Here is a 288,358-nt window from a genome sequence, read left to right on the forward strand (position 1 = left end):
TTAAATCGGTTGCCCTTTATTGTAGATTCTCTACAAAAGAAAACGCACTCCCTGCAATTGAGGTGATTCGTATGTGTTTCAGCCAAGATCTCTCTTGCTCTTTTAAACTCCCGTGGATACAACCTTTCCTCATAATGCAACCTGGTCATTCCATGTACTCAAATAAAATAGAAGTGCTGGATGAATTCAGTGAATCAGACTGCTTGCATGGGCATGGATGGGTGACATCAAACTGTGGTCTGGAATCTTCTTCAGTTACTCTATGATTTGTTCATGATTCCAGCAGTTCCTTGTGTCCCCATTCCATGTACTTAGCTATTAAATCTTCTCTGATGCTTTAATATTCTTCCCCCAATAAGGAAACCAAAACTGCACAATATTCCAGCTGTGGTCTCTCCAATGGATATAACTGAAACATAACTCATTTTTATATTCCATTCCCCTTGTAATGAACAACCACATTCTGTTAGATTTCTTACACCTCCTTGATTCACCTCCTTACTAGCCTTTTCTGGATCATGTACAAGATCACTCTGCATCTCAGAACTTCACAATCCCACACCATTTAGATAATATGTCTTTTAGAAAATGTTTCCTGCCAAAAGTACAATTTCATATTACCTCGATTTGGTAAATGTTATGTCCACTCTTGCATCACATAAAAGGCTACTATTTTTATCTACTCTGTTCTTGTTTCTGCCTAGATAGAGTGGATGTGGTTGAGGATGTCCCTACTAGTTGGAGAGTGTAAGACCAGAGGACAGAGCCATAGAATAAAAGGACCATACCTTTAGTATGGAGATGAGGAGGAATTTCTTTAGCCAGAAGGTAGTGAATCTGTGGAATTCATTGCCACATATGGTGTTGGAAGCCTAGTCATTGGGTATTTTTAAAGTGGAGATTGATCGGCACTTGATTAGTAAGGGTGTCAAAGGTTACGGGGCGAAGGCAGGAGAATGGGGGTGAGATGGAAAATAGCCATGTTTGATTGGAAGAGCATACTCGATGGGCCGAATGGCCTAATTCTACTCCTATGTTTTATAGTCTGCGAATCTTCTATCCACATCAAGGTAATGGCCTCTACACCACAAGCTTTTATTTTCCAGAATGACTGAAGAACTACAACCTACAAAACTCTGAACCAAGAACTGGGAAATGGAATTAACTTAAGGTACATTTTTGGCTACCATAGTTATGATGGGTTGATTAACCTATTACATGTTCTGTAAATGTTTATGTTTCTATCTGTCTCCCAGTGTTGCTGAGGTAAAATGGTTTATGCCAAACACAGGAATGATAATGAGAACTTTTGCAATCAGAACTATTCACAAGCCCTAAAAAACTGGAGTTTTCTTGAGTATCAAGGACATTTTGTAGAGGGTTTGGCAACTGATTGGTTAGCACATTAGCATGTGTACTGGCTGAGTGCTTCTCAGGTTTAGGATCAATCTTGTGATTCATGATTTTCTGCAAAGGTTCTGCTTGAGTTCAAAATATTGTCAACAACCTGGGAGATGATTGATTCCTTTTAGACTTTAGACGTATAGACTTTGGATTTTCGAAATACAGTGCGGAAACTCGTCCTTTAGCCACCGAGTCCGCACCGACCAGCGGTCACCCCATATACTAGCACTATCCTACCCACTAGGGACAATTTACAATTTTTAATTTTTATCAAAGCCAATTAACCTACAAACCTATACATCTTTGGAGTGTGGAAGGAAACCGAAGCATCCGGTGAAAGCCCATGCGGTCACGGGGAGAACGTACAAACTTCGTACAGACAGCACACGTAGTCAGGATCGAACCGTTGTATGTCAGCAACTCTACCGCCGTGCCCGGTGCCGCCACAAAGAAGAAATAAATGATCACCTCAAATTTTACAAGTAGCCGTGATTAGGGTTGTTGCCTCGGGTTTGTGGTATTCTTGGGGTTTGATTATGTGGCATTTAGTGATTATGGTACTTGATCACTTGACTATACACACCTAAAGCTTAATCCCAGGATATTTGACCACTGCATGAAAATTACATTGTGTCCCTGGCAGCTGACTATTTCTGTATCATTATGGCCTGAGTAAAATATTTGACTCTTTGAGAATAAAACATTATTCATAACTCAAAGAGAAAACAATGAAGGATTCAAGGAAATGTACTGTTTAAATAAAAACTCATGCGGTATTCCTAGGGTGCTGACTGCACCAAGAAACACTATTACCACTGATTCAACATAAACATCAATAATGTGTGGAATTTCTAACCAAAATTTTTGTTCGTTTTTATGACCATTTGCAATATACAGCAAGTTATAAAAATAATAAATATAACCAAAGGAAAGCAAATTTAATTCACTGGAGGCACGACATTGCAGATGCTGGAATATTGAGTATAAAACAAACTGCTGCATCAACTCGTGTGTGAGGCCGTACATGTGGTGGTAAAAGTGCAGATATTTCAGGTCGAGGCCCCATTCTTCAGACTTCGCCAGTTTGAAGAAAGGTCTTGACCCCAAACGCCGTCTGTCCATTTCATCCCACAGGTGCTGTCTGACCCGTTGAGTGCCTCCAGAAGTTTGCTTTTTTAAATTTAATTCACCCTTTCCCACACGTCACTGCTGAAGTCCAGTCTAGTATATTTCTCTTTCTCTTCCTGGCCAGAGAAGCTCTCTCTCACTCAATCAGCTGGTGCTGCTCGCTCATTCTCCCAATCTTCCCACTGTCCACGATTCTGTCTCCTTCCCCTGTCTATAGGGATCCTCTTGCTTCAGTGTTTGTGCTCCTCTCTCCCTTTACCAATCTGCCCTGTTGCTCTCTTTCTCCCCAGACTCTGGTGCCATTTCTGTTTGTGTTGCACTCGCTCCCTCTCCCCATTTGGTGCTACACTCTTTCCGCATGGACAGCGCGTGGGTAGCGTGGGATGGGCGCATGGAGAGGCGTGGGGGAGTATGGACTTCGTCCTGAACAAAATCTTCGCGCGCCACCGGCCTGTCGCATAACTGACGGCCAAAGTGGGACAGGCCCAAGACCCTGGCGCGACGCAATGTCTCACCTTCAACAGCAGAAGAAGCAGACAAACGATCGCCGAGCTCGGCCTGGGGCTCACGGCCGTTGCTGATCCGGATCCGCCCCCATTCCTACTCCAAGAGCGGGGCCAAGACGATTGGAGATAGATACAAAATGCAGGAGTAACTCAGCGGGACCGGCAGCATCTCTGGAAAGAAGCAATGCGTGACGTTTCAGGTCGAGACTCTTCTTCAGACTCTCTGCAACTGCTTGCAGTCTTGGGCAGAGATGTCAAGATTCAAGAGATTCAAGAGAGTTTATTGTCATGTGTCCCAGATAGGACAATGAAATTCTTACTTTGCTTCAGCACAACAAGTAGGCATGAATACAGTTCCCAAACCATTACCGTGATTCAACCCTACAATATACAATTAAGGATAAGGGGGAAATCCTTTAAAACCGAGATGAGAAGAACTTTTTTCACACAGAGAGTGGTGAATCTCTGGAACTCTCTGCCACAGAGGGTAGTTGAGGCCAGTTCATTGGCTATATTTAAGAGGGAGTTAGATGTGGCCCTTGTGGCTAAGGGGATCAGAGGGTATGGAGAGAAGGCAGGTACGGGATACTGAGTTGGATGATCAGCCATGATCATATTGAATGGCGGTGCAGGCTCGAAGGGCTGAATGGCCTACTCCTGCACCTAATTTCTATGTTTCTATGTTTCTAATATGCTTTTTACAGTGCCTCTATAAAAGGCCACATCGAAGGTATCAATAGCAGGCCACGTAATTGAACCAAATGCTACATGTAAACACCATATGAATAACACTGGATATTCCATTGCCATTGACCTGGGCACTGGAAAAGGTAATAAGCAAGTGCCTATACTGGGAGAGTTATTTCATTAAATCTGAAGAAGGTTCCCAACCCAAAATATTGTCTATCCATTTCCCACAACAGATACTACCTGACTTGTTAACTTCCTCCAACAGTATGTTTATTGCTCAAGATTCCAGCATCGGCAGTCGCTTATGTCATGTGGCAACAGTCCAATGAAGATAAGCTCACAGAATCACTGCTTTCAGTCATGCCCCATCTCCACCACCCCTGGGTGTGCTCTGTTGCCTTGTCTAAGCAGCCCACCAGAGCTGCTGGTACAGTGGGATGTAGTTGGATGCGAATGGCTCATCCAAGCCATTGGCTGAGATCCCTCACCCTTGACACCAGACCCAGAGCCCCCCCCCCCCCCCCCCCCCCCCCCTTTTCCCCCCTTTAACCATGGGCAAGCAAACCCCTTTTGATTTTCACCTCCAGTCCTCCCTCAATTGGTGGACACCACTTGGAAAGAGAAGCTTGAGAAGACACTGGTGGGAGCTTTCACTGGCCATTAGTGCGAGTGATCTGGTAAGACCTGCACTGGCATGCTGAGGGAGATGCCCAGCAGACATTGCAGCAGGTGGTGAGGAAACCCAGAATGAGGAAACAAGCCAACTCAACTTTATCATCAGCAGAACAATGAGCAAAAAGCTTGACGATAGGAGAGTCTTTGGAAGAAGCATTGAATGACAAAAACATTGAAGATGGTGAAGTTAAATTAAGAGAGTAAACTGGAAAAAATAAAATTAAAGACCAGCAAAAAAAAGGGGGGAAAAAAATATATGGGGAATAACAAACTGGCAGAAACATCAATTATTTTTATATTATGGAATTTTATATTATCCATATTATAATATATTCTACATTATTGTATTTTATATTATTTAGAAGATATAATAAACATAGCATAAATTGAAAGGAACCCATGATCTAAAAGGAACTTGAAGTTATAAATATCACAAAAATGTATTTAAGAAATTAAGAGAATTTAAACCAGACATATACTCTGGACCTGGTACTCTCATTCCCAGAGCTTTAAAAGATGATGGTGCAAGGATAACAAATGCTTTTGTACTGACCTTCCAAGATTCCAAGGATTATGCAACGAATCCATTAGATTCGAAGTTACGAAATTATAGCGCCACTTTTTAAGAATGGAGATTGAGAAAATTAAAAACCAGTTAACTTGACATATTTTTACAACAAAATGCTGGAATCCATTATTAAAAACATGGAAATAAAACACTTAAAATGTTCAGGTAGAGTCCAGATAGTTTAGTTTACTTTAGAGACACAATGCGGAAACAGGCCCTTCCGTCCACCGAGTCCGCACCAACCAGTAATCTCCGCATGTCAACACCGTCCTACACACACTAGGGACAATTTACACTTATACCAAGCCAATTAACCTACAAACCTGTATGTCTTTGAAGCATGGGAGAAAAACGAAGATCTCGGAGAAAACCCACATGGTCACGGGGACAATGTACAAACTCCGTACAGACAGTACCCATAGTCGGGATCGAACCTGGGTTACAGGCGCTAATAGATCTTTTGAAGATGCAACCAGCATGGAAGACAAGTGAAAAACCAGTGGGATGGAATATATTTGGATTAGGAAAATGTGTTTGATAAAATGCCACACAAAAAAATGTTACATAAAATGAGCCCAGAGTGTGAGGAGAAATGATGAGATTGGACACAGCACTGATTAAAAAAAATAGAAATCAGAGAGTGGAAATAAATGGGTCATTTTCAGCTTGGCAGATTGTTACTGGTGGGGTGCCATAGAGATCAGACCTGGGCTCTCAGCTATTCACAATTTATATTCATGACTCAGATGAGTATTTTAATGATACAAAGCTAAGTGAGAAAGTGAACTGTGAGGAAGAGGCACGAATCAAAAACAGGAATTAAGATAAGTTTAGAAAGAAGCATATATAATGTAGGGAATTGTGATGTTAAGCACTTTGTTAAGTGGAATAGAAAAGCAAAATACAGTACGTTTTTTTTTAAAACAGTGAGAAACTATTGCATGAAGACACAGGAAACTGCAGATGCTGGAATCTTGAGCAAATGAAAGTTGCTGAGAGAGCTCAAGGGGTCAAGGCAGAGAGGAAATGGACAGCAACATTTCAGGTTGGGACCCTTTTTCATAAACCATTGCATGTTGGAGTACAGGTATGAATGGTATGGTGGCTCAAGATGGTGATTCCAAAAGTAAACAAGAGATGCCGCAAGCAATTCGGAAAGGAAATGTGATCTTTAATCGTGAGGAGATGGAGTATAAAAGTCTTGTTGAGATTTGTTGGGGGCTGGGGAATCAGACTTTTGTACCACCTTGGTCTCTGTGTCTAATTGGGAGTAACATTTGCAGTGTACATTTAACAATGGAATCCCATGATGAGAGATTATTTGATTTTTCTTCACTTACCGTAGTATAAATGAATGTTCAGAAGACTCTGATATGGGTTGACAATATAGATGCTTTGAAGCTACTTCCCCTGGTGAGGTTGAGCAGAAACCCAAACTGACCCACCTATGACCACCATGCAAACAGGGGCATCTGAGAGGATGGGCATTCTATGGTAAATTACCAACCTTCTGACTCCCTGGAGCCTTTCCATCTTCTAGAGGGCACAAGTCAAGAGCATGATGGACTGGTCTCCACTTGCCTGCAGCTTCAACTAACACTTCAGTCTCTGAGAAAAATGGATCAGCTACCCTCAATCTCCCTAAACACACACAAAAAATTGCTGCTTGCTCACAGTCTACATTTTATTCACCTCAATTTCTTCAACATCTCCAAAACCTGTGGCTCTTCCACTCAGAAAGAAATGGATAGCATGTGCTTAAACACCTGCAGTTTCCTCTCCAAGTCAAACTTCATCCAGACTTGGAAATATACTGTAATTCCTTTATCATTGCTTGGTCTGAATCCTGTAACTCCTTATTCATCGGCACAGTAGGAACACCTTCACCAGTAAGTCTGAAATTGTTGAAGGAAGCAGATCACCAGTGACTTCTCAAGGACAATGACAAGGGCAATTTCTCTTTGTCTTCCACGCAAGTTTGTGTCGCATTTCTCCTCACTGAAAAATTCCAGCACATCATTTGCTTTAACCACATAAATGTAAGAACACAAGAAAATAGGAGCAGAGATAGGCCACCAGGCCCATCAAACCTGCCTCACCATTCAATATGATCACAGCTAATCTGTGCTGGCTTCAACTCCTGTACCAGATCCCCATAGTCCTCAATTTCCCAATCTTTCAAAGAATTCTCTTCCCTCACTTTAAATATTTCTACTGACCACCCATCACCTTAACATATCGAATGGGCAGAGAATTTCACAATGGGAGAGGTGAGTTCTGGGCACTTGAATGAGGTCCTTATTCTCTCCCACTGATGAAAAACATTTCAAAATCGACCGTGTCAAGCTGTTGTGGGATTTCATGTTTAAATAAGGCCATCCCTGATTCTTCTAAACTCCAAGGAATACAGACCCAAGCTGTCAAACCTCTCTTGATAGTACAACATTCATCGTAGAAATTTGCCTGGAAAATGCCGTGGGGCTGCCTCCAATGCTACAATATCAATTTTTAGTGAGAGGATAAAATGAGAGGATCCAATACGTGTCCAACATGTGTAATACTGTAACAAAACCTCCCTATTGTTAACTCCGACCTCTTTGCAATAAAGGACAACATGCAATGTATCTTCCTAACTATTTTTTAGATCTGCCTGCTAAATGTTTGTGTTTTTGTGCACTGGAACATGTAGATTCCTTGCAACACCAGTCATGTGCACTCTCTTCATTTAGATGATGATCTTCTTATTCTTCTTATTGAAGTGCATAACTTCTCCCCGTTAGAATCCATCTGCAACGTTTTCCCCCATCACAGAAACAGAACATTCTCAACACCATATGGCCTCCTACTTATTTTCATTTCATCGGCAAAGTTGGAAGCATTATATTTTGTTCCCTCCCCAAATCATTAGTGAAAATAATAAACAATTAAGGCCCATGACTCACCCCTGAGGTACTCCACTCGTTACATTCTTCCAGCCTGTAAAGGACTTATTTATTACAATTCTTTTCTAAATGTGACGGCCAGTTTTCAAATTGTGCAAATGTACTGTACTTCCTGCAGTACCTTTGGCTCTTGATTTATGCATCAGGTCCTGATGTAGCACCGTTACATATTGTTTCTTGCCCTCTTTCTTCCCCTCTTTCAATTCGATCTCACATCCTCAAAAAATTCAAGCAAATTTGTCAAAGGCTATTTTGCTTTTTATTAAAACCATATTGACTAGATTTGATTATATTCTGCTTTCCCAAATGATTAATTATTTCCTCTTTGATTATATTCTCCAGCATTTGGCCAACTATAGATGTTAAACTACTTGGCCTATAGTTCTCTGCCTTCTGTCATCCTTCTTTTTTGAACAAGGGAGTCACATATGCTGTTTTCCAAACTTCTGCAACTTAGTGAATTTGATAAATTGCTGCCAATGTATCCAATATATCTGAAGTCACTTCCTCTAAAATCCTTCGGTCTCAGTGATTTGTCTGCCTTTAGCCCCGTGGGTTTCCTTTATTCTTCAACTTGTGATTGGGATTTTTATTGATTCCACTCTTGAATTTAGCCCGGCTCCATGATGAAAACTGTAGCGTAAAAATCAATTGAGCATATCTGCATTTCTTTGTTTCCAATTATTAATTCACCCATGTTTTTCTCTGGAGGTTCCACAATTACCTTGGCAGCCTTCTTCCTCGTTATATATCCATTGTAGTTCTTACTGTTTGGTTTTATATAACATAAAAGTTTTCTCTCAAAATCAATTCTCCTCCCTCTCATGAGCTTTTTAGTTTCTTGCTGCTAGATCCTAAAAAGTTCCCAGTTCTCTGGATGGCTACCAGCTCTTGCCACTTCCTATGCCCTACTTTTCGACACATGATGCCGGACCTCCTTTGTTCAGCAAAGAATTTGCCTCATTCTCATGGACCTGCAATAAAGCAGTTTCCTCTCCATAATGGGAGGAACAGCAAGAGTAAGACCACATGGTTTAGCTACAATTTACCAGATCTGGGCTACTGTCCTTTTCTGATCGATGCTTATGAGACCATTTCACCTGTAGCACGTTGAAAATCACTTTGGTGAATTTCCACTCAAAATAAGAAGTTTACGTTAGTTAAGTTTAGAGATACAGCAAGGAAACAGGCCCTCCGGCCCACCAGTGATCCGCTAGGGATAATTTTTACATTTACAAACTTGTATGTCTTTGGAATATGGGAGGAAACCAAAAATCTCGGAGAAAACCCACGCAGGTCATGGGGAGAACATACAAACTCCGTGCGGACAGAACCCGTAATCGGGATCAAGCCCGGGTCTCTGGCGCTGCATTCGCTGTTGGGGAGCTCTAGGTGTAATAACTGAGACTATTTTGTTGTCTGTCAACTCTTTGTAGTGTGAGCCTATTCAATGCCCTTATCAGTCATTTAATAGTCTTTGATCCAGCTAACTTTGTCTGGAGCAACATTGCTGTTTTCTGGTAAGTCATCTGGTTTCTGGATATGGTTGAAATTCTCACTGTTTCTTTCCTCTTTTGTTCATCAAGCCCCCTCTTTCTTTCTGAAGCCTTGTGCTGCACTATCATTAAATCTATACTAAAATCAGAGATTGCTTTAACTAGTCAGCAGGTCTGGTAGCATCTGAGAGGCATGAAGAAAAGTGCATGGTAAAGTCAATGACCTGAAATGTTTACTGTGCTTTTCTTCCAATGGAACTGGTAAAAGGTTATCCACTTGAAAGGCTCACTTCCTCTCTCTAGATATGCTGGTCTAACCTGCCTAGTGATTCCAGCTTCTTCTGTCTTTGTTTCAAATGCCCAGTATCAGCAGTATTTTGTACCAATATCACTGAGGCTTTCATTGGTGCTGCTTCCTGTGATAGCATGGGTAGGAGTGTGGTTGTTACCTGACCAGCATATTAAGTTTGAATTATTGATGCAGGGTTTTAATTAGAGATAGTAGGGTGGACCAGTAAATATGTGTCCAAAGTTATCAGTACAAAGAGTACAAAATCATGAGAGGAATAGATTGGGTAAATGTACAGCCTCTTGCCCAGTGGGGGAAGGAGAATGTATTTATTCCCCTTACCCCAGGCAGGGGAATTGAGAAACTGAAGACATAGGTTTAAGGTGAAGGGGGAAATATTTAATAGGAACTTAAGGGGTAACTTTTTTACACAAAGGGTGGTGGGTGTATGGAACGAGCTGCCAGAGGAGGTAGTTGAGACAAGTACTGTCACAACATTTAAGAAACATTTAGACAGGTACATGGATAGGATAGGTTTAGAGGGATATGGGCCAAACACAAGTAGGTGGGGTTAGTGTCGGTGTGGGCAAGTTGGGCAGAAGGGCCTGTTCCCACATTGTAATACTCTATGAGTCCATGACTATAAATGGGTTAACATCAATGTTAATGATACAACCATACCAGTAAGTAAGTAATTTAAGTTACCCTTATTCCTAGTTTGAATGTTATCATCGGTGTCATGTATATAAACTCTTTTCATTCACTTCTGACTTTCAGGGAAGGAAATTTGGCATTCTCACCTAGTCTGCCTATATATGACTATGTACCCACCTACATGGTTGCTGCGTACACTATGTTTGGACAATAATTGCCCACATTGGGAGAAGTGTCCACTTCCCATGAATGGATTTTTTGTTCTGGCCTGGAACAGGATCTCTCGCTGACTGGCGACCCATCTGATGTCATTAGTGATCTAACCCAGGATCACAATGCTTTTCTCAGCATTTCCTGAGGCACAATCTTCCTCTGAAGGGTCTGGTGGGAACTTGTGATCTGTATTAGAGGACAGGGCGTCTCTGAGGGCTGATGACCCACTTCTCTCCCATAGTGTCATCTGCAGTGGATGAGACTTCCTCCAAGACTTGCTGAAGGTTAAAGCCATAAGTCAAATCATGTAATCATAAGATTGTGATAATGAAAAAACATGAGGGAATCATTAAGAAAAATTAAAAGATAAAAAATTGTCAAAAAACACAAAACACAAACATAAATACATTTAAACTAATTAAATAGGATTATTTCAGGGCCATTTCAAAGGGACATCTGTACTGACACCAGATTACCTTGGTGCAGAATTAGGGTGCAGATTCCCATGGCTGAGAGATGGCAGCGTTGATCATCTGGGACTTGGACTCCACAAGGATGGGACATTCTTGTGATCCAGCTGTGCCAACACAAGCAGGCAACTGGAGCGGAAGGTCATACGACATCCTGGGTTCAGGGCTCTTCAACATCCAAAAGGAAGCTGTCAGTTTTAAAGCTGGATCTGCAGCATGGAAACAGGCCCTTCGACCCACTGAGTCCATGCTGATCATTGACACTAGTTGATGTTACTTTATTACCACTTGTACCTAGCTAGGCACAGTGCAAATCATGGTCTTTACAAACAAAGTGCACAAAAGAGTCGCCACAAAGGCGTCGACAAAGTTACAAAAAGTACTCATCCTTCGCCCCCATCCCAAGGCTCTGCCCTTAATTCTCGGCAGTCGTTTTCTCCCCCCACCCCAGACTGGGTCCCACTTTGTTCTTGGCGAAGCGGCCCATCCACCTTGGCCCAACCTCGAGACTCTGACCTCAAGACCCCGGACACGGCCTGACTCTGACCTCAGCTAGACTCCGTTTGAGGCTTTGACCCGACCAAGGCTCTGACCCAACCTCAATGCTCCGACCCGATCTCAAGGCTTCAACTCGACATCGTTCTCAGCCCAACCCGACCTCATCCTTGGGGCTCCTAGTCCTAGGTTAATAAACATTCTCATCCACTCTTTACACACTAGGGGCAATTTTTACATAGGCCAATTAACCTACAAACCTGTACACTTTTGGGATGTGGGAGGAAACCAGAACATCAAGTGGAAACTCATGCAGTCACAGGTAGGACCCAAGGTCAGGATCAGGTCTTATCATCTGCTTATTAGGCTTGCCCAATCACTGCAATCAATTTTCTCCATTAAGCCCTTATACTCCATATAATCTAAATTTTTTTCCCTGTCAACCTGTTTGTCTTAATTATTACCGCTTCACATTATTTAACCAGTAAAAAGGCAATTGGTTTCTCGCAGAGTCTTACAACCTATCAATTTGTAAGCTCGCCCACTTCAGAATGAGGAAGAGCTTCCATTGTAATGAGTCTTTGCATGTGAAGATGGCAGAGAAATTACAATGATAAGGAAGACCATATGTGAAGTAGGGTTATGGGTCAATCCACAGGTATAATATAAGGCAGATATGTTTCATATGGACCATTCTAAAATACGGTGTTATGTGGCCTCTCTGGCCCAAGATGCAACAAGGAGAGCTGACATACATCCTTAAACAATGGACAAAAGGTCACTTCTGCATCTGATAGTGCATAGATTGTAGTATGGAACAAGCTGCCAGAGGAAGTAGTAGCAGAGGCACATGGATAGGAAATGCTTAGAGGATACGGGCCAAATGGTGACATTTAGATGGAGCATATTTGTTGGCATGGACAGGTTGAGCCAAAGTGTTGTATCATTCTATGACTCTATGCCTAATGTACTGTATAAGTCCTATTCTCTTTAACCCAGCTAACGATGAACCAAGCTTATACAAAATTCTGAAAAATGTAATAATATAAATAAACATAAAGTATGAAGAACTACTGAAAAACACAAAAGACTTTACCTGTCATGATGCATCACATTTACAGAAGGGCATCAGCCTGGATACCTGGACTTTGGAATCATCACTTAACGAAATCATAAAATCCATAGAATGGATAGGCAGTAATAGTCCATGACATAAATACTTCCAGGATACCACACAACACATATCAGACTTTATAACACAAGATTAATAAACACATAACGTCACTGATGCCTGGGGAAAATAATCTGTATGATACAGGTCAATGACTCACCAAAACATAGGCTTGGTGTAAATTACGTATACGTCATTCAGTCTTTAGACTTGTGATGTGCAATAATTTCACAAGGTTTATATTGTCATCAGCCAAGTTAAGTCAAGTTGAGCTTGTTACCATATACACAAGAATGGTGAGGTATTGGTACAATAAAAATATTGCTTGCAGCAACATTGCAGGCATATCGACTCAGACAACACATAGAACATAAAATTATACATAAATTACACAAGACAGTGAAAAGCCAAAGATAACAAAACAAAACATCAGTGCAAAAACTCAATTGGAAACAAGTCAATGGTAGTGCAAGAGGTGGTCCATAATGTTCCGTTACTGAGATCAGATTAGGATTATGTAGTTTGGTTCAAGATCCTGATGGTTGTAGGAAAGTAGCTGTTTCTGAACCTGGTAGCGTGGGACTTCAGGCTTCTATTCAACCTGCCTGACGATAGCAACGAGAAGAGAGCATGGCATGGAGAGTGGGATCCTTGATGATAGATGTCACCTTTTTGAGAGAGCACCTCAGGTAGATGCTTTCCATAGTAGGGACGGATGTGACCGTGATGTACTGGGCTGAGTCCACCAGTCCCTTCAGCCTCTTGCATTTCTGTATGTTGGAATTCCAATACTAGGATGCAACCAGTCAGGATATTTTCTACTGTGCATTTATAGAACTTTGTTGGACTATTCGATTACATGCCAAATCTTAAACTTCTAAGTGGAGGCATGATACATCTTCTTCATGATGACAAGAATCACGAAGAATCTCTACAAGACCTTGTCAAATAATTTCAAAGTTACCATGAAGATATTAGCTTATGAGCATACCATTGGTTCATTAAATATTTAACCTCTGGTATCTTAATACAAATACAAACATGTTTAAAATGAGTATATGAGTATCTGCACGATAAGGAAGAATGGCATTTTAGATAAGCAATGGAATGTATGGTGTAAGATTGCTTACAGTGTTGTTTTAGTTCCAAGCCTTTAGCAGCACTTGCAGAGAGTGGCCATTTAATATCAAAGTATTATGTTCTCAAACGCACGATTCTTCTTCAGTAAGTTAATCGTTATATTTTACTGAAGAAACAACTGGCATTTAAACCATACCTTTCATAGTTTCGGGACGTCCCAAAGCATTGAACAGGCAAGTATTTTGTCTGGCAACCAATTTACACCCAGGCAAATCCTCCAAAAAACAATGAGAGGAGAACCATTAATCTCCATGAGTGTTGTCGGTTGATGGATACATGTAGGTTCATACAACTAGATGAACATTTCTGCTTTTGTTATCATAGGATTTCTAGCTTCAACCTAAGAGGGCAGATAACTCATTACTTTAATGTTTGTCATTTGAAGGATAGCACCTCTAATAATGCGCCATGCTCTCAACCCCGCCACTGTTACTTCATTTACATTTTATGAATGGAAATTCTTCACTCATTTTATGTGAAAACAAAGATCTATTTAAAATCTCCAAGTTGCATTTAAACCGAGCACAACAATAATTTTAATTCACCTGCGAGAACATATCAAGCCAGGAGATGGGTGGGTGAAGAAAGGAATTAAAATTTCATTCATGTACCTGCTTCCACCACACCCATCCTACCCTCAGACCCATACACACACACACCATGTTCACATGAGTTTCTAGATGCACATCTATCACCTGTATTATTGTGATTGAATTTAAGAATCAATTCTTAATCCTTTTCAAAATCCTTCAGGAAAATGTGTGGAGAGCAGACCCAACTTGTTTCTCTGGTAACCCACAGCTGGGAGGGTTCTTCATAATATTGAGACAAACTACACTTCTTCCCACCCAGCTTCCTGCAAAGATTCTATCCCCTACTCCCAATTCCTCTGTCTATGCTGTATCTGTACCCAAGATGAGGTGTTCCATACCAGAACATCCAAAATGTCCTAATTCTTTAACAAATGGGGGTTCCCCTCTTCCATCATAAATGAGGCCCTCACACGTGTCTCCTCAGAATCCAACAGCTTTGCCCTTGCTCCCCCTCTCCCTAGTAGCAAAAGGGACAGTCCCCCTAGTCATCCCATCAGCCGTCACATACAGCACACAATCCTCTGACATTTTTGCCGACTCCAATAGGATCCCACTCCTAGACACATTTTCTCATCTCCAACCCTTTTCGCCTTCCACAGGGACCGTTCCCTCCGCAACTCCCTGGTTAACATCCCTTCCCAGCCTAACCAACCCCTCCCCAAGGACCTTCCCCTACAACTGCAGGAGATGCAACATCTGACCATATACCTGTAGATCAATGTCACTCATGTTATGAGTCATGCTTTGGTAGTTACGTCCACTTGCTTTTACAGTAATCCTCCCTGCCTGTTCCCTTTAGAATTAAAAAGACATGCTAGTATGAAGTTATATATGTTATGTCATTAATAAAGTCTTTGAACCTTTATCATGGTGTAAGGCTTCAGTTATCACAACAGCCGAAACACAACATGGTGTCAGAAGTGGGATACGAACCCACTCCTCCATTTGGAAACGAGACGGTATCTCCAACAGCTGCATCTCTTGTCTCGTTTGCTGGAAGTGGGGCTGCTAAGAAAATCAATGTCAAACCATCCTGAATACGAATCAACGAGCACCAAGTACAGCTTGCCATGCCAATCAAATATGTCAGCTGTGACTGTAGACCATTGGAGAGCAAGTACCGGATGTGAAATAAGTGGTTGCTTTTGTTGTTGAGGTGCCAAACTGTTGCACACTGCACAGGATGCCACATTCTCGGTGATGTATTCGGTCATGCCAGGCCAGTAAAACATGCTTCTTGCCCATAAGACAGTAGCTTCAGCGAGTGGGTGCCATGCATGGACAGCGTTAAAATACTGGTTGTGTAGCAAAGCAGGAACCACAGCCTTGTGTCCTTTTAAAATAATGCCAACCTGCAGCACCAGCTCATCACGAACAGCAAAGAAAAGCCGGACTGGCAGTGGAACGTTGTAATGTTTGTCTGGCCAGCCGCGCTTAATGACGGAGGTAAGCGACCGTAGAGTACTGTCAGCAGCAGTGTGGGCAACCAAGTCCTCCATACAAGACGAGGGAATAAAACACACAGTCATTACCAGAAAGTCATCATCCGGTGAGGGCGGATCCTCGCAGATCTTCCAGGGTGCACACGAGAGAATGTCAGCCAGGTGCATATCCTTACCGCGCTTGTGGATCAGAATGATGTCATATTTTTGAAGTTACAGTAACATCTGCTGTAGGCTCGCAGGAGAGGCATGGATTGGTTTGTTGAAAATGCTGATCAGAGGTTGCTGGTCCATTTCAATTGTGACCGTGTAACCAAAGATGAAATTGTTGAATTTCTTGCAGGCGAAAACAACCACTAGCAGCTCTTTCTCACTTTGGGCATATCATTGTTCTGTGTCAGTCATAGTGCACGAGGCATAGGCAACAGGCTTATTGCCATTGCCATCATTCAGAAGAAATGCTGCGCCTAGCCTGTGTTGTGAGGCATCACAAGTCAGTGTAACCGGTAGTTTAGGATCAAAGTAAGCCAGTGTAGGAGCACTAGACATCTGCTGCTTAAGTGTGTTGAACGCTTTCTGTTGTTGCTCATGCCAAGTCCTAGCAGTGTCTTTGTGTGTAAGATGGCGCAATGGGGCTGATATTTTGCTGAAACCCGGAATGAATTTGCTCAAATAGTTAACCATGCCAAGGAATCTCCGCAAACTCAGCACGTCTGTGGGTGCTGGGAGCGCATTGATAGCACTGGTTGTCGCTAGATCAGTTTTTAGACCATCTTTGCTAAATATATGGCCTAAGTGTTTCACAAATTGCAAATTCACTCTGAATTTGCATTTTTGAGGATTCAGCTTGAGATCGATGGCCTTGGCATGATCCAAGATCTTTGTCAGATTGGCATCGTGTTCTTCGACCGCTCTTCCAGCAATGAGGATATCATCTACTACGATGGAGCATGGGTAGCCTGCAAACAATTGCTCCATAGCTTGTGGAAATACTTCACTAGCAGAACTTATTCCAAAGGGCATGCGAAGAAATGTATAACAACCGAATTGTAGATTAGTGACATGTTATGAGTCATGCATTTGTAGTTATGCCCACTGGCTTGTTAGCATCGCGGTCTGCTGCATTCCTTTAGTTTAAAGTGGAACTCTTAAGAGAGAAGTTGTATTGATTTGTAACCAATAAAGTTTATTATATCCTGATCTTGATGTAAGGCCACTGTTATTATAAGCACTACAATCGACATGGTGTCAGAGTGTATGGACTCACTCCTCAATTGATTCTATTGTTTTTATTTTAGTTTATTTTTTTTAAACTGCGGTTATTGCTGCTGCTCTCAGGAAGCTGGAGATCTTGGTGTTTGTTTGGAGCGATGGCCTGTATTCGAGGAGGATTTCTCAATCTATGTTGATGCGGCGTATCCAGCTGCTGACCCTGCTCTTCGTGCATCAATTCTCCTAAATTTGGCGGGCACTGAGACTGATCGACGTGCCAGAAGATTTCACTATGAACCGGCTAGAACTGACGCTAATGGTATACAGATTGCTGCAGAGTCTATTTGTGATCCTGAATGTCTCCTGCATAAATTATCGACAATTATGTGACTTACAAATTAATGTGAGCATTGAATGCCATAACATTTTTTCAATGTGTCAAAAACAAGGTGAACTTGTGGAGGTATATGTTAATGCACTGAAGCATGTCGCTAGTCGATGCGATTTCAGAGAGATTCAAGATAGTTTGGTACGAGATCGTTTGATACATGGCATATTGAATGATAAACTATGCGATGAATTGTTGCGAGAAGTTGACCTGACATTAGTGGCTGTTGAAAACCGCTGTCGCATAGCTGAATTAACCAATGCTCACATTAAATCACTGAAACATTCTGCTGCTCATGAAGTCTATGCAGCCAGCGTGTCTAATCAAACTCCTGCTCGCCCGTTACAGGGGACAGCTAATAACCCAAGGTGGATTGCTAATTGCTTTAATTGTGGTGGTTCACACACTGCGACCAGTGCCCTGCGCATTGAAAACTGTAGATTTTGCAATAAAAGAAACCATTTCGCCAAATGCTGTTCTCAATCTACTTTGATGTGGCGTATCCAGCAAACAATTGTTCCATGGATTGTTGAAATACTTCAATGGCAGAACTTATACCAAAGGGCATCCTCAGAAATTTATAACATCCGAACGGAGTACTGAAAGTTGTCAGCTTGGAGGATTTATGTTCCAGTGGAATGTGCCAGATTGAACTCTTGGCATCTAGCATTGTGAATACAGTTGCTCCAGCCATCTGCGCCACAATCTTGTCCACAGAGTGCATTGGATAACGCAGTCATTTAATTGCTGTATTTAAGTCCTTGGGGTTGATACAAATCTGTATCTCATCTTTGTTCTTCTTAGTAGCGACAACCATTGAGGAGACCCAGTCTGAGGGTTCAGTTACAGGAGTAATCACACCGTCACCATTCTGTTAAGTTCACTTTGTACACGATCCCGCATAGCATGGGGAATCTTGTGAGCTGGATGAACAACTGGGATTGCCTCAGGATCGATAGTAATCATGTATCTCACAGGCAACCTGCCCTGCTTGTCGTTAAACAAATCCTTGTATTGTGTAAAAATGTGATGTGTAAAATCATAGCCCATAGTCAGTGGGCAGACAGAAGGGCTGAAGGAAATCAAACCCATGTCATGGCATGCATCGGCACCCAGTATGGATGGTACCTTCTCGTGTACCACGAAGAAATCCAGCATGTGGTCACTCGCGTTGAGATTGCAACGTAACTTTATCTGGCCGATAGGGTGTAGTGGAGAACCATTAAACGAGATAAGTGACGCAGTTGTCTGAGTTAGAGTTTCCGTGTTTTTCAGCCGTTGGAAGACAGCCTACGATATAGCATTACAGCGTGCTCTACTACCCCTCTTAAGATAAAGAATTTTGCCATTAATGAGCAAAGCGACCTTGGGATCCAGCTTGTACGCTGAGCCAGACAAAGCATGTACATCAATCTCTGTGCTATCACCATCTGTTTGTGCGAACTCGGAGCTTGGACATTCATCCTGGTTTAACGAGTTAGCATACTGTCTCATTTGAAATCTGTTACTGCGTGAACTGGCATGGCAAGCAGTGCCTGGTGCTCGTGGATTCGTATTCAGGATTCGTTTTTGTATTCAGGATGGTTCGACATTGATTTTCTCAGCAGCCCCACTTCTAGCGGTGTGATTTCGAAATTATCTCGTCACTTTTCCATCCACGGATCTCCGGGCAAGCTGCTGACTGACAATGGCAATCAGTTCACCAGCCAACAATTCAAAGAGTTTGTTAGACGCTGGAATTTTCACCACATCACCAGCAGCCCTGAATATCCACAGTATAACGGACTGGCAGAAGTGCAAATCAGCTCATGGAATGCTCTCATAGAGCTAAATCTGACATATTCCTGGATTTACTCAACTTACGCAACATTTCCCGTGACCCTGCCTTGGGTTCACCTGCTCAACGATTATTGTCAAGGCAGACCCGTACCACGCTGCCCGTAGCAGATCAAGCATTAATCCCACAAGTTTTTCCGCCTGAGGAGGTTCAATCCAGGTTGCAACAGAAGCGTGACATTCAAAAGAAATGGTTCGACAAGACGAGTAGGCCATTGCCACCGTTGACCAAAGGACAGGTGGTCCGCTTACAGACTGACAAAGGCCACGACCGTATTGGGGTAGTTTCTGGTCTTGCTTCGGAGCCACGCTCGTACATTGTTAGAGCCGATGGCGGCACCTACCGACGCAACAGGCAACATCTTCTGCCTGTGAACGAGCCAGCCCCTCCTCCATATTATCCGGATCACACACGTTCATTTCAATCTGCATCTAGTGACCCTCGAATGCTCTTGCCAGCACAACAATCCATGCCTGCGACAGTTCCTCTGTCTGTTCCATCTTCGCCTGTGCACCAGTCTCCTGCATCGACTCCAGGGACGTTGGTGCACTTCACCTCGGCGGTGAAGTCACCTGCTCTTTCCCCGGAGAAAAAGAATGGAGATGGCCTCTATCGTACACGTGCCGTTCGTGTTTGCAGGCCGGTCGTGAAGTATCCGGACTATGTTTGACTATGTTCCACCAGTCTGTCATCGGTTGTGAGACTTGCTTTGCTTAGTTATGGGTCTATATTGCTATTGATTCTTTAAGAGGGGGGGATGTAGATTAGTGCGTCATGCATTTGTAGTTACGCCCACTAGCTTGTTAGCATCGCGGTCTGCTGCATTCCTTTAGTTTAAAGTGGAACTCTTAAGAGAGAAGTTGTATTGATTTGTAAACAATAAAGTTTATTATATATCCTGATCTTGGTGTAAGGCCACTGTTATTATAAGGACTACAATCGACACGAATGGAGTGCTGAAAGTTGTCAACTTGGAGGAGTTATGCTCCAGCGAAATCTGCCAGAATGAACTCTTGGCATCTAGCACTGTGAATACAGTTGCCTCAGCCATCTGCACAACAATCTCATCCACAGTGCGCATGGGATAGTGGGGTTGTTTAATTGCTGTGCTTAAGTCCTTGGGGTTGATACAAATCCGTATCTCGTCTCTGTTCTTCTTAGTAGCGATGACCATTGTAGAGACCCAGTCCAAGGGGTCAGTTACAGGAGTAATCACACCTAGAGACACCATTCTGTTAAGTTCACTGGTTCGAATCCCTCTTCTAACACCGTGGAGTTCTCACAACATGCCGCTGTTCGTGACCATTGCCCTGCGTATGGGAAACTATGTCGATTCTGCAACAAAAGAAAACCATTTCATTAAGTGTTGTCGTTCACGTAGTAACAGATTTCAAATGAGACAATCTGTTAATTCGCTTGGCCGTGAAAGTGTTATCTCTGAGTTCTCACAACCAGTTCACGTCGTTGTACATGCCTTGTCTGATTTAGTGCATAAACAACTGGACCCTAAGGTCGCTTTACTCATTAATGACAAAACTCTTTATCTGATGGTCGATTCTGGAGCTCGTTGCAACGTTATCTGCTTGGCTGTTTTACAGAAGCTAAGAAAAACAGAAACGGTATCTCCAACCGCTGCATCTCTTGTCTCGTTTGCTGGAAGTCGAGTGCACCCAATCGGCCAAGTTGAGTTGCGCTGCTGTCTTAACTCATATGTCCCCAACCTGGATTTTTACGTAGTACGTGAAAATGTACCATCTCTACTGGGTGCCAACTCATGCCTAGACATGGGTTTGATTACTTTCAGACTTTAACCATCAAATCCTAACACAATATAAGGATTTGTTTGACAACAAGCTGGGCAGGTTGCCTGTCAGTTACACAATTACCATTGACCCTGAGGCAATTCCAGTTGTTCGGCCGGCTCATAAGATTTCCCATGCTATGTGGGACTGTGTTCAAAGTGAACAAACCAGTTCCTCCTCCATATTATCCAGACCATACAAGTACACTTCCGTCTGTGTTTAGCAGCACTCCTATGCCTCTACCAGCACAACAATCCATGTCTGCAGCGGTCCTTCTGTCCGTGTCGTCTTTGCCTGCACCACCGTCTCCTGCTTCGTCTCCAGGAATGCTGGTCCAGTCTCCCTCGCCTGTGAAGCCACTTGCCCTCTCCCAGGGGGAAAGAACGGAGATGGTCTCTATCGTACACGTGCTGGTCGTGTTTGTAGGCCGGTTGTGAAGTACCCGGACTATATTTGACTTTCCTCCAGTTTATTATCAATTGCCATGCATGCCTTACTTAGTGAATGGGTTTGTCATGTTATTGATTCTTTAACAGGGAGGATGTCGATCAGTGTCACTCATGTTATGAGTCATGCTTTGGTAGTTACGCCCACCTGCTTTTACAGTTGTCCTCCCTGCCTGTTTCCTTTAGAATTAGAAAGACATGCTAGTATGAAGTTATATATGCTATGTCGTTAATAAAGTATTTGGACCTTTATCATGGTGTAAGGCTTCAGTTATTACAACAATACCTCCTCCATCGACTCCGTCCAGGGACCCCCAACAGTCCTTTCAAGTTAAGTAGAGGTTCACTTGCACCTCCCCCAACCTCATCTTCTGTATCCATTGTTCAAGATATGAACTCTTATATCGGGAAGACCAAACGTCGACTGGAGATCGTTTCGCTGAACACCTTCGCTCAGTCCGTCCAGACCTAACTGATCTCCCGGTTGCCAAACACTTTAATTTCCCTTCCCATTCCCAAACTGACCTTTCTGCCAGGCCTCCTTCAATGTCAGAGTGACGCTATAAGCAAATTGGAGGAAGAACATCTCATATTTTCGCTTGGGCAGCTTACAGCCCAGTGGTATGAATATGGATTTCTCAAACTTCAAGTAACTCTCACTCCATCCCACCCGCACCCAAGTCACACAAGCTTCTCATTGTCACCTAGCAAACAGCTAAGAATGGCCTGTTACCTTTTTGCATATCTATCATTCATTTGTTCTTTATCTCTCTACTGCACCATCTATATCTCTCGTTTCCCTTTCTCCTGACTCTAGTCTGAAGAAGCGTCATGACCTGAAACGTCACCCATTCCTTCTCTCCAGAGATGCTGCCCGTCAGGCATTTTGTGTCTACCTTAGGTTACCTAGGTAACAGAGATAACACAGCCTTGTTGATGGTCAGTGAGGATGAGATTTTGTTTCCGATCCACATTGATTGAGGTTGGCCGATGAGGAAGTTAAGGATCCAGTTGCAGAGGAAAGTACCGAGGTCCAGGTCTTGAAACTATGTGATGAGCTTGGAAGAGATTGTTATGATGAATGGTAAGCTGTAGTAGATGGACAGCAGCCTGATATATGTGTTCCTGGTATCCAGATGGTCCAAAGCAGAGTGAAGACTGAGTGAGGTAGCAGTTGTTAACCTGTTGTGGTGATAGCCAAATCAAAGTGAATCCAGGTCAACTTTAATATAAACATTGTATTTCACTTTGGCTTCGGCATGGTATGGCACACAAGGTGAACACTTTATTAATTCAGGTGCAATAGAGGTGCTGTTGCCCAAAAGACTACTGACAATGGCTTATTGGTTAAGGAGAAAGTGAATGCATACATGTGCTAACATCCAAAAACCAGCTGCTGCCTTCCAGTTACTTGGACTTTCACCATAACTTCAAAGCAGGCTAACATTGAATCCTACTGTGACTGCAGTCTTCCCAACAGGGCCCTAACCAGACATGGTCAAGAGCATAATGAAGGATGACACCTTGAGATCTATATGTCTGCAGACTCCCCCACACTCTTAGCCACTCCTTGGTGGCTCTCCTTGACTTCTGAAAGACACCATTTTTCTTCTCAAAGCTTGACTGGCCATCTTTGTCCTATCGGTGGAAAAGGAAATAAAGTCTTCTCTTTCGGACTTCCTTGGCCACCATTGACTGATGTCCACTCATGTAGAACCCTTTGGCTTACTGGGGTTTTTTTTAATGCATTACAGTAAACAAACTGGTGCCTCAGGTAAATTTTCCTCAGTATTCTGCTTTCAGGTGGAATCGCTTTGGAAAGGTTTGGTTCAGTCAGGCTCAGGAACAAGGTAATGTAATCTATACATTTAAAACTGAGTTTTGTCAAGTTATTTTTTTTAAATTCTAAAGTATTCCTTTATTTAGTTTACTTTTAAAATATAGCTCATGGTTCTCCATATGGTTTATTGATTTAAATAATTTTTGAATATGAATTTCTGAGGCACTCAGAAATGTCATTAGTTTATGTAGGTTAGACTAACTTAGGTGAGTGTCAAAGATTTTTTTGGTTATTTCACGGTCGCGAGTTGTCTTGCAAACCTCATGTCCATGACCATGTCAAGGTATTATGTCATTGCTATTGAAAATTGGGAGTGCTTTGACAGCGGGGAAATCCATAATGTTAGGTTTGCACTTAATGTGCTGGTTGATGGCAACCCTTTGAAGTTCACCACTGGTTTTGACTTATTAATTGAGCAGGAAAGACTCATACATTTCTTGATGGAGATGTGTTAAGCAATTCATTTTGAATCCAAGGGAGACAAATCAGCATGATTCAATATAATGTAATATAAAAATCATTTGGAATCCATAAGAGACAAGGAATCATGATGGAGCCAAAACAAATTGGGAGTCAATGCACACAAGCCTTTGAATGTGAATTCTAAAAATAATCAAAAAGGCTAATATTTTGTTCTCGTGAGAACTGGAATGCAAAGAGGATATGGATTACTCCCATTGTCTTCAGTTCTGAGCATTCTTGCTACAGGCAAGACATATTGGCTTAGGTGGGGATGTTGTGCAATGATTCTGGGGTTTAAAGGGTTAACGACAATGCCAGGTCATAAAATATTAGGCTGCATTCCTGCGATTTAGAGAAAATTATTCTCTCTCTCCAAAGAGGCTGTGATGTTGAGCAATTGAAATATTTGAATCTATGATTGGTAGACGTTAAGTAACATGTTCTGTTTCAAAGTCTGCGTCTATATGAACAATTGTGTTAGAAAAAAATTCTGTCCATTTGTGATGTGGAATCATTTTATCACTTTTGTGTAGCAGAGGCCTCCTGGAAAATGATGCCCTTACAACACAAAGCCTTTATAAACACAAAGTGCACAAAGCAACTCAGTGGGTCAGGCAGTGTCTCTGGAGAAAAATCAAAAAGTGATGTTTCAAGTTCCTACCCTAATATCACCTTTTCTTTTTCTCCAGAGATGCTGCCTGACCCGTTGAGTATTCCTACATTTTGTGTCTATCTTCGGTATAAACCAGCATCTGCAGTTCCTTCCTACATGCTTTTACACTCCTGGTGTGGATAAAATACATGAATATTCTAGTTTGGCAATAGTAGATTTTATTAAACTGAATGATCATATCTGCTGTTGTGGATGAACTTTTTTAGAACATGAATGTGCTTTAATATCATTGCATATTACATTTGGGCTTGAATGTAATTTAATGGATTAAGTATGTTTTATTGAGATGTCAGTGTATTTTTTATGGAATTATCAGTCAATGTTAAGTTATATAATTAAATTTTGTTTCATTGAAATATCAGTGTGCTCACCAACATGGTATTTTGAAGCTATTTTTACAGGTATGTATGAGTGTGCTCTCATTGGATTGCAAAACTTAAAAGCTTGCATTTATATAGTGCCTTCTGTTACATCAGGGATGAGTACTTAATAGTTAATGAACAAACTCTACTGTGTAGCCATGGGTGAAAACTGTATGTTTCTTGCACAACTAACTCCCATGAACAATAAGGTGATAATGTCCAGCTATTGTTTTCCCATGCAAGTTATTTTGTTAATATAACAATGTGTCATAATTAGGCTCTCTGCATTTTATATGTATTGTGTATCACTATGTTATCTTTCAGAGCATCGATTATTTTTATTCAGTCATATCAATGTATTCCTTAATAGCGTATGGGGCGTTTGGCAGGCTTTAATGTTATGGATAAAGCCTGGACTTTTGTTTGCAAATAATCATTCATGGCTACATTTAGTTCATCTTTACTGCATAGAGACTTTTTGACCACCTTGTCCATTTGGAGTATTCCCTCTTTATTGTGGCCAGGTAAATCAAAATATGCTGCTATACTTTTCATTTTTAATCAGGGATAGCATTTCCACAATTATGTTAATTTATAATTATGGCAGAATAAAAACACATCCCATGCTGCAACATACCTGCACTATTTTAACCTTACTCTGTCAATATACCTTTTTTTGCTATAAAACTTCATTTTTCCCCCTTGGCTGTACAGTTGATAACTACCCAGGACGTTATAAATAAATGTGCAGATTGATGGTAAAACGTTTGATTCAAAGTTAAAACAAAAACTCTTTGTTAAAACCTACGCAAAACGACTTGTTTTACAAACTCTTACTTATTTCCTTCTTGACTCATCTCTTTATTCTTTCAGTTTCTCCCTTTCAGTTTCTCTCTTTATTTCCTTTTCTCCACATCAGTAATTGTCTGTGGTTTCGAACGCTCTCGTATAAATAGCATTCTCAGAATTTGCGACAGACTCCTTTCTCCCAAGCACATGGCAAGCGTAAAACCTTTAAACCATTGCAATGAAAAGTGATTGTTTTTGGTTTGTCCAATGTAAACAATCTGCTTGCTGCAATATGTGATTTACAGACTGAGTAACTTCCAAAATCTTGCCAGCACTGCGTACATCTTGGATCAATTATTATGGTTCATTTCCAGTCACGCCTCTGAGAGTATTGAAGAATTTAAAAAGATAAACTTTATTTAACGAAATTACCTGGCGGTTAATAGTAGTTCTCAATAGATACCTATTGTATCATTTAACAGCAAATTAACATTGTCATTGTGATTTCGGGCGCCGTCTTTTTGCAATACAAACGATTTAGATAAGAAAGTGAATTGCGTGAAATTTAAGGCATCCGCGCTTAAGCATCCTTTATCATGCAATTAATTTTGAAATATGGTAATATTGTACATGACTATTCCATGGTCATGTGTCGAAATAACCGCATCTACAAAATAACATACGATGATATGCAATGCTCATTTTAACTAATTGAATACCTTGGGATTGGGATTTATATATAAATATATATATATATAACAAACAAGTGCCGAAACTTCAAACTTGTTTTAATCCTCCTACACCTTTCCCAGAGAAAGCAACAGAGGGAACTTTAGCGGCATCTTTGGGCAACAACAATAACAAAAATCAATATAAACAGATCAATACGAAGTAAGAGTAAACAATCTTTCCGTCAAGCAAGTTTATGGAACAATCCCATTACTTCTAATGTACATTCAGTATTGTGCGGTTCTTTGACACGCGATTGGGTCCAAATACGTTGCCGCAAGAAATGGGTCAGGATAGTAAAGAATTTTGTAGATTAAAGCAAAAAACGTTATACGGGCGAAAATTAAGCTTCGCGTGTTCAATATAACTTTTTTCCCCTCCTCTGTATTGGTATGTAAAAATAATGAAAAATAAGGGCACAGACTCCGAAATTGCTAGAGAGTAGAAGCCACCTTTCTGAATCTCCTCTCTGCTGCTGCACAAGGTGTTTCTTTGTTGAAGGCAGTTGTGTCTTTGGGAGATCCACCTCTGTGTGTGCAATGGAATTTTTTTTTTAAAGCGTTTTTGGAGAGATATGGTCCCGATGTTCCTGTTAAAATTCCCCAATGCATCATCATGCCTCCAGCAAGTCCATAGCCTCCTTGCTACTGAGGAGGAGCAATCCCTTCAGCCTGGTATCTGGGTGTATTCCGCTTAATCTGTTCCATGTCCTTCTCTATTTTTCCAATCTTTCCAATGTTCGTGTCATGACCCTTTCTGGTTGGTTGCCGCCAGGGACACAATAAACTGTGAAAACATCATGCTTAAATAAAAAATAACGGGCCAATTAAATATAACAGTCCTCTTACTCTGCCAGTGTTAACCATAAGGTTTTCTCTGTGGTATATTCAAATCAGACATGGTTTTGACCTATCAACATTAATAATGCACATTATTACTGTATTAATTAATTAAGGTGCGTGTTGACATTGATGTTATTTTTTCATCTTCAATGAAAACGTTTTGATGTTTTGTTTAAATAGAAACACTTCAATCAATTGTTTCACGAAGCAAAATATAAACATTGTGAAAATCATCCGAAATGTGAAAGTAGTTATTTATGCCGTACAATTCACGTACTTTACCATTTGTTAATACCTTACAACATTACTGCGCTCAGTCCCAGAGGTCTGCGATAATCAATAAGAGGAAAACGCCATTAAAATTGATAAGCATAGAGAAATAATCAAACGTCATTACCAGTTTGGGCTTTAATTTCCCCCCTCATACCCGGAAGTAAGCAATGATGGTTTTACTCCCCACAACACGTGGAGTGCAAATCTGATTTACCAAATATCGTCGCACAAAGAAAAATCGGAATTTGCCGATCAAAGATCAAAGTGCCAACAACTCCACCTCGAATCCCTCCTCCACTATTAGTCCTCTTACAGAACATCAATTTTTCACACATCAATGATGGCTTAATAATAGTTGAAAGACAGTTGCATACGGATGCAAATCTTGCCTTTGTCTTTGTAATGCTTTATAATGTGCATGTGCTGATTTAATATAGCTAAGTAAAAAGCGATCCCTTTTGTATTAGGGCAGCAGAGGCGTTAGTAATCGCCCGAATCAAAGGAGACAGAGAGATGTTAATTCCCCGTACAGTTTATACACAGCATGCTCATTTGATGCACCAACACATTTCATTCATAAGGTGGTCTAATAAAAGGGCAGAAAATAAATAATTGACCATCACATAAATATTTGAAACAACAATAGTGTAAAAATAGTGATTATGCAATGTGTAATGAATGTGTTGCATTTTTGTATTATTAATTTCTTGTGAAATCAGTATATTTTCAAATAGATTAGCCAACTGTGTGCGAACTACCCGAAAGTGTGTTAATTTGATCATTTCTTTTTTCTGTAGGCGATCCGGACGAACTGTGCAAGATGCAAAATGCAGCATTTTCACACAACTGTGTTTGAACCATCATTCTCTTACACTGAGCTACTGAGAGCGTTCTTACGATGTTATTGGACATACCTTAGTGCGAATGAACTTCGACATTTCAGTTAATGTTGAAGGTTGTATCTATACGGGTCTGTTAAAGTCGAAATTCGGCACGGTCCAAAGTTTCCGTTAAAAAAAATAAATCCTAAACATATCGTCCAGTTCATTCTCAAAATTACTATTGTTGCAGAGGTGGAAATTCGTGGAAAATGTCACTATGTTCTCTATGTTGTTGTGGGAGCAACGCGGAAAATAACGGTAACAGATTACAATACACTTAATAACCACTCGATATCAACAAAAACGGTCAATTTCAGTTCAGTTACATATTCACTATTAGTTTTTATTTGAAATTAGGTTTGCGTTAATTAGCATTTGCAGTTAAAGGCCTGGTCAAGACAGGGTCTTGACACGACATATGAAGATGTTGTCAGTTTCAAAATAAACCGCTTGATTCACCGTGTGTAATATATATATATATATATTTATATATATAAAGATCGATGGCTAAGGCAGCATGTTGCAATGAGAGAAAAAAAAACTAGGAGCCCTTGATGGGCTGACGGAAAAACTGGAGCAAAAGTTACGATGATCAAAACGGAGCAGAGCAAAGAGAAAACACATTAAAAAATCGAGGAAATCAAGTTCAAGGGCTTTTGATTATAACTAAAAAAAACCTTCAGCCAACCCCCTCTCTCTCTCTCTCTCTCTCTGTGTTCCCTAGTAATTTATTTATGCAGACGTCATGGAAGTCCCTCCTCATTACTCGCTACGCATTGCCCTCTTGTGCATCTCATTAGTTTGCAAGCGGGACAGTCTGTGGAGCTTTTCCTGTCAATCACAGTGTCAATCAAACAGCGGCGAGCCTTTGAAGTGGAGCAGCCGCCGCCGAGTCTGCAACAACTTCACTCCGAGCAGGAGAGCCAGCTCCTCGGCGTGTACTCACTAACAATTACCGCTCCTGCAATTTATTTACTTACTCCCAGACAGCGAGGGGGGCAAGAAGAAGAAGAAGAAGAAGAAGAAGAAGAGGAAGAGGAAGAAGAAGAAGAAGAGAGAGAAAAAAAAGTAGTAGAAGAGAGAGAAAAAAAAAAGCAATACTTGCGGCGGATTAACAACAACCCCCCTTCCTCCTCCCCACTCCTTTTCCCCCCTCCGACCGAGTTGCAGCAAGTCGAGCACATTATATATATATTTAAAAAACAGGGGGGAAAAAAAGGGGGGCATTTAAAAAAAAATTAAAAGATGCCGCAGCTCAACAGCGGTGGCGGCGACGATCTAGGGGCCAATGATGAAATGATCTCTTTTAAAGATGAAGGGGAGCAGGAAGAAAAGATCTCGGAAAACGCTTCTGCAGAAAGGGATTTAGCAGACGTCAAGTCTTCATTAGTAAACGAGTCAGAGACCAACCAAAACAGTTCATCAGATTCCGAGGTAAGGAGCAAAGCTCTTGTTTATGTTTTTAATATTAGGTGGGGGGGGGGGGATAAAGTCTGTTTGTGTGTGGGGAAGGGAAGGGAGGAGGGGGGGGGGGGGGGTCGTTATTATTAGTTGTAACACTCACAAGAAAAATCCCCACGTACTTTGCAGGCGTGAGATTGTGTATTTATGTGTTTTATTTCACCATTTCTGAAGAAAAATAACAATCTTGCAACCTGATGATCTCTGCTAAACAATCGCAACTCTTGTCTCCCTCTCTCCGGCCATCCACCATGTTCCTCAGGCGGAAAGGCGGCCGCCGCCTCGGCATTCAGAAACTTTTCGGGACAAGTCCAGGGAGAGTTTAGAAGAAGGTGAGTTGCTCGGGGAATGGAGGGGGGGAGGGAAAAAAAAGGGGAAAGAAACGTTCCTATTTCGATTTGTTTGTTTTTTGCCAAAACACTCGCACTGTTCCGTCTCTGAGGTGCGAGCGGCTGCTCCCCACCCCCTTGAACATTCCTCTTGTTGTTTAAAAAAAGTGTTGAGAAAAAGTTTTGATCCTTAACTTTGTTTCTCTCTCTCTCTCTCTCTTATTCCCCGCCATGTTTCTTGTCCGAGTAGCAAAGAGGCAAGATGGAGGAGGCCTGTTCAAGGGCCCACCATACCCCGGCTACCCCTTCATTATGATTCCTGACCTGGCAAGTCCTTACCTCCCCAATGGATCTTTATCTCCCAGCGCAAGGACGGTAGGTTGTGCGTTTACATATGTTTTTAAAGAAGCCTCTTTTAAAAATAAAATCAAAACGTTTTTAAAGTATTTTCTGTACAGGACATTTATATGTGTATATATATATATATATATATTGTAAAGAAAGACACACAACTTTTAATGAGCAGTGTTACATTCTCCACCCCCTCCTTTGCCACGTTTCTCCTCCCATTCTGAAAAAGAGTCTGAAATGCTTTTATTTAAAAAAAAAAGATCCCCCGCCACCACCACCACCTCCAAAAATAATAGTTGCAAACTCGTTTTTGATGCTCTGGTTACTTTTTGTTACTATTGCTGGCAGAGTCGATGTGTCCTGGGTAGTTGTGGAGGAGTGCAGGAATTTGTGGGTGCAAAATAAATCAACAACCCCTCCCCCCCCCCCTCTATTTTAGTTCAACAAGTGAATGTTGTTCAACATTCTTCTGTCAATCGCCACATTGAGAGTTGTTTGTTTCAGGGTCTTATTTTTTAGTGACCACATTATTTACATTTTGCCTCTTTTTTGCTCTTTCTCTCACACACACACACATACACAGGAAAATCCTGTTTTTATTTCTGCAAGCTGATTGAGCGACAAAAGGCGTGTTTTTGAAAAGGTGCAGCTTTTGTTCAAGAGTCATTATAGTAATTTGTAGAAAGCGACTTCGGAATGTTTTTTTCAGAGTATAGGACTCTGTTGCACCGGGTTTGCTTTTGTTTTCGTGGCATTCCGATTGAGGGAGTCAGACCTTTTTGTCAAATCTTAACTGTGCTGGAAATTTACAGGTCATCGTGCATTACAATGGGAGTCACAGCGGGATATTATTCCCGCGATTGGGGCTAATTTGCTAGACTGGATAGGCTTCATGTCTCGTCCCAGTTCACCTCTACGATCTCTCGAACTGTCAACTCCCGTGAAATACCACCAGAGTCACGTGAAATAAACTAGGGGAAACTTTGATAGTTTTTGACAAGAGGCACTGAACAATGAAACTATCCTCTTGGACTGGATGTCGTCGTTGCATAGATTGCACATAGATTGTATTTACTATTTAGGCGCTCTCCCCCTTTTTCTAAAGTGCCGTTTCAAATTAAATCCACGTGTTGGATTCAAGAAAGGGGTGAAGATGTTTACAGAGAATGATTCTGAAACTGTCATTCTATGAAAGTTCTGGTTGCATTGGTTGAAGTGGTGAAATCTATGCTCATTTTGTTGACGTTTTATATTTAGACCAAAATGGCAACTTTCAAAATGACTTGATTTTTCTTTCATAAGGCATCATTTGAACTGCCTTGTCAATAAAATCTTTGCACGTCTGTTAATGTGTCATTTACACTGTGGCTTGAGATTAAAAAAATTGTAAGGTGCAGTTTTTTGTACACAATAGTAATTGAGACATTTGGATCTCTTGCAACTGAATGGACAGATTTGTGAAGGTGTCAAAGGAACTGATTTGAGGCATGTTGCTGGCCATTCCAGTTCATATTTTAAATATATGGGAGAGCTTTTAAATAATGATTTTATTTTGTTCACTCCAACATTGCTTAACATGCAATTCTTAAATTTTAATAGGCTTGAGTGGAAAACAATTTAAGATTTAAAGGGGTTATAGCAGAATCTTAGCAAAATTAAAAACCCTCAAAATAAAAATGTGGTATTTTGTCTGTTTTAGACAGGGTTTAGGCTTGCAGATTTCTTGTTGAAAACGCATTGTTTAGAAATAAATACATTTAGGTCCACAAATAAGGTGGTTATCTTGCCAAGTATTTTTTGAAGATTAATGTTTGAGCCCACATGCAGAGGCACATGGAGATTTTTGTAAAATTAGCGCACATTCTGTAGACCATCGTCTACTGTAGTGCATCAACTATAGAAGCACTGTAGACCTTTGTCTGAAATTTCCTTATATACTTAGATTGTAGGTCGTTATGCATTCGGTTTCATTTGAATTATGTATTAGCTTGCATCACTGCTGTAGGCCAGCAAGTAGTGACAATTAAAAATGTTTAGTTCTGGAATTGTCGGTACATTTGTACGGTGGTGGTGGGAGGGGGTTGTATTGGAAGGAACTAAATGAGAAATTACTACAATGTAATTAGTTTTGTAAAGTTGATATATCGCAGTGCGAGGTTTCAATTGAGGTTATGTATTTTCCGCGTGAGACTGCGGCCTAAAAGATAGGAAACTGAATAATATCTATTCCTCAAAATTGTATGGCTATTTTTTGTTGTGATATTTTTTCATTTATGATGCAAAATGATTTATCATTGCATAGTTCATGTTATAACTGAGAGCAACAAAGTACTTGTAATATAGAGTTGACCAGGAATTATTGATCTTCGTTTGAGATTCGTTATACATTACTAGCAGTTCATGTAATTTTCTAATAATCTTAACTGTATTTGCAGAGATCCAGTCAGCCACCTTTTTCAGAGACTTTTCATCACTTACACTGGTGTTTGATTACAAAGTTAGATCAGAAACATGTTGTTTCATTGTGATACATTTGTTGCTAATCTTTCAGAAGCTTTTATAGATGACTTTAATTACTAATTTAACTTTCTCTTCAGAATAAATTATATAATGTATATTATTGGATTGTAATCTACACTAGTTCGCTGAGGATATTTCAAAATAAACAAGGGAATTAGAAATAACTGGTCTGCGTTGTTACATACCTTTGGAAGTGCAACACAGGCAGGCTGAATTAAAACTGAAGCAATATTGATCAGGTGCAGATAAATTGTAGCTCCTGTGCGTTTGAGGTTAAATGTTGTAGAAGTGATCCACAAACGTGTCTTTTTTATCACTGCATCCTGACAGGAAAATATATTAATGATTATTGTGAGAGTATGTGTTGCACTTTGTCATTGTCAGCCATTCTTTGTACAGTAAAGATATTCTTCAGCTTCTGTTTTCAAAATAGAACCTATTTTAATGGATGCTATTTAAAAAAAATAAAAAAATTGTTGTGTATGATTCCAGTCTGCATGGTTATAAGGACACTACCCTTTTCGACAATCGTAGAAGCAACTGTGATTATCATGTGTATATTTCCAAAACCTGTGTTTTTATATTTTGAATTTGTATAGCTATATTTTGTGCCCATAATTGAAAGAAAATAGTGGTTGTGGGTCACAGAAGTGAATTGAAGTGCTGCAAAACTGGCTGAGAACGCGTGTTTAGCATTTTGTGCATGGGAGTGACAGCTGCAGCGATTTGTGCGAACATGAGTGAAGTTGGAGGAGATTTTCCAGCTGCCCTGTAAAACTTTTCTTCAGCGGCTGGTTCTTCGGTTTTTGCAACCCATGTTTAACACTCGCATGTAGAGCTTTGCGGCAGTGGAGCCAGTAGGTTGCTTGGAGTGTTGGAGAAATGCTGTTTGTTTTCCGCTTAAACCTGAATTAGCAAGTTAGAAGTTCGCAGTCTGACTACACAGCTACTGTGCTGCCAAATTTGCACCTTGACAAGCCGTCAGAAAGAAATATGCCACCCCAAATCCTTCGCCAGCAATTGCAACAGTGCCGTAAATCTGCAGGGATTATTTACAGCATGTGTCATTTATGAATGTTGAAATACGTGATGTCACACTGGCCTTGTACCCTATGACCCAAGGAGATGATGGGGGAGTGGGGTTTAGTGCCAAAAAAAACTGGGGGATTAGAAATGTGTGAGGATTAGCCAGGTTTCATTATTTACTTGCAGTGTTTCTTATTTGTAGTGGCTGTTTTCATTTTGCAAAGTTAACCCTCTGAACACATGAAGGATTGTAATTTGGATTAAGTGTGTTTACACAGGGTTTTAATTGTATATGGCAAAGAGTTGGTTAATGCCGAGCTCCCAGGTGTGTGTGAGATTTTGTAAATGTCTTCCATCTAGTACTATGGTTGCACGTTAATTGTCCCTAATTGCTATCTCCAGGGGGTTTATGGCACTGAATGGGTTCTTTAACACCACATCAGGCTCTTTCTATGTGTCTGATGTGTCAGTATATGAGCAGTTTTAGCAAATGTCTTGGCATTTTGGTTTTTGGATTGTGAAGGCATTAGCAGGGTAGGGTACGTTTACAAAGTCTAATTAGTCTGTACTGATTGTTCACGGCCTACCAGACCAGGAGTAATTTGCACAAGAAGGGGCAGTCCAACCAAACCAGCTTGATATTTAAAAAAAAAAACAATAAATCACTTGCATATTTGTGTAGTGATTCAAATGGAATTGAGACCGCTCCCATCTCAACATGTGGTAAATTTAGTCAATGAAATGCAGATGTAGATTGTGGTGAGGTTTCTCAGCCGAGATCAACAAATGGAAAACTTCATGCAGTAAATATTTACAAACTGAATTTGAGCACAAGGATTTTTTTGTGCTTGCGTCTAATCATTGTGTGTATGGAGCTGGGGGGGGGGGGGGGGGGGGGGGGGGGGGGGGGTTCTGGGTTGCACTAGTTTGAAAGGTGGGGGTTTGGATTGTTGGGTTCTGGGTTGTTGCACTAGTTTTGAAAGGAGTTGCCTTTTGGTGAATATTCTAATATTGCTCACAAAACATACCCTGGTTCAGTTCATTGGGTTCAACCACTTGTTTCTCCTTATTTTAAAAAGTAACTTTAACAAAAAATAAGTGGAAATGCCTAAGACTAATATAAAATCTAAGACTAGATCAACCAATTGGAAATGTCTAAATCTGTGCTCCTCACTTATGCTTCCGCAGATGAATAGTAACTCTTAATAGACAATAGGTGCAGGAGTAGGCCATTCGGCCCTTTCAATGTGATCGTGGCTGATCATCCACAATCAGTACCCCGTTCCTGCCTTCTCCCCATGTCCCCTGACTCCGCTATCTTTAAGAGCCCTACCTAGCTGTACCTTAATGTAGGTGTTCAGTATAATGTAGAAAGGAAAGTTGTGGGTGGCACTGGCTCTTCCCTCACCTTTTCTCTTTCTTCCTCCACCTCACTCAGCTGAATCAAAGCACTGATGGTGGAGACATCATCATTATGCAGTCAGTCTGACTGGCAGTGGTAGAGCGATGGTGGGTGGTACTGATGTTTGTTTGCTTTTGGGTGGGGAATGGATTAAAAGGAAGGAAGTTCCTATTTTGCATGGGTAAAATCAATTCCTCTTGACTTAGTATTAAACTTGGCTGTAAGAAACCTAGCTGAACCCTTTGTGGGAAAATGTGCCCACAGATGGCTCAATGAGCTTGTTCTGTAGTTTCAGATGTGAGTTGCTGAATTCCAGTCGGCAGTCAGGAGCTCTGGAGCAAATTTGGGCATTTGTTTCTCTTATTGAAGGAGTACAGCGTAGTTTCACGAGGTTAATTCCCGGTATGGCGGGACTGTCATATGTTGATAGAATAGAGCGTCTGGGCTTGTATGCACTGGAATTTAGAAGGATGAGAGGGTATCTTATTGAAACATGTAAGATTATTAAGGAATTGACACACTAGAGGCAAGAAACCTGTTTCCAATGTGGAGGGAGTCCAGAATCAGGGGCCACAGTTTAAGAGTAAGATGTAGGCCATTTAGAACGGAGATGAGGAAAAACTTTTTCACCCAGAGTTGTGAATCTGTAGAATTCTCTGCACCAGAAGGCAGTGGAGGCCAATTCTCTGGATGCTTTCAAGTGAGAGTTAGTTAGAGCTCTTAAAGATAGTGGAGTCCAGGGATATGGGGAGCAGGCAGGAACGGGGTACTGATTGTGGATGATCACAGTGAATGGCGGTGCAGGCTTGAGGGGCAGAATGGCCTACCCCTGCATCTATTCTCTATACATGTTCTCTCCCAACAGAGCAATAGTACTGGATAGCAGTTTTGGGGGGAAATCTATTATTGATCGAGGGAGTAGAATGGCAGTATATCTACACTAGCAACATTCAAGATTGCAACAGTACAACACTTAAAATATTTTAAAGATGCTTTGTAACTTACTGTGGTCGTGGAAGGTCCAACAGATATGCACATCACCTGAAGGGTCTCGGCCTATAATGGAGTCATGCATGCTGAGAAAATCAGTTTGTATAAAACTATTTGTAAGCTGACAATCCAGTTGAATAAGTTGAGCAGAAAGTGCTGCATGGACATTTATAATTATGTAGGTTGTTTATGTAACTGCATACTTGAGCTAGAAATGACAGATTCCCCCTGGGTACGCAGGTCCCTACATGGCCTGGGTGAATAGGTATCTGTTTGCGTGTGGCACATAGGTGCGTACCATGAAACCTGTTTTAATTTGTGCTCCTTGGTGTGCTGGTACAAGTCAATCTTGATGACTTGTTCACTAATGAGACATCAGCACCAAAATCAGCCGTTCCAAAGCCCCAGGTGAATAATTGAAATGGGAGAATGTGATAGATAGGAACTAAAAGCCAAACATGACTGCTTTTCAGGACCTCCAGATTGGACAACACTGCCATTAGTTCTGTTATTTTTGGGGTTGTAATTGGGGAAAGCCTTTATATGGTTAGTTCATTAATTGGGCTTACAGAATGCTGGAGTAACTCAGCGGGCAGGCAGCATCTATTATTGGAGAAGGAATGGGTGACGTTTCGGGTCGAGACCCTTCTTCAGACTTGGCTTATCTGCTATACTCTCCAGTTATCTCCTTCCATATTTACTGCAGGTGGAAACTTATCATGGGGCTGAGCTGCTTTGATACCACCCTGTCTGTTTATCTTCTTGCTTCTCCATACTTGTGAGACCTGGCTGACCAACAGCGGGCAAAACATTGGAAACAATCCATGAATATTTTCTCTGCAGAATCCTCCAAATGTAATGGAAGGCTAAGCAAACCAACACCAATAGGCTTCTTGCGGGACAGCATACCCAAAGCTGAGGCCCTGATTGCAATTAAAAGAAGGGCATGAAGTGCTGGAGTAACTCCGCAGGTCGCCATCCCTGGAGAACATGACTAGGTGACATTTCGAATCGGGGATGGAAATATCACCTAACCGTGACATTTCTCCAGGGATGTTGCCTGACCTGCTGAGTTACTCCAGCACTTTGTATCCTTCTTTATAAACCAGCATCTGGATTTCCTTGTTTCTGCACATTCTTTGCACCTGGTCAGCTTTTTCGGTAAGCTTCAGTACTGAGCCCATATGAGATTAACAGCAGCCAGGCAAAAAGATTCACGGGTGTGCAGAAAGCATCCTTGAAGAAATGGAATCTCTTCACTGAATCCTGGGAATCTCTGGCCTAATATTGCTTAAAGTAGAAAAGGAGAATTTGGGATGGTATTGGGAGCACAAAGAAGGCCTGCTTCAGTTGTGGGCCAAGCAGACCACATCATAAACCACCAGCCTTGTAGTCAGTGCCTATCCTTGTGGAAACGTTTGTGGTTTCCAAATTGGTCTCATTAGCTACCTCGGAACCCACAAACCTGGAGTAAAAGTTTACGCATTTATACTTGAGCCTTGACAATAAATCTGAGAGTGCTATTCAACAAACAAAGAATGCTTGGCAGGGGGCGATCCAGTTCTCATTTGGAGACCGTGCTTCATTCTTGTGGGAATTGCTATGAAATTGTCAGGAGTGGGCTTTCTGGCTAATGTTACTTTTCATAAGATAATAAGTTCTGTGGCCACATTGGTTTAGTTTTATTATTGTGATATGTACCTTTGAACATAAATACAATAAAGTCAAACTCCACTACAATAGGTAGAACAAAAGGAAAGACACTGAGCGCAGAATATAGTTCTCGGCATTGTAGCACATCAGTTCCATGGCCAATGTCTGCTTTTGGGGTAGAACTGAACCCCTAGCTTGTGCGTGAACCATTCAGAAGCCAAAGAACAGAAGAGCCAAAGCTGTTCCAGAGTCTGGGATTAATTAAAACGAGCATCTTGTTATTGCTTAACTGACTTTTCAGTGATTCGGGCACTTTTTTTTGTCTGATACAAGCTTCACTATAATAATAATTTGAATTCCCACTATCAAAAAATAGCAAGACAATTCTGAATTTGACTTATCTGCATGGTAAAATGTAACTTTTAATTTGTGTGTGTGTGTGTGTGTGACTCAGTTTGTTGTGATTTTCCACATGGCCTGTTCCTTCAACATTATCAATGGATGAGTATGGCCTCTTGTTGCTGATATCTTCATTGCTTTTCTCAGTATGCTCAGCTTATTCTGTCTTTTTATAGTTACTTCTCTCTCCTGTTTGCATCTTGAAGCAAATTAATTGGCTTTGTAGTTCAGCTAATGTTCTGGAATATTAGAAAATGCATGTTTGAGTTTTTCTGTCCACCTCTGCATAACTTTAATGTTTACTGTTAACAAATTATGCAATAGCCTCTGTCAAAAAATAAGACCCTCAAATACTTTTTTTTGTTATTCAGAACGGTTTGAGAAGGTGCTAGGTGGAGAAGAGAAACATCCTTTCACTAAAACCTGTCTTCCCAGTGCTATTAAAATCTGAGGAAATTATTAGACTGAAGCTTTCAGAACACATTGTAAACTGTTCACTTGTGGCTCTGGGCAAAAATACAAAGTTCAACCTCAGGCTTTGAGAGACACTCCAAACATTCAAGTTAAAAGCTGTAATGAAGCCATTCATTCAGTGGATGCAGTTAGTCAAGTGAATTAACATTTTTGTTTGAATCTCTATTTTGGGTAAAATATTTCTGGTGTCCAAAATAATCAGTTATTGAAAATGGTTGTGAAAACATGTTCAGAAAGTAATAAGGAACTGATTTTTGTGGGAGGTTGACCTGCCAGATCTTGCTACTATTAGCAAGTCTTATGCCATATTGTTACCAAGTTTCATTTCGAGATACAGCGCGGAAACAGGCCCTTCAGCCCATCGAGTCCGCTCTAACCAGTGACCCCTGTACACTAGCACTATCTTAGATGCGAGGGATAATTTACAATTTTACCGAAGCCAATTATCCTACAAACCTGTGCGTCTTTGGAATGTGGGAGGAAACCGGAGCTCCTGGAGAAAACCCATGCAGATCACAGGGAGAATGTACACACACCTTACAGGCAGCGTCCGTAGTGAGGATCGAACCCAAATCTCTGGTGATGGAAGGCAGCAACTCTACCACTGCATCACCTGCCAAATTGTAAATAAAACGTATTGTACAGCCAACGTAAAATCTTTAACCTAAGTTTCTATCCAAGGGTATTAGTTTAGTCCAATCAAAACACGATGGAAGCTGTGCAGGGTGAAGTACAATAGTATTTGAAGTATATAATAAATAGTTTTTATTTTCATCAATAAGGGCATCAATATGCAATCTATTTCTGAAAAGATAAATTGAACTTTAAGTTGATCATTTACAACCGTTACAGTTTTCTGCTGCTCCTCTCTTGTAGGACTTGGGGAGGAGCAGACAACAGGCAGGAAGGGAAGGAAGAGTAAAAAAGTGTGGAATCATGCCCTTCAGCTCAACTGGCTCATGCTCACCAACATACTCGAGTCCCACTTGCCTGTGTTTGGCCCATATCCCTCCAAATCTTTCCTAATATGGCCCAAGTGGGATTGTCTGCGGCGTTTAAAACTAGAGGGTAATGTGGTTGCACGATATTTCGAACAGAGTTCCCTGAAAGGTAAACCTCGGGTAAATAGGACAACAAAGACGGCCTTTGGTACACTAGCCTTCATCAGCAAGGATATTGAGAATGCAAAGTGAAACATTATGTTGCAGTGGTACAAGATGTTGCTAAGACTGTATTTGGAGTTCTGTGTTCAGGTTTGGTCATACTGCTTGGACAGGTACATAGATAAGAAAGGTTTAGAGAGATATGGGCCAAATACATTCAAATGAGAAATAGCTTAGATGGGACATCTTGGTCAGCATGGTCAAGTTGAGTTGAAGAGCCTGTTTCTGTGCAGTTGATTCTATCTAAAGAAGGATTTTGATCCGAAACATCACCTATTCCTTTTCTCCAGAGATTCTGCCTGACCCATAAGAGTTACTCCAGCCTTTTGTGTCTGTTGATTCTATGACTGTATGTGTGTTTCAGAGCTTGGGACACCAATGGCTGACACATTTGGTATCTTTGTAAAGAGCACGAGTTTGTAGGGAGTGAGGAGTTGTGCACGACACTAGAGTAGAAAAATGCCAAAGCACTAAGGAAGCTGACGAGTTCTGGAAATAAACTGTGGTAAATACCAAGGGGTGCCTTGAATGGATCTGCAATGATCTTAAATCCATTGGCCATATTGACTTGTATGTGCAGAGCCCACTAGTTCGGGTTTGGAACTATTAAAGAGAGTAACGTAAATTTGACAGAGCACAGTTGGGTCGTAACTCGTGTACTGTGGCAATTAATGTTTATCAATAAATTCTATAGCAACCTGGGCTTAATACAACAGTGGCCTGCTGAGTTTAAAATGCCGGAAAGCAGCTGTAAAATAAGCACAGGAAAAACAAATTGCACGGCTGGGGGGTGGAGAGGAGGCAGGCGGGGAAACAATGTCTTTAATTTGCTGTCATTCCACTGCATGCTGGAAAGAGTCAGGAAAAGTAGAAGATTTTTGAAAACCAGAAAGTAATGAAACACATGGATGAAGAAAATGCGTGGAATTTTCAAATTAAACCTGTCTGCAAAACTGTTGAATGGACACCTGGATTACTACTGAGGCTAAAGAGGCCCACTGGGGGAGGGGTACGGGTGGTGGCAGAGGGTCTGTTTCTGTGACAGTGTCTGATTCCTTGGAGTAGGGTGGTAGAAGGGGGAGGGGGGAGCTTATGTGTCCAGCCTCCATGGGGATTGCCTTGGGCTACACTGGTGCTCTGGGAAGGAAAGCCTGGACATGTTTTCCTTAAAATTTCAATTGGACCACTGGGGAAATGAATAAAATAGGCAGAGGAAGCTAAATTTGCCAGTTGCATTCTGAAATGTAGGGGGGGGGGGGGGGGGTGGGGTGGGGGGGGTGTCGGTAAATAGCTTCTCGGCACTTTCGCGGGCAGGAATTTCAGGCTGGCAAAAGACTGTGCAGGGAACAAAAGGTGTTTGAATAGTACTTGGAATTGCTGTTAATGTTAGAATAATTAGTGCAGTCTTGCCAGTGGCTGCCTGTTGGAAGAAAAGGAATAGAGGATTCAAATGCTTATTTCTGAAAGAGCATTTTTTGGAGGGGGGGGGCGGGCTTAATTATAGTCTTGAGCTATCCATGTGTGTGGTTCTTGTCCATAGTACTCATTTGGCCTTATCTTGTTCTGTGCGGCTATTCTGTACAAATGGATGTTCTTCTTTAAACTCCAATCCTTAAGAAAACAGTTAAGGATTCAATTACTATACAGGAATTTGCAGGGTAAAATAGGTTCATTTGAGGGCTTTGTTTGAATGGTGGCACAGTCACAGCTAATGTTAATTGTCTGTAGTGACCTCCTTCCATTGTATTAATAAATATCTTGGAATTTTTCATACAATACAGAGTTACCTGCAAGATGTACCCTGTTGTGAATGTCAAGGTGTGTGGCCTTTTTTTTTTAGATTTTGCAGGTTACTAAGGCACAAAAGATAATGGCATTAGGACTAATTGAATTATTTTGGCGAGAAAAAACACTGTCCAAATTGCAGGCCATTAAAAGAATTCAGGACGTAGTCATTCTTGCTGCATTTTCTGTTTCTTGTCCTCATTTAAATGGCATTCTCACCTGCTTAGTTTTTTTTTCCTTTTGTGAAGGTCAAATAGAGAGGTTTTATTTTTGAGCTCTTGTATTCTATTGTTCATATCGTGCCTTCTTTATTTATGTCATACTTAATCAATTCTCTATTCTGTTGCAGCATTCTTTCTTTTAAAACTGACTACACTCACACTGTCTAGTTAAGATGTTGATCAAGCTTTTGCATCAGTTTCCCTGTTTCTCTTAAATTGCACCGCGTGCTGCAGACCCTAGCTCACAAAGTTTTGGAGATATGGTCTTTATTTTGAAGATCTTGTCTGTGGTGCAGTGGTGAAAATTACACTGATTAACAGTTTGGAATGGGAACACCACTGTATGCTTGTTTTTAAAATCACCTTAAATTTGGTGGTTTTGCCCTCTCACTTTCAAATAATGATCATATTGAATGGCAGCGCTGGCTCGAATGGCCTACACCTGTACCTATTTTCTATGTTTCTATAATGGTGGCCATGGGTGTTATTCTACATGGTCCAGCTGTAGAACTACAGGGATTGGCAATAACAGCAACTTTTTTAGTGTATGCTGTACCATGCCAATTTAATATACAATTTTTAGAACCATTTTTCATTTGCAATTCTTGCAACACATTTTGGTATATTTTGATTGCTGTCCTATGTTAGATTGGATCTAATCCGCATATTTCCTTTCTTGAGTCATCTCTTTCTAACGCTATTTTGTTCATTGTATTCACAGTAAGTGCACAATTGATGCTGGTCATATGCAGGAATGTATTTGTTTCTATTTTTGTTATACCCCTTGGCTTAATTTCGTTGAACTATGCCTTTAAATTGGGAAGTGGTGATAAGTATTCAGCAAATTGTTTGTAATTTCTGTTGTCTTTTAGTATAATCAGCATGCAGTGGGAACCGTAATTTTAGCTGGTTTGGAATCTTGTTTTTGTTAGTAACGAGGGTTAAAGATTTGTTTGTTTTCTTGGATGTCAGGAAGGTGGGGTCGTGCTTGCATACGGTGACATTAAGCAGGGATTAGTATGTGAGATGTGCATGGTGACATTGTGATAAAAACACAAACCCCAAGCTTTGTAAGGGCATGGTTGCTGTAAACAAGAACTCGAGGCAAATGGGCTAGTGCTTTTTCTCTTATCAATCCACATGGACAGCATAAATCAACTTTTGTTTTACTCGTATAGAAGATCACAATCTCTGAACTTTCCTGAACGGAAGAATGGGTTAAAGGCTGTCACTGTTATAAAACACATTTAATTCCCATCTAAATTAACCCATTTCTACCTGTGTGGCATGTCAATAGCAGAGATGAAGTTTCAAGCATTTGAGCTTGCGAGAGGACATAAACATTTTCAGTTATTTTAAATAACCATCTGAATTGGAAGGGATTTTAATTGCATATTCATGTAATATGAATATTATATGGACCATTTAAAAACACTCTAAATGTGGCAATTAATGCTTTAGTAGAGAGTGTGCAAGGTTGGACTGGGAGTTCATAACAACTGTTGTCTTCATGCTAGTTATCTAAATTGTAGGTTAATTGTACTGAAATCGTACTCCAATCATTTGGTTCTATATTTTTCTCTGGTTTCCCCCTTAGTGAATTTATGTGCAGTTTGTATATTTGAAAGCTGTTTTTCCCTGAGTCCAGCCTCTGGATTAAAGTGATCGATTATCTTTGTGATGATGTCCATCGGCTTTGCACTGATGAACAGTGATGGATTTCTTGCCTCTTCATTATTGTATCCAAAATACCACATTCTTTATCGAATGTATTAGCATGATTTCTAAATGGCTTCAATGTTTTTTAACTTTTAATTGTGTGCGATGTGGAATGCAGTTTTTATATAACTGGGTGGTACAGTTGGGCAGGCCAAGTATTCTTTCACCTCTAGGCCTTTATTTGATTACGTTAAATACTCTGACGATATTGCCCAATTTAAAACTCTGTGTGTAGCACACCACCTTGCATTTATATAACACCTTAAAGGGAAAACACCCTGGGGCTCTTGAGGAACAAAATCGGGTATTCAGGGCTGCGCAAGCCCCGGGCTGCTTTGCCTTTCCACTATTGTAATTACTAGTGACAAGATGACGCATTACAAAAGCATGGCTACTGTCAGTTTGACGACTTGAAATTCTTTCACCTCCACCACTCCCTTCTCTTTGCCGATACTATGATAACTTTGTTAACCTTCGCACTCTATCTGGATCATAATTTGGGTAAAACTGGGAGGTGGCTGTGCTCGGTAGCAATGTGTGTCAGTCGTTGAAATTCTAATTATGCGTGCGTCTCATTGGATGCTTTGGTTAGTTAATATAACTGTTGTGTTGTCTAAAGTGATATTGACATTTTAAAAATAATTTTGTTTTAAAGATCTTTTTTGTTGCAATGTTAATTTCCATTGGCCAAAGTATTTGATTCCAGACTTTGAGCGGCCGGTTATAGTTAACTGATGGACATATTTTATTTTGTACCTTTTCACATCTACGAGAAATGCTTCCAAAAAAAATTGCTATTTATGTGCACTGCCTATTGTTACATAGGCAAATCTAGCATCCACTTCACATAGCAAAATCCCACCATTGGAGTGCTTGCGTACCACTGCTTAGTTTTTTTTTGGTTGGGTGGGGGGGAGGAGAAGCTATGGAGATTGGTTGGTGCAAGAATGTTGTGTGGCAGTGGGATAAAGTCCCAGCTGTCTCGTGATTGCATCCAATTCTTAATATTCACTGTGTATCTTCTCCAATGGATTAACCCCACAATTGTGGAACACTTCAGCAGCACCGCTCTGGATTGCTAATGTCTGGACTGGAGCTTGTACCTTCAATCTGATGATTGACGTGAGAATGCCAGAAAATGGACTCTACTGATAACCGATTGTCAATGCATGTGCAGAAATAACTACACAATCAATACGCTGGCTGCTGAACATTAAAGATACGAGGCGTTCTCCTGTGTGTGTCAATTTTCAGGACCCAGCATATCCTAAAGCAGCGGTTTCTAAATGTTCCCAAAAAGCACTAAGTACTGGTTCTTTGGGATGAATATAACCTGGGCTTTGGGAAATGCTTTGAGGAGATTTTTATTTTTTCAAATTGGAAGATTTTCAGAAACAACCCATTGTAGAATATACTGACGCTGACTGCTCCACTCAGTTGTAGAAACAAGGAACTGCAGATACTGACTTGCACAAAAGCGCACGAAGTGCTAGAGCAACTCAGTGGGTCAGTCAGCATCTCTAGAGTTCATGGGTAGGTGATATTTCAAGTCTGGACCCTTGATTGATCTGAAGAAGGGTCCTGACCCAAAGCATCACCTATCCATGTTCGCTTGAGATGCTGTCTGGCCTGCTGAGTTATGGACCTGTCCCACTTAGGTGATTTTTTTTTATTTTAGGCGACTACAGGCAACTAGGCTGTCACCACATGATTGCCGGGATGTCGCCTGTATGGTCTCCTCAATCGGCCAATGAAACGTAGCGTTTTTCTGATCACTGTTGGATTTTGAAATGTTCAGAACTTTTGGGCGACAGTTGACTTGTCATAGGTTGTCGCCATGTGACGTAGGTTGTTGCTGGTGCTGACCTCAGTGAATTCCATTGCCGACTACCTACGTCTACCGGTGACTGAATTGACTTACCTTGTTGTAGCTTGTCGCGGGTGGATGTAGGTTGTCGTAGGAGCGGTCGTAGGTGGACGTCCTAATGGGTCGTCGGTTGTCGGTTGCTTGCCGTAGATGGATGTCGACTAGGTGGTAGGTTGTTTTAGACATTGTCGTAGGGGGGTCAAGTCGCCGTTTCTTCAGTGACCTGCTACGACTATGACAGTCGGCGAAAAATGGCCTAAGTGGGACAGACCCGTAGCTTCAGCACTTTGTGTCCTTTTCCTACATTTTTATCCCATTCTCTGGATCTCTTGGGGGAGTCTGTTTTAAGGCCCTGAATACACCTTCTTAATCTTGTGTGATTAGATTTTGTTAAATCTAATTGAATATAATGTATCAGGTTAGGAATTTAAAAAAAAATGTGCCTGTCATCTTTAAAAAGTTATGTTGACGAGATAATTACCGGTTCACTGGGTGTGTGTAACTGCTTATGCATATTACGTGTTATTGGTTACACTTGTAGCTGTTCACATTTCTTTCAGGTGAATGTTTAGTATGATGAATTTGCATTATGGTAAAACAGAGATTCAACCTGGGTGATCAGGTCGATGTTGAAGAACACAACACATTATTTGATGGGAAGCAGGATGTTCTTGGCTGTTGACTAGCATTCTTCTCTCACCCAATCCCACCACAAGATGTTTAACAGGGCCATCAATCTCATTTGCTGTTTGTGATCTACAGATAGAGCATTTTCCCACATAACAATGATCGTTTAAAACCATGAAGTGAAACATTTTGAAATATCTTAACTTGACACAGGAGATGGCACAGTTGTGCAGCTGGTAGAGTTGCTGCCTTGCAGTGACAGAGACCCACTATTGATCCTGAGCTTGGGTGTTTTTTGTGTGCAGTTTGCCCATTCTCCCTGTAGCAATGTAGGTTTCCTCTGGGTGCTCCAATTTTCTCCCACACCCTAAATATGTAGGTTTGTAAGTTGTTTTTCTGTAAAATTACTCCTGATGTGTAGAAAGTGGGATGGCATAGAACTAGTGTGAATGGCATGAATTTGGTGGGCAGTAGGGCTTGTTTCTATGCTGCATCTTTAAAACTAAAAGCTAAATATTTTTTCTTTTGCTGTCATTGACATCAGCCAATAAACAAAGGACATTGCACTGTAGAATGGTTGTAGTGAATTTGATATTGTAATTCCAGTAATACCAAATGAATTTTAAAGTTGAATAAGCACGGTTTGACATGGGAATCAGTATGGAATCAAGTCTAGTACATATTTTCATTTAGCAATATGTGCTACATTGTCTTTAATGCAGATATAATACATGGAGTAGTAAAAGTTGACAACTCTCTGCCCAATCATGCCACCATCTTCAGATTTGCATGAGATTATTATCATATGCATTAGAGTGTAACGTGATTCCCTGTTCACATGATACCCACAGAATAAACAGGAATGATAAACATAACAATCAAGACAATGACAAGTGCAAAACAGGTCGTGGTGCAAAGTATGAAGTAGATTAAAAAATTTAAAGTACAGTCTGGGAAAGCTAATGAGGCAAATGTAAGCGTACGTGGCAGCAGCTCCGGGAATGTAGTGTGAAAGAGGTGAATGGTTCAGGAGTTGATAGCAATGGTGAAGAATGCTTTGCTCTCCGTTTCTCACCTGGCGAGTTCCTGGACTCCGTCAAGAACACCAATTAGAGACCAGGTTTTTTTTTTTTAGTTTCGACATCCAAGCCTTCAAACTCCTCGGAGGAAAGGGAATGGCAGGCATCCATGACGATACGTCCTGCCTTCCTGATGCAAGGCACCATGAAGATGGACTGGATGGAAATAAGTTTACAAGCCTGTGATGGACTTCCATGTACAATTTGAAAGATTAGCTATTTAAACTAAGAGTGAAAGGAAGATCTTGGCTTCTCGTAGCTTTCAAGTTGCTGGGTTGGCTGACCAGTTGGGATGGTACGGAGTCGGAACTGAACTGGTGATCCTACAGGGTTAATGCTTATTCTCGGGTGTTAACTGTTGCGTGTGTAGTTTCCAACTGCTGCACTCTCGCTTACTCTAAAGTTAATTACATCAAATATTATAGAATTGCACAGAGGTTCATTTATCAACACTCTCTGATTCTTTACCATAGGGGCTTGTTTCATTTGGAGTGTGTCGACAGTGCCCCACATGCTAAAGTGGCTCCATTTGCCAAGTGAATGACCATTTTTGTGAAGAGGTAAATGCACAAAAGCTCATGGATGTGCCATTGTAAACGTGCCTTCAGCTGCTCCTAGTTGCATGACTTGCATGAACGTAATACCTGGTCCCTAATTGGTGTTCTTGACTGAGTCCAGGAACTTGTCAGGTGAGGAATGTTGAGCGAAATCTCCCACGTTCCACACCTGCATTGGGTTAACAAGTTGGCGAACAAAAGAAGGCACTCTGTTGTTAGAGTTCTAGCGGCAAACACTAGCAGGAGACTCTTCCTCTCTGTTCAGTGAACTTCGAATGCTAGTATTCTTTGCCTGTTTGTTAAACAATTGCTGCTTTAATTAGCTCCCCTCTGAATCTCAGTAAATATTTCAGATGTTAAAGGCAGAAAACGTGAAACAAAGTGATTGAAATCAGACTCCATGCACAACTGACATTGAATCATGCCGTTCAGAAATGCATGTAATGGGGTTGAGGAGTTTCTGGAGGTCGGTAGATAATGAGGATTTGTTTTAGGTGGGTGCGGGTGGGGATATGGTTGGTGAGGGTAGAAAGAGCAAGTGAGCATGTTTAGCTGAATTGGTGCTGTTGCCTAGGAGTTGCATTGTTCCATTCTTTTAAAAAAAAATACAGGATAACTCATCTCCTAGCAATTCTGCACGAGACTTCAGCTGTCTTGCTGTGCTCATCACCAGTTCTGTTTCTCTGTTGGGTTTCTTCAATTGCATTCTTGTTTACTTTGGAACCTAATGCATGAAACATTGGGTAGTTGCTTTTAAAACTGGAGTTGGTTCTGTTTACTGGCTTAAATGTCATCAAAAACAATCTTACAAATGGTTTTCAAGTGAGGTATTTGCATTGGAGTGAAAGGCTTTCTGATGTACTGTTGCTGACAGTTGCAACACCTTCCTTTATTGCCGTCTCTTATTCAGTAGGATATTTTCATACAGCAAAGACAATCTTGTCCGAAGTAAAAATTTTGTTTTTGAAGGGGAGATATTTAGAAAGGTCCAGTGATTTAAGACTTCCTATAGTTTAAAATAAGAGTTGCCTAATTTCTTGAACAAAATGCTGTACTTTAAAACCGTGCTTTTAATAAGAATTAGTGTGATATGGCATTGTAATTAAACCGATATTGGTTTGCCCATTTAAGAAATGTTGTCTCTTAGCATCCCACTTTAAAACAAAAATGCATAATGACCCTTCTGCTTTTGAAGCATTGACTTGTTAAGCCTATATACAAATTGAGGACCAGTAAGCACAATTCATCTTGGCGAGCTGTGCGGGGGAACTGAAGCTGCGCTTACTGGAGCGGATGTTGACATACGGGCAGTCATAGAACTAATTGTTGTTTGAATTACCCGTTATGATATGATGACAAATCTCCTGTGTTCCTGCCACTGGAGCAGAAAATGTAGCTTGAATTGGAATGATGTTAGCAAGTGTAAACTGTATTTCAACAAGATGGATAAATGCAATTATTGAGGAGACCTGTAGAGAGAAAATCCATTTAAATCTCGTAATGTTAAGCAGAGCACTGGTTAATTCATTTGGGCCAATTTGCAGGTGATATACGAGTGTCGGTGCACATTAGTCAAAGGGGGATGGATGTGCTAAGAGTGATTGGATGCGCTGAAGCAGATGTTGGCTGTTTCTTGCCGGGACAGCAGCAAAGAGGCGCACTATTACAGCTGCTAGTACAAATGGTTTGGGTAGCTCAAATGGCAAAAAGATGTACTAACAAATGCTGCACGAGCAGTGCAGTGCAAACATAGCTACAAGAAGCACCTCCGGCAGAAACGCGAGCTTCTCCTGCAACAAGCATTCAGTGCTTGCATAAATCTCTCTCACACACACACACACACACACACACACACACACACACACACACACACACACACACACACACACACACACACACACACACACACACACACACACACACACACACACACACACACACACACACACACACACACACACACACACACCCACCCCCCCCTATTTTAGAAAGCAATAAGATTGGAAATAAATAGAAGTTGAATACACATTTGTGCTTCATGTGAGAAATAAAGATGTGATTTTACAAAACGTTTTATTTCTAGTAATGCACATCACCAGGATATTCAGACCAGTCTGAAGAAGGATCTCGACCCGAAATGTCACCCATTTCGTTCTCTCCAGAGATGCTGCCTGTCCTGCTGTTACTCCAGCATTTTGTGTCTACCACCAGAATTAACCTCTGGTATCAGTGACATAGTTGGGTTTTTAAGTAGAGTAATCTAGTTGGAAGAAAGTAGTAGTCGAGGGAATAAATCTTTTTTTAAACTATTAAAACTTACATGCAGTACTTTATTGGCATTTTGTCTCTGCAGCTTAAAATTTCCAGTTTTCTTTGTAGGCATTTGGTTGACTTATTTAAATTGGAAAACTTTTAGTCGTGTCGCTCTCCTCCAACAATGGCTAGTGTTGACCTGCCTGTTTTTATCTCCTGAGGAAACTAATAAAAGGGGAAATATTTTGAACAGCAATTCAATTATTTCTTAAAACTGGCAAAATATTTATTGATGGCGAGCCAGATATGATGGTGCCAAAGAGGCTTTTAGATAGGTACATGGAAATGCAAGTAATAGAGGGATATGAATCATGTGCAGACATATGAGATCAGTTTAACTAGGCATCATGTTTGAAACAAACATTGTGGGCAGAAGGGCCTGTTTCCATTGTTGTATTGTTCTATGTTCTTAAGAGTTGGTTAACAAAAGTGTTTGATGGTGCAGTATGGTGGAACCTGCACCTATTTAGGATTTTATCATGGGGAGATCAATGTAGTATGCAAATGTGGAACATGCGTGGTTTTAGTAAAAGGAGAATTGGTTCGCAGTTTGAAACCACAAACGTTAAGTGTGCAGGTTTCTGATTTCAAATTGCTCAGCTTGTTATTGTCTTCTGCCGAGGCATATATTGGTTTGTATGCGAGTGTTAGAATGCATACGAACTGTCTATGGTTAGAGGCTTGGTTTTGTGGTTTTAAAGTGTGAAGTGGTGTCTGTTGATCTTGATTAAGCATTTTGGACCTTATTAATGTGGTTCCTCTTTTAGTATAAATTATGACGGTGCAAAAAGTTGCCGTTTTCTACATTTGGCTTCCATTCCGGGCCACCGATGCTGCAGTTTAATTAGATCGTCTGTTTTCAGTCAGCGCTTTCTTAAAGGTGCAATGTGATAAGTTCAAACTTAAACTGTCGCCACGTGATAATGGGGTCAGTGCATCAATAAAATGAGGCCATGTCAATTCATGATATTTTCACTGAGCGATCCTGATATCTGGACCGCAGTGCATAATTTTATTGTTCAAAATAATCAAAAACCTTTTTTACATGTGTATATATTTTGCAAGATTGTGGAATTTAGTCATCCTTTCGATGCTTTTTGATCCAAATTTCTTCACATTGGCTGGATTTTCAAATATTGTTGAAAGTAGTAGGCTAATTCAAATAAAGAGTCAAGACAAAATAAATAACGTTTGTTAATCTGTTGACGAATCTTTTCAATAGATTTTCTTTCCCTTGGCGACGGTACACAGCTGAATCATCTGTAACTTTACGTGAGGTATATTTGCATGGCATTCGCTTTTTGAAAATGTATAATTGAAAACCTGCTGAGTGTTTTGGTTACAAAAAATTGATTTCCGTGAATTTCGGTACAACACTAGCTTATAGGGAGAATGTCTCGTGTCTAATTGGTGCTGTGACTGTGGAAAGATTCTGATTATTTGTGTTTTGAAATACATTCTTAATGTTTCGCTACATTAAAAAAAACAATTTAATTTAGGGGTGTTTTTTTAACGTTGAATATTGTTTTGACTGTATTTGTACAAATATTGGTAAATTGTTACGTCTTGTCAAGGAACAAAAATAAATTTCCGAAGAGCTTGCGTCTCTAGAAAGAGATTTGCATTCCAACAGGCATGGCATTTGCTTTCTCCACAGCAATGGTATTTTGTTTACAGGGAGCATTAATGGCTGTGTGTATGTACATATACTGATGAAACCTTGTACGTTAGTTTTCCTCTTGGTGTTTCTTAATTAATCTCTGATTTGTGTATGGATCCTGAAATATTTGTGACAGTGTTTACGTTGTCAATAGTGATGGGCAACATTCCCAACGCACTACTTTCCACAATGTAACGTGAGCTGCCATTCTATTACAAACTTTAGATTTCATGTTTCCCCCTCCCCCGTTATGATTTTAGCCTTTCTCTTGATTTTTGAATTTAAATCTTTACCAAGTGGTTTCCTCTTGTCCCATCTGTAGGCGTGCAGAAATAGAACCTGATATTTACCCACTAACACAAACCTGACTTGAAATTAATGAGAAAAGTCATGAAATGTGGGATCCAGAAACATTGTTACAAGCCAACACCGTCCATGATTCTGATTGTTTCAGATAATTCTTCAGTTAGTCCTTGGCAGTTGTAATTCCTTTTATTGAACTTTCCCAGAATAGAGATGGACTTTTAAAAATCCATTATGGTTAATGTTAGATTTTTAGGAAATCATTGTGAAAACAATAACTCCTTTGTCTGTGGTAATGTTGTTTGAAACATCTGCAGGTTGTTAGTTTGTTTCAAAGTTTATGCACATGATTTAGAGAGAAATATTGAATTGTAGTTTATGAAGGCAGTTCCATCATTTGCATCCCTTGTTCAGGGTTATTTTGGCAAACAGTAACGGCTGGTTACATTTGTATTTACTCATTTGGTTTTCTAGTCCTCTGCTCAAGTTAACGTTGTGTCCCAGTTCCTCGCTCTGTTTCAGGCTGGGGTAGGGAGATCTTATTTACAGTGCCCTACATAATGTTTGGGACAAAGACCCATCATTTATTTATTTGCCTCTGTACTCCACAATTTGAGATTTCTAATAGGAAAGATATCACATGTGGTTAAAGCGCACATTGTCAGATTTTAATAAAGGCCATTTTTATACATTTTGGTTTCACCATGCAGAAATCACAGCAGTATTTATACATAGTCCCCCATTTAGGGCACCATAATGTTTGGAACACAGCAATGTCATGTAAATTAAAGTAGTCATGTTTAGTATTTTGTTGCATATCCTTTGCATGCGATGACTGCTTGAAGTCTGCGATTCATGGACATCACCAGTTGCTGGGTGTCTTCTCTGGTGATGCTCTGCCAGACCTCTTATGCTTGTTTTGGGGGCTAGTCACCTTCAGTTTTATCTTCAGCATATAAAAGGCATGCTCAATTGAGTTCAGATCTTGATTGACTTGGCCACAAGAATTGGCCATCTTTTAGCTTTGAAAAACTCCTTTGTTGCTTTAGCAGTATGTTTGGAATCATTGTCTTGCTGTAGAATGAACCGCCGGCCAATGAGTTTTGAGGCATTTGTTTGAACTTGAACGGATAGGATGTGTCTATACATTTCAGAATTCATTATGTTACCATCAGCAGTTGTAGCATCAATGAAGATAAGTGAGCCAGTTCTTCAGCAGCCATACATGCCCAGGCCATAACACCCCCACCACCATGTTTCACAGATGGGTGGTATGCTTTGGATCTTGGGCAGTTATTTCTCTCTTCCATACTTTGCTCTTGCCATCACTCTGATATAAGTTAATCTTTGTCTCATCTGCCCACAAGACCATTTTCCAGAACCGTGGTTGCTCTTTTAAGTACTTCTTGGCAAACTGTAACCTGGCCATCCTATTTTTGCGGCTAACCAGTGGTTTGCATCTTGCAGTGTAGCCGCTGTATTTCTGTTCATGAAGTCTTCTGCGGACAGTGATCATTGACAAATCCACACCTTACTCCTGAAGAGTGTTTCTGATCTATAGGACAGGTGTTTGAGGATTTTTCTTTATTACAGAGAGAATTCTTCTGTCATCAGCTGTGGAGGTCTTCCTTGGCCTGCCAGTCCCTTTGCGATTAGTAAGCTCACAAGTGCTCTCTTTCATCTTAATGATGTTCCAAACTGTTGATTTTGGTAAACCAAAGGTTTGGCTGAAGTCTCTTAACAGTTTTATTCTTATTTTCTCATTCTCATAATGGCTTCTTTGACTTTCATTGACACAACTTTGGTCCTCATGTTGATAAACAGCAATAAAAGTTTGCAAAGGTGATGGAAAGACTGGAGGAAAGACTAGGTGCTGAGAGCTCTCTTATACCTGCATTAAGGAGGCATTTAAACACACCTGAGCAATTACAAACACCTGTGAAGCCATGTGTCCCAAACATTATGGTGCCCTGAAATGGGGGGGGTGGGGGGGGTTATGTATAAACACAGCTGTAATTTCTACATGGTGAAACCAAATGTATAAAAATGGCCTTTAATCCAATCTGACTATGTGCACGTTAACCACATGTGTTTTTTTTTTCTATTACAAAATCAAATTGTGGAGTACAGAGGCAAATAAATAAATGATGGGTTTTTGTCCAGAACATTATGGAGGGTACCGTACTTCATAGCTGTTGGCAGGACGGCTGGGGCAATCTGGACCAGATTATGATTTATTGTGATTTATGAATTGTTGCTGGGGACCCGAGGCCTTGTAAATTGCGAACCTTTTCTCTAATTGTTTACAGAGGCTGTTGGCAACTGGTGCTTCGTAGCTTAGCGGTTGTGTGTGCGTTCCCTTTGGAATTTGTAAGGCTAGATTGAGCCCCGGGAGTGTGTCCGGCAGACAGTGCAGTGTTGTTGGTGTTCCTGTGCAAAGATTGTTACAAAATTTAAGGCACATACTTCTTCATCGTTAAACATAATTTGGACTGTTGTCCAAGCTCTGTGCCACAGCGTACAAAGGTTTATTTCAAGTAATAGCAGGGAACTAGCTGATGGAAGCGATTTGTTGAGGGGAATTTTTGGACAAAGCTTTTTTTTGTGTGGTCCAAAAAGCCTTTATAAAACATTTAAAGACAAAGTAAGCAGTCACATTTGATTCCACAAAATAGGCCAAGCTACTAAATTCCTTTGCGATATTTAGAAAACCACCTTTATGAATCTTAGAAGGATAATCTAGTTTGATTTTACTATGTTTGCTTTTTAAACTAAATTGTCGTGAAAGAGTTAAAAGGTCTTGCTGCTCTGCCAGTTGCCTGTTCTTATCATGGCATCACAGAGGGGGATTGAATCTTTAAAACATGGTGATTTACCTGGCACTCATTCAAACCAAGAGGTATTTACCATCTAGTCATTAGAAGCACATACTGGGCAATACGAGTTTGCTAACAGTGAGTGCTCAGTGCTGGAGATACTGCTTGTTCTGTTTGAAGACTTATTCAATGAATTTGGCTGAGAGTAGCCTCTGTGAGGAATGCCACTTCATGCAGTGCGGATTTATATTCTGACAATTTCTGTCTATAGCTTAATATTTTCAAGAATATGTCATCTCAATCTAGTTTGTGTGGGAATTTTGCGACTGATATTTCCTGAATTCTCATCTCCCATTTTTCAAAATTTCATACGTTCAACTTAACATGTGGAATGCAATTTGGGCCAATTCATTCTCGTACAAGTTTTGAAATGTTTAATTACCAATAGTTGAATAACAAATAATCAAATCCATGCTAATTACAGCCCGGTGTATTAGAATCAACAAATGCCAACATTACGGGGGTTTAGAGCTATCCTATAAATGCAACCTGCATATGTCCTTCTGATTGAACTTCAAATGCACCAATTGGTATTTCAAGATTCAACTTTCAAATTACTGACCTGGTGTTAGTAGTCAGCTCATCACTGACCTTGAAGAACGATGTCCATAAAAAACAATGAACAGTCTTTTGAAGATGCATTCCCCTGCAACCCTGCCCCTACCCCATTTAGTGAGGTCACTTTCAGACACGTGCCATCTGTGGAGAATCTGGTGTCTAGGAGTAATGAAGCCATCAAACAGCCAGTCACTATTGACAGTTCTCAAAGCCAATAAATACATGGATGTGATCGATGTTTTATTGCTTACCGAATGCAAACTAAAAATGTGCAACTAAATAAGGGGTTATTTTAATATCGTAGAAAAAAGAAGCTTCAAGTTGACCAAAATTTTATCATTTTTTTAAAACATGGAATGAAATGAATGATGTTTTGCAATTATTAGTTTGTCAGAGCCAGAGGTTTTTCAACAGTAGTTACGACTTGGTACTCATTACACATCAACGTGTTTCATTAAGTGATGGATTTTGCAGCGAGTAATGCAGACAAGGTTGAAAGTCTTGACGGTTGCCGATTTTGTGCCGGCAACATTCGCAAAGACACTGTTGTGGGGCACTGCGGTGGTAGAGTGGATTATGGCTGACACCAGTTTACAGATATTTATACTTTACTGGATTTTATATGTGTGGGCACCAGAAGTTGCTGCAAGTTGACTGTGATTGGGGTTTTGATAATGGGGGGAAAAAAGGATTTCCAGGTCAGTGAGAGTTGAAAAACTGCTGTTTTCAATGTGTCTTTCAAAAGATCTTTTGTTAATAGCTGCTGGGTTGGAGGTTTTCTGGCTGAATTGCAATGGTCAAGTCATTACTAATTCATAACAAGTAACCACTTTATGGCTAGGTACTAGTCCATTGCTTACTTTAGTATTTGCTGTGAAATCTAGGCAGAGGACTAAAGCCGGAAGTTGCGCTATCGTTGAGTTTTGACCCGACTTTAATTTTGTTCCTTCCCTTTTCATTATATTTATTGTCTTGTGTTTGCACTGAATTCTCTCAAGTGGATTCATTATTGCAGATATTACCAGAAGCCCTGCTTTTCGCTACATCAGTTGGGATTCCTTGTGCTTTATGTTATAAAGCCCAAATTAACAGCTGTTTTGGTTTTTGTTCACATGGATCTGACTGCAGGATTAGGTTCTGTTCTCATGTGAATCAGTCTAGTTTGATTTATTTCAGGTCTATCAAAAAGATCAATTAAGCTCTTTCAAAATTAAAGCTGCAATGAGCCCCTTCCTAACGTGTCGGTGGCGTGAGCGTACTACCAAACTACTGGAGAGGTCCAACGAGTCAATTTGGAGAAACAAAACAGACTCTATTCTTTTAAACAGGAGATTTCGTTGCGATTAACAAATTCCGTGAAGTGTTGTTCAGCCATGTAGAGCTGAAGGACGTATTAGTGATGATGCATCACCAAAGGATATGTCTGGCATGTGTGTAATTTTTAAAAACGGTTCTAAATTTAGTTTCTTAAATGTGTAACCTTATTCCAAAAAGAGACCAATAAGTGTTTTAAATGACCCTGCCTATTGTTTGTTTAATCAAAATTATGAACAAAGGCAATTTGATCTGAAAGTTAAATTAATCTGTCACCTTTAGCATACAGAACATCTAATTCAGCGACCAGAAACCCTAAATCTCCTGTACTAAATACCGCCTTTGTGCTCATGAAAATGACTGTCAGACAGGCAGACTAACAGGAAATTAGGTTACTACTTTGGTTCCAGAACTAATGTTTTTCTTAGCCTATTTCTTCACACTTTTAGTAGCCAATCAAGATTTTGCTGCAGACTTTCTTATTTTATTCTTCATTTGATCCAGAACTGTGAAAAATTCAAATGCCTAGTATTTTGGATGGGATTTCCTCTTCCCGTTATGCCTGTTAATTAGTGTCAGGATCAACTGCTATCAGATAGGAGGCGGATTCTGAAATGCGAGTTGTGCTTCACATGGTAGAGACACAGAATGCTGGAGTAACTCAGCGGGACAGGCTGCATCTCTGCGAGAAGGAATAGGTGACATTTCGGGTTGAGACTTTTCAGACTCAATCCTTCTTCAGACATGTCCTTCACATGTATTGATGAGAGTGCTGTAAACCTGACTTGCATGAAAAACAAATGAAATTGTAAGATCTTTGTTTTATTAGTGCCCTTGAAGTCTGTAAATCCAGCCTTGTGCCTTTTTAATATGCTCCTAACTTTCCCTCATTTAAAACAAATCTCACTTAATTGTTTGATACAAGTATTCTCCGTTGCTAGAAGCCGTGGGGAAAAAAAAACATCTTTCTGGTAAACTTTCACAGAATGATTGCTGGGACCTGCAATGTGGGTAGGTGGGAAGTGCCTTCTATTTGGGAAAAGCATTCCTTCAGTAGAGAATGGGTGAGTAGGACTTCAGGAGAACAAAAAGCTATTTGCCTCAAAATTAATCAGCTATACTAATTGGGTTATTGGTCCAAGGCAAATTGCAGGCCACAAGTCCTATGGGATAATTTCTGACAGCAATCACAGTGATGTGGGTTGCAATTCTAAAATGTGTTCTAGGATGGCCAGACTTTGTGCCTGGCAAAATGTAGATACGCTGTGCCAATCCTGGAGAAATTGAAAAGGGCAGTAGATTGGTCAGATGAAGGGGAAAGAAATGAGGACTAGAAGCGTCTCTAACTTGTAATGTACGTTTTGTTAAAAGTGTTGAATTTACCATCATTTTCTCATTCCATTTCCTTCCGGTTTGGTAATTGAATATTCAAGTGCTTCATAAGCGTTATTTGAAGGAATTTTCATAACTTGTAGATAACTGCAGTAGTGACAAGTTAGGGAATCTCACAATACCATACATGAATATTCAAATTTGAAATCATTGACTTGACACCTGTGATCCAACCTTTGATCATTACCTACAGTTTTTAAATATCTATTTTGATTCTGATTGGCATTTTTCTTGAAAGTTAATTAATTCTGTACATCAGTGGGAGGACTACAGGTGGTCAGCTAGTAATTAAAAACCACCTGGGGTTGAAAGAGCAGAAATGTTCTGATGGTACACAGCACTTCCAGGGAAGAACTAGGCTGAGAAACTCTGGCCTTGTCTTAGAATCAACCAGTGCTTGAAAAATCCAGTAGGACTGGACTGGAAACTGTTCAGTTTGTCTAGCCATGGTTTGGAGGGGCTGGGCAATCATCATCAAGGTGATTCTGACGTGACTATTTCTTTATTCAATTTTCTCCCCTTCTCTTTCCCTTTTATATGGTGTGAATGCAGCTTTTAGTTTGGTTGTGACTTTGGAGCCGGATATTTTTAGTGAAAATATTACGACTGCATCGACAACATTTGGTCGATGTATAAAAATACGCAAGTTGTCAGAAGTAAAATAAATCACATTTGGATACATTGCATTTAGATTACCACTTTATTAAAACCACAACAATGTATTTTTTAAACCCGATCTTGCATTTGCTATAGTATCGGGGTTTGAAGTTGCAGGGTGATTTTACTGCCATCTTTTAACAGCCCGTGCAATGCACCTGACCTCTAAAGCCACCTGTTAGCTGAGAGGACTTGCTTCATTGCTCATTGAGGCAGACTATCTGCCAAAGAGGTTGACTGCAGCCAGTCACAAGTAGGGGAATAAAGTTACCATTTTGATTTCACTAGTTGAGAATGCCTTGCCAAGTACACATTACTAATGTTTTGTTGACCCCAAAGTAGTGCCTTCCTTGAAGTTCACTCTTTTGGAAACGTTACCACACTCATTAACAAGGAATGATGGACTTTAAGGTTGTGTCAATGATTTGTAATCTGCTGCTGCGACAATGTGTGCTAGGCAACTGCCCCAAGGCAGAGAAGTGAAAGGGGATCAGTGGTTCAGTTTTAATTTAACCTTTTCCTTGTTCCTAGAGGAGATAATCTTGCTTGTGATTGATTGGAATTCCTTTGCCATCTTTTGTGTTGTGTAAGAAAAAAGTAAATGTGAGCTAAATCTCAAATAAGAATAGAGATTCTGGAAGAACTCAGCCAATTGATCAGCATCGGTGGAAGGAAATCCAATCAATATTTTGGGTTAGTGACCTTTCCTTGGAACAAGGGGACGAGTGGAGGGTGTACTAATCTGTGACTATATAGTCTTTGGTCTTGCACTTCACTCCTCCCCTAGTACTACTTTGAAAACAATAAACCCTCAACGCTTCTTCTTTGGAGAAATGTCAAAACATTAGCAGTTCTCCCTTTCCACACACGCTACTTGACTGACTGGGTTCTTACAGTGTTTCTGTTTGAGAATGCAGTGTCTGCAGTTTTATTTGTTTTCCTGAACTAAAACCAACCTGGCCAGGCATTCATTCCACAGCTAGAAGCCCAAATTACAAGCAGCAGCAGACCCCATTGGGCCTGTTAGTATCACTTGGGCTATACCAAGGATAGTGCTGTGCTACATTATTTTAAAGAAGATAGACACAAAATGCTGGAGTAACAGGCATCATTTCTGGTGAGAAGGAATGGGTGGCGTTTCAGGTTGAGACTCTTCTTCCGACTCTGGGTGAGGCTAGTCCTGACATTGTAAATACAGTCCCCGAAGAAATGTATATTGAAGTCTCTATCAGGAATGGAAACCAGGGCAGTCAATTCCAGGAGTGTCATGTACACCACATGTGTTGATCATTTTACACTCCAATGTCCTGGGCTTAATACTTGTGGAGAGCTTTTTTTTTTTAAGGGCTATCTGAAACAATTTTGGGCTCATCAAATTTGAATATAGGATCACGTAAAATGAGTTTAGTTTATTGTCATGTGAACTGAGGTACAGTGAAAAGCTTTTGTGTGCTAACCAGTCAGTGGAAAGATGATACATAATTATTGCTCATTCTCAGAAATTTTAACCAGGTGATTCGCCTCTTGCAAACAGAGCAGTTGATAGATGTCTTGTTTTTAATGGTGGGCTGTGGTGTCCTGGAAGTATGGACTTGTGTAAGATGGTGCTCATATTTCTTCTCCCATGAAGGTCCTGCTTCATGTTCTTGGACAATGTCTGGGGACCTATCCCTGCCTATTCTTGCCAGGTGCTGCATCTAATGAATGTTGCTCGGCTTTGACCCATTCTGCTCTCTCCCACAGGTGACTAATTTCCAAAAAGGATTACAAAAGGGGTAACATCATTGGGAGATGACTATTTTTGACCTTTCAACCATAAATGATACTGGTTATTATTCCAAGAAGGATAGATTCAGTGGTGTATTAATTACAGGGTGACATTTTTTTTGTGAAAAATGGTACTTGCTTTTCAATAGATGTTAGATTTCAATCTAGAATAAGCTGAGGTTTAGCCCTCATTGATTCAAGTGTTTTCTTTGAAAATATGTGGCTGTGACAATTCACTACTTAGCTTTGCTGGCAAAATGTGGTGACGTTCCTAGAAGGCAGAGTCGACACTCTTATTATCTCGGGACTGTAGTGCCACAATTTTGGCCAGAAGCAGTAAGTTGCCTTAGTCGTTGTTAGAGTTTGTGCTGAATCAACTCTGCTCTGCGGATTTATTGCAATACCACAGTGAATTTGGTCAAAGTAGTTCCAAGATGGAACACTAGATGGAATATGAAGTAAAAAGCAATTGGAGGACATCTGGGTCAAACAGCATCTGTGGAGGCAAAGGGACAGTGACTGTTTTGGGGCAAGACAGTGATTCAGTCCCAATATAGTCTTGAATCAAAGACTAGCCATTGCCTCCACAGATGCTGCTTGACCTGGTGAATTCTTCCAGCAGTTTGTTCTTTGCTCTGTTTGTTCTTGCATTTATATTGGACAGTTTAGTGTAACATGGAAATTAGGAGATGACAAGATAGATTGACCAGAATATTAAAGGCAGCATTTGTGTATGTCATTGGCAAGCTCTGGGAAAATGCACAGCGGGCATCAAGAGGGAAACGGTTGAATCGTTCTAGTCAGACCTCATGGGAAGATGGTTGTGGTTGTTGAGGTTAGTGGTCCTAGTCCCAGATAATGCTTCAAGAGTTACTCAGGACTGTGTCTTGGGCTTGACAATCTACAGCTTCTTCCATTAGAAGGTTCTGAAGTGAAGGTGTTTGCAAATGATTACAAATTTAACTGAATATTGTTCAATGGCTCAGGAGCTGAAGCAGACTGATAAGTGGAAGGTAACACTTGTACCAGACAGTGGGTATCCCCCCCCCCCCAACAGGAGAGAGTCTAACGTCATGGTTAAATAGACAGTGGTTTCATCTTCTCCATCAATGTACCAGTGTCACCAGGATCTAGATGCTCATTTGACGCAACTGCAGGAGGAAGGGTAGCGGTTAGTTATCCACCACAAAGTCTTTCCAGAATCTACAAGGAGGAAGAAGGAAAACTCTGCTCTTTCCTGGATAATAGCAGTTCCAGCAACCTGCCAGATGTACATTATCCAGGGTAAGGGAGTCGCATGACTGGCACATCACTAACCTTTCATCAATCATTTCTTCCAACACTTTTGTGTGCCTAAGCTGCTTCAGTAACACCCCTCCCCCATGCCCACACCCCCCTCACCCCCCAAAGTCCTGTCCTTGCCTCCAAGGAGGTGAAGGACAGCATTTTTATGTTCGACATGGCTTGCAGGTTCCCTTTCTAGTTGCACGCGGACCTGAGTTGGAAATATATAGGTTTCCTTTATTGCTGTGTTGAACTGCTGGGACTCTGCTCAACACCTTCACTGGAATGAATGCAATGGTCCAATAAAGATAATTGCCATCTTTCTTGGGGGCAGTGAGGAATGGGCGGAAAATGCTGGCTTTGCCAGTTATGGGCAGATAACAATAAATAAATGTAAACATTTTCATTTCGCCACTTGCTGCCTTCATTTTAAATAACGTCCTGATGGAATAGCACAAATGTTGCCGTTTCTGGTAATTACTTAACTACGTGCAAGGTCATGTTTCTTTTTCTTTGATCTGGCATTTTCTTGACACTGGAAAGTGTTAGGTTGAGATATGCATAACAGAAAGTCATATGTTACAAATATATAACAGAACTCTGTACTTGCACTAAGTTTCTTTTCACTGATACCTCCAATAGGATCAAGCTTGTCATGTCACACACTTCTTTGAAAAACGGACACAGTGCGATGCAGCAAATAACACTACTTATCCATTGTAGAGATATGAATTATTATTCTGCAATGCCCCAAGAATGATTGTACAGGTGCACAACCTTTTATCCGAAAGCCTTGGGTCCAGACACTTTTCGTAATTCGGAATTTTTCAGCTTTCGGAATGGAAGATTTTTAGCGTAGATTTTAATGGCTGGCTCAGTAGTAGAGTGCTCGGCTCGTATCCGCAAGGTTGCGAGTTTGCGCCTCGATCCCGGCAGTTACTCGATCGTGAGTTTGAGTCTTCAATGTAGTTTTTTCTTGCAGAGAATAGGGAGGGTTAGGGTGGGATCATTCTCTGCGAGATGATCTTAGTGCGGGAGACAAGTGTAGGAGAGGTGTACTGACTGTGTGGGCAGAACTTTGGAAGTGATTGCCCACCATTCTCAAAAGCCGCTGTGTCTCCCTGTCCCTCCAACTCCAGAGGAATCCGCTCCCCGATGGGCCGCTACGGCGACAAGTGGCAGTTCGCCTACAGCCCGAGCTGCGCCACCCCAAGAACAACACGTACCTTGCACACAATCAGCTTCTGCCCCTACGGGGAGCGTGTTCCTCTGGAGTTGGAGCGGGGCTGGGCTGGAGTTGCTGATCTGGGATCTCCGTGCTTGCAGTGGGTCTGGGGGTCGGTGTCCCGATTAGGGGGCGCAGCTCGGGCTGTGGGCGAACTGCCACTTGTCGCCATAGCGGCCCATCGGGGAGCGGCTTCTGGTGGTCCTGGCGTCTCTCAGCTCCTGTCCAGGGGGGTGGCCGGAGACGTCAGGACCAAGACGTCGCCCGCACCGGTGCAATGGGCGGGGAGCTGGAGAGGGGAGGTAAGGGGTCGCACACATGGCCGGGAAGCAGAGGGGTGTAGGTGGGGTGAAACTGAAGGGAGCGATAACCTGCTGCTGCCTGCCCGCTGAGTTAAAAAGTTCCCACGCAAGACTCACGATACACTGTGCATCGTGAGTCTACCGTGGGAACTTTTTAACTCAGCGGGCAGGCAGCAGCAGATTGTCAATTATTAACCTCCCGCGCAATATACCCTCACCTTCTCTTTTATGAATGGGGATTTAGTTCCCCTTTCTTTGAGGACCGACCAGAGGTTCCGCTGTCACCTCTGCGGGCCGCCCTCAGTGAACGTCTTCGGAGTCCGCTATTCGGAGCTTTTTGTTATTTGGAATTTGGGATAAAAGGTTGTGCACCTGGACTGATATCTAGACCAAGTGATTTAGAATACTGGACAATGTCAGGAAAGCTGGCCTTAATTCTGGTGGTGTTTAGGCATGTTAAACTTTGGTATGAATACTGCTGTTGTAAAACTTGCGTATTCTCTCATAATATTTGCAATACACAGGTCAAATAGACTTGTACCCAATTGTACCCAAAACACACTGACTATAGAAATTTGGCACTATCTTTACACTTGTTGAACAGCACAGTAATAGTATCTCTATACGCAGATGTGCAGGGAGAGAGGTGGCGATTCTTAATCGGTGCATCTTTAAGTTTTTCAGAGTTGATCATTTCTGAAAAGTAAAATCAGGAAGATAAAATTACTTATTTTGCTGATTTAGAATGAAAACATTTGGATTTATTTAATTTTAACTTGTCCCCTTGCTTCGGTCTTTAATAAGACTGGACTGTTATCCTTCAAACTTTCACATTTTGGCTTGGATTTTACATATATCACAGGCTGGCAGCTCTAAGAGCCTGGGACTTCCCCACACCACACTCCGCTGCTTTGATCTTTAGCTTTGGAGGTAACATCAAAGGAGTTGTTGAGAAAGCCAGCCACTACTGTGAAGTTCAACATTCAAGTTGACGGCTTGGTTGGGGGCGTGCAGACAGACTATTGAGTTTTCGCCCCTTCTTCACTAAAGATTCACCGTCCTATTTTGAGGTGGTTAATTTTTAAACTCTTACAATTCTTTTAACTAAAGCATGAATTGTCCTTTAATAAAAGAAGAAAAATACTGCGTGTTGTAATGGTCCTTTTTAAGTTGCTTGTTTGAGTAATCACCGGTGTGTTCGGGCTTGCACCTGTAGCTTTCGGTTCATCTTTACAGAATCGCATGCATTTTTTAGCTGAATTTTACCTGGGTGTTAGTAGATTTGCTGAGCAAATTGTCAACCCATGTATATTATTTTTTTAAAACCACTTTTATCAAACTGGTTATGTTTCAGGGACAGAACAGAATATTTTTGGTATGAATGTTTATATATCTTATCATGCAGAGTGACCTTTCCAAAAAGGTGACCTCATTTTGAGCAGGTCGAACGTGTTTACCCTTTAATAATTGCAGTAAAGACTGCTGAAGTAGCAGGGGTATCTAGGTAAATAGGTGGTCGTCCTCGGGACAGAGTAGGAGGAAGGCCAGAGATACCAGAGCGGGAGGACTGGTAACCTTCCATGATACAACCCTTTGCAGTAGAGCCTTGATGGTACATAAAAAATAAAATTTCAAGATAAACATTTACTTTTGGGGTTGCACGCGCACACGGCGGAATTTGAAAGTGCAGCCTGTATCGCGAGGCAGGGAGGGTCTGGTGTCCCCAGAAGAGATGATCTCTGGAGCTACACAATCTTCATCTTGATCGAAGTCCATAAATTCCGCTGATGGCAAACAAACACATTAAAACGTCATCAATCTGGTACACTAACGACAGGAGATCCATTAGATTGGGCGCTGTTCCAATTGGACAAGCGTGAGGATCAGACACTGCCTGCAGCAGCACGTATCGGCAGCTGAAGACATCTATACATTGCCTGGCCAGGGCGACCCCTGCAACTCCACCCAATGCTGCCATCAGGACAATGGAACTTCATGGCAAGTTAAGACCCTAGTATCTTTAATGTTTGGATTTTGAAGGGTGCAACATGGCAACTCTTGTGTACTGACTCAATGAGGTCTACTGTTTTACGCACTTGTACTTAGTATGATTTGTGCCTAATATTAATATATTAGGCACTGAATTGTCACTGAACAGTAGGCAAAACAAGAATGTCGGTGTACCCTGGTATCATTGAACCACTTGAACTGCAGATTCTCCAAATTATTCCAATTAATACTCCCCACATACCTTCTTTACAAAAAAAAAACTTTCCATAAATGTTTACAGCAAATCTGTTATGTTTAAAGGAAGAGCAAGAAACAGAATCCAGTGGGTTTCAATGCCGTGTGGAAATGGGGCACGAGTGAGTTGAAGTTAGCATGGCACTCCAGCACACATGTCAGTACTTGGTCAGCCAAAGTCAGAACATTGTGATTTCCAAACAATCAGTAAGTGGATTATTGGAGTGGAGCTTCACAAAATAGTGAGCGTATACCGTTCAATTTCAGCCTGAAGGAAAATGGGGGGGGTCTTCTGAAAGCAGATGCCTTTCAAAACTCCACTGAAGTCTAAGAGCAATTCTTGTTGCATAAATGCATATCAGTCCAGAGATTGCCGTGAGTGTATCTACCTTGCTTTTGATAACTATTATTTCTTTCAGTGCTGCTTCATCTCTTGGGTTGTAGCTATCTAGGAAATGCCTGTATAGTCCAAACCATACAAAGGGATTAGTGTTGCATTTATTTACCCGATTTTCTCTTCGTTTGTAAGCTTTTGCACCTTCTGCACATGGAAATCCAAACGTGTTGATGAACCGCAGGTCAATATATTGATGCAAGGGGAATATGGGGTTAATGAAATCCATGCTGATTCTTGAGATATGCTTTGGTGCAGTATAACTTTGGAGGCATGATTTGTGCTCTGCTTTCAGCTTACTTTCCAAGCTGTTTGAACAAATACAGACATGTTGGAGCTTCTTGGACCTGCCCCGAGGCCATGAAACCTGAGGCCCTTTGCCCCACCCCCATCTCCAGTCTCAAGCACTGTGTTCCTGATCGCAGTCATCCACTCTCCCCCCTGGCTATTCTGGCTGTTGAATTTTTTTTTAATAAACTTACTTATCCTAACAACTGATTTATTTTACATCCATTCTTAAAAAGACAGGAACAAGAAATTATCCATCTTGACAGAATGTATTACCAAATCTTATGCTTTTGTCCATATGTTGATGTTAAATTATTAAACCAGTTAGATCGCTTTTTAAAAGAAAAGAAAGCGAAAATATGTTTGCTGACTGCAGCTTTTGTGGGAGGTGGAGTTGGATGTGGAAGGCTTTTTGCCTGCAGGCCTATCGTGTTAAATCCATGATTGTTGGGATAGGTGCCTTCCTGGGATGTTTATAGTTTTATTACTGAATTACTCATTTATTAACTGCAATAATTGCTTTCATTTGTTTCGATATTGTTCATTTGTTTAGATGTTGGAGTTGCTGACAAGGCCAGCATTAAATGCTTGTGCTTAATTGCTTTCCAGAAAGTGACAGTGAGCCACCTTCTTAAACTGTTGCAATTCTTCTTGGGAAGATACTTCCACAATGCTTGTGTATGAAAAATTCTAAGATTTAGCTCTGTTGTTATGATGCACAGAAGTAAATTTCCAAGTCGGAGTAGTGCTTTGCAGAGGAACTTGTGACAGTGTGGACATTGTGACAGTGTGGACAATGGTTTGCTGTTTTCTTGCATTAAATGGAACAATGGTGGGAACAATTAAGAAAGTAGTGGCAAATTCCTGCAGTGCATCTGGCACACATTGCTGTCATGTTGCATTGCAATGGGAGGGAACTTTGACCTGAATGGTGATGAGATGTTTGAGTGTTAAAGTTGCATTTGTCTCAGGAAGTGGAGCGTATTCATGCCCATTACTTCCTCGTACCTTGAGGGTGCTAGGAATGCTTTGAAGTCATAGGGTGGTTCACTCGCTGTATACTACCAATCATCACTTGCTACTGTAGTCAGAATATTTATGTGGATGATTTCTGGTCATGGGTGACTCCATGATGTTGATGGAGGTGGACTGAACATTAATGCCATCATTGACCATCTGTAATGGATGGTTAATCTTCTGGTGCAAATCTTCCTGGCCTTGTGATTGTATGCTGTATGGATTGCTTCACTAACTAGAATTGTGAATGGAACTGAACATCAAAATCATTAATAAATATTCTAATTTCTTCGTTAAGTGCAGGACACTGTCCTGAGGAATTCTGTGCAGCATTCACCAAGAGCTGTGATTAACTCCTGTGTCCAGATTTATCATATTTTGATATTTGGTATGGCCTCACCCATTACAAATCTTTTCCCCGATTTCAATTTTCCCAAAGCTCCCTGGTGCCAAGGGTCAAGGGATTTTAATTGTCATATGTAGCAACGACGCCCATAATAGTGCGAAAAAAAAAACCGAAGTCCATAGTGAAACCAAATAAATAGTTAATAGAAGATTATAATTGCTCAGGTTATTGTGTTCACTGTTCAAGAGACTAATCTTTGCTGGGACAAAACTGTTTTTGAAACTGGTGATTGGATTTCAGGCTTGTATCTCCTTCCCAATGGAGTGAGTGAAATAAGAGTATGCCAGGATGGTGTGGCTCTGATATTGACATCAGTTTTGAGGCAATTCCTCCTATAGATCCCATATGTTGGAGAGGAGGACAGTGGTTGTGATGGGCCAGGCAGTATCTACTACCCTTTGGTCTCCTATGTTTCTGGGTGTTTGAGTTGCCAAAATAGGTCATTACTCAACCATACACCTCTGCTTTCTCCTGTACACCTGTAGAAGTTCAATTGAATATTTATCGACATACTGAATTTCCTCAATCGTTAAGAAAAGCAGAGGAGTTAATGAGCGTTCCTTGTGATTGCATTGATGTGTTAGGCCCAGGATAGGTCTTCAGAGATGTGCACACAGTAAATTGAAGCTATTGACTATCCAGCACTGTCATGGGATGAGGATGAGGACCGATTCCAGGATCTCTGGCATTTCCCTCCTGAAGTCAACCATCAGTTCCTTGGTGCTGATGGTGAGAGAAAGATTGTTCTGGCACCATTCAATCAGAATTTTAATCTCCATCCTGCAATCTGGCTCGTTATTCATCTAACAATGGTAGGATCGTTGGCAACTTTAAAGATAGTTTTGGAGCCGTGTCTGGCAACACAGTTGTAGGTATAGAGAGTAGAGTAGGGGACAGGATGAAAAGCTGTCTTAATGTCAATAGCCAATGCTCTTGCCTTAACCCCATGACTTTTATCAGGTAAAGGCCGGTGCTGTATCTACAGCGCGGGAGCTGTCAAGACCTGTTGCGTCCTTTGCGATCTGCAATTTCTTTTTCCCTCGTGTGGAGTGAATCCAATTGGCTGCAGTCCTGGGTCTTTGATGGTGGGAATCTTGAGAAAATGCCTCAGAAGATCATCCCATGCTGCAATTCTTTCTGAGTGTGATTACATTAACTTTGATTATACCTGTACTGTATAAATGCAAAAGATTATTTAACCAATCTCATCAGCACAGGTACACAGAATTGGTATATAATGCAGCATGTACTGCCAGTACTACATTAAAAAAAAAAAAAAAAATCTTTGCCTATATCATAAAGCTTTCCTGCTAAATAATTGCATTGGTGTAAACATTATCGATGGAAGCTGGGAAGAGTGAATGTTATTTTGAATGAATTAATCTCAAGAGTTTTTTAAACTCTACCCAAGCCTTCCTTGCATCAGATTTGGAACATTTGACTTTTTGCTGGTAAACTGTATCCGGCCTATTCAATGGTGTTTCTGGTGAGTTCTTTCTTCACTTGCCACACATCCACTTTTCCCTACTAATTTGTTTGTTCCTCTCCCCTTTTGAAAATGATATTTAAACATCATTTCACCCTGAAACAAAAATAAATTAATAATAAAGTGCCAGAATTTTGAGAGTTGTGAAATAAGAATTAATGTTGCCAATCAATGATCTTGCAGCAACTGATAGATTTTGAGAAAATCTGCAGGATCCCCAACAAGTACAATGTCTATATTACTAATAACTATATTTTTCCATTGGCACTTTTGCCCTTGATTATTCCATTATGGGCAAATTGTTGCTGGTGTGAAAGGGTTAATGTGTGTTTAAATCCTCTTCGTCAATAGACTACCTTAGCAACAGAATTTGCTTTACTTGGCCCTCATGTTCCTTCGTGAGAAATTGCACCAATGGCTGGAGTTGACATAATTTGGCAGTGAAGAGGTGCGACAGGGCAATATCCTGAGGAGATTTGATGAATCAGCCGAATGAGTGGCTTTAGGAGATTCTGCCTCCCCAAATTTCAGGATTAGTCTCTCATTGCCTGCTGTCAGATAGACAAGTGTATGGGGATAGTCCTGCATTGTGTGAGGATTGGAGAGGAAAGCCCTTGTCTTTCACTTCATAATAGACAATTAAGACATTCAGCTTGCTTTTGATTGGGGGGTGGGGGTGGGAGAAGTACTGATGCGAGCCTTGTTGCCTATACTGTGGAAGTGGCAACTAGAGGATTACTGATTTGAGAAACAACTGGTGATAAATCCTGGGAGGGAATGTTTATTTCCCAGCTCTCTGGGAGGGAATGGATGTTCTGTGATCCTGCCTGTTGTATAATTTGCTGGAGCAAGATGATACTTGAATGGAGAAAGACTTTTGGCACAGAATAGAATTAGGGGGAGGAGTAAAAGATAACGGAGGTCGGGCAAACTTGAAACTTCAGATGCTTGACCACCAACAGCAGAGAACATTCAATAACATCATTGTCCAACTGCAGTGCTGTGCAGACTGAGGCTCATCTTTAAAATTGTTGGTTTCAGCTAGTGGAAGAAAAAAGACTAGAAATAGGAAGCTGCCATCTGAGATTGCTTATAAGAATGTATCCTGGAAGTCTTGTATGGTTTTTATTAACTGCATAGTAAATGGCTATTGTACATTGCTAATGTCACTGGTATACTTCAATTTATAAGAGTTCCATTCTTATTTAGTGTAATGGGAAGCAGAATAATGGACCCATTTCTGAACAGCAGTTCTATTTAGAGTCTAATTATTTTGCCTGTTTTTTACATTGAAGGCTTGGAAGTTGTAACGGTTATGTTTTAAATTAATGGGCTCAATTGCCCTTTAGTATGAATAGGAAACCAGCAATGTAAGCCGTGTTGCTGTAATGATTGCTGTGGCCTCTTTCCTGTGCCTGGAGTTGGTGTAGAATCGCTGTTACTAACCATTCTCTTTGTTTCTCATATATTGGCTAATTCAAAAGTGAAACCTGTTTGGGAGAAAAAAAAATCAAACAAGGTGCAGTATTAAAAATGAAAATTAACAGGACAATTTAATATGCACGCAGCAAACAGTATTAAAATACCAGCTGCACATAAAATGATGTGCACTCTTAATTACTCTTGTAAATGTTTTATAACAAAAAGTAATAAATACCTTTTGCAAACGTGATCATTTTATGATAAAGAATAAATGAAGGAAAACTATTTTTAATGAGCACAATGTGCGGATTCCCTTACAGCAAAGTTACCGAGCATGCAGTAAATTGTGTTTCATTGGGTTGTTCTATCCGAGGTCCTGTACTTATGAGGAGAGCTTGAGTAAATAAGAGATTGCTATCTCAGTGTTGCTCTGTAGATCCATTCTATTTTCTGTACCATTTTTACTTTTGGAGGTTTTAACAAGGCATTGGTTGTTAAGTGCTAGTGTCAATCAACCATGCGTTGGTCAAACAGAAGGATTAATGATCGTCGTGTGGATGTATTGAAAAATAATGAGCTTCAGAGTTGGTCAGCCTGGTTTAAGGCATTTTACTGTGGTGATCTTAACTGTTTTTCACAAACCTGGAATAGGTGAAGGAATTAGCATTATGGTTTTTATTATTGTAACTTGTTTTATGTTTGTGTCGGCTAACTGAGACAACCTCAGAAATCAAACGTGGGCACAGTGATAATGGTCAAATTCAGCACTGGGCAATTTAAAACACCCAAAGGGCATAAAATGCTGCCCATAAATGTATGAAGCATTATTTCACTGTTATACTGAAGGGACAATAACTTGCGGAGATTAAATAGTTAGACGTATAGACAAAGTGCTGTAGTAACTCAGCAGGTCAGGCAGCATCTCTGGTGAAAAAGTTTATTTTTCGCTCAAAGATGCTGCCTGACCTGCTGAGTTACGCCAGCACTTTGTGTCTATCTTTGGTATACACCAGTATCTGCAGTTGTCTGGCATACATGATTATCTTTTGGCTGATGTCATGCCTAATGCTTTGAGAGGGGGTAATCATTAATGGTGCTCGGTGTTTTTATTGACTTTTCTAATCTTTTCCATGGAAGCATAGTGGCTCCAGTATTAATAGTTGAGGCTACTGATAGTGAAAATTTGGGCACTGTACTTTGGCACGGTGGCAGATTCCAGACTCTTTGTTTCCCAAGGAAGGTCAAGTGTGTTGATGGGTTTAATGAAATATGGCTCGTATGGCCTGGGTACATTTGAACACTGCTCCTGTGAAAGTATCTTGCATCATCATGTTCAGAGTTATATCTTTTATGGGTTAATCTAATCTGATGCCTGCATGTATCACGTGCCCTGCTGATTAGATTATCACATGAAATCACTGGGTCAGTCTTGCCAAATCATTTTTGCAAATTTTGTAACAGTGAAAATCTGATATTGAAAATAAAATCATTCTTTGCTATAGAGAAGTTGTGACAAATAACTACTGGCCAAGTTTCCTCAAAAGCAGTCAATGGTTTCATTTAATCTCCCCTTTCCAGAATGCCAATCCTTGCACCATTTCATTCCACTGTCTAATTGTTTGAGACAAGTGGTATATTTTGGTCTCATTCGTTATTCTCGCTATTGGTTACAGTTTATGCAAATAAATGCTTCCATAAAGGGCCTGTCCCACTTAGGCTATTTTTAGGTGACTGCCGGAGACTGTCATAGTCGTAGCAGGTCGCCGATAAACCGGCGACTGGACCCCCCCGTTCGACATAATTTGAAATGGAATCATTACTTTAACAACAAAAAAAGAGAAGTCAGCACCAGCGACAACCTGCGTTAACCTGGCGACAACGACGACAGCACATACATCAGGAGAAGTCAAGCTACGCTCGTTGACGTCAAACCCACTGTCACTGACTGTCTCCGAAAAGTTTCCAGCATGTTGCAAATCCATAGGCGACCAGAAAGACGCTAAGACTCTGGGCGACTGAGGAGACTACTCACGACCATACAGGCGACACCCCGGCGACCTTGTGGCGACAGCCTGGTCGCCCGTAGTCGCCTAAAAAATAGTGGTTTCCGCGTGGTTGAGGCTTCATCTAGGTTGCTGCTATTTTTTCATCATGATTAAACCCGGCCACGTCGAAAAATAGGTTACTGTTTTAAAGATATTTTGCTGTGATAAAATGATTAAGGATATTCTTTGCCTTTTATGTTAAACACTCCCAAGGTGACTCAAAATTATTACCCTGCATGTTTTGGAATTCCATTTTTCCCAATTGGATTGTTGGTAATGTTCACCAACATGGAAGGAAGTGTACTGCATCCCTAACAGTTTACTCACTTGGCCTGTCTAGTGTCATCCTCACATTCTGTAGCAGAGTCTGCAGATCTTGCATTGGGCTCTTCAGCCTCCTCAAAACTATTGAACTAGGGTTGAAATAAGTCATCGTCGATCCTAAGGAACTGTCTAAGACAGAGGAGGTTTCAAATAATTTGGGGCTGTTTATTTCCTTTGAGAGCATGAAAAGAAAGTGAAATTGGAAGTCCCATCATATTTGTGACTAGGCAGTTGGATGCCGAGCTCTGATTATAACTTAGAAATATATTCCCAATATCTTTTTCTCTTCAGTTTTATTGAGTTTCTTTCTGTAGTTAGTACTTTCAGGCACTTTGCTTGTGGTGGGTGGAAGTTGACAAGAGTAGGGAGAGTACTGTTCGCACCAATTGCTGGCATCCATTGATGGCTCGTGCCTTCTGAGGTCAGCTGTTACATTAGCCTCTACTCTGTTCCAGCAAAGTGCTTCAATCCAACCTTGGAACCCTACTACAACAGCAAAGGATTGCTTCTGCTATTTGCATCGGCCAGCCTTTCACATTTTGCTATATGGAATTATGGTCAGTTTTCTGTCGTAGGCAGTGTTTCCAAAGAAGTTACACATCCAAATCGCAACTTGCTGATTTCCTTGTAATTGTTAGGGAGATATTGTTTTTCATTGCATTGTTTTTTGGCTAGTTTTTTTTAACCCCGATCCAGCGTGAAGTAAGAGTGCATAGCTCCACGGTGAAATCCGAACTGAAATAAATGTTGATTACATTTATCTATGGGGTGGGAGCGTGGCAGCTAAGGCCCATCTCCAAGCGTTGCTCTTTGAAACTGAAAGCAAGCACAGTAGAAATCTGAATTTTCAAATGCCCTCATCTTTAATTTTGGGTGTGACTTGCTGTTCATATGAAGGAGGGGTCCATTATCTACAGATTGCAATTCAGTGTTTAACATTGAATCATGACTGTAACTGCCATAAAAATAATATCTAGTGCTCTTGGGTCTTTGGACGGCAGTGTTGTTTCAATTGAGCTGATGATTCATTGACACATTGCAACCACACCTGAAGTTATACGTGTTGACTACAATAGAGATGGGAGAGGATAAAGTTCAAGAATCGAACCTTATTGGGTGCGCTGATCTGACCTACTGTTGTTTGCATTCTTATCCAAGAGAATTAACTTCCTCTTTTATTTAGTCAGGATGGATACATCATAAAACTGTGCAAGCAATTTGACTTGTTTAGTGTTGTGGTTCTTTAGTATTTTGCAGTGGTAGTCCAGCTCAACCATAGGAGTGGTCATATTGCTTGGATGATTCATCGGGTCACTTGAATTGGCACTATTTCTCTCCCACATCGAAAAGACGTGTGGGTTTGTAGGTTAATCACCCTCAGTAAATTGCCCCTAGTCTATGGGAAAATGGATAAGGTAGAACGGTTGATAAAGGATCAGTGGACTTAGTGGGCCGATCCATGCTGTATCACTACATAATACTGTCCAAAGACCCAAGAGCATGAGTTATCTCTTTTATAATTGTGATTATTATAAATGGTTTATTTAGTTATTCCCTGATTTTAGTAATTCCTTTTTTTGAAATGTCATCTGTTTGTGTTTGATGTGGGCCTTCTGCTTTTTCCAGTCGCTTCAGCTTATGGTCACTGTCTTTAACACGTGGAGCGCATATTGAAGTTGCATTGTATTCTCATTTTGGATGGTGCCAGCTCTATAAACTCACTTGCAGGGTCAGAACATCAACAGTAGAGGTGCACAAAAGGGTGCAGGAATTTGGGGGTTCAGCTGTTTTGATGCAGCAACCTGCTTTTTAGATGGCTTTCAGCATTCCCAGATTACGTTGAATCTCGCCGTGGACAGCAACCCTAATAGGATCAGAGTTGTGGACCACTTGTCATTGAACAACCCTACTTTTCTCACACCTATCTGTTTGAAAGAGTAGCTGGTTCTTGAGTGAATGTCGTATAACAAACAATTAAGCTTCCGGGAAATTCAAAGACACTATTATTAGAAGAAGGGTTTCGGCCCGAAACGTCGCCTATGTTCTTCGCTCCATAGATGCTGAGTTTCTCCAGCAATTTTGTGTACCCACTATTATTAATGTCAGATTTATGCAACCTGAACATTAACATAAATGTGTAAATAATCTGTTTCATTATCCAACTGAAGACTTTGTTCCCCACAGAATATTTGAGCAAAGAGTGTGCAGAAGGATACAGCAGAGGTTCTTGCAGTTTGTGGAGTCCAATGATGAATACAAGTCTGTAGGAATTGGGCTATAATTTACCTTGACCTATGATTATACAGGTTCAGTATTTGTATAACATGTTACCCTTTGTCCTCTGATTCTGATAGCATAGTTGTTGCTAGGTGTAGAGGTGCTGTATGCTGTTTCTAATTGCCAATCCCTGAAGCCTATTGCTTGATTTGCAGTGCTGTACCTTGTAACTTCTTATCATATTGTTCTTGTGTTGTGAAATTACTGATCAGCATATCCGTCTTCTACCGATGACTTGATGAACTGATAAGATCATGTGATAGGAGCAGAATTAGGTCATCAAGTCTACCCCGCCATTCAATCATAGCTGATCTATCTTTCCCTCCTAACTCCATTCTCATGCCTTCTCCCCATAACTCCTGATACGTACTAATCAAGAATCTATTTATGCCTGCCTCAAAAATATTGATGAACAAGGAGAGCTGGATTTAATACACTGGAATTTAGAGAGTGCCATGATTTAGTGTTAATCAGTGCATCACTTATTACCAGTGGATCTTTTCCTCGATGCTGCTGTATTAATCTGTATTCATTGGATGGCATTGGGTCAGATTTATCACAATGCCTGATCTTGTTCCAAGCAAAGCAGCCCCGATCGCCTATCATGTCCTCCAGAGATGCTGCCTGACAGCTGAGTTACACCAGCACTTTATGCAAGATTTCACCATCTGCACTTCCTTGTGCCTCTAAATATGTCCTCTGCTGGCCAGGGTTGCAGTATTACTGAGGAGGAAAGACATTGCAGGCCCCTTTTGAAGTGACAACTTGTGCACTGACTTTGTTGAATTTCTTATCTGTCAACTGGGCGTGTTTAATCTATTAATAAAAACAGAAGATGCTACAAGTTGGGCAGTGTTTCTGGAAATAAAGTGTGTTCATATTTTGGGAAATGTAAGTCACAGAGACAGTCCTTCCCAGACAATCTGATGACTTCTATTCGAAGAGAACTGCAAAGTCTTTGCTGTCCGAAATGCCATGGAGATCACTATAAATAGTACATGTGTAATGACTCGGCTTCTCTAGCAGAAGGTACCTGGACTGGTTTGCTGAGATTTACTTGGAGACCCAGGAATTGATTAACTACAGACATAAGATATTTTTTGATCAGCAGTCCACTATAACTTGGGTGGGAGGGGGGTGGTGTCAATACAGCTGTACAAATATCAGAGGGCTGAAATCCTACTGAAAACCCAGCAGCACTTAAAAGATGGTGTAGAAAAAACATAGATGTGTTAACAACATAGAGGCACAACAACTGTTGATAGCCATGACATGTACATGATCTTCAATGTTGTTAATGTTATCTTTGCCTCGGATGTGCAAAGCCATCCTTACTAAGAGCCACAACTGTTCCGGGTTTATCAAGGACAAGGCATTTGAGTATCTCTTGAATCCCTACTCTGCCTTCGATTGTAAACCATGTAGTCACCCCAGACCAAATGGCTAAACCAGGGCTCTCACTTAACATTTTTTCCCTGTTGCCAGCCGGGCAACCATGACAGTTTTTTAGGTTGCCCAATGACAGTTTAGGTGGTCATTTTAGACGGTTTGCATGACGCGTGCGATAATGTGCTCGGACGAAATGTGTCGTTACCAGTCAGAATTATGCTCAATGAAGCATTCACATATTATGTTCAAGAAAGAACTGCAGATGCTGGAAAATCGAAGGTAGACAAAAGTGCTGGAGAAACTCAGCGGGTGCGGCAGCATCTATAGAGCGAATGAAATAGGCGACGTTTCGGACGGAACCCATCAGTCTGAAGAAGGGTTTCGGCCCGAAACGGCCGATTTCCTTCGCTCCAGAGATGCTGTCGCTTCCGCTGAGTTTCTCCAGCACTTTTGTCTACATTCACATATTATTTCTGCTTCAAATAACTCACAAACTAACCATATTCACCAATCAAGACATGATATATACCTCAATGACATGCAGCAAAATTATAATACAATATCTCTACTCTTTTTACGCATTGCAATTGATGCAATTTCTATTAGTTCTTTCCACTTCCAAACTGTCTGCAATCTGTGTGGAATGGATGGATTGAGGAAGGTGAATTAGTACGTGTTGGTTGGAGTAGGTAAAATTGTGAGGGGAGAGCATGGGGGAGGTCAGTACGGGATGGGGGGGATCAGTACAGGATTACTGGGTGGATCAGTACAGGATGAATGGGAGTAGACAGAAATGCTGGAGAAATTCAGTGGGTGAGGCAGCATCTATGGAGGGAAGGAAATGGGCAATGTTTTGGGTCGAGACCCTTCTTCAGACTGTTCCCCCATTCTTCGTGAATGGGGGGGATCAGTACAGGATGGATGGGGGGGGTCAGCGCAGATGAATGGGGGTACAGTACAGGATGAATGGGGGGGGGGGTCAAGACAGTGTGGATCGGAGGGTCTGTGCAGGATGAATGAGGGGATCAGTACGGGATGAATGAGGGGATCAGTACAGGATGAATGAGGGGATCAGTACAGGATGAATGGGAAAATCAGTACAGGATGAATGGGTGGTTCAGTACAGGATGAATGAGGGGATCAGTAAAAGGTCTCCGGATAGGGGGGCTGGAGGGGACGTACGAGAGAGAGAGAGGGGAGGGGAAGGGGCAGAGGAGGTGGGGAGGAAGGAAGGTCAGCGCTCCTCAGACAACATCGCCCGCTGCCTTGGCCATCCCTGTCCAACACCAAGTGCCGCTGCCAAAGGGAGAGGAGGTTGGGTGCCAACCGCCTCTCCTCCGCCAGCCAGCAGCAAGGTGCGGGGCCGAGCGATGCAGCTCAAAGATCCTATAGCTATATAGATCTTTGGTGCAGCTGCTTCAGACGGCAGAAGGAGGCCTCCCCCTCCCTCCCTCCTCCCGGACTCGGTGTGTGCGGGGGGGGGGGGGGGGGGGGTTGTTTTGAAAGCGTTGTTGGCGGATTTGCAAGCAGCAGCCTCTATCAGGGCGGGCGGGGTACGGGAGGAGGCGGCGGTGGAGTCGCGGCCGCTGCTGCCACTGTGCGGGGCCCGTCATTCGCTCCGACCCTTCATCACCCTGCACCTAGTATTTTTGCCCCGCAATACAGCCATTGCCGACACGAAACGTCACGTTCCATTTCTCCAGAGATACTGCCTGACCCGTGGAGTTACTTCCATTTTTGTGTCTATCGGTATAAACCAGTATCTGCAGTGCCAAGCCGGGCAAAATGACTCTCCTTTTAGGTTGCCTGGCGGCACTTTGGGTGGTCAATGGCACCCGGGCAACCGTTAATTTCGAGCCCTATAAACTCTAATTGTTTTCAACAAAACAGAATTTGGGAGCTGACTGATAATTATGGTTAATTTGTACCAAGTGATTATAATTACATTTATGTTGTGGATCCTTTCCTGAATCAAATTGATAGCCATTTTTTTCCTCTTCCATTTTTAAAGTAATTGCTCAGTTCTGATTTTTGTTTTGGTGTCTTCCCAGCAGCATAAATGTCTTTCTTTGCTGGTGAAGCTGTTCATTAGATGAATTGTTCAATTAATGTCCATCATGCTGCCCATTCCAGTAGTCAAGAAGCAAAGTAAGAATCAATTTGAGAAGTTCAAGACTTCAAGTCAGTATGGGCAACCGAACACAGCATAAGGTATTGTCACTGTGCCAGTCCTTTGAAAACAACACTGACTTAGTACCATTCCTATATTCTTTTTCCACAGCTCTGCAAATTGTTCCTCTCAATTAATCATTGCAGTTTGTCCTAACTTCTTCATATGAATAACAGATTGACACATGTTATTTTTGACTAGTCCTGCATATAAAGAGTTGAACACCTGCCTACATAAATTAATGAACTGATTTTACATGGAGTTCTTTGAAACATTTCTGTGATCTCTGTAAAATATTGTACAAAGACGAAGGCTTTTTGGTTTATTACGCTGTGTTAAAATTAAATTTGTAAGTGGGAACTGATTCCATACACCCACCACCCCATGTATGAAAAAGTTACCACTCGGATCCCTACTAAATCTTGTCCCATTCACCTTAAACCTATGTCCTCTGGTCCCCAATTCACCCACTCTGGGCAAGAGACTTTGTGCATCTACCCGATGTGTTCCTCTTATGGGAACTGGAGCATGCAGTGGAAGCATGTTATTCAGCTCCATGGAATCTGCCATTTAGTTAGTCTGCCTAGACCATATCATTTATGATATAACTTTGATAAACTGGATATCATTTTAATATATTTAGTGCTTGATACTCTATTAACTTACTGGGCAATCAGATTAGGTTGTCATTTTATCTTGTTATGAATCTAACTGGAAGTGGAGGGCCTTTTTTAAAAATAAAAAAAGCACATTATATGCTCCAACCTCAGGCAGAAAATGTTTGTTAGGGGATTTAATTTTTTTTATCCAGACAGATGGAACTTGAGTGATATCTAGCACCTTGACAACCCAAATAAGAAATGGTAGAACACAGTTCAAAAGTCGATGAACCTTCGTCCCGCAGCAGAATTATAAGCTTTGGTATAGTTTAGCCCATTTTAGATGAAGTCGAAGCCAAGATCGATTTGTTGCAGGCACGGAGTGTGTTTTTTAAGTTGTTGTGTATCTCTCAATACATTTATCAACCACCCAACCAACCATGTATAAAATCATGAGAGGAATAAATTGGGTAGATACACAAAGTGTGTTGCCCAAAGTGGGTGAAATGGGGACCAGAGGTTTAAGGTGAAGGGGAAAAGATTTAATAGGAATCTTCGTGGTAACTTGTTCACACAAAGGGTGATGGGTGTATGGAACAAGCTACCAGAGGAGGTAGTTGAGGCTGGGACTATACCAACATTTAAGAAACAATTAGACAGGTACATGGATAGGACAGGTTTTGAGGGATATGGATCAAAAGTGGGCAGGTAGGACTAGTGTGGCTGTGTGGGGACATTGGGCCGAAGGGCCTGTTTTCACACTGTATCACTCTATGAATCTCTGACTCTATAACCAACCTCATAACCGTAGACTGATGCAAGTGCACCCTCAATTCTGGATCACTGTTAACTTGGTTTGACTTAACATTGAGAATGTGACATCTTAACATGTGACATGTTAAACCTAACACGTCAGTTCTCATGTCGCAAAAGTGAGCCTTATTTGGAGAGATGGAAATGAATTTGACTTTCATATGGTATATTGACACTGTTGTGAGAACTGGGTTGATCAGCCAGGGTGAGTCACTTTAACCCTGAGCTTTATATTACATGAGAGAGTACTTTGTTACTTACAGAGCACATTGAGAGCTGTGGATAAATAGTTCATTTATTTCTTACAAAAAAACTGTTAAAAATACATTCTGAAAAATACCTCAAATGCCATGTGGAGTTTGAGCTGTAACTTCATAAACAAAATATTAATGTTGCTGAAGAAGGGTCTCGACCCAAAGCATCATCCATTCCTTCTCCAGTGATGCTGCCTGTCCTGCTGAATTACTCCAGCATGTTGTGTCTACTTTCAGTGGAGCATCTGCTGTTCCTTCCCATATATTTAACTTGCATTGTCAACAGCAGATGTGAACAGAAATCTGTCCTCGCGTATGATATATTTATATGACTTTGTTAGATTAGATTATTTTAAAACCAATAAATGGCCCAAGTGATTCTGAACTAATTTCTTTTTAAAATACTTACGTTTGCATAAAGCCTTTAATCACCTCGGGATGTCTTGAAATGCTCTGGATCCAATGACGTGTGTTTGAGCCCAGTTCCTGGGAAATATATCAGCTGGATTTGCACAGGTCTAAGTAATGATGGCTATGTCACCTCTCATTAGGTGTTGAGGGATAAATGGTAACCATGACGATGCGAAAAATGTTGTCCAACAACAAAGTTGTACGATCCAACTGAGGGGTTAAATGGGCCTTGGTGGCACCTCGGACAGCACAGGACTTCGTAACTGCAATAAACCTGTCAGTTTGTGCTATTGAGGCTTAGAAACAGCAGCCTTCAAGATCAGAAGAAAATGGTAGTAGCTGATTTACAAGTGTGATTTTACAGACACAGCATGGAAATGGGTCCTTCAGCCCACCACATTCGTGCTGACCAGCGATCATCCCGTACTCAATCCTACACACACTAGAGACAAATTTACAACATACCTTACTTAACTTACAAACCTGTACATCTTTAGAGTTTGGGAGGAAATCAGAGCGCTCAGAGAAAACGCACACGATCACAGGGAGAACGTGCAAACTCCATACAGAAAGCACCCGTAGACAGGATCGAGCCGGGGCTCTGGCACTAAGGCAGCAGCTCTACCGCTGCACCAATGTGCCACCTGGAAACTCTATATTGCTTTTGTTCCATTATCATTTGTACACATACTTGAAAACACAAATAATTCTCAAAAGAAGCAGTTACTAACCCATGTGTGTGTGAGCTTTAACTACTCCCTTTAATAGAATTTTCTCTGTTAGACAAAAAACTTAATGTTTGAAATTTGGCATTCATTGCAAATTTGCACTATTTATTTACTTTGGCCTTATTTAGTTTGGAATATTGGTTGATTTTTGAAAAATGGTAAGTCTCATTGTTGTGGAATGGGAAAGATGCAGGGTAATGCCAAGCTGCACATTTAAGTTCATAACCCTGCCAAGCAATGTGTGCACACGGTTCCAGTTGTTATCCTTTCTAAAAAGTGGTGGAAAACTGATTTGGGACGTCCTTTCTAGTTATTTCAGATTTTGGAAGTATTGTTTAAGTCAAGAATAAGACTTCCCCGATTTATTAAGCAGCATAGTCTGATTATACTAAATAAAGATACATCTTATCCCTCAGCCTCTGCTCCTTGACCTATCAGCCTGTATTTGCAACAGGCTTCTGGACAGACCTTAGTTGGTTAGATTTGGTCATAACATTTCCTCCACCCTGACCCTCAACACTGGTGCTCTTCAGGGAAGTTTAGTTTGTAGGTACAGCATGGAAACGGGCCCTTTGGCCCACCAAGTCTACACCAACCATCAATCATGTTCACACTAGTTCATATTATCCAACATTCATTCACACAATACCACTTTAGGCAATGTACAGAGGCTGATTAAACTATAAGCTAGCACGTCTTTGGGATGTGGTAGGAAACTGGAGCACCTGGAGGAAACCACACGGCCATAAGGAAAACGTGTACAATCTATACTGAGCACCTGAGGTCAGGATCGAAACTGGGTCTTTGGTACTGAGAGGCAGCAGCCGTCCAGTTGCACCACTGTGCCACCCAGAAGTGTGTTCATTATCTTGCTCTGTTCCCTGTACACACTGAGTGTGTGGCCAAGTGCAACAGCAACTTGATCTTGTTAAGTTTGCCGATGATGCCTCTGTAGTCAGTTGGATCACCAGCAACAATAATATGAAGCAAAGGAACGAGATTGGGTACCTCGAGTCATGGTGTCAGACCTTTAATATCAGCAAGACAATAGAATTGGTTGTTGACAGAAGGAAGTAGGGTGGGAGGAGGAGGAGGGGGGAGGAAGATTAGTGGCACATTTCTGTTGCAGAACAGGCGTATATTCGTATTCCTAATTGTTGTGTCCATATGTTATTCATTACGGAAAAACTGCTAAGGTAGTTGTTAAACACAAAGACAGACATCTAAACTGAAGTCGTTAAATAATGAAGTTCATTGTGTCCGGTTAACAATGTTGAATTAACACAGGTAGGTTAAAGGATTAAGATTCCTGTAAACCGGTTCCTGTTATATTGCAAGCACATGGCAATTAAATAATATTCTTAATGAAAAATGATTTGGCACAGTATTAGTTATGCCAAAACATGTAATGTGTACTGTTATTTGTTGCTGAGCTATGTTTAAAAACGTGATTAAATTTTTCATGCTGTACATAAACAAGCTGTAGCATTGTGCATTTGTTATTGAAAATATATTCAGCTGCTTTAAGTCAACATCTTGCTTGGTTCTCCAGTTTATTTGTATTACATCTATTTATACCCCTCTTTTCCATCTTTAAGAGCTTGCTTTTTACCTACCCATGGAATTTATTGGGTAAAATCTCCCGAGTGCACTTTAAAAATAAAAGTTCCTTCCTCACCAGGGCCCAACTCAAATAGAATGGTTGCTGTTAAAGGACATAGGTGAATAAGTCGGGCCATCTCCACTAATTCCTACTGTATCTCTTTCAGCAGAAACTCTCTACAGTTTGGCACTGTTTTTACAACAGTTTGGAAATATTGCCATTGACTGCAAAATTTGACTTGAAGCTGTAATAATATCTGGTGTGTAAGATACTGAAGCAGAGTACCTCTGCCTTAAAATTGCAGCTGAAATGTAATGGGGCAATTTTGAGGAAGAAAACTCTTCATCTACCAACACTGCTAATTGAACTCCATTGCCAAAATATTTATTTTAAGAGTCGGTCAGCACAATGTAACAACTACTATAGTTAGAGAGAGAGAGAGAGTGTCACAGAGCCCATCGCTATATTGTCGCTTCCACAGGGCATTCCGGTTAGGATTTGACTGGGCAATTTTGGTCTGTGAGAATGTGACCCAACGACTGTTTGTCGTGCTGGTACCACACAGTGCAGAGAATGTATCCCAGGAACAATGTGGCTGATTGAATCAGCATTAGGAGGGATCACTATTGCATTTTATATATATAGTCACAAGAAAATGAACTGGTCGTTTAAAACCAACGTGTGTAGAAATTTTGTTTGCAGAGGGTGGCCATCTCTAGAAATCTCTATCGTTGAGATTGTGAAGGTTAAACATTAGAAGTATTTAAGTTGGGGTTTGAAGGATTTTTTTTTTAAAGATTGGGGAATTGCACAGAGCTGTTGAGGCCAGTGTTGATTACCCATGAATATATTGCACAGCGGAGCAGAAAGAGGAGGAGACAGATGCTTCCATCATTTGCAATGCTCCCAAGCATTCTCCTTGCACTTATCCTTCTCTCCCCCCTACTCTTCCTAAATTGAGAGTATGAATAAAAAGAACTTGAACTAAAAGGCATGAAGAAATTGGATCATGGAAAGTGAGAATGTTTACGCAGTTTAGTTTAGTTTAGAGATACAGCGTGGAAACAGGCCCTTCAGCCCGCGCTGACCAGCGATCCACGCACATTAACACTATCCTACACTCACTAGGGACAATTTTTACATTTACCTAGCCAATTTACCAAGCCAATATTTCAAGGATAATCCCAAGCATTTGTGTGTGCCTTCCAGACAAGAGCCCAATGCCAAGGAAGATAAAATATTAGCAGCACCGTGGCGCAGCGGTAGAGTTGCTAACTTACAGCACCAGAGACCCGGGTTCGATCTTGATTACGAGTGCTGTTTGTGCGTTCTCCCTGTGAACGCGTGGGTTTTCTCCGGGTGCTTCGGCTTCCTCCCACACTCTAAAGACATACTGGTTTGTAGGTTAATTGACTTTGGTAAAATTAAAAATTGTCCCTAGTGTGTAGGATAGTGCTAGTGTCTGGGGATCGCTGATTGGTACCATCCCAGTTGGCCAAAGGGCATGTTTCTGCGCTGTATCTCTAAACTAAACTAAATAAGAGCTTTTTTCATTTTAGATTAACGGCAATATTTTGAAACATAATTATATATATATATAAACAATTAATTCATTGTAATTGTTTTACATGTGATCAACCCCGGCTGGGTCGCCTGGGTGAGGTTGTCTGATGTTGTGAGACCCGAAACACCCGATGATCCCAGGTCACATCACTGAGGATGTATCACAGCGCATCTAGAAGATGTATCCTTCACACACGCAATAGCACAATTATAAACATGTGAACAGGCTTCCTAAATTGATGTCCCATTAACTTTATAGAATTGCCTCTTTAAAAACCTGATGCCAGTACCTGGGAGGCATTGATGCTGGTTGTTGTCTGACAAACACAAGTCACTGCTTGCATTTAGGTTGGGGTGTACTCTGGAAAGCATTTGCAAAACACTTGAACTAATTCTTGAAAAACATCCTTCGAATGGGCGTCCACTCCAACTTGTGTCTGGAGGTTAGGTTCTGTCATGAAAAGCATCAAGTTTTTGTCCATTACTCCATCCGACAGGCAGCCAAGCCTCTACAAAGGTGGGGCGGACCCACGTACCACTGGTCACATTCAGGTTGCATGCTGGGAATGGATCTCCTGTTAATTTGCAGAGCCTCAGTTTGTAACCGATTACTGTTTATTGATTCCAGAGAGCGCACGGTACCAGTGTTTTGTGCAACACTAAATTTTTCTCCGAAATTGGTCTTCAGACCACTTAAATGTCTTCTTTTCATTCCTCAAGAGAACTACTTCTGATTTGATTTTAAGCTTGAGTGATCATGCACTTCAGTTGTGCAGTGTGTGAGGTGCTGCTGGGACAAATATCTTGCTGCTTTTTATTTTGATATTCTGGTGTATGTCTGCATGACCTAATGACCCCCCCCCCCCCCCCATAAACTCCTGCCCTGCCACTGCCAAAATAACTACTGCTGATCGCAACATTTTCCATATTGATCTTGTTTGGCCATTGGCGAAAGCTAACTGCTTAAAACTGAATGCAGTGGTTATGAGTTTCAAACTACCATGCCCATGTGAAGTTGTTCTCCTGCCACTTCTCGTGCCTGCCGCTGCTAACGTTACACCAGTGGCCAGATTACAGATGATATATAGATTCTAAATCTCGAGATTAGGGAAGCGTTTCTACTGCAAATAGAGATTATGAAGGCAATATAAGGCACATTAAATAACCAGTTATTGATGTAGTATAAAGGAACAATGTGGATGAAACAGAGAGTATGACTGCACCAGTGTGCATCTGATCTGATATAGAACAAGCATTTAGTCTGTGCATTTAATAACACTGCGTAAAAGGAAACATTAAAACACCAGCAGATGGTTTCTGCCAGTCCATTGGAATTCACGATCAGTGAGCACCACAGAAAAGACACAGTCTTATCTCATCTTGCAGTGTTGGTATTGTAGTTTGTATACATGCAGGTGCATGTGCACTATTGCAGACAGTTATTCATGTGTCTACCAAAATAGATGGTTCCTTTATTGCTGTATAGAGAGATACAAGAGATGGTTTAAATGGCTCTTTGGCATCTGCAGTAATGTTATTAATCAGTCTGCTGTAATAGTGCTTATAGCATTTAAAATCACGGAATAGAAATGTATCACTTTACCCACAGATTTTACTTTTGATTTAAAAGAAAATCAGGGAAGCTGGAAATCTTGACATTAAAACAAATCCATGTGTTGGCCTGTAATGAGGATAATTGGAAATGTTATTGCCCAGACTAAATCCACTGACAAGCTGCACCTATAAATTCTAAGGTAGGCAAAAATGCTGGAGAAACTCAGTGGGTGAGGCAGCATCTATGGAGCAAAGGAATAGGTGACATTTTGGGTTGAGACCCTTCTTTAGACTGGGGGTGGCGGGGGGGGGGGGGGGGGGGGGTCGGGGGAAGAAGGAAGGAAGAGGCGGAGTAGGCTGTGGAAGAGCTGAGACATGGAGGGGAAGGAGGGAGAAAGCAAGGACTACCTGAAATTGGAGAAGTCAATGTTCACACCACTGAGGTGTAAACTATCCAAGCGAAATATGGGGTACTGCATAGATGCTGCCTCACCCGCTATGTTTCTCCAGCATTTGTGTCTACTAATTGGAGGAGCAGCACCTCACATTTCACTTGGGTAGTTACATCCCAGCAGTATGAACATTGACCTCCAATTTCAGGCAGTCCTTGCTTTCTCCCTCCCTCCCTCCCAACTCTCCCACAGCTTACTGTCTCCACCTCTTCCTTTCTTTTTCCCGCCCCCCTTCCCACCCCCAAATCAGTCTGAAGAATGATCTCGTCCGGAGAAGTCGCCTATTCCTTTGCCTCATAGATGCTGCCTCACCCGCTGAGTTTCTCCAGCATTTTTGTCTACCTTCGATTTTTCCAGCATCTGCAGTTCTTTCTTAATTAAGCCCATAAATTTTAATAGGGGTTTACTTTTGTTTTTTTAATTGTTCACATTTTCTTCAATATAGTGATACATACGTGGGTCTTGATGCATTTCTAAATGTGAAAGCTGCAACTTTTGAAAAGTGGCCAAAATTCCCTTAATGCTTCCCTATTTACTGTTGGGAAAGTAGAGTAAAAGGATTGTCAAATATAGAGTTCTGCACTTGAATCTGATCTTACTTTCAAGGCGTGCGTGTGTGTTTGTATACAGATACACAAGTGTATAATAAATGTAGAGAATCTTGGAACTATTCAGCAAATCAGGAAGAAATGTGCCAAGTCAAGTGATTGTGAGATGTTCAATCTGGCTTGGGTCATCTCTGGCTTTTTTGCCAAGTTGAAAATTATTATTATTTTTCTGTACTTGTGCCGTTACTGCCTCCTTGTAATCGCAAGGTAAAGGCTGTAAAGAGGAATGTAAGTTTAGAGGGTGAATGATGGGATTACTTTGAAAAGAGTTTGACAAGGACATAGTGAAATGCCATCAATAACTGGGAATCTCTGCTCTGAGACCTGGATGCCAGCAGTTTTGGGTTTAAGCGCACCAATTAAGTGGATGATGGATTCTTCTGGGTCTAGAATGAAACACCATAAATCAAAAAGTTTGATTTAAATAAATGGTCTTTTTGCATTCTTAAAAATAGTCCATAGATATTTTATTCTGTGTAGATTTGTAGTTTTGAAAATTACTTTTATTTTTCTATACATTGTTAAGCTGACTGGGGGATAAGTAAAAGGCATAGTTAAGAAATAATGGGTAGCTTGTATTCCAGTTTCTCTACCTGTGCTATTAAGAAAACTAGTTTTAAATCCTGCAGAAATATTTCTGCTTATAGCAATTTGTCATTAAACCTCTTGACCTGCGTTTCCTCTTCAACGTGCCTCGTCTAGAATTTAACGCTGTGTGCAATGTGAAGAAAGCATGGGGCCTCACCAATTATCTGGCGTCTGTTTCCATTGTGTGAGTGAATTGTTTGTGGGGTGGTTACCACTATGTAACTCTGTAGGACTGCTTGTGCCCATCTGGTTCTGGTTTTCTCTCACTGCAGTAGGGCTGAGTCTCATTTCCTCGCACTCACAAGGCACTACAAGAAATGATCTTGTTATGCCTTAACATAATTGAAAATTACATGTTGTGCAGACTAGCAGCACTTAAATGCAGACACATAAAACATTATGTGGTTCAGGTAAAGGCGCAGAGAAAAATAAGTTGCATTGGTAATAAACTTAAACCCCCAAAAAAGAGCAGATCAGCAGGTTTGCAACTTGCACAATGTTAATTGGATGTTTAATTCTTTTGTAAGCCCTTTTCTGCAGTCTTTTGTTTGTTTTACTCTACAACCAATTTAACTGAAATACAAAATTGTAAATCAGATATGTTTCAAGTTAAGGATATATCTTCCCTCGGTTTCCTCTGCGCAAATCCATTTGATAAGTAACTTGGCTAGAAAATCTTGTATTCAATAGTTAGATTGACCCAGCTACATAGTTTAAAAAAAATGTTGCAACAAAGAAACCTTTTGTGCGTTACTCTTTGACAGCTACAGTATAACTTGGACGAATGTTCCTGAAATTAAAGCCTCTCACCAGCATTTATCTCAGTAAAGGCCCTGTCCCACTTTCCCGAGTTACTCACAAATTCTCCCGAGTTTTCCCCTTGATTCGAACTCGGAGATACCAGCCGTAGGTACTTGGGGCTTTTTTGTTTTACTCATGGACATTTTTCAACATGCTGAAAAAACGTCCCAACTTACCTGATGCCCCAAGTACCTACGGTTGGCATTACGAGCTGCTACGAAATATCTACGGACTCGCTACGGACATTCTCCGAGTTTAAACCAACGGGAAAACTCGGGAGAATTTGTGAATAACTCGGGAAAGTGGGACAGGCTTAAATGGTTTGTAGCCCACTGAGATGTCCTGCTTTCTTTTATTTGTTAAATACATTGAAACTTTACTCTTATACTTAAGTCTTATGACTTAAATGCTGGATTTTAACATTGATTAATTTATCTGGATTCTTTACATTTTTAACTTCTGATTTATGCTTCCCTGCGTGTGCTCAAGTTTAGATGGGTGGAATCAGAATGGTTGGATAAAGTGCCTATTTATTGACGAACCACATCTTTGGGTGAGGTGGGGCTATTGGGGGTGGATGATATAGCATAACTGAAAAGCTGACAGAGTGTACCCAGTCTCCCTGGTGGAATCACTCTGAAGAAGAGTCCTGACCTGAAACATCACCAATCCATGTTCTCCAGAGATCTGCTGAGTTACTCCAGCATTTTGTGTCCCTGGTGGATAATTTGTGGAATGGCTTGGGCAGCTAAGGAGGCAGGACATAGCAAGGCACAAAAGGCAAGAAGTAATCCAGAAATTAACAAAGGTAAAAGTTAGAAAACCTTTCATCAGCATGTTGGAAAGCAACTACATCTAGAATGACGATAGACACAAAAAGCTGGAGTAACTCAGTTCCTTCTTACACACACACACACACACAAAATGACTTCATCTTGACGAATCTGTGCCATTATTCTCAATAATAGTGTTCTGGGATGTCACACAGTTCTGGGTTGGGACACCTTCAGAGTCCGAGGAAGGACCCCAACTTAACATCACCTGTCCATGTTATTCAGAGATGCTGCCTGACCTGCTGAGTTACTCCAGCACGTTGTCTTTTTTTGTAAACCAGCATCTGCAATTCCTTGTTTCTGACATTCCAGATTGTATCTCTGCCTTATTTCTTGTTCCTTCACTATCAGGAGGATTTGAAACGGGTCTGAAAATTGGGAACAAGAATGTGGGGATAAAATGAGCAAAGACACTGAAACTTCATTTTGCAGCCAAAGGGGGGCCCAAAGTCTGTAGTTGTTTTGGTGTTGGCTGCTTCAAAATGAAATACATGACTACCAACTCATTCAGCTTCCTATCCCAGATTCACTTGCTTGATACTGTTCATAGTTTTATTGACAATGACCCCAGGCTTATAGTGTGGGGTCTGAAACTGGAGCTGAACCACCTTGATTTTTGCTCTCTTTTAGTTGCTTTTTGATACATAGATTAGTTTAGTTTAGAGATACAGCATGATAACGGACCCTTCGACCCACTGACTGCACGCTGACCATCGATCACCCGTTCACACTAGTTCTATGTTATCTCACTTTTGCATGCATGTCTTGCACACTTGGGGGCAACTTTCTGAGGCCAATGAACCTATAAACTTGCTTGTCTTTGGGATGTGGGAGGAAACTGAAACACCCAGAGGAAGCCCACAGGAGACGGGGGAGTAATAAAGTTAAACTCCCAAAAAAGAGCAGGTCAGCAGATTTGAGAGCAGGGAGAACGTGCAAACTCCACACAGACACGCCCGAGATCAGGATCGAACCTGGGTCTTTGACGGCGCTGTGAGACAACGGTTCTACCAGCTGTGCCATTGTCTTTTCATTTGTATGATTTGGATTTTAAATCAATGGGTTGGGGTCAGAATTGTAGTTGTTGTGTGTGAACCTCTCAAGTTATCAAAAATAGGATCCAAAGCACAGCTATCTACTAATTGGCAAGGTGACGGGACCAAAACTATAATCTCACTGGATGAAGACGAGATCTCTGCTTAAGTGTATGCAACCAAGTTTGGAACTTTTTGATTGTAGTGAGATTTTTCCTTGAAGTTAAAAAATAATGAATGAAGAAGATGACATCACGGCCTTGGAAACTGAGTATCGCAGTGGATAATCTGAAATTGAGTATTGCTGGTATTATGAGGAATAGTATTGCATTCAAATTTTAGTTCTGGACAATGCTCTGTGATGTAAAGGCCAGGAATATTTCATTAACTTAAACTTATTTTAAAAGAGAATTCCATTGAAGCGTTAATAGGAAAATTTGGATACAAAGTAGAAACCCTGATCAAGTTCAGAGTACTTAAAGCAAAAATGTAATGAGAGATGATGGGCATAGTCATATTTAAAATGCATCCAAATTGGTTAAATACTGAACACACTATACAAGGTTTGTTTCTGTATGCTCAAGAGGCAATTCTAATGCAGATCTAATAGCTTGACTCAGTTGGTCATTTCCAACTCTGAAGTTGAGTAAAATCCCACGAGTTCCTAACCTGACTGATGCTTCAGCTTGGCATTTAGTTTTAGGGAAGTGAGATCGGAACTAAGGAGAAATTGAATGATCTTGATCAATTTCAGAAATTGATTAAGTCCATGTTTATGTGCTCTTTGTTGGAGTTGATAAGTTTGGAAGCCAGTCTTGTGGTAAAATTATTACTTGGGAATCATCCATGGGATCCTTATCATAGTTTCTCTTGAACCAACCCTTGGACTCAATGTTAGTGGGAGAAACTAGTTATTTGAATTCCTTTCAATAAAGGAGGAGGCCATTCAGCCCAACAAGTGTAAGCCAACTTGGAGTAATCCCACTCCAACACTTGTTTCCAAGCAGCCTGTTCCCTCACATGGCACAGTGGCATCGCCATAGAGTTGCTGCCTTAATGTGCTGGAGACCTGGGTTCAAACCTGATTATGGATGCTGTTTGTATGTTCTCCTTGTGACTGTGTGAGTTTTCGGTGTGTGCTCTGGTTTCCTCCCATATCCCAAGTGCAGGTTTGTAATTTTCTTGGCTTCTGTAAATTGTCCCCAGTGTGTAGGATAGAACTATTGTGTGGCTGATCGCTGGTTGTTGTGGACTCCATGTGCCAAAGGTCCTGTTTCTCCACTGTATCTCTAATCTAAACTCTCTTCTGATTGACCTACCACCAAGCTTCACCGAGAGAAAATCTGAGCACCAGGAGGAAACAAGCGGCAGTCACAAGAGAAATGTGCAAACTCCACACTGACAGCACCAGAGGTTGGGATTGAACCAGAGTCACTGGAGCTGTGAGGCAGCACCATTGTATATTAAATAATGCCATTGAATGTTCAACAGGCAGTGAAGAAACCTAATGGCATGTTGGCCTTCATAAAGGGAGAAGCAAATAGGTCCTTCTGCAGTTGTATAGGGCCTTGGTGAGACCACACCTGGAGTATTGTGTGCAGTTTTGGTCTCATAATTTGAGGAAGGACATTCTTGCTATTGAGGGAGTGCAATGTAGTTTCGTGAGGTTAATTCCCGGGATGACGGGACTGTCATATACCGAAAGAATGGAGCGACTGAGCTTGTATTCACTGGAATTTAGAAGGATGAGAGGGGATCTTATAGAGACATAAAATTATTAAGGGATTGGACACGCTAGATGCAGTAAACATGTTCCCAATGTAGTGGGAGTCCAGAACCAGGGGCCGCCGTATATCTGAGATGAGGAAAAACATGTTCACACAGAGTTGTGAATTTGTGAAATTATCTGCCTCAGAAGGCAGTGGAACCTGATTCACTGGATGCATTCAAAAGAGAGTTAGGAAGAGCTCCTAGGGCTAGCGGAATCGAGATGGGGAGAAGGCAGGAACGGGGTACTGATTGTGGATGATCAGCCATGATCACATTGAATGGCGGTGCTGGCTCGAAGGGTCGACTGGCCCACTTCTGCACCTATTGTCTATGTATCTAGGTTGTGTAAGAGACATAAGGCAAATAATATTTCTTGTAATACTCATTAAGAATAAATGAAAATGAATCAACATAGTATTTACATTGCAGATATTGTCCTTGAGGTCCATGTTATCTTTTCGTAGTTCCCTCTGCTAACATTTCTATTGTTTCCTCTCTACCTTTCTCTTAAATCCATCTGTATTGTGCCTCAAATTCGCCTTGAAGCAGCAAGCTTAGAAATGGAAACCCCAACAAAGCATATTATATTATTGGGGAGGACAAAGCAACTCGGATTACCCATTATTAGAGGCTAACTTCTTTATCGATGGGCTTGCTTGTTCTTCTCCATGACGCTCCTTATCTCAAAAGCACTCCACTAAAATGTCCACCATTCTTGAATATATTGACTGTATCAAAGTAAAAAGACACATAATTTTGTATCGGAAATCTTTGCAACTTAAAAAAAAGAAAACTGATTCTGATTCGACTTCCTCTTTAACTATATCAACTGAGATTGTAAAAGACCACACAATCAATTGCTGGAATTCTATGTGAGTATGCACTTGTGTGAGCATTCATAAATAGCAAACTTTCAAGGATTGAAACTCAATTGCAACTGTTCAAAATTGAAACAGTTTTGCAGTAGTGACAAGGCTATTTTTGATACTGTTCTGTTATTTGTTGTTATCGGGCCACTCAGCAACAATATGACATTTTTCTTATCAACATGTTAAGTTCAAGAGTACCTTTTGGTGACTAAGATCACAGCTCAGAGGTGGTGAATAATTTATAAAGAAAGAATGACCCAATATGTGTATTTAAAAAAAAGTTGTGAAATGGAATGCGTACTCCTTATAATCAATTTGTCGCAATTGAGAGAATGAGTTGAAATTTGGTTAATAAAATATTGGTGAAACTCGGCACCTTATCATTATTTGCATTAAAATTGATAGCATTCGGCTTGCCTGAACATACGCACTAGGATCACAAGTAGATTGTTGTCCATGCAGCCCTGCTTCTCCACAGTAAGTTGTTGCCTGCCTCTGCAGATGGAATCCACACGGGAACAGATTTTAATGTGACCTTCACTGTTTTACTCGCTCTTGGTGTAAAAAGTGTTGGCCATTGACCAAGGTGCCCCTGTTTTTTATTTAGGTCCATGCAGTCATAATCACTGCTGATCAACCTAATTTTAAAGCTCAGTTTATAAGCCTGGTTGTTTTCACCATTCCATTGATATCATCCCATTGATTTTCAATTTATTTCAAGTTTTAAAAAAAATTGGCTACCTTTAACGTTTACCGCAATGAAAACTTTTGTAGCAGTCTTTAATTTACTCTCTGTGAAAATTAATAATTACCTGTAGTTTAGTTTGGTTTAGAGATACAACGCGGAAACAGGCCGTTCGTCATACCGAGTCCTCACCGATCACTAATCCCCTGCACATTAATACTATCCTATACTAGGGACAATTTTTACATTTATACCAAGCCAATTAACCTACAAACCTGTACGTCTTTGGAGTGTGCGAGGAATCCGAAGAACTTGGAGAAAACCCACGAGGTCACAGGGAGAACGTACTAACTTCGTACAAACAGCACTCGTAACTGGGATTGGACCCGGGTCTCCAGTGCTGCAAGCGCTGTAAGGCAGCAACTCTACCGCTGTGCCACTGTCTGTACTTTGTTTGCTGTCTTTGGCTGCTTGACTTGCTTTGTCTTCACTCTTCCTGGATGGCGGAGGTTCCTGATTCAATTTAAAATTGGAATAAAGGAAATTGAGTCTTTGTGGGACAGTTTCATTCTAGATCTGTGGTGAGCCACTTCCCTGATAGCCACAATGTCTGAGAAATATATTTCTGCTGCTCAATGCTGTTTAAACAATGCGCTTATGTTTCTTCCACAAAAATATTCCTAGAACACTTGCAATTGGCTGCTTAGATATAGAGATGACAATTAAATCATTGCTCCTTGACAGGGCATGATATTTGAAGATCAAAGCGTAATGGGGTGTGGCCACAAGCGAATTCCTTCAAATCTCAAGCAGCAATGCGAAGATTTAGAAAATAAAGATTTGGTGTCAATTGATACCTGTAATTGTAGGCCAGTGGACAGTTTAGCTTGAAATTGAATTATTAGAATATTCTGTCACTGTATGAGTTTCTAAAGGGCAAGATGTCAGTATCTTCATTATCTACAAACATTGCCGCCTGTTATTTTTACTTTTTTTTACATGAATAATTTCTGAGTTGGAATATTGACATATCTTAATCAGCTGATATTAATCTGTTGGTATGTGGCACCCCCGTCTGTCCGAGTATTGATGATAAAAGTTGTGGTGGAGTTCAATTCTGTATTTTTAAGTAGCAGCACGTCGAACTGTTAGATGCAATTAGCCAGAACTTCAACGTCTTCAGCCATCTATTAATTTAAGAGTTTATCAAATTTTCTATCCATTCAAACCACCTGCAGAGTTCCATGATATTTATTTTTGCTTGTTATCTCCCATCCTGTTCTTAACAAAATCTTATTTTTTGTTTGAAAATAAGCATATTTTGGTTATGTCATCAATTTATAGAGTTGCTGATGCAGTTGAATTGATGGTGGATTGGGAATGAGAGAAATTATTTAACTCTGGTTTGAAACAATGGGAAGATTGAAAGGCAGAACATGGTGACAATTTGAAAGTAAACATACAGTCACAATCTAGCTCAGTTTTGATGTTGCACTCTGTGAATATACTTTGAAAATGTTTAATTTAAAAATATGCCAACGGTAAAACAATTGTACAGATCGATGTTAAGGACATTATTCTCCGTCACATCAAATGGTTTGTTTATGACAGGTCATCATTATATTTTTTTCATTTTATGTCTATGTTCATTTGTATTTATAGATTTTTGTTTTATTTTATTTTAATCATTTCCCTTTGTTCTGTTTCCCATCTCCAGTACCTGCAGATGAAATGGCCATTGATTGATGTACAGGCAGGGAGCCTACAGGGTAGACAAGGACTCAAGGATGCTAGGTCCCCATCTCCAGCACACATTGTTGTAAGTAGTGGCCAGATACATTTTCTTTGCTTCAGTGGGATCATTTGGAACTTGATGTTTGTTTAACAAAATAGCACTTAACAAAAATTAAAGTGATGTTGAATGAGCCATGTGAAGTGGGCCTATTACTGTTGAAGTGTACCTTGGGATCAGTGATGCATTCATGGCCTGAGTTTTCCGGCCCGCATTCACCCTCATTATACTGTGTAAATGACTGTAACTTTGGAGGATTAATATCTTAAATTGGGAAATCCGGAGATGCCGTCAGTGATGTTTCCTGGTCCCGTAAGATGCACTAATTTGAAGTTTCAGCAAAGTTTTAAAAACTAGTAATACGCATCAGACTCCCATTGCGAGAATCTGCAATCTATTTATATTGCAATAAAATACCAATGCAAAATGTTGTGCCTTGCTACTGGAGGTGTATTTAAATGTCTAATGGTGTAAGGCCACCACCTCTGGCCTTAAAAATGAACTTTGTATATTTGGAAGCACATTCCTTCACGTCAACATTTTTTTTGGTGTTCATTGGCTTTTAAAATGTATTTATGGAGCTCCATTTGTAACATTGTAACTTAGTCACTTTATATTTTAAATTATCTTGTGTTTTGAGCAAAATATTTACACCATCCTTTCTGCTTCCTTGTCTGATTGTAAGAATACTGATTTGTGAATGGTTGCAAAGATGGCTGTAATGTGGGTACCAAATATCTCCTTAAACTGGCGACTCACGGCCATCAACTCTGAGAAGAGGGAATTCATTTTCACTAATTCTTTGATGCTAACCGCAAGTACTGTTGTACTGGCACTATGCAAATCCTGTGGCATAGTGTGTGATCCCTAAACTAAAGCACGTCCACAAAAAAAAGAGAATGACATAAAATGCCCACCATTACATCTTTCGCATCTTGTGTTCCCAAGGTGGCCTCCTGTACACCGGTGAGACGGAGCGTAGACTCAGCGTCCGCTTTGCTGGACACTTGTGCTCGGTCCATCAAGGCCTACCAGATGTCCCGGTTGCTAACTAACATTCCTTCCCATCCACATAATAACCTTTCTGTGCTGGGTCTCCTCCAATGCCAGAGTATTGCCACGTGCAAACTGGAGGAACAGCACCTCGTATTCCGCTTTGGCAGCTTGCAACTCAACAGTATGAACATTGAATTCTCGAATTTTAGGTAACTAATCCACAAACCGCCCCCTTTCCTATTTGGGTCCCATATTTACAATTGCAGTTAAGTAAAACCAATCCTCTTGACCATGACTGCTCTTGAATTTTTTACTCTCTCAATCTACTGTGTTTAAACACTAGTTGTGTATAATTGGCAAACTATTATCATACAAAATAAAATTTGCCCAGGGGCTGTGCTTATATCATTTTAAAGTTGTCTTCTCCAATCCAGTTTTAGAAACAGTGGAGTAATAAGGATTCAAAGTAAAGATGTCGCTGTGGATCAGCGTTATTAATGTAATGTGACTTTTGGAAGCATGGTTTGTGCGTCAACTCCATCCTGCCTGCTAAGTGTGGCTCTGATCCCAGCAGCAGATTTGTGGGCCCTGATTTTTTTAATTTTTTTTTTTTGTGGGCCTGTGAGTTTGTTGCTGTGATAAGGGAGCCAGATTTATCAGGGATAAATGCCAGGAGCTAGCTCATGGGCATTACTCTCCTGGGACCTCCATTAGAATGATAATGGTGAAAATATAGCAAAGGAGTTGTGCAAGTCCTTGATGTTTTCTCCTGTGGCTTTGCTGCTCTGTATTCACAAACACAAGTGCACACACACTGAGCAATGCTATTTGCTCTGCTTCAGTGACACTTCGGATGGACACTGCACTATAGGTTATTCTTTGACTGCACTTTTTTGTTGTCAAGGTGTAAATCAAAATAATTGCTAAGCAAATAACTTGGTTTTTACTAAATTGCCCACAAGACTGATTAATAGTGTAGTTGATAAATTTATAAAGTGGTTATGGAATGAGAGCTATTTATCTTCAAAGCTTGCAAGTAGCTTTATGATAGCTATCTGGTAATGTCTATTGTGTGCATATTTTTTGTTTTCTCTCTCATGTTTATACTGTTGTTAGTTAATTTGCACGTCAACAATGAAAGTAAATCGTTTTTTTCTCAGGTTGCATCAATGGCAAAATAATCCCTAATATTGCAGAATAAATTAGTGTCTGTTCTTCATTGATGAAGTTTCTAAATAAATTTAGTTTAGTTAATTGTCACGTGTACCGAGGTACAGTGAAAAGCTTTTTATTGCATGTCTGCCTTGTCTGTTACGGTTGGATGTAAATTATTCTTGTGACTGAGCAAACTTGGGGAAACACCGTAAAAATAAATCTTGCTCCATTGTATTATTTGTTTGTTGCCTGTAAGGTGGAAAAGTATGTGTTGGAAGGAACTGCAGATGCTGATTTAAACCGAAGATAGACACAAAAACCTGGAGATGGGCACTGAGTTACTCCAGCTTTTTAGGTCTCTCTTAGGTGGTAAAGTAGATATACTTTCTGGGAAAAAACTATCATCAGAGACATTCAATTTCCTTTCTGATTATTCCAGAAGACAAAAGAAATGGTTCCAATTTAAACCAAATTAAAGGTTCTTAAATTCATAGGGCATTGAACATATTACATGAGGCATATTTTGTCTGCAATGCATTGATACTTGGGATATGTGGATTGATTGTAATCATGTAGTGTTTTTCTGCTGAAGATAGACACAAAATGCTGGATTAACTCAGCAGGACAAGCAGCATCTCTGGAGAGGAATGGGTGACGTTTCGGGTCGAGCCCCTTCTACGGACTAGTTAGGGATAAGGGACGATGAGGTAAAGAGATAAATAACAATGAATGAAAGATGTTTAAAAAAGTAAGAAAACTAACTGGTTAGCACGCAACAAAAAGCATTTCACTGCACCTCGGTCGGTACATGTGACAATAAACTAAACGGAAAAACTGGATTTGGAGCTTTACATGGAATCCAATTGAAAATTAGTTGCTTAATATATTGCATTGCTATATTTGAAGCATCATTTATAAACTTGTGAGATAATTTAGAGATAATTTACATTGAACATTTGTGTTCCTGTACAGATTATTAGAAAATGGAAATATGTTGCTAAGCTAAGTCTTTTTGTTTATTTCTGATGTGCACATCACCAGGAATGCAGAGATTCCAAATTGATTGTGAGTCCTGAACACGTGCTACTGACTAATGTTGCATGGGTAACTCAGCGAGACAGGCAACATCTCTGGATAGAAGGAATGGGTGACGTTTTGGGACAAGACCCTTCAGTCTAAAGAAGGGTCTTGAACTAAAACCTCACACATTCCTTCTATCCGGAGATGCTGCCTGGCCCGCTGAGTTACTCCAGCATTGTGTCTATCTTCAGTGTAAACCAGCACCTGCAGTTCCCTCCTACACAATGTTTTATGGGTGTTTTGAATGCTTATGTTCAAAAGAAAATCAGAATGCATTTATAATTTTGCTACAGGATAGTAAACTCTGCCTTTTTAATGTGAGATGTGAATGATTATGTGACAATTTCATGTCCAGTGTCTGCAATTAATGTAACAGGACAACTTGTTTTGCTCAAAATTCTAAACATACCTTTCTCCAAACACTCATGTCTTGTCTGAATGCCAGATGCTTTTACATTGCTTGACTCAAGTTGGAAATGTTTTCAATTCTTGAGTTAACCACATAGTGGGGGACTTCTCTAAATCACAAAGTAGCATTTTGTGTGAAGCCATAATTAAACTATTACTTCTACTCCAACCCCATCACCCGCATTCTGTAAAAGGATATCAAAAATAGAGTTTTATGCGCACTGTTTTGATCAAGATCTTGGGTTGAAACCAATAAGATGTTGATACAAACATTTGCATTTTGATACAGTGTGTTAAATTGCTGTGAGGGAAAGTACAAAGGGAATTTTCTTGGAAATCTAAACGGAAATTATTTTAAATCCACACGCAGGCTTCTTCATATCTTTTAAATATTTTAACTCCCTTTTGAAAATGTTGCCACAATGTTTTGCTGAGTCAAGGGATGGAAGTTAAACGTGTCTGATAAGGGATTGCTGAACATACACCATTCCTCAACCCATTATCCTTTGAGATTCACTAGTGTTAGTTGGAAGGTTTCGCTGTTCACTGTTGACTAGCCCAGTCACATTAAACAGCTTTGCAATCTATCTTAGTTAACTCTAAAGTGTATATAAAAGACCAAGCTGGAAGTGTTGTATTGCAACTTACTGGTTGAAGCATCAGAATAAAATGTGATGATAAAAAAGTAAGTAATTGTTAAATTTAGGGTTAGGGTGATGCAATAGGTGTATGATGCAATGTATCTCCATTGCAGCTATGCTGATGGTGCCCTAAATATCAAAATAATCTTGTTATCTGCAATATGTTTGGAACCTTTTAATTTTCCGTCTGAATAGTAGTCATCCTGTTTTGATGAGTTTCAATTGTGGCATGTATTCCTGGCAGTATTTTTGGTGTTTTAGTTTAGAACTGCCTACTGCTTGGCAACTAAAATGGCTCGGGGCAACGACTTTCAGCCAAGCTGTAAAACTACATAATGCTAGTACCAGGGGTCGCACTCCTGTGGCATACTGGACGTCACGGTACACTGAGCCGTGCAGTTGATAACTGCCCTACAAAATATATATATATATATATATATATATAATCTCTCTCTCCCATATATATATATATATATATATATATGTGTGTGTGTATTGTGTGTGTGTGTGTGATTAAGATAATTAAGAAACTACTAGATTAAGTGGGACCAATTGGGGTGTGGGAGGGGGGGGGGGGGGGGGGGGTGCGCACTCTGCTCACCCCGGACCTTCAGCTTTTGGCCTCACTCAGCGGATCCCGGTCGGGCTCTGGCTTCACTCAGTGGCTTCCGGCTCGTTGTGCTGGTCGCCGCAGAAGCAACCCGCACGCTGCTCACTCTGCGTGTTGCGCACTCCGCACTCGCTCAACACACTCTGCTCCTTCAACTTTATTCTCCTCGCCGTTAGTGATTGAGAGCGATTTTTTAACGATTTTTAAACCTTCATAACTTTTGTACTATTCCACCGATTGGAACAAAACTTGTTGCACTTGTAGCACAAAAGAATCATCAGTAAGGTGGCAAAAATCATAGCGCTATTTGGGTACCGTATATGCGCAAATGTAAAAACAACACAAACCGGAAAAGGACAAGATGAGAGTTTTATAAGTATACTAGACCAAGTGCAGACCCGTTGTGTCTGCTCCCCCAATGGTGTTATCCCCCAACCCAATATTCCACCATGCACCCATCTCCTCCAACGGAACTGAAGCCATTCCCAAATGTAAGATTCCAGCACTCCCCTGCCTCCCTCAGCAGTGGATTGAAAAAAAAATCCAATTGCACCTTTCAGCCTGCTGCAGCAGTTCCAATTGCAATACCAATTGGCCCTCCCCCTCCTGTTGAAGCACTTGCTGTGATATCCCATTGAGGTTAAAAGTTCAGAGTGTTCCTGTCTTGCAACTTTGTTTTGAAGTGTGTTGGAAGCTGATAGGAAGGAGCAGCGAATCAAAAGGAAGAAAGGCAGCCGGACGGACGGACGGCATGCGGCAGCCACAGACTTTTATATAATAACTAGACCAAGTGCAGACCCGTTGGGTCTGCTCCCCCCAATGGTGTGATCCCCCAACCCAATATTCCACCATGCACCCGTCTCCTCCAATGGAACTGAAGCCGTTCTCAAAAGTAAGATTCCAGCACTGCCCTGCCTCTTTTAAAAATAAATCCCTGCCTGCTGCAGCAGTGAAAAGTTCAGTGTTCCTGTCTTGCAACATTGTTTCGAAGTGTGTTGGAAGCTGAGGAAGGAGCAGCCGCCAACGAATCAAAAGGCAGGAAGGGATCCGTACTGCAGGCGGACGGACGGCGGACGGATTTGAGTTTTATATATAAAAGGATTTGATTAAAAACATGTACTTCAACACGACGAAATGAAATGAGGAGCGGATACTTAGAAAGAAAAGCGAAATCTCTACCGAAATGGAAAATATCTCGGAGATTGAGCGTCTGGATTGGGCGTGGCAATGAATCAAAGGAAGAAATGCAGCCGGCAGCCGTACATGCAAATGAATCCATTCCGATTGGACATCTGCGAGCATCGGCCATTCCGATTGGACATCTGCGAGTATCGGGCACGAATCGAAAGGCAGGAAGGGATCCGTACTGCAGGCGGACGGACGGATTTGAGTTTTATATAGATAGACTAGATCAAGTGCAGACCCATTGGGTCTGCTCCCCCAATGGTGTGATTCCCCCAACCCAATATTCCACCATGCACCCGTCTCCTCCAATGGAACTGAAGCCGTTGCCAAATGTAAGTTTCCAGCACTCCCCTGCCTCCCTCAATTGCACCTCCCCTGCCTGCTGCAGCAGTGAAAAGTTCAGTGTTCCTGTCTTGCAACTTTGTTTCGAAGTGTGTTGGAAGCTGATAGGAAGGAGCAGCCGTCAACGAATCAAAAGGCAGGAAGGGATCCGTACTGCAGGCGGACGGATGGATTTGAGTTTTATATATTAATAGATATATATTAGATAGATAGATAGATAGATGTACTTTGTGGTTGATTAAAAGTCAGATTTATATATTTTTGTACGATAAACAATTTTTTACTGAAAAATTCATAAAATCTCAACTGTTCGGTGTTTCATGTGACTTAGTACAATTAAAACAGCTGAGCAGGATGGGATTTTCGAGCTGGTGAGGCAGCTTCCTCACTGAGGAATTATTTCGAGAATGTAATTGAAGAGAAATGGCTTAAGCAACAGAACAACTAATACTGCTGACAGTTATGATTTCTCAGCAGTGACCAGAAGGTGAAGCTTCAGTGGAAGACTGGCAATTTGGACATTTTGACATTAATAATATCACCAATTTGTTTCCCTTGGTGTATATGCAGAACGTCACTGAAAAATTGAGTCACCGATCTGACCCGAGCCAATGAGCCAGTTCTCTTAAGTCCTTAATGAAGAACATTCCTTAATGTTCTGCCATTGATGGTGTGGCTCTGGTAAATGAAACTTGATTTACTTTTTGTAATTTTTGGTTTAGTTCCAAGATGTTTTATCAACTTTATTTGGTGTTCAATACAATTGAGTATTTTTGGATATTTAAATGAATATCGATTGAGGTGCATCAACCTCCACTCGGTATAAAACGCAGCCAAAGCAAAACTTGTAATATCAGTTAGTTGGTTCAGCCCTAACCTCTTCATTTCTCTTAACGAAATCTTCACTTTCTTTCACAGAAATCTATTTACCTTTTATAACTTAATACCCCGTTATCTACTTCCATCACTTTAAATCTCTGGCTTTTATCATCACACAATCACATCATTAACCAATGCATCCTAGAGTCCATGTGGACTGATCCAGATCCATATAAGCACTTTGATTGAAATGCTTGAACTGTTTCACACATTGCTGACATGGTGCAAAATAAATTTATTTTCCAATTGGGCCTTTAAGAATTAAAAAAAATGTTTAAAATCAATTGAAGGAGAGACAATCAACTGACTTTGATATGCAATGACATCAGGGGCAGTTTTACATGATTGGTTCAGATCTCGGGCAAATACAGTGGGCGCTTGCACTTCCAGATGATCTTGAAGACAAGGGGCAGATACCCTGTGTTGGCAATGTAGCAAGTGTACTGTTAATCATCCACTCTCAAAAACCTGCACTCATCCAAAGTGCTGCCTAGGAAACGGGTTATTCCATAATAAACCCAATGCCAACATCACAATCTTGGAAGTCTTAACATCCTGTTAAATTTCTGATGATCTATATCTAACTTTCTTCAGCCAAGAGAAGTCACCATTTTCTTTGCAACACTAAAGCAAACCTTTAAGCTGCATGACCTAAATATTTGCATTTTCGCTCCCTTAAAAAAAACCTTGCGCTACGATGCATTTTTTAAAACAAGTTTAATTAACTGTCCTGTATTGCGTCATATTACCTGCTCCTTTTGGTTCATTGTCAATTTTTTTCTGATAGGACCCCTGTGCGACATTTCCATTTTAAGGGATGCTCCTCAACTTACGACACTTCGACTTGCAATATTTTGGCTTTATTATGGTGCAAAAGCGATGAACATTCAGTATAAACCGTACTTTAAATTTTGATCTTTTCCCGGGCTAGTGATATGCGGTATGATATTCTCTCGTGATGCTGGACAATGTCAGCGAGCCACAGCTCCCAGTCACCCACGCGATCACGAATGTAAACAACCGATAGCACGGCCAGCGAAATGCCGCACCTCTACTTGCTTGCAAGACGCCGCCACCGACAAGACGTGCTTGGTGACGGTGTGCCGACCGACGCCTTCTTGGGCAGCTGCACTGGCTGGTGCTGCAGCTGAGCTGGTTGTTGCTGCCGCCGTCTCTTCACCATTGCTCCCTTATCCGGCGCTGGGCCAGCCTGAGGCGGGGTGGTGCCGCTTCCACCGTCTCCTCCTCCCCCTGCGCTTCCCCATCCACCGGATTCGCCGGGAAATTCCGGCTTCTGGTTCTCAACCATGCCGGAGTAGCTCTAAACCCGTCCTTTCCACCTCATTCTCTCGGTTCCATTCCCTCACCAGGAGCGGCCAAAACTAGTGGAGCGATGAGCGCCAGCAACCGTTTTTATGAGGCGAAGGCAGACAAGGTAGAGTAAACATGAAAAGGGCCCTTCGTGTTGGGTTCTTTAGCAGCCTGACTCATTACCATACTGCCATAAAACCTTCCATGAATAAATCGATCCCAATGCACTGTAACAACTGAGGCATCGCAGGCTCTGAAGTTTGCCCCTGGGTCAACAAAACCGCATTCACTGCACATGTTACAGAGAGCAACAGCCCCACCTTCTCCCCACACCCCACAACACTTTGTCACTTCAACAGTGCTAGTGCTAGAAAATGAATGTTTCTCTAAAAATGAGAAGTAAACTTCTGTCGCTGCTGCCGGAGTAGCGCTCTCAAAGTGACAAGAATGCTGTGCTCACTTGATCACTACGATGTTCTGATGAAAAGGAATGCTGTGTGCATAGAAATGCACCTCAAAAACATATTGCGAAACAAAATGTTAGCAGAAGTGCCCAACATCAAGATCGTGCTGCTTCCCAAGAAAGAAAAAGGGACACGGCACAGCAGAAAAGAGAGAATATTCGGTAGGTTAGGTGTGCTAAATGCATTTTTTTTCACGATATTTTCGATATACGATGAGTTCACTGTATATGAATACAAGCTTGTATTGCCATAGTTTGGTTCGAAAGGAAAGACTGTGGAAGAGTATGGCATGTGTTACAGATTCCAACTACTCTCTGGGGGTGGTGGGGAAATGAGTTTTGGAATCCATCCTGAGATTCTTTCTAGCATTCTTGCCCCTTACTGTAAATGATGCCCTCTATTTGTAACTAACTCTGCAGTAGGAAATACTTTCTGCAGCGTACTATATCTGTGCCTCTTTTAATTTGTATACCCCCTTAACTTCCTATACTGAATAGTAAGCAAGCCCTCTCCTCATAATAGAAGCAAAATGATTCTAATCATGAAGTAGGATGATTAGGAAACACAAAACATGCCAAGATTCGGGGACAAAATAATTCTAAAACTTTCAATTTCTATTAGTTAACCACCCCTCTCCTTTATGAACATTTAATAACCCTTAAGGAGACTGAAGATTTTAATGCACTAAATATTTGTTGACAGTAATTTTATTTGGAATGGTGATCTTTACCTGGCATTGACACTAGCATTGGGCGGTTTTGCACAGCAAGGAACTCCTATAAAGAAGTTGCTGCCATTGCTTAATGTAAAACAGCATACCCTTGCTTTTAATGTTGCCAAAGGTTACATTTGCAACAAATTAAGGGAATAAGTTTCTTATCTTCCAAGCAGCTCGCAGAGTTAACTGTACATAGTTGTAGCAAGTAATTTTTAGGAGGTTGGGAAATCTAATTTTGTTACTTTGTGTTTCTTTGCAAAGAATTCATTGAGCCAAAAGATTACATTTGATTTATAAATAATGATTGCATCACCGTGTTAGAAATTTAGCGTTCTTCCACATAATATGGGAGTTATCATTATGACCCACCTTCTTAAAATAAAAAATCTGCCACTCTTAAGGCTTTGATGGAAGTAAAACTGTTTCACCCTAATGGTTCAGGGGGGACCCGAACAATCCATACTGGAAAGTTTGCAGGTTTGTCAGCCACTCTGCTCAGTACGGACACTTTCCAACAATCGTAGGTGACCATTTGCAACTAAAGTAAGAAGTTCTTCGTAGAAACAAAGAACTGCAGATGTAGGTTGACAAAAGAAGGCTGGAGTAACCCATAAATGTTGATGTTAATGTTCAAACATAGGGTGACGCACATGCAACTTTTGTGATGCTTGGGAGGATGACAGAAAGAAAAGGGAATGGCAGAGTAAGGCATATGAATCACTTGGCTTCACAAGAATGTCCTGGCCTGGGAGTGCTTGACTCGCCTATCAGTGCTGCCAAAGACAAAGTGATGGAGACAGGGTATAGTGACTGAATATTCCACTCCATTTATGTTTCTTTAGTTTTTCTGTCTTGTGTTTAACTTTATTGAAGTTGGGCAAACTGAGTTTACACAGCATTTGTCCCCCCCCCCCCCCCCCTTATTTCCAGTCATAAATTTCAATGAACCTCCTTGAGAGGATAATGAAGGTTTTTATTGCAATTAACTTTTTTCATGCTCTAGATTATGAAGCATGCCAATCGCACGTTCTCCAATATTCCTAAGCCTCATGCCTCAACAGGGTTAGGAGCAGCCCCTGTCATGGTTGAAGCCATGCTGGGCTTGCCTATCCATGTATTATGTTAGGAAAGCTGGGCAAGCTGCAACCCTCCAAAGTGACAGGATTTGGTGGGGAAGTCTCATGACCTAGTTTCTTTTTCAAACAGCCATATCACGTACTTGTCCATAGAGTGGAATCGTGTCACATTCAAAGCTTTCCTTTATTTTGATTTTAAAGTGTCCAAGTGACACTTCTATTCAGAGTGATTTATATTTCATTGTCCAACACCCTAAGGAATCTAGCTTGCATCTGGCAATGCTTCCATTGGGATGGCAACCCTATATTATCATGAACAATTAATCCTTATTCAGAGTTGAACCTGGGCAATGTCCTTGCACGGGAATTCATCAGAAGTCTAGTGGTAATATAGTTGAGCGTCATCTTTGACTTGTTTGTTGTTTAGTTGCAGAGTTTGCAGCAGAATTCATTGGATATGAATTATAACTGGAAACACGGCCTAAAATTAAGCTTTCAATTTTTTCCCATTGCTGAAGACAGTACTGGCATTATTACTGGAAATTTCTAATTTGCAACACAAACCATCAGTTGAAGAGAGTACTGGACATGGTATGGGGGTCTGGAGGGTCTGTTTCTGTGCTGCATAACTCTAACTATGTCTTCCAGATTTGGCCTAATAATTAGGTGTGTGGTCATCTGGAGGAAGATTTGTGTTTTTTTTTAATTTGACACACTATGTCAGCCAATGAGTTATTTTACAGCAGACAAAGTCAACTTACTTTTAAAACAAAGACAATCTGTTCAAAGAGCACAGGGAACAAACTGCAGCAACTAGTCTCCCCCCTAAACAGAAAAAGCAGGATAATTACTCCAGAATAATAAAACAAGTAGAGAACAGCAACCTATAAACTACCCCCATAAAATCAATCAGTTACATACAGCAATGTGGTCTCTAATTTTGATTTATGGAAAATGCCCAGTTGTTTCCATTCTGGCAGGCTGGACTGCATTGCACACTTAGACTTCACTTTTATAATTTTTCTAATTATTTGTAATAAATATTCTTGGGAACAGTGAACAAATGCTGAACTAAAATAACATCGCAAAAGTTATGAATATTACTGGTCCACATTGTACTGTTGTATTTCCCAATAGTCTAGTGGGCGAATCAAAAGCTTTTGAGGAGGTAGCTTTACTTGTCCACGCTTGTCCTTGTAAAATGATATAATGATTCCTAGATATCTACCGTTTCCAATTTTAGCTATAGTGGCAATTTCCTTTGAAAGTTATTAATGGCACCCTTTCCAGATTAAATTCTCCAATATGTTTTAAGAAAGGAAAGATAATTTTTACCAATAGCTTTGAAACTGTGTACTTTAGCTACTGACCCACATTCTGGATAAAACATATTTTTCTGATCTTTTCTGAAGCCCCCCTGATTTTTAGCATCTTCATAAAATCTTTCCTGTGAGAATTATAATCTCAGTTTCTCAGGTCTCAGAGCCTAACCGAAATCTGTCCATTTCACCGATATGTTTATGTCGGATATAATGGAAGAGTAAAAAAAAGAATGATTCTGTCAGTTTTGCATTAAAGTTTGAATTATAATTTTCTCTTAAGAGTCTCTACTGAATTTATTTGCACAAAGGACTTTAGGCTTTAGCAATAACACAGGAGTTTTTAAATTTATTGATCTTTTTTTTTTGTTATGTTATCTGTGAGAACTGTGTTTACGGGCCTGTTATGTTGCACGTAAAAATTTCATTGTTTAAAATGTCATTGTTAATTTTCAGTACGTATGACAATAAGACGCTCTTGACTCTCTTGAATACGAGGGTTATAAGTAGAACAGTTTTGCCAAAGGGCAACTGGGATTTAGTTTAGTTTCGAGACGCAGCACAGAAACAGGCCCTTCGACCCACTGAATCCGCACCAACCAACGATCCCCACGCACTAACACTATCCTACACACTGGGGACAATTTATCATTTTACCAAGCCAATTAGCCTACGAACCTGTATGTCTTTAGAGTGCACCCGGAGAAAACCCATGCCCGTCACAGGGAGAACGTACAAACTCCATACAGACAGCACCTGTAGTCGGGATCGAACCCGGGTCTCTGGTGCTGTAAGGCAGCAACTCTACCGTTGTGCCAGCCTGCTGCCCTGTTACCTGATTTGATTTTTAACTGGAACAAAATAAACTTTTATCCTCAAATGCTGGCCAGCCATTCCCCATGTGCACGTGGCAACTGCTTGTTCATTTCAATAGCAGTGTTTTAAAAGCTGTTTATTTCTCTGTTCTTCACTGAGATTAATTTCGCCTGTAGCCTAATATGGATTGGGAAATTACTCAGTGAGCCTTTGATCTAGGCAGAAGCTGAGGTGCACAGATTTTACTCGGGTGTGATGGATGGAAACCAGGTCACCTCAGCAGAAGCAGCACAACCAGAACAATTGTCAAAGATTGGCAGTAATGTCCCTGTCAATTACAAAGAAGGAGCTTGAGGCCAGTCATCTCATAAGGTCATAAGTGATGGGAGGAGAATTAGGAGGCCCATCAAGTCTACTCCGCCATTCAAATGTGGCTGATCTATCTCTCCCTCGTATCCCCATTCTCTTGCCATCTACCCATAACCTCTGACACCAGTACTAATCAAAAAATCTATCTATCTCTGCCTTAATCAAATATCTATCTATCTCAGTCTGAAGAAGGGTTTCGGCCCGAAACGTTACCCATTTCCTTCGCTCCATAGATGCTGCTGCACCCGCTGAGTTTCTCCAGCATTTTTGTGTACCTTCTATCAATCTCTGCCTATCTCTTGAGATTTAAAGACTGTTCTGAAATCTAGCGGATTCTGCAGTGTATGCAGGCAGTTCAGAAACGGGAGAGGTTTACTATAAGAATCCACCAGCATCCCAATTTGGGTTCAATTAATTGCTGACAGATTTGTAGTCAATTTGGTTACATACAGAGATCGCTTCATTCCTCTTATACCAGTGGGTAATGGAACAATTGTTTCTCCTGTTTCAGTGTGTAAACTATAGCTTGCAAGAAAGAAAATAGAAGTATAACAAATAATTTGTTGAGTGTAGTATGAAGCCTCTAACAGGCAAACCATGAAGTGAAGTGAAGCATCAAAAAGTATCTGGTTATATTCTGGCAGAGAAATGCATATTGCAGAAGGTGATATTTTCAACATTTGTCGTCATTGCTCAAGTGGACAAATGGGAAATTCTTGTCATCTCAAAATTAAAACACATCCTTCCTGGATCAGGTTGAATTGCATTTAAACAGATTCCGTTTTAGTAACTGGATGTTGAATCTGACAACCTAAGAACTAGACCATAAACAAAAAATGTCATTACTCCAGGGAGCTGGCTCGTGAGACAATTGCACCATTGTATTGGTGGGTTTTATAGGTAGCAGGGAGATTTGTGGTGGTTTAATGTTTTCTGGGCAGAGGAAGGGTGGGGGCGGGGAATGCAGGAGGTGAGCCTTGACTTCTATGAGGGTAGCTGTCAGCAGTTGCAAACTAGCTGCAGATTTTTCACCCAAGAATGTGATTGCATTTATTTTCCTGTTTGATTAAACAGGGTGGGAAAAGAACACAAGTAATTTCTGCTTCTTTCACCCCTGCCTTGGAGCAACAGCTGTAGAGAATGACTGTTCCACAAGAACAAAATTACTTGTAGCAAGATCTTAAAACAAAAGTCTACGGAGCCATAGATTTGAGGTCATGCAGACTATGAAGTTGGGAACGGCCCACTCTGAGTTGCACTGGAAAGGAATAATGTCGGCTTTTTTCCTCCTTTTGGTATTCTATCTGAATGTTAACAAGTAGTCTTTTTCATTCATAGAATGTTCATCTATAACTGAGCATAAAGAATAAAAATTATGAATGATTATTCAACAAGACAGTGCCTCTTTGTTCACCCATCTAGGCTCCATTTCAATTATTTTTTTAAAGTAAATCGGCACAGTGTAATTCCCTCGCTCCTGTTAGAAATTGGTATTTTCATCCTTTTAAAAAAAATAATCGATCGTTTATGTCAAAGTCAATTTTATTCGTCACATACACCCGGATGTGCAGTGAAAATGTGCTGTTTAAGACAGCAAAACACTTCCTTGTCAATCAGTTAGACTTAAAGATGGAGATTATCGAAATGTGTGAGGGTTGATTCTTGAGGTGGGAAAACTTGCTGACTAAATATGTCTTCACCAAAACAGCTGCCTCCTGTCTATTGATTGATTTTTAACAAAGTTGTTTGTGTCGCTTGCCCGTCACTGAGAGTGCATGGTTGTGGTAAGTTACCCACGTGAAGAGTTGACCTAGATCCCTAAACCGCTTACACTGCATTCCTAAAGTTTGGATGGTGAGATCAACATTGGTGTCTGGAGATCAACATGGTGTCCATGTTTGCTTTGCTGCAGCCAGTCTCATTAGTATGACAACTGACACATGTCTAACCAGTCGGTACTGTAGTTTAGGCTTCACTGGGCATGGTGCATGCACAGAAAATTTGATACCATTAGAAATTAGAGACACCCATAGTTGAAGTATCTTAAATATCTGTGCATTGAGCTCTGCAGTCCCCTTTTAAATTAAAAAAACGATGTTAAAGGTGTGACAAAAGCAAAGGTGCCATGATTTTAGTTTCAACAAAAAATATTTTCCTCTTATTCTGAATACCTGATAATAAGTATTAACTCCTTGAAGGTGCTACTATATTAGCTGCAAAATAAATATTTTCCACAGAATACTTCATAATGTATGATTTGGAAGCGGGATTAAAATGGGAAAACATCAAAAGCAATCAGCGATATATGTTGTTGGGTAGTTAATTTTTTTTCTGCAATGCCCTTAACATATTGATGTTGATGCAAGCAATTTTGAATTCAAAGTTGGGCCTTAAAATTATGCTTCACTGACGATCCCGAACCGTCACCCATTCCTTCTCTCAAGAGATGTTGCTTGCCCTGCTGAGTTACTCCAGCATGTTGTGTCTATCTTTGGTGTAAACCAGCATCTGCAGTTCCTTCCTACACTTAATATTATGCTGTTCAAGAAGGAACTGCAGATGCTGGAAGATCGAAGGTACACAAAAATGCTGGAGAAACTCAGCGGGTGCAGCAGCATCTATGGAGCGAAGGAAATAGGTGATGTTTCGGGCCGAAACCCTTCTTCAGACTGAAGTTTCTCCAGCATTTTTGTGTACCTTAATATTATGCTGTTTGATTAAAGAGGCACAAATCCATTAATCTTGGGGTGGTTCATTTATGTAATAAGCTTTTATTTTCAATCATCGTGTAATTGTTTTTAGCATGAGGTGAGACTAGAATTGGATAATGTGAATAATCTATAGGAAAGGGAGGCAGGTGGGCAGTTGTCCATTCTAATGAAGTTTTTTTTTAACTCCAGGGAACAAGGGTAAAATTTGGAGAGCAGTTGATCAGCACCCTCATTACTGATGTGCTGGGTGTGAGTGGCTTATCATTGGGGAAGTGGGTTCATTATTGCATGGTAATTTGCTGCTGTTATTATTCGCAACAATACAGGAAGTGATCAGCATTAAACTTTAGTTACTCAATTTGTTTTTAGATTATTTCACATACTGGCGGTTAAAATTTAACGCAGGAAAGTAAAAAAGTCGTGCATATTGGCAGGAAGCGTAAAGCAAGGAAAAGTGGACTAAACGGTAGTTTAAATGGGTACATAGGAATAGAAGAAGCAGAGTATAAATCTTGATGGAAAAAATGGTTTGCAAAAGTAGTTACATGTAGGATCCCGGGCTTTGATGAATACATGGAACACAAATGTTATGAGGTTATGTTTGACTTTTTTTTAATTAAAACACTGGTTAAGCCATAAATGGACTATTGATTTCAATCCCAATAACTACATTAGGACACAAAGGTCTTTACGAGATTACAAAAAAGAGATGAACATTCCATGGAGGATATACTGTGAACAGTCCATGGAAGAGATATTTTAGTTGCAAGAATGGACAAGAGAAGCTGAAGTTGATCTTGGTGCAGAAAGAATGTTTAGAGGAGGTTTTGTCGAGGTGTATACAATTATCACTAGTTTGGATAGGGATAATAGAGAGAAACTGCCTCCAACCATGGAGGACCAAGAACCAAGGGGGGTCAGTTTTAAGCTGATTGTCACCACTTTATATTTTTACCTGTGAGTAATTATAATCTGCTTAAAAGAGTGGCTTACAAATGAAAATATTTTAACATTTACTATAAAAAGGCAGACCATTGGTGGGAGAGAGCAAAGGTAAGCATTTGAGCATTTGATTGGATTGCTCCAGTAAAGGCCCTGTCCTACTTAGGCTATTTTTTAGGTGACTACAGGCGACCAGGCTGTGGCCACATGGTCACCGGGGTGTTGCCTATATGGTCGTGAGTCGTCTCTTCAATCGCCCAAAGAGTAGTAGCGTCTTTCTGGTCGCCACTGGATTTTCAACATGTTCAAAAAATGTTGGCGACAGTGGGTTGAGGCCAATTGAATTGAATTGAATCCTTTATTTGTCATTCAGACCTTTCGGTTAAAATGAGCGTAGCTTGACTTCTCCTGACGTAGGTTGTTGCCAGGTGATGTAGGTTGTCGCCAGTGCTGGCTTTGGTGAATTCCATTGGTGACTACCTACATCAACCGGCGACTGAATTGTCTTCAGTTGTCGCCGACAGGGTCGTAGCTTGTTGCCTGTGTGGTTGTAGGTGGACGTCCTAATGGGTCGCTGGTTAGCAATAGCTTGACGTAGCTTGATGTCGACTAGGTGGTAGGTTGTTGTAGCTTGTCGTAGACATTGTCGTAGGGGGCGGGGGGTCCAGTCGCCGTTAAAATTGCCTATGTGGTACAGGCCCTTAAGCAGGGCTCTCGCTTAACTTTTTTTCCCTGTTGCCAGCCGGGCAACCTTGGCAGCTTTTTAGGTTGCCCAATGACAGTTTAGGTGGTCATTTAAGATGGCTTGCATGACGCGTGCTCAGACGAAGTCGTAGTTACCAGTCGGAATTATGCTCAATAAAGCATTCACATATTATTTCTGCTTCAAATAAAGTCACAAACTAACATATTCACCATGCTCAAGCCATCATTCCCACTTCAAAATTACCGTTAAAATTTCAACTGAAATATCTCCTGACCAAATTTGTGATGTATATGACTGACTGTAGAAGTAAAACCTGGATAAATCCAACGTATAGTTGTGAATGTTGCTCATTAAATAACTACAGTACTGATACTCCGTATATAGAGCATTGATTTGTCATTAAAATGAATTCTGTAATAATGTGTCAGTGACAATTGAACACTGTGGTTTTAATGTTTCACGTGTTCACAATTTAATCACTCCATCTTTATGGATTAAAACAAATAACATTGGGAATTAAAACATATTTGATCGCATTCCGTTATCAAACAGTGAATGTTAGCTCTGAAGACATTTCCAGCACAATAGGGTCGGGAGGGGTGGGGGGGTGTGGGTAGGTGTGCGAGGGCAGGGTGAATAGATGGTGGTGGAGGGGGGGGGGCTTGAGAAGGCAATCAGTGCGGATTGGATGGATTGAGGCAGGGGAATTAGTGCGTGTTGGTTGGAGTAGGTAAAATTGTGAGGGGAGAACCCGGGGGTTGTCAGTGGGGTTGAAGGGGGGGGGGGGGGGGGGGGGGGGGGATCTGTGCAGGATGGATGGGAAGGGGGGGTCAGTACAGGATGAATTGGGGAACCAGTGTAGGATTGATGGGGAGTGGCAAGATAATCAATGCGAGGTGGATAGGGAGCTCAGTGCAGGATGAATAGATGGGGGAGGGGGCGGGTGTGGAGTAGATGAGGAGGGGATAAGGGGAGTGGAGGGGGTCGTACAAAAGAGAGAGAGAGTGAGAGAGGGGAAGGGGCAGAGGAGGTGGGAAGGAAGGCCAACACTCCCCGGTCAACACCTGTCAGGCATGGAAATCGCTATCAAAATATGGAGGGGACCGCGGACAGAATATCTTGGCGGCCGCACACGCATGCGCACACGCACGGCTTCGGAGGCTCAATCCAGCGCTAAATGCAGCTCATCTGCCTGTCTCGCCCAAAGATACTAGAGGAGCTCCTCTATAATCTCTGGTCTCGCATACAGCCCTGTCTCAATCCAGACAGGGACGGGCAGAGTTGAGCAGCGCTGCTTCTCTGCGCTGGCTGTGGGCCTGGGGCACTGCGCCCATCTGACTCCCGACGTCTCTGGCCACCCCCGGGGGGGAGGGGCTATCGGGTGGCGACGGGGAAGGTTCAATGGCGGGATCGATCCTGGCTGAGGTGCAGGGCTGCCGAAAGTGTTTTGGCAAGTCTCCCTCCTCCAATCACCGCGCTCTATCCTCAGCCCCCCCCCCCACTCTACTTCTGCCTCTGACCGACACCTCCCTCCTCCCAAGGGTTTGTTTTGAAAGCGTCGTTGGCAGAGGCCGGGCGGGGTGCGGGAGGAGGAGGAGATGGAGCCGCTGCTGCTGCTGTGCGGGGCCCGTCATTCACTCCGACCCTCCGTCACACCACACTTAGCATCTTTCCTACAACCATCGCCGACGGAAAACGTCACGTTCCTTTTCTCCAAATATGCTGCCGGACGCGCGGAGTTACTCCAGTTATTTGTGTCTATCTTCGGTATAAACCAAGTTACCAAGCCGGGGAAAATGGCTCGCCAATTTTGCCAAAACAGTTCAAGAATTATTATCTATGTCCAGTTTTAGCATCTTTACATTGAAAAGGAGTAGATTGTATTTGGTTTTGGTTGCCATCTGCAAGCAATGTATGTTTGAGGGGGCAATTCAATAATACATTGCTGGGAATGCTTGAGAGTTTAAGTAAGCAGCAAGCAGAAATCCTACTTACCTATTTTGACTCTATTTGAAAGCAAATGATTTACTAAATCGGCATGTTTTTTATGCTGCTTCCACTATGGATGAATACTTCAGTGCAAGGTTAGTGGTTTGTTATCACAAGAGTGATCTCTGGGATTTTGAGAAGAGAAAACCTTTCTTTCCCACTTGTGGGGAGTGTGGTTCTTTTCTGGATTTCACTTGCTCAGCATTAGCAAGGGATTGGAACACTGCTGCTTCCAGACTGTGGCCCTGAACTAACAAGGACGATTTGTTTTCTAAAGTACCTCTCAAGTTTCAGAACTTTGCTATGAAACATAAGCAAGGAAATGATTTGGCAGGCGTTACGGGTAGGAATTGTAAGCAAGGCCTAATACTCAGTGTAGCAGTTACCTCGCCAGCTATTGGGATAAGCCCATATTAAATTCATTTTTCTCATGAAGGCGTTTGCTTTGCAGTTTTGCCATCTAAATGTTGAAATTCAATGGCTATTTGGAATTGATTTTTAGCAAGGTGAATTATTGTTAATTATTAACATTTTCGTGTGATTTCAGTGTTAATGAAGGCATGCACCTTCTGGACCTTGGACTGACACTCCTAGTAAAGGGCATTGGCTCATGTGGGAAGTAAATTGATTTATTTTCTAGACCATCTTATGATGACGGCTTTGTGAGTGCTGTTAATGCACTTTCAAAATCGTATAGGCAACATTTTATATCAAGTTGTTTATATTGTTATGCAGCAAATATCAATGCATTAAAATGGTTTAGATTATTATTCCAGCAATACCAAACAAGCAAGCATAACAAACTACTGTAATCTTAACTCTACATTCTGACAATAGCAGAAACCAGGAATCCCATCTTTCAGTTACTGGTCTGCAGTTTTCTGCTAAAGTGAAATTTGATCTGTCATTTGCAAAGTCTATTCAGGGCTACTTTATTATAGACAACTTTCCATTTCATCATAGTCTATCGGTCACAGAGAGACTCGGAGAAAAGAAAAATCTGTCTGAGAACTTTTTTAATAGCTTGCTTTTGCTTTGGAGCTAACATAATTTCAAACCATTAAATTTGAAAACATGTGGAATTTTAGAAATTCCCATTTCTGCCCCTTTTGTTTTCTCCGAAGTTTTCTTATCCCCTCTTTGCAGATTTTACCCCAGGTTGTTTCAGGGTGGGTCACAGTCCATTTATAATGTTCAGTTTTCACTGATGGCATGTTTTGACAGAGCTCCAGGTGTCTCTTTGTTTGCCTCGATATGGTTCAGTGGGCTTACCAATTAGTGTCAAGCCAAAGCCAGTGGGTAATTTGGAAGGTCATGTGGTGAAGGGGCACTTGGTAAGATGATCCATGGCAGGCTGTGCCTTCGTGCTGTCAAAATTGTCCTGGGAAAGTTCAGCGGTGAGTGATGAAGTAGGTTTGGCACAGAGACTTACGCAGCACGTTTCCTAAACATGACACATTTTCCATGCCTTTCCTCTTTCGCCCTCACTCGACTCCCTCTGATTTTTTTTTTTTCCAACCAAACTCAAACAGGGGTAAGCTCATAATTAAGCCTCTGCTCCAATATCCAACCGAAGGTTAATGTTAAATTACATTTCACGATTGTTGAAAACTTCCTTGGAACTTTGTGGTCAACTTCAGAGAAGTGTCAACATAACTGGAACTATAAGGCTATACGTTCTTCTGTGTAGGAAGGAACTGCAGATGCTGGTTCACACTAAAGATAGACACAAAATGCTGGAATAACCCATCGGGACAGGCAGCATCTCTGGATAGAAGGAAGGTGATGTTTTGGGTCGAGTGCTGCTTTGTCAACCTTGCATATTCCCCCTTTAAAGTGACAAACAAACTAATTTTTCATTGAGCCATCGGTACAGGGTATGGTGTTTCAATAAGATGTCGTTATTGCAAGCACTTTCAAATAACTATCTTTTGAATAAAAGGTTTAAACTGTCTTTGCACCCTTTCATTGAAACTGTTGGCTTTTAATATCATGGAGCACATAATTATCTGCAAGTTAATTGTTAAAGACTTTTTTATTTACTTAGTGATAACTTTTGTATGCACAGCACAGTAAAATGATTTAGAAGCCTAACACAATCAAGAATTTAAATCCCCCATGATCTCGTGCTGTAAAAGTATATTGGGAAATGACTGGATGTCTAACACTTCATCTCCAGGCAACAACTCTGTTCATAATGGAAGGTGGTTTCAATTTCAGGGAGAAAACATTCGGACAAGACAGCTTGCTTTTGTTCATGCTCTTCTTTTCCCCGTGTAATTATAGCCACTTTTGGGAGAACCAATCTGCAGTTGGAATTTGCATGAAACTAATGAGTCAGATTTTTTTTTTTCTTTAAATAATAATGAACTTGGAACTTTTATAAGCCATGCTTAATAGAGCCTTACTGTCTTTTAATTAAACTAAATGATGGTTTAGTGGAATGAAAGAAATAAGAATGGTAAAAACAAGGCACGGAGAGAGAAAAGCAGACACTGGACTGTATAACGGTGGGGTGGTGCAACATGCCATGTTTCTAGACTGTTGCAAACATTCTCTTTGTATCCATTTTTATTGTAAATAAACACTCAGATTTTTATTGAAGAATTGCAGTGCTGGTTACTGACATGCCATACCCTGTTAATGTGTTTGGCTTGATTTTCTTTCAAAAAACAACATGAAAATAACTGAGGTGCCTATCCCTCATGGAGCTATTATGGCTACTATTAAATCTTTCTCCTCCTTTCAATGTCTTCATTGTTTGGAATACAGCAGCTTCGCTAGGTCATATCCCTTCAAGCAATCTGAAGACGCGTTCTTCTGAGCTTGCTTGTACTTCGCCCAGTTTCCACAGTCCTTCTTTGGTTTTCAAGTATATTGTTAGAAATGTTTAAGTATTGATTTTGTCACTATGAAAAATGACACAAATTTTCAACCTCGACTGATTCTGTGACCAAGTCACAGAAAATATTAGCTTTTAATTTCATTAATTTTCAGTTCTTGGTCAATGTTAGAAGGGGCAGTATTTACCGTCCAATCCTAAGTGTCCTCAATAAGGTGTTGGTAAGCCTCTGTCTTCAACTACTATAGTCTTTCTGGTGCAGTTATTACCACTCGGGTGTTGGGTAGGGCATTTAAGGATTTAGACCTCATGTTGGTGATGGGACAATAGCATATTTCCACACCAGGGCTGTGGGGAGCGTGTAGATGTTCCCATGCTCTTTCTGATCTTGTCTCTGGTGGGCAGAAAGTTCGGAGTTGGGATATGCCATTGAACTAATTGCATGCATTTTGTAGATAGTATAATCTGTTGTGGTAGTGGGAATGAAAATTCAGAATAGTTACTCGGCTGCCAGTCAAATAGATGGTTTTGAATGGTGTTGCGTTATCTGAGTTATTAGAGCAGCACTCTTAGATGACCGAAGCATATTCCATCAGTCTCCTGCCATCAGATGTCCCAGTCTGTGACCAGTTATTGTAGTATTGTGTGGCCGGTCCAACTGAGTTTCTTGACAGTGTTGCCCAGCAGGGTATTATTAGTGGGGACTGGTTGTGATACTATTGAGTTGAAGATGGTCTTTGCCTGGTTCTTATGTGGCACAGATGCTATTAACCATTAATCAGCCCGTGCTGTCTGTGGTATAGGTCTTGCTGGATTACTTCATTTGTTCAGTCTGGAATGAATTGTACATTGTGTGATCAATCCTTCCACTAACCTTACGGTAGAAGGGAATTCATTGATGTATACAGATGGTTGGGCATTTGGGCAAGGTGTATCAAGAATGTTTCATTGTTTTATTTGCTCCAGGAATGGAACAATTAACTTCTTGCCTGATGAAGCATTACAGGCATGTTAACAAAACACAGCAAATAAATAAAAATAATCAATAATACAATAAATTATCATTAATACAAGGTAATCTGACTGTAGTAGTGTTAACTACAGTATGTAGTGCAACCTAAACAAAGCCCACAGTAGATCATTGAGGTAGGGAGGGTTGTGTGGGCTGGTTCCAGAGCCAGGTGGTTGATGGAAACCTGGAGTTAACTGTTCTTTGACTCTTGTACCACCTTCCTCATGGTAGTGACGAGATGAGAGCATGGCCAGTGTGGTGTGGCTCTTTGATATAAGCTTCTGCCTTAAGGCAATGGTTCCTGTAAATCTCCCCAATACTGTGATTGACCCGGTTAATGTCCACCGCTTTCTGTAGCATCCTTCGTTTTTGGGTGTTTGAGTTTTTAAACCAGGTCGTGATGCCAGTCAGTCCCACCTGTACTCTGACTCATTGTTACCCATTGTTTGTCCAATGTGGTGATATCATCGGTATATTCAAATACACTATTGGAGCTGTGCCTGGCTGCAGAGAGAGTAGAGCAGAGATGTGAGCACAGCCTTGAGGTGTTGTTAGAGTATTTTTCCCCTTTGTGCATGTTGACCCGTTATACCAGTGCTCTTGGGTGTGACACTTGGTCAATTGCTGCCTTGATGTCAAGGGCAGACACCCTTGCCTTGCTTCTATAATTCAGCTAATTGATCTATGTTTGAATCAAGGCTGTGATGAGTTTTGGAATTGAGTGGTCCACATGAAACCTAGACTGGGCATCAGTGAACAAATTATTGGTGAATAAGTGCCGTTTGATAGCTCTGTTGATGACATCTGCCATCACCTTGGTGATGATTGAGAGTAGACTAATTGGGTGGTAATTAGACAGATTGGATGTGTCCTGCATTTTGAGAATGAATTATCTTTTGATCTGCTTCTTTCAGAAGCCTCAATTAACAGCCCATGCTTGATCACTGACATCTTCGTCTATCAGCAGTTTTGGCCTTAGAGACGTTGTTAACCTTCCACCTTCATTCAATTTTCCAACAAATCCTGAGCTACAACTGCTTCCAAAGAACACTATCCTGTTTGTGGCCCAGTTTGTTTTGTTTCCTTATGTTCTCTCGCTCCATTGATGCTGCTGCACTCAAGACGATCTCTGTCTCAAAGGCAGATTTACCCTGTGCAATATTGCTAAGGAAAATAATTCTTTTTTCCTGCGATTTGCATACATTGCAAACTTTCTCTAACTATTGATCCTTTTGTGGCCAAATCCCGTCAGTTGTGAATTTATTATCTTTATCCCTCTGACATTCAGTTAGTTCTCTGCTTACTCCCCATCTGTCCTTGCCTTCTCTTCCCCCAGGCCTCAAATCTGAAACTACTAACTTCGTCCCCTCCATCGTTGATACAATATATTCATTATTTCTCTGTTTCCTTTGTCCTTTATTTTTAAAAGCATACTGGTATCCTTTTGTAATAGGTCCCATAATCATTTTAGTTGTCTGTATTTCAAAACAAAAAAATAACTTGTCCTCCAAATTTTGAAATGGTCTTTTTAGACAAAGTTATATTCAGTACAGTACATTTCAGTGGGTTTTTAAATGTCAAATTGCATTAAAAAAAACATTTCATTTGCTCTGCTTCGCATTTGTGACTGTAAACAAGGTATTGGCCTCAGGCCAGTGATTTAAAGTTTGTGAAGAACATGAATAAAGAGCAAAACATGCAAGTATGTCTAGACTTTCATCACCAGTATGAGGTATTGTGTGTGGACCTGCCTTGTGGTGCTGCACCTGATGTCACAAAGCATTTTTCATTTGGAAGTAATACGAGGTTTAACAAGAACTGCAATAATAGACGTGCAACTTGCTCTTCCTGCTCAACCACTCCGACTACCTCCTGCATCCCTCCAATATCCATCTATACTTGCATGTATTTGCTTACCCTCCCTCAGACAGGCACTCGCGTTCTTTCTTGCTACTACCTGTCCGTCCCCTCCTCCTGCACCCTCATGACCCCTACCTTTGCATCTGGAACCCCTGTTCCGCACTTCCCCAGCCTTCACCACCCACTCTTCCATCAAACCCACATTCACATTTTCTCAATAATATCTCCTTTAATTGGGCCTTAGAACAGCTTGTTTGCTTGATTTTTTTTTTTAACTTGAAGGTTGGGATAGATAAACTGGAGAGCACTTATTATGTCTAATTTGTTTAATTGACCAACTAACTGGAAGTTGTGGCATTTAGCACAAGCAACCTGGGGTAAATTTCACCTGCCCAGGCGGGGTAAATTTGTTGATTCAGAATTTGTAGAATTTGTACATTTTTTCTCATTGACTGACTGTTTGGTTTTGGTATACTAGTATTTGTTCATCGTTAGTTGTTCATAAATAAGTGAAATAACATTTTTATGTGCTATTAAAGTTGCCTGGGGTAAACGGGACGAAAAAGGTTGGGACCCCCTGATTTTGCGTATTCAGACTTAGTTTTTTTTTTAAACCTTATGGTTATTAGATAGTCTAGGACTGCTGGTCTTTTCCTGTACTGGCTAATTTGTATCAAATAAACATACTTTCTGAGGCAATACATCAATAAGAGCAACTGGACAATCCATGTATTTGACTGTGGCATGAATGAGGCCTTCTCTGTCCAATGTATTATCACCTTGAGGTGCTCTTCCAGGGTACTTTTTGTCATATGCAAGCAACTAAATCTTTCCATGGCTTTGTGGGCAGTGCATATCATTTTTCTCGTGCTGATGTTTTAATGTTTTCATTGGAAGACAGGAAGTTTTGTTTAATTCTTTCTGCCTGTTGATTGTAAAGTTCGTGCTCTTTCCAATTCCGAGTTGTTGCCTTAGCCTGATCCCGACCTCCTATCTCGTGCTGTCCGAGTTGATGCTAAGATAATGTCAAGCTTAATGTGATCTACAGGACAGAGGTCAAGGGTGAACACAGAGGTCCTCCACAAACATTCTTTTTTCATGCCATCAGTACCAGCGCTTGTCAGATCAAGCTCCATTAAAAGAGCTTAAATTGACAGTTGACCAGACACTTCTTTATGGGAGTTTAAGGAAGTATTTGTTGGAATTAAAAAAACAGTATAAACAACAGGAGCTTGTAGGTAGCACCAGAGATTCTTGGGAAAAATATCTAATTACTGCCATTTTACTGCTGAGTTGAAGTTGTTGCTATTTCTTTCCTAATTTTTTTTTAATATACTGTTATGGTTCTTACAATGTTCACCATACATTCTATTGGGGAAAATGTCCAATCAAAGTACGAGTCCCAGCCACTGGAATGAGGCAGATGGTAATTGTTGAATGATTTTTTCAAAAAAAACTTTTCCCCTGCTGTATCTGTGTAAGCAAAATTCTGAAGCATGGTGATGGTGCAGGTGGTGTTGTAATCTAACACTTGTCTGTGTTTGAACTTGGAATCACTCCAGGACTGTCTGAAGGAAGCCGAGCAATGGGTTATAGAAAATCCTTTGCAGGACAAATCTTAGTGTCAATGAAACTTCAATGTTTTGCAGCTGTTCTAAATGGTGTATATTTTAGCAGATGTGATTTCTTGTTCTTTCCATACATTTCTGCCGGCCCAAATTATCGTGCAAATGAAGTTGAGAATTGCTTATCCCATGTGGTCCTGAACACCTTAGTTAAGAGGTAGCTTTGCAAGAAAATGGGTCAGGAGTTGCACATTTGAAATTTCACTGAGATTTTCAACTTCATTGTAGTACAAGTGCAAAACCCGACACTTTACAATCGTCCTCGCTGCTTAACACCCTTTGGTGTGACTTGGGAAAAGCCACTGAACATGAAAATGTAACTGGCACGGTTAATCCAGTTGCTGGTCTCAAAATGTACAGAAAAGTGGGTCTCAGAAGTCATTGGAGTTCTGAATGGTTTTGGTGATTGACAGCATCCTCTCCAAAAGTTAAACTGCTTTAATTTATTTCATAATTATTTGGAAAAGGACAGGTTAGAATTACCCTGGGCCCATTATCAGCAGCTTAACCTATAATTGGTGCAAGTTGACAAATACTTATGAAAGTTGTTTAGAGCTGCCTTTGCACCATGGAAGAGTTTTCCTATCTGGAAGTAATTACAAGATTTTTGTGCAAATGCAGGATTCTGGCCTCAGTGCTTGTCAATGGACATTTGGCTCTAAAGCAAATGCATGGATTATAGAAATGCGTGCATAGTTTGTGTGGTGTTGATTTCATACAACACACATGGTGGATTCTCATGCAGATTGTAGTTATCCAAAGATCTTAATAGATTTTTCAGATGTTCTCAGAAAATATTTAAGTAATATGTGAACAGTTGCAGAACAAGGAAAAATCTTTACTAGTAGCAGAGAGACAATCCTGGAAGCTCAATTTTCCATATTGTGCAACATTATTCTTAGTTTAAAATTAAATAACCAAAGCATTGGCAATGCATATGCAGAGTGTCTGGTCATGGATGAAAAGAATGCAAATAAAAGCAGACGTCAACATTTTCCATTAAGTTAGGCTTGCAATCTCTTCATTGATGCATTTTTAAATAAATGGCTGAAGAAATAGATTTTAAAACTTGTGCTGAGATTGTTGCAACTGTAAAGTTGAGTTTTATTCCTTTGCTACTTTCCTCTCTAAAAAGTGGCTACCTATATGGGGAATTATTTCTTTGGCAGGTAAGTTGCAGGGCATTCAAATGACTGCTTTGGGGTGCTGGTAGTCAGCTGTTCAAAACACTCCTTGCTGGATGACAGCAGCTGATACCGTACGAACAACGAGGTCAATAAAGGAGAGACACAAAAATGCTGGGGTTACTTGAAGTTAGAGAAATCAAACCAAGTGTGCTCTGAAACCATTGTGGCTCAGTGTCCGTGAAAGCACTTGATCCTCAGTAAGTTACTGGAACAGCTTAATATCTTGTGTGTTTTAGGGGTGGTGCCTTGTGGCAGCGGCTCCCTGCAGTCCGTCTGTCTTTTTTTCTTTTTGTCTTATTTGGTGGTATGTTTTAGGTTTATTTTTAGCTGTGTATATGTGGTGGGGGAAACTTTTTAATCTCTTCCCTGAACGGAGATGCGACCTTTTCCTTATCGTGTCCTCGTTGTCGTTGGGGCCTAACATCGTGGAGCTGGCGGCCTCCAACTGGAATCGACCTGAGGGCTCCTGCTGTAGAGCCTGCGGACTCACCATCGTGGAGCTGGCTGACTTCGGAGCTGTGGTGGTGCTGCGGCTGTGTACCGACTTCGGAGCTTCGGCCGCAAGCCCTGTGGACGGTAAAATTGGGAGCTCGCAGGTCCCTGGTGGGAGACCGATTTTCGGAGCTTCCGCAACAGCAACTTCGCCCACCTGAATCGAGGGGTTTGAATCGGCTCGGAGCAGGGCTTTACATCGCCCGGCGTGGCTTAAACGGTCGCTGGACTTACCATCGCCCGCCAGGAGGCTTAAACATCGGGAGCCCCGGTTGCCTTGACGTTGCAGTTTGGCTGCCTGACCGCGGGAGAAGAACAAAGGACAAGGAAGAGATAAGACTTTTGCCTTCCATCACAGTGAGGAGGTGTTTGGAGATTCACTGATGGATGTTTATGTGGAATTGTGTTAATTGTGTGTTTTGGTCTTTTTTTTTTTGCTGTTCTGACTGCAGGAACGAAATTTCGCTCAAAACTTGCATGTTTGAATGACAATAAAGGACAATTGAATTGAATGAATTGATCATAATTTGTTAATTGATCCTATTTGAGTGATCTTAATTGTAACCTCCCACGTGCACCCCTTTGACAGCAAGCAAGTTAAGATTGTGCTGTAAATGTGGATGTGGAAATATTTGCCCTACCTATGTCTGGTATTTAGGTTGATGTTTGAAGGTTCTGACATTTGCTTTTGGGCCAAGAGATTGAATCCCACCATTGTAGCTGGGAAATTCAAATTCAAGTAATTAAGTTGGCCATTCAGCTCTGTGCAAGTGCAGCTGGCCTTATCTTGCCCCCCCCCCCCCAATGTTTTACTGTAGCCCTTAAAATGCATTATTTTTCAATACTTATTTGGCACCCCTTTAAATGATGCATGAATCTAACTCCTGGCGGAACATTCCCAATACTAACCGCTCACTTAATATAACATTTTTTGATGACAAATCTATTTTTGTGGCATGTTACGAGGTGCCTTTTCAGACTCCGTATACCACTGCAGTCTCTGTCATTTCATCCAGAAGCTCTGTCATTTTAATTGCATTCGATTTGCCTATAACATATCCATGCTCTTTTTCTCGAATTAATCCACACTTTTCTGGTATTCTACTCCTGAATATTATTTCTTGGTTATTAAAATTAAGTTTATCTCGCATTCTTTTTTGAAAAATTGTGTAATATTGTAATGTTCTGATTCTTAAGGATCTCCCCCATAATATATAGATGCATGAAAAATTAAGGGTATGTACTTCCACTTCAATGATTTTTAGATCATTCAGAATCTCAATCCATCTTTTACAGAGACTCTAGAATCATCTTCTAGGTGAAGACTAACACCAAGTTCTCATTTACTACTGAACCATGCCCTCTGACTCCATGAATATTTCTAATCAACCCATTCTCCTCTTCCAACTATCTATTCACAACCCTGAAAAATATTATTGTTTCCTGTCAGTTTTTTCTCATGCTCACTCTTTGCTTCTCTCATTTCCTTGACTTCTCTCTGATCATTTTGTAATTGACCTGCTTCTCCTATGTTAACAAATTCGCATTTGCCATTTTTTTTTTTTTTTTTCCCCCAGCCCATTTATCCCAGCAATCATTAAGGTCAACCACAGAGCTCTGGCTTCAATTTTCCTACCCATCTCCCTCTGTGGGAATGTATATCACTGAAACATCTCTTCTTTTAAAACCCCTCTTCCTGCCAAGTGGTGATTCCAATTTGCCAGTGATTTGTCTTTATCCCATTTCAATTGGCCCTCTTTCAATTGGTTATATTTACCTTGGTATGGTCAATATCATGTAACATAGCAATCGCTGTAAAGTTCATAATGGCTGTTTCCTGGATGTTCCTGTTATGATAGCTGCTCAGTACTGGCTCACTTCTCAGAATCAAGTCTGGTACTACTGCCTTCTTTGGGCAAGCAAGATTCAGACTGCAAAGAATAATTTGGCTCACCAAACTGCAGACCTTTGAGATACAGCACAGAACCGGGCCCTTTGGCCCACCGAGTCCGTGCCGACCAGTGATTACCCCTCACAAGTATTGAAATATAATGTATTTTAAGGGCTACAATAGAAACTCCAGACTTGATTACCCCTTGCACTACTACACAATGGGGATAATTTTACAATTTTTACGAAGCCAATTAACCTGCAAACCCGTACATCTTTGGCATGTGGGAGGAAACTCGAGCACCCCCAGAAAACCCAGTCATAGGAGAATGTATAAAGTTTGTACAGACAGCACCCATAGTCAGGATCGAACCTGGGTCTCTGGTGCTGTGACAGCAACTCTACCACTTCACCATTGTGTATCCTCCAGGAAGAGCAACTTGACACACTTTCTTGGACTTCACACAATCACTGATGTACAGCAATGAGCTTGACTCTTAATTGGCCTTTGAAATTACTTATTCAGGGTTTATAAAAATGTGAAGTAACTATGCTGCTCACAATCTGAATAAATAATGAAAAGGCTAAGTTGGATGCAAGATAACAAAACACCAAGAGGGTCAATGGATTGGTGAGAAAGGAGAGTTTTTCTTCCTGCGTGTTCTTGTTGGGAAATGTAGCAATAAAAGACAGCTGCTTTAAAATTGTGAGACTTGCACCATTTTCATATATGTGAGTGTGCAGAGCGATGGGTGAAAGAGCAACTCCTTTCTCATAATATTGGATGGCTTTTGGGATGGAGATGGTGAGCTCCAGCACAGTGCTTCCAAGATAACAATCCGATTAAAGTTCATGAAGTTTTGTTTTGGGGTTATTTAAATGAGGGGTAGATTCTGAAGGCTCTTTCTGGAGCTACTTGCTGCCTCAACTGAAAATGAATCTTTGGGATTATAACAGGGCAAAATTATTTGATGATTAGCTGATATTTAACCTGTCTGGAGAGTTTTGGAGCTCATTTGAGGACTGGATCCTGGGTATAAAATATAATTGCTGCCTCTCGATGTTTGGTGGGTGGAAGGAGCATTAAGCAGCCTGTCGTGTAAGGTTAGGAATATCTGACTTAATGAGTTGCATGACGTGATGCTCAAAACCCACCCCCAGGGCTAGTTTTATTGAAATGGTGCTCATATATAATAGATAAATGAGCTATTGTAGATGTTTCTTATATTTAGAATCTATGAACTTAAAAAAATTATTTTGAATGGCGAACTTTTCATTTTGATTATGGCTATTTAAAGAGCATTGACAACATATGTAGCTCTCCAATGTAATTTTGTCTCTCATCCTTCACCTCTGCTTCACTGATGCCTGTTACTAGGGGAAGCATTCTGTTGAATATACAGTGTATTGTCACGTTGAAGTAGAAGCAACGCGGGCCCATTGTTTGATGAAGTCATCTTACTAACTATTCACTGGATTCACAAAGGATTGCAAGTCTATTTATTTAAAGTAAACTTTATTCAGGAGAGCTCTCTCTGTTCACACTGCTCTTACTTCAATTCTTTCTCTAGTTCTAAAACAGAACATTCCGCAAATACTGAGCAGGTCAGACTGCATCACTGGAAAAGAAGAATTGAGTTAATGTTTAAAGTTGATGCCTTTTGTATCATGCTAGGCAAAGTTAAAAAATGAAGCACATTTTAAATCCTGGAAAAGGGGGAGGGTGGAGATGAAGAAAGGGAGTTAATGCAAGGGTGGAGATTGGGAGTGGGTGAATGACATGTGGTTGTGGTCCGAGTGAGACTGGCGAATGCTTGTTAGATGCAGCTGAGCTGTCTGGAGATGTACATAGAAGGAGATGAATGAGAGTGGAAGGAGGGGGCAGAATAAATAATGCAGGAATTTTGGGATATAAAATACAACGTGCTGGAAATCAAAAATGAAAACATAGCTGGATATATTCAGTACATCAGGCAGCAACTTCAGCGAGAGAAAAACAATTAATATTACAGGTTGGGTATCTTTGCATATTTTTAGTGGGAAATTGGGAGATTCTTGACAAGAAAAGAGAGGAAGGTTACCACAGGATGACATTTAAAGCTTAGGTTGCCCTCAGGTTCGCCATGCCATTAAATAATATGTCGAATCTAAGGACTACTGCCCCTCAGTCGTATGCTTTTTTGTAACTATGGAGTTGCAGGGAGTATGATCTCTTCAGAATATTCAATGGGGAAGGGAGCATGTTCCTAGGGGTGGCATGATATTGAAGGTGGTGGAATTTACAGAGGATGCTTGGCTGAATGTAAAGGGTGGTGGGTACAAGGGGAATCCCATTTCTGTTGTGTTTTGGAGGAAAAAGGGTGCGAGCAAATTGCCAGGAGATGGAAGGCATGAAATTAAGAGCACTATCTACCATGTTGGGGGAGAGGAGGAAGCAACAAGGAAGATATCTAGCGTGAAAGGATATATTCTATTCATAAGGGGATTGAAGAAACAGATTACAAATATTTCCATGTTAACTGAAGAGACTTGAAAATTGTAGGTTCAATCACCTTTAAGTGTTTATTGGTGGAAATTGTCTCCTACAGGAATGGATCATACTCTCTGCAACTCCTTAGTTACGACTGAGGGGCAGTAGTCCTTAGATTAGACTGTTAGAAGGCTTCTACATCAGAGGTCCAACATTGAACTTCAAGTCTCTGGTTTGAAATCTTTGGTGGATGCTTGTGCGCAGAAAAATGGACTCGAGGTTCAGTACTTTCAAGTGATAGTTATTTTATTTAATTTGTGTATAAAGATTAGGTAGAACTTAAATGAGTGCATATTTGTTTTTGGATGGTTTTCTATTTTAATAATTTATTTGCCACCATGCTGCAATTGTTTGAAATCTGCTCAAAAGTACAAACACACCAAAACTTTGCATCGAATCCCCTCCCCTGCCCCCCGCTCCCACAATGGTAAAACTAAATGTTGTAAATTAGCTCCATTGTCTTGATTATAACTGCAGTTTGAAAAAAAAAACAGGAGGGATGATTGCTGCAGGTGATGTCACAGTATGGAAATATTTTCACTAGTCAATATTTCTTGAAATGGAGAGCATGCACATTTTGGAAAATGCTTATGATTCCTAGATATAACAATGACAAGTAATCATCCCACAGATCTACTTAAGACCAACAAAAATAAGCTTTAGAATTCTGTTTACCCAGCATAAATTACTTTAGGAGTGGGATTAAAGATTTCATTGGTAACACTCAAGTCCTGAAGGAGCATTGTTATATTGCGCTTCTTAAGCATTTCTGGTATAGTGACAGAAAATTATTAATAATGCATTGAACTGTGAGTTGCTTTGTACTGATTTCTTACATTATTTTATCTCCTGCCACTAATGTGGGGGAGGATACCCAAGCATTTCTGTAATTTTTCTCAAGCAATTCTTTATCTATAAATTTAGCATGTGTGTAGGATATATATTGCGTGAGGTTATATAAATTCTGTGTACAAATTCAAATTAGTAGAAAGAAGAGTCTGCATTTGCATAGTGCCTTTCACAACACCACCAAGCACAATTAGCTAAATATCTGGAGGTTCAATGTCAACTTTATTTTTACTATTGCATCAGGAATACCAGAGAATGGAATTTTAGTTACTGGGAGTTGTGACAAGGTCTGGCTGTTTATAAACCTAATCAAGATGTGAAATTGAGTCATGTCCCATTTTTTTTCTTCCTTGAACTGGTGTAACAAGCTATCCTGAAATTCCAGTAGCCTTTCAGACTTTATAATTTCTTCTGACTTTTACATTTACATTTTGGAGTTATGTGCCTGTTCCACTTACGCGACTTTTTCGGCGACTGCTGGCACCAGTCATAGGTCGTTGCAGGTCACCGAAAATTTTCGACATGGTGAAAATCCAGAAAGACGCTACGTTTCAACATGTTGGCAACCAGAAAGACGCTACGATTCTTTGGGCGCCATGTCCCGTGGTGAAGCCTGTATGGTCGTGAGTAGTCGCCCAAAGAGTCGTACCTTGTTCTGGTCGCCGCTGGATTTTCAAAAGTCGCGTAAGTGGGACAGGCCCATTAGACTTTATATTAGAGTGGTACCGTGTTGAAACAGGCCCTTTGGCCCACCGAGTCCGTGCCGACCACCAATCACCACATACTAACACTATCCTACACACTAGGGACAATTTTTCATTTTACCAAAGCCAATTAACCTACAAACCTATACACTTAAGAATGTGGGAGGAAACCTGAGCTCCCGTAGAAACTCTACGCAATCGCAGAGAGAACATACAAGCTCTGTACAAACAGCACAATATCTGAGGAAGGACATGCTGGCTCTGGAGAGAGTCCAGAGGAGGTTTACAAGAATGATCTCGGGAATTAGTAGGTTAACCTATGATGATCATTTTTCGGCACTGGGCCGGTACTCACTGGAGTTTAGAAGAGTGAGGGGGGACGTAATTGAAACATACAGAATAGTGAAAGGCTTGGATAGAGTGGATGTGGAGAGCATGTTTCCACTAGTGGGTGAGTCTAGGACAAGCCTCAGAATTAAAGGACATTCTTTTAGGAAGGAGATAAGGAGAAATTTCTTTGGTCAGAAGGTAGTGAATCTGTGGAATTCTTTGCCATGGTAGGCTGTGGATGCCAAGTCAGTGGATATTTTTAAGGCAGAGATAGATCGATTCTTGATTAGTTCAGGTTTCTGAAGTGATGGGGAGAAGGCAGGAGAATGGGGTTAGGAGGGAGAGATAGATCAGCCATGATTGAATGGTGGAGTAGACTTGATGGGCCGAATGGCCTAATTCTACTATTCCTTGTGGCCTAATGACCTGTAGTCAGGATCAAACCCTCTTCTCTGGTGCTGTAAGGCAGCAACTCTCCCGCTGCACCACAGTTGGGCGCACAAATTTGTCATCTATCTATCAATATTGCCATGGCTTTTCTCTTTGTGGGTAATCTCTACAAAAAGCACTTGCATTCAAGATTTTCTACATGAGGTATGATGCTCCTGATTGCGCTACTGTTGGTTCTTCCAGATTACGAACTTCACAAAGTTGCTGCAATAAATATAATGGCCTGAATCATTGGATGGGATAATCTTTCTCGTGTTGATTGTATTTGGTTTCACCTTGCCATTGTACTTCTACACCGATACTTCAGTTGATACCATTTAAGTTCTCTTGAGTAAGGTATTACCTAAAGTTGAATTAATTTTGTAAGTTTGCCCTTCAGATAGGATCAGAACATGGCTGTGCAAATATTAATTGCAAATTTTATATTCTCATTGCAGTGTTGTAATAATGAGTGCTTGGTCTACCGTTAAGATGTGTTTTTAAGGAATCTTTACTATGCTGAATTGTTGCCATTTCACTTGGTTACTCTATCACATACCCATGCTGGAGTCTGACCAATAAATGGAGCTGAATTTCACGGTAACACAGGGCTACCTTGTATTCTTTAGATTAGTCATGGTTCCAATTAAAAATGTACGTGTACCGGTTCATGTCAGCACTTGAGTATCTTTTACAAACATGTGAGCAGTATATATGGCATGGCAAGGATCTTGGCATAGCTGGAAATTATTTACACCGTGTGACACACATGCCTACTGAATTTAGTGATTCTTGCCATTCTTGCTCTTCCATATTAATCCCCCAGTCTCGACCCTAAACATCACCCATTCCTTCTATCCAGAGATTCTGCATTTTGTTTATATATTCAATGTAAACAAGCATCCGCAGTTCCTTCGTACACATTAATTTTAACTTGGTTTTCCAGTTCCATTCTGATTCTTGGTGTACTTGTGCTGTTAACCCCACTCCCACCCCCATTCCAAACCAACTGGTAGCCTCATTGCGAGCCTCAGAAATGATTACTGTTGTAAAGTCAGAATATATGGTTCATTTGACTGGTTAAGATCAGCCTCATAAATGGGTCAGGCAGTATAAAGGCGTCTTTGTCTAAACCTAGTTCATTTGAGTGCAGTGACCTTTCTTACAAAATAAGCGATATGCATCAGACGTGAATATAAAGTGGAGAACAGCAAAATTATTCCATGTTTTCCACTCAGTGTTCTACATGAATCACTCGCACATTAAGCATTGCACAGATTATACACAAAGCAAATCTCCCCTTGTATAGTCCTCTCATAATCTTGGCCTCCACTGCAGAAAAGTGCTTATATCATTCACTGGATATCTGTGCTTGCTATCCATGTTCCCCCTTCAACTGAAGTCATCAATTTGTGTTAGGTTAAAAGTAGTGATTTCTGAGGAAAAGTCTCATTAAACAATGGGTTTGCATACTGGAAGCTAGGATATGAACAAACTATTTTACTTGGAAGGATTAGAGATGGAGGATACATTTATCTCATTATCAGCTTGAACTACATTCCCAACCACTCCCCAAAGAGCCCCAGGCTAACTCAGGCTATTCTTGTACCAATTTACCCACCTTTTTGCATTGCTTAGTGAGAAGAGGTGGAGATCAAGTTCAATTTTTCTCTGCAGGAATAAGAACAGTGGTAGCTTCAGTATGTAAAATATTCATAAATTATTAGTGCTAATCAAATCCATAACCTTCAGATAATTGGGCACTGGATAGTCAAAATCCAAGCATATGAGAAGATGATAATAGGCTTACAAATAATGTTGCAACTTGCTTTGCATAGTGGGAATCGGTAGCAAATGCAAGCATTATGGTAAGTAAGAAAATTGTCTGTTAACCTGCAATAGAATATAAACGTTTACTCGAAGGCCACTATAAGGATATTGCAACTTCATTCTTTATCTTGATCCAAAATGTCTTTATCCTGAGAAGTCACAAACTGCAGATGCTGAAAATCAGAAAATGCCTTAAAAGAAAGTCGGCAAGCCAGCCAGCATCTGTGGTGAGGGAAATGCAGTCTATTCTTGAGGCTGATGGCCTTTGAATAAAAGATAATTGGCCTGAAGATTAATGTTGCTTCTCTTTTCTTAGGTGTTTCCTCACATGAATATTTCCAGCATTGTCTATTGTCATTTATCAGCACACCCAGGATTTTAAGACTTGGGTACGGATCTTACTTAGTCTTTGCACCAGGCCAACTCCAGCTAATTGGATGTCTATTCTAGCTGGGCAAGACTAGGCTAAAATTAGAGCCATGGAAGCTTACACTGAAGAAGGGTTTCGGCCCGAAACGTTGCCCATTTCCTTCGCTCCATAGATGCTGCTGCACCCGCTGAGTTTCTCCAGCATTTTTGTGTACCTAAGAAACATTATCTATGTGAATAAGATTTTATGGGAATGAGATTAATTGGATTATATTTTGCAAAAACCCAATATAGACTGGACAAGCCAAATGGCTTCCTTCGGTATAATAACCATCCGTCTATGATGGAAAGCATTTGATTTCCTGTAGTCAATATCATTACTGCTTCATTTTTATTGCAGTCACGGTGGCACAGCGGTAGAGTTGCTGCCTTACAGTAAAATGCAGCGCCAGAGACCCAGGTTCGATCCCGACTATGGGTGCTGTCTGTATGGAGTTTGTACGTTCTCCCCGTGATCTGCGTGGGTTTTCTCCGAGATCTTCGGTTTCCTCCTACACTCCAAAGACGTACAGGTTTGTAGGTTAATTGGCTTGTTTAATTGGCTTGATAAAAATGTAAAAGGGTCCAAGTTGGCGACTACAAAATTCAGAAGGTTCAGAAGGTTATTGGTAAGTATGAGGGAAACCTAACTCTAAGCCACCCACATCAAGTCATGCTCTGGTTGGACTTAGAAATGGACCAATGCCATTCGTCAGGTAGACACAAAATGCTGGAGTAACTAAATGGGACAGGCAGCATCTCTGGAGAGCAGGAATGGGTGACGTTTCGGGTTGAGACTCTTCTTCAGATTAAGTTTCCCTTGCCTTGTGCCAATGACATAAATCTGAGAGTTCTCCAACCAGAAATCATGGATTGACCACGAGACCCACTCCATAGTGAAGACCAAGTCTGGGGTGTTCAAGTCCGATGATTCCAACCTGTATATAAAATCTAGGTATAGCCTTCATAATGAGGCCACATATAGACCCCGACCTCGGGTGGACTATGAGGGGGAGAGCTGGATATTTTTAGTGCCTTCCCTCACAGTGAATTCTGCTGTGGGGGGACGTTTCATGTTGATTTCTATAGTGTACTGTTCTGTGTCTTTTTCTCTTTTTTGTTTTTTGTATGGATATATTGACATTTGGTCTGTTCTATTAATTTAATCAAACTCTGTAAAGCACTTTGGTTCAAATACTGGTTTTGTTGAAAAGTGCTATATAAATAAAGATTATTATTATTATTATTATTCATAAGGCCTTGAGGATTGCCAAGAAACAATTCCAGACCAACCACACAGACACCCATAAATTGTGGCAACGTTCACGTGCCATAATCACAAACTGAAGTCGGGCAGAATCGCTGGCAACACCACATCCCTCCCCGATGAGCTCAATGCATGTTATGCACATTTTAAACAGAAGGTCAGTGGAATGATGACGCCCACCCTGACAGTCTCTGGTGCACCTATACCCATGGTCACTGTTGCAGATGTCAGATTGGCCTTCCTGAGAGCAACCCATGGAGATTGACCCGCCTGGCTGTGTTGTCGGATCCGGCAAAGACCAGCTTGCAATAGTATTTGTGAACATCATTAACCTCTTCCTATCGCAACCTGGGGTTCCCAGCTGCTTTATCATCCTGGTCCTAAAGAAAAACAAGGTGGCCTGCCTTAAAATCATCATAGGGTAGCTCTGACATCAACCATCATGAAGTGCTTTGAGACGATGGCCATAGAACACATGGCGCTTCTAGACAACCTTGATCCACTGCAGTTTATCTTGTCACAACTGACCATGGCAAAGCCATCTCTGGTCCTATGCTCATTTCTTGAATATCTGGATAACAAGGGGACCTAAGTCAGACTTCTATTTATTGATTATTGCAATGGACTATAGTCAGTGATGATGAAGTTGACATGATTGCGAGCTTCAAGTTCCTTGGTGTAAATATCACAAACAATTTGTTCTTGTCCAACCACATTGAAACTATGGCCAAGAACACGCATCAATGCCTTTACTTCCTCAGACAACACGTCTGTAATGACTCTTCTAAATTTCTACAGATGCACCATAGAGAGCATCTGATGCAGATGCATCACAGCTTGGTATGGCAATTACCCTGCCCAAGACAGCGAGAAACTGCAGAGAGTTGTGAATGCAGCCCATTTCATCACGGAAACCAGTATTGCCCCACCATTTCTGCTACCTATTGACTCCATCTGTAATCTGCAATGGGGGAAAAAAGCCAACCCAACCAAAAAGCATTCGCACCGCACTCATTCTCTATTCTCTCCTGTACAGTTGGGCTGAAGATACAGAAGGTTGAAAGCATACACCGTCGGATTAAAGAACAGCTTCTTCCCCGCTGTTGAATAGGAATCTCATTTGCTAAGGGTGAATTTCTGATATTCCAATTTACCTTGCATTAAAGAAAAAAATTGCACTTTCTCTGTCGCAATGCACTCTGTTGATTTTCTCATTTAAACCACCTGGTGTACTCGTACATGGTATGATTTGCCTGGATACTACACAAAACAGTTTTTTACCCCGTGTAACAATAATAATGAACCAAACCAAACCGTCTAATCATATCTGATCTCCTTATTGGGTTGGGTGTTTATGCGTGCTATTTTCATGATATTTATTTTAGTTGTTTATCTTTTAATATTTTATCTTGTATGTATCGTTAGCTTTTAGAAATGTTTGAATGGTGCACTGACTGGCTGACATTTTTAAATTTCGTTGTACATGGTTCATGTTACAATGACAATAAAGAAACTATTCTACTATTCTACTCCACATTGGGCTGACCAAAATCAACTGTTTGGAACATCATTAAGATGAAAGAGAGCACTGGTGAGCTTACTACTCGCAAAGTGACTGGAAGACCTCAACAGCTGATGACAGAAGAATTCTCTCTATAATAAAGAAAAATCCCCAAACAGCTGTCCGACAGATCAAAAACACTCTTAAGGAGTCACGTGTGGATTTGTCAATGACCACTGTCCGCAGAAGACTTCATGAACAGAAATACAGAGGCTACACTGCAAGATGCAAACCACTGGTTAGCCAAAAAAATAGGATGGCCAGGTTACAGTTTGCCAAGAAGTACTTAAAATAGCAACCACAGTTCTGGAAAAAGGTCTTGTAGACAAATGAAACAAATATTAACTTGTATCAGAGTGATGGCAATAGTAAAGTATGGAGGAGAGAAGTAACTGCCCAAGATCCGAAGCATTCCCCCACCTCAGCAAAACACTGTGGTGGGGGTGTTATGGCCTGGGAATATATGGCTGCTGAAGGTACTGGCTCACTTATCGTCATTTGATGCTACAACTGCTGATGGTAGTAGCATAATGAATTCCGAAGGGTATAAACACATCCTATCTGCTCCAATTCAAACAAATGCCTCAAAATTCATTGGCCTGTGGTTCATTCCACAGCAAGACAAATATCCCAAACATACTGCAAAAGCACCAAAGGAGTTTTCAAAGTTAAAAAATAGGCAATTCTTGAGTGGTCAAGTCAATCACCCGATCTGAACCGAATTGAGCATGCCTTTTAAATGCTGAAGAGAAAACGGAGGGGACTAGCCCCCAAAACAAGCATAAGCTAAAGATGGCTGCAATACAGGCCTGGTAGAGCATCACCAGAGAAGACACCCAGTAACTGGTGATGTCCATGAACGGCAGACTTCAAACAGTCATTTGCATGCAAAGGATGTACAATAAATACTAAACATGACTACTTTCATTTACATTACATTGCTGTGTCCCAAACATTATGGTGCCATGAAATGGGGTGACTACGTATAAACACTGCTGTAATTATGGTGAAACCAAAATGTATAAAAATGGCCTTTATTAAAAATTGACAATGTGTACTTTAACCAATGTGATTTTTTTCCTATTACAAATCTCAAATTGTGGAGAACAGAGGCAAATAAATAAATGATGGGCCTTTGTCCCAAACATTATGGAGGGCACTGCATGTCAAGCATCGCACTTCCATTACCCTTTGAGCTCAGGGAAAGGAGCCAAGTGCCCACCATTCGTTAATATGCCAGAACGTATAAGTTGTGGTATGCCTCTATTACTGTACCCCTATCAAGAGCATCTTAACAATTCTGAGGTCTGATACACAAAATAGAACACTTTAATCTAGTTGACCAAGATTCTCTACCACAGATTACTGTTACTTTGTGTTTTTTGAATTCCAACTCCCATGCAAAATGACTGATATTCAACTGAACATTTTGATAAGCTGATGGAGAAACCTTGCAGTAATCTCTGAGATCTTTATACTGTATCCATGGTTTGCTACTTTCTGGTAATGGCTGCCCAGTTTTAGGAACTTTGTGGCTGATACCTTGAAATCTGACTTGTTCCTTTTAGGATGGGCAAGTGTGAGAATTGTCCTGACCTGAAACGTCACCTTTCCATGTTCCCCAGAGATGCTGCCTGACCCGTTGAGTTACTTCTGCACTTTGTGTCTTTTTTTGCGGGAAGTGTATACTTTGCATTTAAGAGTAGCTAAGGTCAGCTGTGAAATGTCAGTTATGCCCATTCCATTTTCACCTGATGTTGGGTGCAACCAGGCTCATTTGCATTAGCAGATGGAAGTAGTAGGGAGATGTGAGCACAGGAAGATGGAGGCTAGAGATATAGGTTTGCATCTGAAAGATTTGTCCGATTCTCTGAATCCGGTTTATCCACTTGTCACTAATTTGAAGTTAACTCTATGCAAACCAATTGATTCTGGATCAATTGGTGTACAAAAAAAAAAACTAAATGCAATGTGCAATTCTTGAAGCAGCGGCTGACTTATTTGAATAATCTCCCAAGATGTTTGAACCCATAGAGAAGATGTAGCAGTAATTATCCCGGGAGCAAACTGCCACTGAACTGGGTAGGCTGACCATGCTAGCAAGACAAATGCAATTTAGATTGTTATGAAAAAGTTCCAAATTTCTTTTCCCTGCCTGTGTTCACTATCATGCACGTGTTATATAATCAGCTCCTTCTAAAACCGTAATTGGTGCAGAGCACAAAAGTGTTCATTAAAGGACATCTCGCCAAAAGATGTTCTCTATTTTCTGAACAATTACTCACTTTCCAATTCATTTGAAAGCAACCTTAATTTTTAAACACTTCAGTTCTGTTAAAGTAAATCCTGTGATCTTTGAAGGGGATTGGTAATGCTTCTCTGCAGAATTTGTATACCCATTATCACACCATGTGGACCTTTTCTTTACATTTGTATATAATCAAACATTATAGGGGAAGTAGAAAATTATACATTATTTGTGCGAAGTGAGTATTTCCAGTTTCTCATGTGGAGTGATGGATGAAAACTCCATAATAAAATTACTGTTTACAATTGAAGGTAATTGCCCCCTTTGGGCATCATCAGGCTGAGAATTGCCATGTAACTGCAGCATGGTATTAAGTGCACTGCGTTACATTCCATATATTACAGAATGAACCAGCTAGGCTGAACGGTTGATTAACTCCAAGCGGAGACTGATAATGGCAGTTTGTCTCCTATGATTGTATTAAGCAGTAAATGGTCAAACCTGTTATGAAGCGTGAAGATTTTATGGTTTTTGAGCAGATCCTTTCCTTGATTTTAAATACTTGAGTCTTCATAAATCATAAAATACTTCCACTGTGAAAGACAAAAGGTGTGCAGGCAGTGTGTGTGTGTATATATATATATATATATATAGATAAAATCAGCAGTTTATCCCTTGAGACAATTAATGTACTTAAGAGGGGAAAAAACATTTATGGTAACGGGGTTATAAATAAATGTGAATTGCTTCAGAGAATTTTTATCTTTCTCTGCCCCACTCATTATTGTTCACAATTAGTTTGTCTTTACAGCATATAAAAGGGGCTAAAAGTACATTGCAGATAAATCAGCATCTGAAAGGGAAAAATGACATTTTGGCTATCGCCTCTTAATGACAATTATAGCATGGGTTTTGCTTTCAACTGGTGGTGGGTTATGTATTTCTGGTTTTTCAGCTTTACAACATCTTTTTCACATCTCTGAATTGAAGCTTTTCTCCCTCATATATCTTATGCTCCTAAAATACTTTTGTTCTATATGCTTTAATTTCAATTTATCGTATCTCAAAAATGGATTTGAATCTTTGCTATATTTAAACAAATTGGACTATATTTCATCCTAATTTTATCCTGAATGATTCCCTTGTATTGATTCGGAATAATGAATTGGTTCATCAAAATATTTGTTTCTTCAAACTTAACATTTGATTTGGGAAGAATCCCATTTATGAAAGTATTAATTGTAATGGTATATAGACTGATTTGCTTGAAAATGTTCTCTGAAGATGTTTTTTTTCTTCATTACTTTGCGCACTAAGATAAGGTCTTGGTGGATCATACTTGATCATATTTTCCGCCCACCGTACTCCTTAGGTCTTTTAACCCTTGAAATTAAAGCAGCTGGATTTTTACAAAATTAAAACATTGTGGATGCTGAAAAGCTGAAATAAAATAGAGTATGCTGGAAATATTAACTAGTTGGGTGTCATATGTCAGAGAAAATGCAAGTTAATGTTTCAGTTCAAGGATATTTTCTTATGAGCGAGTTAAATCTGTTTCTCCATGTGGATAGTTGGTTACTGGTACGGCTTCACAGCTCCAAGGACTCTGGCTCAGTCGTGACTTGGGTGCTATTTTTGCACATTCTTTTCTTGAGCATGTGAGTTTCCCCCCTAGTGCTCTACTTCATTCGCAAATCCCAGAGACATACTGCAAGATTAATTGGCTCCTGCAAATTATCCCTTTTTGCAGGCAAAATGAAACAAAGTTTAGTTGAGGGGCATATGTGAATGAAAATATATTGCAGGGGTTGCAGGCATATAGGAGAGGGGACAATGGGATGAATGCAATTGCTCTCCTGAAAGCCTGCGTGGATCTGATGGGTCATCTCTTATGCTACAGGTGTAAAGTGGATGTTGCCTGGTCCATTTTCACGATATAACACTAAACATTGTAATGTAACCATTTGTTTACACTGAACAATATGTTTTATATGATATGATCACCATTAGCATCTAAAGCTACTAAATGGATCTGTGCACAAGTGTACCATGATGCAGAAACATATTCAGTTGCTAGTCTTCCAACTGATTCTGGATTTAGGCTAAATTAATCAGGGTGCTTCCCAATGCTCAATCATGGGAGACAGGATTTACCCAGATTTCCCACTTCCAATTGATTTCTAGAAGTTGACCGAAGTTGTTCATTTTTAGGGATGTCCGAGGAGGGTTCACAGATACTCTAGTTGCCTGCCAGTGTTAATCACACATTCACAAAGGTCACTGATTGTTGCTGTCAGGTGATAGTTATCATGGTTTACCTTTTGTTGTAATTCAATCATGCTGATTGATGGAAGGTCCAATCTGGGTGATGTTAGTTTATCGGGGATAGAATATACGGAAACTTAGTTTGTGACCGTTTTGGTGTGATTGATCTTAATTATGGATAATAATATGATATGGGGGGAAAAAACCTGAAGTGTTTTAACCACATTTGTTTTCAACCACATTTGTTTGTGAGAGTTGTCAGAGACACAGTGAGTGCAGATGAAATTTGAAGAATAATGATGGGGTGAGCTACTTTATATTATAAACCTTATTTAAAAAAATGCAGTCTCTGCACCTTAAATAGAAAATTATATAAAGGAACTGGGGGGGGGGGGGGGGGGGGGGGGGGGGGGTTTACAGATGAAAGATTAAAAAAAATGTGCACATTGTGCAAATCTGTCTTTTATAAAATACTAAAAAACAAGAAAACTTTGGATTGTCTTCAAAGATGAGCAGGCACCTTGTATTAGGTCCTCTAATAACCTACCGGTAACAATGGTGGAAACTATTCAGCAAGATCTCAAGTATCGACATATATTTGGACATAATGTGGGTGGTTTGAAGAGACAAACTAATGCCTTCTGATTGTATAAATTTAACAAATAAAAATGGGAATTCACAGTAGCCACGGCTATCAAGTATGAGGTTTGCTGCATTGTTACAGATTTTGGAAGCTTGGTTACTTTCAACCTTACCGATTCAGTTGCATTGGTCAGAATGACATATTGAAGCTAGTGGTGATTAGCGGGCTACCAAAATTGACGCTATCTTGGCTGGAATTACAAAATCATTACACCACAGGAGGGAGGCTATTTGACCATTTGGCCAAATCTCTTAAAAGCAATCACATGGAAAAGATTTTTATTTCATATTGCTTTAGAAGCGTATTTTGTAAACTGACGTATTTGTTTAGGGAGGCGGATAGTGACTCTTGCTTAAATATGCTTTGTGCAGTGTGTGGTTTGTTTACTGCGTTCCAAAACAGGCATATTGGCCTAAATGGATAGTATTGCAGTTTTTTTACATTTGTGCTTCGACCAACCATGCCCTAGGTAATGCTGTGCACCTGAAAGGGAATCTCAGGTGTACAATGTTAGCCGTTATTTAACAACACTATTTATAATATTGCATTGTTCTACTATTCTCTGTCATGCAGCGCTCTAGCATATCTAGTGATGGTTATCCATCAGCCTCTGGTAGCTGTAATAAAGACAAATTGAATTAATAATTGCTTTTTAAATGCCAAAATGATTAAGACAAGCTGCCTAAATGCCTTATGTACTTTAGGGATTTCACAAGTATGCAAACCATAATATTATAGTGGTATAGATTAATCAGCAAAATCATGTGTATTTCACTGTTGTTTTCTTCACAACAAATAATACAACAGCTCAATAAAATTATGTAATTTATGTATAATATTAAGAAAAGTGGAATGATTAAGGAGAAAATAGTGCACAGGTGATTAGTCTGCGGTTCTGTAGCTTATCACATCTTGTACTTCACAATATACTTGTGATTTGCTGGGGAAGAGATACGATTAATACAAGAACTCGTCGTGCATTTAATTTGCCTCGCAGGTTTGAATGCAAATAATGAAACATAAAATATCGTATCAATAAGTTTAACAGTGGTGTGCAAAATAATGTTTTTCAGACATTGGACTCAAAAAAGCATTCCATTAATTTGTTCTGTAATTTCCTTTAAAATGTTTCTGCACACTGTACAAATGTTAAAAACCCAGAATGGTTTTTAATTTTATATATATATATGTGTATATATATATATGTATATATATATATGTATATTGTTCATAACCTGCAATGCAGTCATATAAACTAAAAAAATGTATGGATTAATGCACTGCTAAATCTTGTATCAAAAGGGCCAAGTGGCATACGGTCTCCATTGATCGATTGTATTTAATTTTAGATATTAAAAGTATAACATTGCGTGGAATAATATTGTAATGCTAGTTTTCTAAAATCTCAGGCAGCAAGATTGGGCAGAGTGTAGGTGCTATCAGTCTGATTAAACTGTGTTTGGGGTTTTTACAAGTATAAAAATGATCTTGTAATGAAGGCTGAAGTGTAGGGGCCACTTAAGCAAGGGGAGGGTTTTCTTTGTAAATAATAGATCAAGAGCACCAACACACTCGCTTAATGGATTCGTGTGCGGCATCAGCTTCAAGGACAGAGCATGATGCAGAACCACAACCGCAAATACTGGTAATCAGCAGCTTGTGGTTACTGTTTGCTGGTTCTGGTCAATGAACAAATTGGTATTTACACAACAATTTAAAAAAAATTGGTCTCATTATTCCGAATACTGGTGTAAATTGTATGAAAATTTAGTAACAAAAAACTCTGGTGCAGCATATTGGATATATAACTTCGCCCAAACAGGTTCAGAAGCCTTCACATTTTTAACTTAAAGCAAGCAAATGAAAATAGGAACTTGAATGTTGCTGTTTGGTGCTTTATAGCAGGGTTGTGTTAATATTTTAGAATTCTGTACAGCGGTGGTTCGGCTGCAAGGTTCAGCAGATTACGAATATTTTTAGCAAAGATTGCTGTATGTTAAAGTATTGGAAAATCTTTGAAGATTCTTTCTCTCTTCCTGCCCCAAATATATTCAGGCTGATTATTGTCCCGGATGTTCTAAGGCAATGTTTGAAAGTACTTGTAACTCCTTTAGCCTCTTTATCTGGAGCATGCTAATTTTATTTTTAAGGGACCATAGAATGTTCAGACAGTAATAAAACATAGAATAAATTATCCAGTGGTATTAGTTTTTAAATATGACAGAACCTCCAAATATCATCCACTTGAGCTACTTTGAGCAGTGATTTTTTTTTTTGCTTTTCACAGAACACAGATGCGTGTTCTATCAGTTAATAAGAATTGCTGAATTCTATTGCAAGATTTTCCAAACTGGAAGTAACGTTGAATAAATTGGAATGATTTTTAAGTATTTTATTTAAGTGAAGATCTACTTTTACACTCATCCTTTGCAATGATTTCTGTCAGTAGATGTTTTTTGTGTTAATGCAAACTATTGTAATGACTTAATTGGCTTTTATCTCTTGTAATTATAGATACTTCTACAAATGAAATTTTAACTCTGGGGCGCATTGAGTAACATTTAGTAGAAATGATTGGGTCTTTTCAAATAATTTATTAAATTAGCACTAACGCTGTAGAGGAAGTTGTCTTGAATTTCTTTAAAACATTGAATAAATTGTTTTTGCCTGACACTCAATTACACAGCTTGCCAGTCTTTAAAAGCAGATCTATGTTTCATGTGGAAATATCTACCACAGTTGGTGGAATGAGTACAGCCATCCTCATGTTACTGTATTATGCTCCCACCTCTAATACAAACAAAATAGCAAGGAATACCAAGGCTAGGTTCTAGCATGCACTAAAAGAAATGAATACAATACCAATGGAATGTGTTTACAAGAGCTTTTGCGGTTGGAATCGAGCACCCTTTCTGCTATTGCCCTATATTTTGAGCTGAAAAATGTGTATTTGTAAGTCAATGTTATCTGATATTAAATATAAATTCTTAATTATAATTTACAATATGTATTTGGTTACGGCCAGATAAATCAATATATTTGTAGCAAAGATCGAGACACAAATTTCATTCACGACTTGCTACTCTGCTATCCCAGTCAGTGTGGAGAGAGCTCTGTATTAGATGTGTCTCGCAGTATTACCGATCTTTGGCATTATGGCAGGTATTGTTCAGTGCTGGAAAGCAGAATCTTGACAGCTAATTGATAATCCTGCCATCAGCTGTTTAGACATTTTTCCTTTGTGACATTGGAAAAAAGACAGGAAAGAGAATAGGAAGCTCGTAAATAATGTCAAAAGATCAAGAAATCAATGGCCAGAGGAAAGTGATCTGTTTATTTGGTGTAGCTGCTCTTTTCTGTTCACATTAATTCCGAGCAATGGTCTTCAGCAGCCACTAAATTTTCTTTTATTCAGTCCCGAGGAGATGAAATGCAACCAAGAAAGCCTTCTCATAAAGCAGGCATATCAACAGACATAGCTTATGCGTGGGTATTGTAAAACAAGGTTTTCCGCATTACTGTTTTAGATAAAGCCAGTTACCCAGTGAAATGGTCTCCTGAACAAAACGTTTATAATTTCTGCCTTGTTTTTGATGGATGAAGTGATCTTGTAACTTAAATTTAGAAAAGTTAGGCCAATAAAGTGCCGAAATATTGCCATAAATCAGAATGGTGGCATTTATTTCATGTTTCTACATACAAGCTAATACATTCTGAATACAGCTAAACTCACCAAATTCAACTTTTCTCCAAGTTGCATAGCTGATGCTGAAACTGGGCATGTTTCTGCATGTTGTATTTGAAAATGGCACAATAGATATAGGATTTTTAAAAAACCAACAATTTCTGGACATTTCTGGATGATAAATTTAATATTCTTTGCTATTTGGAAGTCTCCTTTGAAAATGAATTGGTAATGAATGCATTCAGTACTGCAGAATAGATTTACCCTCTGTTTCAAATAGTTGACGTTATCGGGCCCTGTCATTTATTCCTTCCTATTTTCTAGCTGCTAATTGATGTTTTTGATGTTGGCAAGAAAATTGAAGAAAATGTCATGTGTGAACCAGAGCGGAAGTTAATAAGATTGACTTCGTTGACGGAATATACAATGAGCGAAGAGACCGCATAATGGGACCGCTGCGAATTTGTGTCCTCTCTTTAGAGCCGAAAATTGACACCTCATGCCAGGCTGCAGTCGATAACGAAAAATGGAACATTTGCGAAGATTCTTAATCTCATCTTTTCAATTCCCCCTCCCAACCCCTTGCACTGCTGTATGGGGCTTATTTAGTTGCATAAGCAGCTGCCTGTCCAAGGTCTACTGCCTTGGTCAGCGAAAGCCTGGCGCTCAGTCTCCCAGGGCTGACCAACAATGCCTATTTTTAATGGTGTTTTGAGTTTGAAAGCAAAGAGTCTTAAAAAGGTTAGATTAAGATGCCTCTTAAAGAGAGGTATAGTGATATCAAGCAGGGTCATTGCATATCCATTGATGAATGGGGAAAAAACCCCTCAAACTTTAATCCCGCAGAATGGAACAAATAGCAACATGGCGCCTACTCGAGTCCTTTGTTTTAAAACTGGCAAAAAGCCGAGAATATTTTAAATTTTCCCCACTTAAAACAGACATCTTCCAGCTGCGCTTGTTGCATTAATACCCGGTATCCTACACGTTTATTTAGAAACGATGGTCTTCTTTTGTTCTGACAATTTTGAAATTCGACAGAACGCTTTTTAGAATTGCGCGTTTAATTACCAAATGGATTAGTTGGGCGAGGTTTGCTGATTCTGTTTTCATGGTCTTCGGGGAAATGCGTTAAAGCCTTATACCCCTTAGCGCTTTTTATTTGAAGCCGCTGCACAAAACGGGTCCTCGGCTACTGCTCGTCTCTCAAGGATATTCGAAGACCGACATTATTCAGAGGCTAGCCAATTAATTCCACGGGCTATGATCAGTTAGAGCTTCCTTTCCCTTTCTGCCATTTGAAATGCTAACACGATGAAAATTTTCTCTTGGTACATGTCCCTGGGCAAAGCCACCGCCGCAGGCTCCAGGAAAAGTCCTGAGAATCTCATTGACTGATGAGAGCAAGAAAGGTTGTGATACGTGATTTACAATCTAAGTGTTTTTTGACTCGCATAACAAACTGGACCTAATGTATGTATTTAGGACATTTCTTTTCCATGAACCTGTATCATAGTTGGTGTAGGTCTGGCCATCCATATTCTTAAATTATTTTTTGGTAGTGAGGTGCTACATAACTCATGAGCTCCTTATGGTCTCAAGAACCGATCCCTGAGGTTGCTGGTGTGTTATTGAACCTGGAAGATTAATCTCTGGCCCAAAAAGTCCCCTACACATCATCTGTGGTATCCTGTGCTGTTATGTCTATGTTCTGTTTAACATTACAGGAGGAATCCTTGAGTATAATGATATGCACCATTAATTGGTTATAGTTGAAATGGATCATTTTCACTGTTTAGTAACGTCCTGCTTTTCTAATAAATTGGCTGTCTAAAGAGGAGCTTTTTTCAGCATATAACCATCCCTGAAAAAAGGAAGCTAGGTGATGATTGTAGAATGACAAGTTGTACCGCAGCAGAAATTGGATTGTTCTCCCAAATTGTTAGTAAAAGATGCTGCCTGAGATCGGTATCTAGTTCTGTAGCTGTCTGCAAAGAATAACGCAGGTGGCTCCCTATGGCTGACTTTTCCTGACAAGATGCCATTAGAAATACCAGCCCCGTTGATCAATTCAGTCGACATGACAGATTTGCCGTAAGGCCTAGCTCTTTGAGTAGGGCACTCTGTTTTTCCCCCTTCTTTTTCTTTGCACTAATTGGTGAAAAGGATCTCTGAGCTGGTGGCCCAGGAAACTTTCTGAACACATCTTATTGGAGTGTTGACTTCATTAGAATTGTAAGTGGGACCCCAGCAGCTAGTACAAAAAGTTAATTTGTTCTTGAATTGTATTGTAGATGATTTCATTAGTGAACAGTGTTTTGGTGAGAACTGTCTAAAGGAAAGATCTGATTTTTTTTTTTTTTTTGCAGTAAATTTGCATGAGCCTTTTTCTAGAATTTGATGGCAAAATCATGGTGGACCCTTGCAGTTGATCTTTATTTGTTTATAGTAACATGATATTTCTCATTATCAGTTGATGTGTTCTGTACGCACATAAATTGTCACTTTGGCTGAATACATTTAAAAATAAATGTTGACTTTGAAAGCTGATATATGTCCTCTCCTCCAACTGTTAAACGATTTCCTTGGTTAAAATTAATAATTGATATAGTGTAATAGATTTTGTTTAAAAAAAACGAATTAATTTGTCTTTTTACAAACATGCAAAAATTTTAATTTACAATGTGCTGTTTACCCAGTTCTTAATTTTTCAAGTTGGCATGTGGTGTGTTCTGTGTACAAGAAATAATTGTTCCTAATAGATGATCTAGGAACTAATTTATGAGTCATTTAATCATGCAGACTTTTGTATTTCAATTGTTATCATAAAAAATAATTCCCTGGTCTAATGAAGCAGCTTCCTCCTTCAATCTTTATTTTTCGTATCCTTTCTGTTGCACATTGCTGGTCTGTTACCAGTGCCATTGATGATTACAGATTTTTATTTATTTTAGTCCTTTGGTTATTTTATTAGAATCTACTGCTATTTTGAGAAAAGCTTTGCATAATAATTCAAGATTCTGTATTTCAATAAATCCATGAAATAATCTACAATTTTTTTTTGTAGCACGGTTCTGTAAATATTAATTGATAATCCCTAACGTAAGAATTTAAGGATGTGTGCGAAAACTAGTTATCACCTAGATGATAAAATAGCAAATGTTAGAAACAGCAGAAGAATGTGCACGGTTTGCATTAAAAAAATCCCGATTCCTATGGTGGAGGCACTAATAAAGGTGAAATTGGTTTTGTTTGACATGTTTAAATGATGCTGTTTGTCTGGACAGATTAAGATATTAGTTTAGAATTAGTTGTTTGCTAAAATATGCACTATTAACATTATCAAGCTGTCTGTTGGTATAAAAAATCAGACCTGATGAGTGTGAAAAGCAGCGCATCGAGAACTGGGCTAAACCCTCTGCGGATCGTAAAAAGGATCAAAGCAACTTGTTTTATGTGTCTGTGCGAGACTTTGAAGTCTTCACTGCACCTACAGCACTGATTTCATCAAGTTCACTAGTGTCTTAATAGCAGATCAATAACTTTCAAAGTCTGAGTTAATTTGATACTAGGGTTGATGTGATCGTGCTGCGTAAGTAGAGGTAGCGGGAGCTGTCTGCCGTAAATGTTCTGTCAGGCAAGTGCTTTCTGCACCCACTGCTACAGAGTCTGCAGCCTGTAACTTCACTTGGTTCGAAAGCCTCAAACCTGGCAGAGTTCCCAAACGTTCTCCACTGTCGCTTATGCACTATCTACCCCACTCCCAGCCTTCCCATACTGAAGAGCACGCAGTGTAAAAAGTAATTTGTCCAAAGACGAGTAAAATGCAACAGATCGTTCAGGACGCGCGGTGGAAATTGACGGTAGAAGTAACTGGCCAGAGAAATGGACACGTCTTCGTGTTAGCAGACTTTAGTTTCAAGCAAGAGAGGGTAGAGAGAATAGTATGAAAGAAAAGGACATATGCACGGGAAGAAAATTTAAAAAAAGCTGAAAGAAGTGTTTTCAGGAGATTTGCCATCTGCATATGGAGCTGGAGGGCTGTTGTAACGGGGTCAGGCTGGCTCATCAGAGGACAAAACTCCAATTTAGATTGTTCATCTAACGATTGCTAATGGTATTAGAAGCAGCCAGTAGGGTGGTCAGTCAGAGCAGTAGATTAGTTCAGTAACCATAGTTGCTTGACCCAGACACCTTCGTTTCACTGGTCAGATGGCATTAACCGTTGCATCTGTCACTTTCCTGTGGGATTTTATTTTTAAGATTTTCCTCCTTCTCCCTCCTGCTCCTCCCCAGCCTTAAATCATCTTTTAAGTTAAATAGCTTTAATAAGGTTTAAAATTGCAGAGAAAGAGAATGAGCCCTGTGTACAGGGATAAGACCGGCGGCCCAATGCTTGCCCGTTTCTGGTGCATCGGGTTTATGCTCAAAGGGTGGCTGAGAAATTTAAACAATTTAGTATTGCAATTTAAGTGACTTTAGTCCACGCTTCCTCCTTTAATACCGCATCCAAACTTTTCTCTTATTTCTCATCATGAATTCTGTATTAGCGGCATGGTGTTTTCCACAGCATATTTTTTAATGTATGTGTGAATCGATCACAAATTAACTAAAATACATGGAACCAAACCTTGGAGATGGTGAGAGAAAGAGTAAATATGCATGAACATCAAATTATATTTATTGTACATTTTGTAAATTTATAAGAAAGGCAGGGCATGTCTTTAAACGCAGGGAATTTGGTGTGCTTTCACTCTTAAGTACAAGCGAACTAAGTTCATCCAAGTTGCCCTTTGTTGATTTCATGGTTTTTTCCAAATTCCCACATAAATTGGCAATGTCAAAGATGCTCTTAGGATTTGGGCAGTGAATCTAATTAAATTTGCAGTCCTTCATATGTTCAACATTTTTTTTTTTGCATCCTATATATTACAGTGTACCATAACAATGTGTACATCGATTCTATTCTGTGCTTTTTGCAAAGTTTTTTTTATATGGTTTATGCAGATGCGAGTGAGGGAATAATCATGATTGTCCATTGCTTTTAAGGAAGTGTTGATCATAATATTTGTGTAGGAATTATTTAGGATCCTGTCTTTGAGTTGATGTTGTTAAGATGTAAGATAGAGACAATTATCCCAAGTGGGTTATAACAGTGCATTCCTTATTCAAATGATGCATATTTGGGAAGAAAGATTCTTTCTTCATTCCAGAAAGCTCTGAAGAAAAATTTCAGACAGCTGTCGAAAAAGATATGCGATTCTTTTAATTTTTATCAGCCACCTTGCTGCATTTGTAAGTTCGACTTGTACATCTTGTTTGCTTTTTCTTCATACTTAATAGCCTTCACTTCATTAAAAGTGTATTAATCTGACTGTTAGTCCCCAGGGGGAACCCATAAGATGTTTTTTTTTTTGTCTCTTTTTTTTAGATTGCAAAAAAAAATCTAGCAGATTTGGACCCTGTCAGTCAGAAATAATTGTGTTCTTAATCTTGTCCCTGATGGATGGCTCGGAGTTCAGCATCAGGCCAGCTCCAATGACAAATACAGTATTAATATTCATTAACTGCTTTGACAATGCTAATTTTGATGCAGTAGTAAAGGGCCTTCCAAAGTTAGCGGCCAAAGCATCAGAGCTGTAGAAGGTGGCAAGATAATTTGTGCTGGTTTGCTGAGCTGCAGCTTTCAAAGTAAACCAAAGCTAGGTAAAAAGTTCTGAAGTATTGTGAGGCAAGGCTGCGGAAGTAATACGATCACAGTCCGCCAAAAAATTTGACACCTCCGATGAAGCTGGTTTGACTGAAATTTTAACCAAGTTGTAACAAAAAAAAACATAACATGGTAAGTCAGCACATTTTTTGATTTTGTTTAATCTTTTGATCTTTTCAATTATCACCATTTGAAGATCAATAGTCATTTTTTCCCTAGTATTCTTTAAAGGCGCTCAGCGGTGTCATTCTGCGTGTGTTGGTAACGCAGGCTTCAAAAGTGGGCAGTGAAGCTTTATGGAGCCGCTTGCCACATTCGACAGTTGTAAGCATTAAGAGTACAGATATTCTTCGTAAGTTAATTTTTTTTTTTAAGTAAGAACTGGGATTCAACGTGCGACGAGCGTGTTTATCTGTGCAGGATATGTGGGGGAAATAAAAGGTAGGTTAGCTTTTATACTATGGGGAGGAGGAATGAAGGGCGCAAATCTTTTTTTTTGTCTGCGGCTTCAAAATACCAGTCAATTTAACATTATGAGAGGCTGCAACTGGTTTTAATGTTGCCAAGTAAGCAGGAGACAGTTGATCTTTTGTTCTTTTCTGAACTGTTAAGGGTGCTGTTTGGGGCTGCTTCTGATCAAATGAGCGTTGCCATCTCATTATCTCTTTCCCGTGAAGCAAGGTAATTCACTGAATAGACCTGAACTTGAGCATCTTTTCTTGGAGAGCTGGAGCTGGAGTTGGATGCAGTCGCTCCGTGCCCCTATCTCAGCAGCATCTTGGCTGTAAGTGGCTCAGGTAGAGTGCTGCCCTCCAGTGGATCTGCCTACATCATCATGAAGAGCTGGCTGATTTGCACTGTAGCACGGGAGCGGCAACATGCTTGAATTCAGGCCGTGTGAAGCATCGTAATTTGAGTAGGTGTCAATGGTAAGTTAGAACAATTTAAGGAGGCCTGAATGTTGAGGTTTGAGAAGCAATGTTTAAGACAAACAAGTATGATGACTTGTAGATGGAATTGTTTTGCTGTGTGTTTCATTTTTATTTCATATTAAAAAAAAAAAGCAAAACTTTTTTAAAAGCTGTTGAGTGAAGGAAATATTTAGATTTTTCTTTACTTGATGCAGTGGCTGAAGTTGAATTAGCATTCCCTCTTTCCCACAGTTTTCTCTCTGCCTTTCCCTCTTACATTCCACCCCCTTCGAATGGCCGCTCCTCCCCACCCCCCCACCCCTCAGTCGTTGCAAGGTAAACATGCGAGCTGAAAAGGTTTGGTATTTTAAGTGTTCACCTTCCGTCGCCTGTGTGGCGAGCCTTCGCCCCGCTCCTTTTTCTTCTCGCATCCTCCAATCCCAAAGAAAGCTGTGTTGAAGTTGCCCATCCTTTCTGCCGCACTTGGTGCTCATTGTGCTAAATGATTAGTAACTGTCCATCATCAGCAACCAAACTCCCAGTTTACTTAAGAAATTGCACGTGTGACAAAAGAAGCTGCTGGAGTGTGGTGGCCACCGTGAATAGAGGGAGGGAATGTAATTAGCTGCCTCGTTGTTGGGCTTTTTACATGTCAAACTGCAGCCTCATTGCCTTTGTTAGTGCCTGTATTGCACCATATAAAGGGAATTCAAAGGTTTTGTTTTGGTATTAAGGCCTTAAAGATTTCTGGCCGACACTGCACGCGAAAGCCAGATTAGTGTGGAACGCTAAATAAAGAGGGAAAAACTGCGCACCGTTTTGATTCGCCAGGTCTTGGGTCCTGTCACTTTCCTTGCCCAGCGTAGATAGCAGAAGAAAGCTTAAGTCTCCCGTGGTACTCCCGAGATGAGTTTAAAATGTGTGCGTGAAGTTTGGTTTTCACAACTGGACGAGGGTTATTTACAAATCCTTGTTCTGGGCTGGAGGAGCAGGGGCTGGTGTCGGATGCTATCTGACACCTGTATTCAGAAGGTGGGGTGCGGGTTAATGGGAACGTTTCATTACTTTTGCTTTTATTGTGAAAAAAAAACATTAACTTGGAACATTTGAGCTGCCTCTCCCCTCACACATCTTCCCCGTCATTTGAAAGATGGAGTGGGTTTTGTTTTGAGGATGCAATTAGCGACGGGAAGCAGTATGTAAAGAGCAGGTCAGAAAGAGAATCCTTACAATACAAAATCTGCTCTTGTATATTGTATGTAGCTGAGGTCAACCAAGAGAAGCTGCAGTGAGGTCTAGTGCTTTGCCTTTTCTCCTTTTTGTATTTACTACCATAATAATAAAAACCTGTTGGGATTCAAGGCAAGCCCTCACAGGTGTCTGTTTTTATATGTATTTGTATTTCTGCGTATGTGTGCGTGTGTGCATGATATATTGCATGTATATATTTGTGTCACTGTGACAAGAAATAGAGCTTTCTCACAGCTCTCCCCCCCAGAACTTCAGCGTGAGGGATTTGACATCCCCACAGATGTGACTGCATGCTACAGTTTGTTGATCATGCTCCCTTAACCACTGCTTGTCTCTTCCCCCCTGCTCTTATTGATACCTTTCCATATAGAGTTGCAGCATTGTCATTTTGGTAATCCTGGGAGAGTTGTAGGCTTTGAAAAGAAAATAAATAGTACGCAAGAGGTTATACCCGTGTGTGCGGTCTTGCTCATTCCTAAGTGAGCATTTTGATGCAGTGATCTGTTTCCATTTGTGTCCTAAATTTTGGTCCCTGCTGTACAGCAGGTACAGGATTGCACCCGGACTAAGATGCAACCAACGGCAAACTTGAATGAGGATGTTGGTTCTAAAAACACCAGGCCACAGAACTGGGAAGCTCTTGATCTTTTGAGACATCTTTTTTTAGTACTTTAAAAAAAAAGACGCTAAAAAAGCAGGAAGAAACAAAAACGCAGTCGGCACCAAGGCAAGAGAGAAAGGGGGGGGGAAAAGTTGTAGAGGTTAAGAGACAACAGAAGACAAAGCGGCATGTACCCGAGGGATGCAATTTTGCTGGGAATGGAAGAAGGGAACAATAAAGGAGGAACGTTAGCCTCTGGGCTCTCCTTATTCCATCAGTTTGGTTGCTGGCACCTCAATCTAAACAACTGGGTAAGTTTCTGTATGCTACAGTGCACGGTTATATTTTATTTCACCCGATGGGCTTGTGATAAGGCCAGTCACTATGGTTAAGAGGTGGTCAGGTAGCGACCTTCTATCTAACACTTGAAACTATGACCTTTGTAACACTGCTTTCATAAGAATTTCTTCTGTGAAGAAGGAACAAAAAAAAAGAAGAAAAAAACAATTGTAGGCAACATAACATTGGGTTTGCATTAGGAAAGTTGTTTTAACCATCTCGATGCTGATCTTTTTTCTTGATAGCTGTCTAGTTCGAGATGTTTTGCAAATTTTAGTGCAAAATTTACATTTTAGGATCCTAATTAATTCTGAGATTCCACTGTCATGCTTCCAATTAGTTAAATTGTACTTTTAAAATTGATTTGAAATATACTCGTATGGTTTGAGAGAGCTTCTTAACGTGGTTACATTGTCAAAGCTTTCGATGCAACAGTATGTAAATCATGAATAAAACCAAATGTGAAAGAGACCGTACTCCTTTTACGATCTAAATGTCATTTAGATAAGGAGGATGGGTTTCTTAATTAACTCTTTGCAAATTGGAGACATGTGTTGGATCGTGAAAAATAAAATACTTTCATTTTTAAGTCCTTTACATTTTCAGGTCGCAGAACGCAGCTGAAACACTATGGAGTAATTGCTCCCTTTTAGACTGATACAGCGTCTGTGATCCTCTTCAAAATTGCACTGAGGATTTGAACAGAAAAAGAATAGTTTAAATAAATTATTAGAAGCAGTGCGCACCACAGATGTAAATGGGTATTTGAAGAATCATAGGCAGCAAGTTGTTTTCAAATGTTTTTGTGTTCATTTCGATCCTTGTGAGACATTGCTTAATATTATTTAATTAAAAATAAGAGTATGACCGGAGCATTTCCGAAGCTTTCTTTTGAGTTTTGTAGGAAAACCTAATTTTTGAGGTTTTTGGAAATTTTGGTGTGTGTTACTGTTCTGTGGGGTTGTATCAAAAATCTTCCATTCAATTATATTTTAGAACATACCCAAACACTGACATAGGTTTTGATAATGTGTTCTCCTTCGATTAAAAGCAAACCTAATTTTATTTTTCAAATGTAAATACATTGAGGTGTGTGTGTGTGTGTGTGTGTGTGTGTGTTTCACTGCTGTGGGCTGTCTTTTGCCTGCAATGAACAAAAATGAGTGCCAGATGTTTTGAACATACCACCAGAACAAATAAAATGAGTATTTTAAGGCTGACATTTTATATATTTTTTTCCCTGATAAATGTTCACTGTACTTCCCGCGCCTACCCACTGCCAATGTAATTAAGCCACAAAACACTTTTATATTCTGGTTGTATTTCACGTTAATGGCATTGATGGTATTGACTATCATTTGAATAACAATTGCACTGATGTGAAGTCCACAGCGGGACTTTTTACAGTAAATGTGAAGCAGTCGTGTGAATTGGTTTGAGTATCAATTATATATGTTGCAACTTGTTGGTGTCCAAGCTAGGAGAGACAAGACAGCATTTTTGAGATTGTATGAATTTGCCTCAGTTGGGACATGAACTAAAATTGTTAACCACGTCAAATTTTGTGTTTATTATATCAAAACCAACATCCAACTTGCGGTTTTAATTTTTCCTGCAAAGTGTTAGTGTTTTTGCACCAATTGTTTTCCCCACCGCCACCCCATCACTACAGTTATGTTGAAATCTGGGAATAAATTATTTTTAGTCCACGAACATACACCCGTGAAATCATCTTGATATTTGCGAGGGAGCATTTGAGTGCTGATTTTAATCCCAATTTTGGGATTACTTTGATGGCAAGAATATTAGTTTTTAGGAATGTTGTTGTTTTTTTTTTTTTTAGCTCATTCTTGCTAATCTGAAATGGCTCCATGCCTTGAAGAGAGGGACGGATGTCGTAGGTAGCAGTTTCACCATTTTAACCTCGATCGTGGCTCATCAGGCTTCACCTTGACTTTGGTGTATGCGTTTCTGACAAATATAAGGAAATAATTCCGAAATCTCCTCTTGTAAGGCAAAACCTGTTAAAGATCAATTAATGCCTTGGTTTCTGATGCTTCCAATATGCAATTGATTGCCACTCAAGATTTCTTAGTCATAGTTGGGCAAAGGAAACATTTTGTTCTCTGTGCGGGTGTTCCCATTAAGAGGGCTCAATTATATTTTGTTGCTTAATCACTCAATATGGTAATTTGGCTGATTGAAGCTACAGTAATGTTACTAAGTGCTCTAGGCAAAATGATGGGCACAAAGGTGCTGTAGTCATTTTCCGTATATTGTGAAAGATGAAAACGCAATATTTTCAACAAAAAAAAGGTGATCCTTTATTGACAATGTACAAAATTGTCTTATGGTCCCCCTTTCTGCTCCTCACTTTTTTTTCTACTCACACGCGAACGCTTTTTAGTTTATACTGAAATGAATGCTTGGATTTGAGCTTTGCTGCTGCTATTTATCAGGTCACATGCGTGGCAGATGTCTTGTTCTGCTGGAATTTGTCAACCTGAAACACCAATCGATCATAGCTTGTCAGTTAACTTTCCTTTAACTACTTGTCCAGTCTGGCACATACGTCCTACACAAAGTTCAGTCATTGTACTGCAGACTCTGTGAAACTCTCTTGTATGTTCGACTGAACTGCTGTAAGTGCAAATTGATTTTTCTTTTGCTGAAAAGATTGATGCTCAAGGCTCCTCTCAATAAGCATACGTGCATTGTAAGAAATGCTAACTGCTTTGTAAACCACAACCTCTTTGCCCTCAAGCTCAATGTTATCAAACGGAAATAAACCAACGACCATCTAAATAACTGCACTGTAAATAAAATTGTATGCTTTAGACAACAGCCCAGAATAACTCAATGTGTGAATTAATTCTTAAGATTTGTCCAAGAATTATGAAGTACCAAATAACATGTTAAAATGCAGCCTGTGGCTAATTTCAAAGCTAACTCGGGTAAGTAACTGTAGGAATTTTGTTAAGACAAATATCAATTGACTAACTAAGGATAGCCAAAAACAAATTAAATATTTAAAAAATGGGTTTACATTAACAAGCTGCATGATTCTGATATAACCAAAAAATTCTGATATTGTGTCTCATAACAGAGGAGACTGATGAGCATCAATTTCTGAAATTGGGTCCTATTTTGGATACGACTTCAACATCTGTGTAAAATGAGTAGAATTACTTAAAGCAATTGGGGATAAAGGACTCCTTTCAGTAAGTCACCGCGTGTGCAATGGAATGTTTGCTACAGCTAGCATAACTCAAATATTCTCAAGCATTATTTAATGTACTATAACGTGACATGTTAATCCATCGTTTTTTTGTCAGTCTCCTTCTTCATTTTCTTTTAGGCTTTTGTTCCCTGGTTATTTATACAATAGCCTGCAATATTTTGTTTTACGAGTAGCAATCACATCTTTAATTGTAATGCAACACACCCTTTATCATCTAGCCCAGTTAGCGATTTTATTTTACCACTAGTTGTTATTGTTTGTTAATATGGGCACATTATGTGGCTGTTGGGGAATCTTCCAAAAAATGATGATTTTTAAAATACAACTATTTTAAATTGCTTCCAGTATTTTTATCCCCCTATTCTGGGACTAATGGAAAGAAATGAGTTTGAAATAAGTAGTTGATGATTTACGTAATTGTCTTTTTGAAAGGTTGACATCACTGGACTGCACTTGGTGGGAAAGTTTTGAGAAATGCTGGGGTGTTAACAGAGAATGTAACCGCAAGGGTAGCATTTGCACTGAAACTCAAATCTTTTGGTGACCAAAATGTGCTGGGAAGTGGTATAATTGAGCAATTAACAGTTAACGTTAAATGCATTTAATAGTAGTAGTTCCCCTCTGAATTCCTCCGGAGGATAGCAGCCCCCAGAACATGATTTTTGTTTGGTTTTGCTCATACAATTGCAACAATTGGGTGGCCAGAAAAGTGGTCTTTCTTTCTTGACAGCTGAAATAGCTTGGAAATATGTGAGAGCATTCGGGGGCAGTTTTGTGCTGCCTGGTCGTGCGGTATTGTCTTGGTATGCTGTTGTGTCAGTGGTCCTGTCATCATTTGTTGTTGGAGACAAGAGGCCTCTTCCTGAGCAGGAGAGTTTTACTAGTCAATGAAAGCCTTGTCCTTGGGAACAATAGCCAGCTAACAAAGGGCAAGACCTTGGCCAGAAATGAGCTATATAATACTGTGAAAGGGCGCAGACCACTGTATAAATAAGAATAGGAAAAGTAGATTTGGGAGAAAATGCTTACTCAGGTGTGAAGGGTTTTTTTTTTGGTGTTGGACAATGTAAAGAAATTGTTGAATGCATGGATTTAAATATTGTCTTTTAGCAAATCCTTCAACATTTGTTAGTGGAGAGTTATTATTGAGCATGAGTCGTCCGAAGAAAATTTAACTATTAATAGATTTATTTCTAAATGACGGTCTCCCTCTCCTTTCAGAATTCCAGTTGGTATGTAGGCGCGCAACAATTAAGGAGTTAATAGAGAGCAGACTTTTGCAATAAGAGACTCGAGTGTGGCCGACCATTAAGATTAGTACCTTTAGAAAGTAAACCATGCCTGGGTATAGCCAAGCTTAGGGCTAGTAATTTGAGCAAAGCCTAAGAGTTGCCAGAATTAGCCTGGAGCCCAGGGAAAGCAGACTGACAGACCCCCTTGTGTCGCGCCTTTTGTTTTATTATACTTTGAGCACAAATGCACTTTTCAGACCCAGTCTTTCTTCAGCTGCACAGAGCTGTGATGAACGCAATAGGGTGCATTCAGTAGAAGGGACAGGGTAGAATGATGATCGTAGCAGTTTCAGTTTGTTTTGCCTGCCTCTTGATTAATGACATCAGAGGTGAATGGCAAGCTTTCATTTCTCTTGGGTTACCAATCTTTTTTTTTTTTTTAAAGCAGGGAAGGATTATGAGTGTTCAATCAATCTTTGGACTGCCACATTCCTGATTGTGAATGCTATGCAGGGTCCACCCTAGTGAAACATCTCCCACTGCAGATTATTTGGAATGTGATGCTTAAGTACACTTGAAAGGTCAGAGGTTGATTCTGGAGTTTCCTGGGTAAAGTGCTGTGCAATGGTCCAAGAGGAGGAGTTTCCTCACACCCTGCCTACTGCCACTGTTTGATGGACAGACCCACTTCCTACAGGCATTTCCTCCACATCCGCCCTTGGTAACAGCTTAATATTCTAACATCCTCTTTCCTTCATATAAATCCCAAATAGTTTTAAATTGACAAGAGTGCTGCCATCGTCTTCTGTAGCATCTCACTGAATGAAATTTGTTGTTTACTGTAGTCTTAATGAAGAAAAATTCTACCAAAGGGATGCAAGCGCTATGATCTGCACACGCATGTAAATGAGTATTGACGAGTGTGATGATAAAATTAGTGTAAAGAACTGTATATTTTATACTTGTGTGTGATTTTTCAGATGTGAGGTTTGTTGTGTTCATTTGAAAATGGACAGCATCGGATGGAATATGATTCCTAACCAAAAGCAAAAATACAATGCTATATAAATCCAAATTTGACCCAGTCTGAAGAAGGGTCTCGACCCTAAACGTCACCCATCCTCCTCTCCAGAGATGCTGCCGTTTTGTGTCTACCCGGTTAAAATAGTGGCATTGTCCATCAGCAATTGTAATTTTCAAATTTCCCGTTCAGCATTAATTCTGCTTTTGGAGAGTTTTTTCAGGTACCTTGGGAATAATGTGTCCAGATATAGATACATACCAACTATGTGAAATGTATACAAGTTAAAATTGCCACGTGTTATAAAATGTGTGTATTTTTAATAAATGCTTCTAAGGTCCTGCCTAAGTTGCAACATTGAACATCCCATGGTGTCTATCCTTGTATGTCAATGGCCTGAATTATCCAAACTGTCCTCCCTTAGAATTGTTCCCAAGGTCTCTGCCACTCAAAGGACTTTCCGTATGTGCTCTTGATCCCAAATTCAATCTTGCCTATTTCTGCAGCAGACCTTGCGAACCAAACCAACCAGCGTCTCTATAGCAATGAATTACAGTGAAAAGAGAGACAGAGAGAAAACATTCCACACTATTCATTTAGATATCTCCTTTAAAAGTATATAAAGAATGTGTGTGCAATTAAAGTTGTTTTATCGGACCAAATGCTGTGCATACCGGCAGACAAATTATAACTATCGCCTTATCAAAATTATAAGTACTTTTACAGTTCAGCTGCAAGTTTTTAAAGTTTTTACGTTCATTTCATAATTCAAGCGGGCCATAATAATATCCAATTTTCTCTGCTCCCCTTACAAAAATAAATTATCGTGGTACTAAATGAAATAATCTGAATAATACTGCTTCTCATTGCCCACTTAAGTCAGAGCAAACACTCTATCAGATCTTATTAAGTGGGTTTCATAATGAGTTGTGATTTTTAAAAAATGTCAATGCTTTATTTGCTATTTTACAGTCAAAGCTATTCAACATTTTCGGTCAAAAATTACCTGGCACTGTGCCACTTTGTTTCTGAAGGAACAAAATTAAAATCTTTCATAATCAGAGAGGTTAATTATTGTCATAATAAACAAGTACTCATTTTGGGATGCTTTCTGCACTGCTAGGTTTTATCTATTTGTGCAAATCGTTTTCGGTTTAGACATTGGTTGCGAGTGAATTCAACTGCCGATATGTGATTAAGGTCGTATGCGTTAGAGACTCCTCAGTATTTCTACTTAAAAATTAAGCTGTTACTTAAGGCAATGATGGCCCGTTTGGGGAGACCGTGTCAGGGAACTGAATTAAAATCAATACTGTTACTAGCAAGTTAGTAGAGTTCATTGAATCCTGTCATTTGAACTCTACTTATTATTAATAACTGCTTTAAGGTCTGTCTTTAGATGTCACTGGAAGTCCCTGCTAATCAGTTATACTAAAGGGGCTCTTGACTTCCTCTGCAGAATTTATAATAGTTTCAAAATATTTTCTGACAGATGTAAAAGTATAAATGTTCAAATCTATCAGTTTGATATAGTAGAAACATATGCTTAATTAACAAATACATTTATAAACTGTGAATTAAAAACCGAAAATTCAATGGTCTCCATTAAATTTCTCCGATTATTAATTTGTCTTAATAGGTAACATTTATCCCATAAATATTCTTTTTCTGAAATTCAACATCACAGTTCTGTGATCTATGTACAGCGTTCTCTGGCCATAACTCACTCTAACATTTTGGGCTCTTTGCTCTCAAGCAACTTCGAGGTCCTGCTTCCACCCGGCAGTCCACTTTTCAAACTATGTTTTGTTCACAGGATTGATGATGTGATCTGAAGAGCTGCATTTTGTTCAGCTTGTTTCTGGCCTGCATTGTTATTCACTCAGTAAGATGCTTGTAACACCTGAAAGTATTCTTCGATAATGGATTTTAAAGTTCAAACAAACTCAAAGTCAACTTGTGAGTGTTCGTCAGTTCGACCTCACTATCCAATGATGCAAATGTGCAATTTGCAATTTGTTAAGTTCATGTTAAGACATTTCTTTCTATGGTCTGCTGACTAAATAATGCTAATTACAGTTTTTAAGTGAGTGCAAATTTTCTCCTTCCTCTGTTTTATTTGTTTATGTTTTTCTCTTGTTTATGTTTTGGTTTTTCTGTCCAACTTTTCTGTCTTTTTGTTTTCTCTGTATGAACTTCTTCTTCTTGCGTATGGCGTGCAGAGCCTAAAGTTGTAGGTCAACTTGTTCTATTTGATCTATTTGTTTGTGCACGTCGGGTTAATTGCATTAGCCGAAACATGGTGCACCACGTGAAGGTTGCAATCTCCCACCCCTTTGTATGCTCATTTATCATGAAGAGTCTGACTGTTATAGGAACTTCTGTCATTATGTTCGTTTTCAAATTACTTAAAAACAAATAACATTCTTGTTCCTAATTAATTTGGGTTGTTTTCAAATATCTGCTGTTGGAATCCACGATGCAAGCAATTTCAATCCTGTTGAAGCAAGATCAACATCATGGGAAGTCACAATAATACACATTTTAATCAAAACCAGTGTAGATTGCCCATATCTACTCAGATCTGACTTTTTGTATCAATAAATCTTTTGGTCGCTTGAGTGAGATTGGTTATTTAGTGCTGCTGATTGTTTTGTATTGTGCAAATATGGACTATAAGTTGCATTGATGTGTGAAAACATGGGCACGGTCACACGCAATAAGGAGGCAGTGCGACAAGCAACTTTTGATTCAATTTGTAGATCATTTTGCCAAGATTCTTATTTAGAATAGTGTTGGGGGTTAGAAGAAGACTACTCAACTCTTTAAAATTTTAACACGGTATCAGTGACGTAAAGGTAGAGATGGATTTGGTGCTCAAACAAAGAATCAGTCATTATTTATAAGCTTAATAATACAGGCATGTGTTGAACTTGGCTTAAGGCGCACCTCTCACTTGGACCAATTGACTTTTGAGCCCTGGCAAGGTATTCAAAAGGGAATCGGATCGATTCCTGTCTCATCAGCGCGAGGTTAGTTTATCGGTTATATCAGATCAGCTCTTGGTACTGCAGAGGAAGCTGGATGGCTAAGATTCTTTTACTGTTCACCAGTTCTTTAGGAAATAATCCAAACCCTTTAGTCTGCATTAGAACCGTGATCCTTGCAAAGGAGGTAACTACAATTTTCTTGTGTGCAAATGCATGATATATTAAAGTTCTCGTGCGACTAAAACATGAGGTTTACTTAATATAACATGGATTTTGAAAGGAAATGTGCATATCAAAGGAATCTCTTAAATGGACTGCAGTTGGATTGTGGGGCCTAATTGACTGTTTTTTGTTAATGAATATTTCATTACAATCAAAATTAGTTTGTTGATGAAGGGGAAGAAACTGAATCATCATCTACTCTGCATTGTCCATGTGTCTTGTAACCTCATTATTACAGTTGCAGGCGCCAATTAGAAACAGGAGCGACTGTAGACAGTAAATAACTAGCAAAAGACCTCCTGCTGTTTGCTCACAGAATTTTGCAGCAAATTCTATCCAAAGCATGGACTTACAGGAAGCTTGTGATGCCAGTGGACAAAGCCTTTTGCTGTAAAGCAGACTGTTGCGATTCCATTGCCTAAAATGCCCCGTGGCAATGTGATGAAATCTTCATGCTGAAGTTCAAGGTTTTGCATCTCGTTTGTTTCAACGGAAAGCTAATCTGGTTCTTTTTTAAGAACAAGGAGCTTGTGGTTATTGCCGGCTGCCGGTCATCACTGCTATATCAAATATTAACAATATTAGTCCTGCAAATCCTGTACATCAAACCTATTTTCCAAAATATGCAGAACTTATTGAACAGCTTTGGAAAATGAGATTTTGTACACTTTGTATTCCACGTAATCAAAATGTAATCAGTAATTTAATGCCATAATATCACGTTCAACAATTGTCTTAAAACTTTTATCCAACGAATACTTACTCATCAACCTTTTAAATAAACATGTAGCATTGTGTTAACAATGCACAATGACTGATGGAGCCGTGTAAATAGTAAGAAATGCTGGGTATTGGTATGCAGGTGACTTTGTCTGGTAAAACGGTGGTATAAAGTGGGGCATTGTCACTTTTACTGTGAAACTTTAATCTCAGATTTTCAGTCCTCAGTTAGCAAGGAGTGAATTTGAATCACGTACTTGCTTGCTCATGCAGTTACACATGACATGTAAAACCTCTATCTGTCCCTAATAAGACTTGATGGTACCATGAGCCATTGCCTTACTTCTGAACTTTATCTAGTTCCGTAAGTTATATCCACGTGTATGTGCACCCATTAATTTTGCAGTGCAATAAGATTGAGTTATTACAATTAATTTGATCTCATGGGGTGTTGCATAAAATATATTTGTAATTTTATGACCATTTTTATCTTCATTGAATTTGATCTGATGCAAAGTTGTCTATTCTATTTGTAATGGTGGGATTGGATGTAAGAGTATCATGAGCAAGTTTAATTGGAGTCAATAAAATAATCGAGAAACCAGGTATTTTGTTTCTCCTGCACATCAAGCAAAGCATCTCTCATTTTGTCCACAGTCATCCATCATTGTAAGTGGGCTGGTATTTTAATAATTTCTCTCCCCCAGGTGACCTTTTAGACTCAAATTCCTTAGTTGAAGATAGTTCCTGTTTAATGGATTTCTGGTTTTGATGTGGTAAAAATAAGTATATTGCTAAGAAATCAAAACCTGATTAATAAACAGTAACAGACATGATTGTTTTATAAGTCATTCAAATTGACGCTTATCAAAATAAAATCTGACTCAAACCATTCATCATCTAATATTGGTCTCTTGATTTTTGGCACCACCTAATCTTCTTAAATATCCTCTGTTGAGGGATTAGCAGAAGGCTGTTAAATATCAAGTGTTCCCCCCCCACACATCTACCCTGAAACCACTCCGCCTCTAGCTTGATACATTGGTCTAAGTCACAGTTCATTGGATGGTTACTCCTGTCTAACCCACTTTCCTTCCTGTTTTTCTTTTGGCAGTCTAACAAAGTACCTGTTGTGCAGCATCCGCATCATGTTCACCCGCTAACGCCGCTGATCACGTACAGCAATGAACACTTCACACCAGGTAACCCCCCACCACACTTACCAGCAGATGTGGACCCCAAAACAGGTAGGTCAAGGAATGGGGGGAGGCTTCACTGATAATGCTGTTTTCTTTCTGGATCAGTGTGCAATTCAGATGAAGTTCTTCCGAATATTGCTTTACTCAGAAGCCATTGGGGAAATCCATGTCTGCCTTGGGACTAAGTGTTAAATGTTGTTTGAGCACTTGTTAATTTTCAGTACTGTACAACTGCAATTTAATTCAATGTAAATGCTTTTGTGTTCACCAGAATCTTCCTTTTGTAACTTTTCTAGGGACATGTTACTCACAGGTGGGGAAAAAATACCCTTTAAATACTATTTCATGCCAGGCACTGTTCCTGCTGCTTCCATGGGTCAGATGGTTTATAAATGAAAGGGCACTATTGGGCAATCTGCACAGTGACTCAGATTCCAAACTTGCACTTGCTGACCATTTTATTGGTGGAAATTGAATTTCAAGGGGAGCAAAAAATATATTAGAAAGGAAATGCTATATTTTTAGAGTCTTAACTGCTTGTCCAGCACAAAACAAATACATTATTTCACACAATAAATTGACAAATCACTCAAATTAATTGCATTGTGACCACTGGACCAGAATAAAATACAATCTTAGCATGGTAAAGTTTGTTCAGTGGTTTAATCTGACTCTTTATCATAGCCATGGGGTATTGAAGCAATCTTATTGCTATTGGATGGCCCTTAGACCCTTGTCAACTCCATCTGGGGACTGAGAAGTCAGTGCAGGGATTCAAATCCAAAAACCAGGTGGTACTTCATTTGTAGATGGTAGATTTTGTGCCCCTTAGCTGTGGAATGGTGGGGGGAAAGGAAGTAACAGAGTAGGGTTAGGGAAAAAGAAAAGGAGAGAAAATCATTAATTTTCTTCTCCTACACACTCGTGCCTACAAAATATGCAAGTTGTAAAGGAATTTTTGGAGTTTAATGCCCCGTCTGACCTGAGTTTGTAAGCATAACTCGGGTAGTCTATTACACAGATCAATCACATCATCTGCCTAAAAGGCAGATGACCTGAATACAACAAATTATGGGTTTGAATTAATTTGCACGGCTTATTAAGTATGAATCCCTTCTAGAGTGCACATTGCAGAGGTTGTATCGTCAATCTCTATTTAAATGTAGAGAATGATGATATATGTGGGATGTAAAATTTGATCTCATTGGCTACTTTTCAATATGTTTATTTCTGCCCAGTCTCTGTAGCAACTATTCATATTATGGTTTCAGGCTTCCTGTCACAGAATTTAGAAAACTAATTTGTATGTCCAGCTTAATTTGAGTTCCATGATAAAATTCCTGTTTATCAAATTTTGGAGAATTTTTATGAACTTGTCGTCAGTATTAACTTTATTTTTTAAATAAAATAAATTAATTAAGCATATCAACGTGTCATCATTTATAACTTGCAAAATGTTAGCAGTTTACGAAATGGTAGCCTTTTCATGATCTGTGTACAGACCAGCTATTACACGTAGGTAAAATATTGTAGGTATGGCTGGTATTTTTACACTTATGTACTTAATTTTACACAGAACTCAGATTTTGCTGCTGGTTTGTAGCAATGTGCATTAGTTGACAGATACATCTTCCTATTGATTTGCAGGCAAGTTGATGCACGCATGTTCAGCGCTGTCTATCTGGCATTGATGATTTGGCATACCAATATTGATGATTATCCTCAACCAGATAGCAGTACCAGTAGAATGGAAAGAGCCCTCAGAACCTTCAATGGTCTCCTTTTGTCTCATTAGTATTTTGTACAAGGTTACCTTCAGAAATGTTCTATGCTTGCACAAAATTGTAAGCTGTGCAGAAGTGAGATGCTTATTGTTTGGGCACTGCTTCCCTGAAAGTGGCATCACAGGTAGATAGGGTGGCAAAGAAGGCCCTGGAATGCTGGCCTTCATCAGTTCTGGAATTCAGTACAGAGGTTACGATGTTAGTTCCAATTGTGCAAGATGTGGGTGAGACTACACCATGAGTATTGGTGTACAGTTTTGGTCACCTTGCTATGAGAAACATGCCATTGAGCTGGAAAGGGTTCAGAGAAAATTTACAAAGTTGTTGTCGGGGCTAAAAAACCTGACCTATAGTTAAAGATTGGGTAGGTCAAGGGTTTATTCTTTTGAGTGCAGGATGCTGAGGAATGATCCTTTCGAGGTATATAAAATCATGAGAGAAATAGATATGGTGAATGCACAGTCTTTTATCCAGGATAGGGAAATCAAGAATAGAGGGAATGTTGAAGGTGAGAGGGGAAAGATTGAAGAGAGGGGCAACTTTTTCACACGGTGGTGATGGGTATATGGAAGGAGCTGCCAGAGGAAGTAGCTGAGACAAGTATAATATAATTTAAAAGACATTTAGATACTTGGATAGGAAAGATTTGGACAAGCATGGGCATGATGCGCCAAATGGACTAGCTTAGATGAGGCATCATGGTTAGCATGGACGAGGTGGCTGAATTTCCTGTTTTCATGCTGTATGACTCAATAGTCAGAATTTTTATCCTATCATCAGATACCCTTATTGGGTAAATCCTAAAAAGTGTTAAGTTATTGATATAAAAAAAGTTCCTTTGCCGTTAAGAATATTTCTTGGCCAGACTATCCAAGGTCCCATCCAGTAAAGGATTCTCCACCAGGTGAACATTACCATCTTAGTGCAATATCAGCCACTGAACTGGGCCATCACGCCAGCGGCAATAAGGAGATCCTTCCTCTTGTTAAATGGCAGTGGGAGAGGTGAGCATTAATATTGATGGCAGATCAGGAAGTAAGTTAAAACTGCTTTTGTATTTGAACTGGAAGCGTGGTAATTTTGCTAATTCTTTATCCTTACTGAGGCTTACTAATTTTTTTTTCCCTCTGGAAATTCATTAATTTTTATTTGTTGGTCATATTAAACCAGCTAGGTTGAACTTGGTCGCTGGAGCTACCTCACCAGCTGATTAGCTAATTCTTTCGCCGAGTTTTATTTTGTAACTGATGGAAAATTGGGCAGAATATTGGCAGATGGAATTTAATCCCAACAAATGCGAGGTGGTGCATTTTGGGAAGTCAAATTGGGGTAGGACATATGATAGAATTCTGAGGAATGTTGGTGAACTTTGGGGGTTCAGGTTTCCTGATAGTAGCAATACAGTTAGATCAGATGGTGAAGACTGCATTTGGCATGCTTGCCTTCATAGGTTGAGGCATAGAATATATAAAATGGGGTGTTATGTTGTAACTTCACAAAGCACTGTTTAGACTACATAAAGATTATTGTACAGTTCTGCTCACCCTACTATGGGAAGGATGTGACTGTGTTGGAAAGAGTGCAGAGGAGACAAGCCATGATGTTGTTTGGATTGGAGGACTTCAGTTATGGATGAGATTGGATAGGACGACTTGTTCTCCCTGAAGCAAGAGAGGCTGAGGGATGATCTGATTGATGGGTATAGAAAGTTATAAGGGGAATCGATAGCCAGAATAGTCAGAATTTTTTTTTCTCCCATGGCAGGAGTATCAAGCATCAGGAGATAGGTTTAAGGTGAGAGAGGAGTTTTATGGCAGAACATTTCATTACACAGAGAATGGTTGACATCTGGAATGCACTCCCAAAGGAGATGGTGAAATCAGATATAATCATTGTGGTTAGATGGGATTTAAACAGACACTTGAAGAGGCATGGAATGTAGGATATGGACCTAATGCAAACAAATAGGATTGGTGTTGAGGTTCAATGCAGGTCTGTTGAACATGGTTGGAGAAAGAAAGGCACATTTCTTTGCCTATTGACTTTCTGGCACTCTGTTTTCCCCCATTTCAGTCATCCTCTGATCCTGTACCTTAGTGCAGGAGAATTTTGTCAGATACCCAGTCTATATCCTACCACAATAGCTTTGCCCATGAACAAGCTACTGTGTTTGTTAATCGGTTGATCAGGGTTGAGTTTGAGCATATGGGCATGAAGCTATTGAAAAGTCTGATGCACGTTCAGCTTATTAGTTGTTTCCCAAGGGAGCTGAAAATCTCATGGAGGAGATTTAATTTTCATAGACCAAAGAAGGTAGAAGTAGCTAATATCGTGTGCTCGAAATATTTCCATACATTCTGATGAAATGGTGTCCAGAAAATAAATCGGGAACCTTGTGCCATGGTGTCAGAACAACAACTCGCCCTAAACTACAGCAAAATGAAATAATTGATTGTTGGTCTAAGCAAGTGGAGGCAGTGGGGTGATACTCACTAGACACAGTCTGTTCCCATCAGTGGCGCTGCAGTAGAGGTGAACGACAGCTTCAATAATCATCCATATCTTCAGCAATCTATCTTGGTCCTTTCACACTGATGTGGTGATGAAACCAACGTGCCAGCATATTTTTTTTTCTTAGGCGTCTGACGGGAATTTGGTCTGTCCGTGAGGATTCTTTGAACTTCTGCCGATCAATATAGAAACTGTTTGGCGGGTTGCATCTCTGCCTGGTATCGCAGCTGCTCTGTTCTTGATCACCTAAACCAGCAAAGAATGGTGAACACAGCCCAGTCCATCACAGGCTCATCACTATCTTCTATCTAGTCCATCTCCATGGTGTTTTGCGTAGGGAAGGCTGGAAGTACTGTCATCCTGTTTGCCATCCTGGCCATTCCTTTCTCTTACTTCTACCTTCTGGGGGAGAGAGAGATCCCAGAATAGACTTAAGAACAGCATCAGACTCCTGAAGCAATCTCCTCTTTCACACTCTGTTCCTTGAGGTATTGCGACATACTTGTAACTCTTCCTCATTCGGTTATTTCATTAAAGCATCTTATTATTTGTTTGTATTCTTCAAATTGCACTATTGTTGCACCATTCTATACTGATCATTGTATATACCACTGTCTTTATTGTTATGCTTATCGTTACCATGTATACTATTTACACTGAACTTGTGTGAACAAGGAATTTCACTGCACACTGGTATATATGACAATCTGAATCTTAGGTATAATTGGAGAGTACAGGTACGTCAGAAGGCAGTTGAGGTGGGGAAGATTAAACCAATAGAGTCAGACATGGAAGAGCGTAGAAACAAATAAGGATGTTTAAAATTGTGGCTTTGATGAATCGACTCGTGCAGTGATAAAAATCTATTCAAGAGGTAGAGCAGTCACTATTATGGGCAACCCCTCACATCATCTGGGGTGGGGGGAAATGGATTATGTTCCTAGAAAAATGTCAATATTGATGCAAGCTGCAACATCCGCACATGGGTCAAGAAATGCTAGTTTTTTTTGTTTTTTTTTTTTGTTTTGTGTTTGTTTATTTGTGTTTTTGTACACTTTTCATGGGAACGAATGTTCTCTCAACTTTTTGGGTGCTGATTTTTAAATTCTGTGAGGTTAAACCTCCTTAACCCGAATGGCTGTAATGCAGGAGTTGCCTGTAATTTATTAGCAAAAAGGTGAAATATCGGAAGACTGGGAGATAGTTTGCTGCGTATCAGTATTTAGGAAAGGAGATGGAAGATTTTACGTGGGCTAATTTGTCTTAACATTGGTGGCAGGAACTGTAGTAGAAACCCCTACTGTATAAAAAATGGGGGGTAACTTGAAAGCAAGAAAGGAGCACAATGAATTTAAACGCAAGATCATACAAACGGAATAAAGTTTCTGAGATGATCAGCAACATTGATTTGTAGAATAAAATTAAGTATAATTTTATTCAGCGGTGAAGCCTATTTGCCTATTACATTCTCAGTTTGGAGCCAATGAAGGTCAGAGCATCCATGGATGAGTGGGTTATGGAGAAAGTTAAAACACAAGCAGCAGAGTTTGAAGTGGCCTCGTGTTTATAGAGTAGAAAGTAGGAGTGCTTTGCAGTCGTCAACAAAAGGACATTGGGGCAGATGAGTTGAGGCAGGGCTGAAGTTGGGTGATGTGGGACATTGGAGAAATTATAACAATCATGGTCTTGCACCTGAATTGTTAATACTGTTTCTCTTTCCACATATGCTGCCTGACCGGCTGAGTGTTTCCAGCATTTTTGGGTTTTATTTCTGATTTTTGTGGCAGCTGCTGCAATTTTTTATTATTATTGTCATTTGCTAGCAAATTGGCAATAGGTTCAGATTGTTGCCAAGGAGAGGAGTGAATAAATAGTTTGTGACATTTGCTCTTTTATGAAGACAGTTATGTTCACCTGACTCGAACATAATTAAAATGAGTTGGTAGGGAGTGATGCTGAGTTGCGTATCTCAGGAAAAGCATACTTTCAGATCATCTGCGCGGTTTTACTGGTAAAGTTTAAAAAAAAAAAAAAAAAATCCTTTTAAAATGAGGGATAAAAATTGGCTGCTTTAAGTAATTTGTGAAACATGTAATGTGGTCACCAGGTTAGTTTAGCTTGTTGGGTGCTGATTAGCTTGTCCATTGACAACCATCGTATTTTTGTTTGTTTACTTTAATGTTTAAAACATCGGCATTGCCAGTATCCATTTTGTATTGTTTCTTGGCCTATACCCCATTTAGCTTGATGTGAACATCATTGTTCATGTCTCTGTGAAGTGTTCATTCCTCGGTAAATGTGACATTGGCATTTCACAAGCTTGTTGTTCTTTGGTACCTGTTTAACTTCTGTTTCATGCTCGAGTTTGATGCAAGAAACCCTGTGTAAGTGAGGTTAAACCACCTTTCAACATTGCTTTAAAGAGCCTGGGTCATTTGATCTTGCATGTGTACACCCCACACAGTCAAATGCATCATCATGTAATGTGAAGATTCCAGTGTATTTCTGACTCGATCAGCTCTTATTTTACACACCTTCATTTTTTTAGGAAATTGATTTGAAATTAGTTAATTGTTAAATAGCATACAGGCCTTTTCCCTGAACAGCGAACACATCATAATATCAGCGAAGCAACTTGGAAGAGACCTGGTGGCTATCTAACTAATTATGCTTTTGTTTAATTTTGTTTAAATGGGGATTTCTGTGGGATTATGGGGGGGACAAAGGTCAGATTAATTGTATGGGCGAAGCTTTAACTCATTCCACAATTGTATGAACCCAAGATGTCGTATTTCAAGATGCACTGTAGTGAGTACTGTGCTATAACAAATACTTGTACTTCTACTGCTATAAATGCTTTAAAGCTGAAAGGATACCATAATTTATACTGGTCACAGACACTTTAGCACAGCATACAATGAGACCTCCATTTTGGCTTACCCATGCTGTTCATAATACATTGTTAAAGTAGACCTGATCCAATCAGTGGTAGTATATTGCTAGGTTCTGTTTCATTGGTGATGGTAGGAAAGTTACTGTCAGTTTTGTTTGAATCCCCTTCCAGAAGATGCCATGGAATAACTTCCTTGTGTTCTTCACTTGACAATGCACCAAGTCATCGCGGTGTATTTTAAGCACCATGTCTGGCGGCAATGGCCTTCAGTTCGAGTAGATAAGAATTGTAAATAAGTGTCTGTGTTAGTGTTAAAGCCGTAGGTCAGGGTCCAATACCAACTGTGGCAAACCACGTACAAAACGCTGTTCTAGTTGCGGCTACGTGAATCTTTTGTTAAAATGGAGTGGAAAACTGAGGCTGGCATATTTGTGAGGAAGAGAAAGAATGCAATTTATTTAATGCTTGCTCAAACTCTGTTCAGGCAGTGAAGTAATTCATGTGGTGCGGATACTATTGTAATACAAGACAGCAAGCAATTTGGAATAATGATCCGTTCCTCTGTTTTTTGTTGTTGGATTGGACATCAGGGAGTTCTTGGAATTGCAAGAGGGCATGTTGGTTTTGTGTTTCATTTGAACATCACACCTCCAGAAGTGTAGAACTCTGTGCTGTAATGAAAGTTGAAATATGCACACAAGTGGACTGGACCTCTATCCATGTCTATTGATTTGGAGGCGAGAGTGCTGCCATTAAGCTAATAGTATTATATGACAAACTGATGCTTCAAGGAGCCATTGTTCATAAACAGTGGTTTTGGGTTCACTTGTACTATCCTCCTCCATATCCCTTTTAGTTATCGTTGGCCAGATAATACTTGCTCAAATGAATATTCCTTCTGCATGTGACTGGATGGTAGACATTTCGATTTGTGGCATGTCACAATTGAGGCTGATCCTATTCTCCATTGTTCACATTTACTTGCCAGCCGGGATCATTGGATGGTGATCCCGGGAAATACTGCTGGCTGATTAGCGCCAGCCCACAGTGGGACTTTTGAGGAGAACTGGTAGCACGTGTCCATTGCTCCCCTGAAACTAAGGCAAGACTGAGACTTTCAACTTGATTGCCTGTGACTCTGTACCACAGCAAGCATCGTCTAATTCCCCTGGGCCATGGAGGAAGCTGCTTTAATCTAGTTAAAACCTCCCCGTTATGATGCAGCTCACCCCATATGTTTTCTCGCTCGCTGGTTCTTTTATCCCAACCTTGCCAACATACATTTTCCTTTCACAGACATGCTTCTTTTCACATTTCTTTCTGCTTTAAAAAAAGATCAACTCCAGGCTGAGAATGATTAAATCATAATCTTAAATTTAATGACACACAAGGCAGCTACTGTGGAGGCATTGTAAAATGTATATTGTGGCTTTAAATGAAAACTCCAGAGAGGGAAACCATCATTTGTTGCAACTAATTAAGCCATTTTCTGCCTGCATGATAAATAAGTGCCCTAACAGTTTTCATATCAATAATTAACACTGCACAGGGGCTGTCAAATTGAATTTCGAACATTTATTCTGGCCTCATGTGGCCTTGACTGCCCTGGCTGCACCCAGGTGAACATTACCATGTTACAAATTGTGCTGTTTAATAATACCACACGAGTGGAGGATGCTGAATTGTTTGTGGGGAAAATGTGGTTTATTTCACTTGTTGACCCTTTCTTAGGCACAGGGATTTGTTTGGGGGGGGGGGACATAAACAGCTTCATAGCGCACAATGTGTAAATCAAGTAACTTGATAGTGTACAATGCACAGTCGTAATAGCTAACGATGCACAGTATGTGAATTAAAACATTTGATAGTGTATGGTGCACGATATGTAGCAAACCTGGGGTATTTTAGATCCTTGACAATGCAGAAGGGTTAAATAATAATTAGAGGGAATCATTTTATAACTTGATAAAATCTGATTCAGTGCAAGGAATTGATTGGGGATACTCATCATGGGGTAGCATTCGGCATTGTACTACTTGTCCAATAAGTATGTAGTTCTAATTTTCTTGCCAGACCTCTGGGTCCCAGATTCCTTGATTTTGTTTGTCCTATTTCCATACCTTAACGTGAATTGTGCAACGGATTTGCTGCTGTTTTGCAAATGTTCAATGTTTTGCACAATTCAGACTTTTCCGTGATAATGTGGCTTGATATTGGAGGTAACTTAGTTGGAGTGTCAACCTGTTACAGAGGGGTATTTAGTCTGATGCCAGTCTTTAGTCTATGGCAGCAAAGTTAATTGTAATGTGAAAGAAATAATTTGAAAAGCAACTTCATGTTAATAAGTATTGTAGATGCTGGAAATCTGAAATAAAAATGGTAAATACTCACAACAGACAACAGGAAGGGTCTCTGACCTGAAAAGTTAAACCTGTTTCTCTCTCATAGTTTTAGACTTTCGAAATACAGCGTGGAAACGGGCCCTTTGGCCCACTGAGCACACGTCGACCAGCGATCACCCCATACACTAACTAGCACTATCCTGCACACTGGGGACAATTTACAATTTTACCAAAGACGATTAAACTACAAACCTGTGCGTCTTTGGAGTGTGGGAGGAAACCGGAGCACCAGGAGAAAACCCACATGGACACAGGGAGAACATACAAACTCTATACAGGCAGCAAGGGGAGTCGGGATCAAACCCGGGACTCTCTTGTAAGGCAGAAACACTGTACCCCATTGCCAGGCTGACCTGCTGAATGTTCCTCTCTATTTTCTGTCCGCTGTGCGTTTCTAAAAACACCCCATTTAGCCTGAAATTCAAATTGAAAATGCTGCCAATGACCTGGTCTGAAGATAGTAGAGGGGGAAACCAGCCTTCATTTTCTGTCCTTTTTCTGTGTGGAGGTAATAAACAAAACTCGGGGGGGGGGGGGGGGGGGGGGGGGAATAAAGAGGTGCATTCAGAAGATGGGTAATTGGGAATAGTGGAATTACTACCTGAATTGAATGAACGTTGTGAGTTCAACAGGAGTGTGTCCTGTTGTAAGATGAGATACTGTTCCATGATATTTTATTAAGATGCTTTTTTGGAAGTGGAACTGATTACAAAGTTGTGAAGCCATTTGGACAATGGTACTTGTGAATCTGTGGCTCCAGACAGGTGTCATCAGCAAATTTAGGCTTGGTTTTGCATCTAATCATGTGATGTACTCGAATAATTTTAATGTGCTATGCACACATTTAAAAACAAATGAGTATAAAAATGCAGTAATGGCGGGCAGGATTTGAATGGCATCAAATTAAGAATGATATATGGTTAATGAAAAGTTTTTTTTCTCCACCGTAGGGGCAAAGCTTCAGACTAGTTTATTTTTGTATACACCAGGATGCAATGGCATTCCCTGTTCACATAAAGCTCACAGAGTAACGGTATGCATACTGTAATGATAAACGCAACAACATGTGCAAAAATTATAGTGCAAAAGACAATTAAAGTAATACAACAGGTAACCAAATAACATAGACACAGAGAATGTGGCAGCACCTCTAGGAATGGGGTGTGAAAGAGGGGATTAATTGAGGAGTGGTATGCGAGTCGGAAAGGGGAATACGATGTCCCAATCGTGGAGAAGGATTGGCATTTGTTTTGCATGTAGAGACGAGTCATTGGATATGCTGCCACCAAGATACGATGTTAGTAGAGCCGTGGGACTCAAAATAATGAGGGTAAGGAGGGGGGGAAAATCCTATATTAATGCAGGTTGTGAAAAGCAAGCCCCAAGTGACTTAAGGTAGTTATAGTCCACTACGTATTTGAAATAAAGGCTAATTTTAAATGTTATTGATAATTAAGTGGAAGCCAAAAATGTGGATTACAGGGAGAAACAACTGCATCTTTTAGTTTTAAAAGTGTAAGTTATTTTGGTATACGCCTCTTTCCGGCACCTGCCCAGCCCAGCCCATTGGCAAATTGGACAGAGAAATTGTGCCCCTGATAGTCATTGCTTCTATCTTGTATGCGATGATGCCTTAAACGTACACAGCACATTTTTTTCATACTCCCTGATAGTTATAGCATCAATTACAACTCATGGCCTTTATGGTCCATGTACTGCAAACCAGAGAGAACATGGCCAGAAACCAGACTGAAGGGTCCTTGAAGGGACATGGTTTAATTCTGGCTGGGCATCTCTGCTGTGTAGAGTGGAGGTGGGCAGTCCCCAACACTGTTTCTCTTGCCTCTCCACAACTTGCTCTCCCTCCAGCTATGACTATTTCCACCCCCATTCTCTGAGTGGGAGTTGAAATGGCAGCTATTGGTAAAAGTGTGATTTGATTTTAACGGAAGAAAACCATGAAACCAAGTTTTTAAAGTGTGGTGTCCCAATTTAGTGACTGCTTTTTAAAAAATACCACCCATTTGATGCTATGGCAAATTAACCACCTTTTTTTAAGGCAATAGACAATAGGTGCAGGAGTACGCCATTCAGCCCTTCGAGCCAGCACCGCCATTCACTGTGATCATGGCTGATCATCCAGAATCAGTACCTTGTTCCTGCCTTCTCCCCATATCCCATGACTATGCTATCTTAAAGAGCTCTATCTAACTCTCTCTTGAAAGCATCCAGAGAATTGGCCGCCACTGCCTTCTGAGGCAGAGAATTCCACAGATTCACAGCTCTCTGCGTGAAACTAAATGCACCAAAGAGGGGTGCAATCTAATTCCTGGGCTAGTTGCAGCCAGCTCACCGAGTATTCCATGTGTTGGGCTGGAGCTGATAAAAGTCTCTTTTAGAGAACCCATGAAGTGAATTACATACAAGAATGAGGCTTGTGGGAGTCCAATTGTGTAATAGAAAGTGATAAAGGTACACATTTTTTAAAGATAGTTTGCAGAAGTGCTAAATGAATTCCTGTAGACTTGATTTCAAAAGCTAAATGCTGTGGCAAAGATCAAATGAAACTACCTTGTTTTGTGGGAATATGTTCGATTCAGATTTGTGTGAAAGTTTGTCCACAATTCTGAAGAGCCTGGTGATTCCTTAAAACTATGTCAAATGTATCAAAGATGCAATATAATTGCATTTTATCTTCTAATTGAATGTTGTATTAGTAAGGCACAGAAGTAGGTTGCCTTTGAGCTTAAGAATTAGAGAAACATTACAACTCTTTAAAAAATTTAAAAAAATTTAAAAAAAAGTGTTGAGCTGTAACAAATAATTATGTCTCAGGCATAGATTGTTGAAAGGTTGACTTGCAATCTTAATTTATTGGTTGGCATAATTGGACACATGAAAGTAAATGAGCAATGGCGTATCCACGCAAATAAATGTTACGGATTTTTTAGTACCTTACACTTTTGTGAAATAATTTTGTTGCATTTTGTTTTTCTTCCTAGGTATTCCTAGACCTCCACATCCTTCAGACATCTCTCCATATTACCCACTCTCACCTGGCGCAGTCGGCCAAATCCCCCATCCACTAGGATGGTTAGTACCACAGTAAGCAGTTCCATTTCTTTTTTTCTTTTTATTCCTTTAATTCTTGTAGAATTTTGTATGTTACTGTATTGTCCAATTATTGTAATGAGCTGTGATTGGCTACTGGGTACCCACATATTTATTTGGACTTCTCCCTTGGCAACAGCTGCCAAGCCTGGTTACTATGACAAAAGGCTACAAATTAAGGACTGTTAATTTAATGTTTTCTTACTGAGTTCTAAATACCAAAAGAGGCCCAAAGCAGAACAGCGGCTCTTTGATTTGATGTATTTTATTTTGGTATAAATTTACATTCATTATTGTTTTCCTTTGGATCTGTAGCCCTCAATTATTGTGATGGCTCCATTAAAGCAAATGCTGCATCGTCTTTAATTATCACAACAAAACACCTAGCTTTAGCTTGGGGAGAAGGTCTCTGTTGACATTAGCAGACGTTATAAAATTTAATTAGCTGGTTCTATCAGATTTAGCACATTAAAATTGTTCTTTATTTACGTCCTTTGATCCTGGCTGTGCAATCAACAACATTTTTTGTTCTGGTTCAAATGAGAGCAAGCTCACAAGAGCAGAAGTTTCCAGTTATTTTTTTTTCTCTCTTTTTCTTTTTCAGGCAAGGTCAACCAGTTTACCCGATCACAACAGGGGGGTTTCGGCACCCTTATCCCACTGCACTCACCGTCAATGCTTCCATGTCAAGGTGGGTACACTTGGTTTGGGGGCAATAAGCTCTATTTTTTATTTCAAGCCAATAACCTAAAGCCATTTTCTCAATTGCACGTGTTTAATCAGTTTGCCATTGGCTTTTGTTCAGTGAGGCCATGCATTGCCATTTCTAACTTTGTGCCTTGTTTCTGAATAAACATTTACCATGTGGCACTTACATTGATTTTGTGGAAAACAAACAAGCTGAAAGCCATTCCATAAGTAAATAACACACCATGAATGAAGCTGCAAGTATGGGATGGAGCCTTTGCTGCAGTATTATTGTGAGAGGAGGTCATTTATAATGTACACAAATATTGACTGCTTTTCAAGACTGTAAGTGGTAAAATATTGTCCTCAAGGGAATATGGAAGTGTCAAGAGCGTGCCGCAATTATTACGCACTTTGCATCAATGTTGGAGCCCGAGGGACAATGTTTTAGCACTTGCAGACATCAAAATGCAGTTAATATTTATTATACCCAGTGGGCAGAGTCACTTATCGCTACTTGAGCCATAGTAAGTCAGTTCAGAGAGCAATAATCTTCATTCTTACATCACAGGTTAAAGGCCACTTTAACATGGAATTACTGAAAAAGTAGTAATCGGATGTGTGCTCTTCCACTTGGAGGCTTGCAGTTCTTTCCATTGAGCCAATAGGCAGCAGTGTAAGAGACAAAATGTACATTCACATCATAGACATTAATGTTCAAAAGTAGGCATTTACAGCAGTTACCAGCCAACACTTCATTAGACGTGATCAAAATGAGGGTCTTTGGGCGCTTGGGGAAGGGGAGACATTGTGAAACATTCACCGAGATTAGTTCCACTCAATAGACATCTGCATCTCTTAATTGCTTATGTATTTTGGGATCTTGGTAGATCTTTAGCTAACATATCTCAAAATTCAAGTTTGTCATTCCCCTCCACACTTACCCTCCACAACAACTTGTTCCTCTCCATATACGGTTTGGGTAGTGTGACCTGAAGTTGTTGGGGACACAGGAGTCTGTGGTGCAGACATGGGTAGGGCTTAAACTCTTGTCTCCGCTTGAGATCTGGTTCCAGCTGGAATGAAACCAGTCTTTATTTTTGATAAGCTTGGAGCCTTGTTGACTTAATTTTGCCCATGCACATTATTTTCCACTTAAATTTGGCACTGACTCAGGAACAATAAATAATTGATTCTGTCAGCACAAAAAGTAAATGAATTCTTAAACATTTTTGCCACCCAACAATTGGTTGCACAGCTTTAAGGTGCAGATGGGGAAGAGATTTATTTCCAACTTTCTGTGCAATTGGCTTAAAATAGAGCATAAACTTATTATTTTGGTGGAAGTTGTTAGCAAGTCAGCTGATGACCAATGTGATTCATGGACATCGGTTGCTGAGAAGTTCTTCAATTTAAAATGTGAAGTTATGTGTTTTTTAAGCTTCCTACGGACAAGCAATCAAAATTGGTTGGTGTTGTTACCTATCCCTTCTTTGGCACAGAGTAATGAGGGGGAAAAAACCAGCATCCATAATATTGCCAGCAAGGCAGATCTCTAAAATGGGACATTCAAAATAGTGACTATAACCAACCCAAGTCACTTTCATGATTACAGTATTATTCTAAATGATGAGTTCCTTGGCTATATTTTTTCTCTCTGAAGAGAAATGATTGCATTGGGCTTGCACGAATTTAGGAAATTTGGGTTAGAAAGTGGTTTGAGTTATCGAAAAGTTTGCATTTGGAAGCCGATAAATAAGATTGCTTTGTATAGATAGCAAAATGAAAATTTGCAAATAAATGTGAGGTAAAAATAGAACAATTTCTCATTGAGAATCGAGTTCAATCACTGACCCTTGTATTTCTCATGTTTCTGTTATCTGTTGGCAAGATTCAGAACTCGCTAGCATTCACCTTTGAGTTGTCCCGTTGTTTTGTCCCTGAGCCTGACATGTTAATTGTAGAATAGGTGTTTACATACTACCAGCTCCAGAGCGTTGGTTTTCACAATTACCTAATCACATCGTTCTTTCTGATGTGGGTCTGTTCTTAATATTTTGTTCAGTTTAGCTAACTACTACACTTTTACTGCTGCAAAAGTGCTTTTAATGGCTAAGTTGTATAAATAAATAAGGAAGCACATGTGCTTCCTTGTATGTGGTGCATCTCCTTTAAAAGTGGTGTTAGCCCAGCCCTCATGGGTGTTTTCACATTGGGGCACAGTGGAATAAATCAACTGTATTATGGAGTGTATGCAGCCAGAAGCAATCACAACCTTTGAACTGCATTGAGTTTTGACTCTGTAGTTGGTTTATCGTTGATCTGGAAGCAAGCTGTCATGTGACTTCAGAGCTGTTTGCAACCTAATCAGAGTAAAACCATTTCCTTTGGAATCTGCTCCGTAATAAAAGCAGGCTGTTAAAAGCTATTGCATGTCCTTGACCAGGCCTGTACAACACATTCTCAGTGTCAATTCAAGTATTGAAAGATTAGATTAGGAATTAAATTAGGTCAGAACTATCCATTTGGCCATCCTTTTATGCCTTCTATTAGTTTGTGCTGTGTAACACCTCAGTGGTCCTGACCTATGTATTGTGTCCCTAAACACCTGGAGCCATCTAAGGAGTTAACAAGTGGAACAGGCAGAATTATCAAGATGGCATGCTCTTAAATGTGTATTGTCATCATGATACATAAACACAAACTTATTGTAGTCACATTCTTCGCCCAATCTGTGTGTCATTTGGCTGGCTTATATCAACTAAAGGGCAAAGCTTTGTCGTAACAAAGCCAACAGTCTGTAAAATGTTTACAGAATCCTACCTCAACAACTCACTGACTATATTTTTAGTTGTCTTTTGAGGCTAAGACTAAATATTATGAATTAGAATCACCATATTATAAGCACTTAATAGAGGGCCCAGTGGTGGAAATGAGCTGTGGCTTACCCAATACCATGCTTAGATCAGGTGCTAAATGTGCAGACAAGAGGAACTGCTAAACTTACATCCACTGTTACCTTCTAACATGAAGCCCAAACGAATGTTAAATGTGAATTTTCAGAGAGCATAAAATCCAGGGTTCATGAGTAACTGCAACAGCAGTATCACTCCAGGAATTTGATTCATTGAGGTCCTCCATTATATATGTGCTTGCAATGAATCTATCACTATTGCAGTCATTGCCTTTACCGATTTGATTTTCTATTACTCTTGCCGCTCATGAGTCAAGAGTGTTTAATTGCCATGTGTACCAAAACGGACCAATGCAATTCTTCCTTGCAGCAGTGTAACAGGTCTGTAAACAAACCACTCTATAGATAACATAATAAGGAATCAAACAAATGTTCAATTAATTTAAAAAATCCCCAATATAGTTTTAGATAGAAATAAAGCAAAACTTCTTGGCTTGCATCATTAAACTGTGTAATTGAGAACATCCAGCCCTATGCGGAACTCTCATTTAGCCCTGGAATATGGAGCCCAAAACGACAAATTATGCCTCCAAGCTTGGATATAATTATGGAATTGGTAAACTTATATTGTAGCAATAATGAGGCCATAGTAATGGAAAAATGCAATAATTTTAACAAGATTAATTGTGCCAGCTAGCTGTGTAAAATTTAAATAGGTATTTAGCAATACTGAAGGTGAAATAAAAAAGTTATGAGACATTGTAAATCTGTGCCTAATTTTAACTAGCTGTAGTAGCTGCCATGCTGGATAACATTTCTCTATTGAGGTTTACAGCATATCAGCAGTTCCACACCAGGTCCCACCACTCCGTACAATATTAATGTCCATACACATACTATAAACACAAACAAAATAAACTAATCAAAGGAAGTGGTAAATGATGACACATCAAAGCTGTTGGAGACTGATGTTCAGCACTCTGGAAGCTACTGTTTTGATAGGGGCTCTGACTGTACAGCACAGTCCCAATTATTGTAGTACCAGCTAATTTCCCAGTGGCTACAAGTATATTTACAAACTACTCCATGGCACTGTATTTAAGCAATCGCTAATTGCTCCTAATGATGGGTTTATTTTCTGTTTATCTGATTTAGAGTTCAGCTAATTTAATTGGTGGAGGGTTAGACTTTCCTGATGGGCTGAAACAGCTAATGCATTTTGATGATAGTTGTTAATTAAATTAGCATAGATTATTAGCAAGGCTTGCCATCTCTGGAGACTAAGTAGATGCATTTGTGAAAGCACAGCTTTTGATAGGGGCAGGACAAATTAAGATACTTTAAACACAAAAACAATCCAGTTGTTTAGCAGAACAGCAAAAATATTTGTTGTGGAATACCAGGATAAAAAAGAATGTGTTAGCAATGTTCAAAATTACTTTTTCTAACATTGATATACCTATCGGATATACCTATACATTGGTTATACAATGCTCTCCATAATGTTTGGGACAAAGACCATTCATTTATTTATTTGCCTCTGTACTCCACAATTTCAGATTTGTAATAGAAAAAAAATCACATGTGGTTAATGTGCACATTGTCTGGTTTTAATAAAGGCCATTTTTATACGTTTTAGTTTCACCATGTAGAAATTACAGCAGTGTTTATACATAGTCCCCCCCCCCCCCCCCCCCATTTCAGGGCACCATATTGTTTGGGACACAGCAATGTCATGCAAATGAAAGTAGTCATGTTTAGTATTTTGTTGCATATCCTTTGCATCCAATGACTGCTTGAAGTCTGCGATTCATGGACATCCCAGTTGCTGGGTGTCTTCTCTGGTGATGCTCAGCTAGGCCTGTATTGCAGCCATCTTTAGCTTATGCTTGTTTTGTGGGCTACCCCCTTCAGTTTTCTCTTCAGCATGTAAAAGGCATGCTCAATTGGGTTCAGATCAGGTGATTGACTTGGCCACTCAAGAATTTACCATTTTTTAACCTTGAAAAACTCCTTTGTTGCTTTAACAGTATGTTTGGAATCATTGTCTTGCTGTAGAATGAACCTCCGGCCAATGAGTTTTGAGGCATTTGTTTGAACTTGAGCAGATAAGATGTGTCTATACACTTCAGAATTCAATATGCTGCTACCATCAGCAGTTGTATCATCAATGATGATAAGTGAGCCAGTTCCTTGAGCAGCCGTACATGCCCAGACCATAACACCCCCACCACCGTGTTTTACAGATGAGGCGGTATGCTTTGGATCTTGGGCAGTTCCTTCTCTCCTCCATACTTTGCTCTTGCCATCACTCTATATAAGTTAATCTTCGTCTCATCTGTCCTCAAGACCTTTTACCAGAACTGTGGTTGCTCTTTTAAGTACTTCTTGGCAAACAGTAATCTGCCAATCCTATTTTTGCAGATAACCAGTGGTTTGCATCTTGCAGTGTAGCCTCTGTATTTATGTTCACGAAGTCTTCTGCGGACATTGACAACCCCACACCTGAAAAGTGTTTCTGATCGGTCGGACAGGTGTTTGAGGATTTTTTTTTTATCATAGAGAGAATTCTTCTGTCATCAGCTGTGGAGGCCTTCCTTGGCCTGTCAGTCCCTTTGCAATTAGTATGCTCACCAGTGCTCTCTTTCTTCTAAATGATGTTCCAAACAGTTGATTTTGGTAAGCCTAAGGTTTGGCTGATGTTTCAAACAGTTTTATTCTTGTTTCTCCGTCTCATAATGGCTTCTTTGAGTTTCATTGACACTCTGAGAGCTCTCTTATACCTGCATTAAGGAGGCATTTAAACACACCTGAGCAATTACAAAGACCTGCAAAGCCATGTGTCCCAAACATTATGGTGCCCTAAAATGGGCGGACTATGTATAAACACAGCTGTAATTTCTACATGGTGAAACCAAAATGTATGAAAATACTCTTCAATAAAATCTGACAATGTGCACTTTAACCACATGTGATTTTTTTTATTCTATTACAAATCTCAAATTGTGGCGTACAGAGGCATAAAAATAAATGATGGGTGTTTGACCCAAACATTATGGAGTGCACTGTGCCTATAGATTGGTATACCTGTCAGGTGAGGCACCAGCTGTGATAGTAATAGATACACGGTACAAGAAAGAGAAAGACGTAAGGCTAGTTTCTTGTTTTACGTGGCTGACTTTGGATTGCACCTCCTCCACTCTCCTCCTCCTACCCCCCCCCACCTTCATTCTCCCCCCCATCCATGCCTTCATCACCCCTCCACCACAAATAGGGGTCACATTATCAGTGAAGGAACATGGTCCTCTTACTCGTGAAGGCAATCGTTAAAACAACTTAGCAGTTTTTCCTATAGGGCCATACATTAGTTATTCCGATGTAAGGAGGGAGAAAAAGAACAAAAGGCGTTTGTGCGGTAGTCGGGTGATGGAAAAACACGTCTGTATTATTCGTATGACATCCATAGGAAATGTAGACTCCATGCCCTGCCAGAGCACACCTTTTGATATATATTCCATCCAGCAGTAGGGCAGTGATTTCTTAGAATTAAGTGATGGGTCATTATACTTTAAACACAGCAGAGAGGCATAGACTGGCAATTAAACAGCAATAGCTGACACTCACTTGTGCCACCCTGTGACCTTGTTAGATTGAGATGTTAGAGCTTCGGGCCCCCTCAGCCTAGTAAATTGGCTGAAGGTGCTTCTCCTGACTAGGGCCCGCTCTGAAATGTGCCGCCTTCAAAGGGATCAGCATCATGTATAAACCATAATGTGGGTTTGCGGTGGTTCAGAAAGCTCTGGAAAATTGAGCTTGGAAAAGATGAGAGATAACAACTGCACAGGGAGAGGAGGGGGAATAATGACAAACTAGCTGCAACTCAAAGAGGCTGTTTTTTTGCAAGGGGGAGAAAAAGCATCCCACAGCTCGCACATAAAACGAAGTCAGGCAGATGACATGCAGTTAACAGAAACATGTCAACAGTGAAATAAAGTGAGAGTGAACGTGATAGAAGCCCCAGAGACACCATGGAACAAAAATGAGTTTGTTCGTAACATGGCCTGCAAGTTTATGCACATCATTATATTCTGGCTTGAAGCCATAAAAGCAGTCAGGATTTTTTCATAATTAACTGTTTAGAATTTTCAGTTTTTACAATGGAAATTTTTATTTATATATTCCTTCAGAATTATATGGTTATATATCTATATAATGCATTTATATCAAACATAAAATGTTATTTATCATATCCTTATGTAGATATATCTATTAAATAATGCAACAGCTAAACCCAAATTTCAACTATTTTGTAGATAGTGTGGAAGTAATCACCTTATGATAGATTGACATTTTATAGTGTCCATTAACTTCTGAACCCTTGTAAGTCTCTTCAGGTAATGAATTGAATGTAACCACTTCATCACATGAAGAATAATACTCTTGAGGTTTTGAAAGCTCTAGTGTCCTATAAAATGCTTCACCTGGTGTACTGTCTTATGTTTGTATACTATCTGTAAATGATATTTTTGCTGCTCACTGATAATATTTCAGAGGTCTTAATATTATGTAATAATATTTCTTAATATAAGAAGTCTATGCCCATCAGCTAATACTATAGCATTTTGCGTGTTGTGCAATTGGACAAATATATTCACTCCAAAATCAATTTACTGTTTTAAAATGGTGAATATATTATTGTTATATTAACATGAAATGATTATGTTGCTTTCAATTCATGATGGGTTGCAAAGAAGTTGATGTAGCACAAATTCAATCTGAAGAAAGACAGAAATTCTGATTTGTTTATTAAATGTAAAATTAGACATAAAAATGTTGGCTGCATAGAAAAAGAATTGAAAGGTTTAGACCAAAGTTTTTGTAACATTTATACAGCATGAATTTTGTATTTTTATAGTTGCCATGCATTTAAAACTGTTGTGTAAAGATCATTCTATTGTCAGTAGCAATAAAGAGTAATTGTGACATATTATAGTTGTGTATGTTGTTTATATATCAAATATGTGTCCATCCCTTCCTTTCATTCATTCATGTTCTGTTGATTTACACAGTTTTCTCTCTGGTAGGTTCCCCCCACACATGGTTCCACCACACCACAGTTTGCACACAACGGGAATACCGCATCCGGCCATAGTCACACAAACGGTCAAACAAGAGTCTTCCCAGAGCGACATCGGATCTCTCAACAACTCGTAAGTCTAATCATTGTATGTAAAGCACGTGCTTTTTTTAACGAGCTGCTACATTGCAACATAATACATGCTTGGAGATCGACCCGATATTATAAAAAAACTTTAAAAAAGAATTTTAAAAGAATGTGCATCTTTTTCGTGTAGATTATAAAATGTATGCTATTTTAATTCTGCTTTGGTGATTTTAATGGATTATTTAAAATTTTAAAAGTACGTTTTTTGGAAGAGACAGGACCACGGCCGTCTCACTGATGTAGTTGGTAATTGCACATGTTCCCTCAGAAAACATCATCAGGATGCCAAAAAAGAAGAGGAAAAGAAAAAGCCTCACATAAAGAAGCCTCTGAATGCATTCATGTTGTACATGAAGGAAATGAGAGCAAAAGTGGTAGCGGAATGCACGCTGAAAGAGAGTGCGGCAATCAATCAGATCCTTGGCCGAAGGGTGAGCATCTTAAACCAATGAGACTATACAAGAGTGCTGGAGAGAGAGCATCTGACTGATCAGGGCAATCAGCTTAGAGTTTCACACTGAGCTTCACAATGTTTATATCACATGTCTGCAAAGGTTGAAAGCAAATACTCTAATATTGAAAAATCCAATATGCAGTGTTAATTTAGTATGTTAACAATGAGCTGTGGAATGCCTGCATTTTAAATAGAGTGGAGTAGCATGATTAAGACGGTGTCGGTATTGGGTCAGCTCCGAAGGCCTGCACGTTAGCCATCACTTTTTTTTATTGAATAACTCTTCCTTGTATGAAAAAATTAAAATTCACTTTCCATTTCTCTGAATTGCTTCAGAACAAGAGTATGTTTTTTTCCCTTACATTCGAACTAGGGAAATTTTCAGTTAAATGTTTGCCACATACATAAGTAAAGAGTATATGATTTGCTGTGGTTTATTTTTACTGGTGAATCCCAGTTCATGATCTTAATTACTACATATTAATTAATACATATAGATGTAGTAAGATTAACCTTGATGCTTTCTGTTATATTGTGGAATGCAACCCTGAGGTTTTACAAATGCATAATCTTTCTCAAGGATCAATTCATACAAGTAGTTAATGTGATGAATGTGTTCTGTTTCTCCCTCACCCCACCACCCTCCATGCCTGGTCCCCTGTTTGTTCTCAGTGGCACGCTTTGTCCAGAGAAGAACAAGCAAAGTACTATGAGTTAGCCAGAAAGGAACGGCAGCTTCACATGCAACTTTACCCAGGCTGGTCAGCACGAGATAACTATGTAAGTTCCATTCCCCACCACATTCACTGCTCTCTCCTTCCCCGTTCCTTTTTTCACAGGCCCAGTGGCATAAACTTCATACATGTCAGTTTAATGTTACAAATAATGACTGGAGTGAAGCTGACGGCATCCTGCCGACTTGAGGACCTTGTGCATGCCACAGAGCTGTCCTTCATATTGTTTCTGTTTCTCAATGCTGATCGAACTGAGCGTTTTTATTCTTTTGTAGTGTTTTGAGTCTGGTTGGCATGGTTTTGTGAGCCTAATGTACAAACTGAGCTTGTGTTTCCTCCCGTTCCCATTTGCTTGCTCTCCCTAATAGGGCAAGAGGAAGAAGAGGAAAAGGGAAAAGCAGGCAGGGGAGACCAATGGTAAGTAGGCAGCAATTATCTTCCATAATAGAAGGCACCCTTCACATATCAGAGTAGCGACATTTAATCACATGAAGCCCTAGCTGCTGCTAACATTTTATAACATTGTTAATTATGATGGTATGTGTACATTTTTTTATTTTATGGCTGGTTTGCCTTTCTCAGACCGATAAAGTAATGTGCATGCATCTTAGACATTTTAATGCTTGATTTTATAGAACACTTTAAAAAAATTGCATTAGCTATCGTAACTTGAAGTGTTTCAAAGCTTATTGTAGTTTGTACTTATTGTATTGATATTAATTTGGGCTGTACCTGTTTTCTGATGCATCCTTGTGTAATTAGCCTTGCCTGCTGGACTAATCCCATTATCCTACTTTACATTTGCCCTCGGATGGCATGCATGTAAAATTGACTCTGCTATTCAGCTTCTTTTGCAAATCACTTTAACCTTTTAGCCTGATTCAAGCCTAACATTCTCCACTGGTGCTAACCTGCAGGTTCCTTATTCAACCCACTTACTTTCCTTTTTTTGTGAATTCTAATTAAAATCAACTATAAAATAATACAAATTTGTACTATCACACAATATTGGTGCTTTTAAAATGGGTGCAAAAAAATACAGCTGTGATTTTTTTTTTAATACTTTTTTTTTGAAATTAGAGGGCATTACTGATCACTGGTAACAGATAAATTGATTTATTCCTTTTTGTTTTCTTGTCTCTCCTTCTTCCTTTTCTGTCTCCTCTGCTCGCTTTCTTCCATTTTGTTCAGATCTGAGCGCTCCTAAGAAATGCCGAGCGCGCTTTGGCCTTGATCAACAGAATAACTGGTGCGGCCCGTGCAGGTGTGTATCGTTTTCCCAGGTTTGCTATGGTTGGTTTCAGCAGGTTTAAATTGGCACTTTCCCCTCCTTGCTCTCACTGTTTCAGTGTTAGGATTGGATGCTGATACCAACCCTTGCGCCTGTTGGTGCTAGGCAGTGTGAATTTTGGATTTTCTTTTCGACAAGTGATGAGGGGAGAATGCCAACTTGGCCAGCTAAACCACTAGCTCTGGCTGAGATGTCACATCCAGTGAGCAGTATCCTCCATTTGCTGTTTTTGTTTACTTCATGCTAACAGATGCAAATACTCCAAAGAAGTGTCGGGCATTGTTCGGGCTAGACCAACAGAATTTATGGTGCAAACCTTGCAGGTATACTCCCATTAGGCCTTCCGGAATTAAATATGCCCTTTATTGGATTTGTAGTGCCTTCATGTGACTCTGTGCTCTAATGTGCTAATATTCTATAGCTTTTTGCAGATTTGTTTTTTCCTTTTTATTTCCCTTTCTTTTTATTTTACTTGTGGCCTTTTATTAGCAGCATTGGTCTGTCTCCTTGCAAGCACTATTCACCTTCATTCTTCCACCCCTCCCCTTTCTGGCCCTCCCCAAACGGTGGTTGCGATGGGCCTGTGACCTTGTGTCGGAGATTGGTGCAGTGAAAACCTAGGACATGAGGAGACTTGAACTTGCTGGGGCTACTAACCCTTCTCCCCATGGTGCATAGAAGTTCCGTTATATATGTATATCTAGAATGTACAAAATTCACCCCCACTTTTGGGTGAATATGGAGACATTGCAGTTCTAAGTGCACATGGTGCACTGCTTATTTGTGCATGAGTCCATTCTAGTAAATAAATGGAGAATTTCATCATGCAGAGCTACCATTCAATATATTTATTTTTTAAAGTTGCCTTAATGAGATACAGTAGTTGCCTCACCTGAGTAATTATCGCAGCTTTGTACAGCAGAAGTTTCCAAGAAGCAGAAAGGTGTTTGTACACTCCAGTAACTATGTCTTTACATTTTTGTGTATTAATCGCCAATTTATTTTTAGTAATTGGGCGTCATACCAGCTACAAGCTCGTTCAGAGGAAACTTTCATTTTCAGGCGAGTGCAAAATCTGTTGGAATATCTTTTTAAGTAACAATTAATTTTTTTTCTCTTAGTTTTCTTGCAATTTGGTTTAACTAAACAAACTCAGGCATCAAATGGTCAAAGGCTTATCCACCACGCTAATCTGCATACTCTAGAATTTTCTCGAACTTTTCCTGTTGCCAATTCTCTAATTCTTAGGACTTGACTGGGTAGAGGGAATTAATGTTTTGTCCTGTTTATATACACCTTTCCTGTTGACCGCATTTGGTTAAATCTTATTTCTTTGTCCTGACACATGCAGTCTTTGAAGTGGGAATGTTGTCATGGTAGGTATTTGTTTCTTCAAAGTTAAAACCTTTTGTTTTTCACGTACACATGGTGCTTGATCTGTTTTCCTCCTCCTCATACTTCATTTCCCCTACTTCAGAATGTGTTACAGTCTCTCTCACCCCATTTAGTTTTCAATAATTGAATATACATGGATAAAGTCTGCAGATGCAATGAGGTTTGGAGAGACTGTGCACCTGTGTGTGTATGTGTGTGTCTCTTTTTAACTCTTGTCTTTGTTGGCATGTAAAGCGTAGCTACCATCATTCTATAATCATGATCTTAAAGCATAATGAATATTTAAGTATAATTGTGCTTCTGACTAAATTCCATGATTAGTAAATTGATTTGTTTGTCTGTTCGTTTGAATGTGTCATTTCTAGTAAATGGTGCTCAATTTAAAAGCAAATATTATGCAAGATGCAGCATGACAATTGCCAAGTGATGGATGAATATCAGAGAATACTTCCAGGCAAATGCCAATTGATACTGGGGGGGGTCTGTACATTAGACATTAGCAGTAATAGACTCGTCAATTCTTTAAATAAATTTCATAATTTTAGCTGTAGTGAACTCCTGAGTTTTTGTACTGGTTAGTTCTTTGGCAAATTAATTACCAAATGTTTGTCACTCTGATGGTCTACTCAAATTGGTAATGTAAATGGTAAAAAAGTAATAAATCAGAATTCAAGCAAACTGAATGGGGGTTCTTCAAGTGATCTAAGTGCATTTCTCTTTTGTTTTAAACATTGCTATATGCTTCACATTAGAGGTGTCACCTTCTCATTTCCAGTATGCAGTTTGACCAAGGGTTATTGCTGACGAAGGACATTTTTTTCCAGAAATTAGTTTGAATGTGTACAATGGTATGCCAGCCTATAGGAATAGTGTTGAATACATAACTATGAAATAATGATTTCAAATACACTTTGGGTTTCCTGACGCCATTTTGTCACAAATCTCCCATGCAGTCCCTTGCTTTCAGTATAATAGGGATGAGTACTCCAATTTGTTTAGGTCAGCTAAATTGACTTTTTTTTAAAAGCAAAAATGTGTTTTTCCTTTTCTTTCATAAAAGTGTTGTCATTCTTACTGGTTATGGTTCCCAGAGAGGCGTCGTTTTTTTGGTGCTGCATCCAAATTGCCTTTCTTTTTCTGTGAATCCAAGCACTGAGTACTGATGGGTCCGCACACCATGTGGGACCAATGCAGCCAAGGTCTATACCATCCCACCAGTGTCCTCATCCACCCCTTCCACAACAGTTAATCGATATTCCTGTACGTGCTTCTTATTTGGGTCCTCCTTAAATTTGTGATGATATGGCACATCCCCCCCCCTATAAACTACTTGTTTGGTTATTCACAAGTTATAGGAGTAGAATTAGGCCATTTGGCCCATTGAATCTACTGCGGCCTTCAATTATGGCTGATCTCTGCCTCCTAATCCCATTTTCCTGCCTTTCCCACCCATAACCCTTGACACCTGTTCTAATCAAGAATTTGTTAATCTCCGCCTTAAAAATATCCACTGACTTGGCTTCCACAGCCCTATGTGGTAATGAGTTTCACAGATTAACTACCCTCTGACTAAAGAAGTTCCTCCTCACCTTTTTCCTAAAAGAGCGCCCTTTAATTTGGAGGCTATGACCTCTGGTCCTGGACTCTCCCACCAGTGGAAACGTCCTTTCCACAACCACTCTTATCTGTACCTTTCATTATTCTGTAAGTTTCAATGAGGTTATGGCCAACTTAATTACAACATACTAAAGATTGAAATTTCAAATCTCATGAAAGCAAGGTTTTGAATTTGCTCCGTGTCTTGGAATTATATAGCACAGAAAGAGGCCTTTTGGCCCAACTTGTCTGTGCGTACCTGAACTACATTTGGCCCGTGTGTCTCCATACCTTTCCAATCTATGTCCCTGTTCAAATGTCTTCTTATCATTGCCACTTCCTCTGGCAGCTTGGGCAAAACACAAAGTGCTGGAGGACCCAACCCAAACCGTTGTCACAACCATTCCAGAATGAGCTTCTCCAGAAACTCTGTGTTTTCATCAAGATTCCAGCATCTGCAGTTTCTTGTGTTGTCTGGAAGCTTGTTCCATGTACACAACACAATGGGCAAAAACGCCCACTGGATTCCCTTTTGATCTTTCCCTCTCATCTTAAATCTGTGCCCTCTTGTTTTAGACTCCCTTACCCTGGGAAATAGAATGGCCATTTACCCTATCTATACCCTCACACATTTATACACCTTTAAGTTCAATTCAGCCCTGTTTACTCCAGGGAAAACAGGCCTAACTGATCCAGTCTCTCCTTGTAACTCAAGCCCTCCAGTCCCGCCAACATTCTTATGAATCTTTTCTGCAGCCAGCATCTTTGGAGAGAGAACCAGATAAATACCAGGTCAATACTCTTCATCAGAGTGGTGCCTGAAACCTTAAGTTGCATTTTTCTCTCCACAAATCCCCATGATACGTGGAAAATTTCCAGCATTTTCTGTTTTCATTTCAGATTTCCAGCCCCTCCAGTAATTTACTTTAGGCTCTTGATGGTGCATGTCGCTCTCTGGGTCAAAACTTGGGAAAGACAAGAGTTTACTTGACCAGAAGTAGTTTGTTTTTAGTTTTGACATTTGTTTTAGGGAGATGCAGAAACATTTCAATTCACTTCTGCCCTTTTTCAAAATATCACAGCCAATAGTTGCTAGTTGGCTGTCACACCTGATAATTAAGCTGAAACTAATAAGCAGTTTTATGGGGAAAATAAATCAAGTTTAAAAGACGATGTAATTAGATAATGGTTCCACCCTGCTATGAATTCATGAGATCGATTAGTAACTCCTCACTTGGCGAGATGGAGCAATCAGAATGCCAGCAACATATTAGCTTCTGCAAGCCAAGACACAAGACCTGCAACTGATTGCCAGACCAACCTTTTGGGAAATGTTGCTAAACAGAGGACAGTTTTTATAGGTGGACTTTAGGATTAAAATCATTTTAATCTGCCAAGAAATAACTTTGTGGAAAGCAAGTGGAGTACCAGGTGGCCTGAATTACTTCTTGTCGGCCTTGGTTGTAGAAGCTGAGGCTCCAACCTTAGTTGTTCTTTGACAGCCCTGACTGTTTTAACAGGGCTGCTTTTGTCAAAATGAGTGAAAACAATCTTATTTAGAAATATTGTAAAAACCCATCGATTTTGCATTGAATAGCTAAATTATTAAACCAATGAAAAAAATAAAAAATAAAAACACTTTAAAATAAAGTTTTAAATAAATGTTATTGTTTTTCTGTTAATCTCCAGATTTGGAATTCCCATTCATGTGGATGGGGATTCTGATCCTACACCAGGTTTGACCGGTGTTGGATTGGAGAGGTAAAACACTAGGGATCTCCAACCGGCACACTTGTGGTTTCTGTCACATTTAGAAACCCACATCAGTCCAGGAGGGGTTTGCCTGGGGATATCTAACTGTTGACAGTTCCATTCTGAGCCACTGGCTGTTGCCAGTGCAGTCTGACCCCAAATAATTTTGCTATGGTTTCACATTTCTTCAATCAATTCCTCATAATGCTTGCATGCTGTTATTAGGAGACTTGCACTAGGCAATGATGAAGATGAGCAAAACTTCTACCAGAATGTAGTCTTCCAAATCCAGAAGGATGATTTGGACTGGTAAGTCAACCTTTGGCTGACAAAGAACCATTACCCCAGAAAATAAGGAATATCCCCAGTTATGTATTTAAAAAAAAAAAATAATTTCTACCACAGGAAATTGAGAGGGATCCGTAGTGCTAAGTTAATTATCAGAGCATTGGGAATTTGCTGCTAAGAAATAAACTGGTAGGGTTGACATATCGGTCTGAAATTGTGGAGGATTTTTGACACTTGGCTTAATATTAACCCTGCATGACTAACAGTTTCTGAAGTTTTCTAACTTTATTCTTGCTCTGTTTCACAGTTGGCTATTGAGGAAATATTTGTTTGTTTTTGATTTGACCATCATAGTGCAATAGGTATTCCCTTGACATTTTTGTCAAGTTTCTGAAATTGGTCAACTTTCTGCAATGTGCTGATGATTCAGATTCAGGCAGATTCCAGGCGAAATGATGCAGATTCCAGGCACAGACCTTTGTCTTTGCGCTGTGTCTTGGGGTGTGTATTTGTAATACATTTACACAAAGTGCTTTAGGCAGCTTCAGTGGAGAATGGATAGCTGACCCTTCTTCAGATGGGAGGACCCTTCTTCAGACTGTCAAAAGTCTGTCTGAGGACTTCCAGCCAGAAAACCAGTCCTGATCCAAAACAACGCCTATCCCCGTTCTCCAGAGATACTGCGTGACCTACCGATTTACTCCAGCACTTTGTGTCTTTTTTTGTAAACCGGCATCCGCAGTACCTTGTGTCACATACATTGTTTTTAGGGAGCTGCAGTTTATTAACTTGAGTGTCAGGAAATAATAAACTACAAATTTGTTTAAATACACCATGATAATTCCAACCCAGGGAACCTTCGATCTTCAGCAGGGCAGTGGTTGAGCTAAGGGAAGACTAATTATACTATGCTTGTCAGTGACTGGCAATAATGTTGGGTGGGGTTGGTCTGAAGCTCCTATTCATTTGGCAATTACCTAGTTGCATTTCTTTCTCTGTTTTGAGCCCACTAAGTTGATCCTTCCAGCTGTAACTTTTGTTCTAATGTGGCATGATGTACTGCTTCACTTGCATGTTTCTATCTGTTCTACTGCCCTTTTAGTTTTGGCAAACCTCAAGTTTAACTGCATGCATGTGGTCCATGTGGTACCACAGATTTGACCTAGCAGGCTTCTGTGGCTTAAACTGGCTCACTGTATCTTACCACCCTGGCCCTACATGTGTATACTGGCTTTTAATGGGTGTGGAGTTCCAATATGGTGTGGGAACAATGGTGCTGATTGTAAGAGCAAATTTAGCAAGATAAATTACGCAACCCCTCCCCCTTCTATAAATTAAAATACAAAAAGATGATTCAAACTGAATACTAACATTCATCTTCCTCTATTGGTGGTAAGAATTGACTGGGGGCCTCTACCGATCAATACTACATGCAGTTGTTTGCAAATTTTACTTGATGGTTGACCTATTACTTGTCTGTAAAATAAACCAAAATGTACTCTGGTAATAATGAATCCATAGCCAAAATGGTAACGGATCCTGACGCACTATATAAAAAATCCTTCTTTCCCCTCACAGATAGCTGGAGTGAAAGTGACGCATACCAGGAAAACTATTAATGAATTGAATCAACCAAACATTCATTGACTTTTGTTTTCCATTGCAGACCATTTAAAGAATCAGCCACAGCCTGCAGGCCATAGAACCAGTTATTCTTGTTTTTTTTCCTCTCCCTTTTGAATTCTTCATGATTTCTTATTCCTTTTCCTCCTTTCATTCTGTCCTTTAGTATTTTTCTCCTTACTTTCTCAATTTGGTGTGGTTCTGAACAGATAAATGTAAAATGTTGTAATTTAGTTTCACACATTGTGAAGCTTTATCTTTTTTATATTGAAGCAAATTTTAAATCCCTGTAAATTTGCTGCCTTAATTGGGGATTGAATTAGTTATTAAAGTTTTAAATGTCATGGATACAACGTTTGTTGCCTGAATAAGATTTTTTTCTTTGTTCAAATAACCAACTCCATTAGTCTTTTTGCCCTTTATTTACAGATAAATCTTTCCCTGTTTCTAGGAGAAAAAAAAAGTGCATTCGCTACATACAAGGTGAAGGCAGCTGCGCCAGCCCACCCTCTTCAGATGGAAGCATATTAGATTCTCCTCCCCCTTCTCCTTCCATGTTAAGCCCTTCTACCGCAGACTCTGATCCACAGACTGAACAAATGCAACCTCTGTCACTTACAATGAAACCTGATCCTTTGGCCCACCTTTCCTCACCATCTTCCTCTGCCTTGTCGACAAACTCGGCGCTCAAGTCCAGCACAGTTTCCGCTGTTAGTTGCCAGAATGGGGCATTAGAGCACCGAAACTTGCACCAGTCCACATTCTCGTCTTCATCGCAGATTCGACCTTCGACTTCATCCATGTCAATTGTTCATTCCCACGGTGCTTTGCAAGAGACACAGTCCCAGCCACTTTCACTTGTAACCAAGTCTTTAGAATAGCTTTTAGCATAGTTGCTAGTGTTCTTTTTATTTCATTTGTGCCATATGGCTACATGTTAGTAGATGTTATGGAGTGCATTGGTCAATATTTGACCCATTGTTATTTCAAGGTCCTCTTTGAATATGTAGGATAAGCCTTGAGAGATCCTGCCAACCTCTTGTCAACCATTTTCAAAACCTGTCGTGTTCATCACTGTTATGTGGTTCTTACTGGGTGGATTCTTCACGAGTAAGAGTCTACTATCAGAATCAAAGAAGCCCTTGTGGGAAGGAGTTGGCTACGCTGTATTATTTGTATTAAATAAGAGCTTGCGAACCAATCATTTTACGTCCATTTTATCCTTAAAGGCACAATGAATGCAGTGCCACCTGTTAATTGTGTGGAACAACTTTTGTGATGTTGCGTGTTATTGTTTAAATGTACAGAAATAATGGGGAAAACTGTGTTAATATGCATTGTTCCATGGCGTTGTTTTTTGGATGGGGGGAGGGGGGCGTGCAAGAAAAAAATGACAACGCTATAGGACCAGTAGTATTTATTGCTTTAGAGATGCTTGTTGTATCATGTATGTTGTCTCTTTTAAATATTTTTCATTTCTTCAATGTATAAAGTTTTTTTTTTGCTTAGTGTAAGCATCTTATATATGAAAAGATTCATTTGTTACCAAGGATTTAACATTTTTTTCCTCTGTTGTGATACATGACTGTCACCAAATGGATAAGGTAGTGGCGTTATTAAAAAAAAAAGTGCACAAAATTGCTGAGAAAAAGCCATTGTACAAAAGAAAACTTGAAGGCAATTGGGGGAGGGGGGATTTTTAAAAAAATACTATAAGATAAAAACACCTGATCACTCGTATAGAGCCCCATAGTGGACAGTAGCCTCAAACCTGGAATTGCTTAACCTATATCCTATGTATGTATTCTGTGCCAAACTTTTAAAGATCGATACATCTTCCCTCCCCCATTTTTGCTGTATTTTGGTCCTTTTTAGCTGTGAGGTAACATAGGTATGTATGTAGTTTTAATGTTGCTGACTAGTTTAAGCTATAACGCAATGTGTTTGGTAGCTATTGGCAAATCATCCAAAAAATCCTATAAAGCAAAGCATTGAAGGGTGAGAATTAATGAAACCCATGGGCCAAATTTTCTGTACGTTGGGGAAATTACTCTGAACTGAAACTGCCACTTTTTATGTACACTACTATCAGTAGGTATTTAGTAAATTTTAAAATAGGCATGTTGATGTTGCAAAGGCTGTATACAACTGATGAAAAAGTTCATTCATTTGGTGCCATTGTAGTAGAAATGAAACAGTTGTATAGCTGTCTTTTTTTCCATTTTACTAAGAAGCTGATGACCTTTTGTGAATACTCTCAATGTTTCCTAACAGCTGTGATGTTCCTGTTCTGTTTTTTGCTCCTTTTTATTTTCTTTCCATTTTTATTGTTCGGAAACCATTTTTGTAATGAATCAATGTTCATGCTGTACAGTATCTGTAGCATGCAGTTCTGGATTAATAAAAGCAACTTAGTATGTGCAGAGAACTCTTGTGGTGTTCGTGTGCACTCCGTCAAAGCCTTGTGAAGAAAGTGGATCATCAGCCTGAAGGGCGCCGACAAGACTTTGAATGTCACATTTTGCCTCTGCCAAGTTCAGATAATGTGTGGCAGGATGCACTGCAGAGAGACCCACATGTTGCTGTTGAAGTCTTGTGGGTGTGGAGATATTGCAAGAAGCATGCGTCGTATGGATTTGATTTATTTAAAAGGTGGCCTCTTCAGATACACATACTGGTTTGGGATTTTTGATGATAAAGATGGGAAAAATGGCAGGATTTGTTATCTTGACTCTGAAACTGACAGCAAATGTTGCCGTTTCCATGTGCACGGGTATATGCTGAGATCCAAACTTATTGTCAGTGATGCCTCAAGGGTCCTTTCTCTTTTGCTGAAGCATTCCAATGCATTATCAACAATTAACATACATGGTGCTAAACTATGACGCTTTGTTGATTGAGCTTTTAATCGTGCACTTGTTAAGTATTGTTTGAACTATATCTCTGTCTGAAAAACTAATTTCCTGTAAGTGGAGTATAATTATCTCAGGCTAATAATGTCAAAACTCCCTGGGTTTAAACTTAAAAAAATTTGAAAGCTTCATTCATGTTTCACAAATGCATATCCCATTTTTCATTTGTTCTTTACAAAAGGCTTTAAAAGTTAGTTCAAACCGAGAGTTCTTTACTGCAATTTGTTTGGCTCCATAGCTAGTGTCATGGCATCAATGTTACTGAACACTATAGATCCTCTGTTTTACCCACTCTTTGTGTATGGTACTTATTTTACCCTATAGTTATTCAAATCTCAGCTGCCTCTGATATGCAGAATGTACCACATTGATACACTTTAAAATGTGTGTTTGGTAGGCAGAATGACATGATTGTTAAATAATTCTCAATACTGAATTCCCTGGGCATAATGTTGCATGTAACACTTGTTCAATGGTTGGGACCTCTAAGTAGGAAATCACAGAAGTATCCATCTTTGGGATTTATAATACTGTTGAAAAATAGATAAGGGAGCTTTTTGTACATAAGTGAATACCAGACTCTGTTGTCCCTGATGTGTATATGTAGACCCTATTTTTCTACTGCTATTGCTGCAAGTTGATTACCAGAAATGATATTTCGTAATCAAATTATCTTTACTTCAAATAAAGGACTTGGCTTTAAAAAAAAAGTGGTAAATAGTTCCAAGTCTTACTTATTGCTAGTTCAGAAATAGATTGATAAGCTGAAGCATTGCACAATCATACCACGATTGAACTTGCAGTCAAGGTTTGGTAAACAATAGGACATTCCTGTTTTAATTGTTAAATTACCACATACTCTTGTTCAGTACACCGACCCCTTTACAATTTTGTAGCCCCTTTTGGTTCCTCTGCACGTGCTTTGTAGAACAGTGTTTTGAAGCTTGAAACAAGTTAACAGAGTTGTCAGTAATATTTTTTTTTTAAACAGAAAATGCTGGAAACGCTCAGCAGGTAAGGCAGCATCCAGGGATCTTTTCGCACATGCTGCCTGAACTGCTGAGTGTTTTAGGCATTTTGTTTTTTTTTTCAGATTTCCAACATCTGCATTTTATTTTTTGTGATGTTCCAAATCAATTTAACTTAACTGTTTGTATTGTTACATCCGTGCAGTTGCTTATCATTAAACCAAACTCTGCTGCAGCTTTCTCTCACACTACTCCTGGCATAACAGTGATACCGCGATGCTTCTGGTAATTCAAGATTTCCCATCAGTTATCCAGACAGGTTGATGAGCATGATGCTCATTACTCTCTGGATCATTGAATTTTGGAAATACATCCTTTATATTTCTACTTTTGTAAACACTAACTTACCAAAAGAAAACTGCCTGATTGCATAATCAGGAAACTTGACAAGTGACTTCTTGTCAGCAGGTCTGGTTGCCTGTTGAGAAAAAGATGTGCTAAAACTTCTGAATTTTTTTCAACACTGAATTGTCACCTCAAAGATGTTTGATCAATTTTTTGCCAAGCTTCCATTAGTGACCTGCCTGCGTCAGACTTAAGATTGCTTTTGAAAAGTAGTGTGTTCAGTGCATCGATAGGTGAGTAAATACTCTCATCTCCGACTGAGAGAAGCACTTTGGCAGTTCCAAACTAAATGTGATAGGTGAATTATTCTCATTGGATTCTGGATTCCTGTTGAAAATGATTGCAGAAAAAGGAGGTAGTGGGGGCGTAAATACATTTCAAGTTGGTGCCAACAAAAAAAAACGTGGGAGTGTTACTTTCTAGGTTTTCACAAATCTGTCTTCAATTCGGAGAAAATTTGTTTGATTTATAACACGAGTAGTTTTGTGGAAGCACTGAACAATTCAGGAGCAGCATTATGTGTTGCTGATATATTATAGCCTATTTAAAGAAAAAAGAACAGTTGCTATTTCTCGAGTGCAGCATTGTAAATCAGCGGTAATTGAACCTGTGTTACAGTGATAGTTGGAGATGTCCTATTTACCTGTTGTTAATTTTATTTAATCTTTTAAAAGGTTCACACAATCTTTTCTCCCACTGAAGGTTACTACATTCCTTGTACACTCCAGCGCAGGGGTGGGGACCTTTTCATGGAGGATGGCCGCATTAAGTTAGCTGTAATCTAATAAGGCTGCATCCAAGAAACTTCAATTAGATATACTTCAAAATGTACATTATTTTGTTAAAATAGCCCTCATGACTTACTAATGTTTTAATTGTGGCCGTCAGTCGGGGAGGATTATTTCGTTGATTCTTCTTTTACTCTTTGGTATTTTAAATGCGTTCATTTTAAGATTAAAATAAAAACCATAAAAGATGAACAAAAACATAATAATAATAAAAAGATTTGTTCTACAAAATTTGGATTCATTCAAAAGGCCGCACTTAATGGCTTAAAAGGCCGCATACCTCTATAAGAACACAGAAACTTGTGTGGCGTAAAGAAGAGTCCCGATGTGGTCAATGTGATTGCGGGCTGGCCCTGCACTTTGTTCACTTTTTCCTGTCTAATCCCATACGGCATGATGCATTTGTGTAATGGGATGAGACCAGGGTATAACACCCACTGCTGAAGAGCAGAGTACCAATACTATAAGCACTGGAGGTTTGGGCAAAAACCCCAAGGGTGGAGAGAGAGAGAGGAAGGTGTCTGGGAAACATTATTCAAACATGAATCATTAGCTTGTAGATAAGAAATGAATTTTATTTTAAAGCACTCTAATTTGGTTGCTTGCTGTCAGCTGTGCTGCCTGAGAAATTCAAACTAACTCTGTAATGTATCTGTGCTGACTGAATCTTTTTATTCGTGCATGGGAAAAATCAGGCTCTAAATTAGACAATTTTCTGCCAGTAAAAAACAGAACTGGCATTATATGGCAGTTTTTTTTTGTTGCAAAACTCAGTTTTGTGATCTGTGTGCATTTTACAATCGAAGTATACAACTGAGTCTAGTCCTAATACAATTATTCTTTCACTTGAATGAAGAACTCCTGTGCCCGCTAGGCAATTTACGTCAATTCAATGAATTGTTTGCTTAAAATTTTCATTGAGCCTAGTCCTAATTAAAGGTTCTTTTCAAAGCTTGGACCTTCATATACTTGTCATAATTCACCTGAGTAAAATGCACAGTTTCTACATATTGTCAGCATCCTGTATGAACACACTAAAAAAGGATCAAGTTTGGATATATGTAACATCATAATTTCATTTAAAGTTTAGCTCTTTATTCACATTACCAATTACAATACTATATCACCATCACAAAATATTTTGACCAACATGTTCCCGGTGATTTTAATACAGTGAGAACTCAGTAGTGCAATTTATCTTCAGAAATATCCAATTCAGTAGACAATACTTGTACTTATCTATTTAAAAATGCAAAGGATTCACCAGATTATTAGTATTTGTATGAACCTGTTGACATCACAAGTTAAATTTATGAGCCTTGGTCAATATTGTGCACTGGAGTTCATTACTCTCCAGCTTTATAGCTCTAATTAATGGAACAAATATATTCTTGCAATAACATGCTTTAAAAAAAAAAAAATGAAGAGCAGGATTTTTAAATTCTCTCTTAGAATTAACTTCATTTACAATTTTTAAGAGCAGGATATCAGGAGGTAATTAATCCCAACTCGTGGCTCAGACGAGAATATAGTGGTGTGATTGAAATGACTTGTGAGAGACCATTAAGAAAGGAGAAATAAATCAATTCCAATTATTTACAAGCTGTTGAGTTTCTTTGGTTGGAAGGTCAATGGGTCTGGTTAACTAGCACCTGGCTGGTTGAGGGCAATTTCCCATCTGGTTGACATCAATTGTAAATGAGTAAATATGAAGTAGATGTAAATCCTCTTGCAGGCTTTTTAGCTTGAAAGTTCAACTGATCTCACACGGGGTTATTTTTGCATAAAGCTGAAGAATGATTAGGATATTCATTTATTTCAACTACCCGCTTTAGGCAGTCTTTTTCCTTTAGTTTGTACATTTATTTTGTTTTTGCCAAAACAGACATGGGGAGCACCAAAATATTAACTACCTCTTGGGAATGTCTCAGAATATTGCATTTCTGAATGATGTTCTGAAGGATTTCTTGCGTAATAACAGAACTGCATTTCGGGAGTGGAACATTTTATTGCGAATATTCAAACATTTTTAAAAAATGCCTTTATTTCATTCACATCTTGGTACTTGCATGGAACTGCGGTCACTGTTTGTTAAGTAAATGGAGGAGCCATATTGCATGCAGTCAGATTTGCAAGCATCAATGAGATGAATGGCCCAGTACAGTTTTTAAGTGAGGGTGAGAAATGTTGATCCATTGCACCAGATATACTCTTGTTCAAACAGTACTGTGGAACCTTTAACATCCACAAACTACATGAACAGACAAGTGGGTTTTCCTTTACTGCTTTATCTGACAAGTGGCAACACTAATGATTCCTTTAAGCATTGGAATTGAATGATGACCTAGATTTTCTTCTTCTGGGTAGTCAAAGAAATGTCCGTCTTCTGAAATGCCTGAAAGAAAATGTGACAACTGGCACATTCACACCCTCCGTATAGACAGTCATCAAAGCTTTCTGATTTTGAAAGCATCCGAATGTTCCTGGCATATAAAAACATTCAAAAACTATGAAAAATAACTTCTAAGTCACACTTATAAAAATGAAAAATGTAAGCAATCAATTCATTGAAAAAATGTAAATTGCAAAGGAGTTCTTCATTCACGTGAAAGAATAATGTTATTACAAAAGGCCTAATCTGGTGCTCTATCACCAAGTAGGTTCCCCAAGCATAAGTACTTGGCAGGTCTATGTTATCTAGCAGGACCCAAATGAAATTTGTTCCCAGGGTAGCTGCAAATTTCATTAGTTCCTTTTATCTCACAAACCATGGCTGAAATTGCACCAAATTGTTTCTAAATTGAGTTGATTTTGAACCAAAAGGAGGTGTCGATTGCACATTTACCACACCACTAAGACCAGGTTCTCAAGTTCACCAACTACATTGACCCCTGATTAAGCAGCTTCACAATTATATATTTCTACCCCCTGCTTTCAAATGCTTTATATGGACTTGCCCATCTCCAGCAAGTAGTGTCCTCAACACTCTGCTGCTACCCTTTTAAATATCTGCATTATCCTCAATCACCTCAATTAGCTGATCGGGTGAAGATTTCAAAATGTTAATGATATTTTAGCTATTATCCAGATCTGATGTATATGATTCATTCTCTGCTTTGAATTTTGTAAAATGCGTAAAATAGAAAAAAATTGTGGCTCAATTTGGAAAATTGTTCAATACGGAAATAAATTTGGAGTAGACAAGTTTTTTCCCTCACATAGAACCTCTACAATTGGATGGATCTGGTTGGATTGGAATCCAAGCATCAATCTATTACAGATTCTGGCCAAGTCATTAACGAAGCCAGTTACTTTACATGATGCGTAGTCTAGAATAATATTTGTTTCATACCATTGTCATGGCTGCAGTGTCAATGCAGGCTAATTTTTTAAAGAGTGAAATGCCACTCCATTTTGTTTTGAAATCTGATTAGTTCTGCTTTTTATAGTTACAGAAATTTGAACAGAGATATTGCTGTGTAAATGCACCTCGTATTGCCATCTGAAATTGTGTGCCTATAAAGTAGGTGTCGTCATTTCAATTCAAGTTGTATTTGGACCAATAACATTTGATGCTGGGTAACAATAACATTTTTCTAAAAATGTTTTTATGGGAACATAAGTGGATGCTGAGGTAACAGTAGGTGTTCTTTGGGCCCCATATCTGAGGAAGGATGTGTTGGCTCTGGAGAGAGTCCAGAGGAGGTTTACAAGAATGATTCCAGGAATGAGTGGGTTAGCATATGATGAGCATTTGACAGCACTGGGCCTCGACTTGCTGGAGTTTAAAAGGTTGAGGGTAGACCTCATTGAAACTTACAGAATAATGAAAGGCATAGATAGAGTGGATGTGGGAAGGATGTTTTCACTGGTGGGAGAGTCTAGGACCGGATGTCATAGCAGAAACATAAAGGGCGCTCTTTTAGAAAGGGGGTTAGGAGGAACTTCTTTAGTCAGAGGGTGGTTAATCTGTGGAACTCATTGCCACAGAGGACTGTGGAGGCCAAGTCAGTGGATATTTTTAATGCAGAGATAGATAAATTCTTGATCAGTACGGGTGTCAAGGGTTATGGGGAGAAGGCAGGAAAATGGGATTAGGTGGTAGAGATCAGCCATGACTTGATGGGCCAAATGGTCTAATTCTACCCATAACTTGCGAACTTATCCCTAAGTGATTTATAACCAGCATCAATTTTCCTAGCTAATATGGTGTGGGCTAGTGAATAGTCCACCGAATAGTGTAAGGCTTGGATAGAGTGGATGTGGAGAGAATGTTTCCACTAATGGGAGAGTCTAGGACGAGAGGTCATAGCCTCACAATTAAAGGACGTTCCTTTAGGAAGGAGATGAGACTGAATTTCTTTAGTCAGAGGGAATTCTTTGCCACAGAAGGCTGTGGAGGCCAAGTCAATGGATATTTTTAAGGCAGAGATAGATAGATTCGTGTTTAGTATAGGGTGTCGGGAGTTATGGGGAGAAGGCAGGGGAATGGGGTTTGGAGGGAAAGATAGCCATGATTGTATGGCGGAGTAGACTTGATGGGCCGAATGGACTAATTCTGCTCCTCTCACTTATGACCAATTAAGCAGCCTGTTATTTTCAGGTCTGAATCATCATCTACAGATTTCATTTATCACTCATTTCAAACGGTCAATTGGATTTTTGAGATATTGGCTCAAGGCCATGAGACCACAGTTGCAAATATTGTTGCCACATCTTCAAAAGGGGTGGCAGATTTTGTGTGGAGCTTTCTGTTCAATATTGTGCTAGCTTTTCTTTAATTGCATTGCCCACTTCTGCACAGTAAAGCTGCAAAACATTTAGTCTGCATCTTAATAAATGACGATAGCACTAAATATAACGATGGAATCCGATAAAGTGCTCTGATCCTTATTACTGTCTAAAACAAGATTATTCCACACTCTCCATAAACCTATGGGGGAAATACTAACTACAATGTTTTTAAAATATTAAAGACTTCTCGTAATTAACCCTAATTTACATGGCCTGATTGACTTAAATTAGGAAACTTGTTAAATTACATGCTTGCCAATAATTTGATGAAATCCTGCTAGTTCTGTATACAATGGGGAATGGGGATCCTGCAGAATGACAAGGTTTTTTACTGAGCATAGCATTGTAAGCAACTTACCCTGGAGTACCTGCCTGTACTTGACTGGAGACAGTTGATTGAGGAGAAGAATTGAAATACTGTCTGTGATGGATTTATAAAGAAAGCTTAGCCAGAATCTGGCTTGGTCCTTCAGTTATGAATTTAATTCTTAATTTACAGGTACAAATCCCAGTAACATCCAAAAATATCCTTTTTTTTCCTCTTGAGTTCAAGGAAGATTGATGAGCCTCAATTTTGCGCCATTTGTTCTGCACAGAACTTGGCATTTAGTTAGGCAACTTGGTATTCATCTGAATATAGTTTTGATCAACTTTCTCCAGACAGAATCTATTCCATGTGCTTTTAAGGTTGCTTTGTGTTTGCTGACATTTTCAACTCAAATTGATAGACTGCTGCCTTAAAGTGACAGGTAATATCTTTTGCTGTAAACTAAGTGCTGCGTTAGAGGATTCAATATTTAATATTTACAATTAAATATTTCCTACAATTATTATTAGTTTGGCGGCTTTGATTAGAAATCTTGGCTCAATCCTAATGGAATGCAAGCCAAAGAAAACCAGAGAGAAAATTTTATACTGATGATGGTTTTCATATGACACTGTTTTTGCTCAGCTAATGTTTTCAACAGAAATTGTTTGATATTGTCATTGAGTTAAAGTGATTTACATCGTTCAATGGAATGCTTAGTAGATTGCCCAAAAGTTTTGTGTGAGTAAATAATTCAGGAGGTAAATCTCCACATCTAAGTGTACAACAGGACAGACCTCCAAGTTTGAAATCTCCACAATTAATACACATTGCAGAAAGGACAGCCCATATTGGCCATGGTAATATACTATAGATACAAACATTCTGTGTGGCTGTGAATGTGTTAGAAATTTATAATCATTTGAAGGAGGATGGATTTCACTTTGAATTGTGAGCCAACTGGAATCAGTAGCGATAATCACAAGATAATTAGAAAGTATATACTTGAAAGTATGAGATATTACAAGTCTAAAGGGAAAGGAAGGGGGTGGGATTAATCGGATAGCACTACCCGGGCACCGTGAACCATGTCGCTGTCTCCAGTGCCAGATCAGCTTGTGATACTATGTGGCATTTTATCACAGGATAGAGCGCTTTTATAAAATATTTATTCTTGGAAAGATTTCATGCTTTCATTTCTCGTACCAAGAAATGTTGATTGCTGGTTGAAGGAGTTCATTGTATTGATCGGGCCGTAGAGTACAGGAGGAGGTTTTTGAGTTGGATTGAATGTGAAGCTCATGGCTGGCTTTTCTTCATGTATGCACATCTGCCTTAGTGCTGATCCTACTGATGCACGAGGGTGATCTGGAGCAGGAGGAGAGGTGCCAAAGTCTTGGGCATTTTTGCTAGATGAGGCTGACGGAGGTGCAGGAGAAGGTATTTTGCTATCTGTTCTTTAGATCAAGCATTTTATGTTGGGCTTTGGCCTTTGGATGCTTGTGATGGGTTTCTCTTTTTCTTTGAAGCAGTGTGATGCATTTAATCCTGGAATGTCTTGTGTTTGCCCTAGTTAGTTCCTGGATATCCTGCTCATTCTAATCAAACCTTTCCTGGGCTTTTCTAATAGGGAAGTCAAGACTCCAGGTGCTGATTATGTGTAGGAAAGAACTGCAGATGCTTATTTATTATGAAAATAGAAACAAAATGCTGGAGTAACTCAGCAGGTCAGGCAGCATAATCTGGAGAAAAGGAATAGACCCGCTGAATTGCTCTAGCATTTTATGTCTATCTTCAGATGCTGAGTATGATGGGCTACCTGCTGTAGCAGAGATCCAGACAACTTCCAGACCACTGCCTGACTGATTTAGGGACAGGAACAATACATGGATCTCCACACCAGGGTTGGTTCTTTTAAGTTCTGGAGATGAGACATTGAATCATTGGCATTGGTCTTTAGAGAGTGATTTTTATGATTGGACAAGTCTGGTAAACATCAGAGAGGTACAGCATCCAAAATGTGGCTACTATTCAGGCACAATCCCTGTCCACTGCCCTGTGGGAGTTGGTGGAAAGGGGAGGAGACAACCAACATCCTCCCACACACTTGCAAACCTTTCCAAAACACACCCCACCAGCACAGTACCCTTTCTCGCACAATGATAATATCCAGAGATCCAAGCCATGTTGATGGTCACATATCGCTGCCTAATTAGATCTGCAGCCTATAGCTAGCTTAGAACTCAGCTACTCATCCCAGTATAGCTGGGCCTACATTTTACACCAAATCAAACTTGAGCCTATTTACCAACTAATTCAAAATTGTTTACTCATCTACTTGTCCATGAAAAGAGAAATTTAGTATTTAGGAAGTAAAGGTGATTTGAGAGCTGGCAGCTCTTTTCAAGACGGACTTTAAGGAGAGAAAGACTGTTGTGGCAGAGGCCTTCTGATTGTTTAATTACAGATACTATTTAAGAACCTGCTGTAGGAACTTATGTCCAGTATTACTGTGGTTTAATCAGACTCTGATTTACATTGCTCAATAAAGTTCCCATATGTTTCCTGAGGTAACCTTCACTCTATCCAAAGGCTTTCATCAAATAACGTCTGACAGAGGCATGGTGGGAAGTAGGCAGTGGATTCTGTATTCCTACTGCAAAAGCAGATCTGCCTGCTAAATGTTGTAAGTGTTTTCTCTAAATAAAATACTTTGGATGTAGAATTTTTTGATGCATTAAGTTGCAGAGTTTTGCAAACCAATCTTCCTGCTCCTAACTTAAATTTCCAGGAACAGTAATTTAAATTTGTTATTGCACAGTTAAAAGCCAGGACCTCGGGAGCAGACAAATGAAAGACAGCATAGAACATTTACAACAGGCAGCACAACAATATGTGGAATAAGAGTTTGTTGGAGAGAGTTTATTTGATTATTCTGTTTCCCAGTAAAAATTTCAAAAGGAAACAGAATGTTGCATTGAATAATAGTTTGTTAGAAAGATGGTGTGTTTGATAATGCTGTTTCCTGGAACAATCTTCATTGAAGGCTCATTGAAAATGTAATCATAATTTTGTGCTAAATAAAAAATGTTGCTGTTGTGTCATCCTTTCCTGTTGACCCTGCAGTGTGCAGACTATGGGACAGCTTAGGACACAATCATTCACTGCTTCTGCACACAGCTTTGATTTGAGTTACAAGGCTAAAATGCTTTGTGACTCTGAAAACCTCATCCTTCTTTCTCTATTCTTGACTTTCATAGCCTTGGCAAAGAATTTGCATGCCACGTTCTGCCCCTAGGCTACTTTTCCAGTGTTGGTCTTTCGTAGGTGCTGCCCTCACTCAGCCAGTAGCAGTCGATGTCTTGGATTCAGGTCACTGGAGAACTTCCCTCCACGTCACTACTTTTCCCCAAACCTCTCAACCTAGTTTTTTAAGAGGAACATCAGTGCATTGGGGGATCGCTGGTCAGGCACGGACCCAGTGGGCCCAATGACAATGTTTCTGTGCTGTATCTCTATAAAGTCCGTAGTAAAGTCAGTCAACCCTCCGTGTGCTCTGCTGAATGGTCTTCAACGCGTGAAAGGTTAACTGTATCTAAAGATGCTGCCTGACCTGCTGTGGGGTTTTTTCCCCCCAGTATTTTTGTCTTGTTAACACTTCCAATATTTGCAGTTTGTTCTTTTTTTCTCATTTTTCTCCGTCTGCTTCTTTGTCTTATCCCCAAACATGCTGTTTCGCTTAAAGCTTGTGCTGGTGCCTCACAAGTTTGCAGGTTCTCCTCGGTGGGAAAATTGACTCCTGTAAATTTCCCCTCATATATTGATGGTAGTCAATTAGAATGTATTGTCATATGCACAAGTGTGGTTAAGTACAAGTACAATCAATGGTACATTATTCCATGGTACTTTATTTATCATATGTACTGAAGTATGTTGAAATTCATCTTTGAATACAGTTCAGTAAATTATCACTAGACATAACACTTGGATACATATTAGATAAGCATCTCGGATACAGTACACGTATAAAGTAATAGTACACTGTGTACAGAGTTTAAGTCCCAGTTTGTATATCAGGGTTCTTGACCTGGCTATGAAGGACCGTTGTTGTCCTGTCGGCCTGGCCAGGCGTAGCCATGGTGTCCTCCGTCACTGTAGGCCTGGTGCGGTCCACGCGCTTGTCCTCTTGGAGAGGTGCCCGCTCCAGCCGAGCCCCAGTGGCCCACTCCACCGTCGGGGCTGTGCACTCCCTCCCACAGCCGGTCTGCTTACCAGCCCTCAGGGGTTGGTGGGCAAGTGAGAGGATGGATCACAGGATAACAATTGGTGAAATGGGATTACTCTTACACATGGCTGCTATGTAAGGGTTGAATGGACTTTTCCTGCTAAGATGGGGTTGTCTGCTAACAGCACCACATGCCAAACAAGCAGGCTCACTTAGAAAAATAATTAATTGCTTTGGCTCATGAAGTGCGACAAATAGTTTTAAAAACAGTCAACTGTTTGTAGATTAGGGTGGGAGAGTGGACGTATTGAATATATAAGTGCATGCTGTGAGCGAGCCCAGGGAAGAGATTTCCCCTCTGACAGGGATACAGATGGTGCCAGGACCCTTGCGTTCTCTAGACCAGTCATCGCAAGCAGGAGTCTCTGATAGGCAGAAGACAGCCTGGCTCATTGCTTCCAGCCACTGTTCATATCAGTGAACAGTGTGAGGATTGTTGCTTTATTAATTTTTTTCCTGTATTTTACTACAATAAAGACAGTTATTTGTAACCCTGAAATGTTCTTTCTCTGTTATTTGATCCAAATCCTTGAAACCTGTTCATATTTCACTCCAGTGGCATTGACTCAATGCACCAGATTGTCTCCTATGTGGTAGGAACATGTAGACAACAGTATGTGTACAATTGCTTGATTTCACCTTTGGCTAGTTAATCTTGAATCCAAGGAAATTTGGTGCAGATCATAAATGACTGCAGTACACACATGCCTACCCATAGTGAAAAGACAGGTGAGATATTTTCTTCAGTTGTGCTCCTGATGTTACCAATATAGATCAACACTCTCCGGAGTGGTATAATGTTTCCTCATCTACAGGGCAAGTTGATTCCAAAGTTAACTAAACATCACATCACATAGAACTAGTGCGTATGTTTCCCCAGTGTACCTCGATGAAGACCAAAGCACATTTAGACATATGTCTCTGTAGGATTGGTTTCGTGAGGGACTGCCAGCCAAATATGGATATGATTTCAAACAACTATGATTTTATTGATGGTAAAACCTTTTAAGGTATGCCAGGGTAATGAAAGGGCTTTCCCAGGTCCATTGACTAATTGTGCACTGATAGTTTAGTTTAGAGATACAGCATGGAAATAGCCCACCAAGTCCCTGTTGACCATTGTTCACCCATTCACACTATGCCACTCCTTACCCACTGGGGGAAATTTACAGGGGTCAGTTAACCTACAACCACGCATGTCTTTGGAATGTGGGAGGTAACCGGAGCACCTGGAGGAAACTCGTGCGGTCACCTGGAGAATGTGCAAACTACACAGGCAACACCCGGGTCAGGATTGAACCCGGATCTCTGGTTTAGTTGCAACAAGTGAAATGTACAATTTTTCAACCTGAGGAAGATGAGGCATGATAAATTAATGCATCGCATTAATCCTGTACATTGCAGGGTGTTTGATTATGTGCCACATAAGACCACCAGAAGTAAATCCAATAGTTATCAGTGCCAGAGTAAAATAATCTGCTCCAGATGAATCAAAGCCAGATTGTTTTTGCTTTGTGAGCCTTAATTATAAACAGAATTGATGGCAGTATATTTGATACAAATGTGTTTCCCTTTATTGAAAACCACAGTTCAGAGTAATATAATGCCATAGCGTATTTCCTAAAACAAAATATCTTGCTTTAATGAGCAAACTGGTGCCACTGTGGCAGTCTTTGTCTCACACCTCATTGGTTCTGGGTTCAAGTGTCACCAGAGGCCATCATCGTGTAAGTGACAGGCTGTGCCAATTCCAGAATGGAGTCACATAATAAATCCACACCGAGCACCCATTCATCGGCAGCAAATTACTTGCAGTGGAAATTTCCAATTGTTTTTGTAATTGTGCTGTATAAGTATTGTTGTTACATAGCATTAATTGCGACGAATTGGCATATTCTTCCTGAAAGATTTTCATTTATATCACTCTTGCAATCGCAGTCAATGAAGGACCATCTGAAACTTTATACTTTAGAGCTACAACGAGGAAACAGGCCTTTTGGCCTACTAAGTCCACGCCAACTCGCGGTCATCCTTGCACGAACACTATCCTTCACACTAGGAACAATTTACAATTTTACCAAAGCCAATTAACTTACAAACCCAAAGCAGCAGCATCTATGGAGTGAAGGAAATAGGCAACGTTTCGGGCCGAAACCCTTCTTCAGACTGATGTGGGGTGGCGGGGAGAAGAAAGGAAAAAGGGAGGAGGAGGAGCCCGAGGGCTGAGGGATGGGACGAGACAGCCCGAGGGCTGAGGAAGGGGAGAAGACAGCAAGGGCTAACAAAATTGGGAGAATTCATTGTTCATGCCCGCAAACTTACAAACCTGCACGTCTTTAAAGTGTGGGAGGAAACTGGAGCACCAGGAGTAAACCCATACATACACAGGGAGAACTGTACACAAACTCTTTTCCGTCAGCACCTGTAGTCAGGATCGAACCCTGGTCTGGCGCTGCAAGGCAGCAGCTCAAACATTACACCACTGTACTACCTTGAAAGGTAACATTATGGTAGGAAATAGCCCCCAGCTGAGTGAGTGAGTTCGGGCTGCATGGCCTCTCCAGAAGAGGCACAGGGAAGTCCACCGGGTTTTACAAGATGGTTTCAATGTGCTGCTAGGAGATATACTAAACTTTGTGGATTGTTTCTGGGCTATCCCCCAAGCTTAAGATAAATGCAAGGGTGGGGTAATTCATAAAGTAGGTATGTTGCAAAACCTACCTGAATCGTCGCTGAGAATCTGCCCCAGCCCGTGTGCGCGATTTTGGCGCTGTTTAGAGGGGGCAGGTTTAAAACGCGATTTTTACTAGGCTGTTCCAATCGAAGATGTTCAGCCTAGTAAATCATTAACAAAAAATCGCTGAAAGACCCCGTCGCAAAAGGTATTATTAGTTTTATAGGCCTCGAATAATAGTTATAATAGTTTTAAAATCACTCTCTCAACCCGCGACCTCTCGCAGCCCCAGGGTTTTATAAAGCAAACAATTAAAGGTATGTACCTTATTTTTACATTAAAAGGGGCTTCTTAAGACCCCTTTATACAAAGTTTACTATAGCGAGTAGTTCATTTTGGGCTCTTTATATCCCGCAGTATTTTTCTGGGCATTTGAGGGCACAAATCCAGCGCAATGTGAGCGTTCTAAACCAGCGCGTTCACAGGAACCCACTAGAAAGCTGATTTAAAATGGACTTTAATTTACAGCAATTGAACACTAAATTCCTTCCATTTGGCCTATAAATTGATGTAAATGAAATTTAAAAATCATGTTTTATTGTGAATTATTTGTGAATATTATTTGGACACTTAGGCTATTTAAAAATGTTAATCATTTATTAAGAAATGGATGGATGTATGTTTAGATCTAGTATTTGAAGTTTGAATTTAGCTACAATTGGGTAACTAACTAATTATATGCTTTAATTTCAGGTCATCCAAGTAAGATTATTTTATATTTGTTTCAGAATGGTTCAATCTATGATAACTGAAAATTTCATTCAGTTCTCTTAATTTTTAAGAAGGTTATGGGCTTTTGACTGTCCATGATCACAGCTTTTTTGTTATGTCCATAGAAAATCAATAGGGAACAAGATGCTAATTTCCGAGTATGAAAATGGCCATAACTTTTCTATTACTTGAGATATGAAAGTGAATTAGGTGTCAAATTAAACTTCTTTTTATGCTTTATCTGATGGGATAAATTGCAGACTTGATTTTTTTAAATCTCAAAATTTTGTAACATTGCTACATAAAGGGAGCAGATCCTGCATTGAGGTCCAAAATGTGATGAGACTCACCATGACTATACTTCTCTCTGCCCTGTCACCAGCAGTTTATCCATCTATGCTGCATCTCTCAAGATCAGGCTTTCTACTCCAGGGCATCTGAGGTCCTCTTTCTTCAGTAAATGTGATCTCTCTTCCCCTTCGCCCATCTCCTCTGTTTCCTCCCCATGACGGAGCAGATACTTTTCACACTTTTCACCCGACCAGCCTCTCCATCCATCACATTCCCTGATATTTCTGCCAGCTTCAATGTTCTCCCACCACCAGCCACATCTTCCTGCCCCCACCCCTTTTTGCTTTTCATAGGGACCACTCTCCATGACATCTTGGTTCACTCTTCAACCCCCAACATGAATCCTCTCCCCAGGCACCTTCCCCTGCAACTACAGGATAAGCAACGTTGCCCCTAAGCCACCACCCTCACCTCTATTCAGAGACCCCAACAGGGAACAAGATGTGACAAGAAATTCACTTGCACCTTCTCCAACCTCATCGATTGCATTTGGTGTTCTTGATATGTGCGCCTCTACAACAGTGAACTGAAAGATAAAATTAGCAACCGCTTTGCTGAACACGCGCTCTGAACACCAGGACCAGTTGAAGTTCCTGGCTGCTAGTCATTTTAATTCCTCGTCTCAATCCCATACTAAACAGTCTGTCCTCTGCCTTCTCCATTACTACATGCAGACATTGTCTGCTGGGGTAACTTATAACCCAATGGCATCAACGTTGAATTCTCCAATTTTGGATAATCCCACTCCCTCTGGTTCTCACCCATCCAGTTACCCCCCCACCCAGCCTGCAAACATCTTGCTTTCCACTCCCCCCACTTCTGTCACCCATTTCCCTTCCTCTACCCCCCCCCCATCATCACTCCATCCCTCCTTCCCTCTTCCTATTCCTCTACCCACAACTCCACCCCCACTACTCCCCATCCTGGACTCCACATGTTTCATTCCCCATTCCCACGCTATTCCCTTCTACTGACATCCCCCCATCTTCCTTCCTTATCAGTTTCCACCATTAGCACCCTTTGGTCTTCTGCACCTCTAGCCTTAGTTACTATCTCCACCCATCTCCTTCCCACCTAACTTATCTGTCATTTAATCCTTCCTTACCTGGATCCACCTTTCACTTGCCAGCATTTGTCTCGCCCCTTTCCCTTCTCTTTTTCCAGTAGCTTTCTCCTCTCTACTCCATCGGCCTGAAGAGGGCTCTAGACCTGAAACGTCAATCAGTCTACTTATTTCCAGAGTTGCTGCCTGATCCATTGAGTTCTCGAGCAATTTGTTTTTTTTCCCCATCAAGACCGCAGCATCTACAGTGTCTGGTGTCTCTATGATAGGACTCTGGTTTGGGTGAATATGAGAGGTTTCCATCTGACTTGGCTGGATGTGTGGTCCAGTAGTCACACCATAACAGTGGCCGGACAGACATAAAATGCTGGAGTAACTCAGTGGGACAGGCAGCATCTCTGGAGAGAAGGAATGGGTGACATTTTGGGTATAGACCCTTCTTCATTACTTTAACCAACCAACCTCTTGGTTTACTCCCAGTGAAGGGAATTAAAATTCACACGATACTCTTTACCTCACAGGCGGCTCAGAAATATAAACTGTAAATATTGAGCTCTATCGTAAAAGACAAACCCTGGCGCTTTGGCATCTGAAATACTTTAAATCTGTTCCTTTTGACAGTTTTCTGCCTTTTGTTGCAGAAATGTTTTGTCCACAGTGTACAATGTGGATATTTTTGGCACTTTTTTCCAAAGTAAATTGCTTTTCCAACTGCATGGCAAACTTCTCTGAACATCAAGTCGGCTCAGTGAGAGTGGTTATGAGAACCTTCCTCGGGTAAATTGTTTTAATTTGGAAAGCACTGTTAGGGTTTTACAACTAATGGGAGTTCTGGAATAATTTATTGTAATATTATTCAACTCACTGAGTGCCTTGTCTTTTTAAAAAATCTAACATCATGCCACGTGAAGAAGGATTCAACTAATGGAGAATGAAAGATTGACACAACTATTGCTATACACAGTGCCACTGAGGAGTGGACAGCTGGATGTTTAAGGTACTATTTGAGCCACAATAAAGCTTTCTGGAATTAAATAAATGACAGAGACTGTAATTGGAGACAGCGCGGATAAGCCATTCATATTTGTTCCTTTTAGATAAGGATGACTAATGGACTGCTTTGCCCAACTAGTTTTGTACAATATCTGATCTGTTCTTCGGCATGTTATTATGTGCATTAGCTTCACTAGGAGAAATACCCTCTGTCTGGTTGTACAGATATGTGGCCTCTTGCCAGCTCTTGTGTAGTAAGGGACTGACAATGAACGGAAGAGCAGTTTGTTGGCCTTTAACACTAACTTTCAATTCTTGATCAACTCTTTGGAGCCTTTAGGACTCCAGCTAAAAGGTTGGAAATAGCAGGACAAAGGAAAGCAGCATAAACACAGTATAATATATCAATTTAAAAGCCAATGCACCCAGATTTTTTAAACTGGTTAAATCAATTTTGAGAGAACTTTCTGTGCTTAAGAGTTTCTCTGATCTTTTGATTTAAAAAATACTAACAGTATTGTTACCTTTTAATGCAAGGGATCTTCAAACTTTCTGTTTTAGTTACTAAAATATCTGGATTTTTTTCCACTGTAGAACCGTTATAGTTATCGTTGATAAGGAGCTAGACACAGAAGGGCAATGTTGAATAGTTTCTGCGATATATGGAGTTTGAACATTACATTTTATTGTTCGGTTTCCTCAGTCCTGCTTGGTAGAGGTTGGGTAACGTACCACTTTGTCATCTCTTTTTTTTTCAATTTGTACTTTCATGTATGGTTAACTTTCTTCTAAATGCCTGAGCATCCAAAACTCTTGTGCTGTAGATGTAATAAAACAATTCTAAAATAAGGCTTATTGTGGTCTTATTCCTCACCAACTGCAGTGCGCTCTGAAACATTTGCAGTCTTCTGGTATGAAACTGATATTATTTTCTGGAGTGATTAGTGTCAAATTGTATTTGATAGTGCTCCTACGAAGCTCCTTGGGATGTATGGCTATGTTAAATGTGTTATCAAATTGTATATTTTAGTTACAATTGACTTTGGTATAATGCATCCTGGTTTAACATTAAGAGAAAAGCCCCCATTGCAAATGTCTGTGCAAGTCATAGAGTCATATTGCATGGAAAAAGGCCATCTCCTGAGATGCTGCCTGACCTGCTGAGTTACACCACACTTTGTGTCCTATTGTGTTAACCAGCATCTGCAGTTCCTTGTGTCTACTCTACTCTTTACCTGGGTCTACATATCATCCAGCAGCCCCATTCTCTGGCAGTTTGGGTTTTTTTGCTCCAGTTTACAGCATCTCATCACCAAGCCTTAAATATCTATCTGGCACAATAGTTTTGGATATCCATGCCAATATAAAGCATGGGTAAATATAATTTAATCTGAAGAAGGGTTTCGGCCCGAAACGTTGCCTATTTCCTTCGCTCCATAGATGCTGCCGCACCCGCTGAGTTTCTCCAGCATTTTTGTCTACCTTAAATATAATTTTATCTGGAGCTTTGAATATATTCAAAATGACAGGCTGGCCTGAGAAGTATTGGAATAGTCACATCCAGAGGTAGTGGAGACATGGATTCAAATTTCAGGCATAAATGAACAGAGGCATGTTTGGAGATGGTTTTAGGTGGAAGGAAATCGTTATTGGATTAATGGAAGCATGCTGCTAATTGGATTGGGATTGGAAAATCATAGTTGAATGTGATTGCAAGGCTGTGAATTGTCCGATTTAATCTCAGACAGCTTCCAGGAGCACGTTGGAGCTGATGGCTCAAGTGTAGATTATGAATCGGTTTCCCCACAACCAGTCTCTGTGTTTGCAGGCCAGGTCCAGACCAGGGCACTAGAGGTCGCATAAATTAGAAATGGAAGCTACAGAATGACATAGGTAAAGCTCTGATGCAGAAATTCTACAGTGTTCATCTCCTGTGGTCATGACGGCACGGAAATCTGAATGGGATCCCATGTGGGGATATCAGAGCATTTGTGATGTCTTCAGGAGGTGGTGCCTCTTTGGCAATAACTCCACCATACTGTCAGGCCAGAAATCACAAATAAAGGGCAAAAGTATAAATGATTAATATGACTCATTCGATTTCCTGTTATATGTTGGTGGCCTCAAGTAATTCCTTCATTTGTAAGCAATAAGACATCAGGCTGTACTTTCTGTTCCCTAAATCAGGAGCCAACCCTATTTTGAAATTTGCTGAATAATTCTAATCTGACGATGCTTTGTGAAGTGCTTAAGTTTAACCCCTTGATTTCTCCATTCTCCAGGTCATTCTTTGTTGTCTGTGCCACCATTTTACGTCCCTCTCGCTCATGAACTGCCATGTTAACGCGTCCCTTCATGTTGCAGTGGGGTGGGAGATTGCAACCTTCACGTGGTCCGCCCCGTTTCGACGAATGCAATCAACCTGACGTACACAATCAAGTAAGAACAAGTTGTGTTACAACTTTAGGCTGTGCACGCCATACGCAAGAAGAAGAAGATGTTGCAGTGATGGAAACATGATCCCCACCTTTCACCCCACGAGTATCTGCATTCAGCACATTATTGTCCAATATATATCTGCTAGCTTCAGCATGATACTATCACCAGTGGCATCCTCCCATCCATACTCCTTTCCGCAGAGACTCCTCAACTCCATGGTTTGCTCATCCCTTCCCACCACCAGAACCAAACTCCCCCCCCTCTGCCCAGGCACCTTTCCTGCAACTGCAGGAGATGTAACACCTGACCCTGCACTTCCTCCCTCACATGGAATGGCTCCAGGTAACCCCAGCAACCCTTCCATGCAAGATGGAGGTTCACATCACCTATTCTGGCAATGCATTCCGGATTCCAAACATTCTCTTGGTGAAGGAAAGTCTACCTCAGTTCCCTTCTAAACCTTGCTCACCCTAAACTTATGTCTCTAGCTTTTGACACTGACATGTCTGATTCTTAATGGACTTCCAAAATGGCATGGCAAACCAATCAGTTAAAGCAGCAACTAGGGACAGGCAATTGGAGGAGATTCACCAGGATGCTGGTGGAGCTGGTGTGTTTCAATTATGAGGAGAGACTGGATAGGTTGAGGGTATTTCTGTTGGAGTAGAGGTGGCCGCTTTTGGTCGCCTCCTCCACGGAGAGGCGACTTTTTCCATGTCGCCTCCCTCGTGGCCTAACACCATGGATTGGTGCGGCCTTTCCCGGAGTTGGGCCCAGAGTTTCAGCAACGGGTACAACGTGGACTTTTCATCACGGAGCGGGCGACCCTTGCCGGGGTGGCCAGAAGGGAGTGCTCCAATCGCTGGCCCGCGGACTGTTACAGCCTGAAGCCGCGGTCTGCGGAGCTTCTAGCCGTGGGCGCGGAGTCCGGAGCCTGGGTTCCCTCGCCGGGGACAGCCTGAGAAGAGCTCCGACCGCCGGCCTGCGGCTTACAACGTCCTGAAGCCGCGGTCTCCCGTAGGAAAGCACCGATTCGGGACCTCCATCCGTCTGAGTGTGTTTGACCGTCCCGACAAGAGGGGCGGAGATCTGTGGCCCCGACCATGGGTGAACAATGGAGGAGGACTGACTCTATTTTGTGCCTTCCACCACAGTGAAGAAAGCTGTGGGTTACACAAAAAAGCTGGAGAAACTCAGCGGGTGCAGCAGCATCTATGGAGCGAAGGAAATAGGCAACGTTTCGGGCCGAAACCCTTCTTCAGAAGAAAGCTGTGGTGGATGTTTGGGTTAATTTTATTGTGTATTGTGTGTTCTTTTTTGATTGTACCACTGCTGACAAATTAATTTCATTGCACTTATATGTGCATGTGATGAATAAAACTGATTGATTGAAGGGGGAGTTGAAGATGGACACAAAATACTGGTAACTCAGTAACTCAGCGGGACAGGCAGTATCTCTGGAGAGAAGGAATGGGTGAAGTTTTGCGTCGCGACCCTTCTTCAGACTTCAGAAGGGGCAATGGAGTTGGTTCTGAAAAATGATAAGGACTACAGATAAGGGAAGATAGTAAGAAAAGGGATGTCTCAATCTCGAGAGGAAAGGTTTAAAGGGTAGGATGTTTCGAGGGGATCTTTTGGGGGAATTATTTTTCATGGAGAGGGTGGTCGGAAAATCGAATGCATTGTCTCTGGTGGTGATGAAGGCAGCAACTTTCACAACATTGAAGAATTCGGACAACTTTCTTGACTAGAAGCAAGCTGAAAGGAAAGGCAGAAGAGTGAAAACTAAGGTTTGGATGGTCATTGAGTGATAATCAAATCATCTTGTGGTAGAGGGTCATAAAAATTCAATCAGTATTTTCAGATGGATTAATGGACGTGATAAATTCATATGTGATAGCAGAAGCATGAGGCCATTCAGCCCATTGAGTACTCTGCCATTCATTCATGGCTGGTCTATTTCCCTCTCAATTCCATTCTCCTGCCTTCTCCCCATAATGTTTGACACCTTTACTAATTAAGAATCTGTCAATCTACTCTTTAAAAGTACCCAATAACCTGGCCTCCACAATCTGTGGCAATGAATTCCATAGATTCACCATCCACTGACTAGACAAATTCCTCTTCCTCTCCTTTCTAAAGGTGTGTCCATTCTAAGGAATAAATCCCAGTTAATAAATACATTTTCAATGTGATTTTGATTTGCATTTTATTAATCATATATAGTGGCTATCACAGTAGTGCAAAAATACTAGACAGGCCAGATGAGTAATGAGTTTGAAGAAGGGTTCCGACCCGAAATGTCAACTATTCCTTTTTGCCAGAGATGCTGCCTGACCTGCTGAGATACTCTGGCATTTTGAGTCCATCTTCGATATAAACCAGCATCTGCAGTTCCTTCCGACACAGATGACTGATACGTTGAGATCCACTTTCAAGTCTTTCTACAATGTTGGGGTGTTAGTTTGTTTGAAAGCAAGCATATCAGAAACACAGATGGTGTGAATGGGTCAGCAGAGACTAGAACTGAAGTAGTACTGCTTTGCTTGGGTGCTTCTAGAAGTGCAGAATCCATCCCTGAAGTCTTTATTTTCTAGATGGACTGTACAGGAGATGGAAGCATATTTGGTGGGGATGAGATCAGGCTCATGATGTGCACTCCACAAATAAGGAGCTTATATCCTCTAAGGGAGAAGTCTGACAGTAAACAATTTCTGATTCTCTCTCTTCACCAGCCAGAGCCAAAGCAAACAGATGGCCAATCAAGTCTTTAAAACAATTGTTGCTTATTTTAGACAACTGATGCGTGGTGTGGGCAATTTGTTACTCATACAGAGCTTTCATTTGAAGAAATCTTTAGAGTTTATTCTGCAGAGTAAATTAGAAAGGTTATAATTCCACTGAATGAAGGCAGAAGTTGAAAGTGGGCCGGTAGGTGAGGAACTGACTACAACAGGAGGTGCCCCCCGGGACACCGAGACAGTCGGGCCAGGTGAGGGACGTTGGGTCATGGGTCTGCAGCAGCCTGGGGCTTACCTGGATCTACCTAGATCAGGGGCAGTCCAGTACTTCCATTTTGGACAAGGGATTTTTTCGTAGTAAACAACACGAAAAAATGGCAAATGTGCATTTATGGTTTGTGCAAAATAATTTAACTGTGTGATGCATACGTGACATTAAACAACCATGGAACCATTGAGAGCTGCCATTATCCCAGCAGGTGAGTCCTTTTGGAGGGGTAAGGTCTGGTTCCTCAATATCTTTAGCGTGAAATTGTGCTACTTAACTTTACATGCAAGTTTCCTTCCTTCTTCTTCTTCTTGCGTATGACGTGCACAGCCTAAAGTTGTAGGCCAACTTGTTCTATTTGATCTTATTTGATTGTGCATACCAGGTTGATTGCATTTGTCGAAACAGGGCGGACCACGTGAAGGTTGCAATCTCCCACCCCGCAAGTTTCCTTGATCTAATTCTAATATCATTATATTCTGGTCTTCTCTTCAACACGGAAAGTTGATCATTACATTTTCAAATTAAGGCGTTCTCTTTCAATTGTAAATAGATATAGGCTGCGAGCCTTCCAAGAGTTAGTTTTATGACCCTTGATTTGTATATATATATATTTAGGATCCCCTCTGTAACTCTTGAGTGAATCTCTGTATTCTAATTAAGCATAACACATCATCAATCACACCCCCACTCCCTGCTTTATTTTAAACCTGGCGAATTGCACGGATAAAGTGACAGAAAATGCTAAACAAAGTGAGTTAATGCATTCCACCCGAGAACATCCAGATACACTGCAAAACAAATCCAGCTGCAACCAATATTAAAGAACTCTAACCTTAACATAAAGGCAGTCAGCCATAATCCAGGAAGTTCTGTCTGAGCGTTTCAGCTGTTTATTTGTCACACACAACCTTTTAGGGAGACTGGTATTAAATAAAAACACTAATAACTTGGACTCGAAACAACTAAAAGCTTATTTTAAATTGTTTCCCTGCCAGCCTGATTAGGTAAGGTCTGATTGCAGTCTTCCTCACCAGTGTTCTTGGGCAAGATAGATTTCTGACTTATCATCCAAATGAACTGATTAATTTCAATGCCAGTGGTGGTGGGGTTAGGTTGCGAGGGGGGGGGGGGGGTTCTATTTTCTACAGCATCTCTGTAGAAAATAGAAAGGTGATGTTTCAGGCTAAAGACCCTCTCCCTCTCTGTGGTAGGGTCCCATCCCAAAACATCAGCTGTCCGTGGTCTTCGGTGACGCTGCCTGACCCATTGAGTTAATCCAGCACATTGTGTCCTGTTCTGTGCATCTGCAATATTTTGTTTTTCTGCAATTTCACAAATGCCATCGATAGATTAAACTATCCAAAGTTAATCTAGGGAAGGGACCCAACCTGAAACATCATCTCTCCGTGTTCTCCAGTGATGCTGCCTGACCCATTGAGTTACTCCAGCACATTGTGTCTTGTTCAATAAACCAGCATCTGCAATTTCTTGTTTCTCTATAATTTTGATTGATTAGTTGATTGATTAGTTGAAAGTAAAAACCTTCACCTGCCATGGTAAGAAATGAACTCTTGCCTCCAAATTAGGCCATCAGATGACCTGTCCAGTGGACATGACCTCTATTCCACACTGCGGGCAACATGGGGATGCCAGGGGTTGGGTGCAGAAACTGTGAGTGAGTGTGGATACTGCTGGTGGACAGAGATGATGTGGGTGGCAGCTGGCAGGCACCATGAAGAGGGTGAATGTTTAGGTTGGGGGTGGCAGTCATGTGGATAGTTTCATGCCACCTGGTGCCGGTTTTCCTGAACTGTAGAGCTGCACACATCCAGCCGGTTGGAGACAGAACCACACTGTAGTCTGGCCTGTCACTCACCATATATAAATAGGAAATTCATTTTGTACAGGTCAGACATCAGGCCTGGCAACGCCCATCGACACCAGTCACAAGTCTGCCAACAATACTGCTACCTCACTTTTTCTTTTGTAAATCACTAATCATTCAACGTTCTCGTATACTTCCACAACCAAGGCACTTCATAGCTTCTCACTGACTCCATGTGGTGAAATAAAGTCTAAGTTGAGGCCAGATAAGGACAAAAACCCGTCATTAAAGACACAAAGTGCTGGGGTAACTCAGCGGGTCAGGCAGCATCTCTGGAGAATGTTTCAGGTCGGTACCCTTCTTCAGATGGATTGATCCTGGCAGTGGAGAGGTGTGGGGGACGAAAGCTTAGAGAGAGGAGAGGCAGGGCAAAGCGTGGCAGGTAACAGGTGGACACGGGCAAGGGGGGAGGTTTGGTAGGTAGATGATTGGAACAAAAGCCAGAGATTAAAACCGAGAAGGCGAGAGACATAAGGGTTGAAGAGTTGCAAATTGTGGAGCTGGAGGAAGGGTCCTGACCTAAAATGTCACCTATCCATGTTCTCCAGAGATGCTGCCTGACCCTCTGAGCTATTCCAACACTGTAAACCAACTAATAGTTTCTATTCTTTCATTAGTAAAGTTAACATGGTGTTAATTGGTTGTAAATGTGATGTCCATGAAAGCAAAGAGAACCCACACATTATTCTCTCTGCTGCCTTAACTTCAGGTTCCAATAACTTGCCTTTAACCTAACAAGCTCCCACCATCTTGACCAAGGTAAACAAGAGAATGCAGAATAATTCCCTGTGCTCATCTAAAATAATCCAAAATACAAGCTGAAGGTCTAGTGTAAATAACTAAACATTATTCCCTTATAATGTATCTAGACACTGTAAACGGATTGATTGGAATCATGTATGGACTTTCTGCTGACTGGTTAGCACACAACAAAAGCTTTTCACTGTACCTCGGTACACGTGACAATAAACTAAACTGAAAACTGAACTGTGTCACTGGGCGAGGTTTTCCCTCGGGCACTGAGTAAGGATTTAGAGCTCAGAAATGACAGTCCTTGGCCTGCAACCAACCACCCTGTCCCCTGACTGATCTATGACGTTATAAAATTAATCCACCTGCTTTAACTACTGTAATTAAAATGCCTTTCCCAAATGGGCAGCATTCCAAGCATCTGACTTAGACAATAGGTGCAGGAGTAGAGCATTCGGCCCTTCGAGCCATACACTGTGATCATGGCTGAACATCAGTACCCCTTTCCAACCATTTCCTCATATCACTTGACTCTGCGATCTTTAAGAGCTCTAGTTTCTCAATTTAATCTTACTGAGAAATCCCAGCGCATCACTACACCTGGACCTTTCTTTCCTTTGTTGCAAGACTATAATTTAGTAGTACGCCATTGACTGTACATTTCTCTGGAACCTCCGATGGTCATGTACGCAAGCCCTTCCTTTCTTCTGTAATACCTAACATTCTGAAGAGATCAGACTTCATAATACTTGAAACTCTTGTACATAGCATCAAACAAAGGCCTTTCTCCCTCTGCAGCTTACCTATCACAAGGGAGACATCTACACAAACACGTGCTAACCACCAGATTTTTAAGCTGATGGCTTTTCAAATCATGTATCAGCTTGTCTTAGAAACAAGGAATGCAGATGCTGGTCTATACCAAAGATAGACAGGGCAGCACAGTGGTGCAGCAGTAGTGCTGCTGCCTTACAGCGCCAGAGACCTGGGATTGATCCGGACTACGGGTGCTGTCTGTATGGAATTTGCATATTCTTCCTGTGATCGTGTGGGTTTCCTCCGGGTGCTCAGGTTTCTTCCTACACTCCAAAAATGTACAGGTTTGTAGGTAAATTGGCTATTGTAAATTGTCCCCAGTATGTAGGATAGTGATAGTGGACAAAGTGATTTTGGACTCGGAGGGCTGAAGGGCCTGTTTCCGTGCTGTACCTCCAAAATCTAAAACAGACACAAAGTGCTGGAGTAACTCATCGGGTCAGGCAGCATCTCTGGAGAAAAAGGATGGGTGATGTTTCGGTTTGTGACCCTTCCTCACACTGAAAGTAGGAGGGGGTGGTGGGGGGGTGTTGTGAAGAGCTAGAGGTGAGAAAAGACCAGGGCTGACCACAAATGACCTTGGGCAGAGTGCTTGGTAAGTCTGTTAACTGTTCCCTGCCAGCTATTGCCCCATTGATCTGGACTCTTTGTCAGGCTGGGATACATTGAAACATTCCTTGCTGCGGGACATCTGGGAAACCCATGGTTTCTGTTTTCCCATCTGCAGATGTTTCAGCTCCCCCACTATTCCCAACCTCCTCCTCTCATGCCAGCCCTGGGTTACTATCAAGGCTCATGCTAGCAATTACAGCTTGCGGGACTGGACAGGAAATCCCAGTACAGCAACGAGCTGGCAAGCGGGGGTAGGGACCTGCAGGTAATGAGCTTGTATTAATATGGACAATTCAGCCATCATAATAGAGGGAACATTATACCCAGTTTTGGGCTGATGGAAGCTGATGCAAATAGAGGGTTTGTGATACTGAGGAAGGGAGGGGAAGGCCGCAGTGCTGGAGGAAACTCAGTGCAGTGGGGGCAGAAAGAGCCCTTGGAGCTTGAAGGGGCACAAGAGAAAACCATGGCAATGGAGGGAGGTCTCAACAATAAAACAAGTCCATGGGCTTGCAGGAAGCTACTGTTACTAATGGCAAGAGCTGACAGTAGGCTCCTCATACCACAACCAAGAACAGCTCTCTCAAGGATAGAAAAAGGGTTTCATAAAAGAGGAGTGAAATAAAAAAGATAAACAAGGAAGTTGAATCACTGTTGCAAGTTTGCAGTTAATTTCTATTTAAAACACGGCACACAGTTTGCAGTGTGGCCATGTGCATCGCTTTGCATGATTAGTGCTTAAAACCGGCCAAAGGGTGCAGTGAGTGTGTTTGTGCAACTGGGTGGCAGGAAGAAATGTTGAAACTATTGCTTTATGCATCACATTGTTTGAGCTGTAAAAGAGTGCTTTGTTTCAGAAGGGTTGTTTTCACTGCAGGGGGGCCCTCTGTAGGAAATGAGAAACTGATTTTACTGCATTCTTTGCTCTTGCTGCTTCTCTCTCAGCTCAGCTCCACCTCCTCCTCCCAACTTTTGGCTGGGGTTTTTTTTTGACTTGTCTATAATTTTCTTTTTTTTAAATACTGTTTTTGAAACCAGACCAAGTGAATTAACTGCCGAACGAACAATGGCTGAGACCTTCCGTGACTGTGCTTGCAGTCCCTTGGCCTGTTCCTTTTGTGGTTTCAGTTTTACTGGGGTGGGAAGAGCTAGTTCAGAGTAGTGCAAGGTCAACAGCAAATCGCAGATTAAATTTCAGCTATTTCCACAAAACACACTGTGGCTTCAGTGGAGGATTGTTTGAAAAGGCTTCTTGTTATGCTGATTATTTACTTAAACTTTCCGATTGGATGATTGTCACTGGGTTGGCGCTATTCATGGGAACTTTGCGACAAAGAATGTGCAACTACCTCCAATCAAACTCCGAATCAGTGCTGCAACATTCCCCTTCCCAATACGCTCTTTAGGGAATGTAATATTCATGGTCTCAACAAAATAAGCATGAAATTTAGATTTAGATAAAAAATACTTGGTGAGGTTTTAATCCAACAGTTTCAGTATTAGAAGGAATAGGTGACGTTTTGGGTTGAGACCCTTCTTCAGACTGGGTCTTCTGAAGAGGGTCTCGACCTAAAACGTCACCTATTCCTTTTCTCCAGTGGTGCTGCCCGACCCCTGGAGTTACTCCAACATTTTGTGTCTATCGTCGGTGTAAACTGGCATCTGATGTTCCTTCCTACACAGTTTCAGAATGAGTTTTCTTTCAAAGAAAATGTATTGCTTTAATTGAACTCAAGTTACTTAAGGAATATCGATGTTTTCTATACTGTGAAATTTTCACAAACGCTCACTTATGTGTGTGAGCCTGGGTGAGTGACAAACTTTGTGAAGTTTGCTCCTTGTCTAGTTCTGCACAGGCTCCACATGTGTTGCCCTTTCTCCTCTGCCTGTGTGACCTGGACCTACCCACTACAGTCATTGGTGTTGTTAACTAGATGCTGTGGTGATGGGGTTGGTAGGCTCGTCTGCAAGCTGCAAATGAACCGGGCAGCGCCCCATAACCAAGTTGGGTCGCGTTTCTTGTCACGTGCACAAGTACAGTGAGGTGCAGGTCCAATGGAAATCTTGCTTGCAGCAGCATTACAGGCATATTGACTCAGACAAACACATGAAAATAACGTTTTCCAACAATACTATTTTCTGAAGAGGGGTCCCGACCCGAAACATCATCTATACATGTTCTCCTGAGATAGACACAGAATGCTAGAGTAACTCAGCACAGCACATGGTGGCCGATTGGGAAAGGGGGAGATGCAGCAAGACCTGGGTGTCATGGTACACTAGTCATTGAAGGTAACTCAGCAGCAGGCAGGCAGCCATGGTTCTGGCTTTCATTGAAAAGGAATAGGAGCAGTGACAGTTGTACAGGGTTTGGGTCGAGTAGTACAGTTTTCTTCAGACTGAGAGTCAAAGAGGGGCAGAAACCAGAATTCCTGGGATGTCAGGGATGAAAAAGTTACAGACTCTCTAGAGATAAGATTGAGAGGGGATCTTACCAATGACAAAAAGAGGCTAGATGCACAATTGTTCCCATGTTAGGGAAGTCCAGGACAAGGGGTCACAGCTTAAGGATAAAGGGGAAATCCTTTAAAACCGAGATGAGAAGAACTTTTTTCACACAGAGAGTGGTGAATCTCTGGAACTCTCTGCCACAGAGGGTAGTTGAGGCTTGTGCTAAGGGGATCAGGGGTATGGAGAGAGAAGGCAGGTACGGGATACTGAGTTGGATGATCAGCCATGATCATATTGAATGGCGGTGATGGAGGTGACGTTTTAGGTCGAGTACCTTTCTTCAGACTGAGAGTCTGGGGAGAAAGAAACCAGGGATGAAAAGTTACAGAATAGATAAGAGCCGGCACCAATGACCAAAGAGCCCACAATGGTCCATTGTTGGCTGTGGAGGAAGTGTGCATTGCTGGCTGTGGGGAAGATGCTGCCTTGACCCATTGAGTTACTCCAGCACTCTGTGTCTTCATCGCACAAAAACATTGATGGTACATAAATTACACACACACTCCAAGACAGTGAAATGAAACAGATTGTGCAAAAGCAAGACATTTGGGCAAAACACAATTAAAAGCCAAGTCAATGGTAGAGCGAGAAGTGGTCTGTACTGATCTGTTTCCGAGGATGGATTAATGGTTGTGTATAGACACAAAATGCTGGAGTAACTCAGCGGGACAGGTAGCATCTCAGGAGAGAAGGAATGGGTGACGTTTTGGGTCGAGATCCTTCTTCAGACTTAAGGGTTGTACAGTTTGGTTCATGAAGGTGACGGTGGTAGGAAAATAGCTGTCCCTGAACCTGGTGGTGTGTGACTTCAGGCTCTGTACCTCCTTACCGTGCCATACATTTCCCCAATGTTTAATTAAATGTCCTCTGATAACAGGGAATGCTGACAAAAACAGTGGGGTGAATTGGAGTTGATGCCTTGTGCTGTTTCAAGTAGGCCCGAGGATTATCGAAGCCAGATGTCAACCTCCACATACAGTGGAGTGGCGAGCAGTGTCAACCGAGTGCAAGTCCTTTACCACCCGTAGGGGTTAGAGACACAGCATTCAATTCTATTCCTTTGTTCCTTTAGTTCAATCTCGAGGGGAGTGGGGTGCTGAGCAAAGGACAAAAGTGCTCCTCAAGACGGTTGTGGAGGGAGTGCTGCCCTCTCCTGCCTCTGCAAAGTATGGAAGTTGCCCTCCTTGCGAAGCTGACAGAGCAGTAGACCCAGGAACATTTGTTTCAATGGACAAGCCAGAGGATTAGAGCACCTAGCTTCCTTCCTCCATTGATAACAGGAATATGGAACTGAACCACACAACCCAACAAAACTGACATCTGATTACAATGTTAAAAAGATGAGTGGCAAAGAGTGATTCCACCAGGAGATGGGAGATGGCATGCTTTCAGGCAGCACCTTAACCGGGTCAACTGCATCCGTTCACAGATTAGACTTGATGTGGGAAGGCAACTGCCTTCTTTCAAGGAAGTTTTTTGAGTGATGGAATCTGTTGATATGAGAGGGAGGAGAAGGCACCCATAATAGGTTAAGTAGATAATGTCAATCAATGCACTGTAAAACTCACTTTAAGTAAAAGAATAGCAACTGCTCTTTTGGTATTAAGTGCAGCCGACACCAGGCATTTGGCCTTTGGGGATTGATAGGGATGTTTACACACTTCTGGCCTTATAATGAGATCTGTGCAGGTCACATCTATTATATTACAGTCTGTAGCCCTTGTTTTCCCTGGAGCTCTATCAGCACATACTGTAACTGGGTCCTGAACAGCAGAAACTAAGTCCCAGTCAGAATTATCAGAGTATAAATTCTATAAACACAGTTAAAAGGGAATCATTCATTAATCCAAAAGTACTAGAATTTACCAGCAATCCATCACATAAAGTCCATTTCATAACCACGTCTCAAAAACAGTGGTTCGGCAATTCATTCTGATATAGGTCTTGCTTGCCAAGAAGTCTCATAAAACCATTTTATCTATCGAGGAGAAATAAAGAAAATACTTTAAAAAAAACAATCATTCATGGGAATGACGGGCAAATGTTACTGCCATTAACCAGCATTTATTGCCCCTCCCCAGCCACCCTTGATGGTGGTGGAAGTGCTTTCCTGAAACAGTGTGGCATTACTTACTCTCACAGTGCTATCAGGTCGGGAGTTTCAGTGAGGCTTTTGCCTCAGTGCCATTGAAAGAATGACGATCTATTTATTTCCACATCTGGCTTTATCCTTCCAGAGGTCAGGAGCTGTGGGAGTGCTGGTGAAGGAGTCTGGGTGAGTTGCATCTTGTAGCTGCTATGCTTTGTGAATATTTAAAGTGATGGATGGGATGCTAATTAATGGGTTGCTTTGCCCTTGGTGGCATCAATCTGTTGTTTAGGAGTGCATTGCCTTGAGTATTAATAATATTCATAGAGACAATATCAACTTTTACACCACAGAGTAGCTTCTCCTTCAGTGCACACAGATGTGGCACAGTTTTTATTAGTCAAGTGCAGCTTTATAATTTCAGAAGTAGAACAACCTAGAGTTGCTTGAGGAACCATACTGCCCAATGCAGGTGAGTAGGACAGGGTGGCACAGTGGTGCAGCGGTAGAGTTGTTGTCTAACTGCGCCAGAGACCTGGGTTGGATCATGACCAGGGATGCTGTCTGTGTGGCGTTTGTACGTTTTCCCTGTGACTGCGTGAATTTTCTCCGGCTGCTCTGGTTTCTTCGCACAATCCAAAGCCGTGCAGGTTTGGAGCTTAATTGGCTTAGGTAAAATTGTGAATTGTCCCTCATGTGCAAGATAGTGCTAATGCATGGACAATCGATGGTCAGTGTGGACTCGGGCCGAAGGGCCTGTTTCCATGCTGTATCTCTAACGTCTACAGCAGAGATGTGTTGGTGCCAGCACAGAGAGAAGCAGGTTTGTTGACCAGGGGACAATGTGTGCACAGAACCTTGAGCTTGAGTTATGTTTAAGAACAAAACCTTTAAAGCACAAATCAAACACATCTCCATTCAACTCTCAACGGCAGCTGAGGATTTATTGAATTAGCAACACCATCCTATGATGATCAAACTCTGGGTCGTAAAACACAGGCAGGAGAATATTTAGACTTTGGAGCTAAAGTGTGGAAACAGGCCCTTTGGCCCACCAAGTCCACGCCGACCAGCAATCACTCCATACTCTAACACTATCACACACACTAGGGCCAATTTATAATTTTACCGAAGCCAAATAACCTACAAACCTGTACGTCTTTGGATTGTGAGAGGAAACCAGAGTACCCAGAAAAACCCCACAGGGAGAATGTGTAAACTCTGTGTAGACAGCATCCATTGTCAGGATGGTGCTATAAGGCAGCAACTCTACCCCTGCGCAACTGTGCTGTCCCCCCCCCAATTTGGGTGTTTTACAGTCATTATCCTTGTTGCCAAAAACAAGAAAAAACTAATTTGGGAGTTAAAAATGTAAAATAGGACTTTATTTATATGGGACCTTTCTTAATTTGGAATGATTCAGAGCATTGCTCCTGGTATACAACTGGAATAATTCTCAAAATCTGATGTGATTAGGAAGAGATTTGTTTTAGAAAGTTTGAGTGAGGAAAAATAGCAGGAAAGATTTTGTTCCATAATAGTGCCATGGGATCATTCACATCTGCCTGAGACCAGACAGGTACAAGGTTTGACTTGTGGTGTTGAAGACAGCACTCCCTCAGTACTGCACTGGAGTGTTGGCCTGCATTTCAATCAATAGAGCCTAGTGTGGCATAGGATAGGCCTGCTGAACATTAGACCAAGTTGCGGTTTGCGAGGAAAATGCTTGGCTGGCGTGGTATGAATGAGGGTTTACTGGAGGGAGTGTGGTGGAGTCACAGATGGCAAATCGGAGTGACGATGAATGCGAAGTCTGAAGGTTAGTTTGGTGTCAGACTACACATTGAGATTGCGGACACACACGTTCAGTTCAAGCAGGCAGAAAGGAACGGAAATCAATGCACCATGTTCAATATTCCCAGCAAGGATATTGGCTCGGCCATAGTGTGGGTGAGCTAGTGAAGGTTCTGATATTCCAGCTGCAATGTTACAGAGGACATGGATATCATGCCAACAATTCTAAAATCGAAGGGAGATGCCACGTGGAGCTGTCTCACTATATTCTAAGGAACGAGAAATTAGTTGGTTCATCAAACTAAAAATAAAATAGTCAAAGAACATTTTTAATATGGGTTCCTTTAACAGAAGCAGTTCATATGGCCCCAATTGCTGTCGAGGGAAGAGTAAATAGGTAAGAATTAGGAAGGTAGCAAAGAAGGTAGCAAAGTGGACAAGCTTTTCCCTTTGAGAATAGGGAAGATTCAAACAAGAGGACATGACTTCAGAATTAAGGGACAGAAGTTTAGGGGTAACATGAGGGGGAACTTCTTTACGCAGAGAGTGGTGGCGGTGTGGAATGAGCTTCCAGTGGAAGTGGTGGAGGCAGGTTAATTGGTATCATTTTAAAATAAATTGGATAGGCATATGGATGAGAAGGGAATGGAGGGTTATGGTATGAGTGCAGGCAGGTGGGACTAAGGGGAAAAAAAAATTTGTTTGGCATGGACTTGTAGGGCCGAGATGGCCTGTTTCCGTGCTGTAATTGTTATATGGTTGTTATATGGTTAAGGTTAAGATGCAAGAGGAGTTTGCTGATTCCCTTGGCTTCCTCTGTGCATGTTCAGTGTAGGGCCATCCCATGTTCACTGTAGGGCCATCCCATGTTCACTGTAGGGCCATCCCATGTTCACTGTCTTTATGGGCAAACCTTGTTTTAGAGTCATAGAGTCATACAATTTGGAAAGATGCCCTTCAGCCCAACTAGTTCATGCTGACCAAGATGCCCCATCTTAATCAGTCTCATTTGCCTGTGTTCAACCCATATCCCTATAAACCTTTCCTCTCCATGTACCTGTCCAAATGTCTTTTAAATGTTGTTATAGTACCTGCCTCGACTACCTTCTCTGGCAGCTCATTCTACATATTCAACACCTTCTGAGTGGAAAAACTTTCCAGTCATTGTCCCTCTCTCCTTAGATCTATGCTAGTTTAGTTTATTGTCATGTGTACCCAGGTATAGTGAAAAGCTTTTTGCTGTGAGCTATCCAATCAGCGAAAAGACTGTACATGATTACAATCCACAGTATACAAATAAAGGATCAAGGGTATAACGTTTAGTGCAAGATAAAGAACTGTAAAGTTCAATTAAAGATAGTTTGAAGGCCTCCAATGAGGTAGATGGGAGGTCAGGACCGCTCACTAGTTGGTGAGAGGATGGTTCAGTTGCCTCATAACAGCTGGGAAGAAACTGTCCCTGAATCTGGAGGTATACGTTTTGAAACTTCTTGTCCTCTTGGGACAGGGGGAAGACGGAAGTGACCGGGGTGAGACTAGTCCTTGATTATGTTCTCTGGTTCTTGATTCTTGATCTTCATCTTCATCTGTAATCAGTCTGATCCATGGGGAAAGCAGCTTAGAAGGAGGGCCTGAACTCACATACCATTGAAATTGGCTGCAATTCTTTCTGCAGGCACTTTTGCTCACATGTGTAGAGAGGCTTGCAAGTGGAGATATAATTCAGAGACTGTTAGTCAGGATTCAAATGTTTCGCACTTCACTCCATTTGGGAATAAGACCATGAAAAATATTTTAGGGATTCGTTCCTCAATGGAGCCAATATTTCAGTTTAACTCATGTATGTGAACTACAGTAATGGCTGCCTTTCAGTAAATGTTACTCAATTGAATAAATGCAGTTTTAGCCATAACTCATCAACAGGCTTTACTTTATTGTTTGCCTATTGCGGTTCAATTCCTCTGCATCTAATAGCGCTTTCAACTTGTTTTTTTTGCCGCTTCAGCCTTCAACAATTATCCAGTGTGGACCAGCAGGTGGTCACTTCAAGTAAGTGAGCGTCCTAAAGGCCTGAGATGGGAGTTTACAGAACGAGCATTAGACTCAGCTTGTTCTTTCAATAGTGACCTTTGTTCTCCAGAGTTACTTACAAGGCCATCTCCAGGAGCCAATCAACACAGGCCATAATTAAATTAAAAGGACGTTCTGAGCCCGATTTGCTGCTTTTGCTGCTGGATCGGTGAGTGGAGGGTGGGGGGGGTTGGGGGACACTGCATCAACTTCTGGAGCCAGGCAGGCTTGCCAACAATAATTTTCCTGGTCCCTGTGGACCTTCGAGGCCTGGAGCAGACTCCAAGTTTCTCCCAGCTTGGCTGCTCAATTTAAGCTCACTGACAGAGTGCCTGAAAAGGGTCATAGAAACCTAGATAAATACACTTCTTGTTACAGGCTGCTCAAAATAGCCAGACCCCAGAAAAATGATCTAATTCCTGTTTTATTATTGCTTTTGCCAATTCCCCCCCCCCCCCCCCCCTCTGCTCGTTGGTATTGGAGCAGAAATGTAACCGCAGAGAGTCTGTAGCATCAAAAGCTGCTTTCTCCTCTTCAACTGGCACTGAAAGTGGCACTTAAGTGGGGCTTGCTTGAAATGTTTATTAAAGGTATTTGGCATTGTTTTACTCAATACAGAACGAAACAACTCTACAAAAGCACAACTATCCAAATTGGCTGTCGGTCATGTGCCTCACTGAAACATTTCCAACTGATTCATTTTATTTGTAGAACGGCTTTGTGTAAGAAAATTGGCTATTGGAGACCAGATTTAATTAATCCCGGTCGAATGAGTTATGTGTCACTGTTGCCTTATTTAACATTCACTAGGCGCAGCGTTCTAATAAACAAAATACACAAGATGTTCTGAGTTTAATGTACCACTCTCCTATGAGTGTTCTTATGTGGCTTCCAACAGGAGAATTAACGTGAGGAGTTACTGCTGTTGCTTTGAAAGATGCTTCATCGGACACAAATTCCTTCGCAGAAACATTCCCAAAATATCGTCTTACTCGCAATATCCAATTTTATGATCAGGACATAGAGGTGGCTGGGATTTTTTTGTTTTGTTTTCAGATAAGTAAACGTGTGATGTGCAATTAAATTTGAATTATACAGTTTAGTTGACCCCAGGATCATCCTTCATGAAACCAGAAAAAGCTGGACGTACAAGAATTGATAGTCTGTGCTCAGAGACTAGGGGCAAAAGTGGGACCTCATCATTAACTGGGGACAAATGGGATCAGTGTTCTGTGCCGGTGAGCGAGTTTGCTGGAAGTAGATACAATACAATAATACTTTATTAGCCAAGTATGTTTTGCAACATACAAGGAAATTCATTTGCCAAGTCAGTCATACAAATATAAAGCAACAGAACACACAAAATACATTTTAACATAAACATCCACCACAGTGACTCCTCCACATTCCTCATTGTGATGGAAGGTGAAAAAAGGTTAAATCTCTTCCCTTCTTTGTTCTCCCGCAGTCGGGGGCCTCGAGCCTTCCGTTGAAGGGACACTCTGAACTCCCGGCAGCGTTTGGGCCCTCCACGTCGGGGGAATCTGCTCCCGCATTGGGGTGGATGTCGGCTCCCCTGTGCCAGGCGATCGGACCCCGGGTCGAGGCTTGTCGAACCTCTACATCGTTGGAGCTCCCGACTCATTCTCTCCTGAGACTGCGAGCTCTCGATGTAAAGTCCACAGGTTGCGTTTTGAGCAATCCCAGACGAGGGATCGGCTCCGATGTTAAGTCCACGCCCTGCCGTGGGGCTCAAAGTCAGTCCGAGGAAGCCTCCAGCTCCACGATGTTAGGCTGAAGAGCAACCAGAGATATGATCTGGAAAACAAACGCATCTCTGGCACGATATGCAGAGGAAGTGGATGGGTGATTCTTCAAGTCTGGGCCCTTCTTCAGACGACAGGTTAATGTTTTGATTGTTAAGGTTTCCATGATGAAACAGAATATCAATATATATTGTTGAGGTTCATACAGGAACAGTAATCTCTGAATGATGTACCAGAAACATTTCTCAACATAGAAATTAGGTGCAGGAGTAGGCCATTCGGCCCTTCGAGCCTGCACCGCCATTCAATATGATCATGGCTGATCATTCAACTCAGTATCCCGTACCTGCCTTCTCTCCATACCCCCTGATCCCCTTAGCCACAAGGGCCACATCTAACTCCCTCTTAAATATTGCCAATGAACTGGCCTCAACTACCCTCTGTGGCAGAGAGTTCCAGAGATTCACCACTCTCTGCGTGAAAAAAGTTCTTCTCGTCTCGGTTTTAAAGGATTTCCCCTTTATCCTTAAGCTGTGACCCCTTGTCCTGGACTTCCCTAACATCGGGAACAAAGTTAAAGGTGGAGTTAAAATGTAAGCAATCTACTTAATTATAGACATATGCAAATATAAGAGCACTAGCCCCAGTGAGAATAATTTCTTAAATTGATAACTAATATAACGGGGCACATATCATAAAGCAGTGAGGTTATCATTCATCTAACTGTTGAATCTTAAAAAATGCTTGGCTCGTACATTGGTGGGAACTTGATACTTACAATCTACCTATGCAGCAATGGAAATGTTTAATTATGTTTGAGAAGGAATGATTCCAGTTCAACTACAGGAGCTGCCAGAACAGTTTGTTATTTGTGTGACAGCTTGAAAAAAACATAGAATGGTTGTTGTTATTTGAAATAGGGAATCTCTCATCATATTTCCTATACATTGTAGATACAGCAAGTTTACGAATGGTGAGGAAATAATTGATTACACTTTGTATCTTGGATTTACTGGTGGCCCAATAGTTTCATTTGGTGCAAGTTTAGATTTGAAAAAAATATTTGTACTTGAGACGACTCAGGGCTGGGGAGGCTAGCAGATAATGATGCATTGTGTCCAACAAGGTTTCCGGGAGCTCAGTGAACAATAGGACAATCAGTGTATCTCCTTTGTCAACCCGATTTATGAACTAAGATATAAAGTGAGGAAGAACATAGATGATGGTAGATTAGAGCAGTGGTTCCCAACCATTTTTTAGCTCATGGGCCCCCTTGGGATCTTTTATTTTTTCTGTGACCCCCCCCTGACATTATTAGCGGAAAGAAAGTACTTCATTATTATAATACCTTCCATAAAAATATTAGTGTCTATTAATTGGACATATATTTTCTTTTATTCTATTCCACAAACATCAAAAATATTTCAACTACATAGATTTAAATTTATTAGAACTGAAATTTAGGAGGCAACAGGGTGGTAGCTCTGTGACCCCCTTCATTGAACCTGTGCCCCCTAAATCACAAAATATTTCTGTGGCCCCCCTGAAATTTGCCATGGCCCCAAAGGGGGCATATGGCCCCAGGTTGGGAATCACTGGATTAGAGTTCACTAATTAAAAAACAATTGTCAAGTAGCTATTGCAAGTCAAACATAGCCAACAGACATTTCCAAACATATGAGTCATATGGAAAGATATAACATGAAAACAGATGCTTTGGGCCATTGAGTCTGTGCCAACCATTAACCACCCTAAAGTCGATACAGCGATCCTACTTTAATGACATTTCTTGTTCTCTCCATTTTCTCATGAACTCCCCTGAGATTTTTTACCACCCACCGACAGACTAGGGACAATTTGCAGAGGTCAACGACCCGACCAGTGGACATGACTTCCTACTTACCCTATTAATGTGGAGAATGGTGTGCATTTATGTACCGCAGGATCCCATGAACAGTCATGGGACAATGATCAGTTAAAAATTGATTTTAGTTTTTTAGTTTAGTGTAGAGATACAGCTCGGAAACAGGCCCTTTGGCCCACTGAGTCCGTGCCGACCAGCGATCCCTGTACACCAGCACTATCCTGCACATTAGGGACAATTTTACAATTTTACCAAGGCAATTAACCTATAAAGCTGCACATCTTTGAAATGTGGGAGGAAACCGAAGCACCAGGAGCAAACCCACATGGTCACGGAGAGAATGTACAAACTCTGTGCCAATAGCACCCATAGTCAGGATCGAACTGGGTCTCTATCGCTGCGCCACCGTGCCGCCCCACTGGGAAAGTGGGAAACTGGGAAGAATTCTCCTTATCCTTTTTAACATTTATTTCAAAATAAACTTTATTCATAAAAATGTACACAGGATATACAAAACAAAAAGCATGACCTTCTTTACATTATAGTGTTGTTCAGTCTAGATGTTTATAAGTTCTACGCACTTATAGTGTGAACGCATTGTGCATTCAGAGCATCAATTACTTGTTTTAGCATTACAACAATTTCAGTTTGAGGCGTTCCTACACAGCCCCTCAATATTGAGCAGCAGAAGGACCCATAGACTGCAGTCTTTAAATGCCAAGCTTCAGTGAGTGCGTCTCTCAGTACGTACTCCTGTGGTCTGGAATGTGCTTGTTGGCAGCACTCACTGTGAACATCTCATTGTACTGGAAGACCAAAAGGTTCCAGCCACACCAAAGGGTGCCTTTCATCATTTGAGGATCTTCCAGCAGCAGTTGATGTTTGATTAGTGTGCATCCCTGGGAACAGTTTGTAGATCATAGAGAGTCCTCTGTTATGCAGAACCTTGACAAGTATCTCGCTTTCCCATTCTCCATTCCATAAGTTCATCCACATCCACTTGAGAGGTCAGACTGAAGCTAGGTCTTGTGACATTACTGGCAGAAAGGCAGAAGTCACAAACAACCTGTAGTGACATATTTAAAAAAAAAAGCTGGTTACCAAGCTCACGGAACTGGGTCTCTGCGCATCCCTCTGCAATTGGATCCTCGACTTCCTCATCTACAGACCACAGTCTGTTCGAATTGGCAGAAATAATTCACCCTCATTAACAATCAGTACGGGAGCACCTCTAGGCTGTGTGCTCAGCTCCCTGCTCTACTCACTCTATACTTATGACTGTGTAGCCGGACATAGTGTGAACTCCATCGTCAAGTTCGCCAACGACACCACCATTGTGGGACGAATTACAGATGCCGATGAGTCAGAGTATAGAAGTGAGATTTTTCCGAAGACCTTTCCTGGACCCAGCATGCCGATGCAATTATAAGGAAAGCATATCAGCGCCTCTACCTCCTGAGAAGATTACAGAGATTCGGTATGTCAAAGCGGATTCTCTTGAACTTCTACAGTAGAGAACATATTGACTGGTTGCATTGTGGCATGGTTCAGCAACTTGAACGTCCAGGAGCGGAAAAGACTGCAAAATGTTGTGAACACTGCCCATTCTATCATTGGCTCTGACCTCTCCACCATCGAAGGGATCTATCGGAGTCGCTGCCACAAAAAGGCAGCCAACATCATCAGAGACCTGCACCATCCTGGCCTCACACTCATTTCACCACTGCCATCGGGTAGAAGTACAGGAGCTTGCTATATATATATATATTAAGAATTTCATTGTTCTCTCTGGGACATATGACAATAAAACACGCTTGATTCTCTTCCTCGTCTAATTTTGGAAAAATTGTGTATTGGTCGCGCCACTGTTGAAGTTACACCTAGGACTTTATTAAGGATGATTACCTCTCATGGGATAACTGTTATGGTGTGGAAAATCACAGGCAGGGGTCAGTTCAGTAAAATCTGAATGAAGAACATGCTCCATGAAATAACTGATGGCACAACTCATGGCAGGAAAGAATGAATGGATTCTGATGGGAGAACTAACTAAACATAGAAGTGTTTAGAAGATAGAACATAGAAGAAGGGTTTCGGGCCGAAACCGTTCTTCTATCTCCTTCGCTCCATAGATGCTTCTGCACCCGCTGAGTTTCTCCAGCCTTTTTGTGTACCTTCGATTTTCCAGCATCTGCAGTTCCTTCTTAAACATAGTCAAGAGTGAATTACAATTGCAGCTTGATAACAAGGGTTTAATGCGCATTTAATTTGTAGAAAATATATTTTTGCACGACTACACATCAGTTTTGGTATATTTGCACGTTATTTGTCTGTTGATCCTTACTGTCCAGGAATTTGGCAATCTCCCCAATTTTGGTAGCTTTGCACTTTTTCAACTCACACACTAATGCTGTAACGAACATAAATATTGCAGGTGTGGCTTTATTGCAGCAGAGCAGCCATTAAAAATAGATCTTAACAATTTAAACATTGCCTGTTTGTCCCTTTATATTGACCAGTTCCAGCCTTTTTTATCCTTTAATCTTAGTTTCCTCTCACCTAAAACAATGTTGTCTATCTTCTCTAGATCACCTCTTTGGAAGGGGCCTGGGGAGGCTTTATACTTTGCGTTTGCTTGGCTTTACTGTCTCACAACATTCATTTGGAGGATATTTGATAAGAAAGGCCCCTTGAGAGTTTTATTTTAAAAACCGTGTAATCCAGACGTGTGTGGTCTATATGAAATAGAATTGAGCCAAATCTGTCTAAATGGGATAAGGGGTGGGGGGTAGTGGGAAAACAATAAAGGATGGCATCATGAAGGAAAGAGTATATTTCAAGATGTTTGAACCATGCAAGATTTTGACAGCAGAGTACAAGGATAGATTAGTTTTTGGGATACAGCGTGGAAATAGGCCTTTCTGCCCAATGAGTCCACACTGACCAATGATCACCCGTACACTAGTTCTATTCTACACACTAGAGACAATTTACAGAAGCCAATTAACGTACAAACCTGTACGTCTTTGGAATGTGGGAGGAAACCGGAGCACCCAGAGAAAACCCATGTGGTCACAGGGAAAATGTACAAACTCCATACAGGCAAAATCTGTAGTCAGCATCAAACCTGGGTCTCTGGTGGTGTAAGGCAGTGACTCTACCCAACTCTGTTATCTTCAGGCACCAGAAATCCCCAGAGGTACATGTTCAGCAGCCAATGGGAGCAGATGATCCTACTGTATTTGTTTGCGAATATCACAGTGTTAGAAGAACTGTCATTATAAGTTTTCTCTCAAAGTCGGTAGTGTAGTCTAGAGGAGGTTAATCTCACATTAGGTTTAGGATTAACATTTAGTGATAAAATCAATGAATTAACACCAAAGATTATATCTGATCACCTGAACTGGTAGTCACATATATAACTCAGTTCACCACATCTCCAACATCCACCAAGGAAGCTGTACGTTGAATACTCCAAGCTTGCTCAGGGGTTATGGAAATTCAAACAGAAAGATTAGGGAGTTGCTGAGGAGCTTCACGCACCAAAAACCTGTTATTCTTATCTTCTCCCATTCATTGCCATTCCTCAAGTGCTCTTGTTGTATCCTTCCAGACAGGCAAAAGGGCACAACGTTCTGGAGAAACTCACCAGGTCACGTGAACATGGATAGGTGGCGTTTAAGATTGGGACATGAGTCCGGACCCAAAATGTCACCTATCCATTTTCTCCAGAGATACTGCTTGACCCACTGAATTACTCCAGCACTTTGTGGCCTTTTATATAAACCAGCAACTGCAGTGCCTTGTTTCGACCTCCAAACAGGCAACGTGGGATCCTCCTGATCGTGTTGCAATGGTGCAGTCTGCAGCCAGTCAAAGTCATTCTAAAAGCCCATTAATAATTTCCTCTCCTGCAGTCAATGGGCCCCAGTGCAGCTTCTTGAGTTACTTGTGAAGGAGCAGTAAAACCGGAACAAACAGAGACAAAGCAGGCACTAAGGATATACACGTAGGTGGATAGTTGACAATTATATTAAAGTAACAGTGGTTGTCAAACAGTGGGATGCTGTAAATATCTTCAGCTTCATCTCGGGCACAAATAGGTAAATAAAATGTCATTATCACGTTGACAGACATTACCAATGCAGTCCTTGCTCTGTTCGGAATGTTTGGTTACGACTGCAGAATGCAGAAAAATATAATGAATGTGGAAATGCAGTGTGCACTAAATAATGCAAACAGATATGCCTTGCACCTTGTTCTTTATGGAGATTCAGTTTGTTGTAATGCACATGGCCATCCAGAAACAGTTCTTCTGATCTCTTCCTTTTCCACCCTCAGCTTGTCCTACTCTGTGGACCATCTGCTCAATCTCCTTCCCCTGCTGTACTCCAAGAGAGTGTCTTGTAGTAGTGCCATGGCTGGGAGGTGCTGGACCACGAGGAAGACCTATGGCTTTAACAGGAAAGCAAAATGATTGTGGATGGTGAAACCTAAAGTGACAACTTTGTTTTTCTCAACAGGTAGGTTTAGTACATTTTGGATTTCAGAAGAATGAGAGGCAATGTTGAGATGTTTTCTCCAGCGGAAGTCTCAAATGAGGAAAAGTATTCACAAGATAAGGGGCTACCATTTAAAATGCAGTTGTGCGGAAATTTCATTTTTGCAGAGGGTGGTGAATTTCTAATTATTTTCCATCCTGGAATGTTCTGGATGGTAAATGATTATATGTGTTTAAGGTGGAAGGAGATAATTTTGTGAAAAATCAAGGAATTAAAGGTGATGAGGCAGCACAGCTGCGCAGCGGTAGAGTTGCTGCCTTACAGCGCCTGAGACCTGGGTTTGATCCTAACCACGGGTGCTGTCTGCACAGAGTTTGTACGTTCTCCGTGACCGCATGGGTTTTCTACGGGTGCTCTGGTTCCACCCACACTCCAAAGATGTGCAGGTTAATAGGCTTCTGTAAATTACCCCGAGCGTGTACGATAGAACCAGTGAATGGAGTGACCGTTGGTCAACGCGGGCTCGGTGGGTCAGAGGGACTGTTTCCACATTGTATCACTAAACTAATCTAAACTAGCAGGTACAGAAGAGGAGTTGAAGCCAGCAGAGATCTGCCATGATCCTATTGAATGCCAGGGCAGGCTTGAAAGGCCTGGTTACCTAATCCTGCCCCTATTCCTCGTGTAAAGGGATAATTGGATATTTTTTTAAGTAAAAATGATTTTGAAGGTTCTTTAGAATGTGCAATAAAATTCAGTGAAGACATCTGCAACTCAAAGAAACAGTAGCGAGCGCCAGACTGGTGTAGATTGGACACAACAGCCAGGAGCAAGTAATCAGCAATTAACCCATGATTAATGAAGGATCTCCTCAAATAGCTCTGTGGGAGCATCTATCCTGCTGCTAAATGCATTTATGAAGGTGCCAGACTGAGCTCCAAGTGGCAGTGGAGCTGTCAAAACCAGCATTAAAGAATACTGATTGATATCATGATCTGTGAGTTTTGGTGCTCTTTCTGCAAACATTCAAGGCACGTGTTAACACCCTCATTGACATCAGCTCATGGATGTGTACACGCACTATGAATACCATTTCGGTGGACATGCGCCATACACGGCTGATCTAAATTTTGCATAATATTTTTTTTTAAGCACTGCAGCGCAAGGATAATTTCAAATATTGCAATGTTTTCCTCACAAATTTTGTCTTTGATTATTTTTTGCAAACTGAACAATGAACAGAATAGAGCGGCAGGGTGAGGCAGCGGTAGAGTTGCTGACTTACAGCGCCAGGCACTTGAATATGGGTGCTCTCTGTTCGGAGTTTGTACATTCCCTCTGTGACCGTGTAGTTTGCCTTGGGTGCTCCGGTTTCCTTCAACATTCGGTAAAAATTCCTAGTGTGTAGGATATTGCTAGTGTATGGGGATCGCTGGTCAGCAGGGACTTGGTAGGCCGAAGGGCCTGGTTCTGTGCTGTATCTCTAAACTAAACTAAACGGCTTTCAATTTAGATTTAGTGGAAGTTATTTGGCTCTGGTACCTTGCTCACGTTTCTACCCTCTGCGTGGCCTCTTGCCTTGACATAGTTTCTAATTCAGCACAGAACCGGAGAGAGGAATAGAGAGCAAGATTAGGCAGGGATTCTGCAACTTAATGCCAATGCTTCTGTATAGAGTCCACAGGAGGCATACCTCTTAATTTAAAATAAAATGTTGAATTGGAACAACGGACTAGTTTGAAACAGTTAACCCCATCCCCTCTACTAGCACAGTGTGATCCAATGCTTTCAATGTGTATTTCATTAACGTATATTTTGTGGATGGAAAACATTTTACCAAATTACTCCCGTGTTTATTTTAATCGTAGTGAAATAAACAATAATCTGCCTTTTTAAAACAAAACGGCCAATTAACTTGTTGCCTAAGGTTACAAAGAATCACTAAGCATGTTATTTAAACATATTCACTTTCTAAGGCAAATCCATTCAACTGTTCCTGAACTTGCTGGATGCATAAGGTTGGTTACAGCAGCATGGTGGTGCAGCGGTAGATTTGTGGTCTTACAGTGCCAGCGAGCCGGGTTTGATTCTGACTAAGGGGGCTGTCTGTACGAAATTTGTATGTTCACCTTGTGACCATGTGGGCTTTCTCTGGCTGCTCCGGTTTTCTTCCTCACTCCAAAGACATACAGTTTGAGTTTGAGTTCAGTTTATTGTCACGTGTACCAAAGTACAGTGAAAAACTTTTGTTGCTCGCTAACCAGGCAGCGGAAAGACAAAACATGATCGAGTGATCCACATGATAATGAGAATAACGTGAGTAATGTTTTGTGCAAGATAAAGCCAGTAAAGTCCAATTAAAGATAGCCCGAGGGTTGACAATGAGGTAGATAGTTGCTCATGCCTGTTCTGTAGTTGTTGGTTGGATAGTTCAGTTGCCTGCTAAAAACTGTCCCTGAATCTGGAGGTGTGTGTTTTCACACTTCTATACCTTCTGCCCGATGTGGGAAGAGGGTGTGGCAACGTTGTGACTCGTCCTTGATTATGCTGGTGTATAGTGACAATGAACTTGCATCTTTTTACCCTTGCAGAGGGAGATTCTTTCAATTACCATTTGTCAAGAAGATAACCTCATTAGCAGTGTGCTTTTCAAAGAGATTAAACACAACCCATGGTATACTGCATTAGCTGAACCCAAGTTATTGGGTATAGATTTCAGTTCATTCCCATTGAGGGGAAGTAATGACAACTCCTGCAGTCTTCACTGTTCCATGTGTAAAATAAAACTATGAACATTGACTTCTCTAATTTCAAGTAGCCCTTGAATTCCCTCTCTCCCCACCATAGTCATCCTACTAGTTTCTCTGTTTGCATCCTTGTATCCCTTCATTATCACCTCTTCCCCAGCCACCAGTGGGCCATTATAGGATCCACCCTTCCTTGGCCATCTCTTGCAGTCCTGCTTTGTTCTGGCCTTCTCCTACCTCCAGTTCCCTCCTCTTTATTTTCCGTCGGAAGAAGGTTCCCGACCCGAAAAGTCTCCCATCCCTTTTCTCCAGAGATGGTGCCTGACTTGCTGAGTTACTCCAGCATTTTAAGTTTATCATCGGTATATGCCAGCATTTGCAGTTCCTTTCTACACATCAAAATGGTGCCTGAATTACATGGATCTGCCTTCCGGTCGGAAAAGCAATGGCAATGCATGTATTGATGCTTAGTATCTATCGCCAGGTATTCTTTTTAATATATAATGCGGCATTACTGCCGGGTTCCTGAAGTGCATGTCTTATTTAGTTGGCTGCAAGCCAAATGCAGATCTGGAGGGAATTGACTTGCTAAGGTCGGTGGCTTGGAAGACCCAGTGAAAACACTGGCAGCTGGCTCTACTGAGTCAAGGCAGTTTTATAGTTGGCTTGCAGCCAGGTGTGCAAGGCCTGCATTTTGGGAGGATGGTGCTGCAAGCACACCACTAACAAAAATAAGAAAGCATCTCTGCCGGATGCACTGAGCTCATTGCACACAGCCATCAGTTTATTTCAGCGCCGCATAGAGCTATCCCTGCTGCCACCAGTACCCGTCCCTTCTCTGGAGATGCCGATGTCACTCTGCTGAATGTAAAGCTTCCAGGACCGGCCAGGATTGAAGGATTGTTTAAAAATGGATCATCCTGTTGAATAGTTTTAGTGACACGTTAATGCCAGAGCTGGCAGTACAGGTCCCGCACAGGGAGCTTCGGCAACGTCACCCTGGGGCTCAGCAGATTATAGCAATTCAAATCATTTATCATAATGTTCTTCGCTTATTCCCGAGGGCTACAGGTTGATAGGATGAACTCTCAGAATTTTTAACTCGCTTAAAATAGAGAACTTTCAAATTTATTAACTGAAGTTAGCATGCCAAGAATGTTAGTTCTTCCACAATACATTCTTACATTGTCAGTATGGATACTGTTCGAGTGTTCTTGTTTTTGAGCAAGAGGTTTGCAACTTAAATCCAGAACATGGGCCTGAATGTCATGGTTGTAGCTAATGATGGCAGCTAGCATGGGGGAGGTCAGTGGTAGGGTATAGAATTCACATGGGATAATGGTGTCCTTGGAATAATCAGCGCCTCCCTAATCCCTGGTTGGAATTGGGGCCATGGAGATATTGGGAAGCCTAGGAATGCCTGTTACCTGGGGAGGTCCAGCTCCTGTGTAGATGAGTTAGTGTTCCAAACCTACTGAAGAAGGGTCTCGACATGAAACGTCATCTATTCCTTGTCTCCAGAGATGATGTCTGACCCGCTGAGTTACTCCAGATATTTGTGTCTATCAAACTGCTCACTCAACTTGAATCGGCGTGCAATGCCAGATTGTGCAGATGTTGGCAGCTGCACCAGCCTACATATCAATAACGACACAGTAGCTGGTATACAGAACCTGTGAAGTGCCTTGTAAAGTTCTAACAACACAAAAGGCACCATAAGAATGCACACTCTTTTTCATTATAAAGTAAACCCTTGTTATAATGATCCAGAGGGGAGGTGGGGGGGGAGGGGGGGGGATAGCATCCGTTATTGCTGGTTGTCCACTGTAACCGAGTAAGGTGTTATACGTTCAAACATCATATGAGCAGTATTAGGCTATTTGGTCCATCAGGTCTACTCCGCCATTCAATCATGGCTGAACCATCTTTCCCTCTCAACCCCATTCTCCTGCCTTCTCCCCATAATCTTTGACACCCTTACTAATCAAGAATCTGTCAATCTCCACCTTCAAAATACCCAATTAAATCATCATTGTACAAGTAGTAGAAACAAATCACTGCAGTTATTGATTCATACCCAGATGGCCACTAAATGCTGGAGTAACTCAGCAGGTCAGGGAGCATTTCTGGACAACATGGAAAGGTATTGTTTCGGGTCGCGACCTTTCCTCAAATTCTCGGTCTGGAACTGGTTGTGCTGATGGCCCTGGCTGAGGGAGGGGCGAGGATTGGTGCAGTCAATGGTCGCAGCCTGTGGCTTGCCGGAGGTGGCAGGTGGTGGTGGCAGCCATGGCCTACATGCGGCAGGGGGGGCTATGCGAGCCAGGGGTGGCAACGGCAGGTGGGGATACAAGCAGCAGGGGAGAGAGACAGTGAGACCTGGGGGTGGCATCGGCAGCCATTGGTAGGTCTGTCCGCTGTAATTATAAAGCGGTCGTTAAAAAGAAGGTTTACTGCAATTACCACTGTTATTGCCTGAAAAAGCCAATAGTCTTGAATAATGAATTGTCAGCTTATGTTGCACCTTGGATAAATCGGAATGATAATGCCCACTAAAAGCAAAATGGTAAGCAGGGAGAAGAATAAAGGACCAGGATAAAGGAGGAAATTTGTGCTGGAGAACCGGGGGCAGTAGGCGAGGTACTAAACAAATATTTTGCATCTGTTTTCACTTTGGAGAAGATTCTTCAGGATAGGATTTACTCCCATTTGAAAGAGAATTGGTGAATTAGGGACAGTCAGCATGGGTTTGTACATGGCAGGTCATGTCTCACTAACTTGATCAAGTTTTTTCAGGGGATGATGAGAGTGATCATTAAGGGTAGGGCGGTGGATGTTGTTTACATGGACTTTAGTAAGGCATTTGATAAAGTTCTTCATGGTTGGCTGATCCAGAAGATTGAGATGCATGGGATTAACAGTGACTTGATCGTATGGATTTAGAATTGACTTACTGGCAGAAGACAGAGCATTGTAGTGGAAGGGCAATATTCAGGCTAGTGGTCTGTGGCCAGTGCAATTCCACAGAGATCTATGGTGGGACCTTTACAGTTTGTGATATATATATATATATATATATATATGTCTTGGGATGTAAACGTCGATAGGTTGGTTAGTAGGATTGCTGGTTTAGTGCATTTTGTGGAAGGCTGTCAACGTTTACAGCAGGATATAGATCAGCTACTGAAATGGGCAGAGAAATGGCAGATGGATTTTAATCCAAGCACTTTGGGAAACTTTGGCAAGCACTAAGGGGAAAAATATACAATTAATGGCATGGCTCGTCCATATCAACCAAGATGCCCCATCTAAACTAGGCATATTTGCCCATGTTTGGTCCATACCTCTCAAACCCTTTCCTATCCATGTATCCTTTCCTACCGTACCCACTCCAAGGATAGTTGTTACAATAATAGAAAATGGACATAGTAGGATTATCTACTTTAAGGGACCCTTTTATGGAAATATTGAAATTTGTGAAGTGGTATACTTTATTTAGAAAACTTAACTTTGACATTAAAAATTAAACCTTTTTGTTAATCTTAAACTGACGCCAATTAACTAAAAAATACACAAATTGCTAGAGCAACGTGGGCCAGGCAGAATCTGGAGTCCATAACTCCCTGAAAGTGGCAACACAAGTAGATAGAATGGTGAAAGTATAGGGTATGCTTGCCCTCATGTGTTAGTGCACTGAGTACGAGTCAAGAAGTGATGATGCAGCTTTATAGGACTTTGGTTAAGCCGCATTTGGAATCCTGCCTGCAGTTCTGTCACCCCATTACGGGAAGGTTGTGGAGGCTTTGTAATGGATTGGATTATTTTCTCTGAAACACCAGAGGTTGAGGGGAACCCAAGGTATTATCTTTGATTATAAAATTATAATCAAAGATAAGGTAGACAGTCAAGAACCTTGATCCCAGGATGGAACAATCAAATACTAGAGGGCATAGGGTTTAAGATGAGAAGGGCAAAGTTGAAAGGAGATGTGCGGGGCAAGATTTTTTTTATTTTTGCACACACAGAGGGCAGTGAGTGCCTGAAATGTGCTGCCAGGGCTGGTAGTTGAGGTTGTTGCAATAGTGACATTTCAGAGACTTTTGGATAGACATATGAATATGTAGAGAATGGAGGGATATGGATTAGGTGCAGGCAGATAAGAGGGCCTTGACCTCTTGTTCGACGCAGACGTTGTGGGGTGAAAGGCCTGTTCTCGTGCTGTACTGTTCTATGTGGGAGGCTTGGAGAGAGAGGTTTTCGAGGAGGATGCCATGTTGGCTTAAGCACTTTCAGAAGGTTTAGTGAGAAAGAACAAATGCGACTTCTACACTTCCTTTGGAATATCCGCTTGGAAATCTGCCACCTGTATCCCCAAGAACAATCTTGGAGCAGCTTTGGACAGGCCCCTCGTTGTTCCCTTGGAAATCGAAAGACAGCCTTAAACGTCTCAAAATTTGGGTGGTACTCTAACTAATCCTGTCCAATTTGGTATATGGCTAGCTGGACCGCAGTGACTACGTGTGACCCGATGATAAGCTGTTGAATACATTGCCAATGGTTGTTTAAGTGAATGAAAAAAATAACTTTTACTGCACCATCTCCCTCCAGGTTACAGTTGGATATACTTGCATCACAAACAGTGTCATTCACTGCAATGGAAAGCAAGTCCCTGACTATCTCTATTCAATAATCACATGTATTTGCTTCTTGCTGGTGACCAGACTAGAGAGACAGCACGGAAACAGGTTGATCACCCCACCGAGTCCATGCTGACCAGTGATCACCATGTACACTGGTACGATCCTACACACTAGGGATAATTTTCAATTTTTACCAAAGCCAATTAACCTCCAAACCTGTGCGTCTTCGGAGCATGGGAGGAAATCTGAGCACCCGGAGAAACCACATGCAGTCACAGGGAGAATGTACAAACTCCGTGCAGACAGCACTCATGGTCAGGATCGAACACGGGTCTCTGGTGCTGTAAGGCAGCAACTCTACCACTGTGCCACCTGCAGCCTGGCCAGCAGAGAGCAAATGAACACGGTGAATCTGTGTCAGGCGTTATGTGATCTCTATTAGTTCTGTGCCAAATGAGAACTGATAGGGATCACACATGTAGGTGCTCAAACCTCAACGTAAATTATTCAGGATTGTTCAATGTCCTTGACACAGATTTAATGTCTTGATGCCGCTGTGCTATTGGCAGCCAATCTCTCTGGTTAGTGTTGGAAAAAGGCTATTTGGGTGTTGATTCTTAACACTAATTCATACACCATAGTGCCACACAAATTCTGATCAAACAGGCCATTGTTGTGCTGAAACAATGCATCTGCTTCCTGGACATCTACAGAGGAGTCAGTGGGCTGCTGGATGTTGCACGGTCTCGATATCTTCAGCGGACATCCCTTCTCAACTGCTATACTTTGAACATGGGGAACCAGAGGAAGAGGGAGAGAGGGGGCAACCACGACTGCCCACTTTTACCGGGACTAGCCCTAAAAAACATCTCGCAATTCCAATCCCACGATCATCCATTCCTTTGCCATTCCTATTTGGAGTCTTGCCATGCAATGAGAAATCCTTGTTTCCAATTGCTGATCGTTCAACCTGTTCTGATCACACTCTCATCTCAGTGAAAGGGCAAATGAATTGACCAACATTTATGCTGGGAAATCTAGCCCAGCAAGCTGCCACCAGTTTGATTTAATTGAATAAGAAAATGGCCGCAAGGAATTAAGGTTATGTTCGCATTTAAAAAAAAAACTTATTATATATTTCGACATCTTTAAATAATTTTACTTCCATGCATTTTTCAAATACACAAGTATCTACATTTTTAAGGAATTGTTCACGTTTTTAACATAATATTGTAATAGTCTTGGAATGTTACAGTGGCAGTTTCTGACCATGATAAACATACATTTTGTTTGGACAGCTTGGTTAGCAGGCTAAGCCAGGAATTGTGGTTTCAAAAACACAACTGAACATGCAGGTCCAGCAGCATCTCTGGAGGAAGAAACAGATAATGTTTCACGTCAGAACCTGCGGTATAGCTGTCTGACAAAGATTGACTGTCAGCTGCGTTGTGGCAAGGCTTGTTTGAGAGCTCCACATGATGGGAACTTTCTGCTATTGGCGAGGGATCTGGCTAGAATCTTCCAGCGTGTTCCTGCTGCAGGATGCAAAGAAAACGAATAACAGCTTAGTCTGGAGGTCAGCAGCAGCAAGTTTTGAGAATTGGTGGAGTCACAGCTGATCACATGATTTGCCTAGTCTGTTCTTATGGTGAGTATCTTAACTACAAAGTGCCCAAGCCATGTTATGGAGTCTTACATCACAGAAACAGGCCCTTCTGCCCACTGTGTCTAGGCTGACTATCAAGTATGCAGTGGCGGACTGGCCAGGGTGTCAGCTTGCCCGATGGCAAGTGGGCCCCTGATGAAGTGGGCCCCCTTTGTCTCCTGGCAACCAATATTTTTAGACCCAGTCCACCACTGCAAGTGTGTATCTAGGGAGGGAACTGTGCAGGTAATCCTTTGGGTCAGAGCCCTTCTTCAGAGGGTCCTTTAGACTTTAGAGATGCAGGGTGCAAATAGGCCCTTCAGTCCACCGAGTCCGTGCCGATCAGTGATCACTCCGTATACCAACACTCTCCTACACACAAGAGCCAATTAACCTACAAACCTGTACATCTTTGGAGTGCAATCCTAACCCAGAGAAAACCCACGCATTTACAGGGAGCCCGTATAAACTCCATACAGACAGCACACGAACCAGGAACGAACCTGGGTCTCTGGCGCTGTGAGGCAGTAACAACTGCGCCTCTGTGCCACCCTCAATACCATGTTACGGAGTCATTAAATGCAAAAACAGGCCCTTCAGCCCTCCATGTCTAGGCTGACTATCAAGTGTCTGTAAATGGAGGGAAATGTGCAGATGATGCTTTGGGTCAGGACTTTTTTCCAGAGGCTCCTGATCCAAAATATAGTCTGTCCATGTCCTTCCACAGATGCTGCCTGAACTACTAAGCTCCATCGGCATGTTTTCACCCCCCTCAAGATTCCAGCATCTGAAGAGTCTGTGCCTTAAAGTATCTATCAATGCTAATCCCATTTACCACCACTTGGTCCATAGCCCATTTTGCCTTGGCAATTCAAGTGATTGTCCATGGTGTTTAAGTGTTCTTGACATGGCAGGCGATTGTTGGTCATGGAATGGCTGACCATGGCGGCAAGGCCACGGGTGTCAGGTATAATACTCAGCCCTCAGCTGAATACTGTGGCAACTGGGGAACCACATCAGACGAGCAGGCAGCCCACCACATCTCTCCTGCGAGCAGCTTTGGTTCATTGCTCTTGGCTTGCTATCAGACCTGAGTAATCTGTGATGGTATTTCTTGTTCTTTTTCCTCACAGTATCTCAAGGTGCTGACCTCCTGCAGCCTTTATTTACCATCCAGAGTCACAGATTCAGAATGGCAATGCTGTCGCGATCCAGGCCAACTCTGGTGAGACTGAAGGTTTGTGTGGATTCACTCCATTTATTCACCATGTTGCAGGACTTTAATTGAGCTGGTGATTGTATTGTTATGTTATTGATATCCTATTAAAAGGAGTGTTTATAGTGTGCATGAACATCAGTAACGGAAGCAAAGAGCTTCACAAATGCAGAATGGGCAAGTATGGATCATGTGCAGGCAGATAAGAGGTGGTCTCAGCACCATGTTCGGCACAGACATCGTGGGATGAAGGGCATGTTCTGGTGCTGTACTGCTCTACAGACAAAATGCTGGAGTAACTCAGCGGGTCAGGCAGCATCCCTGGAGAGAAGGAATGGGTGACGTTTCAGGTCGAGACCCTTCTTCAGCTCTGTGTTGGATCAGTACAAGCAGGCGGGTTTTTGCCAGAAAGAATGAAGAAGCTGCGAGCACTTCAGCAAAGTCAGAATAAAAGTAAAGGAAATAAAATAACAAGTAAGTGGCGACACAAGTTAATCAAATTAGAAGAAAGCACGACAAGCAAATGGATTTAGTTCTTGAGGGATAGAGGGGAGTTACAGTCGACGTTAGACCTTCATTTTGATCACCTTAGTGAACAGTGTACAGTGCATAAGATGGAACTCTAACCGTCTTGCTAAGAAGATGCAAGAAAAATTATGAACCTTTCCCGCACAAAATTGAAAGGTTATATCTACCAGAAAAAAATTGTAGCACATACAATAGTTTGTTCTCTGAGAATCAGACAACTGTTGGATGCCTTAATGAAAAATTCAATATATGTTTCCATTTGTTCAGGAAACACAAACTTGGAGCGACAGATGTACCAACATTATTATGAACCCAATAGGGAACTGAAGCCAGAGCTAATTGAATGTGGAACTACTCACCAGTTGAAATGACCATAGATTCACACGGAGACTCTCTAACAGCTGAGATTGAAAGGACTAGAAGGATATATTGTTGCGGTTAGATGAAAAAGGCAAATGAAGGCTTACCTGGAGCATGAAAGCTGGCATGGGAAAGTTGGCCAAGTTCCACATGGTACAATCTTTATAATGAAGAAGGGTTTCGGCCCAAAACGTTGCCTATTCCCTTCGCTCCATAGATGCTGCTGCACCCGCTGAGTTTCTCTAGCATTTTTGTGTAGCTACAATCTTTATAAGTTTGTTTTTATAGGTTAACAAGTTATGGACAGTTCCATCAGTTGAATGAAGCAAACTAATTCAGGTACACATGTAGCACTGTTTGCACTCCAGGTGCACATTGCCTTATGTTTGTCTGCAGCCACACCAAGATCTCATCGTGTTGCATGTGATTAGATAGAATTAACATTGCCTGCAGATGAATTCCATGAAAGCAAAAAACAACTTGATTTTTTATAGTTCCTTTGAAGTAAAAAAAAAATCTGCACAGGCATTTCAGACCCCAAAATAAAGAAGAATGGAACTGAATAAGAAACTGTTAGGAGAATCAATAGTTATGGTCACAGAGTTAATGGTCACGGTCAAGCTATGTTAGTGAGGTAGAGGAAGTTGCATTTCACTCAGAGTCTTACAGCATGGAAACAGGCCCTTCAGCACAACTAGCCAACATGTCTCATCTGCACTAATCTCATCTGCCTGCGTTTGGCCCATATCTCTCCAAACCTGTCCTATCCATGTACACCTCTAAATGTTTCTTAAACGTTGCGATAGTACCTGCCTCAACTATCTTCTCTGGCAGCTTGTTCCGTACACTCATCACCCTTTGTGTGAAAAAGCTACTCCTCAGGTTCCTATTAAATCTCTCCCCCCCCCCCCCCCCCCCCCCCCACCCCACCCCCCCCAAACTTTAAACCTGTCCTCTGGTTCTTGATTCCCCATCTCTGGGTAAGAGACTCTGTGCATCTACCCGATCTATTCCTCTCATGATTTTATACACTTAAAATCATGAAATTTAATTCAAGAATAAACAAAAAAATAAAATTAGGATCAAGTAATTCTGGCGGTCAAACGATTGCAGCTTTCAAACAGTTAAAGATAAATGACAAATCTCCGCCTCATGCCTCACTTGGCCCATTGCAGCAGTTATAATGCAATCAGGATGGCTGGGACTTGGCAGAGTAATCCAAATAATATCAGTATTAATTTGTGTGTGGGTGGGGTAAATGTAGACTTTTAAACAAAGACAAATTGAGTGGGACTGTTGGTGATATTCATGAGATTACTCTCAAAGCAAAACTTAGTAGTTCACGGATTTATTCCACAAATGCATTGTGAGCAGCCGAGACCATGCATACAAATGAAAAGAAATTGGGGAAGTAAGTGGAATTGATAATACTGATCAAAAAACTGCTGGACTTAGAAACATAGAAACATAGAAATTAGTTGCAGGAGTAGGCCATTCGGCCCTTCGTGCCTGCACCGCCATTCAATATGATCATGGCTGATCATCCAACTCAGTATCCTGTACCTGCCTTCTCTCCATACCACCTGATCCCTTTAGCCACAAGGGCCACATCTAACTACCTCTTAAATATAGCCAATGAACTGGCCTCAACTACCTTCTGTGGCAGAGAATTCCAGAGATTCACCACTCCCTGTGTGAAAAATGGTTTTCTCATCTCGGTCCTAAAAGATTTCCCCCTTATCCTTAAACTGTGACCCCTTGTTCTGGACTTCCCCAACATCGGGAACAACCTTCCTGCATCTAGCCTGTCCAACCCCTTAAGAATTTGGTAAGTTTCTATAAGATCCCCCCTCAATCTTCTAAATTCTAGCGAGTACAAGCCGAGTCTATCCAATCTTTCTTCATATGAAAGTCCTGGCATCCCAGGAATCAGTCTGGTGAACCTTCTCTGGAGACCAAAACTGTACGCAATACTCCAGGTGTGGTCTCACCAAGACCCTGTACAACTGCAGTAGAACCTCCCTGCTCCTATACTCAAATCCTTTTGCTATGAATGCTAACATACCATTCGCTTTCTTCACTGCCTGCTGCACCTGCATGCCTACTTTCAATGACTGATGTACCATGACATCCAGGTCAGCGTTGCATGACTTTGGTAAGTAAAGTGGGCACCAGGCATGGGCACAATGTTGTGGACATTTCACCGATACTGATTCTGCACTGGAACAGCCCATGTTAGTAAAGGTGGAACAAGAGAGGTTTCTGAGGTCCATGCCTGAATCTAGGTGATGTCATTTTGCATAATGAAGTAGGTACCTCTTGCCGGCTTAAGTTGGAGTTGCTGCCTTACAGCACCAGGGACCCGGGTTCGATCCTTACTATGGATGCTGTCTGTATGGAGTTTGTACGTTCTCCCTGTGAATGCGTGGGTTTTCTCTGTGTGCTCCAGTTTCCTCCCACATTCCAAGGATGTGCAGGTTTGTAGATTAATTGGGCTTCTGTAAATTGCCCCTAGAGTGTAGGATAGAACTGGTATATGGGTGATTGCTGGTCGGCAAAGACTCGGGGGGCTGAGAGGCTTGTTTCCATGCTGTATTGCTAAACTAATCTGAGAGACAGCTTATTAGACCACATCAAACAAAAAAGATTTGACACATTTTGCAGGCAATTGCATTCATCTTTTCTCCTTCAGGATTACTGTTCTAGTTTGCCTCGACTAATACTTTCGTATCCAGTCTTTTACTACCACTCATACATGCATAACATTGGGAGAATGGGGGATCGCAGTCAAAACCCTTTCTATTGATGGAAAAGAAACAACAACAAAAACAATCGCAAGACCAGTCTTATTGCCTGTTGGTATCTTCCCTTCCAAAGCCGCAGGCACCAACTCACCTACTTGGCACCAACTGCACTGCCTTGACGTAAATAGAAAGCCAGGTGCAATGCTGCACAACTGGTTGCAAGGACGGTTTGGGGGCACATGTGCTGTGGGGCAGTCACAGTTAATCCTCAAAGAGGCAGAATGCATCATCAGGGACCCACACCTCTTTGTCATTTCACTTCTGCCATCGAGATTAAGGTATAGGAGCCCAGGAGACCTGGTGGCCGGATGAAGAAAGACCCAGAGGGCTGCGGGCCTGTGGGGGGGAAAGCTGTCGACCCCCACCCCTCCCTCCACAGCCACATGCTGTGGCAGACCAGACACATCACCACGAAGAATGGCCCAGTTCAGTGGGCAGGGGCCTGTAGGGGGTAACCGCCCAGCCCAAGCCCCACCCTCCCCTCCCCTCCCCTCTTCTCCCCTCCCCTCCCCTCCCGCAGTCAAGCGTGGCAGCAGGCCAAGCTCACCGCCATGAAGAAAGACCCAGCAGGCCGCAGCCTACAGTGGGCAAGCCTGGAAGCCACCGAGCCCGGCCCCGAAGACTGGAGAGCCAAGGACGAGGGAGCCACCGGTGATGACAGACGCGAGGAGTGGCCCGGTTGTGAGCTGCAGCAGGTGATTCCTGGACACCAGGGCTGTCAGGCAAGGAGAGGGACGACAGCGGACGACGGAGGCGGCCCTGTAGAAGCCTGGGGCTTACCTGGATCAGGAGCCACTCCAGTATATTGAGCGCGTGGACCGCACTTTGGATTTTTTGGTACACATGACAAAACACTCTTGACTCGCAGTCCATTAACAGCTACACTCCCACCCTCCACCTCCCCTTCTCTCTGCATTTCCATGGGGAGATTGCCCTGGATTAGTAAGAGGGCTGCCCTCCATAATTTTGCCATGCTCTACTGTGGCAGTCATCAATCAAGAAGCCAAAACATTGTATTTCTCAGTCAAAACGCACAGTGCTGGAGTAATTTAGCAGGTCAGGCGATATCTGTAGCGGGATGTGCCCTGCTCTCCAAAAGGGATAATACAACCGAGTGAAGAATGTGGGTGCAGATGCAGCCGAACCTGCCGAGTTACATATATAACATCTAACATATAACAATTACAGCATGGAAACAGGCCATCTCGCCCCTTCTAGTCCTTGCCGAACACCTTACTCTCAACTAGTCCCATCTACCTGCACTCAGACCATAGCCTTCCATTCCTTTCCCGTCCATATACCTATCCAATTTATTTTTAAATGATAAAATCGAACCTGCCTTCACCACTTCCACTGGAAACTGTGGGCCATTTCTGTTGTCCAACGAGTGTGAATTATGAATTAAGTATTTTTCTGGCTACCAACATTATTTATATCCACACATAAAAGTCAGTTGGCTTATTAAGTAGCCAAATCCTCATAATTAGCCACTGTTTACCCTGGACCCACATTGTTATTTGTTTACGCACATGGGACTAAAGTAAAAAAAGTGGAACTACCTTGGCGTGCAGCCTCGAGCAACAGAGATGAGGTATTGAGAGGCTAACCTGGCAGTGAGATGATGGGACCAATTAGTTTCTACTTGTGGAACTCAATGCAGGTTGTACGCCAAATCTGCGCTGTGTATTCATTATGACGACTTCAGTCTCCAAGCACTGATTGCCTTATTGAATCAGGAGGGGGCCCAATCTTGTGAGTGATTAGCAACAGAACCAGCAAGCCTGCACCATTTAAAGCTAGTTTGCACCTCTTAAAGGCGAGGAGCATTGTAACCACGGCAGATGGTGAAAGTAATTGTGGGGATGGTTTGTAACTTCATATCAGATGTTTGGGGGGGAATCCTGGGCTCCTCTATTCTTGGCTGCTCCCAGTTGTTCTCTGGTGTGAGTACAGTTGATGGGCCCCTTCACAGGGGAGCCCACAGTCTTGGCTAACTTTAGTTTAGTTTAGAGATGCAACTTCCAGCAGCTACTCCAGCATTTTGTGTCTATCTTCGGTTTAAACCAGGATCTGCAGTTCCTTCCTACACTGCAGCTTAACACTAGTTCTATTCTACACACTAGGGACAATTAACTTACAAACCCGCATGCCTTTGGAATGTGGGAAGAAACCAGAGCACCCGGAGAAAACCCAGTCACAGGGAGAATGTACAAACTCTGTACAGACAGCATCCATAGTCAGGATTGAACCTGGGTCTCCAGTGCTGTAAGGCAGTGCTGTAAGGCAGCCACTGCACCCTCATTAAGGGAGAGCAGGGTATATACAGGTTTCATGGAACAGAGCATTTTACTGATCTCGTATAGAACAAATGATAGAACATTGGAAAGTGTTGGTAATATCCTCAGCTCCAGGAACCTGGTGCAAGGAAGCAGCTTTGACATCCGAGTTGCACTTCATTGAAACTCAATGAATAGTGAAAGATCTGGATAGAGTGGATGTGGAAAGGATGCTTCCACTAGTGGGAGAGTCTAGGTCCAGAGGCTATAGCCTCAGAATAAAAGGACGAACCTTTGGGAATTAGAGGAGGAATGTATTTAGTCAGAGGGTGGTGAATCTGTGGAATACATTGCCACAGACAGCTGTGGAGGCCATGTCATTGGGTATTTTTAAGGGCCTGTCCCACTTAGGCGATTTTTGAGTGGACTGCTGGCGAGTATCAAGCTCGAGGCACTCGCTGAAAAACCAGGAACTGGAACGGCGACTGTCAGAGCGAAACGCGCACACACACACGCACGCATGCATTTAACATTACCGGTCGGTTTTCCTTGGTTCTAAAAACTCGTGCTTACGTTTTTTTCCCCCAATGAGCCAATGAAAATACCCGGTCAGCAAAGGAGATGAACTAAAACTACCTACAGCTACCTACAACTACATGGCGACCGCACTTCCACTGCACCTACGACTACAGGATTATCGATTTTCTCCATGGCAACCAATTTTTGGTCGCAGAAATTTTTTCAACACGTTGAAAAATTTGCTGTGACCATACACTGAGGCTGCAACTAGTTCCCAGAATGTGGGAACTCTTTGCAACTAGGAAGGTGACTCACCTGAGACCACCAGCGGTCCTGACACGCGCGCTGTCTCCTGCACTCACCTAAAGAGTCGCCTAAGCGGGACAGGCCCTTTAAGGTGGAGATTGACAGATTCTTGATTAGTAAGGATGTCAGGGATTATGGGGCAAAGGCAGGAGAATGGAGTTCCAAGGGAAAGATAGGTCAGGCGTGATTGAATGGCGGAGTAGACCTGATGGGCCAAATGACGTAAATCTGCTCCTATGACTTATGAACATCAACTTATACACCCGTTGTTTCCTAGCGAGGCTCTACAATTGTAGATGTAGCTGAAACATATTTCATTGAGCCTTCATTGGTGGTTCTCAGGTGGCCCACACTCTGAGAGGAACAGTTACTGGAACTGCAAATGTATTTGAAACTAAGTGATCTCCAAACAAACCACTCCTGCAGACCTGATGGACTTGTCAGAAAAACAAAAACGTCAAGCACTGATGCTCTTGAACAGACTTCTCATATGCCAGGGCTGGATTCCTGACCTTCCTGTCCACCTCATTAACCCTTTCACGCTTTTTATCTGTTTATTTTCTCTTTTGCACCACTCTGATGCATTCACGCGTAGGATGATTTGTCTGGATACCATGCAGGACAAAGCTTTACACTGTACCTTGGGACACTTGACAACCATAAACCAACACCTTTGCTTTACTCAAAGTTACTCGGCAACTAATCTACACGTTTTCCAAATGAAACTTTATTCGGAATAAGTAATACATACAAAACAAAACCGGTGCAAAATCTATTCATACACTTTCACTGTCAATACATTCAATAGTGTCAGAGCCAGCAGTGTTCTCATCTATATTTAAACAATATACCCTTGCCACATGTGGCCCTCTGCGGTGATATCCCTTCCCTTGATCACCCTACTTCTTTCTATGTTTCCTTTCTTTCTTATCCGCTCCCTACACATTAGGGACAATTTACAGAGGCCAATTAACCTACAAACCCGCACGTCTTTGGGATGTGGGAGAAAACCAGAGCATCTGGAGGAAACCCATGCGGTCACACGAAGAACATGCAAACTTCACGCAGACAGCACCCAAGGCCAGGATTGAACCTGGGCCCCTGGTGCTGTGAGGAAGGTGCGCTACCAGCTGAAACACTGCGCTGTCATTTATATTAGAACTAGACAAAGTGGGGCCCGTTAGGTCCCTGTCAAATGGGAGGCCTGGTCCTTCAACGCAACCCGTTCCCCGAAAGCAATATTCCACCACTCATCCATAGCTCCCAACTGTGTGGGCGTTGCTCATTTCCCATCATCCCCAGCACTCTCTCTCCCCTCTTCTTCACCCTCCCTCTTCTTTCCCCTCTCCTCCTCCCCTCCCCAATCTGTCCCTCACCACTCCCTCCATCTCCTTTCCCCAACCCTCAGTCACTCCCTCCATAACTCCTCTCCCCTCCCTAACCCCTTCCTATCCCTCTATCCCTCAGTCTTCACCTCCCGCACTGCCCACCTCTCCCTCTATTTCCCACTCCCTACCTCCCCCACTCCCCCCCACACCCCCCTCCTCTCCCTCTATCCCCCCCTCCTCCCCAAGCCTCCCTCCCCACCTCCCCCACTTTCCCCTCCTTCTCCCTCCCTACCCCCTCCTCCCCCCCAATTTCCCCACTCTGTCTCCTCACCTCCCCAGGATCTTGAGGTAGCCACTCCTCTGACCGAGGTTCCCTTGACTGGAGGCCGCGCCGACCGGAAGCCATGCCGGGCAACGTCGGGCAGTGGAGGGCGCTGCCAGTGGCTGACAGCAGATGCGGCCAATCAGTGCGGCGATGGTGCAGGAAGGCGCGTTGCTGGCCCAGCAGTGACTGACAGGAGAGGAGACCAATCTGTGCATGCGCGTTTTTTAAGATTTTTATTCTGAATAACTTTTAAAATCTACCACCGATTCGAACAAAACTTGTTGCACTTGCAGCACCTGAGAATGGTGAGTAAGGTGGTGAAAAATCATAGCACTATCGTGTACCAATTTTGTGCAAATGTAAAAACAACTCAAACTGGAAGATAACAAGATGAGAGTTTTAGTTATGTACTAGATTAAGTGGGACCCTTTGGGTCCCAGTCACATGGGAGGTCTGTTCCACCCCAATGCAAGGTATTCCCCAACACAATATTCCATCACTCACCTGTTCCCCCAACGCATCCCGTTCCCCCAAAGCAATGTTCCACCACTCTGGGGAGGTGGAGGGGGGGGGGGGGTGGGGGGGGGGGGGAATGGGGGGGGGGTGTGGGTGAGGTGTGGGGTGGGGGGGGGAAGGGGTGGTGGGGGAGAAGTGTGTGTGTGTGGGGGAGGGGTGTGTGTGGGGGAGGGGTGTGTGTGGGGAGGAGGGGGTGTGTGGGGGGGGGGGGTGTGTGGGGGGAGGGGGATCCTTCAAAACCTTCATAACTTTTGTACTATTTCACCGATCGGAACAAAACCTATGTGAATCATGGCGCTATGGGGATCGTTTTTGTGCAAATTTAATTACAACACAGCCAGGAAGTGGTCAAGATGAGTTTTAGTAATAGGATAGATAGATAGATAGATAGATAGATAGATAGATAGATAGATAGATTGATTATTACATAATTTGCACAGAATACTGTGGTTGTGAACATTTTTAAATCTGCAAATGGTGGAAATTGAAAATAAAAAGAAAAAATTGTAAGGACTCAGCAGGTCAGGCAGCATATGTGGAGAGAAAATCAGAGATAGCATTTCAGGTGAAACCTCTTTGTTCAGTCCCCTGCTAAGTTGCCAATGCTCTGTAAGCATTAGCTGTATTTATTATTTCAGTATGCCTAGTTTGCGAAGCATTAAATTTCCACAAGCTCTTTCTCATTTTGAATAACATTTTTCCTTGGGGGACTGATTATGTTTCTCTGATATTATGTGCCCTGTTATACTGTTATACACTTGATGAAATAAGGATGCAACTTAACCAATTTTAGATTTTTTGGGCTTTGAAATTGATTCGTTATTAATTTTTCCTGACATATTGAGACATTGATTGTTGAAACAAAACCTCTGTGTCTACACTGAGGCAACTGATCAATAGAGCAATTAGTATCAGCTGAGGATCAACTCCAGTTATCACGTGTCCAAGTGCAACTCCATAATGGAGGGTGACAGTGGGTGGTGGAGCTGTGGAAGCTGCTTACATTTCAGCTGAGACAGTGCACTAAGATCTTGTCTGCCCTGGATGAAAATAATCCAATGGCACTTTCGGGCCGGACTCTCTTGATGTCCTAAATACACCTGGGTGGCACAATGGTAAACTTGCAGTCTTACAGCAACAGAGACCCGGGTTCGATCCCGACTACGGGTGCTCTCTGTGTGGAATTTGTACGTTCTCCCCGTGACCTGCATGGGTTTTCCCTGGGAGCTCCGGTTTCCTCCCATACTCCAAAAGACTTACAGGTTTGCAGGCTAATTGGTTTGGTAAAATTGTAAATTGTCCCTTTGTGTGTAGGATAGTGTTACTGTGCGGGGATTGCTGATCGGCCTGGACTTGGTGACTTGGTAAACTAAACATTAAAACATTCGAACAGCACCTCATATTTCGCTTGGGCAGCTTACAACCCAGCGGTATGTTGATTTCTCTAGTTTCAAGTAACCCCTGCATTCCCTCCCTCCACCACTCTAGTCGTCCTACTAGTCCTACCTTTCGCATCCTTATATCTCGTCATTATCACATCTTCCCCAGCCAACAATGGGCCATTATGAGCTCCACCCTTCCTTGGTCATCCGTGGCAGGCCCTAGTTTTTTCTGGCCTTCACGGACTTCCAGTGCTCTTCCCTCTACTTTCAACTGAACATGGTTTCTGATGCGAAATGTTACCTACTCCTTCTCTCCAGACATGCTGCCTGACCCGCTGAGTTATTTCAGCACTGTGTCTTTCCATATTGGCAGGACGTGTCTAGTAGTGCCCTCAAGAACATCTTAGATGATAGGAATGGAAGGTTACATACCCAAGTGCCTTGATGAAAAATAATAGGCCACAATGCTGCAGAAAGCGAAAAAAGATAACAAAATATTAACAGAGCATTTGAGTACACCACAATTGTGACTAATGAATTTAAATATAGGCAAACGTGACATTGTTTCCCTTGGATGTTATAAGAGTGAAAACATCTTAGTCTAAGGGGAAGTGGGGAAAGGGAGTGCTGAGGTGTAATTAAGCTTCTTAAGCTTCATAAATCAAAGGAGCAGAATCAGGTCATTTGGCCTATTGAGTTTACTCGCCATTCAATCATGGCTGATATATCTTTCCCTCTAAACCCCATTCTCCCGCTTTCTCCGCTCTTAAGTACTGGAATCAGTAATATCTGAAGGTCAGGTGCAGTGGCTAACATATGTCTGGCTTTTCCATGCAGAGGGCCAGAGTACAAAGGGATAGAGGTTATTGTGCAATGACACAAAGTTTTGGTTATACTGCATTGACAATAATGTAAGCAGTTTGGATCAACACACTATCGGAAGGAAATATTGGCCAATATATGTAATATGGTTCTGGATCTGTTCCTCTTTCCAGGAGGCTGCCTGGGGTGATGAGAATTTTCTGCATTTTTTGATGAAAAATGAATCAATTTTATCGGAACAAGTTGCACTCCAAGGATTGAAGTTGAGGAAAGGATTACAGAAATTAGATATGAATCCTATGGAATTGAGAAGGTTGAGTGGGATTTGACTTATGCATCGTGCAACAAATGCGATTCCTTGTCTCACAGAGGGTCTCAATATTCCTCAAAACTGTCTGAGAGTGGATGGAAGACTCAAGCAAAGGAAAACAAGTTGGGACAAGGTGTAGTTTTGAAAATGCACAATCTTGCATTTGAGAAAAATCTATTGACTCATAAGGGCGGCACAGTGATGCAGATGCTGCCTCAAACACCAGAGTCCCGGGTTCAATCCTGACTCCTGACATATGTTGTACGTATGGAGTTTGCATGTTCTCCCTGTGACCACATTTCCTCCCGATGTTCTGGTTTCTTCGCTCATCCCAAAGATGTGCTGGTTTGTAGGTTAATTGCCCTCTGTAAGTTGTCCCTGATGCAGGGAGTGGATGTGAAAATGAGATAACATAGTGTGAATCGGTGATCGATGTTCAGCATGGACTCAGTGGGCTGAAGGGCCTGTTTCCACGCTGTTTCTCTAAACATAATATGAGAAAAGGCATGGACAAGAATTGGTTAATAACTAAGCATAAAGTAGGAAGCCAGCCTTTTTCTTTTAATGAATCTAAAAAGAAATTGTACAATGACTTTTAAATTTGTTTTCCTGGATACAAACCAGATATTCAGGAGCAGTGCCAAGGCATGTTATTTGCAGCACACAGATGCAGATTATAATCATTGTTTTGCTTTTGCTTTTAATCAGCTAGCATTTTTACGAATAGTGATGGGCACTTCTGTTATACAAAATAATATTTGGTAGGTTACCTATTATGCTTGGACTTGTTATGCTGATTCAATAACGACATTCAGAATTTCACAATAATACACCACTATGTGAGGTAACTATCTGTCCTCCAATCTGTTTAGCCTGTGTTTTAGTTTCCAAGGTATCTGTCTCATTGGGTGACTCTGAAAATATTGCGCAATAGGATCATGAGAAAATAAAGTTAAGTAAAACTAGCTTCTAACCTCTTGCTTGGAATCTCCACAGTCAATTAGATATCTGGGGCTGATTAATTAATCTAAGACCAATTAGATTTCTGAAGGCCAACCAGAAAGTATTGCAACAGCTAAGGGATATTCACCATTTCAAAAAACAAAAAAGCTTAAAATGTTTACTGCCTTAATGACACGCGGCTGAATACACTTAGGAACAGGGCCCTGCAACAGTTGGAACTTGCCCAAGTCAGATAACAAAGCACAATAGGGCATATATACTGTACCAGTGCCAGAAACAATCAGCAACGGCCCAAAGCCAACAATTTGAGGAAATATACACCAGCTTTCCAAATTTGTTTCAACTGCAAGTAAAATTAGTAGTTTCATATCTTCCTATTTCCTATTCAAACTGAAGGCATCTCCAGTGGTCTACGAAAAATATTTGTGAGGATCACTGAATAGTTTTCCTTATCTTTTCATGCTGGTATTTGCAGTGCTAAGATGAAATTTTGCAGTAAATCTTTCCCTTTGCAATAAATCATTGGCAAGGATTAGAAAGCTGTATTAAGCAGGTACAAATTTCGTGCTTTGAGAAATTTGGAAAAAAAAATATTGGAGATTAAATTGTCACCATATGAAAAGATGTTAAATTAATTCAAAATTCATGAACTCTTTATAAACGTTCCTGTAAGAAGCCGTAAAAGTAAATGATATTTCCAGATCTATAACGAAGGAAGTGAGTGCTTCAACTTAAAATGTCTGGAGGTTGATGACAATGTTGGGATTGACAATTAGTCAGTTTGTTCAAAAAAAGCAGGTTAAATCCAATTCTGACAAATTATGCTCAATCATCTATTCTCAATCATCAACAAAGCAATGGAAGATGGTCACCTCAGTGGTACACTGGTACTATCCTATACACTAGGGACAATTTAAATTTTTTACTGAAGCCATTTAACCTACCAACCAGTATGTCTTTAGAGGAAACTGTATGTGGGAGGAAACTGGAGCACCTGGAGAAAACCTGTGTGGTCACAGGGAGAATATATAAACTGTACAGACAGCACCCATAGTCAGGATCGAACCTGGGTGTTTCTCAAGATTCCAGCATCTGCCATCCTTGTGCCTCCAGTCATAGAAGAAGATTGTTAGGGTCATCGAAGAGACTAATACCATTGTAATGTTTACACTATGTCAGATATTAATCCACCTGCTGCCTTTTAAGGACCTTAGTGGATGCTATTTCCACGACAAAGCAAAATGATATTAAAAAAAAACGTTTTCAAAATAAATCTTCTTTACACCTTTTTCCTCTGGTTACCATCTTGATACTGAATCAATGTCAAATGAGGACAGATTTACTTTGCTGTTTACCTTATTAAAACCCTTTAGAATATCGATATGACAAGTACAGTATATTCCCTATGTGAAACTTGGTCATTATTACTGACTAGCTAAAATACTCAGCATATTAGATTCTTAATTATTTTTCCCCCCCAGTGATGACTAATACACAGAAGTCCATAACAATAAGACATGTATGCAGATCACACTATTTCCTCGTCACGGGAAGCAATGATTCTATACTGGGATCCAGAACTATGCTGAATTAATTCACTTAGTCGAAAATGTAAGCATGATTCAGTTCCCCTGTCAAATAGCAGCATTATCCCACAGGAGAGCAACCTAATGAGGTCATGGGATTGAAAGCCTTCTGTAAATCTGCCCTGAAGCTTGTCTGAAGCTTCAGGGCATTAAAAACCATATCCCGAACACCTATCAGTACCGTTCGAATCATCAGATGAAAGATTTGGGAAATAAATTGTCACCACTGAACACGGCTTTAAGATCTTGCAATCTTTTCAAAAAAGGTTTAATAGCTTTTTTTGGGGTGTAGAATTTAATGACTACCAATTTAGCTGATAAGATTGGCAGGAAAACAACCAATGATAGCATACCCATACATAAAGCTTCTTTCATACTTCTCAAGTAGCTAATAAGTCTCTTAATGGGTATAAATGGTAACATTTTGTTAATCCAGCTGTTTAGTGTGCAAAACTTAATGGCTATGGAAATTCGCGAATGTCATTTTGATAAATGGTGGAAGTTTTTGTGGGTTGTATAATGTCATTTAGCCTGACATTTTTTGGTACCGCAAGGCATTTCCTAAGTAGGATTGCTGGCGAGTTTGGGAACACATTATACGGCTTTTCGATGCTGGGTTCACCGTTGTGGGAATAGGGGAATAAAAGTGAAGGAAATTTCGTAACAAGAAGTAAATTTGTCAAAAATTCGACTTGAAAGAGGTTTATGGTAGTGAGCTAAAATTCAAGGTCATAGGTAGTATTTCAGGGAAAAGTACAGGTGTTTACGGGTATCAAGTAAAGTTCCTTAATCTCATTGCTAAAGACAATTTCTGAAATAATCTTCTTCTCAAGTCCCATGCAACAATTAGGAAGACCACTGAGTCCAGTTGTCCTGTTCAGCTGGATCCAACAGAGTTAGCATCTGAGAATAAGGCTGAGCAATGATCTTACTGGATGGAAAAGTTGTTGGATCACAGCAAGGGATAATTATCCTGGACACCTCAGGATAGAATTATGAGAGGCATAGATAGGGTAGACAGTTAAAACCTTTTTCCCAGGGTGGAAATGGCGATAAGTAGGGGGTAGACAAAAAAAGCTGGAGTAACTCAGCGGGTCAGGCAGCATCTCTGAAGAAAATCTCTGGTGATGTTTCGAGTCAAGAGTGAAAGGTCTGAAGAAGGTGTCTCCACCCGAAACGTCACCTATTCCTTTTCTCCATAGATGCTGCCTGACCTGCTGAGTTACTCGAGCTTTTCGTGTCTATCTTTGGTATAAACCGGCATCTGCAGTTCCTTCCTGCACAAAGACTAGAGGGTACGTACGGCTTTAAGATGAGAGAGCCACATTTAACGAAGATGTGTTTGGCAAGTTATTCACACAGAGGGTGATCCAGAATGTCTGGAACATGCTGCTAGGGGTGGCGGTGGAAGCAGATATACAAAACGATACGATACCGTATAACTTTATCCCAGGAGGGAAATTGATCTGCCAACAGTCATAAAAACACAATATACATGAAACATGAAATTAAAGTAATGAGTGGAAAGGATTGGGTATGTGCAAAGATTGGGAAGGGGGAGGGGGTGGGAGGGGAATCAGTCTCAGTCTACCCTATGACAGAAGGGGGAGGAGTTGTACTGTTAATGATAGTAGTACACTAATGATAATAGTACATTATGACAGTGGCATTTAAATATAATGTAATGTTAACTATGATAACGGCATTTAAATGGCTTTTAGATAGATATGTGGATATGCAGGAAATGAAGTGATATGGATCATATGCAGGCAGAAGGGATTAGTTTATCTTAACATCACCTCCGACATAGACATTCTGAGCCAAAGGGCATATTCCGGTACTGTTCTGTTTTAAATTGTATCCAAATCTGAGCACCTGAAGACTATCTCCTGATATCTTTGCAGTGGAAATTAGCAATCGGCACTCTTAAGGGGATTTTTTAGGCGGTTGCCGGTGTCTAGGCTGTCGCCACATGGTCGCCAGGGTGTTGCCTGTATGGTCGTGAGTAGTCTCCTCGGTCGCCCTGAGAGTCGTAGCATTTATCTGGTCGCCGCTGGATTTTGAAATGTTCAAAACTTTTTGCCGACAGTCGGTGATCGTGGGCTGGTCATAGATTGTCTCCTCCTGACGTAGGTGCTGTCATAGGTTGTCGCAAGGATGACGTGGGTGCTGTCTGTGTGGTGCTCTCTGTGTGGAATTTGTACATTCTCCCTGTGACCACATGGGTTTTTTTCCCGGTTTACTAGTACATTCCAAAGTTGTGCAGGTTTGTAGGTTAACTGGCTTCTGTAAATTGTCCCCAGTGTGTAGGATGGAACTAGTGTATAGGTGATCACTGGTCAGCGTGGACTCGGTGGGTCCACGCTGCATGTCTAAAACTAAAACTGAAGTTACTTTCCTGTAGCTATGTAGGACCTCTGGCCAGGGTCAACAATCTCATGGCATGGGCTTCATTCCTCCTCAAGTGAGACATGACTGATTGTTTTTGTTGAAGAGAGCACACCATGATGAGGACATGCTGGGAGCCTCCTGTGTATTGGGCAGTGATAGGCAGAATTCTCTGCTGATTTAACCCACTTTATTTGGACTTTGATGGAGTGCTACTTCTTCCTGTTGGGGTAAAACTGCCGACACTGCCATAGGGGAGTTTATGTACCATTGATGGTTCTTTAGGGAATAACCAATCCCCCAACAGTAACATGCCTGCACTGTTTCAGCCCACAACCTCTTCCGAGTGGATCCATGGGTCCTGGCTGCTTCTGTGCTGGATATACATTGGGCCAAATTAACTAGTTCAAATCAGCATTAGAAACTCAGAGCTGCTCTGTCAGAAATTCTGCCTCTAACATACGTGAAGTGCAAGCAGTTCTGGAAACCTGAAATAAAAGTAGACAATTCTGGTATCACCAAAGCAGGTCAGACAGCACTTGCATGAGAGTAGTTAGGGTGGAATGGGTGGTACAAGTGGAATATCTCTGATAGGTGGGACCAAATGAGTTAATGTAGCAGGGAGAATCAGCCTATGTTCTGTGTCTGGGTTATGTATTAGTTTTAGTTTAGTTTAGAAACACAACATGGAAACTGGATCCATGTCAACCATTCACACTAATTTTATATTATCCAACTTTTGCATTTGCTCCCTACACACTAGCAGCAATTTACAGATGGTCAATTTACCAACAAACCCACACTGTCTTTGTGGATGTGGAGGGAACCGGAGGTATCAGAAGAAACTGACACTGTCACAGGGAGAACATGCAAACTCCACACAGACAACACCCAAGGTCAGCATTGAATTTGCATCTCCAGCGCTTTGAGGCAGCAGCTATACCAGCTGTGCCACTGTGCTGCCCATATTGACAATAGCAAAGCTGTAGGGGTGTAGCCAACTGACCAGACGATACTAATAGAAAAAGAAAAACTGTGCCAAGATTTTTCATTCATTCTTGCTGCCGTGTTGAGAATCAGTTATTTTTGCCTATCGTATATCTGTGATTTTGTCTCAGGTTTTCTTCTGACAAGGATACTCACACTTAACTATGTAGCACTGTTCCCTTTTCCACAGATGCTGTCTGACCTGCTGAGTTTTTCAGTATTTTCTGTATTTATTTCAATGTAATGATGGGTGACCTGCAACTGTCTTATCTCCTGTTCTGTATCAGTTCCTCATAGCCCACAACTCCAAGATTTGTCTACCACAGAGTCAAACAAAGCTGTTGCAACTCTTTCCTAGTCTTGCTTCTCTCCCCTGCTGCCTCCCTGTGACCCGTGCCACCAGGGGGGAGAGGGGCGGGGGGGGGGAATACAAAGTTAGAATCATGAAATGCTACACAATTTAGAGAAAATACTATTTAATAAAAACAAAATTTGACTTAATCAATCTCCATAAATCAGTGCTCCTAATTATAAACACAGAGTTGCAGAATATAACTGCCCAAAGCATCTAATAAAAGTCTTATGATCCCAAGCAATAAAAAGCGATTTTAACTTTTCAATCGCTGTAAACCTGTGGCCCTGCTAAGGTCTGCTTTTTTTTATTAAAGTAAACACAGAGAAAGATGGCTAATTTCACATCTCCACCCAACAAATCACAATGCTTAACATTTATGACATTACGATGCCATTGAGCAATTGCATGGTATCACCCCAAGACATTTTGAGTAGCTTATCTAAATCCCTACTTTATCAGTTGCTCATGAGGTTAGCATTTACACAACCAGTTCAGCCAGCCCTTAACTTCGAGCATATGGATTTCTGCTGCGTTTTCAAATTGATTTTCAGCAGGCCAGAAGTTAATGTTCCGTAACTAATTTCTTTTACTTATACATAAATATGTATAAAGTGGGATTCATGAACAGTTAAAGAGCTTCACAATTTAATCTTAAAAAGAATGTTTCTCTGTTTTTTCTCATTTCTTCCCCTATTGAAAGCTCAGGCTTTCAGTAAGAGGAGAAATCCCTCCAAATTCCAACAAGTATTATCCGAAAGATGGATTACCGAGCAATTTAAGTTAATAGTTTTTTCACACAAGTCTCAACTTGCAGTTTGTGTAACATAAGACAAAGATAATATACTGCATTTAGCAGATTTAAATGCTAGAGAAATAATAGGCTGACATAGTTTAGCTGTGATCTTACAACTATATGGGTAAAGCACAACGGAAGGATTGTTTAGAAAATTAATCAATAACCATTGTAACCTCTGGCAATTGACAAGCTTTAATGTAGATACTTACGTTTATATTTTGAAACAACGGCACAGTGGCGCAGCGGTAGAGTGGCTGCCTTACAGCGTCAGAGACCCAGGTTCGGAGTCTGTATGTTCTCCCTCTGGCCGCGTGGGTTTTCTCTGGGTTTCCCCCCTCACACCAAAGACGCACAAACTTGTAGGTTAATTGGCTTCTGTAAATTGTCCCTAGTGTATAGGATAGAACTAATGTACAGGTGATCACTGGCTGGCATGGACTCAGTGGGCCGAAAGGCCTGTTTCCACGCTGTAACTCTAAACTAAACTAAATTAAACTTCATAACATCCAGATATCTGGAATGGTTTACTTTCCTTGTAATACAATAAAACTGTTTAGCTCAACATGTCCATGCTAGCTCTCAGAACTATCCTATCAATACCACTTCTCTACTTATTCCCAATTTGAAAACGATAGCAATACTGCCTGCTACACCACTGGGATTCAGTAAGGTATCTGCTGCTAAAAGATAGCTGAACAAGAGAAGTCATGGTTGAAGATAGTAAGAACTTAGAGATGGATGTTTTTATACAGAAAATCCATCCAATTAGTTGAACAATCAGGAAATGACTAATGAGAGGAGTGGGATCTAGCAGTGTGTTGGAATTTTGTGCACTTTGGTTGTTATGTTATTATGGTCATTATGATCATAGTAATCTAGCACAATGTAATGATTTATCCTTCAGCGTTTCAGCCACATTGTTGGTATAGAGGATTTGTTCTTTGTGATGGCAATCAATGTGACCAGTCATTATTGAAAAGAGGCCGGTTAAGTTTCGGCAGCACCTCACTCAGAGAGAGCTGTGCTTGTTAAATCACCTCCCTATTCCCAGCACTAGCAACTGAACCAACACCCAGAGAGCAGCCCTGAACCACCATCTACCGTACCTCATTGGAGACCCTCGGACTATCTTTGGTCAGACTTTACTGGACTTTATCTTGCACTAAACATTATTCACATTTAATCCCTTTATCATGTACTGTATTGGTACACTGTGAATGGCTTGATTGTAAACAAGTATTGTCATTCCACTGTCTGGTTATCATGCTAACATAAGCTTTCCACTGTACCTTGGTACACGAGACAATAAACTAAACTCAAAACTGAAACTTAAGAAGGAGGCTGGACAGCCCAGTGTGGCCATTGCTATTTAAAGGGAGCCCGCATCATTTTTTGGTTTGCAAGAACTACCGAGGTGTCCTAAGTTTACGAGAACACCACTTACATCTCCAACCAGTGTGCGGAAGGTATTATTGTTCAAAATTGCTCACTTCCTATCGAGGCCTGCCTATAATGGGGATATCAGATGATTATCTTATGTTAGTAACTGGTCTAACTTCCAGTTAACATTGTAAAAAGGTCAGGATGGTCATTCGACATAAAATGCTGGCTGGATGCCATATGAAACTTTACATGTTGAACAGTTAGGTTGTTAACAGAATAAAATTGTTTTAGCATGAAAATGAATTGTCATCAATCATTCATTCAAAAATATCATAATCATACTTTATTAGCCAAGTATGTTTTGCAACATATGAGGAATTTGATTTGCCATTCAGTCATACCAATAAAAAGCAACAAGACATCAAAGCACATTTTAACATAAACATCCACCACAGTGACTCCTCCACATTCCCCCCATATAATAATAATGAACATGAAAATAATAATTATAAATCTTGCAGTATTAAAAGTGTGACATAAGTCCAGCACTATAAAGTGTCACAGTGTTGCTACAAATGTGGGTAAGGCACTATTAACTGTTGAGAAACAATAAAACATTCTGCTTTAGAGTAGTCTTGGTTTTATAAATGCATATTATTTGACCTGTGACATATATTTCTTTCTTGAACTGCATCCACAATATATATTTGTGCAAAGCCTAATTGTCAATGATCAATTAGACATCTGCAACAGTAATTAGTGACTGTGGTTCAATTAGAAAATGAATGCTTTAATGAAAACAAGCAATGTGAAGTACTGAAGTGTCTGTCTGCAATTACTGATACAAAGCTCTAACTGATTTTTATTAACATCATTGAAACAGGCAATTTTTAAAACATATTAAGCAAAATTTAAGCTCGTCTCATGTTCACAAACAGACTCGCAAAATAAACTGAATATTAAAAAGTTTTATTTTTTGACATTTGGTCTGAGGTAGTCTGAAGAAGGGTCTCGACCTGAACCGTCGGCTATCAGGGTCTGACGAAGGGTCTCAACTTCAACCATCACCTATCCAAGTCCTCCAGAGATACTGCCTGAGCTGCCGAGTTACTCCAGCACTGTCTGGTTATCACTTCCTTTAACGGAGTCAGGTTGTTTCGGAGATCATTTTCAACTTGTATTGTTGGAGATGTATTGATGGATCAGGATGCAGAGTGCTACTCCTTCATAGAATTACAGCTCCTGACTCAAAACGTCACCTGTCCATTAAAGAAACAACGTGAAATGTTGCCTGATAATTCCCTCCATAAATACTGCCTGACCCGCTGAATTTCACCAACACTTCAGACCAACGCCATGCCATGCTTTGAGAACGGAGAGGTCGAGAAGGAGTATCTTCCCAAAGGCCATTATGACTGTAAACTCCTACCTCACCAGGGACTAACTTTACTGTACCATTCTACTGTTTTTTTTTAATTGTTGTTTTTTTTTCCTTTTTCCTTCCTCCCACAATATGTAATATGTAAAAGAATATGTGATTCTGTCCCATTCTGTTGTAGTTTGTTTGTTTGTTTGTTTTATGCACAAAGTCCGCGAGCATTGCCACTTTTCATTTCACTGCACATCTCGTATGTGTATGTGACGAATAAACTTGACTTGACTTGGAGTCTGCACTGACCTTCCATCAAGCATTCAATAACTTTCCACACATTCTCATCAACCCCCCTTAGATTCAACCATTCACCTACACTCCAGGGGAAATTTCTAGTGGTCAGTTATCCAACCAATGTAGGCCTGGAAGAGACCAGCAACTTTGGTAAGCACATCCTGAATGTGAAGGAATTTTCAGAGATATAATGGTAATATCATTCGTACTGTGAATGTTGTAGATGGTCCAGAAGTAAATTGTCGTGCAGAGATCGCTGCTGGCCAGTTTGATGCCAAGTTGGATCTTCAAAACCACGCCCAAAAGCCTTGCTGGTGAATGGAAGGCCACAGTGAATATCATCACTTTCACTGGAGCTGGCTCCCAAGATATATGAAGCAGTCTATGCATTCCTGGTTCTTGCCACAAACTTTTATTGTCAGAGGCCTTGTGTTGTGCAGCAGGGACAGGACAGTGGAGGACTTCTAACTTGCAGATATAGGCTTATAAAGTCATAGACTACATACTCGTGTCATTACTGAACTATAATGCAGGCCGGCAAAAAGTGCTGAAGTAACTCAGTGGGTCAAGCAGCATCTCTAGAGAAAAAGAATGTGTGACATTTCGGGTTGGAAACCTTCTTCAGGCAGAGGCATTGCGAGGAAGTCCCATGGAGTAAATACTACGCCCAGTATTCAAATATAATTTTTCAAAGTTTTAAATTGAAAGTTTTATCAAATTCATAACTTTACATATTATGGACTCGAGGGCTAAAGATATTGGAAAAGCTTGGGCAGGCCAGCACTTTAATCCCTGGAGCACAGGAGGCTGAGGGGTGATCTTACAGATAAAACCATGAGGGAATTGATAGGGTTCATGCACAGTCTTTTAACCAGGGTTGGAGAATCAAGAGCCAGAGAACATTAGTTTAAAGTGAGAGGAACTAGATTTAATAGGAATCCGAAGGATAATTTTTTCACTCAGAGGTCGATGGGTGCATGGAACAAGCTGTCTGGGAGGTAAATGAGGCAGTTATTATAGCAGCATTTAAAAGACACAAAGATACACAAAAATGCTGGAGAAACTCAGCGGATGCAGCAGCATCTATGGAGCGAAGGAAATAGGCAACGTTTCGGGCCGAAACCCTTCTTCAGACTGAGGGAGACATATGACACATGACAGGTACATGGATAGGAAAGGTTTTAGAGGGATGTGGGCAAATGGGATTAGCTTGGAATGGACATATTGTTTGGCTTGGACGAGTTGGGCTGAAGGGTCTAAAAATAATGTACATTCATTAGGAACCCATTAGTTGCATTAATTATTAAAAGTACCATATAACAATGCAGGGTGGACACAAAATGTTGGCGTAAGTCAATGGGTCAAAGCAGCATCTCTGGAGATAAAGTATAGGTGGCGTTTTGGGTCAGGACCTTTCTTCTGACTCTATTCTTGTTTTCCTGATGTGCTGCCTGACCTGTTGAGTTACTCCAGCATTTTTTGTCTATCTTCAGTATAGACCAGCACCTGCAGTTCCTTCCTATTCATATAACAATGTAATATTGTTTTTAAAAGTCTGCTTTCCTTGCCTCCAAACATTTATTGGAGCATGTTTAATGTTTTATGATCTTTAGGAATTTCATTGCGCAAATGATCAATTTTAGTCCGAAGTGCAAGAAGGGTCTCAGGCCACTGACATGCAGATTCAATAAATGTTTTGCCTGGCACAGCTAGCTTGACAGTGGATTATAATATTGTTTTTTGAGTATTATAGCATGCAGATTCTAATCTGACAGCAGCGGTGTGCTGTTCAGTGGTGCCGTAGAGTTATGGGAATGAAGCCTGTCCTGGCTGACAGCAGTGCTCAGGCTGATTACGTTGCTGTTGTGGTGGTGAAGAGGTCAAGTCATGCTGCTTAACCTCCCAACTCTGCGCATTGTTCTCGTCTGCTTTTTCCTGCAGCTTCATCATGGCTGCCACAGTTCTTCAACTTGCTCTACAGGAGCCATAATGAGGGATTTGATGATGAATCCTTTTTTAGCCAAGCTCCATAAGATGCCTAGGAAGGAACTGAAGAAGGAACTGACGATTCCTCAGTCTGAAGAAGGGTCTCAACCCGAAACGTCACCCATTTCTTCTCTCCAGAGAGGTTGCCTGTCCCGCTGAGTTACTCCAGCATTTTGTGTCTTTCTCCATACGATGCCTCACTGCTCTTCGAGTGGTGCCCCAGAAATCCCAGTCCATCCAGTGGCTGTAGAAGATGGGATGTCATGTTTCAACTCATCTCGGTTCTGGGACCCACCTTGCAAATTTCGAGAGCAGAAGCCTGGAGCTGAGATTGGCTGAGATAACCCTTACGTAAGTCTGTGTAAGTGCCTGTACTGGATCGCAATGGACTCATGGTCGGAGGTGGGAGAGAAGAGTTGAGACTACAGTCAGCTGTGGGAATCTCTCTTGACCGATGAGGAGAAGGGGAGCCTGGAAATCCTATGGGCCTGTGGTTGCGAAGAGCGATCAGGTGAGGGTACTGGTGCGAGGGTTCAGGGTGATGGAGGAGAGCAGCAGAGGAACTTTGTAGAATGGGAGGGCCAAAGGCCAAAACTTGGCCCTGTAGGGCTGTAAGCAAAAGAAGTGTCAGAAGATAGAACACTAAATGCTGGAACAGGACAGGCAGCATCTCTGGAGAAAAGGAATAGATGATGTTTCGGGTCGAAACTCTTCTTCGGACGGGGAGTCTGATGCTATTGCGGGTGCCGTTGAGGATTGGTGTGGAAGAGAGGTTTCCTGATACTTGTTTTGGAGATAGGCCTCGGCCTATATACGATAATAAAACATGGTTGTCCCAGCATGTCATAGACTGATTGTTTAAGCAAACTTAATGTGAGTTCACCTGTCGTTCTCCAAAACGACCATTGTTTAGAGAATTAAATCATCTTGTATGAAAATTGTGTTAAGGGCCTGATGGCGCGCAAAAATGTTGTACATCACAAAATCCTGGGGCACCGCGCGTCACTTCCTACGTCACCACGCATCACGGGCGCGTAATGTGCTCCATGCGTGCATCATGTGCGCGTCGTGCGTTGTGACGCGTAAATGATGACGCATAAATTACGCTCAAATGACGCCCAAGTGGGACAGGCCCTTTAGGCATGCAAGAGAGATACATAACTGGAAGAGGGCAGCACGATGGCGCAGTGGTAAAGTTGTTGCCTTACGGTGTCAGAGACCCAGGTTCGATCCTGACTACGGGTGTTGTCTGTATGGAGTTTTCACGTTTCACCTCTGCCGGCGTGGGTTTTCTTTGAGCGCTCCACACTCCAAAGACATACAGGTTTATAGGTTAATTGGCTTCAGTAAAAAATTTAATTTGTCCCTAGTGTATAGTGTAGTGTGATGGGGATCGCGGTCGGCACGGACTCGGTGGGCCGAAAGGCCTGTTGCCGCACTGTATAACTAAACTAAACTAAAAGCCCAATTAAATTTTTTCTGGGTTTGCTATGAAACTACTCTAGAAAATCAATCTTTAATTGCATAGCACAATTGTGATGAAGTTTTTAAGCAAATACACTATTAGAACCTGTCTAATACTTTTGTTTTTTGGCATATTGTTCTGATTTTTCCTTTCTCTTCCTAACTTAATCCAGCTGTTCTTCCCCTCTCTTTATTTTTCTTTCTTTCAGTAACATAACACTCCTTCTATTATTTCCATTGCGATCCTTTGCCAAAACAAATTGCAGATTTTGGACGTATGAAACAAAAATAGAAAATCCTGGAAATACACAGCAGGTCAGGCAGCATCTTTATTTAGTTTTAGTTTTAGTGATACAGCATGGAAACAGGCCCTTCAGCTCACCTAATCTGCACTGAAATCGGTGCACCTGCAGAAAATCCACGTGGTCAAATGGAGAATGTACAGACTCCCTAGAGACCGCACCCATAGTCAGGATCACACCCAGGTCCCTGGCGCTGTAAGGCAGCAACTCTGCCGCTGCACCACTGTATCACCTCATGGAAAGAGAAATAGTCTTTGACCTGAAACATTACCTTCACCTCTATTTCACAGTTGCAGTTTGAGCTGCTGAATGTTTTCAGCATTTTCTGTTCATCGCAGGTACCTTGCCATGCAGTTACCGCCTTTTAATTCCAGTAAATTATAATACATAACAGTTCTGAGATACTTGATACAGAAAAATGCCTAAATAACTAGATAATATGAAATGCCTCGTTCCATCGTTCCAGATAGTACCATGAATAAACTGGTGACTTAAAGAAGAAATGGTTATTTCTGCTTGGCTTTAGTTTAGTTTAGAGATACAGCATGGAACAGGCCCTTCGGCACACTGACACACTTATACACACGGCAGTATAATGTGGATAAGTGTGAGGTTATGCATTTTGGTGGCAAAAACAGGAAAGCAGACTATTATCTAAATGGTGGCCGACTAGGAAAAGGGGAGATGCAGCGAGACCTGGATGTCATGGTACACCAGTCATTGAAAGTAGGCATGCAGGTGCAGCAGGCAGTGAAGAAAGCGAATGGTATGTTAGCTTTCATTGCAAAAGGATTTGAGTATAGGAGCAGGGAGGTTCTATTGCAGTTGTACAGGGTCTTGGTGAGACCACACCTGGAGTATTGCGTACAGTTTTGGTCTCCAAATCTGAGGAAGGACATTCTTGCCATAGAGGGAGTGCAGAGAAGGTTCACCAGACTGATTCCTGGGATGTCAGGACTGTCTTATGAAGAAAGGCTGGATAGACTTGGTTTATACTCTCTAGAATTTAGGAGACTGAGAGGGGATCTTATAGAAACTTACAAAATTCTTAAGGGGTTGGACAGGCTAGATGCAGGAAGATTGCTCCCGATGTTGGGGAGGTCCAGGACAAGGGGTCACAGCTTAAGGATAAGGGGGAAATCCTTTAAAACTGAGATGAGAAGAACTTTTTTCACACAGAGAGTGGTGAATCTCTGGAACTCTCTGCCACAGAAGGTAGTCGAGGCCAGTTCATTGGCTATATTTAAGAGGGAGTTAGATGTGGCCCTTGTGGCTATGGGGATCTGAGGGTATGGAGAGAAGGCAGGTACGGGATACTGAGTTGGATGATCAGCCATGATCATATTGAATGGCGGTGCAGGCTCGAAGGGCCGAATGGCCTACTCCTGCACCTAATTTCTATGTTTCTATGATTCTGCACCGACCAGCTATCCCTGCACACTAGCACTATCCTACACACACTAGTGACAATGTTACATCAATACCAAGCCAATTAACCTACAAATCTGTATGTTTTTGGAGTGTAGGAGGAAACCAAAGCACCCAGAGGAAACCCACGTGGTCATAGGGAAAACGTACAAACTCTGTACAGACAGCATCCGTAGTCAGGATTGAACCCGTGCCTCTGGCGCTGTAAGGCAGTAACTCTACCGCTGCTCCACTGTACCGCCGTGACTGATATTTGTAACCAGAGAATGTTGTTCAACAATGTGGATTGTGACAGATGTCGAAACATAAACCACTCCGGTGAAAAGTGAAGTAATAGTACCATGGCGATCGTAATAAATAAGAAGTTTAAGATTTTCCTCTCTTCACCTTCACAACATAGTTTGTGACAGCACGGGTGCTTAGGTTATGATGTAATGGCTCTAGTGCAATAAATCCCTGAGGCACAATTCCACCTACATGTTGAATGTTCCACCCACACACTGACCAACAGCTAAATGAATGGAAAATGTTCCTTTTGAATCATGCACGTCTGCGCTCAGCAGTATTAGCTTACAGGCAGGGAACAACAATTGATGGTGGTCTTGGCCTGTTTTCCTGTTTAAATATTCTGAGCCTCGTTGAATTAGAAACATCATTGGTAGGATTTGGATGGCACTTGGCAAGGCCCAAGAATTATTGTACGCTTGCAGTCAATATGACCGCTCGTGGCTGATAGTCAGTGTGTAGGTGGAACTGTCCTCACCCCTGTTGTTTATTCCACTAGAAGCATTATGTCATGGGGTAAGCATTTGCAGTGTCAAGACTAGCGTAGAGAGTGTGAAGAGACGAAAATCTGAAACTTCTCATTAACTCCTGCCGCCCATTGTAGGGTAAAGTTTTTTTTGCACAGTATGTTGTTTACATGCTAACAATACTGGCTGAATTTCAAAAGCTAATATATTTTATATATATTTAGCTATATAATTAATCATCAGAAATGCTTCATAAAGCATCTTATCACATGGAAATAGTTCATGGCACCAGATAAGATGGAGTGCCTTAGAGTGAGAGGAATATTGACCGTTTCACTACAAGTTTGATGGGTGACTTTTGAACTTCAATGTTTAGCAGAGCAGGAGGGCATGAGTTCAATGTCATGGGATGGGAGAATAGAAAAACAGCGCTGATTATGTATTCAAATCCTGACACAACTGGGGGCACAAGTCAGGTGTGCAATGGATGGTGGATGATGCCGCTCCAAAAGATTCAAAAAGCTTGACACCGTTCAGGCCAATCATTGATCATTAATGTTTTAACTAATCAAACCTTCCACTGTCAGTGTGCCAGTGTAGTAGAGATCAAAGTCATATCCGGTGATTTTTGTTTAGACCAAAAGGTGATGGCACACATGTGATGCCATCAACTGCTGTACTTCAATCTAGCTTTTAACTTTCAGATTTGCTGGTGTGTAGTCACAAAATAGCACTGGTGGTATCCATTCCCCTTTGTAGTAATGGCGAGTCATGGAATGACACAACACTGAAACAGACCCGATGGCCCAACTTCTTCACGCTGACCAAGATGCCTGATCTCTGCTAGTCCCATTAGCTCGTGTTTGGCCCATATCCCTCTAAACATTTCTTATTCATGTACCTGTCCAAGTGCCTTTTCAATGCTGTTGTAGTACTTGCCTCAACTACCTCCTCTGGCGGCTTGCTCCATATACTCACAGCACTGTGAGTGTAAAAGCTGCCCCTCAGGAGAAGTCAAGGAGAAGTCAAGGAGAAGTCAAGGAGAAGTCAAGGAGAAGTCAAGCTACACTCATTGGTGTCAAACCCACTCGCCGACTGTCGCCAAAAAGTTTTGAACGTTGTGAAAATCCAGCGGCGACCAGAAAGACGCTGCGACTCTTTGGGTGACTAAGGAGACTACTCACGACCACACAGGCGGCACCCTGGTGACCATGTGGCGACAGCCTACTCACCTGTAGTCGCCTAAAAAATCGCCTAAGTGGGACAGGCCCTTAACTCTGTTTCTCTTTCAAACTTGTTACTCTGCCTGCCCACAGCTTAATGCCACACAATACCATGTATGTGGTGCCTAATTGACTTTGATTAAGAAATAGTAGAAATTGGTATGGACAGTGGGAGAGAGCTTCACTATTTTTTAATTAGTGCCAAGTCTCAACTCGGTGAAACTACTTTCTCCCTGATTACACCACCTAAATTCTGGAGGGTATTTTTGTGTCATGAAAGCGTAATGGGCGATTTTTCAGGCGACTATCGGCGACTGTCAAGAGTGGAACACACACACAGCACACACCGCGATGAACAGGAAGGTTGGCGCTGTAATCAAGACGGCTAAAACATAGTGTACGGTAAGTCCTTTAAAAGAGAGGGGAAGACGGGGGAGAAGGAGGGAGAAGGAGTGGATACAACTTTTAAGAAGCCAGACACCTTTTAAGAAGCCAGAGATACACGGCTGTGAAGCTCGGCAGACATTTAACATTACCGGTCGATTATCCTTGGTTCTGAAAACTACTGCTTATGTTTTTTTCCCAATGAGCCAATGAAATTCACTGGTCGGCACCGGCTACAACCTACAAGAACCTACGAGAACCTTCAACCTCTTTGCAACCCGCTAGGACCTTCTGTCCACCCACCTACGGTATCTCCATGACGGCTTCATTCCAGTCGCCGCTAAGTTTTCAACATGTTGAATAATTCGCGGCGACCATAAATGAGGCCGCGACTGGTTCCCAGAATTCAGGAACTCCTCACGACCATGATGGCGACTCCCTGGCGACCATCCGCGAACATGTGGCAACTGCATAGTCTCCTGCAGTCGCCTAAAGGGTCGCCTAAGTGGGACAGGCCCATAAAGAAATGCCTGCAAAAGTGGGCTACCTTGCCCCTCATGTCTGCCCTGCCATTCACTATGACTATGAGCCATCTGGCCCAGCCCTCACCTCTGCTGTGCCAGTCCCTCATGGTCTTCATGGAAAGAGAAATAGGATCAAAGGGTCATGTCGGAAATGCTTCATCAGAACAAACGAGGAGACAAAAGGGTATCAAAGTTTACGGGGAGAAGGCAGTAGAAAGGAATTGAGGGGGGGTAAATAGATCAGCCATGATTGATTGGTGGAACAGAATCGATGGGCCAAATGGCCTAATTCTGCTCCTGTGTCTAATGATCTTGTGATCTTAAGATCTTATGATTTTATGATCTTATGATTCCTGCCCTGTTAAGGAGTGTTGAAGCATGAAAAGTGTGCAGGTTTTGTCATTAACGTTGGGGCCAGATTTCTACTGCTTCAATTAATTATACAGATACAGTTTAGCAGAAACAAAACAAAATAAAAAGCACATATCTGGTCTTCTGGCATCTGAGAGGAGCAACCAACTATTACAGTAATTATAACCAGAAATTGAGAGCTAAGCACAATCTGGTGCTGCGTGAGGAATGCAGAACACATGGAGTAGGGGCAATAGGGGTGGGGAGAGCACTCGTGGGAAACAACAGCCCATATCATTCAGGGAGCAAGACTGAAGGGAGTGTGAAAATAATACAGTAAACCAGTGAAAAGGCAGAAGGAAGAATGAATGCAGCTGTGAGATTTCCTAATCCTTTTCCTTGCCGTGTAATCTTTCAGCACCTGTGCTTCTTCCTGTAAGGGCTGACAGTGAGATTAAACGGGATGGGTGGTTCACAGCCATAAGCTTTACAGGGAGGTGCAATGCTTTATACACTTCCCGTTGTCTTAGGTTTATTGAGTTTCCATTAGTTACTTTTGAATTGCTGGAGTAGCTCAGAGCTGATTTATTTTCCATGGTTTGTACATTATCCCAGTCCATCTCCTGCTCATTTTGATATGATGCAGTGGATTTGGTTGAGTAGTTATTCCTTCCCTCCACTGCAAAAAAAAAGTGATCCTGGAATTCTATAGAGGTTCTCTGTTCCCAACACTAACATCAGTGGTAGGTTGGCAGAACCTCAAGTGTAATGATGTATCTGGCTGAAAGTGATCCTTCACGGCATGTCTGGTGGTTTCTCGAGTATTCTGTATTCTGTCAGAGCGACAGTGGTTCAGAATTTCCAGCAATTGGTTGAAGTCTGGGGCGTTTTTGTTCCGAGCGTTTATTGACAGAAACCCGTCGTCAGTCAATGAATTGAAGGTGGGTGGGTGGGGCGTAAAATGAACCGCGGGCAAGTTGTACAGAAAACAAATCAATTTACTCAGAAAACATTGTTAGTTTGCGGGCCGGAAGGGGTTGAAGCATAGCCACCTCCCAAAAGGCAAGTTGCTTTCCTCAGAAGGTAGTTACATAGAAAGTTAATTTCACTCACATGCAGGTGTGTGGTCACCGCAACTGACTGACAGGAGATATACCAAGCCAACTTCACTCTGGCTGGCTACAGTATTATCAAAACACACAGTCATTTCTCGTTATAAATGAATGAGACCTTGTTTGGCTGCTTTTAGTGCCAGACTGGCTTTGTGTCTGAATCTTTGTAATCTGTCAAGTGGCTGTCCGTGCCACAACACAGAATCAAATTTGGCCCAAACCAAAGTATCCAACAATCACGGCTGCAGCTCATGTTCTCTCCATTTTAAACCGCATTTTCCTCCGCCCCGGAGGAATGTCCTTGCTGTGTGCCCATATCATCTACGCCGACATCCTTGCACTAGTTCCTCCTCCTGGCCACGATCCACCTCCCAGTGTTCTTTGTCGGATCTTTCTCTGATCAATCTGCTTCAATGGTGGCATGGTGGCGCAGCAGTAGAGTTGCTGCCTTATAGCGCCAAGCACCCGAGTTCGATCTTGACTACGGGTGCTGTCTGTATCGGGAGTTTGTACATTCTCCCCGTGACCTGCGTGGGTTTTCTCCGAGATCTTCGGTTTCCTCCCACACTCCAGATTCGAAGGTTAATTGGCTTGGTATTAAAATGTAACTTGTCCCTATTCTTTTCTCCAATCTACCAGCTTAACGGCACTTTGACCTATATCAGTCATAATGTTGAGTATAGAAGTTGCAGGGTCATGTTGCAGTTATATAAGACGTGGGTGAGGCCACATTTAAAGTATTGTGTTCAGTTTTGAGCACCCAGTTATAGGAAAGATGTTGTCAAGCTATAAAGGGTGCAAAGAAGATTTACGAGGATGTTGTCAGAACTCGAAGGGCTGAGCTATAAAGAGAGGTTGAGCAGTCTAGGACTCTATTCTCTGGAGCACATGAAGATGAGAGGTGACCTTATAGAGGTGGGCAAAATTGCTAGAGGAATAGATTGGGTAAATGCACTGAGTCTATTGTCCAGAGTAGGGGAATCGAGGACCAGAGGACATAGGTTTAAGTTGAGGGGGTGGGGGGGGGGGGCAAGATTTAATAGAGATTTACACCTTTTAATGAGATATACCTTTTTTACACCAATGGTGGTCGGTATATGAAATGCGCTGCCAGAGGCAGGTATTATCGCAACATTTAAGAAACATTTAGACAGTACATGGATAGGATGGGTTTAGTAGGATATGGACTAAACGCAGGTAGGTGGGACTTGTTTAGATTGGGCATGTTGGTTGGAGTGGCCAAGTTGTGTCGATGGACCTGTTTCCACGTTGTATGACTCTATGACTCTACCAATTCCAATGCAATGCCACAGACCCAAAAAAATCAAAACCATTCACTGGAGTATATCCTTCATTTCCACGTGTAACTCTTCAGCAAATGAAGTCATCCACATGTACACGTCTCAATACTAGCACGAGCTGTAAAGTCATGTAGCGTTCATGCCACAGTATGTGCCAGGCAATAAGCTTCTCCAACAAGATAGAGTTGAGCTACTTATTCATAACAGTTGAAACGATATGATACGATATGATAAAACTTTATTTATCCCAGGAGGGATATTGATCTGCCGACAGTCATAAAAACACAAAATACATGAAACATGAAATTAAAGTGATGAATGGAAAGGAGAGTTTTAGCAGATCTATTGTGCAGAAGAGTTTTAGCAGATCTATTGTGAAGATGGTTTACCAGATGCTGCCTGGGATTAGAAGGTAGTAGCTTTGAGGAGAGATTGGAAAATTTGAGTTGCTTTCTCTGGGGCGTTGGAGGCTGAGGGGAGACCTGAGAGAAATATATAAAATCATGAGATGGCAGAGTCAGAACCCTTTTTCCCAGGGTGGAAATGTCAAAGACTGGAGGGAATCATTTTAAGGTCAGGTGGTGAAAATTTAAAGGCGATGTGGAGGTAATTTTTTTTTTTGCGCACAGAGGACTGGATGACTGGATTGCTCTGCCAGAGTTGATGTTGGAGGCAGATACAATAGTGGCATTTAAGAGGGTTTTAGATAGGCACATGGATAATCAGTGAATAGGGGGTTATGGTTCATGTGCAGGCAGAGGAAATCTGTTTCTCTTGGCATTATGTTTGGCAAAGACATAAATGGGCCGAAGGGTCTGTTCCTATGCTGTACTTAAGAAAATCAGTATTTGAGGATGGTAAATACTCCTTTCCAGACAGGTGGGTGAATTAGAAACCTCCAACAATATGTCTGTTATTTTAATTTACACATATACTGAACTTTTCATTTTTTTGTTTATTATGGGTTTTACAGAGTACTATGTTTTAATATCTATTGTGCTGCTGCAAGTAAGAATTTCATTGTTCTGTTTAGGGACATGGGTCAATAAAACACCCTTGACTCTTGCGCTCTTGAGTACAGAGTATGTGTGAATGTACGTAAGTCGCCTATTGCGTTAGTCAGGGAGTGTCTGTACACCATCCTTATCAACATCGATGTATACATGGATCTTTGGGTCTAAGTTTCTTCAGCTGTTTAGTTTTACAACACTTGGATTTATAGAGTTGGCAGGCTGGTTAATTATTAGGTTGATTTGCTCATACACATGCAGAACCTCATTGATAATAAACAACTCAAACTGAAGATATTTAAGGGCTGAGCGAGCCAAGCTAAAGTTGAGGATTAGTTGGGTCAGTATGACCCCATGTACTCAATTTCCCTGAATGTGCTGAGTTAGGCCTATTGTGCTGGTGAAAACGTCATTCATTTCCAAGATTTCACAGGCTGGGTCAACTCTGAATATCACAGCCTAACAAAGGAATTTGAGCTGGCGCAATGACTTTGTGCTTGTATGGCCATGCTGTGTTTGCTAAGTTCAATTACTTCCTTTAATAAAGATAATATTCAAAATGGAAACAGATCTCCAGAATGTAGTGTTTACATGGAAGGAATGCATCTTAGTTTAACTTTGAGTTGATTTGGGCCTGTCAAATTTCTCTTTTACAAGTCTTTTGTTTCTGTCAAAAACTGTTCTGGGGGTATTTGGGATCCGACCAGAATCAGGCAATTTGGTGGGGGGTGGGGGGTGGGGGCTAACTCAGCACATTCAGGGAAATTGAGCACATGGGGTCATACTGACCAAACTAATCCTCAACTTTAGCTTGGCTCGCTCAGCACTTAAATATCTTCAGATGAATGCCACCTCCATTCATCTTATGTCCTTGCCACACTCAATGCTGATTAGTTTCCTGCCTCGAAGCAGCCATTTCACTCCATGCACGATGTGAAAGTGACTAAACCTTGCAAGTCTCTCACCCAGGGCAACTGAGAAAGCAGTGGAGACCATTGATAGTGAGACTCCTGTCCTTGAATCTACTTCACAAGGAACTGCCCAAGCTTGAGTAGCTTAGAACCCGTATGAACATTGAATTTTACAATTTCAGATAACCTTTAACTACCCCCCCCCTCCCCTCCCCTCCTATTTCTGCCAATTCCATTTTACACTCCTTAAATCATTTTCAGTAAATAAGCATGGCTGAAATCTATCCCACTGTGTGCTCTTACCTCTTAGCTTCACAGGAGGTGTGTGATCTACTAACTGCTGGCTACCTGATGCCTGAAACCTAATGGGTTTAAAATACTTGCATTCTGACAGAGAGCATAGGGTGGTGGCCAAGGACAATATTAGTTAAGAACTAGACTAAGTGGGATCCGTTGGGTCCCTGTCACACGGGAGGCCTGGTCCCCCAATGCAGCCCATTCACCAAAGCAATATTCCGCCACACACGAGGGGGGGAGGGCGAGCGTCCTGGGGAGGGGGAGGGCTAGAGGCAGGGAAAAATAGAAGGGAACTTACCCATGGAGCCGTCGTTTTAGACTTTTAATCAGCAATGAGTTGAGAATAAGCCGAGAAATAAAGCATAAAATGTTCAGATAAGGTGTTCCCGGCCTCGAGGGGAAATATTTCACGATCGGAACATGTAAAAATGTTACCCTTACCGATAAGACCGATTGAGTTGGTCCTCCAACTCAAGCCGTTCCCGAACGTAAGATTCCAGCACTACCCTTGTCTCCCTCAGCAACGTTCTTTAAAAAAAATCCAATTGCACTTGCAGTGCATGTTGCAATAGCAATTCGCCCTCCCCCTGCTAGTCGAGCCATTGTGACGTCATCAATTGAAGCTGGTCATTTTGAAATTCAAGGTATTTGGATTTTTTAAAACTTTAATCAGTAGTAAGTCGAGAAATAAAACATAAAATGTTCAGTGTAAGTGATCTCTACCCAGAGGGGAAAAATGTGAATCAGAATATGTAAAAATCTTGTGAAAATTGGCATTTTTAAAGCTTTAATCATGAATAAAGTGTTAAATATAGGATGAAATCTTCATTGAGGCTGATCACTGCTAGCTGAGCCATTGTGATGTCATCATTTGAAGATGGTGGTTTAAATTTCAAAGTCTTTTGACTTTTTTAATCAGTGATGAGTCGAGAATAAGTCGAGAAATAAAGCATAAAATGTTTAGATAAGGTGATCCCGGCCTCGAAGGGAAATATGTCAATCGGAAGATGTAAAAATGTAAAGCCAACCACATATACACACATATACACATATACCTTTTAATATGATATGATATAGAAGATGGGCAAATTCTAATCTCTTGAGACAATATTTAGTTTAGTTCAGTTTGGAGATACAGCATGGAAACAGGCCCTTCAACCCACCAAGAAAGCCCCGACCAGCAATCCCCGTACACTACCATTATCCTACACAATAGGGACAATTTACAATCTTTATTGAAGCCAATTAACCTACAAACCAGTACATCTGAAGTGTGGGAGGAAACCGGGAACACCCGGGGAAAAACCAAGCAGTCACGGGTAAAACGAATAAACTCCATACAGACAGCAGCCGTAGTCAGGATCGAACCTGGTCTCTTGCGCTGTAAGACAGCAACTCTACCGCTGTGCCACCAAGCTCCCCCTTTAAAATAAATACAGAAATCATTTTATTAAATTTGTTCAGGAGAA

The 288,358-nt window shown here is 41.0% G+C and overlaps 1 protein-coding gene and 1 long non-coding RNA gene across 29 annotated transcripts; both read left to right on the forward strand.

Annotated features, from left to right (window-relative positions):
• Positions 1 to 29,196: 29,196 nt before the first annotated feature.
• tcf7l2 (transcription factor 7 like 2) lies at positions 29,197 to 198,003 on the forward strand. 28 transcript variants are annotated; one of them, XM_055646878.1, is made up of 15 exons: positions 29,198 to 29,846; positions 30,136 to 30,205; positions 30,453 to 30,577; positions 96,031 to 96,132; positions 164,832 to 164,964; positions 177,509 to 177,611; positions 178,222 to 178,308; positions 186,288 to 186,428; positions 186,711 to 186,873; positions 187,569 to 187,676; positions 187,999 to 188,047; positions 188,822 to 188,894; positions 189,172 to 189,244; positions 190,273 to 190,297; positions 196,005 to 198,003. In XM_055646878.1, the coding sequence occupies exons 1-15, from the start codon at positions 29,658 to 29,660 to the stop codon at positions 196,454 to 196,456; spliced, it is 1,893 nt and encodes a 630-aa protein (XP_055502853.1). In that variant the 5' UTR covers positions 29,198 to 29,657; the 3' UTR covers positions 196,457 to 198,003. The 28 variants fall into 28 exon arrangements, with proteins under 28 accessions (XP_055502826.1, XP_055502829.1, XP_055502833.1 ...); XM_055646851.1 differs by lacking the exons at positions 189,172 to 189,244; positions 190,273 to 190,297 and adding an exon at positions 189,930 to 189,983 and having other exon boundaries at positions 29,197 to 29,846; positions 177,509 to 177,599; positions 196,027 to 198,003; XM_055646854.1 differs by lacking the exons at positions 189,172 to 189,244; positions 190,273 to 190,297 and adding an exon at positions 189,930 to 189,983 and having other exon boundaries at positions 29,197 to 29,846; positions 177,509 to 177,599; positions 186,303 to 186,428; positions 196,027 to 198,003.
• A 35,506-nt stretch (positions 198,004 to 233,509) lies between these two features.
• LOC129704030 (uncharacterized) lies at positions 233,510 to 253,885 on the forward strand. The gene is made up of 3 exons (XR_008724671.1): positions 233,510 to 234,033; positions 241,836 to 242,017; positions 252,162 to 253,885. It is a non-coding gene; the product is annotated as an uncharacterized LOC129704030 (long non-coding RNA).
• Positions 253,886 to 288,358: the final 34,473 nt, after the last annotated feature.

The sequence above is a fragment of the Leucoraja erinacea genome, chromosome 15 (assembly GCF_028641065.1).
Source record: "Leucoraja erinacea ecotype New England chromosome 15, Leri_hhj_1, whole genome shotgun sequence".
NCBI lineage: Eukaryota > Metazoa > Chordata > Chondrichthyes > Rajiformes > Rajidae > Leucoraja > Leucoraja erinaceus.

Coding starts and splice junctions, on each gene's coding strand:
- tcf7l2 (XM_055646878.1), top strand. CDS start 29,658: ATGCCGCAGCTCAACAGCGGTGGCGGCGACGATCTAGGGGCCAATGAT. Junction 177,612..178,221: donor CTAGGATGGTTAGTACCACA/GTAAGCAGTTCC, acceptor TTTCTTTTTCAG/GCAAGGTCAACCAGTTTACC. Junction 189,245..190,272: donor TTATGGTGCAAACCTTGCAG/GTATACTCCCAT, acceptor TGACACATGCAG/TCTTTGAAGTGGGAATGTTG.